Source organism: Hyla sarda, chromosome 2 (assembly GCF_029499605.1).
Source record: "Hyla sarda isolate aHylSar1 chromosome 2, aHylSar1.hap1, whole genome shotgun sequence".
Taxonomy (NCBI): domain Eukaryota; kingdom Metazoa; phylum Chordata; class Amphibia; order Anura; family Hylidae; genus Hyla; species Hyla sarda.
Genome location: NC_079190.1, coordinates 120956181 through 121244538, shown reverse-complemented (window position 1 = coordinate 121244538; position 288358 = coordinate 120956181). Strand labels below are relative to the sequence as shown.

Sequence of the window (288358 nt, the reverse complement as noted above, 5' to 3'; positions counted from 1 at the left end):
GAAAAATGGCCCTCATAATTAAAGGAGTAGAGCATTCATTTATCCATTCCACGCCTATGGAGCAGTGTTTGGCCATATATTGTCAAGCATAGCTCAAAAGAGAATGAATGGACCACTGGCTTTGCAAGCTATGTCCACTCCTATTATTGTGAGGGACATGTCTTCTCGATTCTGATGATCAGTGGGGGTTCCAGTGGTTGGGACCCTACCAAGAGCTCAAAGCTAATGTTAGCTGGACTGGCATCTGTATTGTATATATAAATACTAAGGAGACACTGTGTGCGGAAGCAGGGCCAGTCGGAACCAATGGCTAATGCCGCACTTCACCAATCAGGGTGATGTCCGGCCTTAAATCTTTAGACGTCACGATCAAAGTTGATTGCGGTGATTAAAAGGGCCAAAATTACATTCCTGGTAGCTCAGGGTAGCTAATCAGCTTAGAGGAGCAACGTAGGTCTGTTACCGTGCTCCATCTGATCCTCGTTCCAAATGTGCAAGCAGCCTCAGCAGGCTGTATAAATGGAGTGACGATAACACGAATCAATGCTGGGCTAAAGTACAGCATTGCTCAATGTATGCAATTGAAAGATTGCTGGAAATAGTTTCCTATGGGGACTAAAAAATATCAGATTAAATTGTCTATACAAAGAAATGTACATATCTCATGGCCGACCAGGCAGCAGAGTACAATGCAGTCTGCCTCCCTGGCTAATAACAACTGCAGCAGGTTGTTATCAGCCAGGGAATTTTTATTAGTCGTAAAATAAAACCAAACCTATATAAATTGGATATCACTGTATCCTATGAAAAATGTTGGGTGCGAATATTCGCATTTCGAATTGTTATCGCGAATATTGCAAATTCACGAATTTGCGAATATTGCGAACATATTCGCTATATGTTCGAAATTACGAATATTCATTTTTTTCCACAAATATGTGAATATTCGCATATGCGCATTTTCGCACATGTAAATATTCGCATATTCCTTCTTTTCACTTGTGGGCCAATTAGAATAATGCAAATACACTTGTCAGAGGTTATCAACAACATCTATAGCAACCAATAGTAAAGTTGCCCACCTCCTCACTGTTTTTTTCCTCGAATACGCGAATATTCACATATGCGAATATAACGAAGAAGCAAAATTTGCGAATATAGGACGAATATTCATCTATATATTCGAGAAAGATTGCAAATTTGAATATGGGCAATGCCGCTCATTGTTTACCAGACACAGCTCTGTATTTTAAGTAGTGGCTGTGCCTGGTATTGCAACTCACTGATATTGATGGCCTAAGCATAAGCCATCATAACTAATGTTAAAGGGGTACACCCGTGGTAAACAATTTATTTTAAGAAGCCTAAAAATGCCATAAAAGGATGAAAAAAAACACCACATGCGTCTGCCGTTTCATATTACTCTATGACTCAAACTTGTTGGTGATGATCTTCCGGCTCATCTCATGACGGCTCAGAGTCACTGGCACTGGGAGGGCCTTTCAGTCATCTTTGGTCAAGCAGCAGATATTACTTTCTAAAAGCAGGCCATTGAGGAAACAAGCACCTCTACTGCTCCGCTCTTCCAATCAGTCGATGTCAGGAAGCATTTGAGCAGACTTGCCTGCGTGCTGCACTTTTGCTCCTCTTAAAATGACAGTGGTCACCAGCCTAATCTGTCACTGGTGGCGGGGGCTTGCTATCTGGCCCGACTGAAGTGTGTAAAAAAAATTGGATGATGGCAGCCGCAGACCCCCTCTCTTGTCTGCCCCTGGCGGCAATGAGCGATTGCTGCTTTAAGACCTGCAGCTGCCAGTTGCCGCTTTAAGATCTATGGGCAGCGGTTGTTGCTTTAAAGGCTGCGGCCAGCGGAGATCTGCAGCAGTAGATATATATATATATAACCCCTTAATCTCCTGTATGGGGCCCCGGCTCTGCCCTGTCTCTTCCCATGCAGGAGGCATGTTGGTTGCAGCATAACGCCGTGCCCGATAGGCCCTCTCCATGTATCTCTCTCTGTGAGGTCGACGACACAAGTACTAGCCGACATTGCCTTGCGACATTGCCGGGTCCCAGCGGTCAGACCCCCTGCAATCAAACATTTATCCCCAATTCTGACACTGATGGTCTGGCTCACCATGCAAATGCCCAGTGTCCCCGATGGTCAGTCCGCCCTCGCTGCCTTGGCAACTGTGCCACCCAGCATCAACTGCCTCTCTCTACAACAAACTATGCAGATCGTGCAGGAGATAAAAAAGAAAAAAAAACTCATGTCATCCACATTTTGCTATCACTATTTTTCATGCACAGAAATAAAATAAATGAGTCGAACAAGTCAAAGAAAGGTTAAAAAAGGGGAAACTTTATTTATTATTTATTACAATGTTTGTGTCGGGGTTTTTTGTAACCTCCCATCACTCACAAAGAGCGTACAGTAACTAATACTCAGGACAGGAAAAACCTCCAGAGGGGAGGAAACCTGTAGGGAATCCATGGCTACTGTATTGCCCTTCCTCTGGGCATACTAAAGGAGGTTACCTCTATAATTTGGGCAAATGTGTCTGTGTATGTGCGTGATTCCAGGGGTTATGTCTTCATCCAGTCGGAAATGCGACTCCACATCCTGGAAATACTGCATCTAAGATAGAAAAACAAAAGAAAAGAAAGATGATTTACATGTTTATTATAGAAATGTACATGGAACGACACTAACCAAACCTGTGCATGAATCTGCATTCCCGGGTCCCTACAGTGTCCAGCATCGGCCCCTCACTGATGGAGAATGAGCAGGAGTCGTGTTATTTCTGCTCAGTGCTGCTCTCTGGTGGACAGTGGTTATGACATCACATGTGTGACACGCTGCTCCTCCTGGGAGTTCTATTTGGGCAGTGCTGCTCTCTGATTGGCTGAAATCCAGAAAGCTTTTTAACATATTGTGCATGACTGTTTCTGCTGGATAGTTGTAGTTTTGCTGGCCAAAAATAAAGCAATGTGGATTTTGAAAAATGTCACACATAACTTGTCTTGAATCCTAGCCTAAGCCTAGGACCCCAGAACCCTTATAAAGGAGGATCAGCCGCGCCTGGCGTACACTAGTGCGCCACACAGACGAAAAAAAAACAAAAACAAAGTTGCGTGTGTTTATAAATGATCCCCTAAAAATTTTTACCAAAGATTTTAATTGAGTTTTGGTAAATTCAATGGCAGACTGACGTGTTCTATAACGGCTTTTAAGCCTCCGTGGTCACCAGCAGGGAACGAAAGGTTTTCTTATAACTACAAGAGGCTCATTGTCTGCGCCGAGCGTCTTTATTAGGATGTAATTATAGTGTTCTCCATGTAATCAGAAGATATAAACCCTTTAGAGACACAGGCGTTTTATAGGCGTTTTGTTTCTTTGGCGTTTTTTTTTTCCCCCAGCGTTTTTCTTATTACAAGTCATGTGATCCTTTTATCATGTGACTCAAGGATTTTTTAGGAAAACATTGGGAAGAAAAACGGCAAGATTTCATGAAAAAAACACAGGAGGAAATTTATCAAAACCTGTGTAGAGGAGGAGTGGAGCAGTTGCCCATAGCAACCAATCAGATCGTTTTTTCATTTAAAAAAAAAAGGCCTTTAAAAAAAAAAAGAAGCAATCTGATTGGTTGCTATGGTCAACAGCACCACTTTAACAAACCTCCTCATGTAATCTCCTTACTACTGTGGTGACACACTGTAACAAACCTCCTCCTCATGTAATCTCCTTACTACTGGGGTGACACACTGTAACAAACCTCCTCCTCATGTAATCTCCTTACTACTGGGGTGACACACTGTAACAAACCTCCTCCTCATGTAATCTCCTTACTACTGGGGTGACACACTGTAACAAACCTCCTCCTCATGTAATGTCCTTACTACTGGGATGACACTGTAACAAACCTCCTCCTCATGTAATCTCCTTACTACTGGGGTGACACACTGTAACAAACCTCCTCCTCATGTAATCTCCTTACTACTGGGGTGACACACTGTAACAAACCTCCTCCTCATGTAATCTCCTTACTACTGGGGTGACACACTGTAACAAACCTCCTCCTCATGTAATGTCCTTACTACTGGGATGACACTGTAACAAACCTCCTCCTCTTATCTTCTCCTTACTACTTGGGTGACACGCTGTAACAAATCCCCCTCCTCATGGAATCTCCTTACTACTGGGGTGACACACTGTAACAAACCTCCTCCTCATGTAATCTCCTTACTACTGGGGTGACACATTGTAAAAAAAAAAAAAAAACCCTCCTCGTGTAATCTCCTTACTACTGGGGTGACACATTGTAACAAACCCCCCTCCTCATGTAATCTCCTTACTACTGGGGTGACACACTGTAAAAAAACACCTCCTCATGTATTCTCCTTAGTACTGGGGTGACACTGTAACAAACCTCCTCCTCGTGTAATCTCCTTACTACTGGGGTGACACACTGTAACAAACCCCCTCCTCATGTAATCACCTTAGTACCGGGGTGACACACTGTAACACCCCTCCTCCTCATGTAATCTCCTTACTACTGGGATAACCCACTGTAACAAACCTCCTCCTCATGTAATCACCTTATTACAGGGGTGACACCCTGTAACAAACCCCCTCCTCATGTAATCTCCTTACTACCAGGGGGAAACACTGTAACAAACCACCTCCTCATGTAATCTCCTTACTACTGGGGTGACACACTGTAACAAACCTCATCCTCATGTAATCTCCTTACTACTGGGGTGACACACTGTAACAAACCACCTCCTCATGTAATCTCCTTACTACCCGGGGGACACACTGTAACAATCCTCCTCCTCATGTAATCTCCTTACTACTGGGGTGACATGTTGTAACAAACCCCCTCCTCATGTAATATTCTTACTACTGGGATGACACACTGTAACAAACCTCCTCCTCATGTAATCTTCTTACTACTGGGTTGACACACTGTAACAGATCTCCTCCTCATGTAATCTCCTTACTACAGGGGTGACACACTGTATCAAACCCCCTCCTCTTGTAATCTCCTTACTACTGGGGTGACGCACTGTAACAAACCTCCTCATGAAATGTCCTTACTACTGGGTTAACACACTGTAACAAACCCCCTCCTCATGTAATCTCCTTACTACTGGGGTGACACGCTGTAACAAACCCCCTCCTCATGTAATCTCCTTACTACTGGGGTGACACACTGTAACAAACCTCCTCCTTATGTAATCACCTTACTACTGTGGTGACACACTGTAACAAACCTCCTCCTCAAGTAATCACCTTACTACTGTGATGACACACTATAACAAACCTCCTCCTCAAGTAATCACCTTACTACTGGGGTGACACACTGTAACAAACCTCCTCCTCATGTAATCACCTTACTACTGTGGTGACATGCGGCCTCCACTCCAGCTCAACTCAGCCCTGCCTCCTCCACAGCATCACACAGGTCCTTCAACCACTATTACATCTGTCCTGCACAGTCACATGATGGTCACGTGATAGTGACATGTCACAGGTCCCAATGAGGAACATATAGAAGCATTCTTTTTTTATTATTATAATTTTTTACATTATAAGTTTTGAAAAGACCATCAACATTAGACGGGCTGATCTTGGTAACCCACTGATTGGAGGGCTGCGGTGTTCAATGCTCAATACTAATAATACTAATTTGTGTCTTAAAGGAACTTTTGGACAGGACTTACATCCCAAGGGATGTTAAAAATAGATATATTGGCCTGGCGCTTTTTCCTTGCATGACTACAAAGCAGAAGATTAATATAGAAGTAGATGTGTTAAAGGAATATAACAAAATAAAAACTCTCCAGCTCCTACAATAAGATACCAAACTTTCTTCACATTTCCTTAAAAAATTCAGAACACTTACGTGTTTCGGTCTATTCACTGTCCTTATTCATGGGCAAAAACAATCAAATTTGTTTTAAAGCCAAAAAACTCTGACCACATAAGAAGTGTAATTCTATTGGACAATACCTATTCCTACAGGTCTTGGATGCACCATAGGTGTTACCAATATATTTCCAGGACCACATTGCATTCAATATGCAATATACTGGGATAACATCTATGGTGCATTACAAGACCTCTGGGGATAGGTATCGTCCAATATAAATAAAGATCTAATAGGGTATGTCCTTTTTGGTTTTCAAACAACTTTGTACAAAAAAAACTATTGTCCATAAATACAGACAGTGTATTGTCAGAAACGCGTTGGTGTGCTGACCTTTTTAGGTGGAAGAGAATAAAACTTGTCATCTTATTCAAGGAGCTGGAGAATGTTTATGTTGTGTTGCCTATCATATCTGAACACCTTAGGATCTGGAGGGGACTTCCACGTGCACCAAGATAATTTTGGTTACACAGATTGTGGAGGAAGGCTGTGCTGATCGCCTGGGTTTGTTTTCTGGCAATGTAATATTGATAGTCTGTCATCAGGACAGGCCACCAATATCTGATCGTACCAACTAGAGATGAGCGAACTTACAGTAAATTTGATTCATCACAAACTTCTCGGCTCGGCAGTTGATGACTTTTCCTGCATAAATTAGTTCAGCCTTCAGGTGCTCCGGTGGGCTGGAAAAGGTGGATACATTCCTAGGAAAGAGTCTCCTAGGACTGTATCCACCTTTTCCAGCCCACCGGAGCACCTGAAAGCTGAACTAATTCATGCAGGAAAAGTCATGAACTGCCGAGCCGAGAAGTTCGTGACGAATCGAATTTACTGTAAGTTCACTCATCTCTAGTACCAACTTTAACCACCCTTACCGCATAGCTGGATGATTAAGAGCCTCATCTCCTTCATTGTTTACCAGACACAGCTCCGTATTTTTAGTAGTGGCTGTGCCTGGTATTGCAACTCACTGATATTGATGGCCTAAGCATAAGCCATCATAACTAGTGTTAAAGGGGTATACTGGTAGTAAACTATTTATTTTAAGGAGCCTAAAAATGCCATAAAAGGATGAAAAACACTGGCACTGGGAGGGCCTTTCGGTCACCTTTGGTCAAGCTGCAGATATTACTTTCTAAAAGCAGGCCATTGAGGAAACAAGCACCTATACTGCTCTGGTCTTCCAATCAGCTGATGTCAGGGAGCATTGGAGCAGACGTGCCTGTGTGCTGCACTTTTGCTCCTCTTAAAGTGACAGTGGTCACCAGCCTAATCTGTCACTGACGGAGGGGGCATGCTATCTGGCCCGACTAAAGTGTGTAGAAAAAAAAAGGGCATGATGGCAGCCACAGACCCCCTCTGTTAGTCTGCCCGCGTTAGTCTGTTAGTCTGGCCGCGCCTCATACAGTGGCAACCAGCGATTGCTGCTTTAAGACCTGCGGCTGCCAGTCGCCGCTTTAAGATCTGTGGGCAGCGGTTGTTGCTTTTAAGCAAGGGTCCTCAAACTTTTTAAACAGGGGGCCTGTTCACAAAAAAAAAACTATGAACAAATTCCTATGCACACTGCATATAAGTTATTTTGAAGTGAAGAAACAAAATGGGATCAAATACAATATTTAAAATGAAGAACAAGTTAAGTTAAAAAAAAAAAAAACTTACCAGTATTTCAATGGGCCTTCTTTTGGCTAATAAGATGGTCAACGTCGGTTCCATATTTGTCACACAGAGACATACAGACGGCACTGCCCATCAATGCAGTCTGATCAGTGCCAATCAATGCAGTCTGATCAGTGCCCATCAATGCAGTCTGATCAGTGCCCATCAATGCAGTCTGATCAGTGCCCATCAATGCAGTCTGATCAGTGCCCATCAATGCAGTCTGATCAGTGCCCATCAATGCAGTCTGATCAGTGCCCATCAATGCAGTCTGATCAGTGCCCATCAATGCAGTCTGATCAGTGCCCATCAATGAAGTCTGATCAGTGCCCATCAATGCAGTCTGATCAGTGCCCATCAATGCAGTCTGATCAGTGCCCATCAATGCAGTCTGATCAGTGCCCATCAATGCAGTCTGATCAGTGCCCATCAATGAAGTCTGATCAGTGCCCATCAATGCAGTCTGATCAGTGCCCATCAATGCAGTCTGATCAGTGCCCATCAATGCAGTCTGATCAGTGCCCATCAATGCAGTCTGATCAGTGCCCATCAATGCAGTCTGATTGGTGGATCTCCGCTTATACCCCAGGCTCACACTGGTGCGGGTGCCCTTTAACAGAGGGGCCTACCTAAACTATATGGAAGCAGCAACTATGAACAAAGAGGCCTACCCAAACTGTATAGGGGGCTCCATATAATTTGGGTAGGCCCCTCTGTTAATAGTTGCCCCCATAGTTGTGGTAGGCAAAACACTCAGTGCCCTTCACATATAGCAATAATGCCCCATCCTGTGCCCCCACATTTAATAATAATAATTATGACCTGTATATAATGAAAAATTATGTTCTGTGCCCCCTACATAGTAATAAAGTTCGTCCTGTTCCCCTCACATAATAATACCCTTTGTCATATGCCCCTAACATATAATTCTCCCTGTCCTGCCACTCAGGGAGCATTATATTAAGGGGCACATGAGGGGGCAATATATGTGAGGGGCACAGCACAGGTGGCATTATATGTGAGAGGCACATGACAAGGGGCCCTCTTGTCGTGTGTCCCTAACATATAATGCCCCCCCCCCCATCATGTGCCCCTCACTTATAATGCTCCCTGCCATGTTTCTCTCACATTATAAGTCCCCTTTTATGTGCCCCTAAGTTTCATAATGCCCCGTGTACTATACAGTGCCCCTGTGGTGTTTCCTACAGCTTACCACACACACACTCTCTCACACTCACACACATACCCACTCACTTACACTCACACTCCGTAGGATCTTACCAAAAGAAAGACTTAGCTAGCCCAGCCTACAGCTTACTTGAACTGTGCGAGATGCGGGGACGTGATTTCTTGGCACCAGTGTGATGATGTGACGTCATCGCGCTGCTCTGCAGGGGATCGCGTCCCCACCGCTCACATGCTGCTGCAAGTAAGGAGCAAGCAGCATGTGAGAAAGATGGGTGAATGGTGGAGCGGGAGCTCATAGCTCCCGCTCCGCCATGCTAGAGTACGGAGGGGGCAATTGCCCCGTTGCCCCCCCTGGATCCGCCACTGGATGGCGGCCCCTTCCTGCCGGCCGGATAAATGTCCTCGGCGGGCCGCATGTGGCCCGTGGGCCGTAGTTTGAGGACCCCTGCTTTAAAGGCTGCAGCCAGCGGTTGCTGCTTTAAGAGCTCCTAAAGGTGATCTGCAGTGTTATGTATATATAACCCCGCAATCTCCTGTATGGGGCCCCGGCTCTGCAGTGTCTCTTCCCGTGTAGGAGGCATATTGGCTGCAGCATGACGCCACACCCGAGAGGCCCCCTCCATGTATCTCTCTCAGTGAGGTCGTCGACACAAGTACTACCCGCACAGAGTCGCGACATTGCCAGGTCCCGATATGGGAAATCACGGGGGTCCCAGCGGTCGGACCCCCCGCAATCAAATATTTATCCCCTATCCTAGGGGATAAGTTATGTACCGCTGCGGATCTCCTTTAAAGTAGCGACTGTGGCCCGACACAGAAAAAGGCTGCAGCCTCAGAGTTTTTAGGACTAGTGGACAGGACGGCCAACTGATGGTCTGGCTCACCAGGCAAATGCCCAGTGTGCCCGATGGCCAGTTCTCGTTGCCTTGACAACTGTACGACCAAACATCAACTACCTCTCTCTCTCTACAACGAACTATGCAATCGCACTCATGTTATCCACATTTTGCTATCACTATTTTTCATACACAGAAATAAAATGAGTCGAACAAGTCAAAGAAAGGTTAAAAAAGGGGAAACTTTATTTATTATTTATTACAATGTTTGTGTAGGGGTTTTTTGTAACCTCCCATCACTCACAAAGAGCGTACAGTAACTAATACTCAGGACAGGAAAAACCTCCAGAGGGGAGGAAACCTGTAGGGAATCCATGGCTACTGTATTGCCCTTCCTCTGGGCATACTAAAGGAGGTTACCTCTATAATTTGGGCAAATGTGTCTGTGTATGTGCGTGATTCCAGGGGTTATGTCTTCATCGATTCGGAAATGCGACTCCACAGCCTGGAAATACTGCATCTAAGATAGAAAAAGAAAAGAAAAGAAAGATTATTTACATGTTTATTATAGAAATGTACATGGAACGACACTAACCAAACCTGTGCATGAATCTGCATTCCCGGGTCCCTACAGTGTCCAGCATCAGCCCCTCACTGATGGAGAATGAGCAGGAGTCGTGTTATTTCTGTTCAGTGCTGCTCTCTGGTGGACAGTGGTTATGACATCACATGTGTGACACGCTGCTCCTCCTGGGAGTTCTATTTGGGCAGTGCTGCTCTCTGATTGGCTGAAATCGAGAAAGCTTTTTAACATATTGTGCATGACTGTTTCTGCAATTATTTATTAAAATGGTGCTACTCTCTATGGGGTGCAATATATTTGTTTCTCCTAACCAGACACTCAGTATATGTAATGTCATTTTGGGTCCTCAGCAGCCTGGGCCTGTGTGTGGCTCTAGCAGGCTCAATGATCAGCGCTTGCTGCCGGGACGTCTGACGAGTGACACTGCCCCGCGGAGAGAAAGGATGTAACTTGTCATGCGTCCTGATATTCAGCGCTGCTAATTGATTAATGTGGCTGTGGCTCCTGCTGATAGTTAGAGGAGTTGTCTGGTGAAAAATAACTTATCCCCTATCCAAAGAATAGGGGGCAAGTTATAGATCACTGGGGGTCCAAGCACTGGGACCTCCTGCAATCTCCTGAACTGGGCCCCGGCAGTCTGCCGGAAGGGGGCGTGCCGACCACCACACGGAGTTCCGGCCAACGCGCCCCTCCATGTACCCCATAGAGATAAATGGAGGGGGTGTGCCTGCCGCAGCCTCCTGCGGGGGTCGGACGTCAGCTTCCAGCAAACTGCCTGGGCCCCGTGCCAGAGATCGCGGGGGGGCCCAGCGCTCGGACACCCTGCGATCTATAACTTATCCCCTAGGATAGGGGATAAGTTATTTTTCACTAGACTACTCTTTTAAGGATCAGCAGCACGGGCCACGATTGACATGCGGTATCAGTGATCCCAATGGCTCTCCAGCTGTTGCAAAACTACAACTCCCAGCATGCCCGGACAGCGGAAGGCTGTCAGGGCATGCTGGGAGTTGTAGTTTTGCTGGACAGAAATAAAGCCAAAAATAAAGTAATGTGGATTTCGAAAAACGCCACACATAACTTGTGTTGAATCCTAGCCTAAGCCTAGGAACAGACACAATTTTTGATTCAAGCTTTTATATAATGCACCTAATGTGGGAAACTATACTGCACCTAATGTGGGGAACTATACTGCACCTAATGTGGAGAACTATACTGCATCTAATGTGGGGAGAACTATACTGCACCTAATGTGGGGGAACTATACTGCATCTAATGTGAGGAGAACTATACTGCACCTAATGTGGGGAGAACTATACTGCACCTAATGTGGGGTAAACTATACTGCACCTAATGTGGAGAACTATACTGCATCTAATGTGGGGAGAACTATACTGCACCTAATGTGGGGAGAACTATACTGCACCTAATGTGGGGTAAACTATACTGCCAACCTAATGTGGAGAACTATACTGCACCTAATGTGGGGGACTATACTAATGTGGAGAACTATACTGCACCTAATGTGGGGAACTATACTGCACCTAATGTGGGGAACTATACTGCCTAATGTGGGGGAACTATACTGCACCTAATGTGGGGGAACACTGCTAGCCTAATGTGAGGGGAACTCTGCTGCACCTAATGTGGGGGGAACTGTGCCGCACCTAACGTGGGGGGGGAACTGTGCCGCACCTAACGTGGGGGGGAACTGTGCCGCACCTAACGTGGGGGGGGGAACTGTGCCGCACCTAACGTGGGGGGGGGTACTGTGCCGCACCTAACATGGGGGGGGACTGTGCCGCACCTAATGTGGGGGCCTCGTATAGACGTTCGCTCACGTCGTGCTCCCAGCATTCAAGGGCCGGCGTTACAACGTCCTGACGCCGGCCCTAGAGCGTGACGTGCGTGAACATCAAGGGGGGGGGCTCCATGTCCATTTTGCTTGGGGCCCCCAAATTCCTTCAAACGGCCCTGGTCAGACCTGGGGCTATTGGGGGCAGACCCAGGGCACTGACCCCCTTAGCTATCCTTTCCCTTAGCAATGTCCTTATGTGAACACTGGAGGCAGCAGCAGGCACATGATAGTACAGTAAACTTAGGAGTAGGATATGAAGTTTGTATAATAGGTGGAAATAAAGTGGGGAGGGTGCTGGAAGAGAAAGGAGTGAAAGACATCTCAATGGGGAAATCTGCAGACACAAATTAAGGCTGGTAGAAGTCATCATGGTGGTCTGGGATGGACGTGGGGAAGAAATGTAAAAAAAGAATGACTTCAATCAGGGAAGACATTACTCGTAGAAAGTAACTGTTCTGTAGAACTGGTATCTATGAATGGACTAGTTACTTGTATATAGAGTTTTATTTAGTATCAGTATAGTTTAATATGTAGACACCGTACCAGTACTATATAAAACACTATACGCAAGCAACTATTCCCACCATAGATATCAGTTCTACAAAGGTGTTCTGCAGTATTATTTAGTAGCAGTATGGTAGTAATATTCAGTCACTATGGGCTAGTAAAATGTGGCTAGGGTGTGGTAGCATTATTACTTTTATTCCTCTCCCCCTTGAAAATATCCTGTGCATGTCCCAGGAATGTAGGAGAAGACCGTGCTAAAATTGGCTGCCCATGTCATGACATAATACCTAGGATTAAAATAATTCCTCCCAGAGGTTTACAGAAAATGCGGATTATTACTGATTACTTTTACTAGTGTGAAGAGGTTTGAAAGGGAGATTAAGCCTAGAAAGTCGAACATGTACTTTCCTATGTTTCTTTTGATGTGCAAGATCCCCCCCCATGTTTCATAGCCTACAGCTTATTTAGGGAATTATCTGTTTTTCTTTTTCCTTAACTCGTATATCACTTGTACACAAATATGTTATATTCCATAGTAATTTTATTGCTCAATATAATATTGTTAATGCAGTAGATATATAGCAGCTGGCCATTTTACCAAGTATAGAATTGTCACATAGAACCACAGAATATGTCTCAAAAATAAAACTAGTCTGCCCAATATTCTTACTACTATGAATACTCCCTGTCCTTATATAAAGAATAGCCTTATGCCTATCCCATGCAAGGTTAAGCTCCTTTACTGTACAGGTGAAAGTCAAAAAATTAGAATTAATAATGCAACTTAAAAGGAAAGGAAGCATGAAGTGCTCCAAGATCTCCTGGTAGACGGATGCATTGACCCTGGATTTAATGAAACACAGTGACTAACACCAGCAGATGACATGGCTCCCCAAATCCTAGTAATTAGTAATTAGTAATTCGCGAATATAGCACTATATATTCGTAATTACAAATATTTTTTTTTCACAGTACACATCACAGTGATCATTCCTTTCTGCTTCCAGCTTGTGTGGTCTAAAGAAGGCTCTAATACTACTGTGTGAGACTGGCGTCCGAATTTTCGCATATGGGAAAATTAGCATATGCTAATTTTCGCATATGCGGATTTTTGCTTATGTAAATTTCCGCATATGCTAATTTTCGCACATGTGAATTTTCATTTATGCTAATTGTAGTATGTGCAAGTTTTCGCATGCGCGAATTTTCGCATATGCGAAAATATAACGCGAATATTACGAATATGCGAATTTACCGAATCAATGACGAATATTCGTCCATATATTAGCGAAATTTCGCAAAGTCGAATATGGCCTATGCTGCTCAACACTACTAGTAATTGGGGGCTTTGGGGTTTTCATGAGCTGTAAGCCATAATCATCACAATTATGACAAATCGCGGCTTGAACTATCTTGCTTTGCATGTAATGAGTCTCTCTCATATATTAGTTTCACCTTTTAAGTTGCATTACTGAAATAAATGAACTTTGCACGATATTCACATTTTTCAAGTTTCACCTGTATTTGTAGCTACCACTTCTATTGGAAGGCTATTCCCTGCACCTACTACTCTCTTTGCATCAGAGGGCCTGATAATTAAAATCATGGCGTCCATGTTGTCAATAGATAAATATCTCTAGATGTAGTCTAAGCAGGTTCCTGTGTTCAAATCTAACTTTTTTTTTTTGTTTCAATTTTCCACACATTTATCAAGTTTTTACACTGCTTTTTAGTGTAAGTGTGACGAAATCTGTCGCACTTGCACAAAAACGGTGTGACTAAAGTGATGTTGACTAAACTGACTTAAAGGGGTATTCCAGGAAAAAAACGGGAACCGCCCATTTTAGAAGCAAATCCCCATAGCAAACCTCTTCTAAACTGGGCGTTTCCCAAGACAGGTGTCATCAGAGAGGATTTAGACAGAAAAGAACAATCTTAACTTCAGAAGCTCATAAGTACTGAAAGGATTAAGATTTTTTAATAGAAGTAATTTACAAATCTGTTTAACTTTCTGGAGCCAGTTGATATATATACAAAAAGTTTTTTCCTGGAATACCCCTTTAAGTACACTCTTTTTCTTTTTCACTTTGCAGTGGTAAAAGATTTATGACGTGCGACACTTATTTCCTTTCGTGTTGATATGGGATAAGTTGTGTCTCACTCCGAAGAGTCTGGGTGAGACACATTACACATTGCTGTCAGGCCTCATCTGATATAACTGCATAGTAACAAGACAATGGCTACCCTAGGAATTAGAAATAAACTTATGATGCTTCATTAATATTCTTTACATATTCATATCTGATTCATATTCATTTAAATATCATTTCTGTTTATTATTTACTCATTTATGCTTATTAATTGGAACCAATAAATCTGCATATTTCTATAATACCTGCACACTATTCTATTATATTGCAAAAAGAACCTTCCTAGCGTTACTAACATCAAAAAGAACTAGTCCGCTCACATGTGAATTGCATTGTTCAATTTTTTTGTAATTTCTAAGGTAATATTCAAGCAAACCGCTAACGGGGCAGGACATTCAGCAGCAGTCACTAGAGATGAGTGAATTTTTGAAAAATTTGATTCGGACGAATTCTCCGAAAAAATTTGGTTCGGTCTGAATTTATTCTCGGCGAATCGCTAATTAGTGTTGAGCAGCATAGGCCATATTCGAATTCGTGATATTTTGCGAATATATGGACGAATATTTGTCATATATTCGCTAAATTCACATATTCGTAATATTTGCGTTTTATGTTCGCATATGAGAAAATTTGCGTATGCGAAAATTAGCATATGCGAAAATTAGCATTTACTAAATTTTGCATATGCGAAAATTCGCACGCCAGTCTCACACAGTAGTATTAGAGCCTTCTTTACACCACACAAGCTGGAAGCAGAGAGGGGTGATCACTGTGATGTGTACTGTGAAAAAACAAGCAAAAAAAAAAAAAAACGAGTATTACGAATATATAGTGCTATATTCGCGAATATTCGCGAATATGAGATATTTGCGAATAAAATTCGCATTGCGAATATTTGCGAGCAACACTAATCGCTATTAAAAATGGCTATTTCTGGGCTACAGAGAGCCTCAATAGGGGTGTAGAACACTTTGCCTTGCTGTAACATGCATTGGGTGTGTGCTGGGTTAGTGAAATAATACTGTTATTCAGTATGACATGCAGATTCTTTTGGAAATCTCCTTCATGCCGTGAAAATGTAGTGACAAGAGTTACTTTCCATTCTGGACTTCTTACCTGGCTTTTATGGATCAAAATTATTTATTTAAATTCTATAAAATTGTATTTCTCGGTCGGAAACCATTGGGGTTCACAGACCGTGGGGATATTCTCTTGCCGCTAGGAGGTGCTGACACTAGGCATACAAAAAAAGTTCGGCCCCTCCTGGCAGGATATACCCCGCCTACTGACCCTGAGTTAGGCTGGGTTCACACTACGTTTTGTCCCATACGGGAGCGCATACGGCAGGGGGGAGCTAAAAGCTCGCGCTCCCGTATGTCACCGTATGCGCTCCCGTATGTCATTCATTTCAATGAGCCGACCGGAGTGAAACGTTCGGTCCGGTCGGCTCATTTTTGCGCCGTATGCGCTTTTACAACCGGACCTAAAACTGTGGTCAACCACGGTTTTAGGTCCGGTTTTAGGTCCGGTTGTAAAAGCGCATACGGCGCATATGGCGCAAAAATGCGCTCCCGTATGGGAAAAAACGTAGTGTGAACCCAGCCTTAATCAGTTTTAGCTTAGTGTCCTAGGACACTAAGTTAGGGTCTGTTTTAGGTTCTTTTATTCCTTTTATTTTCTGCTTTTCAGGTGGGGGTTCAGGAGCATGGTGCTACCTGTTCCCTCATATGCGGCTAAGGGGCACGGGACATAAGATACAAATGCACCGTCAACCCCTTCCCGCCAACGGCCAGCACTTGGGGTAGTACCTTGGCTCCAGGTCCCCCTACATTTCCTGCTCGTCCTGGTCTGTAGCAGCATGACGTGATGCAGGCATCCCTAAGTTAGGCTGAAGACATCTTCGGGTGGAAGTCATCTTCAGGTGAGTATGGATACGGGGTAAGTATGTTCCCCACCCCCCCTCTTAGCTTCTCTACTCCCAGGAGCCCCCTTATCTCTGGGGTCTCCTTATGACAGGACGGGACTTTTTTCATTTTTATTTTGACTCTTGGTGCCTGTGTCTTAAAATATTTCTCTCTTCAGTGCCGGGACAGTAGTTCCCTCTCTCTCCCCGGCACTTCTTCTCATTTTAGCGGGGGGAATACTTCGCTACTTCTGAGTTTTATTTTCACTTTGCGAGCCGCGCGCTGCGCTTATTCCGGCCGGCGTCTCCTCAGCACAGGGGAATGGAGGCCGTTGCCGGGTCCACATGGCTGACTCCTTCCCCCAGCTACGTACCGGTACCTCAATAGGGGTTAATATTTTTGGCGGTTTCGGTGCCGGAGCTTCTGCCAACGGGTGGCAAAGCTCCGCCCACTGCCGACGCTCTCCTATAGGATCACAGCGCGCGCACCTAGGGGTCAGCTGTTTGCTTATGTATTCCTTATGGTTTCAGCCTGTTGATACATTTCTTTCACATAAGCAAATTTATTAATTTTTTGCTTTGGTAGTCGCTTTTTCTGCTCCATGTCTGAGCTGGAGTAAATTTAGTAGGTTTTTTCATGCGATGCGAATTTTTTGCAACTTTCGCACTTGATAAATCTCTGACCACTGCAAGTCAGAAATCACTTTTTGCTTTGGTAAGCAAGATTTAAATTTTTTGCTTTGGACACTGCACAATCAAAAAGTCGCAGAAAAAAGAGAGTAGTCGCACTTGCGACTTTTTTGCGACAATTTTCAGCAAAAAAAAATCTACTAAATGCTTTGATAAATGTCCCCCCTTAACACTTCCACTACTTGGAGCTGGAATAACCCCGGCTTTTGGCACCAGACCTGCCCTCCAATGGGTCCTCGAAACAGGATGTAAAAAAAAGTAACATAAATTCAAATTTAATTAAATGAAAATGTAATTATAAAATCTCTTCAATCTCTTAAATTGTGACACCATATTGTCTCCCGACCCTGCTTCCACATCCAAACACTCTGCGGCAGTGATTCTAATAGCGACGCCTGTAATCTGCATGTGACTTGTAAATTTGGAAATAATATTTCATATAATTTAAATGCAAATGATAAAACACAGCTTCTTCACAAGAAAGGAAATGCAGCTTCTCAGTGACATATACTTTCCTGCATCTGCATCACTGGACTAATACGGCTACTCAAATTTACTATATAATTTAAACAAATAATTTCTATGCAACCCACTGACTGTTGACTAGGGGGTGTCAGATGTCACTTGGGATGAAATGGATGACCGAGTTAACCAAGTAATGACGGTAGATGGGTTGCTGGTCGGGCCACGACCGCTAGCTGATACCGGGAGCTCAGGCCTCTCGCTGCGACTCCTGCTTAAACTCGCCCCTAGTCTGCTGTGACCACTGCCTGATGAATTTAGACCTCTGCTACACCTCTGTGCACGTCCTGGCACTTCTCTGCCTGACAAACTTAGTGCGTATATGAGGGGAGTACAATACGCTCCACTACACTTAAAACAGTATTTGTCTACAATACCAGCAGGTGTGTACTTTTGCCTGACCTTTCACAGTATCTAGACCATTGAGACTTTAACAGGAACAAAATAGTACACCACTTAGATGTATGTATGTGGTATGCACTTATGATGGCAGGACAATGCGCTCCAGTACGCTTAAAACAGTATTTGTGTACGACACCAGCCAGAGTGTACTTTTGCCTGGCCTTTCACAGTATCTAGGCCCTTGAGATTTTAACAGGAACAAATTAGTACACCACTTAGATGTACGCATGTGGTATGCACTTATGAGGGGAGGACAATGCACTCCAGTACGCTTAAAAAAGTATTTGTGTACAACACCAGCAGTAAAAACCAGTGCTACAGCACACAGTCTACACCAGTCACAGTGTACTACACCCAAAATTGCACTTTCTCTCTCAGTCTCACTCCCTTCCCTATCAGTGCTTCTAGGCAGGATTTGTGCTTGAGCTGAATCGCTGCTGTTCTGTGCAACACACTGTGCAACACACTGCTCTCTGTCTCTCTCTGTAATAGAACGCTGATGTTACTAGGAGGTGAATCGCTGCAGGAAAAATGCTTTCCTGGCCAACACACAGTGCTGTCTGTCCCTATCTACCTCTCTGCAATGAAAGGCTGAAGTAACTGGCCGCAATATGGCTGCCGATTATATAGGGCTGTGACATCAAAGGGGTGACTGGCTGCTGATAGGCTGCATGCTGCATGGGATTCAGGGTCATCCCGCCTACCCTTGTTCCTGCCTTCCCAGGATTCCTTGCCCCATGTCCTCACATGTGGATCCACCATTTTAGTTGCCCTGGAGCCTGGACCGCACTAAATGGAGTTTAATGAAGCGATTGGCACGATCGAATCGCGGCCATATTCGCATTCGTTGCGAATCAAATTGAATTCCGATTCGTCGGATTCGATTCGCTCATCCCTAGCACTCACAATAAATCAATGACACTGAAAAGTATTGTGCCTTCAGCAGAACTTCCATTGAAGAATGCAAAACCTGCAGGACCCATCATATTGTACCCTGTGTATACAATCCTGCACATGAAGTACTTCTATTTGCATGCTATTACTTATATACAGCCAACATATTCCACAGCACTATAGTTTACATTGGTCTCTCTGCAATAACTATGAACCCTTTAAATTTGAAATGGTTCTGCCATATGACATTTATCTATATACATACACATTTTCATAAAAACATTCCCTATTACAGCACCAAGAGGCAACCACCAGGAATATACCTCCCCAAAAAAAGTGACACAAACAAAAACAAGTCTAATAAAGTAATTTGTGGCTGTGCCTTGGATGATAATATGGGACCTAAGAGACCAAAAATATAAGGCTGTGTTTCATTTGTGTGAATTAGACACCATTATATGTTAGATTATATAAATTATTCATGCACTTTAGTTTGCCAAGGCCTCCACTGAACAATTGTCTAAGTGTTTGACCCTTTTATTACTACTATCAGCGTTACATGAATGTGGTTGCTAAGAAACCAGTCTTATCAATGATTCAGGAATCAGGTTTTGCTCCTGTAGCAGTGTAAGTGGATAGTGCCCACTGTTTGGGTTCTCTCTCTCATGCTGAAGGTCGGATTGAGAAATGGATCCCGCTTTATAGCAAACAATTGGTCCTAACAAAGCATTACTGTAACTTGTAGAAAACAATGAAACTTTGGTAGCTGGAATTACATTAGGAGCGACCTGAGCTTTAACCAGTTCAGCTTAGAACAAAGGCATCAATACCCAACTATAGTTTATTTGGTTTCAATAGTATGTTCTCACATTTTGATTTTATCATGTACAGGTTTGTATATTTCATTCTTTGAGGATCTAACAGAAGAAGTAACAAGTATATGAGCCATAAAAATATGATGATTGGTAGCAGGTTTAGGTTGGCCATTGGGCACATTTAGTGTTTGCCTGATGGGCGCACCATCGCCAGGCCAGGCTGTCCACCTTCCCCCAATGCAAGACAGATTTCTTTTTTTTAAATAAAATAACTTTGTGTGCAAGGCTCTTCAGGCATGATGGGAGTTGTAGCTTTGCAACAGCTGGAGAGTCCCCGTGAACCTAGGTGATCGATGGTGATTGATGCCTGAGACTTTTTTGGTCCAAGCCGAAGCCTGGTTGTTAGGCAGAAAAATATGTATTTATTTATTTATTGCATTCAATGCGATTTTATTTGCCTTGGCATCAGCTTTCTGGAACTCGTAGCTAAAAGTAAGTTTCTATCCAATTAACCTTGTCAATTATTTTTAAAGTTTCTCTTTTTCTCTTTTTATATATAGGTGGGGGTCGTTTACAAATATAAAATAAGTCATATTCACTTCCCCTGGTTCCACTTAGCTCCAGGGCTAACATAATCTACTTCCAACTTCTTGTCACCACTTCTTTTCCTGAGACAAGCCATCTTAACAGGAACTGCCCACTTAGGACACTGAAAACTGATTCTGTAAGCCATTTACACACAATATTGTCCTCAAAAGAAGATCACAGCAACTCTAGAGGTCCACCATAAAATCTAACAATTTAAGAGAATGGTCCACCTTTTTGAAGACATTGTTATATTCTCATTTTATGCAAGAATTATTTATGTGCTATAATATGATACAGTTTTAAAAATTATACACATACAATGCCCATAGTCATACTAATTCTATGTGAATTTCCCTACTTTTTGACACTGATTAGATTTTGACAAGCCCAGACCCTCATGAACTATTGCCTGTGCTATGAATGTGTTTTATGAGTCACACCAGGGTAGTATCCTTTAAAATATATGACACTGGGGTCATCATGTAGGCCTGTAGTTTCTGCCTTAACGTTTGACCAATTTTTAAAGGGGAGCTGTCAATTCTCCTGACAAGTCTGTTTTACATACCATAAGAACTCTGGATTGTGCTCTGTGTATTATTCTTACTAGATATGAATAATTTGACAATTTGGAGTTACCAGCCCCGTTGTCAGAGTGCACTAAGTAAGCCTTGATTGGACAGAATCAGATTGTGCAGGGACATGCACAAAGGGAATGGTAAAAATCCAGGCATTTGTGCCAATGCAGAGTTATAGGAAAAGAAGTACACAAATATTTACTACAGGGCGCACAGAGATCGGGCAAGAAGCGCCTCACTCAGGAATCGGTCCGGCTTCATGGGACCCCAATCTCCAATTTCTTCAGCCCTCTGCTGGGGATAACGGAGTGAGAAGACACCAGGCTGGGGCAATCCAAGATGGCGAGGGAGCCGACGACTGCCTCAGGCTCCGTCCCCTCCCCGCCGGCCACGAGACAGCGAGCTGCCAGTGCTGGTGCGGCTCTCACGGGCACAGCTCTCCCTGCACTCCTGTACCTCCTCTGTCGGGGCTCCCGGAGGACACCCACACTGGACCTGCCTGAAAGCGGACGCCCTGCGGGCCCCGAGGTACACTCCCCGCCTCAGCAGAGTGGTGCTCCTGCCGCGCCGCTGCCCCAAGTAAGTCACGTGGAGCCTGCACGCTTGGTGCAGCAGGCCCCCCAGCTCCCTCCCGTACTCCAGGACTGTAGTACGCGCCCCTCTCAGCCTCCCTCCGGGCGGCCTGGTGCGGCTGAGGTGGGACCACATCGGTGCCAGACCCTGTCCGGGCTGGAGGACTTGGGGCCTTCTGCCTCCCTCGCCGGGGACGAGGCCCGCCCTCTCTCTCCCCTGCCAAGCACCCCCTCTATCTTCAGGGAGCAGATGAGCTCCCCCGATCCCAGGGGGTTATCCTCAGATGATGAGGTGGGCAGAGGCTCTGAGCCTGACCATATGGAGGCCTCCCAGGCCGGCCCTTCCTGGGATGAAGGAGCCCAGAACCACAGGGGTCTTCCTCCACATTCTGCCCCTCTGATACCTCCACCTGCTGGCTACCACCTGGATAATGGGATGCAACCCCTTACTTCCATGCAGCCCCTGCCACAGCACTCTCAAGAGCTGCATCATGTTGTCCCCTGCGACTCCAACCTGGCCGTGGTCAGGGACCCCCTGGCCTCTGCCCTACCGCCACCTGCACAAGCCGTTGCACTGTTGAAAGGTCACTCTGAATTGCAGGCACTGTTAGCACTCCTTCCCACGAAATCGGATATGTCTGCTATGGCTTCGAAGCTAAAATACGCCTGGCGCCAGGAACTTCTGCCAGTTAAGCAAGACGTGGCTGAGCTGCAGGGCAGGGTGCGGGCCTTAGAGGACTTCCAGGGCACTGTTCTTGACTCTATGCAGGATATGAAACATGCTTTGAACGCCCAAACTTCCACTCAACATACCTTTGCTGACCACCTGGATGATGTGGAAAACAGGAGTCGCAGGAACAATGTCCTCATTAGGGGCCTCCCCGAGGCGACCCGCTCTCAGGACTTACTCCATACTGTTGTGGGGATCTTCAATATGCTCCTGGGACGACCTCCTGAAATCTCTATTGAGATCGACAGAGTACATCAGGCTCTACGGGCCCCCAGCACCGACCCTGCTTGACCACGCGATGTAATTTGCAGCATTCACCGCCACACCCTCAAAGAGCAAATTATGCAGAAAGTGAGACAGCGGGGTGAATTTGACTTTGATAGGGCCACCTTACAACTGTACCCGGACCTCTCCAGACGCACTCTCCGGCATCAGGCTCTGTTGAGGCTCCTTCTACGCCTCCTTCAAGAACGTCACATTCCTTACAGATGGGGGTTCCCTTTCGCTCTCCATGCTACTATGGGGGATGTGACGGCCTCCCTCCGCAACCCTGGAGATTTGTCCCACTTCTTATCCGCTCTTGACCTCCCTCTTGTAACCCTCCCGGAATGGACTGCCTACCTGAGAGACTCTTATGCTGCGCCCCCTGTGCCGAGGGCTTTGCAAAGAGGTGCGGTGAGGCTTCCTGCGCCCGGAGAACCCCTGCCCCAGCGACCTAGGAGACAACACCTCAGACTGTCGAACTCTGCTACGGAGGACTGAGTATCCTTGCTACCCATGTTTTTGATATCCCATGTGACCTTGCTGACTGCATTAGCATTCCGGATGGGATGATCCCTACAAAGCTATGGCTCTGTGACCCCCCTCCCCCCCCCCCTGTGCCACCTGTCTCCCAGATTTGTTGACCTTTATCCACTCCTCTACAACCTGTTATGTATGGCGGCCCCCTAGGGGGATCCGCAATCTAGTTTTCTCTAGGCTGGCGGTGACGATGCTCACACCCCTTTGTAGACCGTAATATTTAGTTACTTGTGTTTTGATTGTCTATTGAGTACTGGTTCTCAGCACCCTTCACCCCCACTTAAGGCTGGCGTAGGTTTCTATACGCCTGTTACGCAGACGTCCCGTTCTGCCGCTAGAATACCCTTGCAAGGTCTCTTGCTTCTTTATTTGTTTTTTGACTGTTGTTTTTATTTTCCTTTAATTTATCTGTTTGTATTTTGTTTTTACTGCAGGTCCCGCTGCACCCGACTCCTCCTCCGGCCGCCCGCTCCACGACTTCGGTCTGTGCTATACCCACTGGATGGCTGAGGTTAAGGTAACCTCCCTGAATGTTCAGGGTTTTTGTTAGGATTTGGCAGGCTGGATGTGGAACCTCTGTGTCAGCGAGGGATTGGCATGGACCGTGTCGGTGGACCGGTTCTAGCTTGCTACTGGTATTCACCAGAGCCCGCTGCAAAGCGGGATGGTCTTGCTGCGGCGGTAGCAACCAGGTCATATCCACCGGCAATGGCTCAACCTCGCTGACTGCTGAGAAGGCGTGGGACAGAAGGACTAGACAGAGGCAAGGTCAGACGTAGCAGAAGGTCGGGGCAGGCGGCAAGGTTTGTAGTCAATGGAAATAGCAAGAGGTCAGGAACACTGGTAAGGCAAACACTGTAAACGCTTTCACTAGGCACAAGGGCAACAAGATCCGGCAAGGAAGGAAAGGGGAAGTGAGGTTATATAGACAGGTGCACAGGTGGAAGCTAATCAGACTGATTGGGCCAGGCACCAATCATTGGTGCACTGGCCCTTTAAATCTTAGAGAGCTGGCGCGAGCGCCCTAAGGAGCGGAGCCGCGCGCCAGGACGTGACAGCCGGGGACCGGGACAGGTGAGTGACTTGGGGTGCGATTCGCGAGCAGGCGCGTCCCACTATGCGAATCGCATCCCCGCCGGCAGTGTCAGTGCAGCGCTCCCCGTCAGCGGGTCTGACCGGGGCGCTGCAGAGAGAGGAACGCCGCGAGCGCTCCGGGGAGGAGCAGGAACCCGGAACGCTCGGCATAACAGTTTTAATTTACCGGAAAAGAGATCCCAGGTCCTATACCATCTACACAAACAAAAGTCTACAATCCTAGGCTTACAGGAAACCCATTTTAAGACTGGCCATGTCCCGGAGCGGATCAGTCGCTACTATGCTACCTGGTTCCATAGCACTAATGATGAGTCCCGCTCCAAGGGTGTCTCGGTGGGTTTTCATCGTACACTGCCTTTCCGCCTCTTAGACACACGTGCCGACCCTGCAGCTCGGTACCTGTTTGTCAAGGGTACAATCTTGGACCAGGTGGTGACCGTGGCGACGATCTATGCCCCCAATAGCTCCCAGGTGCCTTTTTTGATGCGCACCTTAGAGGATCTGTCCTTGTTCTCTCAGGGTATGCTCCTCCTGTGTGATGACTTTAATCTGACTCTTCAGCCTTGCTGGACGCGTCCACACAGCACACTACCATCCCCTACCGCCAGCTCAGTAGACTTCGGAAACTACTGCATGCCCTCCAACTGTGTGACATGTGGCGCCTCCAGCATCCGCATGATAGAGACTATACCTATTATTCTAGCCCCCACGCCTCCTATAGTCGCCTAGATTACATATTCTTGCCCTATTTCTACCTCTCCCATCTATCCTCCACCCAGATAGGCAACCTGTTCCTTTCAGACCACGCTCCAGTCTCTTGCACGCTTTGGATCCCCTCACTCAGCAAGCCGCAATTTACCTGGCATCTTAACGAATCTCTCTTATTAGACTCTCTATGTTTGGCCGGCCTTAAGTCGACTATAGTTCATTTCCAATCTGATCATGCTGGGGACCAAATGCCACAACCAGTGCAGTGGGAAGCTTTGAAATGCGTTTTGAAGGGGGTACTTATAGCCCATGGTTCTCATCGTAATAAGGCCAAGACGGAAAAGTTGAGACATCTCTTTGAGACTCTCGCCTCCCTAGAAGCGCAACATAAGAGATCGCAACTTGAGTCGTCTTTGAGAGATCTGCTTAAGACCAGCCATGACATTTGTGCCTTGCTGAATGATAGTTCTAAACGTAACAGGCAACACTGTAACAGGGCGTTCTACGAGTGGGGTAACAAACCTGGAAAGTACCTGGCTCGGGCACTCCATGACAAGAGGGCGGCCCTCTACGCCCCATCCATCTGTATGCCCCAAGGGGGGCGGTCGTACCTCACAGGTGACATACTTAAGGCTTTCGAACACTATTACACGGACCTGTACAATCTCCGCCCTCCTTCCTCCCCTGATCCGGGAGGAGTGCCCTCCCTTTCCCTGTCTGATTACATTGATCTCACTGCCCTCCCCCGACTTCCTGATGACACTATTGAGCTCTTGGAGGCCCCATTTACAGAGGAGGAAATAGCGGTGGCTATTTCCCAATTACCCTCAGGGAAGAGTCCGGGACCGGTAGGTTATACCCCTAAATTCTTTAAAACTTTTAAAGGTGACATCCTCCCCCTCCTCTGCAAAGCTTTCAATAGTATATCCCCAGGGACAGGCTTTCCTCGTTGAGTGCTCGTTGAGTGCTCACATCACCGTCATTCCTAAAGAAGGCAGGGACCCCAACTTATGCGCAAGCTATCACCCCATATCCTTACTCAACACTGACACCAAACTGTTTGCGAAGCTCTTGGCGGACCGCCTGGCGGGTGTCCTGGGTCCTCTGGTCCATCCCGATCAATCCGATTTTATTAGATCTAGGGAGGCGCGCCATAACACTGTGCAGGCGTTCTCCATCGTGCATAGAGCCATGACTACTCGGCAACCCCTGATTTTGCTCTCGTTAGACGCCCAAAAGGCATTCGATCGGGTGGACTGGAGGTTCCTGGAGGCCTCCCTGGTACAGGTGGGTTTGGGGCCCTCTATGTTGGGTCGCATTATGGCTTTGTATGGTGACCCACGGGCGAGGGTGTGTGTGAACGGTTCCCTCTCCTCTCCTATTCCCATCCGTAATGGTACGAGGCAGGGCTGTCTGCTCTCCCCCCTTTTTTTTAGGTTCTTTGTATGGAGCACCTACTGAATGCCCTCCACCAGGACCCTACCATCACTGGCTTTCTTCATGAGGGAGATGAACATCTCTGCTCTGCCTTTGCGGATGACTTACACCTTTATGTCTCTTACCCTCCCACCTCCCTACCCGCTATATCCCAAGCGATAGACTTGTACTCCTCCTTTAGCAACCACAAGGTGAACATGTCTAAGAGTGTTGCCCTTAATATCACTCTACCAGCCGCGGTAGTGGCACAATTAGCCTGCTCACACCCATTTAGTTGGAATTCCACATCTATTAAATATTTAGGGGTGACCGTACCGATGAATCCACTGGACGCTTTTGAGACTAACTTCCCACCCCTGGTAGCGACACTTGAGGGTAACTTACGGAAATGGGCGACTGGTGCCTTTTCCTGGCTGGGTAGGGCTAATATTCTAAAAATGAATGTCCTGCCCCGTCTCCTATACCTCTTCCAAGCGGTCCCTGTTACCATTCCTACCCCCTTTTTTTAAATGTTTGGATCGGCTGTTTCGGACATGTATATGGGCAGGGAAGCCAGCGAGAATAGACAGACAGACCCTGACTAGGCGTAAGCAGGCGGGTGGACTTGCGGTCCCAGATTGCAAGTCATACTACATCGCAGCTACGCTAGCCAGGTTCCTAGACTTCTTCCAGGGTCGGGCTGTTAAGAGATGGATGAGAATTGAGGTGGGGGCGACCAGTTTTCAGGTTACGTCCTTCCCGTGGCTGTCCCCTAGATCCCTTACGCCTGGGCTCCTTAAGGCTCTCCCGTGGGTCACTAGGGAATTCATTCTGACTTACCAGAGATATGTGTCCAGGACTGGACTCGTCGAGCCAGATGGTCCACTGACTCCTGTCCTGGGTAACCCCTTATTCCCCCCGGGCGCTCATGCCTCTTCTTTCCTGGGTTACTCGGATCCCCTCGCGCTACCCCTCAGCATTTTTCTGGATGGTACCCGACTCCGCCCGTACCCTGCCCTGGTCCCAATTTACCTCCGCTCACCGCTGATGCACCTACAATATATCCAGTTAGAGCACTTCACTAGGCATATATCTCAGACCTCCAATCTAGCTAGGCCACTCTTACCCTTTGAGCGCATGTGTTCTTCCGCCTCTCTGACGACCAGGTCTGTCTCGCAGATCTATGGCCTCCTCATGGATGTAGCTGCTCAAGCTCTCCCCTTGTGTGTGGCGGCCTGGGAGTCGGAGTTGCGGACCACTTTCGCTCGGACAGACTGGCAGGCAGCATTCACCTTGTGTCACAAAATGTCTATGTCTTGTAGGGCGCAAGAAACGAATTATAAACTTTTGACCAGGTGGTATCAGGTCCCCTCGGTGTTGCATAGAATGTACCCAGCAGTACCAGACCAGTGCTGGAGATGTGGGGGGTCTGGTGGAACTATGTCCCACGTGTGGTGGTCCTGTACTTCCCTCCGTAGTTTCTGGGCCGTAATCCTCTCTCGTATAGCGACTATCTCAGATGTGTCCTATCCTGACGACCCCAAGGTACTTCTCCTGTCTATACTCCCTGTGTCTAGGAGATCCCCCCTCGAAGATACTGACTCACTTCCTCCTCATGGCAGCAAGGACGGTAATTCCCAGACGCTGGAGGGATTCGTCACCTCCAACAGTTTCGGAGTGGTACAAGGAAGTCCTTTTTCTCTGCCGTATGGAGGAACTGACGGCTGACTCGACGTGTCGCCTGGAGAGATATCTGCGGATATGGCATCCCTGGTTAGCCTTTGTAGAGTCCCCGCTATACAGAACTGACTAAAATATGTCGAGATTTGGGCCTTCTGTTCTCCGGCCTAGTGGGTATCTGGATCTCCGGTGGTGGTGTGCACGGGCTGGACATGGTGGGCGTGGCTCGATCGGAGGGGGACTGACGGTGAGCGGGATCAGAACGGTTAGTGTTTCTTTGTTTTTCTTTTTATTTGTTCCTCCCCTTGTTGCCTCTATCTTCTTTCCCCCTACTTTACCTTCTTTGCCCAGAATGCCCTAGTGGGGTGTTTTGTCTCTTCCCTTCCGCTTCCCGAGTTTCCCTCCTCCTTGCCTCTCACCTCCTCCCACCCCTATGATTTTTTCCCTCCTATGCTCTACCCCTTGGTTCTCTCTCAATTTTCTCCCTTTCTTCTAGTCTTTAACCCACCTATCTCCTTTCCCTTTGTTTTATTTTTTACTGGAATGGAAAATGATAGAGATGTACAACTTATGCTATGCCCTTCGGTTTTGGCTGCTCATGTTTGGCCATTTGAGACCCAGATCCCTGCAGGGTATGTTCTGATAACCTTTGCCACTTTAATGCTATTTGATGTCACTACAAGTCCAGTAATGTTTATTTTCTTTTTGTCTAGCAATGACGAATAAAAAAGTTCTTTGAATATAAAAAAAAATAATAATAATATTTACTACAGTAGATGTCAGGAGAGCTGACAGGGCCTCTTCAAAGAGGACCTGAGGCCAATCTTAAATCTTCCTCTTTTTCTCTTTTTGTACCTCCTTTCCTCTTCAAGACACATATGAGACTTGCTGCTTATTTTTTTGTTCACACAATAGTTCCCACAATGTTTACAATGCTGTTTACTTATTCTAACCACCACCGATATTAATTTGTTGTCTATAGCTTTTCCAGATTCCAGATCTGTGTAAGTTGTAACCCAGTTTTCCCAGTCTTAGGAGCACTAATTCCCAGGTCTTCAGGGGAGCTGTCTTTCGTACATAGGAGCCCCCTGAAGTACAGTGCATTTTATTTGTAATGTAAAAAACCACTTGGAATATATATCAGCTCCTGGGAGAGGTGCAGTACTCTAACTGAATCACCGGACCTAACTCCAACCTGCACTGATAATGGGTATAAGCAAATGATCTCAATTTTGTTAAGAGGGCACACAGACAGGAAGGTAAAGACACAAGACAATAAGATGTTTACGTATAGTTACTTTAAAAGTTATATTATGTAAATTTCTTTTTTTATTACATGTGATAATCGTTGCTTTTTAAAATGTGAGTTTTTTTTTATTGAAGTATCCCTTCAATTGAGTGTACAAGGTAGACAAAGGTAATGGAAAGGAGACTACTGATAGGCCAAGGATAACAGAAACAGCTTGCAGATTACAGCAGTCATAATCCTAAACATGTCCTCCATCGTCATACCATAACCATACTATGGACTTTATGGGTAAATTAAAGAGTACCTCTTATGTCATATGCTACCAAAAAGTGACCTACACCATTCCTTATCTGTTGTTAACCAATTGTAGGGCAGTTTTTTTCATGCTCCCCTGATCCTCTGCAATTATTAGCAATACTTCCCATGCCTGATATGCTAATTTATGAATACATTGACAAGTGGGGTGTGGAGAAAGTTGCTGACAATGGCAGAGTTGCTCTAGCTGTGTCTTTTCATAAGGCATACAGCATCCCAAGGGATCACTCACTCTGGGCAAAGGGAATGGTAGAGTTGAGCATAAGGGTCTATTCACATGGAAGAAATTCCGCAAACAGAAATTCAGAAGTGTGAATGGGAGTGCAGCATCCCATATAAGTCTATGGGCTTTAATTTTAGGTGGAATTTCGCAAGCGGAAATTCTGCCGTGTGAATAGACCCTAAGGCAACCAGACAGCATCAAGAGAAGCTGGGGTGAAGCACAAGCCGCACTCTGCTTCACCACCATCCTCTCTGCACAGGCTGCATAGAGCAGAGGAGCTGAGCAGTTCTGTACCATTCCTCTTTGACATCAGGCAGTGAAATCTGCTGAGTTGTCAATTTGTTAATTTATTAGCACATCAGGCACATAAACTTACAGTGGTGATTATAGGGGATCTTTAGGACCTAGAGAAAGAAACTTCACTACAACCAGTGGATAACAAACAATAGAGGTATGGTATCTATTTGACTTATTTGGGGTGAGATGTCAGGTCCTCATCTAATGTGATCAGATACTATTTGCTATGACAGATTTACAATAATACCTGAGTTCTGGAAGGAAAGAAAATGAGGTTTTACTATGTTACTATTTGGGTAAAGGGACACTTTAAGGCAAGTACAAATGCTAATCATCAAACTTCTATGTCTGATCAAACTTCCTGTAACCCACCCTTAAAGGATTTACAAAAAAAAAAATTATATTTTTAATGCTAAGTTCGCATTTGGGTCCAAGCTCCGTTCAGGAGCTCTGTCACAGAGTTCGTTACAGAGACAAACAACAGAACTGGATGGTCCATTGCACAACAGACACAAACGACCCCGACGGGTCCCTCTGATTTTGCATGGGGTCTGTCGGGTTTCCGTCTAGTGTCTATTGTTTTGCAGGAGTTAAGCAGAGACAAAAAATGAACCTGCAGTAAAACCAGCATTTCCAAGACTGAAGCAGCACCCGACACAGAATGACGGGGTTGCACAGAGATCGCGGGGGGTCCCAGTGGTGGGACCCCCCCCTGATCAAACATCTTATCTCCTATCCTTTGGATAGATAGATAGATAGATAGATGTTTAAAGCCAGAATACCTCTTTAACTTAGCCTAAGCTGTGCATCTTGAAGGCTAAAGCAGCCCACTTCAACAGTTATGAATAATGTTTTTTCCAGTTATGAATGTTTTTTTTTCCGTGTTCTTGTTCTTTAAAGCTTCATCTATCCTAAATGAAATGATAGCCTCCATATCGGTAACTATGACCAGGACAAGTATTTTTTTCAATTGAACACTACCCACAGGAGTCATTATTTATTTATTCTCATTAAACGAGTAATACAGAACATGTCAATAATTGATCACACATTTAACAATTGTGGGTGGACAGTGACCTTCTTCTTAAAGACGTGCTAGATTATGTGAAGATCTATATATCTAACCACTTCTTGTATTGATCTTATTGTACTGATGGGATTCATTCTCTTTATAAAGGAATCTTGTAAAACCTAGTACCACCCAAGGATTTTACAGCCCAGAGCTTTAAACATTAAGAAGTCCCAAGTATGTTAAAGGGGTAATTACAGGAAAACTGGTAAAGTAGTTTATGGAGAATTATTATTTGTAATATTTGTTTTAATTTTAAAGAACCAGTAAATGAAGGAAAATAATATTAAATAGAAAATACACAGTGTCTTGTTTATATTATTGACATGGAAAATGTATTTAGAAAGAAGGCTACAACAATGAAGTGACTAATGTACCCTGTTCCAAAGCTAGGCTTATTTTTACAGCATTATTCTGTCTATACGCATAAAATGTCAGACCAAATGTCTGATTCTGAACTTTTTATCCGATCATCATTTTAAAATAATAATCAAACAATCAATTTGTCCTGTGTTTACAAGACAGACCAGCAAATCACTGAGAGATCAAATTACATGATACCTTTACATGTCTATGAAGAGAGGATAGGTAAAGAGAGAGATTGGAAGGGGAGTGAAGTGACAGAGCAAAGGCAGAAAGATTCAGAGAGACTGCAAGGGGACTACACAGGCAATCTTTAAGAGATCTCATGATGGATTCACACCTTAGACTGTTTACTACTGATCCATAATATCCTACAGCTGCTGCTGTTTCTTACTGTGTGCCATGAAAAGATAGAAGAGTAGGATTTTCTCCTGTGTGTTTGCAATGAATGAGAAACATCACATAAGGTATTTTACACCCAATAGCTTAGGGACAGCTAAATATTAGAGTTGAAACCTGCAGAGCTGAAATCTGGTAAAGAATTTATATAGAAGTTATTTAACGGCCAAAAGTAGTGCCACTATTTCTTATGTGTGTGGCCACCTAGCAACATTTTGCTTAAAGGAGGACAATCTGGTAGCAACATAGCATCAACACTACAATGTATTTCTGCCACTGTGTCACAGGATTACACAATGCATTAGAGAATTGGGTTTCCATTCATTAAATTGCTGCATAGTTTTGTTGCATATACTTTCTATGCCTGCATATCTGCTGATCCAGCACAGTACACCAAACCAGCAGGAAGCTGCTAGGTAATGTAAGGTCAAAGCTAAGAAGAATGCAGTAGAGCTGGTAAAGCCAGATGTCCCCTAAATTTGCAGGTATAGTAATATGCTACTTTTTATAATACTGAATTGCACATATGTTGCAGTGGATTTACTGGGCCATGTCTAGCAGATCCAAGATGCCACTACAACGTCACATCTTATCAGCAACCTTTCAAAAAGGTATAGCAATGTATACAACAGTGTTTTCCTGGCAGACAGCTCATTGAGTTTAACGGACTGAACATAGTCTATTACATAGTTTATTAATTTCCAAAACATATAGGGGGAAATTCATCAAAACTTGTCCAAAGGAAAAATAGACCAGTTGCCCATAGCAACCAATCAGGTTGCTTTTTCAACCTGATGGAAGAAGCGATCTGATTGGTTGCTATGCGAAACTGGTCGACATTTCTTTTGCATAGGACTTAATAAATCTCCCCCATAGTGAACTTTGGTCTAACGCACTACTGAGCCCTGCACAGACACAGTATACATTGTGAAAATGGACCAAACATAGACAGTATTAGACTACATTCATCTCAATGGCCCTGATTTACTAACAGTGAAGTGTATTTTTCTTTTAGTTTTTTTTTTTCCCAACAGCCGAGCTCAGGGAGGACAGAAACCTCCCGTGGAGCAGAAGGGCACGGTATCAACTAAGGTTTCCCTAGATTTTGCACTTTTCCCTACAGTTTACTTTTTTTACACATGCTCTGAGTTGAGGGGTTTTTCAGAGCTCAAATCCACCACATTTACTTGGTAAATATGTTGGGATTTACTAAGGTTTATTGGGACACGCCCCCTTTTCAGTGGCCACTCCCCCATTGCCCGGCGGCCACGCTTGCCCGGCGGCACTATTTTTTCCGTTCTTTCTCCTGACACAAAATAACATCCATTATTAATAACGGGCTTTGACGGGTTAAAACAGATAATGTAAAAATTCCATAGACTATAATGGGATTTTGTAACGGCCGTATGGGGTTTTTGCCCCCTAACGCCGGCCCTGACTAGAAGTAGTAGTTGCGTTTACTCAGGCTTCAGGCCCCAGATGTAACGGACATACGTATCCTAGTAGAGGCCACTGTGGATAAGGCTGCACTATATAATAAAAGAAAAATCCAGGATCTGAAAAAGAATAGAAAAGAAAGGTGTTTGTTAAATTGTAAATAGAATGTCTATAGCAGTGTTTACCAACCAGGGTGCCTCCAGGTTTTGCAAAACTACAACTCCCAGCATGCCCAGACATGCTGGGAAATGTAATTTTGCAATAGCTGGGGGCACCCTGGTGGGGAAACACTGGTCTATAGATATAAAGTGTAACAAGGTATTGAATAGTTAATTTTACACTTTACATTTTGGAAACACCTTGTGATGGCTTTACTGGCATTTTGTTTACCATTTAACCTGATTAGTAAAAAAATATATACAAAATGAGAACCTAGTAATGTTTCAAGATCATAAAACAATAGCAACAATGCTAAATGTTTGGATTACATAAACAGGTTGGGGGAAAGGTCACACACAGTGGACTGGATGAGTTGTCTTTCCCTGATTCATTAAGAAAAGCATCATAAACCTGCCATGATGTGTCCTCCATCCCGGTCCCTGGCACACAAAGCCTCTTTTCAGCTGGTCTTTAATAGGGATGAGCCAATCGAATTTAGCAAATCTGAATTTGTTACGAATTTCAGGAATAAATTGCTTTGCAATGAATCCGAATATCGCCACGATTCGAGGCCAGGCTCCAGGGCATCTGAGATGGTGGCTCCACATGTCAGGACATGGGGCAAGGAACTCTGGGAAGGTGGGAAGACAGGTAGGCGGGATCACCCTGAGGATAGGGGATAAGATGCCTGATTGCGGGGGTCCCTCCGCTGGGCTTGCATTGAGGGGGCGGAGCGTGATGTCACACGGGGGCGGGGCCGTGACATCAAAATGCTCCGTCCCCGTGATCGCCAGTAATCAGACTCGGAGCGAACATGCTCCGGGGACTGATTCTAACAGGGTGCTGCGTGCAAGATCAGGGGGAGCCCCAGCGGTGGGACCCCCGTGATCAGGCATCTTATCTCCTATCCAAAGTACCCCTTTAAGGGCCTAATTACTGTGAAAGGCCAGCCAAAAGTACACATCTGCTGCTGTACTAGACAAATACTGTTTTAAGTGTAGTGGAGCATATTGTACTCCCCTCATGAGTGCATACCACGTACGTACATCTACGTGGTGTACCATTTTGTTCCTGTTATAGTCCTAAGGGCCTAGTTACTGTGAAAGGCCTGCCAAAAGTACACACCTGCTGGTGTTGTAGACAAATACTGTTTTAAGCGTAGTGGAGCATATTGTCCTCCCCTCATAAGTGCATACCACGTATGTACATCTACTTGGTGTACCATTTTTTTCCTGTTATAGTTCTAAGGGCCTAGTTACTGTGAAAGCCTAGCCAAAAGTACACACCTGCTGGTGTTGTAGACAAATACTGTTTTAAGCATAGTGGAGCGTATTGTCCTCCCCTCATAAGTGCTGTAAGGATTTAACCCTGGGGATAGCTCTGGGATCAGAGGTCGCAGCAGACTAGGGGTGAGTGGTAGCAGGAGTCGCAGTGAGAGGCCTGAACTCCCGGTATCAGCTAGTGGTCATGTCTCGACCAGCAACCCATCTACCGTCATCGATTGGTTAACTCGGTCATCCACTTCATTAAAAGTGACATCTAACACCCCCAGTCAACAGTCGGTGGGTTCCTCAGACACAACCCTCACTTGGCATGGCCTAGGAGCAATCTCTGTCCTCCCATTGCCTCTGTCCTATGCTGTTCCCTCCCCTACAGAAGTATTGTATGCTGTGGGTTCAGCTCCACTATTTAATGAGGATGATCTACTAGAGGACAGTCAGCAGCTACAGCCCAGCCAAGAAATGGAGGAGACATCTGCCACTTCCTCCGCTAAGCAGGTGTGAGTGATGAGGAGAGTGGTGTCAGAGGTGGTGTTGCGAGCGTTCGGGCTCCCGAAGCAGACACTGTTGAGGAACCTGAGGAGGACATCAGTGACATGCAGACACAACTCAATGATGGTGAAGCCGATCACATGTTGAAGCCGGGTGCAGAAGGGGCTTCATCATCATCAGGAGAAGAGGGTTGCAGGCAGCAGCTGAGCCAGCAAGGTGTTAGCATCGTTGGCAGTCAGCATGGTGGCAGAAGTGGGAAGTCTGGAGCCAAACGTGCCCGTGGGAGACTACCTGCTTTGTGGCAGCCTACCTTCCCAGGAGATAGTGGAACAGGGGTTCCTGGAGTCGGGGGCAGTAGCAGTCAATCAATGCGGACTGTTGGGGGCAAAATCAGCTACTCCGCGGTGGGGCAGTTTTTCATCAAGCATCTGCAGGATGTTAACCTGGCCATATGCAAAGTGTGTTGGCAGAAGGTAAAGCATGGCCCTACAACATATGCAGCGTCACCATAAAGCAGTCTGGGAGAACCGTGGCTCTGATGCGGTGGTCCAGCCTGATGCATCATCCAGTGGCACGCCACTCCCTGTTTCAGCCAGCCAAGGGTCCACCACCTCAGCCGAAGGGAGCTGTCTGTCATACCCATCTTCTGTTGCTCCAGATTCTCCTGCTCCTCCTACTTCGAGTCAGTCATTCAGCCAGCAATCCATCGGCGAAGCCATGTCCAAGAGACAACAGAATGTGCCCACTCATCCAATGGCGCAGAAGCTGAATGTGCTCCGGTCCAAGTTGTTGGTGCTGCAGTCCCTCCCTTTTCAAGTGGTGGACTCTGCACCTTTCAGGGAACTGATGGCTTGTGCCGAGTCGAAATGGAGAATCCCAAGCCGTCATTTCTTTGCGAAAAAGGCAGTACCAGCCCTGCACAATTTTGTGGAACAGAAGGTGGGCCAGTCCTTGAGCCTGTCGGTGTGTACCAAAGTACATGGCAGCGCCAACGTGTGGAGCTGTAACTACGGTCAGGGACAATACATGTACTTTACGGCCCACTGGGTGAATGTGGTATCCGCACAGCCACAACAGCAACTTTGACACCATGTGCCACCTACACCACCAAGTACTGATGTGATGCAAACACCTCTAACTTCTAATATATTATTTAGAAGTTACGTTTTACGTAATGCATATCCTCAATACTTGTGCACAATAACACTTTTACAAAAGAGATAGGTTTTCTTATGCCAACCTGCTTCAGCTAATATTCTGATCCTGCCACCTGCCTGATGCCACACATCTGATGCCAAGATTTCCTTTTTTTCACCCACCTTCATAACTGGGTACTGGTATTGCCACCCACCACCCCACTCTGTCACTGGGTCACTTTCAGGACTCCTGATGCTGCTGATGCCACCTCCAGGCTGTCTCATTCTGCCACCATATGTTCTCCTCATTTTGATGCCACCTCCAGGCTGTCTCATACTGCCACCATATGTTCTCCTCATGCTGATGCCAGCTCCAGGCTGTCTCATACTGCCACCATATGTTCTTCTTATGCTAATGCCAGCTCCAGGTTGTCTCATTCTGCCACCATATGTTCCCTTCATGCTGATGCCAGCTCCAGGCTGTCTCATTCTGCCACCATATGTTCTCCTCATGCTGATTACAGCTCCAGGCTGTCTCATTCTGCCACCATATGTTCTCCTCATGCTGATGCCACCTCCAGGCTGTCTTATACTGCCACCATATGTTCTCCTCATGCTGATGCTACCTCCAGGCTGTCTCATTCTGCCACCATATATTCTCCTCATGCTGATGCCAGCTCCAGGCTGTCTCATTCTGCCACCATATGTTCTCCTCATGCTGATGCCAGCTCCAGGCTGTCTCATACTGCCCCCATATGTTCTCCTCATGCTGATGCCACCTCTAGGCTGTGTCATTCAGCCACCAGATGTTCTCCTTATGCTGACGCCAGCTCCAGGCTGTGTCATTCCGCCACTATATGGTCTCCTCTTGCTGCTGTCAACTCCAGGTTGTGTCATTCAGCCACTATATGGTCTTCTCATGCTTCTGCCACATTCAGGCTGTGTCATTCAGCCACTATATGGTCTCCTCATGCTGCCGCCAACTCCAGGCTGTGTAATTCAGCCACTATATGGTCTCCTCATACTTACGCCACCTCCAGGCTGTGTCATTCAGCCACTATATGTGTCCTCATACTGCCACCAACTCCAGGCTGTGCCATTCAGCCACTATATGGTCTACTTATGCTTCCGCCACCTCCAGGTTGTGTCATTCAGCCAGTATATGGTCTCCTCTAGCTGCCGCCAACTCCAGGCTGTGTCATTCAGCCACTATATGGTCTCCTCATGCTGCTGCCACCTCCAGGCTGTGTCACTGTTCCGCCATGTGGTCTCCTCATGCTGCTGGCACATTAAATAAAACTTTTTAGGTTCATCTATTTGAAATATGCTGTGTTATTCAGCCATTATATGGTCTCCTCATGCTGCCGCCACCTCCAGGCTTTGTCATTCAGCCACTCAATATATGGTCTCTTCATGCTGATGCCACCTCCAGGCTGTCTCATTCTGCCACTATATGGTCTCCTCTTACTGATGCCAGCTCCAGGTTGTCTCATTCTACCACCATATGTTCTCCTTATGCTGATGCCAGCTCCAGGCTGTGTCATTCAGCCACTATATGGTTTCCTCTTGCTGCCGCCAACTACAGGCTGTGTCAATCTGCCAGACTATGGTCTCCTCATGCAACTGCCACCTCCAGGCTGTGTCACTGTGCCGCCATATAGTCTCCTCTTGCTGCTGGCACATTAAATAAAAATGTTTAGGTTCATCTATTTGAAATCTTCAATTTAAATGTTAAAAAATATCATTAATCTTTCAATTGTGAGGCCCTATGGACTCATTAGGCTATTTCCACCTCCAGGCTGGGCCATTCAGCCACTATATGGTATCCTCATGCTGCCGCCACCTCCACGCTGTGTCATTCAGCCACTATATGGTCTCCTCATACTGATGCTACCTCCTGGCTCTGTCATTGTGCCACTCTGTGACAGTGATTCTAATAGCGACGCCTCTAATCTGCATGTCATACTGAATAAAAGTATTATTTCACTAACACAGCACTCACCCCTATGCATGTTACTGCAAGACAAAGTGTTCTACACCCCTATTGAGGCTCTCTGTAGCTCAGAAATTGCCATGTTTAATAGTGATTCGCAGTGAATAAATTCGGATTAAACCAATTTTTTCCAGAAAAATCAGCCGAATTGAATTTTTCAAAAAATTCACTCATCTCTAGTCTTTAACATTCTGCCAGAATTGGACAATACACAATGTGGCAGAGTGTTTCCTAATAGAAATGATTCACACTTCACGCTCAGCAGCTATAAGACAAAAGCAGCAGATTGTGTTACTAATGGTGCAGGTTACTTCTCACTGCACAAGTCTGAACTCTGAGGCATCTTCTGTTCATCTCTTCATAAATAGAAACAACCAGGACATAAACTGCACATCAACAGAAAATTTTAAAGGGTTAAACCCTTGGAGACCAGATAAAATGTTTATTTTTTCAATGACACAACCGATTGAGGGCTTAAAACATCAGAAAAGGATGTGATTTTATTTTTATTGATTCCTATGAATATTTAGTACAATCGGCATTCTACTTGTATCGCCTTACAGATGGCAGGCCATACAAAAAGATTTCCTTAGAGCGACATGGAGGAAGTGAGGATACCTTTGGCCGTCATCTTGGCTCATCAGACCCCAGCAATCGCGCTGTGGGTGGTCCGATGAGTGCAGTCAGCTGTAACACACTATTCAATCTCTGCTTGCTGTCATTCAGTAGCAGCCATTGTTTACTTGTAGATAAAAATCTGCTGTCATTCCGTAGGAACCATTGTTTACCAGTAGATAAAAATTTGTGTTGGTCATGTCATGTACAGGTACATGACAAGTTAAAGGGGTAGTCCAGTGGTGAAAAACTTATCCCCTATCCTAAGGATAGAGGATACATTTCAGATTGTATTAAGGGGGCGTGTCAGCCACCGCTTCGTGCAGTGGTCAACACGCCCGCTTCCCGCAGGCTGTCAGAGCCCCGTACAGGAGATCGCTGGGGTCCCTGCAGCCGGACCCCCCACGATCTGAAAAGGATCCCCTATGCTTAGGATAGGGGATACCTTTTTCACCACTGGATATCTCCTTTAAAGCTACAGAATATTCAAAAAATGTGTCCAACACATGAAGGGTAGCCAATGAAAATTAAATTTTTTGCATGACAGCAAACAGAGATCTTGTAATAGTGCCAAACTGATATACAACATATCACGAAAAATTATTTATACATTCAACAAAAGACAAATATCAATTTCTGAGCTTACAATCATGGTGCCTTCAGCTGTTGCAGAGCTACAACTCCAAGCATGCCAGGAAAGCCTTTGGCTGGGAGTTGTAGTTTTACAACAACTGGAGGCACCATGGTTGGGAAACACTGACCGAAAATAATACAGTATTAGGTTATGTTTACATGAACGAAATTCTGCAATTTAGCTTAAATTCTGTTCTGTTCTGTTCTGTAGTTTATGCCGGCGGAATTCCCGTGTGTTTAAAACACAGAATTCTGCCGAAATTCATAGAATTCAATGGGATTTCACCTGTCATTTCGCAAAATTTAAAGACAGCTCTTTGGCCGTGTTCACACTACAGAATTTCCGACAGGAATTCAGCTCCTGAATTTCGGTCAGAAATAGGTACACATAGGATAGGTATCACTATTATAGAAGCAGGGTACTATGAACAGTAGTACAAAATAGGTATTGGGGACACATGTCATCCCTACACCTGTGCCCAAGCCTAGTTCTTCTTCCCCCGCTGTTCTAGAACTATGAGTCACGTATCTGCCGGCAGGGGGCACTCTCATGTGCTTTCTCCAGGAATCGGGGCATCTCGGGTGTGAGGTGCTTAACTTAAATTGCTTGTGCATCTCCCCTTAGCTCTCCACAGATTTCCGAAGCTAGAACTAGGGGGAGAGCAGAGCGAAGACCGAGCAGGGGGAGAAAGGAGGTACATGCTTTCCTCATCTCCCCTCCCTCAGCTCTGCCTGCGTTCTCTGAACGCAGCTTTGCACGGAGGATGACAAAGTGCACGGGCTGGGGATGGATAAGCTGCAGGGACTGGGGATTAAAGCTGGGGATGTATACACTGCACGGACTGTAGGCACTCTCATTAAAACTAATTATTGCTATTGCATTCCTTATGGTAAATAAAAAATATTTCTAACACACTTTGTTTTCTATTTTTTATTTGTGCTTAAAAAAGCTCAAGAGCACATTTTCCCCCATCTCATACACAGACGTAGGACTGAAGCCCAAACACAGGAAGTGCAGCCTGGAGTGCTGAGGGGTGTGTGTCCAGCCTCATCCAATCATAGCTCCTCTCGCACTTAACTGCCATATGCTGTTGGTTGGACACACACCCCTCAGCACTCCAGGCTGCACTTCCTGGGTTTGGGCTTCGGTCCAAAGTCTGTGTATGAGATGGGGGAAAATGTGCTCTTGAGCTTTTTTAAGCACAAATAAAACATAGAAAACTTCATTTAAAAAAAAATTTTGTATTTACCATAAGGAGTGCAATAGCAAAAATTTGTTTTAAAGGGGTAGTCCAGTGGTGAAAAACTTATCCCCTATCCTAAGGATAGGGGATAAGTTTGAGATCGCGGGGGGTCCGACCGCTGGGGCCCCCTGCGATCTCTCTGTACGGGGCCCCGGCTCTCCGCCGAGATAGCGGGTGTCGACCCCCGCACGAGGCGGCGGCCGACACGCCCCCTCAATACATCTCTATGGCAGAGCCGGAGATTGCCGAAGGCAGCGCTTCGGCTCTGCCATAGAGTTGTATTGAGGGGGCGTGTCGGCCGCCGCCTCGTGCGGAGGTCGACACGCCCCCTTCCAGCGGGCTGTCGGGGCTCCGTACAGGAGATCGCGGGGGGCCCCAGGGGTCGGACCCCCCGCGATCTGCAACTTATCCCCTATCCTTAGGATAGGGGATAAGTTGCTCACCACTGAATCACCACTGGACTACTCCTTTAACCCCTTAAGGACAATGGACGTACTCCTATGCCCCCGTTTATGAGTCCTTAAGGACCGAGGACGTAGGAGTACGTCCTGTCCATTCCCAGCCCCCCGCCGCTAGCCGGAGGGGAGCCAGTGCCCGATGCCTGCTGAAATCGTTCAGCAGGCATCGCGGCATATCGCCCAGGGGGGTCATTATGCCCCCCCATGACGGCGATGGCCGCAGATTGCTGGACAATTCAGTCCAGCGATCTGCGGCGGTTTCGGGTCAATCGGGTCTCCAGTGACATAGCCAGCAGGGGTGAGGTGGCACTGGTGCCACCTCACGATCACCCTGATTCGTCGGCCTGTTTACCGGCCGACCAATCAGGGCACCTGCTGCGGGTGTCACTCCCGCAACCCGCTCCGCCCCTCTTCCGGAGGACGTGAGCGGGAAGAAGACCCCGGGAGCTGGGAACCCCGATCCCCCGCGTCAACGTTGGGATCGGGGCCCCAGGAGCAGCGGTGGCGGCGAGGGACTGACCTGTGTCCCGGAGCAGCAGTAGGAGGTGAGTGACAGCCTCCTGCTGTTGCTTAGCAACAGCTCACAGCATGCAAAAAGGGAATGCTGGGAGCTGTAGTTATGCAACAGCAGGAGGCAGATCACCACAACTCCCAGCATTCCCTTATGGGCATGCTGGGACTTATAGTTTTGCAACAGCTGGAGGCACATTTTTTCTATGGAAAAGTGTACCTTCAGCTGTTGTATAACTACAACTCCCAGCTTGCACAATCAGCTAAAGTGCATGCTGGGAGTTGTAGTGGTGCATCTGCTGGTTGCATAACTACAACTCCCAGCATGCCCGTTGGCTGTCGGTGACTGCTGAGAGTTGTAGTTTTGCAACAGCTGAAGGCACACTGAGTTAAGTAGCAAACCAGTGTGTCTCCAGCTGTTGCATAACTACAATCCCCAGCCAAAGTAGTATGCCTCCAGCTGTTGCATAACTACAAGACCCAGCATGCCCTTACGCTGTCCGTACATGCTGGGGGTTGTAGCCTTTGCAACAGCTGTAGGCACACTGGTTGCAAAACACTGAGTTTGTTACCAAACTCGGTGTTTCACAACCAGTGTGCCTCCAGCTGTTGCAAAACTACAACTCCCAGCATGCACTGATAGACCGTACATGCTGGGAGTTGTAGTTTTGCAACAGCTGGATGTTTCTCCCCCCCCCCCCGCCCCCCCAATGTGAATGTACAGGGTACACTCACATGGGCGGAGGATTACAGTAAGTATCCGGCTGCAAGTTTGAGCTGCGGCAGAACATTTTCTGCCGCAGCTCAAACTGCCAGTGAGAAACTACTGTGAACCCCGCCCGTGCAACTGTACCTTAAAACACTACACTACACTAACACAAAATAAAATAAAAAGTAAAAAACACTACATATACACATACCCCTACACAGCCCCCCTCCCCTCCCCAATAAAAATGAAAAACGTCTGGTACGCCACTGTTTCCAAAAGGGTGCCTCCAGCTGTTGCAAAACAACTACTCCCAGTATTGCCAGATAGCCACTGACTGTCTAGGCATGCTGGGAGTTTTACAACAGCTGGAGGCACCGTGTTTGGGAATCACTGGCGTAGAATACCCTTATGTCCACCCCTATGCAAGCCCCTAATTTAGGCCTCAAATGCGCATGGCGCTCTCACTTTGGAGCCCTGTCGTATTTCAAGGCAACAGTTTAGGGTCACATATGGGGTATCGCCGTACTCAGGAGAAATTGTGTTACAAACTTTTGGGGGTATTTTCTGCTATTACCCTTTTTAAAAATTTAAAATTTTTGGGAAAACAAGCATTTTATGTAAAAAAAATTAAAAAAATTTTTACATATGCAAAAGTCGTGAAACACCTGTGGGGTATAAAGGTTCACATTACCCCTTGTTACATTCCCCGAGGGGTCTAGTTTCCAAAATGGTATGCCATGTGTTTTTGTTTTTGTTTTTTGCTGTTCTGGCACCATAGGGGCTTCCTAAATGCGGCATGCCCCCAGAGCAAAATTTGCTTTCAAAAAGCCAAATGTGACTCCTTCTCTTCTGAGACCTGTAGTGCGCCAGCAGAGCACTTTTCACCCCCACATGGGGTATTTTCTGAATCGGGAGAAATTGGGCTACAAATTTTGGGGGGTATTTTCTGCTATTACCCTTTTTAAAAATGTAAAAATTTTGGGAAACCAAGCATTTTAGGTAAAAAAAAAAATTATTTTTTACATATGCAAAAGTCGTGAAACACCTGTGGGGTATTAAGGTTCACATTACCCCTTGTTACGTTCCCCGAGGGGTCTAGTTTCCAAAATGGTATGCCATGTGTTTTTTTTTTTTTGCTGTCCTGGCACCATAGGCGCTTCCTAAAGGTGACATGCCCCCCCAAAAACCATTTGTCGCTCCTTCCCTTCTGAGCCTTCTACTGCGCCCGCTGAACAATTAACATAGACATATGAGGTATGTCCTTACTCGAGAGAAATTGGGTTTCAAATACAAGTAAAAATTTTCTTCTTTTTACCCCTTGCAAAAATTCAAAAATTGGGTCTACAAGAACATGCGAGTGTAAAAAATGAAGATTTAGAATTTTCTCCTTCACTTTGCCGCTATTCCTGTGAAACACCTAAAGGGTTAAAAAACACTTACTGAATGTCATTTTGAATACTTTGGGGGTGTAGTTTTTATAATGGGGTCTTTTATGGGGTATTTCTAATATGAAGACCCTTCAAATCCACTTCAAAACTGAACTGTTCCCTGAAAAATAGTGAGTTTGAAAATTTTGAGAAAATTTTCAAAATTGCTGCTGAACTTTGAAGCCCTCTGGTGTCTTCCAAAAGTAAAAACTCATAAATTTTATGATGCAAACATAAAGTAGACATATTGTGTATGTGAACAAAAAAAAATGTATTTTGAATATCCATTTTCCTTACAAGCAGAGAGCTTCTGTTACGATTCGGCAGGCTGGATGTGGATCCTCTGTGTCAGCGAGGGATTGGCGTGGACCGTGTCGGTGGACCGGTTCTAGGGTTGCTACTGGTTTTCACCAGAGCCTGCCGCAAAGCGGGATGGTCTTGCTGCGGCGGTAGCAACCTGGTCGTATCCACCGGCAAAGGCTCAACCTCGCTGACTGCTGAGAAGGCGTGGGACAGAAGGACTAGGCAGAGGCAAGGTTCGTAGTCAATGAGGATAGCAGGAGATCTGGAACACAGGCTTTGGACAACACTAAACGCTTTCACTGGCACAAGGCAACAAAATCCGGCAAGGAAGTGCAGGGGAAGTGAGGTAATATAGACAGGGAGCAGGTGGAAGCTAATTAGGCTGATTGGGCCAGGCACCAATCATTGGTGCACTGGCCCTTTAAATCTTAGAGAGCTGGCGCGCGCGCCCTAGGGAGCGGAGCCGCGCGCGCCAGAACATGACAGCCGGGGACCGGGACGGGTAAGTGACTTGGGATGCGATTCGCGAGCGGGCGCTTCCCGCTATGCGAATCGCATCCCCGCCGGCAATGTCAGTGCAGCGCTCCCGGTCAGCGGGTCTGACCGGGGCGCTGCAGAGAGAGACGCAGCGAGCGCTCCGGGGAGGAGCAGGGACCCAGAGCGCTCGGCGTAACAGTACCCCCCTTAGGTCTCCCCCTCTTTTTGTCTCCTTGTCCCTTCAAAAGAGACGAGAACATAGGGGGCGCCTCTTGAGTCTCCTTCTGAAAAAAGAAGTCCTGGGTAGCTATACCAGCAGCAGGTAGTTCAGAAGAAGTGGGAATGGTGAGGGGGGGCAGAGGGTGAAGCTTGTCACGGGGCAGAGTGTCACCAGGACGGGGGCTATGAGGAGGCACGGCACAGTCCAGATAGGCCTTGGGGAGACCAGACACAGGAGGAGACACTGAGGCCCAACAGACGGGACTGGGAGCAGATGTGAGGCATTTCTTACGGCAAGCCAAACCCCAATTCTTGATCTCCCCGGTGGTCCAGTCAAGGGTGGGAGAATGATGCTGGAGCCATGGCAGACCGAGGAGGACTTCAGAGGTGCAGTTGGGAAGGACAAAAAATTCAATCTTTTCGTGATGGGGTCCAATGCACATTAAGAGGGGTTCTGTGCGGTAACGCACAGTACAGTCCAACTTCACTCCGTTGACCGAAGAAATGTAGAGCGGCTTGACGAGACGGGTCAGCGGGATGCAGAACTTATTCACCAAAGAGTCCAGAATAAAATTTCCAGAAGCACCAGAGTCCAAGCAGGCCACGGCTGAGAGGGAGGAGTTGGCAGAAGGAGAAATCCGCACGGGCACAGTGAGACGTGGAGAAGCAGACTTCGTACCAAGGGACGCCACACCCACGTGAGCTGGGTGCGTGCGTGCGTTTCCTAGACGTGGAGGACGAATAGGGCAATCCACCAAGAAATGTTCGGTACTAGCATAGTACAGACATAGATTTTTTTCCCTACGGCGAGTCCTCTCTTCATGGGTCAGACGAGACCGATCCACTTGCATAGCCTCCTCGGCGGGAGGCACAGGGGTAGATTGCAAAGGATACTGTGGGAGAGGTGCCCAGAGATCAAGGTCTTTTTCCTGGCGGAGCTCCTGGTGTCTCTCAGAAAAACGCATGTCAATGCGGGTGGCCAAATGGATAAGTTCTTGCAGGTTGGCAGGAATCTCTCGTGTGGCCAGCACATCCTTGATGTTACTGGATAGGCCTTTTTTAAAGGTCGCGCAGAGAGCCTCGTTATTCCAAGATAATTCGGAAGCGAGAGTACGAAATTGGATGGCGTACTCGCCTACTGAAGATTTACCCTGGACCAGGTTCAGCTTCAGCAGGGCAGTCTCGGCAGAAGAAGCTTGGGCTGGTTCTTCGAAGACACTACGGACTTCAGCGAAGAAAGACTGTGGCTGTGGCAGGATCATTGCGGTCCCAGAGCGGTGTGGCCCAAGACAAGGCCTTTCCAGAAAGAAGACTCACTACGAACGCCACCTTAGACCGTTCTGTGGGAAATTGGTCCGACAACATCTCCATATGTAGGGAACATTGAGACAAGAAGCCACGGCAGAGTCTAGAGTCCCCATCAAATTTGTCCGGCAGGGACAAGCGGAGGCTAGGAGCGGCCAGTCGCTGCGGAGGAGGTGCAGGAGCTGGCGGAGGAGATGGTTGCTGCTGTAGCAGTGGCAGAAGTTGCTGTAACGTGGCGGTCAACTGCGACAGCTGCTGTCCTTGTTGGGCAATTTGCTGCGATTGCTGAGCGACCACCGTGGATAGGTCAGCGAGACTTGGCAGCGGCACCTCAGTGGGATCCATGGCTGGATCTACTGTTACGATTCGGCAGGCTGGATGTGGATCCTCTGTGTCAGCGAGGGATTGGCGTGGACCGTGTCGGTGGACCGGTTCTAGGGTTGCTACTGGTTTTCACCAGAGCCCGCCGCAAAGCGGGATGGTCTTGCTGCGGCGGTAGCAACCAGGTCGTATCCACCGGAAACGGCTCAACCTCGCTGACTGCTGAGAAGGCGTGGGACAGAAGGACTGGGCAGAGGCAAGGTCAGACGTAGCAGAAGGTCGGGGCAGGCGGCAAGGTTCGTAGTCAATGAGGATAGCAGGAGATCTGGAACACAGGCTTTGGACAACACTAAACGCTTTCACTGGCACAAGGCAACAAGATCCGGCAAGGAAGTGCAGGGGAAGTGAGGTAATATAGACAGGGAGCAGGTGGAAGCTAATTAGGCTGATTGGGCCAGGCACCAATCATTGGTGCACTGGCCCTTTAAATCTTAGAGAGCTGGCGCGCGCGCGCCCTAGAGAGCGGAGCCGCGCGTGCCAGAACATGACAGCCAGGGACCGGGGAGGGTAAGTGACTTTGGATGCGATTCGCGAGCGGGCACGTCCCGCTATGCGAATCGCATCCCCGCCGGCAATGTCAGTGCAGCGCTCCCGGTCAGCGGGTCTGACCGGGGCGCTGCAGAGAGAGAGACGCAGCGAGCGCTCCAGGGAGGAGTAGGGACCCGGAGCGCTCGGCGTAACAGCTTCAAAGTTAGAAAAATGCCAAATTTTCATTTTTTTCATCAAATTTGGGGATTTTTCACCAAGAAAGGATGCAAGTTACCATAAAATTGTACCACTATGTTAAAGAAGAATATGTCACGAAAAAAAAAATCTCTGAATCAGAATGATAACTAAAAGCATTCCAGAGTTATTAATGTTTAAAGTGACAGTGGTCAGATTTGCAAAAAACGCTCTGGTCCTTAAGGTGTAAAATGGCCTGGTCCTTAAGGGGTTAATGAGAGTGCCCAACTGCATGGGCTGAGGTTTAAAGCTGGGGATGAATAAACTTCAGGGGCTGGGGATGTATACATTGCATAGGCTGGGGATAGAGAAACTGCACGGATTGAAGATTAAAACTGGAGATGGATAAACTGCATGGACCGGGGATTAAAACTGGGGATGGATAGACTGCACAGACTGTGGATTAAAGCTGCGGATGGATAAACTGCACAGACTGGGGATCAAAGCTGGGGATGGATAAACTGCACGGACTAGGGATTAAAGCTGGGGATGAATAAACTGCAGGAGCTGGGGATGGATAAACTGCACGGTCTGGGGATTAAAGTTAGGGATGAATAAACTGGAGGGGCTGGGGATGGATAAACTGCACGGACTGGGAATTAAAGCTGGGGATGGATAAACTGCACGGGCTGGGGAAGGATAAACTGCCCGGACTGAGGATTAAAGCTGGGGATGAACTCTAAGTGTGAAAGGGGAGGACATACCAAAGGGGCTGATTTCTGTAAGTGTGCTATGTATAACACATTTCCACGGGCTACAAGGGGGAGGACGAACTGCACAGGCTGGTTTCTGTTTTCTCATGGGGTGTTTCTTAGCCTCATATGGAGGACTTAGAAATGCATGGGGTTTGTACAGGACATGAACATCAGTGTAAGAACCCTGTACATTTCTATGTCCTGTACAATGAAAGCTGACATGAGCAGTACTGTATAAACCCTGTGCATTTCTATGTCAGCATTCATACAGGGATGTAGAAATGGACATGGTTCATACAGGGACGTAGAAATGAGCAGGGTTCATACAGGGACGTAGAAATGCACAGCGTAGAAATTAACAGGATTCATACAGAGACACAGAAATGCATGAGGTTCATAGAGGGATGCAGAATTGCACAGGGTTCATACAGGAACGTAGAAATGCACGGGGTTCATACAGGGACGTAGAAATGCACGGGCTTCATACAGGGACGTAGAAATGCACTGGGTTCATACAGGGACATAGAAATGCATGGGGTTCAAATAGAGACGTAGAAATGCACAGGCTTCATACAGGGACATAGAAATGCACAGGGTTCATACAGGGATGTAGAAATGCACAGGGTTCATACAGGGATTTAGAAATGCATGGGGGTTCATACAGGGATGTAGAAATGCACGGGGGTTCATACAGGGATGTAGAAATGCATGAGGTTCATACAGGGACGTAGAAATGCATAGGGTTCATAGAGGGACGTAGAAATGCACGGGGTTCATACAGGGATGTAGAAATCCACTGGTTCATACAGTGATGTAGAAATGCACAGAGTTCATACAGGGATGTAGAAATGAACGGGGTTCATACAGGGATGTAGAAATGCAAAGGGGTTCATACAGGGATGTTGAAATTCACAAGGTTCATACAGGGATGTAGAAATGTATAGGGTTCATACAGGGACGTAGAAATGCAAGGGGTTCATACAGGGACGTAAAAATGCACGGGGTTCATACAGGGATGTAGAAATGCATGGGGTTCATATGGGGATGTAGAAATGCATGAGGTTCTTAAGGGGACATAGAAATTCACGGGGGTTCATACAGGGACGTAGAAATGCAAGGCGTTCGTACAGTAACGTAGAACTGCGCGGGCTTCATAAAGGGACATAGAAATACATGGGGTTCATACAGGGATCTAGAAATGCACAGGGTTCATACAGGGACGTAGAAATGCAAGGGGTTCATACAGGAATGTAGAAATGCACGGGGTTCATACAAGGATGTAGAAATGCATGGGGTTCATACAGGGATATAGAAATGCACGGGTTCATACAGTGAAGTAGAAATGCACAGGGTTCATACAGTGAAGAAGAAATGTTCAGGGTTCATACAGTGAAGTAGAAAAGCACAGGGTTCATACAGGGATGAAGAAATGCACAGCGTTCAAACAGGGACGTAGAAATTCACAGGATTCATACAGAGACACAGAAATGCATGGGGTTCATAGAGGGATGTAGAATTGCACAGGGTTCATACAGAAACGTAGAAATGCACGGGGTTTATACAGGGACGTAGAAATGCATGGGCTTCATACAGGGACGTAGAAATGCACTGGGTTCATACAGGGACGTAGAAATGCAAGGGGTTCATACAGGGACGTAAAAATGCACGGGGTTCAAACAGAGATGTAGAAATGCACATGGTTTATACAGGGTCGTAGAAATGCACAGGGTTCATACAGGGATGTAGAAATCCACAGGGTTTATACAGGGACATAGAAATGCACAGGGTTCATACAGGGACATAGAAATGCACAGGGTTCATACAGGTACTTAGAAATGCAAAGGGTTCATACAGGGATGTAGAAATGCACAGGGTTCATACAGGGATGTAGAAATACATGGGGGTTCATACAGGGATGTAGAAAAGCACGGGGGTTCATACAGGGACGTAGAAATGCATGAGGTTCATACAGGGACGTAGAAGTTCACAGGGTTCATACAGGGATGTAGAAATGCATAGGGTTCATACAGGGACGTAGAAATGCACGGGGTTCATACAGGGATATAGAAATCCACTGGTTCATACAGTGATGTAGAAATGCACATAGTTCATACAGGGATGTAGAAATGAACAGGGTTCATACAGGGATGTAGAAATGCAAGGGGGTTCATACAGGGATGTAGAAATGCACACGGTTCATACAGGGACGTAGAAATGCATAGGGTTCATACAGGGACGTAGAAATGCAAGGGGTTCATACAGGGACGTAAAAATGCACGGGGTTCATACAAGGATGTAGAAATTCACGGGGGTTCATACAGGGATGTAGAAATGCAAGGGGTTCGTACAGTAATGTAGAACTGCACGGGCTTCATAAAGGGACATAGAAATACATGGGGTTCATACAGGGACCTAGAAATGCACAGGGTTCATACAGGGACGTAGAAATGCAAGGGGTTCATACAGGGATGTAGAAATGCACGGGGTTCATACAAGGATGTAGAAATGCATGGGGTTCATACAGGGATATAGAAATGCACGGGGTTCATACAGTGAAGTAGAAATGCACAGGGTTCATACAGGGATGTAGAAAAGCACGGGGTTCTTACGGGGACGTAGAAATGCATGGGGTTCATACGGGGACGTAGAAATGCATGGGGTTCATACGGGGACATAGAAATGCACGGGGTTCTTACGGGGATGTAGAAATGCACGGGGTTCATACAGGGACGTAGAAATGCACGGGGTTCATATAGGGACGTAGAAATGCACAGGGTTCATACAGGGAAGTAGAAATGCACAGGTTCATAGAGGGATGAAGAAATGCACGGGGGTTCATAAAGGGACGTAGAAATGCATGGGGGTCATACAGGGACATAGAAATTCACAGGGTTCATACAGGGACATAGAAATTCACAGGGTTCATACAGGGATGTAGAAATACATAAAGTTCATACAGGGACGTAGAATTGCATAGGGTTCATAAGGGGACATAGAAATGCACAGGTTTCATACAGGGACGTAGAAATTCACGGGTTCATACAGGGACATCGAAATGAATGGGGTTTATACAGGGATGTAGAAATGCAAGGGGGTTCATACAGGGATGTGGAAATGCACAAGGTTCATACAGGGACGTAGAAATGCATGGGGTTCATACAGGGAAGTAGAAACTTAGCACACATTGCAGTACATTTATGGCACGGTGTCCCAGGATTACTGTGTCTCCAGACTTGGTGATTGGACCAGGATGGCTGCTGATTTCTAATTTTTCGTATTCACAGCCCACTCTTCCAAAAATCTGTCAGAAACCTGTGTGGTGTAAATGTCCACTACACCCCTTTTTACCTTCCTTGAGGGATGTAGTTTCCAAAACGGTGTCGTGGGGTTGTTCCACTGTTGTGGCATCATGGGGCTTTGTAAAGGTGGCATGGCCCCCGACTTCAACTCCAGCCAAATCCTTTCTTAAAAATCACAAAGCTGTTTCTTCCCTCCTGAGCCATGTCATGTGCCCGCACAACAGTTTACATCCCCATATAGGCCCTCATTTACTATTGCAAATCTGACATGTTTTGTCGGGTTGTGCACCAGATTCTGTTGCATTGTGCCAGAAATTCTGTCTGCGCCAGATTTTGCGCCAGAATTGAAAAAACTCCGACTAACTCTCCATTTTGCGAAGAAAACCCGAAAGGGGCGTGGTCATCAGGAAAGGGGCGTGGTCTCCAAAAAGGGGCGTGTTCCCAACATTTTCACACAAAAAACAACATATTTACTAAGGTTTCCACATAAAATGTGGTAGATTTGAGCTGAGAAAAACCCTACAGATCAGAGCATGTGTAAAAAAAAGCAAAGTGTAGGAAAAGTGAAAAATGTAGGGAAACCTTAGTAAATACCGTGGAAAATAAATTGTAGGGAATTAAAACCCACAAAGAAACCTACACTCCACTCTGGAGTTTCTTACAGGCATGGAATTGACATAACTCACAGCTGCTGTCTTGGCTGTGAGATCTTTGAAGGGTACAACGACAACCCATTTAGATTAATGATCCACCATGTTGAGAGCATAAGTATACCAGGACTGGGTAGGAGACAATTTGACGTGGTTTTGGAATGTAGGGGTGGAATAGAGGGGTGCTCCTGTGTCCTTGCGCACATTCTTGGTGACGCTACAGACTGCATATTCACTGCACCATTTCTCAATGTCACTCCGCATTCCAATCCAATAGAATCTTCTCCTGACAGTAGCTTCAGTCTTATGGACTCCAAAGTGTCCCGACTGGTCATGGTATGCGTTGAGGACCATCGCCGCATCTCTTCAGGGAACCAGAATCTGATAAAGTCGATTACCAGAGACCGTATCCAAAGAATTTCGGTGCAACAGTCCTTTTTGCACAAACAGTCGTTTCTTCTGTCGCCAAAGACGCTTCAACCCGTAGACACATTGGTCCCGGCGTAGACAGGTTGGCACCTTTTTCGCCAGAAGGTAGTCCAACAGATCCCCCATGACTCGACTTTCATCTTGAAGAGTCTTTCATGTGTATAGGTTTTCCTCAACCTTTTCGGACCTGGGTTCACCATCCATGAGGGTGGTCACAACATTCTGGTTCACAAACTGCTGATAAAATGTGGGCATCTCCACGTTTTCCCACATGTCTTCTACAGGTGGTTCTTTGCCGGGGGTCATCCGAGACATCGGCATTGACATTGATGAAACTTTAATTGGCTAGTCTTGAAACCAATCACTGTTCAATGGCACCCAACTTGGCAGTGTTCAATGGGCCAACAGGTTATTGTCCGTGTTGACAGTAAATGGCGTGGCACGGCCCACACCAGGGCGAGAAGTTCCAACTTGAATGAGTTGTAATTGGCATCGTTCTTCTCTGCTCCGCGCAGATTGCGACTGGCATAGGCAATTACTCGCTCTTTTCCTTCCTGGACTTGGGACGAGAAAGCTCCCAGACCCTCGAAACTGGCATCAGTATACAGCCGGAATGGCTGACTGTAGTCTGGATACGTTAAGATGGGTGGCTCCATCAGCAGACGTTTAAGAGCTTAGAATGTTGTCTCTTGCTCTTTGGCCCATTCAATAGGTAGTCTTACATTGTAGTTCTCCTTCGCTGTACCCCGTAAGAGAGCTGTGAGGGGTTCTGTAATCTGGGTGAAGTGGGGAATTAAGCGGCGGTAGTAGCAGGCAAATCCCAGGAAGCTCAGGGTCGGCCAGTTCTTGACAGCTTCCACCTTTTCAGGATTGGGCTTGACCTCTTCTGCACTGACAACATGACCCAAGTAATGGACCTGAGGCTTGAGCAGGTGACACTTGGATAGTTTAATCTTTAATCCATACTTGATTAAGACTTGGAAGACGTCTGACAGATTACTGTGTTCCTGGTAGGACTTGGAATACACAATGACATCATCTAGGTACAATAGGACACGTTGAAAATTCAGATGGCCCAGGCACCTTTCCATCAGACGCTGGAACTTAGCAGGAGCATTGCAGTCACGAAGGCGATCTTCTCCCGATCCTCCATGGCCATGGGCACTTGCCAATATCTGCTGGTTAAGTCCAGGGTGGAGAATTAAGCAGCAGACCCTAGGGCTGCGAGTGACTCCTCGATCCTTGGCAAAGGATAAGCGTCTTTATGTTTGACATTGTTCAGTTTCCTGTAATCAACACAGAAGCGGATGGTTCAGTCTTTCTTCTTGACCAGGACAAGTGGCGCCGCCCATGGGCTCTGACATTCTTGAATCACTTCTGCCTCTTTCATGTTGGCCACCATCTTCTTGTCAGTCTGATACATGCCTGGCGCGAGCGGACAATGTCTTTCATAGAAACATAAAATGTGTCGGCAGATAAGAACCATTTGGCCTATCTAGTCCGCCCCAATAATCTGAATCCTATCGCCTTATGGCTATCCCATGCATGAATAAACTCCTTCACTGTATTTACAGCTACTACTTTTGCAGGAAGGCTGTTCCATACATCCACTACTCTCTCAGTAAAGTAACACTTCCTGACTTGACTGGAGACAGACTAAGTTGTGACTTTAGCTTACTTGTAGACTTATAACTTGTGGCTGCAGACTTGACTTGAGGCCTCCTATGACTCCAGACACACTCTTAGATCAAGACTCAGGAACTAAGAGAGAGAAGAGACTCCTCCCAGGGCTTTTATGGGGGAGGCTCTGGTGAGGTCCCATTGGTAACCTTTAAGTCACCTGGTCACTGATACCTCCTGGGTAACAATCACATGACAACTGGTGATCATATGTTAACCTTTAGGGTACGTTCACATGAGCGGATTTACAGCGTATTTTACGCTGCGGATAAGTTGGTGAAGGCCCGCTCTATGCTGTCTTTACATGTGCCTGCTCGTAGCGGCAATATGCCGTGACGAGCAGACACACTGCAGCGATGCGCGCGGTGTACTCGCACATCGCGGCCACTCTCCCTGCTCTGAGCTAGGCAGAGAGCTCTCGCGATATACGAGTATACTGCGACTCGCACATCGCAGTGTGTCTGCAGGCACATGTAAAGACAGTATAGAGCGGGCCTTCACCTGCGGATCCGCAGCGAAATACGCTGCGAAAATCCGCTCGTGTGAAAGTACCTCAAGGCTAGGTTCACACTATGGAATCTCCGGGCAGAAAATTTCTGCCCGGTGATTCCGAGTGCGGCCAGCGTCGACTGAATCGGCGCTAGGACCACGCAAACACTGCAGTCTCCAATAGACTGCAATGTGTTCCGCGAGTATTTCCGCCTGAAGAATGCAACGCCATTCTTCAGGCGGAAATTTCCAAGCGGATTTTCCATTCACAAATTCCGCTTCACAAATTCCGAAGTGTGAATTTGTGAACGGAAAACCATTGACTACACTATACATTTTAGCAAGCAGAATTTCTGCCTGTAATTTCAAAGCGGAAATTCTGCAGTGTGAACCCAGACTTAAAGATACAACATTCTTAAATACCACAGTCATGGCCCTAAATGTTGGCACCCCTGAAATTTTTCAAGAAAATGAAGTATTTCTCACAGAAAAGGATTGCAGTAACACGTTTTGCTATACACATGTTTATTCCCTTTGTTTGTATTGGAATTAAACCAAAAGGGAGGGAAAAAAAGCAAATTGGGCATAATGTCACACCACCTCCAAAAATGGGCTGGACAAAATGATTGCCACCCTTAACTTAATATTTGGTTATACACCCTTTGGAAAAAAAATTACTGAAATCAGTCGCTTCCGATAGGGATCGACCAATTATCGGTATGGCTGATATTATCGGCCGATAATCACGATTTTGGGCATTATCGGTATCGGCAATTACCTTGCCGATAAGCCGATAATACCCCGCCCCCCGCACCACCCCCACCGCACCACGACCGCCCCCCCGCACCTCGTCGCACCTCCCACCGTGATGCTGGGCAGTATACCGGTATGGATTTTTGCCCATACCGCTATACCGGTCGGGCCCCTCCCCCACCCTCCGAGTCAATAAAAAATAATTAAACTTACCCTTAATGGGGGTGGTCCGGGCCATCCATCGTTCCTGTAGTGTCCGGGGGCGTTCCGGGTGAAGGGTGAACCGGTCCGGGCTGTCCTTCTTTTCCGGCGGTCATCTTCTCCACTCCGGGTAGGCTCCGGCCTAGTAGCTGCATAGACGCCGCTACGCCGTGACGTCAGGTGCGTCGCTGCGCAAGGGCGTCACTGCGCAGGGCGTCTATGCAGTGTACCAGGCCGGAGCCTGCCCGGAGTGGAGAAGATGACCGCCGGAGAAGAAGGACAGCCCGGACCGGTTCCCCCTTCACCCAGAACACCCCCGGACACTACAGGAAGGATGGATGGCCCGGACCACCCTGACAGGTAGGGGGAGAGAAGCGGGTGGTGGCGGCGGCGGTCTATGGCACCGCAAAAGCCACTGCAGTGCATTGATTTAAAGCGCCCGCTTTAAATCAATGATCTGCAGCGGTGTAGCGGGGGGTTAAATAGCCGATAACTTATACCGGAATATCGGTATAAGTTATCGGCTATCGGCCCTAACCTCCACCGATTATCGGTATCGGCCCTAAAAAAACGATATCAGTCGATCCCTAGCTTCCGATAACCATCAATAAGCTTCTTACACCTCTCAGACGGAATGTTGGACCACTCTTCCTTTGCAAACTGCTCCAGGTCTCTCTTAGGCTAGGTTCACACCACATTTTTGCTATACAGTTCCCGTATACGTTTTCAATTTGAAAACCGTACAGAACCAAATTGAAAACCGTATGCATTGACTCTCCATTGAAAACCATAAGCCAAAAGATGCATCAGGTTGTGTCCGTTTTGCATCCCATACGGCTTTGTCAGTTTTTTTCCCGTACCCAAAACCGTAGCCTACCACGGTTTTTGGTCCGGGTGAAAAACCGTATTGAAATGTATACGTTTTTCTTTAACATGGGAGTCAATGGGAACCCTACAGTACTGTATGTGCGTACGGTTCCATGCGGTTTGCACCATACGGTTTTTGACTTTGCAAAAGGGTGCCAATCATTTTGTCCAGACCATTTTGGAGTTTGGTGTGACCTTATGTCCAATTAGCTTTTTTTCCCTCACTTTTTTGGTTTAGTTCCAATACACACAAATGAAATAAACATGTGTAGAGGAAAACATGTGTTGCTGCAATCCTTTTCTGTGAGAAATACTTCATTTTCTAGAAAATATTCAGGGGTGCCAACATTTACGGCCATGACTGTAACATAGGGGTTCATATACAATTACAGTAGAACAGATGCAGGGGGTGGGGGGCTCAGGGGACACTGCACGGAAGCTGCCTGACAGGGCAGCAAGGGTAAGCGGTAACAACTCCCGTACTGGGCCACCACACATCCCCAGCCCGTGCACTTTGTCATCCTCCGTGCAAAGTTGAGTTCAGAGAAGGCAGAGTTGAGGGAGGGGAGATGAGAGGGGCATGTACGTCCTTTCTCCCCCTGCTCTGCCTTCGCTCTGCCCTCCCCTCAGCTCTAGCTTCGGAAAGCTTCGGAGAGCTGAGGGGAGGAGTAGAAGCAATTTTGCACGGGGGGCGCAAGTTTTCACCTCACGCCGGCTCTGCTCTGCACGCCTGTTCTCCGCGTTAGCCGGCCGGCCTCGCTTCCCATAGAGACTATGGTGGCCAAGCAGAGGATCCGGATGGCGAACGATAAACATAGCAAGAACATCACACAGAGAGGAAACGTGGCCAAGACCCTGGTGAGCCTGGACATGGGGGCTGCTGGTGTCATGTGACGTGATCTGGGGGGCACGCTGTGTGTGTATGGAGTCGCCCACCTTTGTGTGCATTGTGTCTGCGGGTCACGGGGAGCAGTATAGGATGCGTTACCGGAGCGTGGATTATATATAGATGGCTGGGGCTTTCTGTCTGCAGCCAGTGTGAATGCTCGCATACAGAGCAGGCATCATAAGGCTGGGCAGCTGTTTTCTCAATCTGCAGGTGCAGTCATGCAACTGGCTATGATGGGACTTGTAGTTCCACTACAACAAGAAAGCTACAGGTTCCTCAGTTCTGATGTAGTGTCTATTGATTTGCACAGATGTAATAGGTGAATGCATTCTAAAAAATAATGGGAGCTGTATACAGCACAGTATACAGGAGGATGTGCAGGGTCTCATCTGTATCAGTGCACTGTATGGGTGGATGGTATAAGGCAGTATTAAAATACAAAATGCCCTTGGTTCCCATAGCAACCGATCAGAGTTGGGCCGCTTTCCTATGGGCGTATTTTAGCCTCAGTACCCATTTCCTATGGAGATGGCAGGTCCGTTCATCAGAACCATTGCTGGTCCAGTCATAAAAACTGGAATATGTGTGCTGAACTGGTGCAAATTGTCTATGAGGTTGTTGGCCGCCTAGAAAAGTGCTGGACAGCTCCGAGCTGGGTTGCTTTGCAAAGCAGTGTCAGGTTGTAAGTCAGCATTTCCCAACCAGAGTGCCTCCAGCTGTTGCAAACTACAGCTCCCAGCGTGCCTGGACAGCCTTCGGCATTCCAGGCATGCTGGAAGTTGTAGTTTGCAACAGCTGGAAGCACACTGGTTGGGAAACACTGGACTAACTTTACATCTGGGTCAAAGCTTCATTTAGAGCAGGGATCCTCAACCTGTGGACCTCCAGATGTTGCAAAACTACAACTCCCAGCATGCCCGGACAGCCGTTGGCTGTCCGGACATGCTGGGAGCTGTAGTTTTGCAACATCTGGAGGTCCGCAGGTTGAAGACCACTGATTTAGAGTCTATGTCTCACAGTCTGATCATGGGGGGAAAAAAACCTGATCAACGAATACCACCCGATCCCCGACAATGATAGAAGTAAAGGGGCCGCAAGAACGATCCAGCGACTGGTCTTGTAGCTTTGGCTAGTTTATTGAGCCTTTATGCAACTCAACTATTGTGCCCCATAGGGAACAGGGTCGGCCGTCTAAAAGGATCCCCTAGAAGGGTGCTCTAATAGGGCACTTGGACATGACTGACCTCTGTAGACAGTGCTGCAGCTCCACATCAGCTTGAAATGAATGGGACTGTGCTGCATTTTCCTCCACAGCAGTTCATCAGGAGCCTATGTGCGCTGGGAATACTATGAAGAGGACCCAGCTCTGAAGCAATGCTGTGACTCCTAGTTGTCAGGATCGGTATGGACCCCAAAGGTCAAAACTAAACCTAAACTACATTTTTAGAAAGTGATGGCAAACCCCTGTGACATGCTATCACTTTATTAGATGTGAAAACCCTTTTAGGGTCCTCTAAAAGGTAACTAAAAGAATAGGCAGTTTGGTGTCTTAACTTCCATTATTTGTGAGTCGCACATCCCCTATTAGACTGCGTTCACACGGCCGTCTAGAGCCGTTCTTCTCCCTTCAAAAATAAAAACGGACTTTAACCCCTTAAGGACCCAGCCATTTTACACCTTAGGACCCGGCCATTTGTCACTTTAAACATTAATTACTCTGGAATGCTTTTAGTTATCATTCTGATTCCGAGATTGTTTTTTCGTGACATATTCTACTTTAACATAGTGGTAAAATTTTGTGGTAACTTGCATCCTTTCTTGGTGAAAAATCCCAAAATTTGATGAAAAATTTGAAAATTTTGCATTTTTCTAACTTTGAAGCTCTCTGCTTGTAAGGAAAATGGATATTCCAAATATTTTTTTATTTTATTCACATATACAATATGCCTACTTTATGTTTGCATCATAAAAGTGACGAGTTTTTACTTTTGGAAGACACTAGAGGGCTTCAAAGTTCAGCAGCAATTTTCCAATTTTTCACAAAATTTTCAAACTCACTATTCTTCAGGGACCAGTTCAGGTTTGAAGTGGATTTGAAGGGTCTTCATATTAGAAATACCCCATAAAAGACCCCATCATAAAAACTGCACCCCCCAAAGTATTCAAAAAAACATTCAGTCAGCGTTTTAACCCTTTGGGTGTTTCACAGGAATAGCAGCAAAGTGAAGGAGAAAATTCAAAATCTTCATTTTTTACACTCGCATTTTCTTGTAGACCCAATTTTTGAATTTTTACAAGGGGTAAAAGGAGAAAATGTAGCGCAGTAGAGGGCGAAGGAGCGACAAGGGGATTTTGGAGAGTACGTTTTTCAGAAATGGTTTTTGGGGGGCATATTGCATTTAGGAAGCCCCTATGGTGCCAGAACAGCAAAAAAAACACATGTCATACCATTTTGGAAGCTAGAACCCTTGAGGCACGTAACAAGGAATTAAGTAAGCCTTAATACCCCACAGGTGTTTCACGACTTTTGCATATGTAAAAAAAAAAAAAGGGTGTTTCCCCCCAAATTTCACATTTTTGCAAGGGTTAATAGCAGAAAATACCCCCCAAAATTTGTAACCCCATCTCTTCTGAGTATGGAGGTACCCCATAAGTTGATCTGAAGTGCACTACGGGCGAACTACAATGCTCAGAATAGAAGGAGTCATATTTTGCTTTTTGAGAGCAAATTTTGCGCGGGGGGCATGTCGCATTTAGGAAGCCCCCATGGTGCCAGTACAGCAAAAAAAAAAAAAAACACATGGCATACCATTTTGGAAACTAGACCCCTTGAGGAATGAAACAAGGAATAAAGTGAGCCTTAATACCCCACAGGGGTTTCACGACTTTTGCATACGTAAAAAAAAAAAAAATGTACTAAAATGTGTGTTTCCCCCCCCCAAATTTCACATTTATGCAAGGGCTAATAGCAGAAAATACCCTCAAAATTTGTAACAAATTTTGCTCGGGGGGCATGTCGCATTTAGGAAGCCCCTATGGTGCCAGGACAGCAAAAAAAAAACACATGGCATACCATTTTGGAAACTAGACCCCTTGAGGAACGTAACAAGGGGTACAGTGAACATTTACCCCCACTGGTGTCTGGCAAATCTTTGGAACAGTGGGCTGTACAAAATTTTTAATTTGCACAGCCCATTGTTCCAAAGATCTGTCAGACACCAGTGGGGTGTAAATTCTCACTGATCCCCTCATTACATTCCGTGAGGGGTGTAGTTTCCAAAATGGGGTCACATGTGTTTTTTTTGTTTTTTTTTGCGTTTGTCAAAACCGCTGTAACAATCAGCCACCCTTGTGCAAATCACCTCAAATGTACATGGTGCACTCTCCTTTCTGGGCTTTGTTGTGCACCCCCAGAGCACTTTGCGCCCACATATCAGGTATCTCCGTAGTCGGGAGAAATTGCATTACAATTTTTGGGGGGCTTTTTCCCTTTTACCTGTTGTCAAAATGAAAAGTATAGGGCAACACCAGCATGTTAGTGTAAAAATTTATTTTTTTACACTAACATGCTGGTGTAGACCCCAACTTCCCCTTTTCATAAGGGGTGAAAGAAGAAAAAGCCCCCCAAATTTGTTAGGCAATTTCTCCCGAGTACGGAGATACCCCATATGTGGCCTGGAGGCACATGGGTTGGGAAACACTGTGTTAGGAAACAGGCAATGTTTCCCAACCAGTGTGCCTCCAGTTGTTGCAAAACCACAACTCCCAGCATGTCCAGACAGCCGAAGGGCATATTGGGAGTAGTGGTTACGCAACAGCTGGAGGAGAACAGTTTGGGGACCACTGTGTAGTGGTGTCCAAGCTGTAGCCCTCCAGATGTTGCAAAACTACAACTCCCAGTATGCCAAAACTGTCCAGGCATGCTGGGAGTTGTAGTTCTGAAACATCTGAAGGGCCAGATGTTACAGAACTACAACTCCCAGCATGCCTGGACAGTAAGGGCATGCTGAGGATGTGTAGTTTTGCAACATCTGGAAGGGCACAGTGGTCCCAAATGGACCTCCAGATGTTGCAAAACTGCAACTCCCAGCATGCCCAGATGCCAAGGGCTGCCTGGGCATGCTGGGAGTTGTAGTTTACAGGGTCCCATTACAGCAATGCATGTCACTTTACGGCGACGTGCATTGCTGTAAAGGGCCCGACCGCGGCTGAAGAGGAACTCACCTGTCGCCGCCGCCGTCTTCATCGTCGGGATCCGGGCCTTCAGAGACGAGGTAAGTACCGGGGCCGGTCCCCAGCACTCCCCCGTCCCCCGCCCCGTCCTCCGGTCTTCCTCCCGTCCTCTCCGGACTTCCAGGGGCCGGGCAGGGCGGGAGGAAGAAACCGCCCCCCCCCCCCCTGCGATTGGTCGGTTAACTAACCGAAGAATCGCAGGGGATAGGAGTAGGTGGCAGGCTTGCCACTTCGCTCCTATACTTTAGCATGGTACTTAAAGCCCAGGGTGCCAGGACGTTCTAGTACGTCCTGGGTCCTTAAGGGGTTAAAAAGAATGGACAATAATGGATGCAAATAGATGTTATCCCTTTGTATCCGTTTCAATCCGTTTGTGTTCAGTTAATAAACAAAAAAACTTTTTTTTTGTTCTGAGCATGCACAGAAGTAAGAACGGATCAAAAAACGGATTTGTTTTCCATAGACTTCAATGTTAAATTTACTGTATCCGTTTTTTCTTCCGTTTTTATTTGACAGAAGAAAAAATACTGCATGTGCCGTTTTTTCTGCCATCAGAAAAACGGAAATGAGTGCAGACGGGTACAAACGGATGTAAACGGATTGTAAAAAAATCCCATTGACATGAATGGGATTTTTTTAAAACCATTTTTAATCCGTTTACAGCCTGCAAGAACGGAACCGAAACGGGGCCAAAAAAAAAACGGGGACAGACAGCCATGTGAACGCACCCTTACTTCGGGAGATGTGCGGCCAACAAACAGTGATTTTTAAACCTGCTTAAAGGGGTACTCTGGTGGAAAACAATTTATTTTTTTTAAATCAACTGGTGTCACATAATTAAACAGATTTGTAAATTTCTTCTATTTCAAAATATTTATCCTTCCAGTACTTATTGGCTGCTGTATGCTCCACAGGATGTTGTATTTCTTTCTGGAGTTATTTTTAGTCTGACCTCAGTGCGCTCTGCTGACACCTCTGTTTGTATCAGGAACTGTCCAGAGCAGGAGAGGTTTGCTGTGGGGATTTGCTGTACTCTGGACAGTTCCTGATATGGACAGAGGTGTCAGCAGAGAGCACTGTGGTCGGACCTGAAAGAATTCCAGAAATACATACAACTTCATGTGGAGCATACAGCAGCTGATAAGTACTGGAAGGATTAAGATTTTTTAATAGAACTCATTTACAAATCTGTTTTACTTGTACTCTGGTACTAGTTGATTTAAAAAATGTTTGTTTTGTACCGGAGTACCCCTTTAAAGGATGCAATCAGCTATCCGCCAATGATCAACTGGTCGTTGGGTCTGTCACACAGGGAAAATATGGGCCTGTTCAGCTGATAATCTCCCCATGTAATAGGGCCCTAAATCCTGGAAAATCCCTTTAAGGAGCTCTGTAAGGCTGGGTTCATATTACTGAATTTCCAAGCAGAGAAATTCAGCAGAATCTCATTGTTTTCAGTGGGATTCTGCTGCACCGTACACTCTGCTGAATTTCACATTTAAATTTGAGACCCCGACGAAAGAATGACCAAGGTAATTATTTCGGCAGAATCCTCTTGGATATGCTTAGCCATCTATGGAGACCGATCAGTCACCACCGGCAACAGACAGAATCTCCGGCCTTAGAGGATTCTTTCAGCATTATACAGGTGCCAGCACATGCAGATTGCTTTAGGGTACATTCACATGGGCAGGCTACCAGCAAGTAACCCGCTGAAGGCTTGAGGCAGCAGATTACATTAACCTCAATGTGGTCTGCTGCAGATTTTCTGCTGTGGAAAACCTGCAGCAGGAAACCATGTGAACGTACTCTTAATGTTCTAAGGAACAGGGAAACTTTTTTTTCTCCAAGAGACAGTTTTGTTTATAGGCCTCTGCATCTCTTTGTCTTGTTAGTTAAATTCTTTGATGATTTCTGTATGTCGACATAGGGGGAGATTTATCAAAACCTGTGCAGAGTCAAAGTTGCCCAGTTGCCCATAGCAACCAATCAGCTTGCTTCTTACATTCCTAACCAGGCCTGTGAAAAATGAAAGAATTAAGCTGATTGGTTGCTATGGGCAACTGGGCAACTTTGCCTCTGCACAGGTTTTGATAAATCTCCCCAATAGTTTTTCATCCATACCTAGAAAGTTTTGCTTAATACTAGAGCAGGTACAGTAGTGTTGCTTATGGCAACAATTCCTTCTTAGGTTGCATCATACAATTGTACCTTGATTTCTTGTTGCCATGGGAACACTGTTAATCTTCCCTACAGAGATTGTCATATATAACCTCCAATGTGTCAAAATTGAGGAAATGTTACCATAGTAACCTGTCAGGTTTAGTTATTTAGCCCCACACTGCAATAATGGAACCTGGCCTCTGGTTACTTTGGGCAACGAAGGGAGATGTTACTGTATACGTTATCATTTCTTTAGTGTTGTCACATGAAAATATATAATAAAATATTTACAAAAATGTGAGGGGTGGACTCACTTATCTGAGGAGCTGTATTTCTGTGGCAGATGAACTTTTTGTTCAATAATCCTCTGTCCAACACCCCTATTGTATAGGCAGCTACCATAACACTGCAAGTCCCTGAGGTTATTTTACTGATAAATTGGCATAAAGCTCTAGAAACCACCATGTATCACATACAAATTGTAATTTAGAAAAATAATGTGAAGGCGTTGTCCCTATCTAGTTAGTCCTTGCAGACCTGCTGTTACTTTAGTAATGAGCTTGCCTAAATTATTTAACACACATTAAAGGGGTACTCCACAGGAAAACATTTTCTTTTAAATCAACTAGTGCCAGAAAGTTAAACAGATTTGTAAATGATTAACCCTTCCATTACTCATCAGCTGCTGTATACTACAGAAGAAGTTTTTTTATTTTTAAATTTCCTTTCTGCCTGACCACAAGTGCTCTCTGCTGACACCCCTGTCCATTTAAGGAACTGTCCAGAGTAGGAGCAAATCCCCATAGCAAACCTCTCCTGCTCTGGACAGTTCCTAAAACGGACAGAGGTGTCAGCAGAGAGCACTGTGGTCAGACAGGAAAGAAATTCAAAAAGAAAAGAACAACTTCCGTATTATACAGCAGCTGATAAGTACTGCAAGGATTAAGATTTTTTAATAGAAGTAATTTAAAAATCTGTTTAACTTTTAGTCACCAGTTCATTTAAAAGAAAATGTTTTCCAGTGGAGTACCCCTTTAATACTGCAGCCAATCACATGCCATGTGGTATACAGCATAAGACCACTGGGGTCAGTGATTGGCTGCACTGGTGGGCATACATATGTCGGTGTGACATTGATGTAGCCAAGCAATCAAAGCAAATGAGGAGGACATTGGGGATTATAATGGATAACACTGCCTCCTTTTATATTTTGCCACAATCCTAATTGCCGAAAATAAATTAAATGTCAGACAACCCCTTTAAGAGTTCTGTCCCTTGAATTCCATAGGAGTTGAAGAACAGGATGAAGCCTTTGGACATCATCAGAGCTACCTTGTAGACTTTGAAGGAGATTTATCATTATTTTCAGATTTATGGCTTTTATATGACAATGATTTATAACTTACTTTTGCTTACATGCGACCTATTTATCAAATAGTCGCACGACCTTGATAAATAAATCGCACATAAGCAAAACCGGGAAACCCCCTTACAAAAGCATCTTTTAAAGCAGAAAAGTTTTTCCTTATGTTAATAGAAAAGTTCTTTATCTCTCCTTTATTACTAGTAGCGTTGTTAGAGAGTGACATACTATGCCGCACCATGAATATCCGTACTCTGGAGGCTTTTTTGTTTAATTTTGAGCCGGGATTTTGTGATGTTGGTGGGCGGAGTCTTGTGTCGCTGCACTGAGGCCGGAGTTTACATCAGGAGAAAGACAGCGCAGCACAAACAGGCACATAAACAATAGTGAAGCCACACAAAAAAAACGGCTTGGTATATTACCCACCCAAAAATGTGCATGAAGCTGTATTACTATGGATGTTTCTTTTTTTAAGGAAAAAATTGAGTGGCACATTTGGGTTGTTTACGTAGTCTGTAAAAATTCTTACACAATTATTTTGTGCCTTATTCTATTTTAACACAACATTAATTTTAAAATTTAGTGGGTACGCCAGCATGTACGTGTCCTAAAATTAACAAGGTGTGCAGTGTGTATTTTCAACCTTAAAATGAATAGTTATTAGTTATATAATACATTTTTTTCTATAATTAACATTAATGTAGTAGCTTTGTTTCATAATGTAGAACAAGAACAGTTGTTAAAGTGGATGGTAATATCCTTTTCTGCTGACGTAGGGACTTTCTGTAAGCCAGGTTGGACCTGGAATACATATGCCACTTTTAAATGGAGATGCAACTTTTTTTTTTCTTCATAAATAGCGACTATCACATTTGATAAATACATGACCACTGCAAAGTAAAAAAATAATAAATTACTACGTGAGCAGATTTCAGAAACGTGCTTTGGAATAAGCAAAAATCTAAAAGTTGCAGCATGTATAGAAGAGTAGCACGTGCGCAAGTACGTGCAACTTTTTTACGCAAAAAAATAATCTACTATGGAGCTTGATAAATCTCCTTCTTTGTAATGACCCATGTACACAGCATATGGTCCAGTGGTGCACAGAGGTTATACCGCTTCTTGGTATAAAGCAGTGCTTCATAAAGGAAATCTGACAGCTGCAATTTATATCTTAACTGCTGATGCTGTTTATTTTATTGTATCAGATTTATATAGAATCTAACAGACAAAAATACTTTAGTATACCTCATCAATTAGAGCAGTGGTTCTTGTTGGAGGTACTGAACCCCACCAGTTTCATATGCGCATTCACCGAAACCCTTAATTGGAAAAATAAAATATGATTTTTTCAAATTCAAAACATAGGAGGTATATATTTATACATAGGTGCACAAAATGAACAAAACCATTAAGAACAAAGAACAAAACCATGGAAACATGATTTTCACACAAAAACATAATGAATATTTACTGCAAATCACTGTGACTTCTGATGTTGTCTTTCAGAGACCAGTTCAGAAATGCGCGGCTTTACCATGGCAAGTGCCACTCTCATGTCATTTTCGCAACAATGGCAGTGTTCCCCCACATTAGGCAGGCAGTGTTCCTCCACATTAGGCAGACAGAGTTCCTCCACATTAGGTAGACAGTATTCCCCCACATTAGGCAGGCAGTGTTCCCCCACATTAGGCAGGCAGTGTTCCCGCACATTAGGCAGGCAGTGTTCCCCCACATTAGGCAGGCTGTGTTCCCCCACATTAGGCAGGCAGTGTTCCCTCACATTAGGCAGGCAGTGTTCCCCCCACACATTAGGCAGGCAGTGTTCCCCCCACACATTAGGCAGGCAGTGTTCCCCCCACATTAGGCAGGCAGTGTTCCCCCACATTAGGCAGGCAGTGTTCCCCCACATTAGGCAGGCAGTGTTCCCGCACATTAGGCAGGCAGTGTTCCCCCACATTAGGCAGGCAGTGTTCCCCCACATTAGGCAGGCAGTGTTCCCTCACATTAGGCAGGCAGTGTTCCCCCCACACATTAGGCAGGCAGTGTTCCCCCCACATTAGGCAGGCAGTGTTCCCCCCACATTAGGCAGGCAGTGTTCCCCCCACATTAGGCAGGCAGTGTTCCCCCCACATTAGGCTGGCAGTTTTCCCCCACATTAGGCAGGCAGTGTTCCCCCCACACATTAGGCGCAGGCAGTGTTCCCCCACACATTAGGCAGGCAGTGTTCCCCCACATTAGGCAGGCAGTGTTCCCCCACACATTAGGCAGGCAGTGTTCCCCCCACATTATGCAGGCAGTGTTCCCCCACACATTAGGCGCAGCCAGTGTTCCCCCACACATTAGGCGCAGCCAGTGTTCCCCCCACATTAGGCAGGCAGTGTTCCCCCACACATTAGGCGCAGGCAGTGTTTCCCCACACATTAGGCGCAGGCAGTGTTCCCCCACATTAGGCAGGCATTGTTCCCCCACATTAGGCAGGCAGTGTTCCCCCACATTATGTAGGCCAGTGGTCTTCAACCTGTGGACCTCCAGATGTTGCAAAACTACAACTCCCAGCCGTTGGCTGTCCTGGCATGCTGGGAGTTGTAGTTTTGCAACATCTGGAGGTCCACAGGTTGAAGACCACTGATGTAGGCAGTGTTCCCCCACAGACATCCAGCCTCCAGCCATACACAGTGTATGGCTGCTGTATGCCTGTGTACTGCCCACTTCAGTGCTCCGACCACCGCTCCGGCTATAGAAGTAGGTCTCGGGACCGGTGGTCGGAGCACTGAAGATGACGTGCCGCTGGTCACTTACCAAGCTGGCCAGCGCGTGTCTTCCTCCTTTTCTATCCTCCGGTCCTCGGCACCTTCGTTTCCATGGGCGCACACATGGGACGCCAGTGACGTCCCGGCGTGCGCTATGTCCCGGCGGCCCTGCATTTTTAAACTTAATGCGGGGCTGCAGGGAGTTAATAGTAACGGGGGGAATTGCCCCGTCCTGTAGCAGGACGGCAAACACCGGCTCTGCTCGGGGCCCCAAGCAATTGCTTGGTTTGCCTGTCTGTTGTGACCTCCCCCGCCGAACCCCCTGGGACTGACTCACCGAACCCCTGGGGTTCGATTGAACCCAGGTTAAGAGTCTCCAGCACTAGAATGGGAACCTTCATGTCATATGTACTTATACCTGTGAGCGATATGTCTTGTTACAATATTCCATATGAACTGCAGGGTACATTTTTTTTATCTCTAATTATTTGGAGCTAAAAACAGTAAATTGTAGAAGTAGTAATGACATAGTATACTGTTATTATCATCAGTATGGTATTATCAGAAACATACTAACCTTTAGGATTAATTTACCTTCATAGCAGCCCTATTACTATTTAGGGCTTAAGCAAATGACATCCAAAATTACAGCCTGTCATGAATTGGTCTACAGTCACATCCATTTGGATTAGTTCTGCAACCAGTAACATGAGAAATAGTGTAGTAAAATTCACTGATCCTCAGCCTGGACCTGTCATCGTTTTAATAAAAACATGTCTGCATTTTAACAATGAACAATTTGTTTGCATTTGCTGCCTGCAAATCCTTACAGTAGGGATGTCCCGATACTGATACTGGACATTTGCATGAGTACTTGTACTCGTGCAAATGTCCCCGATACTCCGATGTCCCCGACCCCCGCCGGCAGGTATAATGGTGCTGACAAACTATGCAGCGCGCCCAGCAGCTAAGCGTGCGTCATAGCCGAAACCTGTGGCTAATGGCGAACATTACTGATCGCGGTGATGTCCGGCATTAACCTTTTAGACGCCGCGATCAAAGTTGATTGCGGCATCTAAAAGTCATGAAGATAACTGCTGGGATGCTGATCGGGATCACCGCAGTGAAATTGCGCTGTCAGGATCAACCTTCCTCTAATAAAAATAAATAAATTTAAAAAAAAACCTTGTCACATGACATACAAAAAAGTATCGGTAATTGGTATCGGCGAGTACTTTAAAAAAAAACTGTATCGGTACTAGTACCCCGTCTTTAAAAAAATGGTATTGGGACATCACTACCTGACATATTATTGTTATAATAGTTATTATTATTGTATTTGGTAAAATGTGTTTGTATCATTTTGATGTTGTAGCCAAACAGGAGCTATGATACATTTGTATATTTATATTAACTACAAATATGTTGCCTTTACTAATTCATCTTTTCACAGTATTCCCTTTCAGCAGGTGACAGTATTTACAAAATAGAATACTGCATGTAGTCATCCGTGCACATACAGGGGTGCTCCACTGGGCACCTTCCACTCATTATGGGTGCCTTACTGGGTTCAGAAGCCAAAAGGTGTCATGATGTAGTGTATGTGGGTACACACAACCTCATCGAGCAGGCTAGCATAAGGACTTGCCCAAAGTAGAAAGAAGCAGTTAGAATGTTATTACATTTTCCAATACAACAAATAATGAAATCCATTGTACATTTGAAAAACAAACGTATAGTACAGGTAAATGTAGCAGACATTCTTCTTATTGTCCATTGAAATGATCATTACGGCCTCCAAGGGTTACTTATTTTTTCAGTTTCATGAATGATTTAGTTTTAAAGGGGTATTCCGGCTTTATACATCGTATCCCCTATCCAAAGCATAGGGGATAAGATGTATGATCTCAGGGGTCCCGCCGCTGGGTAACCCCGCGATCTCGGTGCAGCCGGGAAGCTGCCTCCGAGATGGGGACGTGATGTCACGGACACGCCCCCTCCATTCATGTCTATAAGAGGGGGCATGACGGCCGTCACGCCCCCTCTCATAGGCATGAATGGAGGGGGTGTGGCGTGACATCACTAGGGGGGCATGGCCGTGACGTCATGTCCCCGTCATGAAGGCAGCGCCCAGCACAGAATGCCGGGGGCTGCACCGAGATCTCGAAGGTCTCCAGCGGCAGGACCCCAGCGATCATACATCTTATCCCCTTTACTTTGGATAGGGGATAAGATGTATAAAGCTGGAATACCCCTTTAAAGTTATTTTGATAACATTTGATGTATTACTGTATAACCAGGTGGATTGGTGAAAACCTTTTAAGGGCTCACACAAATGGTGCCTCTTTGAGGAAAAATATTGTGGCTAGTTCCATTGCATTCTGTATTGCCGAGGTATTCTCCTGAATATGGCATGCTGGGTTTCTTTCTTACAGATTTGTTGTTACATAAAAAAAAAAAACTCTTGTCTGTGTTATAGTATGGGCTCATACAAACCCCATTCCGATAAATGGATCATCTATAGAAATGTCTGTTTGGTGTAAATATTAGGGATCGACCGATATCAGTTTTTTAGGGCCGATACCGATAATCGGTGGATGTTAGGGCCGATAGCCGATAACTTATACCGATATTCCGGTATAAGTTATCGGCTATTTAACCCCCTGCGACACCTCTACAGATCATTGATTTAAAGCGGGCGCTTTAAATCAATGATCTGCAGTGGCTTTTGCAGGGCCATAGGCCGCCGCCGCCACCCGCTTCTCTCCCCCTACCTGTCAGGGTGGTCCGGGCCATCCATCCTTCCTTCCTGTAGTGTCCGGGGGCGTTCCGGGTGAAGAGTGAACCGGTCCGGGCTGTCCTTCTTCTCCGGCGGTCATCTTCTTGTCACGATTCGGCTTACAGGTTGTGGATCCACTGTGTCAGCGAGGGATTGGCGTGGACCGTGCTGGTGGACCGGTTCTAAGAGGCTACTGGTGTTCACCAGAGCCCGCCGCAAAGCGGGATGGTCTTGCTGCGGCAGTAGCAACCAGGTCGTATCCACTAGCAACGGCTCAACCTCGCTGACTGCTAAGAAGGCGTGGGACAGAAGGACTAGGCAGAGGCAAGGTCAGACGTAGCAGAAGGTCGGGGCAGGCGGCAAGGTTCGTAGTCAATATGGAAGCAGGAGATCTGGTAACACAGGCTTTGGACAACACTAAACGCTTTCACTGGCACAAGGCAACAAGATCCGGCAAGGGAGTGCAGGGGAAGTGAGGTGATATAGCCAGGGAGCAGGTGGAAGCTAATTAAGCTAATTGGGCCAGGCACCAATCATTGGTGCACTGGCCCTTTACGTCTCAGAGAGCTGGCGCGCGCGCCCTAGAGAGCGGAGCCGCGCGCGCCAGCACATGACAGCCGGGGACCGGGACTGGTAAGTGACTTGGGATGCGATTCGCGAGCGGGCGCGTCCCGCTGTGCGAATCGCATCCCCGCCGGCAATGTCAGTGCAGCGCTCCCGGTCAGCGGGTCTGACCGGGGCGCTGCAGGGAGAGAGACGCCGTGAGCGCTCCGGGGAGGAGCAGGGACCCGGAGCGCTCGGCGTAACACTTCTCCACTCCGGGCAGGCTCCGGCCTAGTACGCTGCATAGACGCCGCTGCGCAGTGACGCCCGTGCGCAGCGACGCACCTGGCGTAGCGGCGTCTATGCAGTGTACTAGGCCGGAGCCTGCCCGGAGTGGAGAAGATGACCGCCGGAGAAGAAGAACAGCCCGGACCGGTTCACTCTTCACCCGGAACGCCCCCGGACACTACAGGAAGGAAGGATGGATGGAGGGTGGGGGAGGGGCCCGACCGGTATAGCGGTATGGGCAAAAATCCATACCGGTATACCGCCCAGCATCACGGTCGCGGTGCGGTGGCGGTCGTGGTGCGGTGGGGGCAGTGCGGGGCATTATCGGCTTATCGGCAAGGTAATTGCCGATACCGATAATGCCCAAAATCGTGATTATCGGCCGATAATATCGGCCATACCGATAATCGGTCGATCCCTAGTAAATATATGCTAATGGAACCATATTGGTTATTGCCCAGTTTTTCCAGTAACAGGTGGTTGAATAGAATCATCAAGGACAGAAAAAGACAGTAATGCTTTCTTATTTACTGGGTATTTGAAGGGGGTATAAGCGCTACAGTCGTATGCAAAAGTTTAGCATGTCCCCCCCCCCCTCACAATTTCCATGATTTTCATTTATAAATAATTGGGTGTTTAATCATCAATTCAGTTTTGAGCTATCAAATATCTGAAAGACATAGTAATATTTCTCTAGTAAAATGAGGTTTCTTGGATGAACAGAATATGCACAATCTGCAGCAAAACAAAAGTAGACAGGTGCATAAATGTGGGCACCCCAACAGAACTACAGTACAGTAGAACCTTAATATTTAGTTGAGCCTCCTTTAGCAGAAATACCGTCTTCTAGACATTTCCTATAGCCTGTAATGAGTGTCTGGATTATGAATGAAGGTATTTTGGAGCATTGTCCACAGAGCCCCACAGCAAGATGGAACCTCCACCAAATTTCACTGTGGGTAGCAAGTGTTTGTCTTAGAACGCTGTGTTCTTTAGCAAAAATGCATAATGCCCCTTGTTGTGACCAAGTAACTCCACCTTTGTTTCATCAGGCCACAACACCTTCTTCCAACATGAAGCTGGCTTGTCCAAATGTGTGTTTGTATACCTGCTTATCCAAACACCCAATTATTCTTTTTACGAGTACCGATACTTTAATTCTAGTACTTACCGATATCAAGTACGATTACTTTTATTTTAAAGGGAATCTGACAGCAGGGTGACGCGGTCTCGGGCCCTGCTTACCGTATGATATGTGGGTCCTTCTTGTGTGCAATGGAGGCAGCTGCTGTAATATGAGCCAAGATCTTTCTCTTCTCCATTGGGCAGAATAAAAAATGTGCAATATGGGCGAGACCGATATTCACATGGTGAGCAGCAGTAGAAACCGGGTCACCTGCACTATCTACCTATAAATTCAAGTTAGTGCAGGTGACTCTGCTGTAAGATTGCCTTTAATATTAGGTATTATCTCCTAGCAGCCCCCATGTAGAACGCAGCCCCCCCCCCTTGTATACAGTGCCCCCCCTTGAAGACAGCAGGCCCCCCTTGTAGACAGTTCCCCCCCCCCTTCTAGAGAGCAGCCCCCCCTTGTAGACAGTGCCCCCCTTGTAGACAGCAGGCATCCCCTGTAGGCATTAGTAGCAGCCCCCTTGTAGACAGTGCCCCCCCCTTGTAGACAGCAGGCACCTTGTAGACAGCAGGCACCCCCTGTAGACATTGGTAGCAGCCCCCTGTAGACAGCAAGCCCCCCTTGTAGACAGCAGCCCCCTGCAGATGTTAGTAGCAGCCCTCCTGTAGACCGCAGCCCCCCTTGTAAACAGCAGGGCCCCCCTTTAGACAGAAAAGAACAACCTTAACTTCAGAAGCTCGTAAGTACTGAAATGATTAAGATTTTTTAATAGAAGTAATTTACAAATCTGTTTAACTTTCTGGAGCCAGTTGATATATAAAAAAAAAGTTTTTTCTTGGATAACCCCTTAAAATGAAAATCATAAAAATTGTCAGGGGTGCCTAAACTTTTGCATGGACTATATATGTACAGTGTAGCCACCCTTGGACTTTTTGCCCATTTTGCTACTGTTACCAACTGGAATTCAAATAGAGTTAAATAAACTTTTACTATTTGATAAACACAATATCCATATTACTTTGAAATTGCATTTCATGAAATGTTATTGTGACAAAAACAATAATGAGAATACCTGTGTTGGATGCATAATGTTTGCCCATTCTTTTTGCCAAAAAAGCTGAAGCTCAGTCATATTGGATGGAGACTGCCTGTGAACTGCAATTTTTAAGTCTTGCCATAGATTTTCAACTGGATTCAGGTCTGGGCTTTGACTGGGCCATTTTAGGACCCTATCATGCTTTGATCTAAACCATTCCATTGCAGCCCTGGATGGATGTTTTCTAGTCTCAAGTCTTCCTCAGACTTCAGAATCAGATCAGATTTTCTTCAAGCATTGCCCTGTATTTGGCTCCATCCATGCTTCCATCAATCCCATTTCCCTGTACCTGCTGATAAGTTAGCACCACCATGTTTTACTGTGGAGATGGTGTGCTCAGGGTGATGGGTAGTGTTGATTTTCTGCCACATATAGGGGTTTATTTACTAACGTGATCTCGACTCTTTTTTTCTCGGATTTTGCACGTTCCGTGCAACACGATTTGCGACCAAAAAGAAGAAAACCCTCCATTTTACAAGAAAAACCTGAACAGGGGGCGTGATCACATGAGAAAGCGGGCGTGGTCCTGACAAAAGGCGCGTGGTCCTGACAAAAGGCGCGTGTCCCCGATATTTTGGAAAATCCCAACATATTTCCTAAGGTTTCGTCAGAAAATGTGGTGGATTTAAGCTTGGAAAAACCCGACAGATCAGAACAGTTGTAAAAAAAAAGCAAAATGTAGGGAAAAGTGCAAAATGTAAGGAAACCTTAGTAAATACCTTGGGAAAATACCTGTCAGAAATCAAAACCTACAAAGAAAACTCCACTCTACTCTTAGTAAATAAACCCCATTGAGTTTTGTACTGAGGCCACAAAGTTCTATTTTGGTCTCATCTCACCAGAGCACCTTTTTTTCCATGTTTGTTGTGTCTCCCACATGGCTTGTGGATAACCCCAAATGGGATTTTTGTGGCACACTTTCAACAACGGCTTTCTTCTTGCATGAATGTCAGATTTGTAGTTGTCCTGCGAACAGATTCTCCCACCCCAGCTGTTGATCTTTGCAGCTCCTCCAGAGCAACCATAGGACTTTCGGTTGCTTCTCTGGTGGATTTTCTGTTTGCCTGACTTATTTGGCTAGATAGCCTTGTCTTGGTAGGTTTGCAGTTGTGTTATATTCTTTCCATTTTCTAATGATGGGTTTTATGGTGCTTTCTCAGATGTTCAAAGCTTAGGATATTTTTATAACCTAACACTGCTTTGTACTTTTCCACAACTTTATCCCTGGCTTGTTTGGTGGCCTTCTTGGTCTTTATGTTGCTGTTTGTTCAGTAAGGCTCTTTAACAAACTCTAAGCCTCCGCAAAACAGGTGTTTTGTACTAAGATGAAATTACATACAGGTGGACTCTATTTACTCATTATGTGACTTGCTAATGTGAAGGCAATTGGTTGCCCCATATCTTTTAGGGGTCTCACAGTAAATGGGTGTATACCTATGCACTTAAAGGGGTACTCCACCAGAAAAAAAAATGTTTAAATCAACTGGTGCCAGAAAGTTAAACAGATTTGTAAATAACTTCTATTTAAAAATCTTTATCCTTCTAGTACTTATCCGCTGCTGTATGCTCCAGAGGAAGTTCTTATCCTTTTGAATTTCCTTTCTGTCTGACCACAGTGCTCACTGCTGACACCTCTGTCCATGTCAGGAACTGTCCAGAGTATGAGAAAATCCCCAAAGCAAACCTATCCTGCTCCGAACAGTTAGTAAAATGGACAGAGGTGTCAGAGAGCACTGTGGTCAGACAGAAAGGAAATTCAAAAAGAAAAGAAATTCCTGTGGAGCTAACAGCAGCTGATAAGTACTGGAAGGATTACGATTTTTAAATAGAAGTCATTTACAAATCTGTTTAACTTTCTGGCACCAATTAATTTAAAAATGATTTAAAACATTTTTTTTTTGCAGGGGAGTACCCCTTTAACACTTTTCAGATTTTTATTTGCAAATGATCTTGAAATCCATGTAATATTTCAGCCACTTCCAAATGATGGACTATTTTGTGTTGGTCCATCATATAAAATGAAATTAATTTAAATCTTGACAGTGCAGAAAAGTCCAAGGGGGTGAATACTTATGCAATTTTTTAACACTTTGGGGGGAATTTATGATTTCCTGCACTAGTGTAGAGTGGTAGAATTGCACAATTTTTTTGTGCAAGTGAAAAATTTGTGCAAACCGGAGCATGCACAACAATATTGCCACTTTGCAAAGGAATGATAATTTCCCCTTTTGTATTTTTTGGACAGACATATATAGAAATTATCATATTCAAATTAAATTTTAAATTCTTTTTTTCACATTTTAGAGACCACAAGAAGAGAAATATCCTGTAGGACCTTGGCTACTGGCACTGTTTGTTTTTGTTGTCTGTGGATCAGGTATGACAATGACCATAAAGCAAATACAGATGTAAGAACATGAAATCAGAAATCCACTCCTTGAAGCATTGTACTTTCAAGGAGAATGCCTTGATTTTTTTCATGGTTGCAAATGAAATACTGGATAGTTGTTAACTGTAAGGCATTGAATTAGTGACTGCAGAAATGTGGTCATGGTGGTCACCATCTCTTGCCTTCCCATTGTTAACTATCAGAATAGGAATACACACGTGTCGTAAAGATTATAATATCTGGTATCAAGTTTATCTGTTGTGTAAAGTTCTATTTCTAGCTGATAAATCTGGTGACTGTAATATATTGATTCATTTGCTGTGTATGACAAGAAATCATAAGCATATTATTGGGGTTATTGTCTAACAAGTACTAGAATTAGAAATGTTACATGGTTTCCCCTAGTAGAGAGAGCTTAAAGGGAAAATTGTTTGGTATTGACTTAAGTTCTTACTCTAGCTCATTCCCAGATTCTGGATATACACTCCTCAACATTGGAATTGCAGCACCAAGAAGAAAAAGTCATGGAAATTGCTGGATCGATAGACAGGTTGCAGGATCAATAAACACACGCCCCCAGTCTCCTTATTTCCCCTCCCGCTGCCTGCTCCTCCTCTTCTTTGAGCAGGGCAACAGCGGGACATGTTGGGAACCGGAGGCGGTGAATGAAGCCGACATGTCCCGTATGTAGGCTTCATTCATTCACCGCCGCCGGTTCCCGACATGTCCCCGCTGCTGCCCTGCTCAAAGAAGATGATGAGCAGGCAGCGGGAGGGGAAATAAGGACACGCGGGGGGGGGGGGGGGGGAATAAGGATAAGCACACTGGGGCCAATGAATTATAAACACACTGGGGCAAATTAATTATTATAAATATGCATGGGGGGGCATACATTTGGGGGTCAAATTTGCAGTTTAAAAACCTCGCCGGGAGCCCTAAATGGCTCCTCGGTGCCGGCCATTCAGGGCTCCCAGCGGGAGATTTAAAAGTGAAAGTAAAAATACACTGTACATCACAGAGTAGCGGAGCATGCCGCCCGCACCCCGGTTTAATAACTTCTTCAGAGTCTGTTCCATGATGGGGGTAGTAATACAAACACTAATGTAACCTCCCCAGCCACTGGCAGACTACCGCAGCTGGGGAACTACTACTCCCATCATGGAAACAAGTCTGTTCCATGATGGGAGTAGTAGTAGTCCCGGCTGCGGGAGTCTGTAGGCAGAGATGTTAAAATGGCCATAAAATAACGGTACATGACGGGTCTTAACGGATGAATATGTCCGTTATTTTGATGGATGTTATTCAGCTGTTAGCACCCGTTATTTAATCCGTTATTACACATCCGTTTTTCAATTATACAATACAGAAAACGGATGTTTAATAACAGATGCATACTCATAGTGTGAGAGCAGCCTAAGGTTTCATGTGGCTGAAAAAAATGTGCTTTCGATCTGGCTTTTATACCAATGAAGACCCTCTTACATGCCACAGATTGGAGCTAGGTGCATGAATGTATGACCATTTGCAGATCTTACAAACACCCTCTTGCCTTACCGAACAGCTCGTACTACTTGGTTTTGCCATTTCAGTGTTGAGACGTGTATTGTATTACAATGTATTACAGTATAGACCAAGTTTTCTCTCATATATACTAAAGCAGTGTGTCAGTTCATCCCATAACAATAGTTTTCCTGGCTAGAAATAAGCAAACCAGCTTATGAAGTATGTTCTAAATATCCTTGCTCGGCCAAGATGGCTGCCCCTATAATAAGGTACAATAAATAAAATTTAAATGGGCACTGTCATTAATACAAATTTTTGCTATTGCACTCCTTATGGTAAAAAAAAAATCTTTCTAATGTACTTTGTTTAAAAAAAAAAAGTATGTTTTCTGTTTTATTTGTGTTTAAAAAAACCTGCAACTAGTGTGTCTCCTAGTCTACCAGAGCACATTTCCCCCTATCTCTTGCACAGACTTTAGACTCCTGCTGGCCTGCCAGAAGGTTGCAGCCTTAGCCAATCATAGCTCATCTCACACTGAACTGCACTGGGCTGTGTGTAGCAGAGTGAGGGAGGAAGTTCTCCCCTGTATGGCTTCAGATGATGTTACGCCTGCTGGGTAACGCCCCTGACTGAGACTGAGCAGAAAATACAGAGCAATATCAAGGTAGAAAACTAAAAAATAATAAAAATAAAGGCAGGGGGTGGTTTGGTTTATCATGATGAGGCAGTGAACTGGGAGGTTTATAAAATGTAGCAAGATCATGACAGGTACTTTTTATTTATTTTTTTTAATCATAAAATAGAAACATAACAAAAAAAGTTATGGCTTTTACAAGGATCAAATAAATAGAAAAAATGACTGCATCACGAAGATTACAATACACTTAAAGTGGTATTCCAGGAAATAAACTTTATTTTTTATATCACCTGGCTCCAGAAAGTTAAACAGATTTGTAAATTACTTCTATTAAAAAATCTTAATCCTTCCAATAATTATCAGCTGCTAAAGTTGAGTTGTTCTTTTCTGTCTGGCAGCAGTGCTCTCTGCTGACATCTCTGCTTGTCTCGGGAACTGCACAGAGTAGAAGAGGTTTGCTATGGGGATTTGATTCTACTCTGGACAGTTCCCGAGACAGGTGTCATCAGAGAGCACTTAGACAGAAAAGAACAACTCAACTTCAGCAGCTCATAAGTAATGAAAGGATTAAGATTTTTTTAATAGAAGTAATTTACAAATCTGTTTAACTTTCTGGAGCCAGTTGATATATAGAAAACAGTTTTTCCTGGATAACCCCTTTTAAGTCCTGTTTTTCCCCCCAAAAAGTACTTTTTGATTTTTATCAGTTCATTCTATGTAAGCAATATTTAGTTGTTACTGTTTGCTAGATATGTGGACACTTCATATTGTCCTTGTGTATGCTGATTTACAATGCGAATGCATTTGTAGGTATGTGGATGCCTCATCTGTAGTCTCTGGGCTGTGCCGCCATTCAGGTTATGTGCTCTTGAGTGTGGAGGAGGGGAATGGTGGAGAATTGACGGGACTTAAGGGAATTGTACCTTGGCAAGCTGCCAAATCAGCCTGGATGTTAGGTTTCTGAAAATAAAGTAAACAGGAGAGGCAGGGGCATATGGTAGAAAGAAATACACAATAATAGTATCTTACTTATCTTAGACTATAGAAATAGATTTACACTCAAAATCATGCCAAGAAATGAGCCTTTTGTTGTCTTCCTGCTCAATAAGTCATTGTCTATGTGCTTCTGTTAGGCTGTGTTCACATGTGGGGTTTTATTAGAGATACTGTCATGGAACCAAACAAGTTTTTGACAGAAAAACAACCAAAATCATAAAACACCACATGTGAATATAAGAGAAAAGCCAATATATTCAATAGATATCAAGATATACAGAGGTGGTCAACTAATCACATATGGGGGAGGGGGCTAGATGTGGCCCATGATGCTATCTATAGGCCCATATTACAATTCTGTCCTCTGTCCTATATATGTGCTGGAAAGGTGGAGTGTGTCCCTTTAATTCATTGAGGCACTGAATCCGCCAAGCAAGTGTGCTCAGCTGTGTCTGCATTTCCCATTCAAAATAAGAGGGGGTGACAGCACAGATGCAAAGAAGGAACATTGTCCCCTGTTGTGCCTGTCCCAGCTAATTGATTCCCACCAATAAAACATTAATGACAGACCCTATTTATGAGCTACAAGGGGTATAGTGGAAAAACCCTATTTAATAGAGCTGCGTTACCGTCTGGGGTCTGTGGTTGGCTGGAGGGTGAGCAGCATCTGCAGATTGTCATGCCTGATATATATATGTAAAAAAGAAAGATGCTGCATGTTAAAGCAGGTTAAAACAGGTACTGTCATAGTGCAAAATAAAGAGGTATGTTACTTAGTACCTAATATCCTGATGTACATATCATTTTTATGTGTCTAGGACCGGTATATCCCTAACAAATAGCATTTATATGTTGCTCACTTGCTTTTTGTGCTTCCCTTCTGGAGGGGGCGTGTCCGTCTCTCTCCCTCACTGTGATGACTCATCTGCTCTGAGTCTGTAGCAGCCTGGCAGTCTGCAAATCACTGCACAGTAGTTTTTATGCATACATTTTCTATCTGTTCCTAGTAAAGCTGGATGCTAATCAACATAGCTGTCATTCAGCTTTCACAGACTCCTGAATGTCTGATCAGCTTCTTTGTCATTCAGGAGTTAGAGAAAGCATTGGCTGTTCAAGCATGCTGGGAGTTGTAGTTTTGCAACAGCTGGAGCTGCAGTGTTTCTAAAGCACCGTGTTAGAGCAGTGTTGCCATTAGCTGTTGCAAAACTACAACTCCCAGTTTTACAAAGATTGTACCCCCAGCTGTTGCAAAACTACAACTCCCATCATCATACTGGATACCAACACACTTTACGGCCAGTATCCAGTATGCTGCAAAATACAGAGTAGTCTGTCTGCATAAAGATAGATAACTCCTAGTGGCGGCTATTTTCATTTTAGATTTTTTAGTAACATAGATTTTTTTTTTTAAATAAATGTATATTTCAAAAGGTCATCTTATCAGTAGTACTGTCAGGGATCCCATCCCATCCCTGACAGTACTACAAAATATAAAAAGTGCCTCTTTAAAAATAGAGTAGGAACTTACTTACAAGTTAGCAGTCCTGTGTAATGCAAAGGAAACCAGACTGCTAATTTGTTCTATTGATGCCATGATCTTCCCATCAGTTTTTCATCAGGATAGATATACTGTCCCTGTCCTTTAAAGAAGCTCTCTAGGAATTTTTTTGTTTATTTATTTTTTTGCTTACATAGTGCAGCATTTTAGAGACATGGTATCATTAGAGAATACTGTAGAGGTTTTTGTGTATGCCTTCTGCTTACCCGTTTTAGCTGATGTGGCAGGCAAGGCATTGACTCTATTTGGTTGGCAAATCCATTACTAAATCGGTTCTGTAATACTGCCTACATTTCCCATGAATGTGTTTGATCACTGCAGCTGGTCATCTAATTTAAGCTGAGTTTACCCAGGTAAATGCGTAAGACTGATAAGTGGGTTAAGGTCTGTTCACAATTATGTGCCGTTTTAACATGTTTGAATAAATGAAAAATAAAAAGTTTTTTTAGAGAACTATTGCCATAGGGCAAAGGTGATCTGACCTTTAATGACAACTGAGGTATTTTTTGAAGATAAGTCTTTAGGCGGTGTTCACACGTTGAACTCTTATTTGTAGTAAACATTACGTTTTACCATGATTTGCACAATTGAGGTAAAATATCACCATTTTTTTCACGATGTTGGTAAAGATGAACAGTAAGAACAGAAAAAATGTGAATATATGAACATAGCCGCAGGGAAGGTGTATACCTACTATATATCCTGATCCCACAGACAAAGCAGCAGCAGTATACAGATCTGTGGGGGGGATCTGTGAGCTGCTAGGAGGGGATCTGGTAGATGGGAATAGAGCTTGTCTACAGCATGCAGTCCTGTTCAGTAGATGACAGGGGGTCACATCGGTCCACCCCCTGCAATCAGGTGTTTTTCACCAAACAACACCTTTAAGCACAGTACTATCCCATTGTACATTGTATAAAAAAATTAACTTACAGCGCTCACGTGGTGCCTCCAGTGCCCTGCTCTGTTCTCCAGCTGCGATTCTCCGAAATCATGATGCTTGGCCCGAAGTGTTATACTGCAACTCACAAAATCACTGCCCGCGGCGTTGTCCCACCTTGGCCAGTGACTGAGGCCTTGAGGTCACTACGGGCCCAATCATCATGATTTCTGACAGGAAGAGGATGGCAGCCATGGTCACTGGAGACACTGTGGGAGCGCTGGAGGTTTATTACAGGTTTATTTTTTATATAAGTTCTAAAAAAAATTTAAAAAAAAGACAAAACCCTCCTGCCGGATAACCCCTTTAAGATGGCTATATATATTAGATGTTGGCCAATAACTGTCTCACCCATGGATACTGTTTAATGGCATAGCATACATATTTATATTGAAATCCAATGGGGGACATTTCCTAATCTAGTCTATTCTGGGTATGCTTATAGACCAGCGTATGTGGTAGTCTCCTGTCTATTGTGCTCCTAATTTATCAAAGGTCTCACAGCCCTTGATAAATTCTGTGCTCAGACTTCAGGGTCTACAGCTTAAACTGCATTTAGACCTGCTCCAACATGGTCTGACATTTCAGCGTATTTTGGGCAGATGCGACTTGTCGCACAAAAGTCGCACTTGATAAATTCAGCACCAATGCATTTCCCAATGCATTTCCGTCTAAAATAGATTAGCATGCATCATGTTCTAAAAATCCTCTACAGCAAATGTTGCAGAAAAGTCGCACATATTTAGACTGCGACTTTCTGTGCGACAAATTTAGACAGGAAAAACCAGTCTAAATCCTTTGATAAATCTCCCCCAATATATCTAATCCTTCTCTGTTACCAAATATGTCATTAGGCCCCGATACATGACCTCTCCTGGCAAACTGATCAGATTTTGAATGGCTTTGATCCAGTGTGTATTGCTAGCTTGCTATGGTCCAGGAATCCTTTTGTTATTGCCTTTATTTCCAAACATCATAGAATATCATGAATAAAGTATGAATTTTCTTCTTTTTTTGTTGTTAGGCTTTTACCGTTTTCCTTACGAAGAGATCTTTATATATTCAAAGATAATGAATCTAAAAGTGTTCCTTCAAGGAGCTGAGAATTGCAGATAGTAAAATTTGAACACAAAGTGTTCTGTTCTTTAGAATTATTAAGTTGGCGATGAGATGACTGGAAGTAGAAAGGGGCCGACATTAGATCTTATTTGTGTGTTCTCTTCTTTTTTTCTGGTTATGCCAGCTTGCTTTGGTTGTTAGATTGTTGTTCAGCCGTATGTTTGCATGTACCGTACTTACACATCTTAACTACCTAAAATGCATCAGAAAAAAAGATCTTTGGGTACAGCATTTTTTATTATTTGTATCTCCATGATGATTTAAGGCTAAGTTCACATTACCGTTGTGCTCTACCCCACTAAGGGTCTTTCTGGGTCTTTTTTTTTTTTTAGCTCAACCGGCTCCCCTAGGTCCCGACAGATCCCATTGATGTGAATGGGGTCTGTCAGACATCTGGTAGTTTAGCGGAGCACTATTTGTTTTTCTCCCCTAAAATCAACAGAATTGCGTACGGCAATAGTGGGGCCTGGCGGCAATGTAAACTTAGCCTTATTTGAAGAAATAGAAATTGGAAATTTTGTAGAATACGTGTGCTGGACCCAAAGATCAGCTTTTTTCTGATGCAGTGGAGCCGTAGGGACAGCAACCAGAAATGTCTGTGCACCATTCCATCCAGCTGGAAGCTCTACAGGTGGTGAGCTGATCCCTTGCATACTTTTGCTTGTACATAAGATTAGGTATTTACCTAGAAATGAACCACTTTTAATTGTGTAGTAAACCCTTGTGTAAATTTAAAACACTTTTATTATGTCAAGAGAAATGTTAAAAGTTTTGTTCCGTCTAGGTATAGGCGTTTAAAATGTGCAAGACAGGTAGAGGAGCACTTAATTGAGTGCTACTCCCACTTCCTTCCCATGATCAGTGTTGGTCTGAACACTCAGACCCATACTGATCAAAGCTTTTGACTTCTCATTTTGACAGGTCAAATCTTTTTTTTTTTTTTAAGTAAAAGTGACACTTTGCACTTTTCCTCTATAATGCTATAAAGTTCCCCCAGTATTACTGAAGTGTCATCTGTTTCATCCCAACTCAGCTGCATCCATCTATTTTATTACAGCAGGTGGGTCAAGGGACCACTAATTCCCAAAAATTATATGAATGTTTAAAGGGTAACTCTCATTAAAATACATTTTTGCTATTGCACTCCTTATGGTATATAAAAAATATTTCTAATATACTTTGTTTTAAAAAAAAAATGAAGTTTTCTATGTTTCATTTGTGCTTTAAAAAAGCTCAAGAGCACATTTGTCCCCATCTCATACACAGACTTTGGACCGAAGCCAAACACAGGAAGTGCAGCCTGGAGTGCTGAGGGTGTGTGTGTCCAAGCAACAGCATGAGAGGAACTATGATTGGATGAGGCTGGACACACACACCCTCAGCACTCCAGGCTGCACTTCCTGTGTTTGCGCTTCGGTCCTAAGTCTGCGTATAAGATGGGGGAAAATGTGCTCTTGAGCTTTTTTAAGCACAAATAAAACATAGAAAACTTCATTTTTTTTTTTACAAAAGTATATTAGAAAACTTTTTTTATTTACCATAAGGAGTGCAATAGCAAAAATTAGTTTTAATGAGAGTTACCATTTAACAGTAAATGGCCTCTCATGTGTAGCTACATCATTCTTCAATTACCAGATCCCTTCTGGAACCTCTAAAACCACTACCCCCTCGTTTCTCTGTACTTACGGTACTCTATGCACAGAATGCTGCTCTATCATATACAGTAACCCCCCCCCCGACATGCGATGGCCCCAACATATGATAAAATCGACATACGATGGCCTCTCAGAGGCCATCACATGTCGATGTCAGCATCGACATACGATGCTTTTATATGCTCTATATGTCGGGGCCATCGCATTAACTGCTATCCGACAGCGCAAAATGCTTAAGCTGCTGTCGGATAGCAGTTTAAGCATCCCGGGCAGGTTCGCTTACCTATTCCCCCTGCTCCGGGTCCACTTCGCGATCCTCCGGCGTCTTCTGCATCTTTTCCGGGGTCCGGGCCTCGCTTTCCGGCGTCGTTATTACGTCACTACGCACGCAGTGCCGGCTCAGCAACGTAATAACGTCACCAGAAAGCGAGGCCCGGACCCTGCAGAAGATGCGGAAGAAGCCGGAGGATTGCGAAGAAGACAGCGGAGCAGCGGGACAGCATCAAGAGCCCCTGGGGCAGCATCGGGAGCGGTGAGGACCTGGTCCGGAGCAGCGGGGACAGGTGAGTACAGCTTCCTATACTTTACATTGCACGGATCCCTCAACATACGATGGATTCGACAAACGATGAGTCGTTTGGAACGAATTAACATTGTATGTTGAGGGACCACTGTATAATGCTTTTCAATGTGAGTTACGGGACAGAAGTTTTATGTCACTAATGTACCACTGTCTACTACAGCAAAGGTAATCCTGCACTCACTGCCCAGGTACTGTGTGTTCAGCTCGTCTCAGGAGTGTAACATCTAACTGGCAGGTGTGCTTGGCGTGGGGCGCTCGGAGGCGACTGCCGGCGGTTTCACGCAATAATGCGCTTCTTCCGGCCTCCTTCCGGAGGCTGGAAGAAGCGCATTATTGCGTGAAACCGCCAGCAGTCGCCTCTGAGCGCCCCACGCCAAGCACACCTACCAGTCGGATGTTACACTCCTGAGACGAGCTGAACACACAGTACCTGGGCAGTGAGTGCAGGATTACCTTTGTTGTATTATCCAGTCTTACTTTCTGACATCGATTTCATTGATCCTAGCACAACCACAGGACAAGGTTCCCAGGTCTGAATACCCACTTATTGTATCCTTTTCAGTTCCAAGTATTAATTAGTGATTTATGTCCAGGACAACTAGTGGTGCCACTCTGACTTTTTCTTTTTATACAGCCTATTTGTACCACTGGCTACACTCATAGGAAAGGTAGATAGGTAGAACCATACGAAATTCAGTGATAAGAATCTACCCATTCTCTTTGCAAACTCAGAAACATCATAAAAATGTATGCTGCATTAGAAAACCATAGAAGTGAGAAAATAGGAATCAAATGGGTAGAACGCATGGATGTGCTGGATAACTTGTTTGTGTTATTTCCTCTGATACTGAGAATTTGTGTTCCATTCTCCATGTTGAAAATTTGTGTTTTCTTCTTTCTTTCAGCAATTTTTCAAATCATCCAGAGCATCAGGATGGGAATGTGACAGAAGAAGAGAAGAAGTCGGGAGTCTGGACATTTGCCTTATGTTAGCGATCATAGCGGACAAAGCCACAGCTGTGAGTGGGAGGACGTCTTGAGAACCCATGAATTATTTGTGCCTACAGAGTTTACCTTGAAGAAGAAAAAAAATCAGAGAATCCTTAATGTTGATGAGTTGGCTCTTCTGAAAACGCTCCAAGGAAGGACTTATTTATTTTCTAAACATGTGTCAGCTGATGCATATTAATTGACTGTTGCTATTTTAGTTATTTATTGATTTTATTTGATTATTTATTGATTTATTTTTTATTTGTTTCATAAATATGAATAAGAAGGTTTGTGGCTAGTTTGTTAAAGTAACACATTATTGTATGCCCACGCAATGTGGCCAAAAAACATACAGTTCTTTGGAAATGCTGCCTTTCAGAAACAAAATGGCAGCATGTCCTGTTCCTTCCTTTAAGGGAGGAAGAATTGGTCATGTGGTTTTGCATAGAAGCAGCTCTAGGAAGTATATCTTTGTACTGCAACTTGCACTGTAAAACTGCAGTAAAACCTCATGTATTTAGGACATACTCTATGTGATTTAGGTATTGGAATTTGATTAAAGAACATTTTGTTGACATTTTATGGCTTTATTATTTACATTTATTCAGTAGACAGATAAATTGTAAGATTACAATAGTCAAAGACATATACCCAGCATGAATCCTCGCACCACACCATAAAATACATTCTGAAATCACACCTCAGGGAAAGAATGCTATATTTATATCAGGCAGTAAACATCACAGAGCTGGGATGCTCTCTTGGGCTGTTTACTGGAAAGTTTCCTAATGCAATTGTTGTTGTTGGCTTCATAAAAACAATGGGTACTGGTGGTTTTATTCAATTTTCCTACCAAGTTATTGGATTATAGCTTTATTTAAGATATGTGCAGTGCCTATGTGGTTACATTTGTAAAAAAAAAAAAAAAAAAAAAACTTTGGCTCTCATTCACACCAGCTGAGATCAGGAAACTATTGGAACTGATCAGTCTCCATTTAAAGAAACAGTACAGGATTTTTTTTCTCATATAAGTAGAGGCTTCTGTGTATGCCTTGCCTATACCTGTTTTGGCTGATGTGGCATGCATGGACACTGCTGTGTTTGCAGAGTGGGGGTGCAGTCTCATCACTGCATTTGCATCTAAGTGCAGTAAGTGACATAGATCTGATGTCTCCTCACTCACAGAATAGAGTATTATTCTGTATATAGCAGCTGTTAAACACCTGTATACCTGTTCTCCCTGTCAGCTTTTAACACACCGGAGAGAGCAGTGTTAGGCGTCACTTGGGACACACAAGACGATCTGTCCACAGGAGACACAGCGTGATCAGTTGTATAACTCCACAGCAGATCAGTGTATGGACTCACCTACTGTTACTGAGCTCCTTGTGTCTTAGGGAAGATGTAAGATCTTCAGCAGCATAGAAGAAACAAGGAAGGGTAATTGAACAAGGAGAGAGGAGCTGAGATGGTAACAATCAGAGCTGCCAGGAGGGATCTGATAGGTGATGATGTAATCGTGTAGTTGACAGAAAGTCAGGTGACACATGGCAGACCACTTCCTGAAACACATTAAGCTGTACAGAAGACAAAAAGCAGAGAATGAAAAAGAGCACCTTGTGTACTACCCAAGGAGTGTTCTTCCCCACTTGGGGGGGGGGGGGGGTTCTAGGTGATGAACTCACCTCGAATCAAAGATAATCATGCATATCACCCGTGAATACTGGAGTACCAAGAAAGGAGTTGCTTCTAAGTCCAGGGGTCACTAGGAGAGGCAGTACAATATGGGAGCAGAATCCAAATGGCAAGAAAAAAAATGACCTTTTGTAGTAGGTGCTGCAGAATCATGGAAGGAGGCTCAGACGGGTTGTAGAATGCTGAATTTGTGACTTTATTTATAAAAATAACTAGGGATCGACCGATATCGTTTTTTTAGGGCCGATACCGATAATCTGTGGAGGTTAGGGCCGAGAGCCGATAACTTATACCGATATTCCGGTATAAGTTATCGGCTATTTACCCCCCACACACACACACACACCGCTGTAGATCATTGATTTAAACCGCCCCGGCCCCATTGCCTCCCCCATCCCCGGTTTTATAATTACCGGGTCCCGGGGTCCACTCTACATCTGGCTCCGGTGGCGTCCTCCTGAGCTGTCACTGTGCGCACTGACGGTGATGTCGCGTCACGTCACTCATCATTGCGCACAGCGTAACGCAGGACGCAGCAGGAGCCAGGAGTAGCGTTGACCCGGGAACAGGTAATTATAAAACCGGGGATGGGGGAGGCAATGGGGTGTGGGACGCGGTGCGGTGGGTTGGTGGGTGGGGCGGTCGCGGTGCAGTGGGGGCGGGGCATTATCGGCAAGGTAATTGCCGATACCGATAATGCCCAAAATCGCGATTATCGGTCGATAATATCGGCCAAACCGATAATCGGTCGATCCCTAAAAATAACAAAACATCTCCACACCAATGATGTGTTTAGGGTGACCTACCCCTTCCTCAGCTTAGCTAAGACTTGTATCTTACAATGTAAAGAAAGGGGAGATCACCCTGGGTCATTGGGGTAGAGATATTTTATTATTTTTATCAATAAAGTTATATAATTCTGCATTCTTATTATTCTTATTAAAACCTTCCTTCCATGAGTCTGCAGCGCCTGCTACAAAGGGTCATTTTTTTCTTGCAATTTTGAAACACATTAAGCACTGTCATTTTCTGGTTGTCAGACTGGTGGTCACCCAGATACGGTAATGAAATGTATGGATGCATACAGGAATAGTATAGTGCATTATATGGACAAAAAATTCACTGGAATGCTTCTTTAGGTATATTCCTAATTTCTGCTTCTCTGTCCAAGACAATAGTACCCAGTTTTGTGCTCCATGTGCTACACTAATGGGACTAGGCCCCAGAAAGGAACGGGAACTAAAATTGCTACATTAAGCAATGTGCTATACTGCTGTCCTGTATGGTTCTTGAGAACCTGAGCAGGAGGGGATGCTTTTAAGGGGGTATGCATTATTCTCTTCCCTTGCAATGCATAATATGTCTCCTATAAGAGAAGAGTTATTGGACTTTTTATTGCCCCACACAGCACTTTGTGTACAGAGCAAAAGGCCCAACATTTATCGCAAGCAGCTATTGCTTGCTCTGTGGCCTGCAAAGTGGCCTGAGTGTGAACTGGTCCTGTAAGCTTATGGACTAAAATTCACAAAAGGGGTACACAATCTTAAAACATAACATTTGATGGTTGTACTTAAAAATAACCCACTACACAAAAACACCAAAAAAGACAAAAATCAGGTGGATCGGTGTGCCAAATTAACCTCCACCTGAATTAATCAACTACCAGGGTACCAAAGACCAGGGCCACTTAGGACATAAACTCACCTATACGCATGTAGACCGTATGAGAGTAGAAGGTTAACTGTCAGGGGAGGGGGCACTGTTAGCATGGGTATAGTGACCCTAAAAAGCCCTATCGGAGTTGTGTAGTGATACTACCCCTACTCCCTTAGGGACCGTCGGGGCACTCGCCCTAAAAAGGGTGACCCCTGCCCCGACCTACCCCATGGTCTTACAATAGAATTGCGGTCTTACCCTTGATGCGTTTACCCCACATTGGTGGGTTCCTCAGGAGTATTATCAATTGGGAAACAAATTACCATACATTAAATACACCAGGCATCACACAGAATGCATCAACAATATGCTTGCAAAAATAGGCAGACAGTACAGATACAAAATAAACACCGTCCTGTCTAAATTATGGTACCAGTGAGAATACAGAGGGATAGAATATTCCCAAAATCTAACAGAAATGCTCTGAAGCTGAAGTGCTACGCAGCTAGGGGTGAAAAAATGAACCCCTGTTGCTGTTTACTCACGGTACCAATGTCCGCAGTGGCGGAAAAGAGAAAGGGCCATAGTCTGCAGTGGCAGAGTCCCCGGTCCAACAGTATGTGTCCTGGCTCATGCCTATGGACTAGTGGAAAATGCTTGGGCAAGAAGAAATGGTGCTTGTTAATAGAGGTGGCTTGGAGAAGAAAACCTCTATATTAGTGTTTCCCAACCTTTTTTGGCTTGAAAAATGTTTTTGCAGCGTACCCCTACCTATTTTGACGAGCAAAAAAAAGGGAAAGGGGGGGGGGGGTGCTTAAACAGCCGCAATGCACAACATCAATTTATCTGTTGGCTATGTATATTATTGTGATGCTTTATACCACAACTCACAAGTGATGTCTTCTAAAATCGGTGTCATTCCTGTCTCTTCTCCGGGTCATCATAATGGTTTCTTCCAGCCACGATTCTTCACCGTTAAACCTGCAAAACCTATGAGGCTCCACACTTTTCCTGCATCAGCCTTCAGATTCCCCTTTTACAAGTGAAGAGGAATACAGGGGCGTGTAGGTGTAAAGGGGTAACAGAGGGGTGTAGAATAGTGTACATGGGTGACAGATGGTTATAGAAGAGTGTAGATGGGTGGCAGGTGGCGTAGGGGGTGACAGAGGGGTGTACATAGGTGTAGAACAGTGTACATGGGTAACGGGGGGCGTAGGGGGTGACCGAGGGGTGCACATGGGTAACAGGGGTGTTAGGGGTGTAGAGGAGTGTTGAGGGGTGTACATGGGTGACAGATGGGTGTATAAGAGTGTACATGTGTGACGGGGCATAGGGGGTGAAAGAGGTGTGGACAGGAGTGACAGGGTGGTAACAAAGGGGTGGACAGGAGTGACAAAGAGACAGAAGGGTGAATAGTGAGGGTCTGACATTGGTGATGGGGGTAGACTTGGGGGTGGTTAACATGGGTAACGGGCGGAGAAGGTGGATATAGATGACAGGAAAGTGGACAAGGGTGAAAGGGGGTAACAGAGGGGTGACAAAGGGGGGTGGACAGATGTGAGAGAGGGGAGAGGGTGCACTACCTTAATTAAGCTGAGCTGTTTTCAATGTACTTCTGCAGGGGCCGGGAGGATGGTCCAGCGCACCATCCTCATTGCATATATCCCCTTCCTTGCTTGCAGCCTGTGACTCACTCACGGCACTAAGTTTAACTGGTGACTAGATAATGTTTATTCCTGTAATGTTCTGTAAAAGTGTTGTACTGTATTGCTGTTGTTGCAAGTTATTTGTTAAAGAGTGGTTCTTAAGGAAACAGTGTCACGTAGCTAAAAATATATATTTAGAATGCAACTGTATTGACCACCAGGGACCATGGGGGAGATTTATCAAATCCTGTGCAAAGGAAAAGTTTACAAGTTGCCCATAGCAACCAATCAGATTGCTTCTTTCATTTTTCAGAGGCCTTTTCAAAAATTAAAGAAGCGATCTGATTGGCTTCTATGGGCAACTGTTTAGCTTTTCCTCTCCACAGGTTTTGATAACTCTCCCTCCATACTTTTATTACACAGAGAGTAAAGTGATGTTCATATTGGCATGCTCACTGGAAGCATTGGACCCCTCCCGGGACCTTCTAGGCAGGGCATGCTATAGCTAAAGGGGTACTCCAGTGGAAAACCCCTTCTTTTCTAATCAAATGGTGGCAGAAAGTTAAACAGATTTGTAAATTACTTCTATTTAAAAATCTTAATCCTTCCAGTACTTATTAGCTGCTGTATACTACAGTGGAAGTTCTTTTCTTTTTGAATTTCCTTTTTGTCTGAACACAGCGCTCTCTGCTGACACCTCTATCTATGCCAGGAACTGTCCAGAGTAGGATAGGTTTTCTATGGGGATTTGCTCCTGCTCTGGACAGTTCCTAAAATGGACAGAGGTGTCAGCAGAGAGCACTGTGGTCAAACAGAAAGGAAATTCAAAAAGAAAACAACTTCCTCTGTAGCATGCAGCAGCTGATAGGTACTGGAAGGATTAAGATTTTTATATAGAAGTCATTTACAAATCTGTTTAACTTTCTGGCACCAGTTGATAAAAAAAAATGTTTTCCAGCGGAGTACCCCTTTAACAGAGAAAGAACTAGTATGATCAGTTAATTCTGTAGGTATCATAGACTTATATGGGAGATATGAGAACAACCAAGTGTGCTGTCTTTTGCTGGTATGCTCCTTTAAATGATTCTTGACTTTTGACCCATCCTACGCATTTACGTGAGGAGATTTACCTCTTTTCTTGGGAACAATGTGGAATCCTTTATTTAGTGCAGCAAGTCAGCTTTTACACAGGCAGTAAATAATATAAATAGCTAGGACTATTCTTGGGTTACTTACTAACAGTTCCTGTTGAGTTTTGTCTGGATAAAACATTCATCCTCGCCTCTTACAGCAAAGATAAAAACATATGACACAGGCAAACTACACTATATACAGCAAAAGATTCTTATAGATTTAAGATGCAAAAATGTGATAAGGTGTAACGTGTCCCAGAAGAGCATAGGATGGCACCAGCAACAACCAGCTGACAGGTGAGGCAAAGGTTTTACAGCCCAGACGATATTCAATGAAATATTAGAGTCTCTGGCGGTGCTAGGACATAATAAAGGATAGACCTAAACGCCAATAGTGTAGTGAAGCAATGCACAGTATCCTGCACCCGCTAAGCTGAGGACTCAAAGCTCCTATACAGAGAAAAAAAACGCAGGATCAGGTCTGCAGCCGTGCGTGGATGCTCAGAGGCGACTGCCGACTTTACCATTTAAACTCATTTGGGGAGATTTATCAAAACCTGTGTAGAGGAAGAGTGGTGCAGTTGCCCAAAGCAACCAATCAGATCGCTTCTTTCATTTTTAACCACTTAGGGACCATGGGCATACAGGTACCCTCTCGCTCCCTGGACCTTAATGACCAAGGGTGTACCTGTACACCCGTGGGAATTTCTAGACCCCCCTCCAATGTCGGCGATCGCCGCAAATCACCGGTTAATTCACAACGGCGATTCCAGGTCATAGGAGTCTCCGTTGACCCAGAAAATAAGGGGGATCGGACTTGTCTAAGACACCCTCGATCCCCCTGAAGAGATAAGAAGCAACCAACCAATAGCAGATAGCGGGGGGGGGGGGTTAAAGTTTGGTTCCCCTGTTCTGCCTACCCACAGTAGTCCGAGCAGAACGGGGGAACCAATGGTAACCGGCGCCAGAAGTCCACTTACCATCAGCGGCGGGCAGCAGTGGACTGCCATGCGGCTCCCTGGTGAGGCGATCCTACGTAAGCTGGTGAGTACTACCCTAGCAACATCTGGAGGGCTACAGTTTTGAGACGACAATACAGTGGTCTCTAAACTGTAGCCCTCCAGATGTTGCAAAACTACAACTCCCAGAATGCCCAGACATCTGTTTGGGCATGCTGGGATTTGCAGTTTTGCAACAGCTGGAGGGCTTCAGTTTGGAGATCACTGTACAATGGTCTCTAAACTGTGGCCCTCTAGATCTTGCAAAACTACAACTCCCAGCATGCCCACACAGCAGTTTGCTGTCTGGGCATGCTGGGAATTGTAGTTTTGCAACATCTGGAGGGCCACAGTTTGGAGATCACTGTGCAGTGGTCTTTAAACTGTGACCCTTCAGATCTGGGAGTTGTAGTTGCGTACCTCCAGCTGTTGCATAACTACATCTCCCAGCATGCCCTTCGGCGATCAGTACATGCTGGGAGTTGTAGTTTTGCAACTATTGGAGGCACACCGGTTGGAAAATACTGAGTTAGGTAACAGAACCTAAATGAAGGTTTTCCAAACCAGTGTGCCTCCAGCTGTTGCAAAAGTACAACTCCCAGCATGCACGGTCTGTCAGTACATGCTGGGAGTTATAGTTTTGAAACAGCTGGAGGTTTGCCCCCCATGTGAATATACAGGGTACATTCATACGGGCGGGTTTACAGTGAGTTTCCTGCTTCAAGTTTGAGCTGCTAATTTTCCGCCGCAGCACAAACTCCTAGCGGGAAACTCAGCGTAAACCCCCGCAAGTGCGAATGTACCCATAAAACACTACACTACACTAACACATAATAAAGGGTAAAACACTACATATACACCCCCTTACACTGTCCCAATAAAAATGTAAACGTGTCGTACGGCAGTGTTTCCAAAACAGCCTCCAGCTGTTGCAAAACAACAACTCCCAGCATTTCCGGACAGCCACTGACTGTCCAGGCATGCTGAGAGTTTAGCAACAGCTGGAGACACCCTGTTTGGGAATCACTGGCGTAGAATGTCCACCCTTATGCAATCCCTAATTTAGTCCTCAAATGCGCATGACGCTCTCTCACTTCGGAGCCCCGTCGTATTTCAAGGAAACAGTTTAGGGCCACATATAGAGTATTTCCATACTCGGGAGCAATTGCACTACAAATTTTGGGGAGCTTTTTCTCCTTTTACCCCTTATGAAAAGGAAAAGTTGGGGTCTACACTAGCATGCAAGTGTAAAAAAAATAAATAAAAAAATTGCACTAACATGTTGGTGTTGCCCCATACTTTTTATTTTCACAAGAGGTAAAAGGAATAAAAGACCCCCAAAATTTGTGATGCAATTTCTCCTGAGTACAGAATTGCCCCATATGTGGGTGTAACATGCTCTGTGGGTGCACAACAAGGCTCAGGAGTGAGAGTGCACTATGTACATTTGAGGCCTAAATTTTACAGCAGTTCTGACATAAATGCAAAAAAATAAATACCCACATGTGATCCCATTTTAGAAACTACACCCCTTACGGAACGTAACAAGGGATATAGTGAGCCTTAGCACCCCACAGGTGTTTGACGAATTTTTGTTAAAGTTGGATGGGAAAATGAAAAATATTTTTTTTTCACTAAAATGCTGGTGTTACCCCAAATTTTTCATTTTCACATGGGAAAATAGGAAAAAAAAGCCCCCCAAAATTTGTAACCCCATTTCTTCTCAGTAAGAACATACCCCATATGGGGATGTAAAGTGTTCTGCTGGCGAACTGCAATGCTCAGAAGAGAAGCAGCGCCATTGGGATTTTGGAGAGAAAATTTGTCTGAAATTGAAGGCCATGAGTGTTTACAAAGCCCCCATAGTCCCAGAACAATGGACCCTCCACATGTGACCCCATTTTGGAAACTACACCCCTCATGTAATGTAATAAGGGGTACAGAGAGCATTTACACCCCACAGATGTCTGACAGATTTTTGGAACAGTGGTCCGTGAAAATGAAAAATTTTTATTTTCATTTGCACAGCCCACTGTTCCAAAGATCTGTCAAACGCCAGTGGGGTGTAAATGCTCACTGCACCCCTTATTAAATTCTGTGAGGGGTGCAGTTTCCACAATGGGGTCACATGTTGGGGGTCCACTGTTCTGGCACCACAGGGGGCTTTGTAAACGCAAATGGCCCCTGACTTTCATTCCAAACAAATTCTCTCTCAAAAAGCTCAATGGCGCTCCTCCTCTTCTGAGCATTGTAGTTCGCCCGCAGAGCACTTTACATCCACACATGGGGTATTTCCATACTCAGAAGAAATGGGGTTACAAATTGGGGGGGGGAATTTTCTCCCATTACCCCTTGTAAAAATGTAAAATTTGGGGAAAAACCTGCATTTTAGTGAAAAATGTTTTTTTTCATTTACAAATCTGACTTTAACAAAATGTCGTCAAACACTTGTGGGGTGTTAAGGCTCACTAGACCCCTTGTTACGTTCCTTGAGGGGTTTAGATTCCAAAATAATATGCCATGTGTTTTTTTTTAGTTTTTTGCTGTTCTAGCACCATAGGGGCTTCCTAAATGCGACATGCCCCCCAAAAACCATTTCAGCAAAATTTGCTTTCCTTCTTTTCTGAGCATTGTAATTTGCCCGCAGAGCATTTTACATTCTAAAATGAAGTATTTCCATACTCAGAAGAGATGGGGTAACAAATTTTGGGGGGCATTTTCTCCCATTACCCTTTGTAAAAATGGTAAATTTGGGAAAAAAACCTGCACTTTTGCTGATATTTTTTTTTATTTACACATCCAACTTTAACGAAAAGTCGTCAAACACCTGTGGGGTGTTAAGGCTCACTGGACCCCTTGTTATGTGCCTTGAGGGGTGTAGTTTCGAAAATAGTATGCCATGTGTTTTTATTTATTTATTTTTTTTGCTGTTCTGGGACAATAGGGGCTTCCTAAACATGCGAGTGTAAAAAATGAAGATTTTTGAATTTTCTCCTTCTCTTTGCTGCTATTCCTGTGAAACACCTAAAGGGTTAACACACTTACTGAATGTCATTTTGAATACTTTGAGGGGTGCAGTTTCTATAATGGGGTAATTTATGGGGCATTTCTAATATGAAGGCCCTTCAAATCCACTTCAAAACTGAAGTGGTCCCTGAAAAATTCCAATTTTGAAAATTTCTTCTGAACTTTGAATCCCTCTGATGTCTTCCAAAAGTAAAAACATGTCAACGTTATGATGCAAACATAAAGTAGACATATTGTATATGTGAATCAATATATAATTTATTTGGAATGTCTATTTTCCTTACAAGCAGAGAGCTTCAAAGTTAGAAAAATGCAACATTTTCAATTTTTTCATCAAATTTTGGAATTTTTCACCAAGAAATGATGCAAGTATTGACGGAAATTTACCACAAACATAAAGTAGAATATGTCACGAAAAAACTATCTTGGAATCAGATTGAAAATGTAAACCATCCAAGACTTATTAATTCTTAAAGTGACAGTGGTCAGATGTGCAAAAAACGCTCTGGCCCTTAAGGTAAAAATAGGCTTGGGCCTTAAGGGGATAAAGAGGGCTGTCAAAAATGAAAGAAGCAAGCTGATTGGTTGCCATAGGCAACTGCGTCACTCTTCCTCTACACAGGTTTTGATAAATCTTCCCCATTCTCCCTCACAAAGCTCTTCACAGTGCTATACTTCCTTACATCCCCTTCCTCATCTTTGTACTCTATGTCTTGCTATTAATATAACTCCCTCCTTAATTCCAACCTCCTCTCGATTTCTCGTTTGCTTTATTTTAGATTTATTATATAATCTGTATAATAATGATTTACTTCAATTCAACCTATTTTATGGTTGAATGCTACTGTTTATCAATTTACAGTGGATGGCCACTTTTCATGATTGGAACTTCGGCATAAAATCAAGTGAGCACGTTTTCTGTGAATTCTCAGTGTAAATCTACATTAAAAGGGGAATCAACTGATTTAAATAAACAGATTTGTAAATTACTTCTATTTATAAATCTTTAGCCTACTAGTACTTATCAGCTGCTGTATACTCTAAAGCAGTGTTTCTCAAGCGCGGTCCTCAAGTACCCCCAACAGGTCATGTTTTTCAGGATTTCCTTAGTCTTTCACAAGTGATATAATTCTGGTCAGTGAATCAGGCATCACGACAGTTATATCACCTATGAAGGACTAAGGAAATTCTGAAAACATGACCTGTTGGGGGTACTTGAGGACTGCGCTTGAGAAACACTGCCCTAGAGGAAGTTGTGTAGTTCTTTCCAGTCTAACCACAGTGCTCTCTGCTGTCACCTCGGTCCGTGTCAGGAACTGTCCTGAGTAGGAGAGGTTTACTATAGGGATTTGCTTCTACTCTGGACAGTTCCTGACATGGACAGAGATGGCAGAAGAGAACACTGTGGTCAGACTGGAAAGAACTACACAACTTCCTCTGGAGCATACATCAGCTGATAAGTACTTAAGGACTTGGCCCATTTTCACCTTAAGGACTGAAAACAATATCGTTTTTGCACTTTCGTTTTTTCCTCCTCCCCTTCAAAAATCATAACGCGTAAAATTTTGCACCTACAGACCCATATAATGCCTTGTTTTTTGTGTCACTAATTGTACTGTGTAATGACATCACCTATTTTATAACAATCTGCAGCAAAACAAAAAAAAAATGATTTGTTGAATGAAATAAAAAAAACACCATTTTGCTAATTTTAGCGGCTTCCGTTTCTACGCAGTGCCCTTTTCGGTAAAACTGACAGCTTATCTTTATTCTCTAAGTTCATACGGTTTCAAGGATACCCAATTTATGTAGGTTTTATTTTATGTAACTCCTTTAACTTTTTTTTTCCGCACAAGGGTCTTATTTTTGGCGCCGTGGTCTGTAGTTTTTATTGTCACCATTTATGTTTTGATGGGACTTTTTGATCGCTTTTTATTAATATTTTTATGGTATATGAAGTGACCAAAAATGTAAAATTTTGGACTTTGGTATTTTTTTTACATGTACGCCATCGACTGTTCGGTTTAGCTAACCTTAAATTTTTATAGTTTGGACATTTACGCACATGGCGGTACCACATATGATTATTTTTATTGCATTATTTTATTAAAATAGGAAAAGGGGGGTGATTTCAACTTTTAATAGGTAAGGGGTTAATGAACTTTTATCAACTTTTTTTTTTTTGCCATAGGGGGCTATACCATGCAATCTTCTGATTGCATATACTGATCAATGTTATGCCATAGCATAGCATTGATCAGTGTTCTTGGCGCATGGAGCAGTAGATCGCTGATCGCACGACGATGAGGAAGGTGTCCTGTCATCTGATAAGCTGATCGGGACATCGTGATTATGTTGCGATAGTCCCGATCAGCTCCACTGAACTGCAGGGATTATAATTTTTTTTTTTTTAGAAGCCGTAATCTAATTGATTGCGGTGTCTAAAGGGTTAATGCCGGGCATCGGCCGGATCCGCCATGGCCGGCATTAACCCTGGGTCCTGGCTGCTGATAGCAGTCGGAACCCACCGGGTTCAAACCGTTCTCCACTTGTTAATGGGTCAAGGACGTACAGGTACGCTCTGAGTTCTTAAGGATTTGGTGATGGGGGCATACGCGTACACCCTGCGTCCCCAAGGTGTTAAATAGAAGAAATTTAAAAATCTGTAACTTTTTGGCACCAGTTGATTTAAAAAAATAATAATAATTCACCTTTAAGTACCCCTTTAAGTAAGCTGAGAAACTTCAAACCAAACTTGGTCATCAGTGCTATAGTAGCTGGGGCCTAATGGTGTGCTCAAAGAAAAACACCCTGCAAAGGAGGATCATATGGATGAAAAGGATTTGAGGAGTCCTTCTGACAAAACAGGAGATGCATAGACAACAAGTTGCATCTGAATATAACACTGGGGCTCCAACTATCCTGTCCAAACACACAACTGGTTAGGGGGGGAATTTATCATTTATGCTTTGAGACATTTTGAGAACTATGGCACAATGACACCAAACCACCAAAAAAAAGGACAATATTGTTACAGTACTACTTTACTTTTTGTAAATTCCCCCCGTAGTTCCTTAGCATATATGGGATTTTTGGATAGGGGATAAGCTGTTTTTCCCCGGAGCACCCCTTTAATCCAAAAAGCATTTGTGTGATAAGGTAGAATGAGTGGTCCAGAGAACGGCAACTGTGAGAAACTACCCTGTCTGCATGGGCCAACACCTAATGGAACATATGCCACAAAGAACTGCTGCAGTACTGAAGGCAGGAGGAGGTCCAATCTACTACTTGATGGGTGTTTCTAATTCATCCGCCATTCAATGTATATTGCTACTAAAGTTTAACATTGATAAATCCACTGCAAATAATTTGGTGGAAGAAGGACAATGTTAAAAACAGAGTGTTTTTTTTTATAGCAGAATATGTTTTATTGTTCAAAAAGCAGATACTTATCCTAAGGAGTTAGATGGGTAATGGACAGCAATGACAGTATGAGCCCTGAATGTACACATATTTCATGTGACTACTGAAGTAAGAATGTACGTGACATGTCTCATTTATGAGGGCACAGTGTGTCGGCTCCTCTATTACTCATCGAGGAGGAAGGAGTGAGTACATAATGCAGCCAGTTCTGTAGAAATTCACACAACAAACTATTAAGTGACTTATTGGGTTATTTACTACAGTTTATTTGGCACATTACATATAATCCAGGTAGTAAGATCAACATGTTATTGCTGCAAGGGTGTGTTGTGTGGCATTTTATGGTGGATGCCTTACTTTGTACATTGGGATGGGGAACCTTGAAGGAAAGAGTTACAACTGGCCGGAGAGAGCATAGGGAGATGTACACTGCTCAAAAAAATAAAGGGAACACAATGTAACTCCAAGTCAATCACACTTCTGTGAAATCACACTGTCCACTCAGGAACCAACACTGATTGGCAATCAATTTCACATGCTGTTGTGCAAATGGAACAGACAACAGGTGGAAATTATAGGCAATTAGCAAGACACCCTCAATAAAGGAGTAGTTCTTCAGGTGGTGACCACAGACCACTTCTCAGTTCCAATGCGTCCTGGCTGAGGTTTTGGTCACTTTTGAATGCTGGCGGTGCTTTCACTCTAGTGGTAGAATGAGACGGAGTCTACAACCCACAAAGGTGGCTCAGGTAGTACAGCTCATCCAAGATGGCACATCAATGTAAGCTGTGGCAAGAAGGCTTGCTGTGTCTGTCAGCGTAGGGTCCAGAGCATGGAGGCACTACCAGGAGACAGGCCAGTACATCAGGAGACGTGGAGGAGGCTGTAGGAGGGAAACAACTCAGCAGCAAGACCAATACCTCCGCCTTTGTGCAAGGAGGAGCACTGCCAGAGCCCTGCAAAATGACCTCCAGCAGGCCACTTATGTGCATGTGTCCACTCAAACGGTCAGAAACAGACTCCATGAGGGTGGTATGAGGGCCCGACGTCCACAGGTGGGGGTTGTGCTTACAGCCCAACACCGTGCAGGACGTTTGGCATTTGCCAGAGAACACCAAGATTGGCAAATTCACCACTGGCACCCTGTGCTCTTCACAGATGAAAGCAGGTTCATACTGAGCACGTGACAGAGTCTGGAGACGCCGTGGAGAACATTCTGCTGCCAGCAACATCCTCCAGCATGACCGGTTTGGCGGTGGGTCAGTAATGGTGCGGGGTGGCATTTCTTTGGTGGGCCGCACAGCCCTCCATGTGCTTGCCAGAGGTAGCCTGACTGCCATTAGGTACCGAGATGAGATCCTCAGACCCCTTGTGAGACCTTATGCTGGTGCGGTTGGCCCTGGGTTCCTCCTAAGGGTGCGTTCACACAGAGTAATTCAAGAGGAATTTACTTGAGTAATTCCTCTTGAATTCTCCGCTCAAAATGAATGCACATGTCCCCTTCCCATTCACTTCAATGTATTTTACACACTGTGCAGTTCACACGTCGGAAATTCCGCCAGCGGAATTCCGACGTTGAATTCCGTTCCGCTTGAAGAAAGAACATGTTCATTCTTCAAGCAGAATCCGCTAGCAGAATTCAATACAAGTCAATGGTAAAAAAAATTTACGCCCGAGATCATTTCCGCGCCGAATTCGCGCGGAAATTGTAGAAGAGACAGCCCGTGAAAAAAAGGATGACACCCATTCTCCTCCACATACTCCACACTTTTTTTTTTTTTTTACTCCGCAGCCATTTTGTTATCAAGCCTGAAGCACATTAGTAAATTGCTTTGTCTAAAAACCTGAAAAATGAGCGAAAATTCAGCAAATGTCGCATCTACTCAGGATGGAGTGGTGGAACCGCGCACCAGACTACACCCCCCACAACTACGTCTACTCTTAACCATCATGGTTAATGTAATTCGTTGTCGCAGACTGCGTATGGTAAGCAAGTCTTCCATATAATGTTCACAAATGTTTTTTTTTTTTTTTTTATTTAAACTTATTAATATTTTTTTATGATCTTTTGTATCTAGAGACAAGCCAGGCTTCGGAGGTACTGGGTGCACCCAATAAACAGACTACGTGATTCACATGGCCACATTGGGGCACTTTATGTTGAGCTGAGAAGGTAAGTTTTTTGTTTAACCACAAACCCCTTATTATTTTAAAGGGGTACTCCCCTGGAAAACATTTTTTATTAAATTAGCTGTTGACAGAAAGTTTAAACAGATTTGTAAATTACTTCTATTAAAAAATATTAATCATTCTAGTTCTTTGTAGGAGCTGTATGCTACACAGGAAGCTGTTATCTTTTTGGATTTCTCTGATGTCATGACCACAATGCTCTCTGCTGACCTCTGCTGTCCATTTTAGCAACTGTACAGAGCAGCATAGGTTTGATATGGGGATTAAGGATGTATGGGTACGTCCTAAGTCCCGGTCCTGCGATATAACGCGGGGTCACCCAGTGACCCCGCATCATATCGCGGCGTGCCCGGCGTCATAGTGAAGCCGGGATCCGCCGCTAATAGCGCACTGTACTGATCGCGGTGCCTAGTGCTATTAACACTTAGCCGCGCGCTCAAAGCTGAGCCGCATGGCTAAAAAGTAAGTAAAATGTGCCGGTTAGCTTAGGGAGCTGTTCTGGATCACCGCGGTATAATAGCAGCAACCCGAACAGCTGTAGCACAGGAGGAGGTCTTCTTACCTTCTCCTGCGCTGTTCGATCGCCGAATTAATATTACAAGTCTGAGATCCAGGCTTGAGCATTCAATCACCGAAAATGATTGATCCATTCCTATGGAGATGCATCAATCAGTGTTCAGTTAATGCAATGTTATAGCCCCCTATAGGAGCTATAATATTGCCTAAGAAAAGTGTAAAAAAACTTCAGATCACGGCGCAGAAAATGAGCCCTCATAGTGCCCTGAACACAGAAAAATAAAAAGATGACCATTTTTGTTCATTCATGTATTAATAATTTTTTTCTGAAGTGATACAAAATCAAACCTATACAAGCAGGGTATAATTTTAACCGTATGGACCTACAGAATAAAGATAAGGTGTCATTTTAGCAGAAAAATGTGCTGCGCAATGGAAGCCCCCAAAACTTAAAAGATATTGTTTTTTCATAAATTTTTTCCCCGTTATTATAAAGTTGAATTAGTGACGCCAAAAATAAGCCATCATATACCCATGTAGGTGAACATTTTTAAGAGTTATGATTTAAAGTAAAAATTGAAAATGAAAAAACTGAAAAAGCCAGGGTCCTTAACCCCTTAAGGACGGAGCCCATTTTCACCTCTAGGACGAAGCCCTTTTTTGCAAATCTGACCACTGTCACTTTAAACATTAATAACTCTGGAATGCTTTTACTTATCATTCTGATTCCGAGATTGTTTTTTCGTGACATATTCTACTTTAACGTAGTGGTAAATTTTTGTGGTAACTTGCATCCTTTCTTGGTGAAAAATCCCAAAATTTGATGAAAAAATGTAAAATTTTGCATTTTTCTAACTTTGAAGCTCTCTGCTTGTAAGGAAAATGGATATTCCAAATAAATTTTTTTGGGATTCACATATACAATATGTCTAATTTATGATTGCATCATAAAATTGATGAGTTTTTACTTTTGGAAGACACCAGAGGGCTTCAAAGTTCAGCAGCAATTTTCCAATTTTTCACAAAATTTTCAAACTCGCAATTTTTCAGGACCAGTTCAGGTTTGAAGTGGATTTGAAGGGTCTTCATATTACAAATACCCCATAAATGACCCCATTATAAAAACTGCACCCCTCAAAGTATTCAAAATGACATTCAATAAGTGTATTAACCCTTTAGGTGTTTCGCAGGAATAGCAACAAAGTGAAGGAGAAAATTCAAAATCTTCATTTTTTACACTCGCATGTTCTTGTAGACCCAATTTTTGAATTTTTACAAGGGGTAAAAGGAGAAAATGTATACTTATATTTGTAGCCCAATTTCTCTCGAGTAAGGACATACCTCATATGTCTATTTAAAGTGTTCAGCGGGCGCAGTAGAGGGCTCAGAAGCGAAGGAGCGACAAGGGGATTTTAGAGAGTACGTTTTTCTGAAATGGTTTTTGGGGGGCATGTCACCTTTAGGAAGCCCCTATGGTGCCAGAACAGCAAAAAAAAAACACATGGCATACCATTTTGGAAACTAGACCCCTTGAGGAACATAACAAGGAATAAAGTGAGCCTTAATACCCTACAGGTGTTTCACGACTTTTGCATATGTAAAAAAAAAAAAATAAATGTCACTAAAATGTTGGTTTTCCCCCAAATTTCACATTTTTTAAATGGTTAATAGCAGAAAAGACCCCCCAAAATTTGTAACCCCATCTCTTCTGAGTATGGAGGTACCCCATAAGTGGACCTGAAGTGCACTGCGGACGAACTACAATGCTCAGAAGAGAAGGAGTCATATTTGGCTTTTTGAGAGCAAATTTTGCTCGGGGGGCATGTTGCATTTAGGAAGCCCCTATGGTGCCAGAACAGCAAAAAAAAAAAAAAACACATGGCATACCATTTTGAAAACTAGACCCCTTGAGGAACGTAATAAGGGATAAAGTGAGCCTTAATACCCCACAGGTGTTTCACGACTTTTGCATATGTAAAAAAAAAATTAAAATTTTCACTAAAATGTGAGTTTCCCCCCAAATTTCACATTTTTGCAAGGGTTAATAGCAGAAAAGACCCCTCAAAATTTGTAACCCCATCTCTTCTGAGTATGGAGGTACCCCATAAGTGGATCTGAAGTGCACTGCGGGCGAACTACAATGCTCAGAAGAGAAGGCGTCATATTTGGCTTTTTGAGAGCAAATTTTGCTCGGGGGGCATGTCGCATTTAGGAAGCCCCTATGGTGCCAGAGCAGCAAAATAACCCCCACATGGCGTACCATTTTGGAAACTAGACCCCTCACAGAATGTAATGAGGGGTACAGTGAGCATTTACCCCCCACTGGAGTCTGACAGATCTTTGGAACAGTGGGCTGTGCAAAATTTTTCATTTTCACGGACCACTGTTCCAAAGATCCGTCAGACACCTGTGGGGTGTAAATTCTCACTGTACCCCTTATTACATTCCGTGAGGGGTGTAGTTTCCAAAATGGGGTCACATGTAGGTGTGTTTTTTTTTTTTGCGTTTGTCAGAACCGCTGTAACAATCAGCCACCCCTGTGCAAATCACCTCAAATGTACATGGCGCACTCTCCCTTCTGGGCCTTGTTGTGCGCCCCCAGAGCACTTTGCGCCCACATATGGGGTATCTCCGTACTTGGGAGAAATTGCGTTACAAATTTTGGGGGGCGTTTTTCCCTTTTACCTCTTGTGAAAATGAAAAGTATAGGGCTACACCAGCATATTAGTGTAAACTTTTTTTTTTTTTTACACTAACATGCTGGTGTAGACCCCAACTGTTCCTTTTCATAAGGGGTAAAAGGAGAAAAAGCCCCCCAAAATTTGTTAGGCAATTTCTCCCGAGTACGGCGATACCCCATTTGTGACCCTATTCTGTTGCCTTGAAATACGACAGGGCTCCGAAGTGAGAGAGCGCCATGCGCATTTGAGGCCTGAATTAGGGACTTGCATAGGGGTGGACATAGGGGTATTCTATGCCAGTGATTCCCAAACAGGGTGCCTCCAGCTGTTGCTAAACTCCCAGCATGCTTGGACAGTCAATTTCTGTCCAGAAATGCTGGGAGTTTTTGTTTTGCAACAGCTGGAGGCTCCATCTTAGAAACACTGCCATACAATACGTTTTTCATTTTTATTGGGGAGGGGGGTGGTGGGGGGGCAGTGTACGTGTGTATATGTAGTGTTTTACTCTTTATTTTGTGTTAGTGTAGTGTAGTGTTTTTAGGTTACATTCACACTGGAGGCAGATTACACTGAGTCTCCCGCTAGGAGTTTGAGCTGCGGCGGAAAATTTGCCGCTGCTCAAATTTGTAGCGGGGAACTCACTGTAATCTGCCGCCAGTGTGAATGTAGCCTGTACATTCACACGGGAGGGGGGTCAAAACTACAACTCCGGGCATGCACTGACAGACCATGCATGCTGGGAGTTGTAGTTTTGCAACAGCTGGAGGCACACTGGCTGGAAAACCTTGAGTTAGGTTCTATGACCTAACTCAGTATTTTCCAACCAGTGTGCCTCCAGCTGTTGCAAAACTACAACTCCCAGCATGTACTGATTGCGGAAGGGCATGCTGGGAGATGTAGTTATGCAATGTAGGCACGCAAGTACAACTCCCAGCATGCAGAGACAGTCTTATGCTGTTCCTGAATGCTGGGAGTTGTAGTTTTGCAAGATTTAGAGGGGTTCAAGTTGTAAATCACTGTCCAGTGGTCTCAAAACTGTGGCCCTCCAGATGTTGCAAAACTACAACTCGCAGCATGCCCAGACAGCAAACATCTGGAGGGCTACAGTTTGAGACCACTTAGTGATCTACAACCTGAACCCCTCTAAATATTGCAAAACTACAAGTCCCAGCATGGCCACACAGCAAACAGCTGTCTGGGCATGCTGGGAGTTGTAGTTTTGCAACATCTGGAGGGCCACGGTTTAGAGACCACTGTAAACTGTGGCCCTCCGGATGTTGCTAGGCAACAACTCACCTAGCAGGACCCGGAAGAATTGCTGCCGCCGCCGCACGTGGGGGAGGATCGCGAACAGGGATCCGGGATCCAGGTAGGGACCTCCGGCGCCGACCTTCCCTGGACGGTTCCCCCGTTTTGCCCGGACACCGATCGGTGGGCAAAGCGGGGGAACCGAACTTTAACCCCCCCCTCCCCCAGTCTGCTGTCGCTCGGTCGCTCGGCCGACCAATAGCAGGGATAGGAGGGGTGGCACCCCTGCCACCAAACTCCTATCCCTTTAGGGGGATCGAGGGTGTCTCGGACACCCCCGATTCCTCTTATTTTCCGGGTCACCGGGTCACCAGTGACCCGTATGACCCGGAATCGCGCAGATCGCAGGTCTGAATTGACCTGCGATTTGCGCGCATAGCGGTCATGGGGGGGGGGTCTCAGGACCCCCCTCAGCGATGTGCCGGGATGCCTGCTGTTAGATAACAGCAGTCATCCCGGCCCGATCACCGCTACCGGTGACGCGGCGCTCCTGGAACCCCGCGACGTACATGTACGTCGCCACGCGCCAAGTGACACTTCGCGGCGCCGTACATGTACGTCGCTCGTCGTGAAGGGGTTAAGGGGTTAAAACAAAAAAAATAAATTAAGTGTTCACCAGTGGAGTACCCCTTTAATTACTTTATCTTTGCAATTTATTACATTCTCTGTCTTCATAGGTATCCCGAAAAATTCCACAATTTTGTGAGGATGCCTATGGAGGCCTTTGACAAACTGCTTGATATTCTTGGTTCACACCTGCGTCACAGTTATGCGTCAAGCCATCACGCCAACTTCACATCTCCTGATCACATTGCGGTAAGTAGAGTTTTCAATATTTTTAACGTATTGTTCGCATTATGAATGACGCACCTGACCACAACTATTTTTTAGAGGAGGTAAAAATGACAAATTAAATTCTGAACCAAAGGGATAATTGCCTCCTCCCCCCCCCCCCCCCTCCAGACTGCTGTTCCTTCAGAGATTGCTGCACTTCCTGGTCTCTAGCTGATTGGAGGACGACATAGGAAGAGGGGAGTCTGCTGCAGTGGCGGATCCAGGGTGGGGCAACGTGGCTTCAATCAACAATGTTCTCCTCACCCCCAAGATTGCTGCCCCTCCCGGTCTCCAGCTGATGGAGCGGGAGCTGTTAGCTCCCGCTGCACCGTCTGGCATCCCTGCTGTTCCATTCTTGCTAGTTGAAATAATAAACATGAGTGCAGGCATTTATGATACCGTGGTCCACCGGTTATGGAGTATAGCAGGTTATTAGTGTTGAGCGGCATAGGCCATATTCGAATTCGCGAATATTCGCGAATATATGGACGAATATTCGTCATATATTCGCGAATATTCGCATATTCGTTATATTCTCGTTTTATTTTCGCGTGTGCGAAAATACGTGTATGCGAAAATTAACATATGTGAATTTTCGCATATGCGAAATTAGCATATGCTAATTTTCGCATATGCGAATTTTCGCACGCCAGTCTCACACAGTAGTATTACAGCCTTCTTTACACCACACAAGCTGGAAGCAGAGAGGGGTGATCACTGTGATGTGTACTGTGAAGAAAAAAATAAAAAACACGAATATTCGTAATTACGAATATACAGCGCTATATTCGCGAAATTCGCGAATTCGCGAATATGCGATATTCGCGAATAATATTCGAATTGCGAATATTCGCGAGCAACACTACAGGTTATATCACCGACAGCTTGAATCTTGAATAGTGCGCACTGCGGGACGTCATCTACATGTGCCGGTGCCTGCACTCATAATACAAGAATGGAACAGCGGGGATGCTAGATCAATCTCTTTGGGGGGGTGTCATTGTAGATTGAAGCCTCGTTGGCCCCCCTGGACCCGCCACAGCAGCAGCCTCCCCTCTGCCTATGTTGTCCTCCATGCCGCAATACAGGGTCTTCTCTGCCCTTGCAGTTCGCCACACATTCGCCCCAATAACGCACATTTATTTCACACTTTGGGGGGATAAAAAGTTTGTAGAGCGAAAAATACGGTAATTTTCACGTTCAACAACCTCTCTTTGGAACATGTATCCAGAATTGTTGTTCTGTAAGATGAAGTAATCATATGCAACTACTAGCATGCCCTGATGCAGCCTCAAACACCTCAGCTGACCCTAAACTAGAACTCCCAGCATCTAAAATAATATTGTTGGATGGTAAAGGGAACTTTTAATTTGCTTAAAGTTGTAGTTTCAGCTACAAATTTTTTTTTTCTCTTTCAGATTTCTGGCAACCGGAGAGAGCTTTGCATCGTTGCACCTCCAATTCCGAGTCGGAAAATCTACCGCCTCTGGAATTGTGAGGTCAACATGCAATGTAATTTGGCAACACTTGCAGCCCATTTCGATGCCCAGTCCAACCCAGGAGACGTAGCTACAGGCAGCAGCAGGCTTTCAGTCTGTAGCACAATTCCCCAACTGCATAGGCGCTGTCGATGGGAAGCATGTACGAGTGCAGCAGCCACCGCACTCAGGATCACAGTACTTCAACTATAAGTACTTTACCGTGGTCCTGATGGCGGTGGCTGATGCCAATCATAAGTACATTGCCATCAACGTCGGCGCCTATGGTAGTACTGGGGACTCACGGGTGCTGATAACATCTGAATTTGGGCGGCAAGTTTTGCAAAATCAGGTCACTCTGCCTCCACCAAGACCTCTTCCGGGTACCACGCATCCAGTCCCCTTCGTCATGGTATCGGATGAGACCTTTCCTCTGATGAACAACCTGCTGCGCCCATACCCACAGAGGGGACTGGATGCCCGGAAGAGAGTGTTTAACGAAAGGCTGACCCGGGCACACCGCTTCGTGGAGTGCACCTTCGGGATCATGAGTAGGAAGTGGAGGATCTTCACCTGTGCAATGCAGTTGGATGAGCCACAGTTGATGCAGTCATCAAAGCTGCATGTGTCCTCCACAACTATGTCCGTGACTATGATAGCCCTGACATAGAAGTGGAACCACATGAGGCTTTGAACGACGAGCCCATCAACTGGGGCTCAGGTCGTCCATCCAACCGTGCTGTACTTGTGAGAGAAACCTTCGCTGACTATTTCATGTCCCCCGTAGGTGCCGTGTCCTGGCAAGTTTAACAGCCTTGTTGAACAAAGGTGCAGAGTTGATGCCTATGGACCAAAAGCAGTTTGTCAAGGGCCTCCATAGATGTCCTCACCTTGTGGAATACCTTCTAGCAAACATGATACCTTCCCCAACTGTGTGGTCTTGATGCTGTGGACTATTTTCACAGAAACTTTGGCTTCTGTCCTAATTTTTGGACACTACCTTTAGCCACATGTGGTCGCCTAAAACCACGACCTTATCTTTTCTAGTGGTGGTCTGCTGTGCTACTATTATGTTTTTAAAGAATATTGTTGTGCTACGTTGTATTTATGTAGAAATAGTTTTGATAAACACCCTAAACTATAAAATTTTGTTAAATCAAAAGTTGTTGTATTTGTTTTATATACCTAGGTGTTGTGTTATGTAAAGTATATGTATAAAAATATATTTTTGACTATAGCAAACATTTATCTCCCTTTTTTTTTTCATTCAAAAGATGGCAGAAACGAAAAGGGATGTAATTGTTTGCTATGGTCAACTCAAGAAATTTCATGTTTGACAAGTCATTCATTACCAGTCAATAAATAAAATAAAAAAAGACAATAATTTTGCTTATCACAAAAAAGATTTATTACATAACAAAACCTACCAGACCATCAGAACAACCAACCATCCCACACACCCACCCGATTCTCCCACCAAAATAATAAGCCCACTCCCCCCCCCCCACCCCAAAAAAAAAAATACAAAAAAATAAAATAAAATAAATAACTTTTGAAATATTTACATTGCCATGACTCTACAGTGGCTGGTAAAACGGCTGTGAGTCATACTGATGTTGTTCCCTTGGAGGTGGAAGAGGTGGGTTGGTTGGAGGGTTGTATTGTTGGGGATAGAAACCTGATGTGGGGGTGGGGGTAAAGCTGCGGGATGGAGGGGTAGGGAAATGGTGTGGCTTTGTTTGGGTACTAACTGGAATGCCACGTGGAGATGGAGAGCGCTGACCAGCCGTGATTTTTAGTTTTTTTTATCAATTCCTCTACAGGAGGAAGAGGATCTTCTAAGGCATATACAGATGATGCCGCTAGGCAGAATGCCATAAAATCCGGGCGAGAGGCATTTGGGATTTCTCGACACCGTGAAGCCAGGGTGTACGAAAAATAATCAATAATCACATTCGTCGTTCCTATCGACCCTCCGGATAGCAGACAACGCTTCTCCCTCTACCTCCAATTGTCTGTCTGATATCCGGAGGGTACGACGGGGACGACGACGTAAGGGCTGGGAGGAAGGGGGGGGGGTCAGAGGGAATTTGGGAGGAAGGGGGGCATGTGTCAGAGGGAATTTGGGAGGAAGGGGGGCGTGTGACAGAATGAATTTGTGATGGACCTGGAGACTTTTCAATCAGAGTCATTTCCATTGACTCTGTAGGATCTTCAGGAATTGCAGAAACCAATTTGTTTTGAGTTTCTTCAACATGCACATCCGACTGTTCACCATGGTCTTCTGGCTGGTAAAAAAAAAACACTTACTGCCGAAGTTGTCTGGTTGGCAGAAGGAAGCGAAGCTGGTCCTCATAAGGGATTTTTGGGCGTTTGGAAGGTGAAGCTCCACTTGGCTCTTGGATTTTGTTATGTTTTTTTTTTATAAAGTAGTCTCTTGTTGACTTCCAACGTGTTTTCAATTCTTTTGCTAGAGGAAAGTTAAATAAAATTTTTTAAGTGTAATTTCCTTTTTTTTTTGTTAACTCTTGAGATCATACAATAAACAAACAAAAAAAAAAATTATATATATAACTCACATACATCTTCTTGGACGTGCTCTGACATTTCTTCGAAATTGTCATACATGGCCACGGCTATTGACCTCCAAGCATTGTATATACTCATACGGTTAAAGTGGTTGGGGTCTTTGGGGTCCCACAATAGTGGTCTTGATTGAACCTGTGAAAACAATAAAAATTGAAAAATAAATATTAAAAAATGAAAAAATTATGATATCCACTGGGGTACTTTGCTACACAGCGCCAGAACTCCACTCCCCGGCGTACATAATGTTCGGAACAAAGTGTGTGGCCTTGCGTTTAAAGGCCCACCCCATGTGACGTCAAGCCCACCCCCTCCACAAAAGTATATGGGAAAAGGGCGTGACGGACTTTGAGTTTTGTTGAGGGTGCGTGTGTGACATCACAAGGGGGCGGCCATGAATACTAAAGTATGTGTATTGCATTCTGAACATTAAAAACATTGTGGACACAGGGGAGTGGAGTTCTGGCGCAGTGTAGCGGAGTATTGCTTATAAACTATACCATGCTAAGCAAAATTATTATTTTTAATAAAATTGGTGAGGAATATTTTGCACATGTGCTAAAACATATATTGTATTATTGCCCAAGTTTGCAACGCAACAGATTGAGTTTAAGGGGGTACTCCGCCCCTAGACATCTTATCCCCTAAGTGAATTATAGGGGATTAGATGTCAGATTGCTGGGGACCCCCGCGATCTCCCTGAACGTCAGCTGACATTAGCAGCTGGAAGCAAGGCTTTGCTCCGGCTGCTAATGAATCATGATACCGAGGACGGAGCATCGTGACGTCACGGTTCCGCCCCCTCGTGACGTCACACTCCGCCACTCAATGCAAGTCTATGAGAGGGGGCGTGACGGCCGCCACGCCCCCTCCCTTTGACTTGCATTGAGGGGGCAGAGCGTGACGTTACAATGGGGGCGGAGCCATGACGTCACAATGCTCCGTCCTCGGTATCATGATTCATTAGCAGCCGGAGCAAAGCCTTGCGTCCCGGCTGCTAATGTCAGCAGACGTGCAGGGAGATCACGGGGGTCGCCAACAATCTGACATCTTATCCCCTATCATTCAGATAGGAGATAAGATGTCTAGGGACAGAGTACCCCTTTAACATTATCAATCAATCAGATCAATGCGGTGCAAAGTACTCAGATTAAACAGTGCCAGATCAGATCAGAAACAGGGTGCCTACAGCTGTTGCAAATCTACAAGTACCAGCATGGCACGAAAGCCCATGGCTGTCTGGGCATGCTGGGAGCAACAGGTGTAGGCACCATAGTTGGTAAACACCGAACTAAGCTATATGCTAGGTTAGTATGGGCAAATAGGTTTTGCACATGAGCACATGGCTACTTATGAAACATACCTCTATGATGAGTTCGTCAACATCAACTTGGAGCTTTTTTGAGGACTTTTTCCTGGACATTTTGGTGCTCATATACACTTGCAGCAATCTCAAACAGGTGTAGGCTATGATTTCTGACTAGAAAATGGCCGATTTTGCCCGCCCACAAACCCACCCCTTCTTCCTCCCACATTTCCGCGCGGAATTCCGCCCGAAGTTAAATTTCTTTTTTCCGGACAGTAATTTTTCAGCGTGATTTCCTCTTGAATTACTCCGTGTGAACGCACCCTAATGCTAGACCTCATGTGGCTGGAGTGTGTCAGCAGTTCCTGCTAGAGGAAGGCATTGATGCTATGGACTGGCCCGCCCATTCCCCAGACCTGAATCCGATTGAGCACATCTAGGACATCATGTCTCGCTCCATCCACCAACACCACATTGCACCACAGACTGTCCAGGAGTTGGCGGCTGCTTTAGTCCAGGTCTGGGAGAACATCCCTCAGGAGATCATCCGCCACCTCATCAGGAGCATGCCCAGGCATTGTAGGGAGGTCATCCGGGCATGTGGAGGCCACACACACTACTTAACCTCATTTTGACTTGTTTTAAGGACATTACATCAAAGTTGGATCAGCCTGTATTGTGATTTTCCACTTTGATTTTGAGTATGACTCCATATCCAGACCTCCATGGGTTGATAAATTTGATTTCCATTGATAACTTTTTTGTGATTTTGCTGTCAGCACATTCAACTATGTAAAGATGAAAGTATTTCATATGATTAGTTCATTCATTCAGATCTAGGATGTGTTATCTTAGTGCTCCCTTTATTTGTGTGAGCAGTGTATGTTTTGCTTATGTAAAATGCTAATAAATGACTTTTTGTTAGATTAGGCAAGCTGCTGACAATCATGTTAATACAATTAAAGTAGCATTATGCCAATTCCAAATCTTTACTATAGAGAAGTGCTACTGCCAGTACTCAGTTGAATACAGCAGTGTTTTCCAACCAAAGTGCCCCCAGCTGTTGAAAAACTGCAACTCCCAGCATGCCCGGACAGCCTTTGGCTGTCCGGGCATGCTGGGAGTTGTAGTTTTGAAACAGTTAGGGGCACCCCGGTTGGGAAACACTGGAAAACAGGCAGTAGCAGATGATCGGGAGCAGCAAGGGACAGTGCAGCTATGCTACTGCCCATACACAGGTACTGTTTACTGAAGTTGCCTAGCAACCACTTTAGGTAAAAGGGAGGTTGGGTCAGAATAGGGTAATAAAATATAGTACAAAAACACTTAGGAGATTTATCAAGCTCCGTAGATTTTTTTTTTTGCGTAAAAAAATCGCACGTAATTGCGCACGTGTGACTTTTCTATACATGTTGCGACTTTTAGATTCTTGCTTATTCCAAAGCACGTTTCTGAAATCTGCTCACGTAGTAATTTATTTTTTTTTTTTACTTTGCAGTGGTCATGTATTTTTCAAATGCGATAGTCGCTATTTACAAAGAAAAAAAGTTGCATCTCCATTTAAAAGTGGCATATGTATTCCAGGTCCAACCTGGCTTACAGAAAGTGCATACGTCAGCAGAAAAGGACATTAACACCCACTTTAACAACTCTTCTTGTTTTGCATCATGAAACAAAGTTACTACATTAATGTTAATTATAGAAAAAAAAATTATATAACTAAAAACTATTAATTTTAAGGTTGAAAATACACACTGCACACCTTGTTAATTTTAGGACACGTAGATGCTGGCGTACCTGCTAAATTTTTAAATTAATGTGTTAAAATAGAATTAGGCACTAAATAATTGTGTAAGAATTTTTACAGACTATGCAAATAACCATATGTGGCACTAAAATTTTTCCTTAAAAAAAAAAGAAACATCCATAGTAATACAGCTTCACGCACATTTTGGGGTGGGTAACGTACCAAGCTTCTTTTTTTTTTTTTGTGTGGCTTCAATATTGTTTATGTGTCTGTTTGTGCTGCGCTGTCTTCCTTCCTGAAGTAAACTCCGGCCTCAGCGCAACAACGCAAGACTCCGCCCACCAAGGTCACAAAATCCGGGCTCAAAATTAAACAAAACAGCCTCCAGAGTACGGATATTCATGGCGCGGCATAGTATGTGGATGGGTTGTTGCGAGATAGTTGGAGTGCAGCTATTTAGTGCCAGGCAGGTCAGTCAGGGTTTCACCCGATACAGTACGCCCTCCCCCCTCCTCCACTACCCATCACTCTTTAGCAACGCTACTGGTAATAAAGGGTAGATAAAGAACTTTGGCTATTAACATAAGGGAAAACTTTTCTGCTTTAAAAAAGGCTTTTGTAAGCGGGATTCCTGGGTTTTGCTTACGTGTGATTTATTTATCAAGGTCGTCACATGTAAGCAAAAGTAAGTTAAAAATCATTGTCATATAAAAGCCATACGTTTGAAAAGAATGATAAATCTCCTTCAAGGAGATTTATCAAGCTCCGTAGTAGATTTATTTATTTTTGCGTAAAAAAGTCGCATGTAATTGCGCACGTGTGACTTTTCTATACATGCTGCGACTTTTTGATTTTTGCTTATTCCAAAGCACATTTCTGCAGTGGTCATGTATTTATCAACGTTTTGCTTACGTGTGATTTATGTATCAAGGTTGTGCGACTATATGATAAATAGGTTGCATGTAAGCAAAAGTAAGTTAAAAAATAATTTGGCATATAAAAGCCATACGTCTGAAAAGAATGATAAATCTCCTTAAATACAAAAATAAATCTATGTAATGACAGCTAAACTTGAATGCCTATGTTTCTTTTACCTAGGTTACCTGGGCTTGTAACAGCCTTGTTTGAAAAGAACCTAGTAATGTCATTTATTACTGCATATTGGGGATTACCTATTTTATACAAATCTGCACTAATGCTATGCTAATTTTAGCACATTACAACTCTGTCTAAACATACAATGAATATTATACATGGGGTCAGCAAAATGTATTATTCTTCGTACATAGGGGGAGATTTATCAAAACCTGATCAGAGGAAAAGTTGCTGAGTTGCCCATAGCAACCAATCAGGTCGCTTTCAAAAATTAAAGAAGCAATCTGATTGGTTGCTATGGGCAACTCAGCAACTTTTCCTCTGGGCAGGATTTGATTAATCTTCCTCGTAGTCTTTTTTCCCCCCCTAAGAGAACAATTTTCCATTCTATAGAGAATACAAGGGCTGACAAGTGGGAATGTACCTACTGCAGCATATGGAAGACATCTGATCATAGACACATCAGGAAAGGCAAGAAAGCTGGATAAACCCTGGAGAGATTAGATATCTGATGTCATGTGCTGAAGGAGCCAAATATTCAAGAATACCGCTCACTGTTCCTGGTAATTAGAGATGAGCGAACTTACAGTAAATTCGATTCGTCACGAACTTCTCAGCTCGGCAGTTGATGACATTTCCTGCATAAATTAGTTCAGCTTTCCGGTGCTCCGGAAAAGGTGGATACAGTCCTAGGAGACTCTTTCCTAGGACTGTATCCACCTTTTCCAGCCCACCGGAGCACCGGAAAGCTGAACTAATTTATGCAGGAAAAGTCATCAACTGCCGAGCTGAGAAGTTTGTGACGAATCGAATTTACTGTAAGTTCGCTCATCTCTACTGGTAATCTATAACAATCCAAAATGACCTGGCACTCGTGTCATTGGGGGTATATGCCAAGACTCCGGTGCTGTCAACAACCGGCCAGTGACATTCACACATCCCATAGCCTTACTCACTGAAACACAGCTACATTATAGATCTGGTGTATTCTAGAGTAATGTTGTCTTAGAAAGCAACAAAACTAGTTCATAACTTAACATTTAGGTGCATAATTCACAATCAGCATTGTCATATAGCTCCATAATAATATTTATATAGATGCCATTAACAACATGGATTGATGAGAAGTGGTACAGGCTGCATCGCGTGCCCTTTAGAAGTCTAGGAACACTTTCTACTTGGTAGCATTTGGTCAGATGATTTATTTGGACTCTTCCCCCATGCTTCTTTTTTTGTTTATTCCTTTACGATATTTTTCTATATACCTTGTTTATTGTGCCGGCTACTGTGTAATATGGACCACCGTATGTAAATATTTAGCTTACTCCACTATTTGCAGTTCCTGCAGGGGACAGCAGATGTGTGACTACGACTTTGAGAACATTGGCTGGACACGGTGGATGGCACTATATTCAGGGGTTAACTGTGGCCAAATGTTTTATTCAACCTTTTTGTTTCAGGTCTCATAGTAAGTCAGTGTTTCCCGACCAGGGTGCCTCCAGCTGTTGCAAAACTACAGCTCCCAGCATGCCCGGACAGCCTTTGGCTGTCCAGGCATGCTGGGAGTTGTAGTTTTGCAACAGCTGGAGGCACCCTGGTCGGGAAACACTGTAGTAAGTGAATGGTTATGCATCTATCAGGATGGGTGGGAGCACCAAAAATGTTTATCCTGCTGTGGATATATGGGCATATTCACACAGCTCAAAATATGGCTTACCGTACCATGTCCGTGACTAAGAGGTTTAGTCATGCTGTACTTGATTTAATATATATATAATTTTTTTTATTTATTTTTTTTAGAAAATGACTTCTTTTACATCTGCTTAGTTCTTTGCTCAATATTAGCTGACCAGACAGAAATCATCTTCTCCCCCACCAGTGCAGCGTGGACTGTTTGCAGAGAGATAAAGTAATGTCAAAACGACATTTGGATATTTGGGGAGAAGAACAAGGTTAAAGGGGTTATCCAGGGAAAAAACTTTATTTTATATATCAACTGGCTTCAGAAAGGTAAACTAGTAAAGATTTGTAAATTAGTTCAATTAAAAAAATCTTAATCCTTTCAGTACTTATGAGCTACTGAAGTTGAGTAGTTCTTTTCTGTCTAAGGGTACGTTCAGAGGAGCGGATTTACAGCGCGTATTTTGCTGCGGATCCGCTACTGTATGCTGCCTTTACATGTGCCTGCTCGGAGCGGAAATACGCCGCTACGAGCAGACAAACTGCGTTGTTCGAGTCGCCACGCACATGCGCAGTATACTCGCATATCGCAGCAGCTCTCGCACACCGCTTCAGTGTGTCTGCATGTAGCGGCATATTGCCGGTCCGAGCAGGCACATGTAAAAGGCAGCATACCGAGGACCTTCAGTGGCAGATCCGCAGCATAAAATATGCTGTAAATCCGCTCGTCTGAATGTACCCTAAGTGCTCTCTGATGACACCTGTTTCGGGAACTGTCCACAGTAGAAGCAAATTCCCATAGCAAACCTCTTCTACTCTATACAAGCAGACAAGCATAGGTGTCAGCAGAGAGCACTGTTGCCAGATAGAAAAGAACAACTCAACTTCAGCAGCTGATAATTATTGGAAGGATTAAGATTTTTTAATAGAAGTAATTTACAAATCTGTTTAACTTTCTGGAACCAGTTGATATAAAAAAATAAAATAAAATAAAAAAACACCCCTTTAATAATTGCTTAGCGCTTAGAGGCAAATCAAGTCAAACTTGCGCAAGACAAAACTATGTACTTGTAGACTATAAACACACACGTCATTAATAATTAATCAATAATGTGGGTGGTAACGTGACAGTGTGTTATTCACTTACTTCGATGAATGCATCAAATAATATTGATTTGGACGGGAACAGATATCCACTAGGTCCTGAAGGAGAGTTCCATTTTAATGCTATGACCTGACACACAAGTGAAATGCGTTCATGTAAATGCACTGTTAATGCATATTAAGTATCATTACAGAGTTTATTTAAACATGCTCTACAAGCCTTTTTTTTTTTTACCTACCAGCATGAGGCTTTCCTGTGTAAAATACAAAAACACTATAGTCAGTTGTAGGTTTAAACAATGGCAATTGTACTGACTACACAGGTATGCTAACCACCTCATTGACCCTCCATAAACCCAGCAGACCACACCATCCTCTTTGTAGTTTACATGTAGATTTGGAGTAATTGTTTCACACATAGCAACAAAACAGCAGATATTAGCATCACAGGCTGCTACCAGGGGAGTCTGGGCAACACTCTAAACAAACATGGTTGAGGAGTCTATACTTAAAGAGGTACTCCGGTGGAAAAAAACATTTCAAACCAACTGGTGCCAGAAAGTTAAACAGATTTGTAAATCTTAATCCTACCAGGACTTAGCTGCTGTACACTACAGAGGAAGTTGAGTTGCTCTTTTCAGTCTGAACACAGTGCTCTCTGCTGACACCTATGTCCATGTCAGGAACTGTCGGGAGCAGGAGGGATTTGCTCCTACTCTGGACAGTTCCTGACGCAGACAGGGGTGTCAACAGAGAGCACTATGGTCAGACAGAAAATAACAACTCCACTTCCTCCGAGGCATAAAGCAGCTGATAAGTACTGGAAGGATTAAGATTTTTTTTTATAGAAGTTATGTACAAATGTTTGACTTTCTGGAGCCAGGTACAGTAGAATCTCCCAATAGCGGACACTCACAGGGAATAAAAAAGTATCCACTATTGAGAGATGTCCCTTATTGGGAAAAAGGCTCAAAATTCTTCCTAAATGACGGAATACTGTCCTGTACTCACTCCAGGGTGTAATTGCCTACAAAACACTATAAAAAGCAATATTACAGTATAATCTCCCAGTGTTGTTTAATCTCTCCCCCCCCCCCGTGTATCATTTCATCCCTCCTTTTATACCCTGTAAGATCTTATTCCCCTGTGCATTGTGCCAAATTATCCCCCCCCCCTTTACCCCGTGCCCCATCATTTCCCCTTGACCCCCCCCCCCTCCCTGTGCAGTTTCATTCCCCCTCATTACCCTCTGTAAATTCATCGCTCCTCCCCCCCCCCCTTTATGAAGTGGCACAGGGGGATAAAGGAGGAATAAAATGGCACAGGGTGTGGTAAAGAGGGGGTGATGAATTTACAAAGAGGGCTATAAAGGGGGAATTAAATAGCACAGGGGGGATCAAGAGGAAATTATGTGGCACGGTGGGGGGGATTATTTGGCACAGGGGGAATAAAGTGGCATTGGGGGGGATCGAGGAAGGAGGAGGATGAATGATGTGGCTGGCGGACGGACAGAAGCTGGAGACCACTGTTAAAACATCAGTCTTCTGCTTCTGTGCTGGGGCTTCAGCGGAGGCCTGGGCCCCTTACTGGGGTATTGGCTGTACCCCCTGATGACAGCCCTGTGTACAAGGTAGGGCCAGCACATAAGCTCGATTGTCCCTTATTGGGGGTGTTTTGTCCTCTAATGGAAGTGTTTTGTCTCCTATTGTCCCCTATTGGCAGTGTTTTGTCCCCTAATGGGAGTGTTTTTCCCCCTATTGGTTGTGTCCGCATCCGCTATTGGGAATGTCCCCTATTTGGAGGGTGCAAATACAGTTTAATTCCCCGACTCTGCCGGGGAATGAAAAACTGTCCACTATTGGGAGGTGTCCACTAAGGGAGATTTCACTGTAATATGAAAAAACAATTGTTTCCACTGGAGTACCCCTTTAAAGGGTCATACTGGGATTGTTTGTCAGATAGGTCAAGCCAGGGACATTTTCAAATACAGCTGGTGATCACTCGCTATATCACTCGCCAGTATGTCGTTTAAGCTGGCCATAGTTATAACATGTTGCCCAAAATATGAGCGTTAAAGTCACTGTTTAATGATAAATGACCAATATGGCTGACATGAAAAACAGACAGGAGGCCCCATTTTAAGGGTGAGGCGGCCTCCTCCAGCATTCTGATGGTATCCATAGACAGCATTTACTGTCCTCCGCATGACCTGCCTATTGTAGAGATGGGGCCATGTTCACACAGTTTGGTTTCTGTTAAAGTGAAAATGGATAAATAATGGATAAATCCATCGTTTAATTGTCCCTTGTGTTTTCCCTAATGCTTTTATCTGCACCAAAACGTCAAACTGTGGATTGTGCCTAAAAGGAAAAGAATATCAATGGCCTTGAAGATTAAAACACACGTCCATTGTACTTCATGATTCAGCAAGTCCCATGTTAACATTTTACCCTGGTAAACAAACACCCTATATGCTGCTAAAAGTACCATCGGAAAGCAAAATACTCCAGAAAACTTTTGCGTTACTTTTTGATCATTATTTTATCATTGATATTATATTTTATTTGTCATTGTCATCTAAATAAACTTTTGACATGTTGTCCAGACATGTCCCGAGACCACTGCAATCGCAAGTTACAACCAGGTGAAGTGTGCGTCACTGCCTGCCTCATTTCCCAGCTGTCACTCAAACTCGACCCTTTCGCTGCATAACTGAAGAGGACGTTGAGTCGGGGGGGGGGGGGGGGGGGGATAATGCACTTCACAGGTTATTACATGGATTGGCTCGACACCTTGTGTGATCTAAACTTTTGACTTTCTGGACATGTCAAAGTTTATTAAAATCACAGTGATGCGGTGGCTTTAAGCCAACTATTTGAAGGTGCAAACTTTGACCAGACCGTCTATAGGTGCAGCAGATTGTTGTGGTGTATTTGTACAGTCTACTCTAAAAGTAGAACAGTTAATCGTTCCCCACCTCCCCATACACATAAATGTTTGCGTTACCTCTATAAGAATGTGAGGTGTAAGCTGGAGACAGACAGCTATTGCCAAACATTATCACTCTCTGGCCAATAGGGTCAGATGGAAATAAATGAAACCTGTCCTGTCCCCCCCCCAATCAGGCTGGTAATACAGCTTTTTGATAACATGTTGCAGTTTATTAAACCAAAGCCAGGAGTATATTCAAAGGGAAGAGGAAATATATGACTACTCCTCCTTCCTACTGGAGCCACTTCTGGCTTTGGCTCAAAAAACAAAAAAATTATCAGGCTTTTTTTTTAAATAAAAAACAACAACAACAACAACAAAAAACTATGTGAAAAACTTAAGATTTCAATGTAAAGTAGGTCAAAAACATTCCTCAAATTTTTCACAAAGCCACAGAATGTTACATACTGCTATGCACGTGTTACATATACATATGACAATACCCAGCCTGATCTCATTCTATCCAGACCAGTTATGCATTTATTCCAGGCAATGATACATATACTATTGTTGTAAACTAACAATGATGCAGCTTTCTGGCTTTAATGGTGACACTCCTCACTTCTATACAGATTCTACATTAATGGGGATAAATCATACAAGCCCCTTAAGAAGCGAGCATCATCTGCACTTGTAAGAAATGTCACTTACCTCATATAGTAGTATACTAATGGCAGTTTCGAGCCCCATGTGTCCGGTTTGTCCATTAATCCATAGACATGCATTGTTAGGCAAATGTTACATCACCAAGCAGTCAGTCATGAACATTGCATTACATAACATGAATAAAATGCATTAGACTGACGGCAGACTGTAATTAAAGTAGACCATCCATAAAAATATTGTTGCCATATTCTGAACATTTTCCTTCAAATTTTGGGCCCTACTGTAATAAATTCTAGTTATTAATATTAATAAGGGGTTGTTCAGTAAAAGACAATTTATCCCCTATTCACAGGATAGGGGATAAGTGTCTGATCGCGGGTGGTCCAACCACTGAGACCCCCATGATCTCTAATGAGACCCTGGCTCTCAGAGGTGTACTTGCTGCAGAGGGCACCATTCATTTCTAAGGGAGCGCCAAAGATACCAGGGTAAATCACTCAGGTCTCTTTGGTGTTCCCACAAAAATGAATGGGGTGCAAACGGTTTGCAACACACACTCCCATGAGAGCCAGGGTCCCATTCAGGAGATTGCAGGGGGCCCCCAGTTGTCAGTCCCCCCACAAATCACACTTATGTGGATAGGGAATAGATTATTAATTTCTATGGGAGCGCCAAAGAGATCTGAGGTGCTGTACTCTGGCACTCCAGTAGAAATGAATGGTCATTTTCTGATGCTCCAGTATTTAGGCTAGGTTTACACCATGCATTTTTGTTGCAGTTTTAACATGTGGTTTTTGTTTTAGTTGATTTACTTATGTTGAGAGACACAGGAGTTCATTAACCAAAACAAAAAATGCTTGTAAACAGCGCAACAAAACACACATGTTCAAGTGTCATGTTTTGTGCTAAACCATTAGCGAGTCCAAAACACAGAAAATGATACACATTTTTCCATTATAGTTTTTCTGTGTCAGTCCCACTCCTGATTTTGGCTAAAAATACTGAGCTTAATACTATGTGTAAACCCAGCCTTAGTTATTCCTTACAGAAAGAGGACAAGTCAATATCAGCTCATTAAAACGTCTCAGGATTTCCTATCCACACAACTAACCACCCCCCACTGTCAGTCTTAATAATAGTAAATATCCTTCTGAACTGTCATATATGATTGCATGTCAGTCTAAGGGTAAGTTTCCACTTGGTTTATTTTTCAGGTTTTGGAATACGGCCACTGCAGTTTTTGAGCCAAAGTCAGAAGTGGATCCATAAGGGAGGAGAAGCATAAGTCCTTCCCTTATATGTCCTATTCCTTTGGAATACACTTCTGGCTTTGGCTCAAAAATTGCAGTGGCAGATATCCAAAAACTGACAGAAAAAAACCAAGTGGAAACTTAGCCTTACTGACTACAGCCTATGACATTGTTTCCCAACCAGCGTGGCTCCTGCCTTTGGCTGTCCGGGCATGTTAGGAAGGAATTGTTGTTTTGCAAAAGCTGCAAATAAACTCCTTTATTAAACACATTTATTATCATCTGTTCCTGGCTTTGCATTCAATAAATAAACACCTGAATGTGTGAACGCACTCTTACAAGGATCCATAATATCAGTGCAGGAACCTCTGGATTGTTCATTTCCATCATTGTCAGCAGCACATCCAGTTTACATGGGAAGATGTGCGGCCAACTAAGGCTATGCTCCACTCAGTTTTTTGGTCTGCATTTTAAATTGCTTTTAGGCAATCTATGTTCCCCACACAGTTTTTTTTCTAGTTGTTTTTTGCTACTGGTCCATTTCTTGCAGAGGTCTATGGCTCACTACATGGCCACCAGCATTGAGAACAGCCTAATAAATTCTGGTGCAGCACAATTCCAGGGATCAGCTGATGAAGCATTTGCTTGTTGTTGGCAGATTTCCTTTTAGGGTGCTTTTACATGACACGCAACTGTCTATCCACAGCCAGTAACGCGGTACAAGCGCCCTTACAAAGAGCAACAATTGCCCCCATTTGCTAATAATCGACCCATATAAGAGGCTCTTAAAGGGGTACTCCAGCCCTAAGACATCTTATCCCCTATCCAAAGGATAGAGAATAAGATGTCTGATCGCCGGGGTCCCACCACTGGGAACGCCCGCAATCTCTCCTGCAGCACCCCGTGTCATCTGCTGCACGGATCGAATTTTGCTCCATGCCTGATGACGGGCGTTACAAGGGCCAGAGTATGGTGATGTCATGCCCCGCCACCTCAATACAAGTCTATGGGAGTGGGTGTAAAGGCCGCAACACCCCCTTCCATATACTTACATTGAGGGGCGGGACCATGACGTCACGACACTCCGGCCCCTGTATTGCCCGTCATCAGGCACAGAGCGAAGTTCCCTCCATGCAGCAGATGACACGGGGTGCTGTAGGAGAGATTACAGGGGTTCCCAGCGGCGGGATCCCCGCGATCAGACATCTTATTCTCTATCCTTTGGATAGTGGATAAGATGTCTAGGGGCAGAGTACCCCTTTAAGTCTATGAGGTCCACCATGTGATGGATGCAGTACTGTGGCATGCTTTCACTTATAACAGAAGCTGTAACACAGATGTGAACAGAGTCTTAGACACATTTATAAATACACGACAGCTAAAAATGCTGCAAAAACAAAACCAAGTGCGCAACTGTAAATCTTGGAAAATAACAAAAATGCTAAAAATAGCTGAGAAGTCACCACACCCTTAGCGGGCAGGAATTTTTTTTTTTTTTTTTTACCACACTGGGGATTTGGAAAAAGGCAGACAGCCAAATATAGTAAATGATTCTGAAACCAAAGCAAGTATGGAAAAAATTCCTCAGAAATGGCTGAAGATCACTGAAACCAAATCTATTATATGGCTGCTGTAGGAGACTTTTACATCTCATGCCAACATGCTCAGACTCTCAGGATTTGTAAAACCACGCATCATTTTCCATGTAATCTTCATGTGCCTGCAGGCTGTTTGCATGGGAAATCCTTCTTGGCTTGGTTGAAGGGGGAGGGGGTGCTGTTGCTAAGCAAAGTGGTGTCTCATAATAAATCTTCAAGATCAGTTCTAACTCCCAGAATTCTGGAATATGCCAGCACAGCGCATTTTCCAAGGAAAGCCCTGCTTCCCTGAGCACAGAATAACTAAAAAGATCTGGGCGAAAAATAAAATGATCCCACACAGTGCACAACTCGCTAGAGACGGAGCGGCTTCAATGGCCAGGGCACATTCGGTATTACCTCGACTTCCACGTCTAGTCATTGACAGAGCAAGCTGAAGTACTGCGACTCTTCTTTACCAACAATGTATGCTTTATTGAAAGTTGACAAGTGCAACAGTTAAATACAATGACGTGTTACAACTGTTTAGAGAACATGCACAACGTATGCATACTACCTTACAGCTCAAATATTCCATTATGTTAGCAGAAAGTGGTCAGTATCTGGAGTGATTAAACCAAAAAACAAAAACTAACTTCAGTGAACTGGATTTTATTTCTGAAAAAGATACTCACCAGCCAAGGCAAATTCAAGAAAAGAATACACTAAACGTGGCATGAATCTGCCATGATCTCATCCAGATTGTACTAACCTATGACTCTACAGCTTTTGTTGAACCACAAGTCCCAGCATGATCTGCCAATTGGTAGCTGACAGCGCATGCTGCAAGACTCTTATTTGGATAACAACTAAAGAGCCACATGTGGCCTAACTCTACCCTAAACAGTTGTGCAGGTGTGCTCTTGGCTATCACCTTTAGTGCCAAGAGAACCTACATCTCCAGTTCTTCTCGCCACGTAAAGGGTAGCAGCTTTATAAAATAAAAAATATGAAAAAAAAAATTTCATTTCAGCCAATGAAACCACTAAATTTCAATCTGTACACCCTAAGTAGTACTTACAAGTTTTTCCTATTTTACAGAGTACTTACACTACATACACAAATATACAGTAGGCAAATTAACTTCATCGAAATAATAATAATAATAATAATATTCCAACAGCATCTTCTCAGAACGGATCAGTGTATCCAATCCTATCAATAAAAGATATTGCAAATGAAGGGCTCAGCCGACCAATGGTAGATAACCAGGAGTACACTTCAATATACCTTTATCCACTGGGAATGTGTCCATGTGGCATACAATTCTCCTCCTTGCTGCAGAGGAGCAAACAGCTCAAGTTACTTCCAGTCCAATTCCACAGCTTTCCCACCTCGATGCCCAACCATACTTGCATTGTTTACAACCGTGCAGGTCACGGGCAGAATACAATAAAATAATTAATTAAAAAAAACAAATAAGGAAAATGTGTTTGAAGAAATCACAGCTCGCATACAATGCAGTGTCCCGTGTATTTACGCTATCGCTTGTAGTCCACTGTAGTCCAACGCAACACGCTTCAAAGGAGGTGGAGTGAGACAGTTCTTTAATACTGAAAACTGGATGTATGCAACTTCGTGGACAGCGGTAGAAGAGCGGGAGGCACGGATTTCCACCTGCTCCTTATAAATAAGTGAAGATCAGAGGCACATCCAAGGGTGAGGGAATCTTGTGAATTCGGCAGTCACTGAAATTATTAGGACACTTCATAGCTATAAAAGAAGGCTGAGATTCTGGCCACCTCCTCAGTAAATGTCAAACTCCAAGCTTTTAAAGCACTCAAAACCATGTTACCATCAGATGGTATTATACATGGGGCTCTCCTACATAATAAGACCTGATGGTAACAAAACTCTTCGGCACTTGTCAGGATGGTGGATATGTATGCTCGCTGGATATGTCAGCCCCATTTGCAAGGTATTCGAAGTAAAGCTGCTACGCAGATGGGCCCGAAATTTGTGAGGCTGGCTGTGCCGGTGTGGAAGTGCTTGCTGCAGGCTGTGAGGATGATGAAGAAGAGGAGGAGGGTGGAGAACCATTCTGAAGCTGAGCCTGGAACTGGGCGAGCTGCTCGGGGCTTGCCAGGGTCTTCAACAAGCTGTTCTCCTGCTCCAGCTGTGAGTTCTTCTCTATCAGCTCCTTGATTTGCTCTTTGAGGACTTCAACTTCTTCTCTGACTGCGTACATCAGGTGACTCTTCACCAGGTCCTGTAATAGAGGAGAGGCACATCAAAGCAAAGGGTACAAAACATAGAAGGCTGGCATAACAGAGCACACAAGAGGGGCAAAGTATCGCTCTTTGCTTTTTTGTTTTTTGTGGATTCACAACTGGCTTTGCCTCAGGAATCTGCCGTAAAGACTGCATGAACTGTGATTCCAGCCTAAGGGTACGTTCACACGTGCGGATTTTTAAGCGGGTTTTCCGCTGCGTATTTGAAAGTGGGCAGACTCTTCTCAGCTGTCCGCAGCAGATTTTCCACGGCGGAATGTACACTGCGGAAAATCCGCCGCAAGCCCCATTGAAGTCAGTAGGGACTGTGGCGGATTTTCCGCAGCGAAATCTGACAGCCGAGAAGAGCCAGCCCACTTTCAAATACCCGCTAAAAAAATCTGCGCGTGTGAACGGACCCTAAGAATATGTTCACACTGCAAAATCTCCGATCGGTGAATTCAGCGGGCAGAGATTCTGTCTGGCGGCCACCGCCGAAAATACTTTGGCGGTAGGACCGTGCGGCACTGCGCTGTCCCCATTGATGGCTATGCAGTGCTCGCGGACTTCAGCGCAAAGAATGAACAGGTTCTTTCTTTGTGCGGAACTGTTTCAGTGGGGGAATTGTCGAAAACTGAAATTCTGCAGTGTGGACATACCCTGAGGGTCTATTCACATGTACAGGATCCTGCGCAGGATTTGTAACTGCCGATTAGAAGCTGTGCTCAGCCATTTAGTTTACACTGAAATCTGCAGCAGAAAATCTGCGCAGGATACTGTACGTGTGAACGCACCATTAGGGTATGATCACGACACTGAAATGCTTCAGATTTATATATGTGTTTGGGGCATGGATACGGCACAAAGGTCAACACTAACCAACAGGTCAGGGAGGCAGTAAAGGTTTTGGCTCACAACTACAATTCTCCAGTAAATGAGCGGAACACAATGTGCGCATGGCTGGAGCCCCACTTATTCTCTATGGGGCTACTGAACATTGCTGAGGCGCAACTTGTCTCTTGTCAGGATGAGTGGGGGGGGGGGGGGGGTACAACACCAATAAGCATGTTGTCTCATGTGGATAGGGCAGTGTTTTCCAAACAGGGTGCCTCCAGCTGTTGCAAAACTACATCTCCCAGCACACCTGGAGTTGTAGTTTTGCAACAGCTGGAGGCACCCTGGTTGGGAAACAGAGGGATAGGGGCTAACTATATGGGATGGGAATGTGTCTTTATTCATGTAGGTGGTGTAAGTAGTCATACACATAATAGCTGTTCTGCTAACAATCTTCCACTTGTGCCTATGGAAGGGGGATAAATCCTTTACATGGGAATGAATACCCCTTTAAGAATCTCCATTAATCATTTTTTCCGTTTTTTTTTATAAAAGAAGCAATCTGATTGGTTGCTATGGGCAACTGCGCCACATTTTTTCTGCACACTGTGTGACATGTAAATTAGTGTACTGTATAGCGTGTATAACACCTATAGTCCAGCACTACACTTCCCCAAGTCTCTGGCTCAGTGTTTACCAACCAGGGTGCCTCCTGCTGTTGCAAAACTACAACTCCCAGCATGCTCGGACAGCCTTTGGTTGTCCGAGCATGCTGGGAGTTGTAGTTTTGCAACAGCTGGAGGCACCCTGGTTGGGAAACACTGCTCTGGCTATTCAGCTCCTCTGCCCAGTAACCTGAAGACACACTGGAGAGCTCTGTATACTCACTATCGTCTCCTAGGAAACAGCATGGGGCTCAGAACAAACAGTCTAGTATTGCTGTTTACATATACATACGTAGGGCATGGCGGCCGGTTGTTAGCACGCCTCCCGTCACCACACGGCCGTGTGCGGATAACAATGGGCTCCCGGCCCGCCCGGCGCACTCCGGCTACAGCCGGTCTGAGCAGAGAAGGTTGCCGCATAGTGTTTTCCTCTTCGTCAGTGACGTCACGAGGAGCAGGCCCCGCCCACGACACGGACTGAGCACCGGCCAATCAGCGGGCGATTTATTTATAGCCGGGAGTTAAAGCTTCTCCTCCTGCCTAGTAACAGTGAGCAGGGAGCCGTGCGAGCAGTAGAGCCCGGGGCAGCCTCCGGTAACAAAAGGGGACACCGGTACACTTACCATGGCTTGCTCAATCTTGTTGTCGATCGCTACCACGCTGGCACCGGAGGCGCTGTAACACAAACAGAATAGGGCTCCGTTATTACACAGTACAGGAGATCGTCACAATGGTACAGAGCAGTCATGTTATCCTATACAGGGACCAGTACAATCCTATACAGAGACCACTATAATCCTACACAGAGACCATTATAAATCTATATAGGGACCAGTACATCATCCACACACAAACCATTATAATCCTATACAGGAACCAGTACATCATCCACACACAAACCATTATAATCCTATACAGAGACCACTATAATCCTACACAGAGACCATTATAAATCTATATAGGGACCAGTACATCATCCACACACAAACCATTATAATCCTATACAGGAACCAGTACATCATCCACACACAAACCATTATAATCCTATACAGAGACCATTATAATCCTATACAGAGACCATTATAATCCTATACAGAGACCAGTACATCATCCGCACACAAACCATTATAATCCTATACAGGGACACAGGGGCCAGCACATCATCCATAGATCATACAAGGACCAGAACATCATCCGCACACAAACCATTATAATTCTATACAGGGACCAGTACATCATCCATAGATCATAGAGAGGCCAGCACATCATCCATAGATCATAGAGAGACCAGCACATCATCCATAGATCATACAGAGGCCGGCACATCATCCATAGATCATACAGAGGCCGGCACATCATCCATAGATCATACAGAGGCCGGCACATCATCCATAGATCATACAGAGGCCGGCACATCATCCATAGATCATACAGAGGCCGGCACATCATCCATAGATCATACAGAGGCCGGCACATCATCCATAGATCATAGAGAGACCAGCACATCATCCATAGATCATACAGAGGCCGGCACATCATCCATAGATCATACAGAGGCCGGCACATCATCCATAGATCATACAGAGGCCGGCACATCATCCATAGATCATACAGAGGCCGGCACATCATCCATAGATCATACAGAGGCCGGCACATCATCCATAGATCATACAGAGGCCGGCACATCATCCATAGATCATATAGAGGCCGGCACATCATCCATAGATCATACAGAGGCCGGCACATCATCCATAGATCATACAGAGGCCGGCACATCATCCACCGATCATACAGAGGCCGGCACATCATCCACCGATCATACAGAGGCCGGCACATCATCCATAGATCATACAGAGGCCGGCACATCATCCATAGATCATATAGAGGCCGGCACATCATCCATAGATCATACAGAGGCCGGCACATCATCCATAGATCATACAGAGGCCGGCACATCATCCATAGATCATACAGAGGCCGGCACATCATCCATAGATCAGCCAGCACATCATCCATAGATCAGCCAGCACATCATCCATAGATCATACAGAGGCCGGCACATAATCCACAGATCATACAGAGGCCGGCACATCATCCACCGATCATACAGAGGCCGGCACATCATCCACCGATCATACAGAGGCCGGCACATCATCCATAGATCATACAGAGGCCAGCACATCATCCATAGATCATACAGAGGCCAGCACATCATCCATAGATCATACAGAGGCCAGCACATCATCCAAAGATCATACAGAGTCCAGCACATCATCCACCGATCATACAGAGGCCAGCACATAATCCACCGATCATACAGAGGCCGACACATCATCCATAGATCATACAGAGGCCGGCACATCATCCACCGATCATAGAGAGGCCTGCACATCATCCACAGATCATAGAGAGGACAGCACATCATCCACAGATCATAGAGAGGCCAGCACATCATCCACTGATCATACAGAGGCCGGCACATCATCCACCGATCATACAGAGACCAGCACATCATCCACCGATCATACAGAGACCAGCACATCATCCATAGATCATACAGAGACCAGAACATCATCCATAGATCATAGAGAGGCCAGCACATCATCCATAGATCATACAGAGACCAGCACATCATCCATAAATCATACAGAGACCAGCACATCATCCATAGATCATACAGAGGCCAGCACATCATCCATAGATCATACAGAGACCAGCACATCATCCATAGATCATACAGAGGCCGGCACATCATCCATAGATCATACAGAGACCAGAACATCATCCATAGATCATAGAGAGGCCGGCACATCATCCATAGATCATAGAGAGACCAGCACATCATCCATAGATCATAGAGAGGCCGGCACATCATCCATAGATCATACAGAGGCCGGCACATCATCCATAGATCATACAGAGGCCAGCACATCATCCATAGATCATACAGAGGCCAGCACATCATCCATAGATCATACAGAGGCCGGCACATCATCCACCGATCATACAGAGGCCGGCACATCATCCACCGATCATACAGAGGCCGGCACATCATCCACCGATCATACAGAGGCCGGCACATCATCCATAGATCATACAGAGGCCGGCACATCATCCACAGATCATACAGAGGCCGGCACATCATCCACCGATCATACAGAGGCCGGCACATCATCCACAGATCATACAGAGGCCGGCACATCATCCACCGATCATACAGAGGCCGGCACATCATCCATAGATCATACAGAGGCCGGCACATCATCCATAGATCATACAGAGGCCGGCACATCATCCACAGATCATACAGAGGCCGGCACATCATCCACAGATCATACAGAGGCCGGCACATCATCCATTGATCATACAGAGGCCGGCACATCATCCACCGATCATACAGAGGCCGGCACATCATCCACCGATCATACAGAGGCCGGCACATCATCCATAGATCATACAGAGGCCAGCACATCATCCATAGATCATATAGAGGCCGGCACATCATCCATAGATCATACAGAGGCCGGCACATCATCCATAGATCATACAGAGGCCGGCACATCATCCATAGATCATACAGAGGCCGGCACATCATCCATAGATCATACAGAGGCCGGCACATCATCCATAGATCAGCCAGCACATCATCCATAGATCAGCCAGCACATCATCCATAGATCATACAGAGGCCGGCACATAATCCACAGATCATACAGAGGCCGGCACATCATCCACCGATCATACAGAGGCCGGCACATCATCCACCGATCATACAGAGGCCGGCACATCATCCACCGATCATACAGAGGCCGGCACATCATCCATAGATCATACAGAGGCCAGCACATCATCCATAGATCATACAGAGGCCAGCACATCATCCATAGATCATACAGAGGCCAGCACATCATCCAAAGATCATACAGAGTCCAGCACATCATCCACCGATCATACAGAGGCCAGCACATAATCCACCGATCATACAGAGGCCGACACATCATCCACAGATCATACAGAGGCCGGCACATCATCCACCGATCATAGAGAGGCCTGCACATCATCCACAGATCATAGAGAGGACAGCACATCATCCACAGATCATAGAGAGGCCAGCACATCATCCACTGATCATACAGAGACCAGCACATCATCCACCGATCATACAGAGACCAGCACATCATCCATAGATCATACAGAGACCAGAACATCATCCATAGATCATAGAGAGGCCAGCACATCATCCATAGATCATACAGAGACCAGCACATCATCCATAAATCATACAGAGACCAGCACATCATCCATAGATCATACAGAGGCCAGCACATCATCCATAGATCATACAGAGACCAGCACATCATCCATAGATCATACAGAGGCCGGCACATCATCCATAGATCATACAGAGGCCAGCACATCATCCATAGATCATACAGAGGCCGGCACATCATCCATAGATCATACAGAGGCCGGCACATCATCCACCGATCATACAGAGGCCGGCACATCATCCACCGATCATACAGAGGCCGGCACATCATCCACCGATCATACAGAGGCCGGCACATCATCCATAGATCATACAGAGGCCGGCACATCATCCACAGATCATACAGAGGCCGGCACATCATCCACCGATCATACAGAGGCCGGCACATCATCCACAGATCATACAGAGGCCGGCACATCATCCACCGATCATACAGAGGCCGGCACATCATCCATAGATCATACAGAGGCCGGCACATCATCCATAGATCATACAGAGGCCGGCACATCATCCACAGATCATACAGAGGCCGGCACATCATCCACAGATCATACAGAGGCCGGCACATCATCCATTGATCATACAGAGGCCGGCACATCATCCACCGATCATACAGAGGCCGGCACATCATCCACCGATCATACAGAGGCCGGCACATCATCCATAGATCATACAGAGGCCAGCACATCATACACCGATCATAGAGAGGCCGGCACATCATCCATAGATCATACAGAGGCCGGCACATCATCCACCGATCATACAGAGGCCGGCACATCATACACAGCAGCCATCATCCATTACCTGCTGTCAAGCGTCACCGAGGAGCTGTCTGCGCCCAGCAGGGAGGACAGGAAGGAGATGGAGAATTGGCGCAGCTGGCAGACCCCTAGATCCATAGCGGCCGCCGCTCTAGCCGGGAGCGGACATGGAGCGGCCCGTGTGATGCTCAGGATGCTGCGGGCACAATGTCCCGGCTCAGCGCTCCCCGGGCTCAGCTCACCGCCGGCCGCATTACATAATACATGCGCTCACTGCTCATTGGCTGACGGCCCGCTCGGAAACGCCCACACCATTCCCAGCCACCCCTTCCCAGCCAGGATGGAGGAGGATGATGGGGAGAGGTGAGGATGGCGGAGATCACCATCATCTGCTCACACACTACATACAGCCTCATCACACCGTACATACAGCCTCCACTACACCGTACATACAGCCTCATCACACCGTACATACAGCCTCATCACACCGTACATACAGCCTCATCACACCGTACATACAGCCTCATCACACCGTACATACAGCCTCATCACACCGTACACACAGCCTCATCACACCGTACATACAGCCCCCACTACACCGTACATACAGCCTCATCACACCGTACATACAGCCCCCACTACACCGTACATACAGCCTCATCACACCGTACATACAGCCTCATCACACCGTACATACAGCCTCATCACACCGTACATACAGCCTCATCACACCGTACATACAGCCTCATCACACCGTACACACAGCCTCATCACACCGTACACACAGCCCCCACTACACCGTACATACAGCCTCATCACACCGTACATACAGCCCCCACTACACCGTACATACAGCCTCATCACACCGTACATACAGCCTCATCACACCGTACATACAGCCTCATCACACCGTACATACAGCCTCATCACACCGTACATACAGCCTCATCACACCGTACACACAGCCTCATCACACCGTACATACAGCCCCCACTACACCGTACATACAGCCTCATCACACCGTACATACAGCCCCCACTACACCGTACATACAGCCTCATCACACCGTACATACAGCCTCATCACACCGTACATACAGCCTCATCACACCGTACATACAGCCTCATCACACCGTACATACAGCCTCATCACACCGTACACACAGCCTCATCACACCGTACATACAGCCCCCACTACACCGTACATACAGCCTCATCACACCGTACATACAGCCCCCACTACACCGTACATACAGCCTCATCACACCGTACATACAGCCCCCACTACACCGTACATACAGCCTCATCACACCGTACATACAGCCTCATCACACCGTACATACAGCCTCATCACACCGTACATACAGCCTCATCACACCGTACATACAGCCTCATCACACCGTACATACAGCCCCCACTACACCGTACACACAGCCCCATCACACCGTACACACAGCCCCCCATCACACCGTACATACAGCCTCATCACACCGTACATACAGCCTCATCACACCGTACATACAGCCTCATCACACCGTACATACAGCCTCATCACACCGTACATACAGCCTCATCACACCGTACACACAGCCTCATCACACCGTACATACAGCCCCCACTACACCGTACATACAGCCTCATCACACCGTACATACAGCCCCCACTACACCGTACATACAGCCTCATCACACCGTACATACAGCCTCATCACACCGTACATACAGCCTCATCACACCGTACATACAGCCTCATCACACCGTACATACAGCCTCATCACACCGTACACACAGCCTCATCACACCGTACACACAGCCCCCACTACACCGTACATACAGCCTCATCACACCGTACATACAGCCCCCACTACACCGTACATACAGCCTCATCACACCGTACATACAGCCTCATCACACCGTACATACAGCCTCATCACACCGTACATACAGCCTCATCACACCGTACATACAGCCTCATCACACCGTACACACAGCCTCATCACACCGTACATACAGCCCCCACTACACCGTACATACAGCCTCATCACACCGTACATACAGCCCCCACTACACCGTACATACAGCCTCATCACACCGTACATACAGCCTCATCACACCGTACATACAGCCTCATCACACCGTACATACAGCCTCATCACACCGTACATACAGCCTCATCACACCGTACACACAGCCTCATCACACCGTACACACAGCCCCCACTACACCGTACATACAGCCTCATCACACCGTACATACAGCCCCCACTACACCGTACATACAGCCTCATCACACCGTACATACAGCCTCATCACACCGTACATACAGCCTCATCACACCGTACATACAGCCTCATCACACCGTACATACAGCCTCATCACACCGTACACACAGCCTCATCACACCGTACATACAGCCCCCACTACACCGTACATACAGCCTCATCACACCGTACATACAGCCCCCACTACACCGTACATACAGCCTCATCACACCGTACATACAGCCTCATCACACCGTACATACAGCCTCATCACACCGTACATACAGCCTCATCACACCGTACATACAGCCTCATCACACCGTACACACAGCCTCATCACACCGTACATACAGCCCCCACTACACCGTACATACAGCCTCATCACACCGTACATACAGCCCCCACTACACCGTACATACAGCCTCATCACACCGTACATACAGCCCCCACTACACCGTACATACAGCCTCATCACACCGTACATACAGCCTCATCACACCGTACATACAGCCTCATCACACCGTACATACAGCCTCATCACACCGTACATACAGCCTCATCACACCGTACATACAGCCCCCACTACACCGTACACACAGCCCCATCACACCGTACACACAGCCCCCCATCACACCGTACATACAGCCTCATCACACCGTACATACAGCCCCCACTACACCGTACACACAGCCCCATCACACCGTACACACAGCCCCCCATCACACCGTACATACAGCCTCATCACACCGTACATACAGCCCCCACTACACCGTACACACAGCCTCATCACACCGTACATACAGCCCCCACTACACCGTACACACAGCCTCATCACACCGTACATACAGCCCCCACTACACCGTACACACAGCCTCATCACACCGTACACACAGCCCCCACCACACCGTACACACAGCCCCCACCACACCGTACACACAGCCCCCACCACACCGTACACACAGCCCCCACCACACCGTACACACAGCCCCCACCACACCGTACACACAGCCCCCACCACACCGTACACACAGCCTCATCACACCGTACACACAGCCCCCACTACACCGTACATACAGCCCCCACCACACCGTACACACAGCCCCCACCACACCGTACACACAGCCCCCACCACACCGTACACACAGCCCCCACCACACCGTACACACAGCCCCCACCACACCGTACACACAGCCCCCACCACACCGTACACACAGCCCCCACCACACCGTACACACAGCCCCCACCACACCGTACACACAGCCCCCCATCACACCGTACACACAGCCCCCCATCACACCGTACACACAGCCCCCCATCACACCGTACACACAGCCCCCATCACACCGTACACACAGCCCCCATCACACCGTACACAGCCCCCATCACACCGTACACACAGCCCCCCATCACACCGTACACAGCCCCCATCACACCGTACACAGCCCCCATCACACCGTACACACAGCCCCCATCACACCGTACACAGCCCCCATCACACCGTACACACAGCCCCCATCACACCGTACACACAGCCTCCATCACACCGTACACACAGCCCCCACCACACCGTACACACAGCCCCCACCACACCGTACACACAGCCCCCATCACACCGTACACACAGCCCCCACCACACCGTACACACTGTACATACAGCCCCCATCACACCGTACACTGTACATACAGCCCCCATTATACCGTACACACCGTACATACAGCCTCATCACACCATACACACTGTACACACAGCCCCTATTACACCGTACACTGTACATACAGCCCCCATCACACCGTACACACTGTACATACAGCCCCCATTATACCGTACACACAGCCCCCATTATACCGTACACACCGTACATACAGCCTCATCACACCGTACACACAACCCCCATTATACCATACACACAGCCTCATCACACCGTACACACTGTGCGGGCACCTGCGGCCATCACACGGGAAGCTCTAGCGATCCTTATGACTACAGCAGAATACACGGTGCGCCAGCGCCACCAGGCGGTTACAAGTAGAGCATCACTGTAAGGTTAATACATCCCAACCAAGCGCTGTATCCCCAGCTACTACAACTCCCAGCGTGCCCTGACAGATGGTTATTCTAGTTCTGACAGTTCTGGGGATCACTGCTGTACGTACTGATCCTATAAACGGCCCACACTGTGCGGGCACAGACTGCCTGAGGCGGACAAGATACATTATACAAGCGAGTAGTATCCAATAACATGCACGCTCTCCGATTCATGCATCCCTCCCAGTGATCTCCAAACTGTGGCCCTCCAGATGTTGCAAACTACCAGCCAATTGTGGGGGGTTAATAACTCAAATGGCTGTCTGGGCATGCTGGGAGTTGTAGTTTTGTAATATCTGGAGGTTCACAGTTAGGGGAGCACTGATTGATCTCCTATCCATCTACATACACACACTCCAAATAGTGTCACATGGGACATCTTAGGGTGCTTACCATACATCGGTGTTCTCCAACTTGGTTCTGTTACAAAACTACAACTCCCAGCATGCCCTGATAGCAAAAGGGCTGGAGAGGTATTTGGGGAATTGAAGTTTTGCAACAGCTGAAGAGACCGGTTGGAGACCAGTGCTCTAACATCAGTGTTTCCCAATCAGGGTGCCTCCAGCTGTTGTAAAACTACAACTCCCAGCATGCCCGGACAGCCAACGGCTGTCCGGGCATGCTGGGAGTTGTAGTTTTGGCACTTTGGATGCTGCTGGTGTTCCCGCAAATACACTTAAATACTACACATCTACTGATGTGAATGATCTATATAATGTAAGGAAGAATCACAAGGTGCGGACAGGGGCACCGCGTTCATCACCTATCCACGGGAAGGCTATCCTCCTCTGTTCCTGCACACTACCACTCTATTCACAAGGGGCACCCAAAAACCTCTGAGATTGCTGGGGGCCCCTCTGAATTTACACATACTGCGGATATAGGAGATGACTGCTGTTAGTAGGACAACCCCTTTAAGGTTGAGTTTACACACAGACCAGTTTTAAAGGGGGTACTCTGGAGGGGGGGAAAAAAATGTTTTCAAATCAACTGGTGCCAGAAAGGTAAACTGATTTGTACATTATTTCTATTTAACAATCTAATCCTTCCAGTACGTATCAGCTGCTGTATGCTCCAGAGAAAATTGTGTAGTTCTTTCCAGTGTGATCACAGTGCTCTCTGCTGCCACCTCTGTCCGTGTCATGAGAAAATCCCCATAGAAAACCTCTCCTACTCTGGACAGTTTCTGACATGGACAGAGGTGTCAGCAGAGAGCACTGTGGTCAGACTGAAAAGAACTATATAACTTCCTCTGTAGTATACAGCAGCTGATAAGTACTGGAAGGATTAAGATTGTTTAATAGAAGTCATTTATAAATCTGTATAACTTTCTGGCACCTGTTGATTTGAAAACTTTTTGTGTCCTCTGGAAATTCATGTAAGATCAGGACCATGGTCTGGTATACCAGTGCCAATCTGCTATCTTACTTTCACTTTCTACTTTATGAATGAATGAATGAGTGACAGCTCCTACAATCCTACAGATCATACACAGAACAAATAGTCATTGGTCCTGATCACTTACAGACAGGAACTAGTTAGGACAGAAGTAGCTCTGGTTACTATTTAATGGACTTTACAACAGTCGTATTTGAGGCAGAACAACGCTTTACTTTATACGGTCTTGGGTGGGTGCCAAATCTTGGTAGAGACCTCATATCTACCCTCAAGTATTATCCAAAACTTTTAAATGTTATTGTCATTAATAGAAATGTCCTCTGGAAATATCAAAAAGTTTACACTGCATTGGGTCCCAGTCCCGCTGCAACCATGAGTAATAGCTGGTTGAAGTCAAATCAGACTCTTTCACTGCATTAAAGGGGTACTCCGGTGGAAAACTTTTTTTTTTAAATGAACTGGTGCCAGAAAGTTAAACAGATTTGTAAATTACTTCTATTTAAAAATCTTAATCCTTCCAATACTTATCAGCTGCTGTATGCTGCAGAGGAAGTGGTACTTCTGGAATACTTTTTTGTCTGACCACAGTGCTCTTTGCTGACACCTCTGTCCGTGTCAGGAACTGTCCAGAGTACAAGCAAATCCCCTTAGCAAATATCTCCTACTCTGGACAGTTCCTGACATGGACAGAGGTGTCAGCAGAGAGCACTGTGGTCAGACAGAAAAGACATTAGAAAAGAAAAAAAAATAACTCTAAAGCATACAGCAGCTGATAAGTAGAGGAAGGATTATGATTATTAAATAGAAGTAATTTACAAATCTGTTTAACTTTCTGGCACCAGTTGATTTAAAAAAAAAAAAAAAAAAAAAAAGTTTTCCATCGGAGTACCCCTTTAAAAAAATCTTTACCCTTCCAGTACTTTTTAGCAGCTGTATGCTACAGAGGAAATTATTTTCTTTTTGAATTTCTTTTGTCCACAGTGCTCTCTGCTGACACCTCTGTCCATGTCAGGAACTGTCCAGAGCAGCATAGGTTTGCAATGGGGATTTTCTCCTGCTCTGGACAGTTCCTGATACGGGCATCAGGTGTCGGCAGAGAGCACTGTGGACAAGACAAAAAAGAAATTCAAAAAGAAAAGAATTTCCTCGGTAGCATACAGCTGCTAAAAAGTACTGGAAGGGCAACATTTTTTTTTTTATTAGAAGTCATTTAAAAATCTGTTTAACTTTCTGGCACCAGTTGATTTAAAAAAAAAATAAAAATAATAATAATAATAATAATAATAATAATAATAATAATAATTATATATATATATATATATATATATATATATATATATATATATATATATATTTTTTTTTTTTTCCACCAGAGTACCCCTTTAATCTATTGCAGGGTTTCCCAACCAGGGTGTCTCCAGCTGTTGCAAAACTACAGCTCCCAGAATGCCCGGACAGCCGTTGGCTGTCCGGGCATGCTGGGAGTTGTAGTTTTGCAACCGCTGGGGGCACCCTGGTTGGGAAACATTAGTCCAGTTGGATTGGGCAGCTGGCTGGAGAGTGAAGAGCGCTGAGGTGCACTTCGCCCCTGCTATTACTCATGATCGCAGTGGAATTCGGAAATGGGATCTAAAAGTTTGACAAATCGAAAGTTTATAATATTGACACTTAAGGTTTATGGGGGAAAATAGTTTTTTTTAGGGTGTATTTTAGTTACCACCATTGCTTTGTGTAAGATCACGTCTAGAGATGAGCCAATTTACAGTAAATTTGATTCGTCACAAACTTCTCGGCTCGGCAGTTGATGACTTTTCCTGCATAAATTAGTTCAGCCTTCCGGTGCTCCGGTGGGCTGGAAAAGGTGGATACAGGAGACTCTTTCCTAGGAATGTATCCACCTTTTCCAGCCCACCGGAGCACCGGAAGGCTGAACTAATTTATGCAGGATAAGTCATCAACTGCCGAGCCGAGAAGTTCATGACGAATCAAATTTACTGTAAATTCGCTCATCTCTAATCACGTCCAATGCTGATTCAGACAAGGATCAGTCAGGCCCGCTGAGGACATGCAGTACACAACGCTCAGAAGCCTCTACTGCAGGTACCTTACTTACTCATGGACTGGATATATTGTTATCTATACATCTGACAACACCGGTTACATACCATTTACTACAAGGAGAACTGTCTGCAACGTGACCAAGCTGGAGTACTTAGGGTTGTCATATACATCTACTGAAAGACTGATGTGCATATACATTGCTCAGTAACTGGTATATATATAGGTCCAGATATCAATGACGCCTATATTTCAATGCAGGGGCAGGGTCTGGGGACAGAAAGGGGTCTATTAAAGAGGTGGTCCAGACTCTACCTTTTAAAGGGGGTACTCCAGTGGAAAACTTTTTTTTTCTTTCTTTCTTTTATTAACTGGTGCCAGAAAGTTAAACAGATTTGTAAATTACTTCAATTACAAAAATCTTAATCCTTCCAGTACGTATTAGCTGCTGAATACTACAGAGGAAATTCTTTTCTTTTTGGAACACAGAGCTCTGTGCTGACATCTCTGTCCATTTTAGGAACTGTCCAGAGCAGCATATGTTTTCTATGGGGACTTTCTCCTACTCTGGACAGTTCTTAAAATGGACAGAGATGCCAGCAGAGAGCACTGTGGTCATGATGTCAGCAGAGAGCTGTGTTTAAAACAGAAAATAATTTCCTCTATAGTATTCAGCAGCTAAAAAGTACTGGAAGGATTAAGATTTTTTTTTATAGAAGTAATTTACAAATCTGTTCAACTTTCTGGCACTTTCTGAAAAAAAAAAAAAAAAAAAAGTTCTCCACCGGAGTACCCCTTTGAGGGTGCGTTCACACGCTAGTAACTAGCAGCGGGTTTCCCGCTGCGAGTTACGCTACCATTCATTTGAATGGGTCTGCGGACAGTCCTCAAATCTGACACTATTGCGGACTGTCTGTGGACCCATTTAAATCAGTGGTAGCATAACTCGCAGCAGGATTCCCACAGCCGGCAACCCGCTGCTAGTAATAGCGTGTGAACACACCCTAAAAGCATAAATAATGGGTATACAATATACCTCTCCAGAATATCCCCTTATTTGAGAAGATTACATCCATATCCAATTTTGGGTGGTCTTCTCAAAGGGGCTTTACTGAATGTCACTAGCTGGAGCCCTAGTATTCCATTATAACAGTGCTGCTCAGGGTGGAGCCCTAGTTCTTGGTGCAGCGCTAAATGCCGCCAAATCTCTTCCATCTTGCAGTAGAAGTGTCAGGAGCTGCTAGGGCCACAATGTCTGTTTCTGGGTACATTCTATAAGGCCGGGTTCACACTGCAGAATCTCCAGACAGCGCTGCCCATTGGCAGAAATGTTAAGACTGCACAGACTGCATTACCACCCCATAGATGGCAATGCATTTGCTAGCGGAATAGTGATGACTGGAAATATTGCGTGGTATAGACACTTTTTACTGTGTGGTCAGATTTGGTGTGCCTAAATGGTCGCATAAATTAGCGACAAAAGTCCCAATTGATAAATCTATGACCGCTGCAAAAAAATAAAAATAAATAAATAAACCAGCACAACTTACCCCTTTAATTCATACCCCTTCCCTTCAATTCCTCGGTTGAACTTGATGGACGGTGATATGACTGGTTGTCTTTTTGGTGGACGTATGGTTGTCTATTTTTTCAACCATACTATCTATCTATGTAACTCGCAGCAACTTTTTTTTTTTGGACAATTTTAAACACAATTTTTTTTTACATGTTTTGTACTTGCCACAGCAGCGTGCACCCGTGTATTGGGTTTAGGTGCTGGCTACATTTGTCTTTTTTTTTTTTTTGCTGCGCAATTTGGGGGGAGTGGCTCCCTCTGTAGCCGTGCATCCCCTCCCCTATTTCACAGGAGGTTGTTTTAGGTTGTTAGTGGATCCAGCATGTCGCCCAGCCTGAGGTGAGTGAATGTTTAGGGTCCCATCCGATATGAGGCCACCTCCGCGTGGTGGATGGGGGGGGGACACGTTTTGATCAAAAAGTGCGCTAAGAGCCTCCATTTTGTTGACCAAGTGTGCCATTTTTTATTTTATTTTTTACATGTTTTGTACTTTCCACACCAGCGTACACCCGTGTATTGGGTTAGGTGCTGGCTACATTTGTTTTTTTTGACCATAATAAATGTCCCCAATAGTGTCTGAGCCATAGGAGCCATAGGCCGCCACTCACTAGATCAGTGTTTCCCAACCAGGGTGCCTCCAGCTGTTGCAAAACTACAACTCCCAGCATGCCTGGACAGCCTTCGGCTGTCCGGGCATGCTGGGAGTTGTAGTTTTGCAACAGCTGGAGGCACCCTGGCTGGGGAACACTGCACTAGATAGAGTTGCTGCTATACATCAGGGTTGTTCTTTTCTGCTCTATGAAATAATGCAGCAGTACCATAACATGGTCCATACATTTGAAGTTTCACGCACTTTGGAAGTAGCCTAGGTAGGATAGAGACCCCATTCCATACACATATCCTGTAGAACAAGGACATTTCTCATTCACCACATAGTTCTCCAGACTTCAGCCAGCATTTCTTATCAGCTCTACCAAGTATAAAAGGGACATGGTACAGTAAACTGATATGTAAAGTATTTCCAAAGAAGAACAAATTCCTTAAAAAAACTAACAGGACAACAATCACCACCACAACATCAGAAATGTAAAGAACTAAAATAACCCAGTGTCATATGCAGCACCCCATAATAAGACAAGGGGGGGGATTTCATTCACATCATCCTGGCGGGAAGACCACCAAATTCTACAAACTCCTCCTCCCCCGGGGCACCGACAGATGCTCTGCTCCTTATAGGTCCCTATATAGAACCCGGAGCGGAGCGCTGCTTCTACACCATCTGACCATACGGCAAAATTCCTCTGACTGTATACAGTAGACGTTATGGTTTATAGCATGTTGTATTCTATTACTGCACCCTAGGAAATACCAAGATCAGTGGTTTCCCAACCAGGGTGCCTCCAGTTGTTGCAAAACTACAACTCACAGCATGCCCGGACAGCCAAAGGCTGTCCGGGCATGCTGGGAGTTGTAGTTTTGCAACATCTGGAGGCACCCTGGTTGGGAAACACGGACCTAGATTAGATTTTTGCTCCTGCTGGAAAGATGACCTTACAGACAGAACACCTTACAGCAGTATTTCCCAACCAGTGTGTGTCCAGCTGTAGCATAACTACAACTTCCAGCATGCCTGGACAGCCAATGGCTGTCCGGGCATACTGGGAGTTGCAGTTTTGCAACAGCTGGAGGCACACTGTTTGCAAAACACTGCTCCACAGTGCCTAATTCAGTTACAACTATATTCGGAATTGCTACTTATGTCATATCACAATATACCGTACTACACAAAACGCTTCACTTTACATATTTGCATAGGTCCTCGTCCATGTGGAGTAACAATATTGGAATATACACATTTTTTTCTCATGACCAGTTTGGCCATTATACCTATATAATGTTACACCTTTACTAATGTCCCGTTCTTCTTTAAAGTTAGAGATTGGTTTGGATTATTAAAGCCTAATATAAAACGCATAAAGCTTCATGTACATGAGCGTATTACAGCTCTATGCTATGTAGCTGTAACAAAGAACTAAGATTTCTATGGGACTTTTATTCTATGTATGAATTGGATTTTGTAAGAGCCCATGCACACTACTACTCTGCTCTGTCCACTTGCAGCAGAATCCAGTCCATCTCAATGGGCTTCAGCAGCTCCGTTTACAATACAAGAGTTCCGTAGCCGAAAGAAGGAACGCGTTCTTTTTCTCTGCGGAATCAGTCCGGAAAAGCACATTAGTCAATGGGACTTCTGTGGGAAATAGGCATTCAATTCGTCACGGATCTGCTGAGGGAATTCCTACGTAGTGTGCATGGGCACTAAGAGGATGTTTCCCCCCCCCCCCCCCCCCCCATTTGGAGTTTAGATGTCATGAGATAATCTACATACATGCTGCCATATAAGACTCGGCAAGGCCTTAGTCTTCAATACCTTAGTCATCTGATCTGTGATCAGTTTACAGCATCTATTGGCATATACCCCCCAGTGGTAGCAGTACTACACGTCAATTTGCCGCCACTAGTTATTACAGTGTTTCCCAATCAGGGTGCCTCCAGCTGTTGCAAAACTACAACTCCCAGCATGCCGGGACAGCCGAAGGCTGTCCAGGCATGCTGGGAGTTGTAGTTTTGCAACAGGCAGAGGCACCCTGGTTGGAAAATACTGAGGTAGTGGCAGTCATTGGTCTAGAACGTAAACTTCAGGGGTGCCCACCACTGAAGACACCAGTACAGAAAATACCTCAAATATAATACTAAAAAGGGTCATCATCATTAAAATTTTGTAAACAGATGCTGCATTCATTGGCCCTCATTTACTATTGCAAACCCGACATGTTTTGTCGGGTTGTGCGCCAGAAATTCTGTCTGCGCCAGAATTGAAAAAACCCTGACTAACTCTCCATTTTGCTAAGAAAACCCCCCAAAAGGGGCGTGACCGCCTGGGAAAAGGGGGTGTGGTCTCCGAAAAGGGATGTGTTCCCGACATTTTCACAAAAACCCAACATATTTACTAAGGTTTCCACATAAAATGTGGTGGATTTGAGCTGAGGAAAACCGGACAAAATGTAGGGAAACCTTAGTAAATACCTTGGAAAATTTATTGTAGGGAATTAAAACCCACAAAGAAACCTACACAACACTGTTAGTAAATAAGGGCCACTGTGCATTATATTTTATATACACAATAGGGGAGATTTATCAAACTGTGTGAGAGAAAAAATGGATTGATTTCCCCACAGCAACCAATCACAGCTCAGCCAGCGAGCTGAGGTAAAGTGAAAGCAGAGCTGTGATTGGCTCCTGTGGGAAAAATCCCTCCACTTTTTCTCTCACACAGTTTGATAAATCTAGGCCAATATACGAGAGAGATGCTGATGTCATGTCCCCTCTACAAACATGACTTTTCTTCAGATCTGTTGGCCTAGTAAAAAGGAGACAAAGAGACTACTCTACGAATCACTACCTATATAAATGCTATGACTTACTAAAAAATCTTATGAAAATCTTCATAGTCAAGTGACTTGTTACCAGACATTCAAACAAAACAAAAAGGACTAAAAGAAGCGACTTCTTTCCTGCATAGAATAAAGTTGAAGGAATTGTTCTAATCGAGAAGTCTAGATAAGCTAAGGCCGTGTAAAATATCTTTCAAGTAAAAAAATATTATTGGAAAAAAATTAAATAAAATACGTTTTGCAGCTGTCATCATCACACCATCATCCAGATCCCATACAGGAGGTTGTTACTGCATATAGATAGGTATGTCACGCTAACAATAGCAACACATCGCTGGGGGGCAAGGATTGGCACGACAGAGAAGGTGTCTTCTTGCCCGTCCTGTGGGAACGATTCATAAAGAGAAGCAGTCATCCCAGGTAAGAGGAAGCATAAACCACAGGAAAGGGAAGACTTTAACCTTCACACAAGCTCCCGCTGTTAATCCTTTACTACCAGCTCATTTTATTGTACAAGTCGGAGAGATGAAAGACTTCCTGGGAACAATCGCTCCTAGCAGTCTATAAACACACAAGTCACTATTGTATCACAGAGACAGTCACTTGCTTGTATTCGTGTATCCAGCACACAAAGTGAGGGAAAGCCTACGGAATCTGCTATGTGGCTTACTTGCTTGCTTGCTTTTGGCCAAAAACAGTGTAGACAACAGACGGTTCCCTAAGAAATAAGAATATACCTCTTCAGATGCTGCTCCAGCTCCAAGACGAGCACCTTCATGGTTGCTGTACAAGAGCGGCTGCTACGGTGAATGGTCCATTGCATGGAGAGGTCTGGAGGAATCCTTCCTAGCTGCCGAGTGAGTCCGTCATGCTGTAACATTTCACAACTCGTCCAGTGCTGCCCAAACGCATCTCACTATACTGTGATTTCTATGTATAAAAAGGGGAGGGGAGTACTTTTCTGCACCAGGATACACAGGTCTCTTGTATGTTTAGTGGAGAGGTTGGTGCCTGGTTTGGGCTTTGAGATCAAGGAGGAGAAAACAAGGGCAGACGATGACAACACGAGCTGCGGGTCACGTGACGTTGTTACATAAAGCATCAAGAGAGATTAAGATCTTTACGACTGGGAGATTTCACATCTCGCCAAACACAGGAGCTGGCTTCTTTTCGTAGTGGGCTAATCCAGTTATGAAATGGCCGGGCAACTAATTGCTGCAGATTTTCCTCTTGTCTAATCCACTTACAAGGAGTGTGTTACTACGCGTCGGTCCTGAATGTTAACCCCCGACCGACGTCCGGATAAGCCGTAGCGTCCGGAAGCTGCGGCGAGGAAGGAGGTGTGATGGCTGAATGAGGCAAAAGCACTGGTCCAGCCAGTGCAGGGTTAAAGAAATCCACTCAATCAAGTCAGGAGCAATTATCACTTGGGCAGAGATCGCCTGTTTTGAAGCATTACCGTCAATAGGAGCACAGACCTGAAAAAACAGAATTCATGTGCCATGTCTCGCACGAAAGAATGCGTGTATGCCTGTATATGGAAGTTACACTGCAAAGAAGAAACTCCGCGAAGACTGGGAAAAGCCACCTGAAAATATACTAGTCAACAACTAGGAACAAGCCAAGCGTGTGACTGAGAATCGTATATTCTGGGTTACAGCACCACACTTAACACCTCCCTAATACAGTATTGCAGAACTACCCTAATACAGTATTGCAAAACTACAACTCCCAGCATGCCCGGACAGCCGTTTTGCAACAGCTGGAGGCACCCTGGTTGGGAAGCACTGCCTACTGCATCAAAATGGAGACTGCCCATGACAAGAGACTTTAACATTTATTACAGACATATACTATTCACTTTATTTATATAGCACAGATTCCACAACGTTCTTCACTCAAATTGGTCCCTGTCCCCATTGGGGAGAACATACAAACTCCAAATCTTCTATATGAGCACTAGTATAAGGACGTGTTGACGCAACTGAAACCCGCACTGATTTGGACATGGATGTCACAATTTCTTGTGTCTCCCATTGACTTCAAAAGTAAAAATTCTATACCCCTGCTTGAAAAATAAAATATAAAAAAAGCTGATATTAAAACAAAAGATGCATCGTGGCTTTTTTAGCACAGAAAAAAGTAACACGTCACTTTTGCAAAATCAATGGTAGTTTAAATGGGTACTCCGGAGAAATTTTTTTTTTTTTTTTTTTTAAATCAACATGTTCAAGAAAGTTTAATTACTTCTATATAAAAATCTTAATCCTTCCAGTACTTATCAGCTGCTGTATACTACAGAGTAAGTTGTATAGTTCATTGCAGTCTGACCTCCGTGTTTTCTGCTGACACCTCTGTGTGTCAGGAACTGTCCAGAGCAGGAGCAAATCCCCATAGCAAACCTCTTCTACTATGGACAGTTCCTGACATGAACAGTGGTGTCAGCAGAGAGCACTGTGGCAAGACTGGAAAGAACTATACAACTTCCTCTGTAGTATACAGCAGCTGATAAGTACTGGAAGGATTAAGATTTTTAAATAGAAGTAGTTTACAGATCTGTTCAAATTTATGGCACCAGTTGATTTAAAAACCACTTCCTTTTCCTCTGGAGTACCCCTTTAAAAATCCACACATTTTGAGGCAACATTTTCCGTCTCTAATTTGCTGTGTGAATAAATTCTAATTCTTCCAGTAATTGCTAATAGACTTATCTACTGGGGTCTATAGAAAACGTTCTATGCAGGAACGTTGGGAATACCATCATGTTCCCTAGAATGACATAGGAGATTACATAGGACATTCCATTAGTAATAATAGAAAACACCTCCTTACTATTCTCTTGTCAAGGTTTCCAATGTTTGCGGCTGCCAAGAGGGGGCAATGCCTTATGGAATGACACAGAACTTCAGAAGAAAAGAATTTCCTCTTTCCTTAACTTATAGGTTATGAGTGGTCTGTGACCACCCAAAAGGTGTCGGTAAAGTTGTCTACAATTTTCAAGGCGGAAGGAATGCTTTTTTGCTACTTGATGCATCTGGTGTTGGGGATCCTTCCAGTACACTTAAGGCTGCTTTCACACTATAAAATTCATCCATTTTAAAGATCTGTCTGATATTCAGTCATGAAAACCCTGCAAATCGGCCGTTAAAAAATCCCATTATAGTCTATGGGATTTTTACATTATCCGTTTTAATCCGTTATAGTCCGTTATTAATAACGGACATTATTTTGTGACAGAAGATAGTAACAGGAGAAATAGTGCATGCAGTATTTCCTCCGTTCTCCCGTCACAAAATAACGTCTCCTCTAGTGTGCAGTGAGCAGTAGAATCCTATTAATATCGATGAGATTCTGCTGCAAGCGGAATACTCTCAGTGCGCTAAGGGTTGGTAGAAACTGTTAAAAGGGTACTCCAGCTTTATACATCTTCTCCCCAATCCAAAGGATAGGGGATAAGATGTATGATCGCAGGGGTCCCACCGCTGGGGACCCCGTTGATCTCTATGCAGCCCTCAGCATTCTGTGCCGGGTGTTGCCTCTGAGACGGCCCCTAGTGATGTCACACCACTCCCCCTCCATTCATGTCTATGGGAGGGGGCAGTCACGCCCCCTCACATAGACATGAATGGAGGGGGCGTGGTGTGACATCACTAGGGGCATGGCCGCGAAGTCACGTCTCCGTCTTGGAGGCAGCGCCCGGCACAGAATCCCGGGGGCTGCACCGAGATCGTGGAGTTCCCCAAGATGTATAAAGCCGGAATACCCCTTTAACAGTAGCCATGCATCTTTAGTTGCTGTTGGCTGAAGACAAACTTCTACTCTTTATAGACAGACTACTTGTGGTTATTTATTTGAATGACCTAAAACTTAATGTTCTAAATGCAAATACTTAGACCAAAATAAGATTAAAAAAAAACAGCATGTAAGTGTTCCTTATATCAACATTCTGTTTATTATGGGCTGCAGAAGCAGGGAATGCAGAATTCAGTCAAGGTGTCTGCTCAATCCTAATATGTCTACATACAGCGGATGTTACATGTGAATTCTCCCCATAGATATATTCCCTTGAAATGTGTTGTGAATTTCAGCAAAATCCACAATGGAAACTGGCATGCTGCGGACTATAAATATGCTCCATGCAGAATGTGGGCAGCTTGTGGATTACATTTGTAAAATCTTATCCCCTTGTCCACTGTTGGATTTAGCAGAGCGTGATTTACCTGTGAACTAGCAGGTAAAATCTGCAGCATTTCTGCCACCAGTGAGTTTACCTAAAATAACCCCAACAGTAAATATGACACAGCACTAACTGCATCATAGTAAACAGTCAATAACTAAATGTGCATTATCTGAACAAGACAAGTCAGCCCAACGTAATGTGAGGTAATAGAACGGAGGCCATTGCTCAGTTATGTGTGACTTCACCCATTACAGATATTAAACCCAATTCAATTATTAAACAAACTGGATTAGTCAGAGAGCAGAGCCTTGTGGAGTCCATGAAAAACAGCCTCAAGCTACAACCGAACAAGACTGAAGTGCACAGATCTGCTTTCTTCTGCTTTGCCCCCATTGTTCTGGTCTCCTCAGACTCTTATTTATAGTGACAGGTTGTGCACAGAAGCATCACCCCACTGGTAAATCAAGACCGCCCCAATGCTGGCAAGTGTCAGTAAGGAAGATGTAGGCCAGTCATCATTACCACACAAGTAATGTCACATGAATGCCCAGGTCTGACTTGTTATAATTCTTCCCCATACAAAAGCTTTGGGCGCTCTATGTTTTCTGCACATGACTTCCTTCATATTATAGGAGAGAAAAATACATCGAAAAGTAACTTATCCCCTATTCACAGGTGTCAGATCGCGGGGGTCTGATCACTGGGACCCCTTGTGATCTCCTGAACGGGCCCCTGCTCTCTGAGAAGTGTGTGCTGGGGTCGGCACGTGCTCCATTCATTCTCTATGGGGGCACCGAACAAACCCGTGTGTTCTGTACTCCTGGGGATAGGGGATAAGACATGACATAACACTAGGTAAGTTAGCCATTAAGGTTCTGTAAGGAATGTTATTTGAACATAGTGATCTGTATAGACCTAGTAAAAGTAATAGGAAGGTAATTAGGGGATTACATTGGCACAAGCATTACACATTAGTCAGCGCCATTGATGTGCAGACTGTTGGAACAGTTTTTCAGATCTGCATGTCCTATGACTGGGCCCATAAGTAATACAGTATGTGAAGAGGTGACAAAGTGATCTGAAGGGAACATTCTCCAGCTGAGCTATTAGCACTTCCTAAAAGCAACATCACACTTAAGAGTACATTATGTCTGTCTCCTGACCAACCCAGTAGAACATACCTCTAGAACCACAGGAATTACCAAGCCTTCTCCTCAAGGATATACAGCAAATAACCTGACACCAGGGACTGCAATACAGACAGCGTGCAAGGGAAAACAAAACCAAAAGTAAGAAGGATGTCTGGATTCTTATCACAATAAACCTGAAGTGACTGGATACCAGGAAGGAACCCCACCAACATGCTGAAACACCTCCAACCCATGTGCTGTCCTGACAACGCAGTATGAGAAGGGCACAGGACTACAACTACAAACAACAGATAAGGTTCTCTAAGGCCGGGTTCACACTGTGGAATCTCTAGATTGAATTTCCACCGGAGATCCTGCGAGCGACACAAGTACTGCATTGCCACCCCCACAGACTGCAATGCATTTCCAACCAGATCTGCTAAGAAATGCATTGGCGTCTAGGGACGGCAATGCAGTTCACATAATCCCAGTGCAGCCTGCTGCCTTTCCAGTGAAAATACCGTCTGGATATTCCACAGTGTGAACCCAGCCAAATTCTTTACAAAAAAATAAATAAAAAATAAATAAAAAATTTCTAAACCAAAAAGGGGCTAAATCTTGGGAGAAAATCTGCAAGAGAAACTTACAGAACGTGGATTTTTAAAGCGTTACTGTCATAAAAAAAACTAATTATAATTATAGGCAATTAGCAAGGCACCCCCACTAAAGGAGTGGTTCTGCAGGTGGTGACCACAGACCACTCCTCAGATCCTATGCTTCCTGGCTGATGTTTTGGTCACTTTTGAATGCTGGCGATGCTTTCACTCTAGTGGTAGCATGAGACTGAGTCTACAACCCACAAAAGTGGCTCAGATAGTGCAGCTCATCCAGGATGGCACATCAATGCGAGCTGTGGCAAGAAGGTTTGCCGTGTCTGTCAGCGTAGTGTCCAGAGCATGGAGGCCCTACTAGGAGACAGGTCAGTACATCAGGAGATGTGGAGGAGGCCATAGGAGGGCAACAACCCAGCAGCAGGACCGCAACCTCCACCTTTGTGCAAGGAGGAACACTGCCAGAGACCTTAAAAATGACCTCCAGCAGGCCACATGTGTGCATGTGTACACTCAGACGGTCAGAAACAAAATCCATGAGGGTGGTATGAGGGCCCAACGTTAACAGGTGGGGGTTGTGCTTACAGCCCAACAACGTGCAAGATGTTTGGCATTTGTCAGAGAACACCAAGATTGGTAAATTCCCCACCGACACACTGTGCTCTTCACAAATGAAAGCAGGTTCACACTGAGCACATGTGACAGACGTGACAGAGTCTGGAGACGCTGTTGAGAACGTTCTGCTGCCTGCAGCATCCTCCAGCATGACTGGTTTGGTGTTGGGCCAGTAATGGTGTGGGGTGGCATTTCTTTGGGGGCTGCACAGCCCTCCATGTGCTTGCCAGAGGTAGCCTGACTGCCATTAGGGACCGAGATGAGATCCTCAGACCCATTGTGAGACCATATGCTGATGCGGTTGGCCCTGGGTTCCTCCTAATGTAAGACAATGCTAGACACTCATGTGGCCGGAACATGTCAGCAGCTCCTGCAAGAGGAAGGCATTGATGCTATGGACTGGCCCACCCGTTCCCCAGACCTGAATCCAATTGAGCACATCTGGGACATCATGTCTCGCTCCATCCACCAACGCCACATTGCACCACAGACTGTCCAGGAGTTGGCGGATGCTTTAGTCCAGGTCTGGGAGGACATCCCTCAGGAGACCATCCGCCACCTCATCAGGAGCATGCCCAGGCATTGTAGGGAGGTCATACAGGCACGTGGAGGCCACACACACTACTGAGCCTCATTTTGACTTGTTTTAAGGACATTATATCAAAGTGGGCTCAGCCTGTAGTGTGGTTTTCCCCTTTGATTTTGAGTGTGACTCCATATCCAGACCTCCATGGTTTGATAAATTTTGATTTCCATTGATAATTTTTGCGTGATTTTGTTGTCAGCACATTCAACTATGTAAAGACGAAAGTATTTCATACGATTAGTTCATTCATTCAGATCTAGGATGTGTTAGCTTAGTGTTCCCTTAATTTTTTGAGCAGTTTATATGTATTGATTTAACAGCATAAAATCTGTGGCAGATCCTGTACATGTGAATGTGCACTTCAGCTGGAAACACTGTAGTTTTTGAGGCAGCGTGATCAAAATTTGATGCTCTTTTTTTTAATTAACAAAAGCCAGATGGATCCATGTTTCTATTCAAAATTTTCTTATTTCATTTTTATTACATTGATGGGGGCCAACGTGTTGCCCGAGTTGCTTTTGACAGCATTTAGATATATGCTTTACAGCAAATCCCAAGTACATAGACAACATTAGTCTGGAGTTGACCATATTTAGTTTAGTCTATAGTTTTCTATGCTGTGTGACCTGTGCAGAGGTCATTATGAAGGGAAGGGGCAGCAAGCGGTGATCATCACCTATTGTGAATGGCTTGATCACATCGGTTCTCACTCCTGAGACTTGTTGCGATCGTGAGATATAAGCTGGGGAAGCGGGTGGCGACGCTGCATGCTTCCCCAGCTTATATCTCACAATCGCAGTGAGTCTCAGGAGTGAGACCACACCAGTCAACAACTTTTGACATATCCAAGTTGTTGTTTTTTTTAATGACAGTTACGCTTTAAAAATACACATTCTGTATGTTTATCTTGCAGATTTTCTCCCTTTTGGTTTAGAAAGGTTTTATTTTTTATTTGTATATACTAGTGTTCCCTTTCCCTGTACTCCAGTCTGTGATGAAGGGACACTGCAGTAAAGTGATCTGTACAAAACAGGAAGTGTCAAAGATTTAAAGATCATTTTATAACATAGATGGTAAAATGGAAAATTTGAGAAAAAAAAAAAAAAAAAAAAATCACCCTTTTAACAATTTGTAGTTTCCTGATGACACCTTCCCTTTAAAGCGTTCGTGTCATTTGTAAAAAAAAAAAAAAAAAAAAAATTTTGACGTATTCCAGATATGTCAAAAGTTTAGATCACACAGGGTCCCAGTCATCAGACCCATTGCAATAGTCAGCAATAGCCAGATTAAGTGCGCAGCACTCTTCACTATCAGCCCCCCCCAATCTGACTCTCATTCCATAGACTAATACAGTAAACAGTCAGATTTGATTGACAGCCAGGGAGTGAAGTTCACGCTGCTGCACACTTCAAAAAGTTAGAACTTACAATTGCAGCGGGTTTCAGGAATAAGGCTTAGCATGATCTAAACTTTTTTACATGTCTGGATGACAAGCTTTGCTTATCAGGAAGTTGGCGGTAGCCAAAAACCCACAACCTGTATTATGAGGAGTTCATATTATGCTGCTCTTCCATACTTTACACTGCAGCTCTGCTGTGTATGAACACACGCTTACTGGGAAGTCAGGACAAGTGGAGACAGTAAGGATGGAAAAGTTGTAAAGCCGGTAATTACTCACCGGTAATGTTATTTCCCCGAACCATGACCGCACCACCTGAGAGAGGGACTCCGCCCATAGGGACAGGAAACCTGAGAATAAGAAGAGCCCTCCTCTCCAGCCTCAGTGAATTTTCGAGACCAGAGGAGCCTTCTTAAATTAGTACATACAACTAGAAACATAATAACCAGAAAAAGGTGACCACCAACCCAAGTGTAGGAAAAAATAACACCATAAACATAGGGTGGGAATGCCATGGTGCAGTCATGGCTCGGGGAAACAGCATTACCGGTGAGTAATTACAGACTTTCCCCTCCGCCATGACAGCACCACCTGAGAGAATATCAGAGATACAGCCTAGGATGGGATGACAGACTAAGACTTTATGTCCAAAGGCAAGAGAAGAGGAACTACCCACATTCACCCTGTAGTGATGAAAGAAAGTATGTGGAGAAGACCACGTGGCACCTCTATAGAAGCACCCTGCCTCTCAGCCCAAGATGAGGCCACAGACCTAGTAGAGTGGGCTTTAAGCCCAACCGGAGGATCTAATCCTAAAGCAGAATAGGCTAGAGAAATGGATTGTCTGGTCCATCCAGCTATGGTATTTCTACTAGCTTTGCTACCTTTATTTTTTCCTGTGAACTGAACAAAGAAAGCTGATGATTTCCTGAAATCTTTAGTTCTGTCTAGATATTGGAGGACACACCATCTAACATCTAGGGAATGGAAAGCTCTCGCTTTGTCATTAGATGGTTTTCATAAAAGAGGGCTGAACTATATTTTGAGAAACATGAAAAGTGGAGATTACTTTAGGGAGATGAGCAGGATCTGGGTAAAACACTATTATCCTCCAAGATTTTAGTGTAAGGTTCTATGCTGGAAAGAGCAGACAGATCCCCTGCTCTCCTGGTCAAAGTAACTGCAACCAATAAGACTGTTTTTTTAGAACTAAATTTTTTAAAGGAATACTGTCAATTGGTTTGAAAGGTTCTGACAAAAAAAGCTCTCAGAACCAAGGACAAGTCCCAAGAAGGGGCCCTAGGAAAATTATTCAGAGTCTTAACTGCTTTAAAGAATCTGACTATCCACGGATGATCTGCTATTTTTTTTTATTATACAGGGCACCTAAAGCTGAAACCTGAACTTTTAAGGTTGCAGGCTTTAACCCCTTCTCTAAGCTGGCCTGCAAAAAATCTAATATTCTGGGAATATTGGGAATAGATTTTTCAGAAAAAGATTCTCCTAGGAAAGACAAAAAAAACTTTTCAGATTTTAAAATAGATTTTGTAGGTATTTGGCTTCCTACTGGCCTGGAGGGCAGTGATGACAGAGTCAGAAACACCCTTACTTTTCAATATCATCCTTTATTTATTTATTTATTTATATAGCGCCTACAATTATGGGGTACAAAGACAAGTATCAGACATAATATTACACAATAACTATTCAAACAAGAGGTGTGGGGATATATTGGGGATATGTTGGGGATATGTTGGGGATATGTTGGGGCCAATTAAAGAATGTTATAGGCCTGTCTGAAGAGATGTGTTTTTAGGCCACGCTTGAAACTATGGATGTTGTTGTTGAGTCTGAGGGATAGCATTCCAGAGAACCGGTGCAGCACAAGTGGTCTTGGAGACGGGAGTGAGAAGTTCGGATTATAGAAGATGTTAGTGTGAGATCATTAGCAGATCGCAGAGAACGTGTAGGATGGTAGACAGAGATGAGAGAGGAGATGTAGGGAGGTGCCGCATTGTGGAGAGCTTTGTGTGCGAGACTGAGGATTTTGTACTGTATTCTGGACTGAATTGGTAACCAGTGTAGTGACTGGCACAGGGAGGAGGCGTCGGTGTCGCGGCTGGAGAGGAAGAGGAGTCTGGCTGCGGCATTAAGGATGGACTGGAGAGGAGAGAGTTTGGAGAAAGGAAGGCCTATTAGTAAAGAGTTACAGTAGACCATTTCAAAGGCCATGCCGTCAGGTGGAGGTTCTTTATATAAGGATGAGAAACTAGGCCTTGCGTCAGAAGGTCTTGTGTCTCTGGAAGGACCCACGGATCCAATTGTGCCAGTTCCCTTAGAGAGGAAAACCATGCCCTGCATGGCCAAAAAGGGAGCTAGTAGAATTACTCGGGCCTTGTCCAGCCTTGTCTTCCGTATTACTCTAGGAATTAGCTGTAGTGGGGTAAAGGCCTATGCCAAGTCCCAATTCCATGCTTGAGTTTAGGCGTCTACTGCCCAGGGATTTAATGAATAAAACTTTTTTACCTGACGGTTTTCTCTTGTTGCGAAGAGATGTATTTGTGGAGGAGTACCCCAGAGGTGACATATCGTTCTGAAGATCTGGGGATCCAAAGTCAATTCTCCCTGGTGAAGCTTGTGTCTGCTGAGAAAATCTGCTTTTGTATTTAAGGACCCTTTTAGATGTACTGCGGACAAAGAACGAAGATTGATTTCTGGAAAATAAAAAATCTGGGTACAGATATGCATTAGGGATTCGCTTCTTGTTGTTCCCTCACTGTTTATAACCGCGACCGTGGTAGAGTTGTCCGAGAAGACCTTTACATTGCTTTGATATAATAGATGCTGAGCCTGTAATGGGCTGTGATAGACAGCTGACAGTTCATTTGCATTTGATGATTTTTCTTGAACTTCCCGGGGACCTTGAAGATTTAAGATTTTCTATGTGAGCCCCCCAACCCCAGGGGCTGACATCTGTGCTCAGGATCCTTGGATCTTTTGTTAACCAGTCCAGACCTTTTGTAAGATTAGATTCTATTAGCCACCATTTAGGCGATTCCCGAGCCTCTTGAGAAACACATATTTCTGCCTAAATAGTTTATCATGCCATCAGAACAGGCTGGGTGATTCAACTGTAGCGGCCATAAATGAAAATAAGTTCAGGGTAGCTCCTGTATAGCAGCCGTAACGAGGCCTAGGATAGACATTCCCTTCCTTAGGGAGATGGAGTTAAGGCCTAGAACTACTTTTATTACTGTCCGAATTTTTATAATTTTTTCTCTTTGTTTATTTTGTATCTCTGAATCTAGGATGACACCTAAAAAGGTTTTTTTCTTTGCAGAGATCAGAGGACTTTGACCAATTTATTATCCACCCCAACTTTTGCTGTATTTTTAGGGTATGATCTAGAAATTTTTTTACTTCCTCTTCCGTCTGAGCGACTAAGAGGAAGTTGTCCAGATAAGGAACGAATGTACCCCGTCCTTCTCTTATGTGGGCTGCCATCTCGGATATCATTTTTTGTAAATACTCTGGGAGCAACTGCTATGCCGAAAGGTAGGGCCTGAAGTTGTAGATGCACTAACTTGGAATTTAAGTGGATGGCTATTCTTAGATATTTCTGAAATTCTGGGTTTATGGGTACCATGTAGGTAAGTATCTTTTAGGTCCAAAAAGACCATAAAAAGTCTTTTGTAAGGAGATTTACTGTGGATTTTACTGTTTACTGTGGATCTTATGATAGTACGGAAAGAATTGTCTTTTTTTTTTTTTTATAAAAATAAGGTAGAGTAAAAAAAAAAAAAAAGGACCTGAATGGCTTACGGTGACCTTTAGTCGAGTCGGGGGGAGACTGAGAAACTCTAGAGAAAGACCATTTTTTTTAGAGTGTTTAAGAGCTGTTTGAAATCTGCTCCAACTCTGAAAAGAACTTTCTCAGCCTGCCGCCGACTCCAACAACACCGTCACTGCTGACCTGGTTTTTTTTTAGCTGTAGAGGACCGCTGGTTAAACAAGTATCCTTTAGATTTCTTGGGAAATCACAATCTGGAGGATTCCCCAGAATTGTGGGTCTGACCTCTGGTTTTCCTATTGGAAAAATAGGATCTATTAGGTCTGAAGGGAAGAGGAGTAGGGAAATTTTTCTTCCTGTCACTGGCCTTCTCTAAGATTTCTGATCGGGGGGACCGAACAGAAGATTACCATCACAAGGCAGGGCACATAGCTTATTCTTGGCACTAACCTCCCCTGACCAATCTTTTAACCAGAGGGCCCTATGACCAGAGTTGGATATTGCCGCAGATCTGGCAGACAGCCTTAAAGCATCAGAAGAGGCATCTGCCAAATATGCTGCAGATTTTTTATTAATGGGACAGAAGACAAAAATTGCTCATGAGGAACGTTATTTTGAATGTCCATAGACAACTGGTCAATCCAGATTAGCATAGATCTAGCTACCCAGGAGGCTGCGACATTAGGTTTAAAGGAAGCCGTAGCAGCTTCCCATGCACGCTTTAAAAAAAAAAAAAAAAAAAAAAAAAAAAAAAGAATCAGATTTTTTGTCCATAGGATCTTTTAGAAGCCCAAGATCTTCCATTGGAAGTGCTCCTTTTCTAGATAGTTTAGATATAGAGGCATCAATTTTCGGAACCTTCTCCCAGGAAACTTTATCTGCGTCATCAAAACGGTATTTTTGTTTTTAAATGCCTTTGGTAAAAAAGATTTTCTATCTGGATTGCCGCATTCTTTTTTAATCGGAGAAGTAATGCTTCTATGTACTGGACACACCCTTCGTTTTTTTGGCTCCAAAGCCTCAAACATGATATCCTGTACAGATTTGACCTGTTTAGGGTCCTCAATATTCATGGTAATGCTTTTGATAAGGCTATCAGTGTCCTCTGCTAGAAGAAAAAAAAGGTCTCCTAGATGTAGAATCTTCCACAGATGAGGACTCGTCATCTGAGTCAGCAGAGCCCAGGTTTATTCCCTCCTCTTCTGAGCCTGCACCGGGGCGAAGCATCACCCACAGACGCAGAAAGAGCAGTCACAGAAACAGGTGCAGAGGTAATCATCGTTTTTAAAGAATTCTGAACCTCAACTCTTATCTCCTGCATTGAAGATGACAGAGATGGCACCTCAGTAGAAAAAACTACACAGGAAGAACAAGTCTGTTTGTCATATCCCTGTGGCAGCTTTGTCCTACACGAATTACATTCTGCATGCTTGGATTTTTTTTGTAGATTTTTTTTTGTAGTAACATCACCCTAGAAAAAGCAGAAATAAACCAGACTGAGCATATGAACCCCAAAAGGAAGGATAATGTACACTCACTCAGGTGGTTTTGCAGGTCCCGAGGATGGGGTCTTTGCTGTAAGTTCAGCAGATTCCTGTCGGGGTTCCTCTTTGTTAGAGCTCATGATGAGATGAGTTTTGCACTTGCTGACACTTCTTAGCTGGCTGAGACCACAATGAGACTGCTACCTTGCACAGAGGCCTCCTAAATACCCTTCTGGAGGCACCTCCGTACCGCTGCGCCAGCATCTGATGTCAGATCCGCCCAGCAGCGTCACGGCCCTGCGTCCCTCCGTCAGACAGGACTTAGCGAGGTGCGCGCAAGGAGCAACAGAAACTACCAGCTGTTCCTCCGCTCTCTGTTCCGGCCTGACGCGCGTGCGCCGGCAACCAGTGCTCCCCACCTGAAGGCTGCACCCGGAACAAGTGGCCGCAGGCTCCGCAACCTCACCACATCGGGGAGGTATACAGGGGAAAGGAGAAACCTTGAAACTACGGGGAATTACACTCACACCCCCAGCTTCTTCCACTACCTGAGACAGGGACTCCCGCTCAGCCAGGCTTCCATAGGGACAGGAAACACACTGCGGCTGGAGAGGAGGGCTCTTCTTTTTTTTATTCTCAGGTTTCCTGCCCCTAGGGCCAGAGTCCCTCTCTCAGGTGGTGCGGTCATGGCGAAGGGGAAAGAACAGATGTGGTAACAGACGGAAGCTTAACAGTAGCGAATGGTAATTTATTAGGGATCGACCGATCATCGGTTTGGCCGAAATTATTGGCCAATATTCACAAAGTTATCAGTAATTTCCTTGCCAATAATGCGGGCGCTTTAAATCAATTAACTGCAGCGGCTTTTGTGGGGCCAGAGACCGCCGCCTGCTTCTCTCGCCCTGCCTGTCTTGGGGTCCTGAGTCCAACCACCGCTGCTGCCAGAGACCGACACCGACACCCGCTTCTCTCCCCCTGCCTGTACTGAGTCCAACCAACGCCGCTGCCAGAGACCGCCGCCGGCAGTGCCCCATTGCCTCTCCACATCCCCAGTTTTATAATTACCTGTTCCCGGGGTCCGTGTTACTTCTGGCTCCTGCGGCATCCTGAGTTGTTGCTGCGCAATGAAGAGTGACGTCCTCAACGCGACGTCACCGTCAGTGGCCCAGCACACAGTGACCGCTCAGGACGCCGCTGGAGCCAGAAGTAGTGCGGACCCCGGGAACAGGTTATTATAAAACTGGGGATGGGGGAGGCAATGGGACACCAGCGGTCTCTGGCAGTGTCGGTGGTTGGACTCAGGACAGGCAGGGGGAGAAAAATGGGTGGCGGCGGCAGTCTCTGGCAGTCGCGGTGGTCGGACTCAGGACCCCAGGACAGGCAGGGGGAAAGAAGCGGGTGGCGGCGGCTATCTCTGGCCCCGCCAAAGCCGCTGCAGTTCAATGATTTAAAATGCACCGAATATCGGTATAAGTTATCGGCTATCGGCCTGAAAGTTCACAGGTTATCGTATCGGCTCTAAAAAAAAAAAAAATGTAATATCGGTCAATCACTAATTTATAACTACATTTAGGGTGCGTTCCCACATGGTGTATACGCAGCGTATTTCAATTTGCGGCAGCAGTGGGAAATATGCTGTGTATCCCTTGCTCACTATACACACACAGGGCTTTCCTGCGGCAGCAGCCCTACATGTGTAGTGAGTTTTGGAGGCGGGGACTTGTGCCGGCGTGACTGTGACGTGCGGCTCCGCCTCCAAAACTCACTACACATGTAGGGCTGCTGCCGCAGGAAAGCCCTGTGTGTGTATAGTGAGCGAGGGATACGCAGTGTATTTCCTGCTGCAAATTTTGTACAGTGTGAAATATGCTGCGTATACGCCAGGTGGGAACGAACCCTTATACTTTATATAGATGATGACCCACAAACAAGCAAAATGATCCTAAGAACTCTTGTGGCATGTAATGAATATATATTCATATTGGGGGAGAATTAGCAAAACCTGTCCAAGGAAATGTGGAGCAGTTGGCCATAGCAACCAATCACATTGCTTCTTTCATTTTTCCATTGGACTCTGCAAGATTAAAGAAGTGATCTCATTGGTTGCTACAGGCAATTGGTCAGCTTTTCCTCTGCACCGGTTTTGGGAAATCTCCCCAATTGACCTTACTACAAAACTGATCACTGCTTCCCATAAGAGGGGGTAAGGGACACGCTCCTATTCTGACCTTCCACACAGACCAGCAGTAAGCAGCCCTGGTTTAGCATATGGAAGTGCTGTACCCTTCACTTTGGGGGAGATTTATCAAACCTTGTGCAGAGGAACATTGGAGCAGTTGCCCATAGTAACCAGATTCCATTGCCCATAGCAACCAGATTCCATTGTCCATAGCAACCAGATTCTAGCTTTCCTTTTTCAGAGGCCTTTTTGCAGCTCAATTTGCTGTACAAAGAAGAACAGTATAAGCAGAATAATTTCATTAACATTATAGGGTGGACAAATTAAAGGGATTGTCCCACAATCCTCACTCATTGCCTCCAGTCACAACTGCTCGATTAAAAGTCCTCAGGACTGAATAAGAAAGTCAGGAACCACACTCTGATTTTGAAAGAAGTGCCAGTCAGGCATTTGCGCTGATATGTAAATATATAATTTACTTCTGTTGAAAAAACAAAACAAAAAAAAAACGCAAGCCTTCCAGTACTTACCAGCCCTGTAGTCCAGTCTGATACTATGCTCTCTGCTGCCCCCTCTGTCCATGTCAGGAATGATCCAAAGCAGGAGAGGTTTACCTTTGCTATGGACGATTCCTTACAGCAGTGTTTCCCAACCAGGGTGCCTCCAAGTGTTGCAAAACTACAACTCCCAGCATGCCCAGACAGCCAAAGGCTGTCCGGGCATGCTGGGAGTTGTAGTTTTGCAACACCTGGAGGCACCCTGGTTGGGAAACACTGCCTTACAGGGTCAGAGGGGGCAGCAGACAGCACCGTGTCAGACTGGAAAACCTACACAACTTCCTCCTGGGCATACAGCAGCAGATAAGTACTGGATGGCGAACAGCAGTAGTTGGGACACAGGTATGCATATGAAAGCGAAACGCTTGGCAATAAACAACGTTTCCTTACTTTTTTGCACAATGGAATCCGAGCATTAAGCATAAATCACTAACCAGGTCTCATCCGATCAACCATCTTTCCATATCTATGTTCAAGCACACAACTGATCCCAACTCCCCCCCCCCCCCCCATACATTATAATACTTTTATACACTGTAACAATCCACACCCCTATTTACTCCACACACACCTATAAAATGTCTTGTATAAAGCACAAATGCACATCCTATGTTCACATAGTGCATTTTCCATGAGTAGAATAATACACTGCAGAAACGCCATGCAGAGCATTGTGACACTCAGGGCCGCAGTCAATGAAGCTAGTCGTGTCCTGCATCCCCACTGCACATTCCCAAGGAATACTTTTAGTAGGTCACTTATTAAATGCATGTTTAAAAAAAAAAATAATTATTTAAAATAAAAACACGCCAGGATTCAATGCCCACACACGGTACATTTTTCAGCACCAAAAACGTATGCGTGAATGGCACCTGTAATGTTTTCTACTACCTATGTACAGTGCTGTAAATTCAGTGTGCACTATCCACCAGAAAGCCACAGTATTTAAATGTGAAGCTGCAGCGCCACCTGGTGGACAGATGATGCTGTGAAGTACCAGGAACAAACATGGATACACATCTCTTCGCTTGCTAGTCCGTGCCAGATGGATACAAAGCAGCAGGCTCCATTCACTTCATTTAAAGCGCAACTGCCTTGAACTCCGGGCTATATAACCTACGCACAAGCCTTAGTACTGTGTGCAGATGGTGTGTACAGCATTGTTTTTACCTTATTTCTGCCGGCTTTTATCACCTCAGCCACACACAGTTGGATAGGCGTAGCGCGAGGTACGCTCTGCCCCGCCGCCGCCATGCCCACCTCCCCATAGGTTAGTGCTGGGACCGCTGTGTGATTGACCCAGCGCATGTGCCCCTCAGCTCAGCTAACGTGCCGAAAAACAAGTTTATTCAGATATGCGCCTTTTATAATTTATGTACTGTGCTCCGTGCCTGCTATCCTCTTGCTTCTTCTTTCTTCTCTCAGGACAGTCCTCGTTACTAGAGGCAGAGAAGACGCGAGCTCTCTGCCTCTAGCACTGCACAGGCACAGTGAGGAGGCACGCGGCGGAAGTGAGCGCTTGCCTGGATACCATACGCCATGGCGCTTGTTAGCTGAGCTGTGGGGCGCATGCACTGGGACCCGTGTGTCAATTTACACAGCGGTCCCAGTGCTGACGTACAGGGGTGGGCGTGGCGGTGACTGGGCACAGCGTACCTCGCGCCACGCCTATCCGACTGTGTGTGGCTGTGATCAAAAGAATTTTTGGGGGTCATAAAAGCCAGCAGAAATAAGGTAAAAACAATGCTGTACACACCATCTGCACACAGTACAAAGGCTGTGCGACGGTTATATAGCCCCGAGTTCATGACAGTTGCGCTTTAACATTTTGTTAATACATTTGCTGATTACATTTATTAAATACAGAGGACTCCACTAAAAGCTCAACGTATACCAAGGGGTTTTTATTTTTACCTATTGGTAACATATGCCTATATAGTAGCATACACATGAAGGGAGCCCAAAAGTACATAATGGGGGAGATTTATCAAAACCTGTCTGGAGGAAAAGTTGCTGAGTTGCCCATAACAACCAATCAGCTAGCTACTTTCATTTTTTGAAAAGGCCTCTGAAAAATTAAAGCAGTGATCTGATTGGTTGCTATGGGCAACTCAGCAACTTTTCCTCCAGACAGGTTTTGATAAATCTCCCCCAATATCTAGTGTAAGTCTGGTATTATCACTTAAAGGGATGTACCAGATAAATATTTTTTTATTTAACCTTGCTCAGCACCTCCTGCAGGGTTGTATTTACCATTACCCACCCATTGGGCCTGTGACTTAGGCAGAAGGAGTGAAAAGACAAAACAATTAAAATAAAAGGTTTGATATAGCTGCTGCCACCATGCTGTGGCTTTGAGGGAAAAAAAAATTCCATGCGGGTGAAGCCACATCGGTCACAATTGCTGTGAAATTTACTAGTAGATTTGCAGCTGCTGATGATTTCACCATGTTATGGGGGTAATTTCTCATTGCTTTTATCCTGTTTTTGTGGTGTATATTTGTCGCACAGTTTGTCTCAGATGCTGTTTGGAGACTTTTCATTGCGACTTTTGCTTTAGAAGCTCTTCAGTTCTAGTTAGGCTGGGTTCACACCACATTTTTTGCACTACAGTTCCCGTATCAGGTTTTGATCATAAAAACAGATTCCTCAAAACCTGACTAAACTGTATCAAAACGTGTGTACAAAATTTTCATCTGTATACGGATTAAAAAATGATGTCTGGTTAAATCCGTTTTTAAGAAAAAAAAAACATGTAAGTTTTTAACTTTTCACTGCATTAGGAATAAAGTTTCACTTGTTTGATTGAAATTCCACAAAAAAAAAAAAAAACTGTGCAAAGTCAAAAACCGTATGGTTAAAACTGAATGGAACCGTATGCACATACAGTTCTGTACAGTTCCCATTGACTCCCATGTTATAAAAAAAAAAATAATAAAAAAAAAAAAACGAATACGGTTTAATACCAGTTTTTCACCCGGACCAAAAACAGTGGTAGGCCACTGTTTTCTGTCCGTTTTTCAAACCATACGTTTTTTTTAACTTTTTTTTTTCCGGAGACAACCGTATACATTATGGTGCATTCCGTTTTGAATGGGAAGTCTATGGGCACGGTTTTCTGTACGGCTGTATACTTTTTTTAATGAAACCGTATGCCGAAACCATTTAGCAAAATTGTGGTGTGAACCCACCCTTAGTCAGTCTGGTTAAAGAGGTATTCCAGCCAAAGACACGTTATCCCCTATCCAAAGGATCGGGGGGAAGAAGTCTGATTGCAGGGGCCCGCCGCGATCTCCGTGCAGCATAGACATGAATGGAGGGGGCGTGGCGTGATGTCGTGTTTCTAGTTTCCGAGAATGGAGCAGCAGCCCTGCAGGGACCCCCATGATCAGACATCTTATCCCTTAACCTTTGGATGCCAGGTACTAGAGATGAGCGAACTTACAGTAAATTCGATTCGTCACGAACTTCTCGGCTCGGCAGTTGATGACTTTTCCTGCATAAATTAGTTCAGCCTTCAGGTGCTCCGGTGGGCTGGAAAAGGTGGATACAGTCCTAGGAGAGTCTCTAGCCCACCGGAGCACCTGAAAGCTGAACTCATTTACGCAGGAAAAGTCATCAACTGCTGAGCCGAGAAGTTTGTGACAAATCGAATTTACTGTAAGTTCGCTCATCTCTACCAGGTACCAGTGGGTTTTGTTCCCTCCACTCTAAGCGATTTTAAAAATAAAAATACAAAAAAATCGGGAATGTTTTTAATAGACAAACAGGTTAGCATCCCTTCCTACAGACAGCAAAGAGGAATGCTTGGGCACTTAGCGTGATTGATAGCCCGCTTCACTGCTTTGTTGCCTAAGCCAGTGTTTCCCAACCAGGGTACCTCCAGCTGTTGCAAAACTACTACTCCCAGCATGCCCGGACAGCCGTTGGCTGTCCGGGCATGCTGGGAGTTGTAGTTTTGCAACAGCTGGAGGCACCCTGGTTGGGAAACACTGGCCTAAGCAGACGGAGAAGTGCAGTGACGTATATTGTCAGTCACACTGAGGAGCGTGAACATAGCGCAGCCGACAGGACTAGGTAAGTATAGCTCCCCGCCCAGTGGACTTTTTACTGGGGCAGCGGGGAAGACTCACAAACTTCATATCCTCACCATCCCTGGAGGCAGGAGCATCGCCAGGTGAAGATGAGGATGAATATTTTACCATACATAAGGCATTGCCACACATTATATATGGTAAAATCTGATGCTTGGTTCCCTTTAACTGCCCTCAACAGATACAAAGTCATTAACATGTATAGTAATATATATAGACCAGCGGACACAGACAGAACCACACAGCAACACAGACAGTGACCTGATGAAATACTTTACACATACAAGAAGTGCAGACTTACCTGAAGTAGTCCAAGAAATAATCCATCCAGACAAGGAAAATGAAAAAGAAAAGAGAAAAAAAAAAAGTTAGTATCATAATACATATATCAAAGAAATCTTGAAGCTTAACTATAATACAAAAAGCATATAAAATAACTATAAAAGCTAGATAAAGGCTCATTAACATGGATACAGAGAGCACCGATAAAGGGCACAACCTTGTAATGTTACAATTGACCCCTTGTAGTTAGTAGTAGAGATGAGCGAACTTACAATAAATTTGATTCGTCACGAACTTCTCAGCTCGGCGGTTGCTGACTTTTCCTGCATAAATTAGTTCAGCTTTCCGGTGCTCCGGTGGGCTGGAAAAGGTGGATACAGTCCTAGGAAAGAGTCTCCTAGGACTGTATCCACCTTTTCCAGCCAAAGGGAGCACCGGAAAGCTGAACTAATTTATGCAGGAAAAGTCATCAACTGCTGAGCTGAGAAGTTCGTGACGAATCGAATTTACTGTAAGTTCGCTCATCTCTAGTCAGTAGGATTAATGCTCGTGTACGCGGGGAGAGCGAAAGTCTGTATGAAAGTTTAGTTTCCATTACTGCCCTATGTAACCAGTAGATGAACAACCCCTTGCAGACAAACGCCATCCCTTGTGAGCAGCATTTTTTCTTAAACAGGGTGTCTCCAGCTGTTGCAAAACTACAACTCCAAGCATGCCCCAACAGCCAAAGTTGTCGTTTTGCAACAGCTGGAGGCACACCGTTTGGAAATCACAATGCGCTGCCAACAGTAATGGAAGTCATCCCAACATCTCAGACATTTATAATACAGTAGGATTCAATGAGCATTGATAAACGGGCAAACTGTATATAAAAAAAAAATTATTTTGTACTCCAAAAGTGCATGGTTTTTTTATAGAGCAGTCCACCATAACATTAAAACTACACGGTGCTGTTATCTCATGCCTTCAAAATGGCCCAGAATCATCTAGACCTGGACTCGAAGGTATCGAACAGCAGATTCTTTGTTCCTTTCTGTCCTGTGAAGGCTTCACTTCTTCCCATAGAGCAGAGTTTCCCAACCAGGGTGCCTCCAGCTGTTAAAACTACAACTCCCTTCGGCTCTACGGGCATGCTGGGAGTTGTAGTTTTGCAACAGCTGGAGGCACCCTGGTTGGGAAACACTGCAGTAGAGGATGACTGTACCATCTTTGTCATCAGACGCCCTTATGCCAGCTCTGAGGTTATTAGCAGTGGCCAATAGATGCTCTCCGAGTATCAATAAGCATAAGGCACAAGACCAAATGCTTGAACCAGTTTTGGTAGGTACCAACTACAACCCTCTCCAGCTGCTGTTCTGGAGATTCTGACCCAGCAGTCTGGCCATTGCAATTTAACCCTTGTAAAGGCCCCTTTCACACTTCTGGTTTACTCCGGCAAATTTGGCAGTCAAACTCCTCTTTTTATATTTTTTTGCATTTTGCTGGCCGTAATTTTGCTGGAGCATACTGGCAAATAATGGGTCCCGATGGACCCCATTGAATTCACTAGCAGCCGTTATTTTTGGAGAGAAAAAACAGAGAACGACTGTGCAAGCACTATTTTTTCTCTGGCTTTTCTCGATCCTAAAATAACAGGAGACAACCGGCAGTGTGAATGTAGTCTAAGGCCCTTTCACACTACAGGTATCATTCTACTTTTTTACTGCCGTTATTTTACAATAACGGATGGAAAAAAATATAGATGCAATAACTGGTAATAATGGATGATAACTGTTGATCATTATCCGGGCATGATGGGAGTTGTAGTTCTGCAACAGCTGGAGGCAGTTTGGTTGGGAAACACTGGTGTACTTTTTTAGATTCATATGCTGACACAGAGCAATACTGCCACACGGTGGTTTGATGTGATTACTACATGGGAAAATCAATTAAAAAGAATCATAGGGGGGGTGGAGAGAATTTATTATCCTCTGTATAGTCTGGGCTAGTTACAGATTTAAAAAAAAGTTTAATTTCATAAATCCCCGACCACTGCAAAAAATTTAACTATTCCACACCATAGTCAAGTTTTCTTGAATGAGTAAACGCTATGTGTAAAAATGTGTGAGAATTTACTCCTGTATGTCCAAAGCAAAAGTGGGGGGCGATCCACTATAGAGGGAGCCGGAGGGCTTACCTCTGTTCCCTGCTGTCCCGGCTCTGTTATTGATAGATCCTGGCTGGACTAGGATCTATCAATGGATCGCTGAGCACACAGATCAATGGAGTTCAATAGAATCTAATGATTCCTCCTAAGTCTAATAAAGTGTAAAATAAAACAAAAAAAGTTTAATGAAAGTTTAAAAGACACACATTAACCCCTTCCATGTTAAAAGTTTAAATCACCCCCTTTTCCTATATAAAAACATGTAAACATAATAAAAATAAACATTTATTATCGCTGCGTGCTTAATTGTGCGAACTATTAAAATATAACATTATGTATCCCATACGGTAAATGACGTAAATGTAAAAAAAATGAAATACCAAAGCACAGAATTAAAATTTGTATAATATCCCAGAAAAAAAAAAAAAGATAAAAACCGATTAAAAAGTCAGACCAATACCAAAATGATGCCAATAAAAAAAACTGATTATGGCGCAGAAAATTAGCCCTCATACAGACTGGTATGCAAATGTATTATTATTATTATTTTTATTTTTTTTTAACTACAGAGGTCAAAATGGTAATTAAAAAAAATTCTAAAAAGTTCATAATTTTTTTTAAATGAGGAAAACATGACAGAAACTATACATATATGATATTGCTGTAATCAGGCGGCCTAAAGTATCAGAATAACATGTTAGCTCCACCAAAAGGTAAAATGCGTAGAAAAGAAAACCACCAAATTCGCAAAGTTAGCTTTTACTACTTCAATTTTCACCTCACCGACTATATATAAAATATATATATTATATATATGTTTTTTTTTTTGGTTCGGAGAATATGTTATTGAAAAATTAAAAAGTATTATTATAGTAGGTAGTTATGGCTATTATAGGGCGAAGAGGAAAAAATTAGTGTAAAAGCAAAAATTGGTTCGGACAAGTGAATCGTCATGAGGGACAAGTAGATTTTTCTCAGTTTTAGTCCCGTGGACAAGTAGTTTTTTTATTAAATTTCCACACCCCTGCTGTCCCAAATGGTGCAGGGCCGGGCCAGACCAGAGGCGGCGCCCTACTGAACTTAATATTAACCAGCAGACCTGACAGTAACTAATGTGCAGGTAGAAGGAAACCTAGGGAATAGTGATCATAATATAATACATTAGAACTTGTTCCGCAATAAGGGAATCTCGAGGGGCAACAGAAAAGCTTCAAGAGATTCCCTTAGAAAAGCCCTTAACAATATAAATTGGCCTCAAAAACAAGAATACTGACACTAAATGGGAGACTCACTGTAAGTAAGATGTATACACCTTATGGGAATAAAAGGGTCAGGAATAAAAGAAAACCAATATGGATGAATAAAAATGTTAAGGGGCAATAAATGACAAAAATAAAGCATTTAAAGGAGTACAAACAGCCGGGTGGCGACACGACTCCGCCCCCATGTGACGTCCCCCCCCCCTTCCCCCCCACCGCTATGCAAGTCTATACGACCGTCACGCCCCCTCCCATAGACTTGCATAGCGGGGGCGGGGGGTTTGACGTCACACGGGGCGGAGTAGTGACAATATTCCGGCCCCGTGGTCGCCACCCGGCTGTTTGTGAGCTGGCACCTTGGCGTGCAGCTCAAAAAGGTGGGTGGCGAATACAAGATTGCGGGACCCCAGTGGTGAGACATCTTATCCCCTATCCTTTGGATAGGTGATAAGATGTCTCAGGGCTGGAGTACCCCTTTAAACTACTAAAACAGGACAGCAGTGAAGAAGCATTAAAAAGCTACAGAGAAAAATGTAAATTATGTAAAAAGAAAAAAAACAAAAGCCCCAAAAATAGAGACAGAAAGACTCATTGCCAAAGAGTAAAACTAACCCCAAAATGTTCTTTAACTATATAAATAGCAAAAAGGTCAAAAATTCAAGTGTAGGCCCTTTAAAAAATGATGAGGAAGAAATTATAAACGGGGATCAGGAAAAAGCAAATATATTAAACAAATTCTTCTCCACTGTATTCACCGAGGAAAATGAAATGCCAGGTGAAATACAATGTGATAAGGTAAACTCCCCAGTACAGGTCACCTGTCTAACCCAGGAAGAAGTACAGTGCCACCTACAAAAAATCAAAATAGACAAATCACCAGGTCCAGATGGCATTCACCCCCGTGTTCTAAAGGAATTAAGTAATGTAATAGACAGACCCGTATTTTTATAGAGTGACAGGGACTGTTCCCAGGAACTGGCGCATGGCAAATGTGGTGCCAATATTTAAAAAGGGGTCAAAGGGTGACCCCAAGAATTATAGACCTATTAGTTTAACCTCCGTTGTATGTAAATTGTATAAGGGTTTTCTAAGAGATGCTATTTTGGAGTATCTTGATAAAAACAAATGTATGATTCCATATCCGCATGGATTTATGAGGGATGAGGGATCGGACAAGGCACTGTTACAACTGGATCTGGATAGGTTAGAGGTTTGGGCTGAGAAGTGGCAGATGAGGTTCAACACTGATAAATGTAAGGTAATGCACATGGGGAGTAAAAATCCGGGCTGGGATGGTGTATTAAATGGGAGAACACTTGGGATGACTGACTAGGAAGAGGACTTAGGAGTCTTAGTTAACAGTAAATTTAGCTGTAGTGACCAGTGTCGGGCAGCTGCTGCCAAGGCAAATAAAATCATGGGGTGCATCAATAGGGGCATAGATGCCAACGACAAGGAAATAATTCTACCGCTGTACAAATCACTAGTCAGACCACACATAGAATACTGTGTACAGTACTGGGCACCAGTGTACAAGAAAGATATAGTGGATCTGGAGAGGGTTCAAAGACGGGCAACCAGAGTAATACGGGGAATGGGAGGACTACAGTATCCAGAAAGATTATCAGAATAAGGGTTATTTAGTTTAGAAAAAAGAAGGCTTAGGGGGGACCTAATAACTATGTATAAATTATATCAGGGGACAGTACAGAGATCTCTCCCATGATCTATTTATACCCAGGACTGTATCTATAACAAGGGGGCATCCTCTACATCAAGAGGAAAGAAGGTTTCTACACCAGCACAGACTGGGGTTCTTTACTGTAAGAGCAGTGAGACTGGAATTCTCTCCCGGAGGAGGTGGTCATGGTGAACTCTGTAAAATAATTAAAAAAGGGTCTGGATGCATTTTTGGAGAACAACATTACAGGTTATGGATTTTAGATTTATAGGGATAGAACGTTGATCCAGAGAGTTAGGCTGGGTTCACACTACGTTTTGTCCCATACGGTAGCGCATACGGCAGGGGGAGCTGAAAACTTGCGCTCCCATATGCCTTCGTATGCGGTCCCACATGGAATTCATTTCAATGAGCTGACCGAAGTGAAACGATTACTCCGGTCGGCTCATTTTTGCCCCGTATGCGGTTTTCCACCAGGCCTAAAATCGTAGTCGACCACGATTTTAGGTGCGGTGGGAAAACTGCATACGGGGCAAAAATGAGCCGACCGGAGTAAGCGTTTCACTCCGGCCGGCTCATTGAAATGAATTCCATGCGGGACCGCATACAAAGGCATACGGGAGCGCAAGTTTTCAGCTCCCCCTGCCGTATGCGCTACCGTATGGGACAAAACGTATTTAGAGTCTGGAAGGAATTTTTACCTCTAGTATGAGGGTTTTTTGCCTTCCTCTGGATAAACTCAGTAGGGACTCATTAGGGATATAGGTTGAACTTGATGGACTCTGGTCTTTTTTCAACCTTATGAATTATGTTACTATGTTACTCTTCTTTGTGATTGATGACTAGAAGTTGTGGCCTTTCTTCCTTTATGCATTACAGACAATCTTGTGTATTTTTGGGTTTAGGGTATGTTCACACCTGTGAAATTTTCCTGCAGATTATCCTTTCCATTGACTTCAAATGGGCATTCAAAATCTTCTGCAAAATAAATGTGAACGTACCCTTAGGGCAGTGTTTCCCATCCAGTGTGCCTCCAGCCGTTGGAAAACTACAACCCCCAGCATGCCGGGACAGCCAAAGGCTGTCCGGGCATGCTGTGAGTTGTAGTTTTGTAACGGCTGGAGGCACACTGGTTGGGAAACACTGCCTTAGGGGCTTGTTCACACAGGCAGATTATATTGCTTTCCTCTGCAAATCTGAATTGTGGCGGGCTCCTCACAGCAGATTTTCGGCAGCGGAAATTCCGTTGTCAAAAATCCACAGACCCCAGTGAGAATATCTGCCACAGAGAGCCCACTATGGTTTAGTCCCAGCTGGAAACGCGCTGCTATCTTGCCATACAATCCACCTGTGTGATGGAGTTTCAGTAGGGCTCTACCATATTGGTGTTATCAGCTGATATTTTGGTGGAAAAACGGTCAAAACCCTTGTAGAGGAAGAGTGGAGCAGTTTACTATAGCAACCAGATTGCTTCTTTCATTTTTAAAAACGCCTCTGAAAAATAAGAAGCAATCTGATTGGTTGCCTAGGGCAACTGCACCGCTCTTCCTCCACACAGGTCTTGATGAATCTCCCCTGTGAGTCTCCTGCTCTCTCCTATAAATAACGAACAGGTATACAGATCCCAACTGGACAGAGTGTGTACTTACTGATAAACCCGTCATACTGAGACATCTACACTGCACTTACTGCGGAGAATGAGAGTAGTGTCACCTGACCATACTGCCTAAAGGGGGAGAGCAGCACTCATGTGGTAGATGCAGAATCAGAAGTAAACTGATCCCTGATATACAATGGGGGGGTGTTTATCAATCTGGTTGTGGAAAGCCATTGGTATAGATTGGTTTAAAGGGGTACTCTGCCGAAAAACATCTTATCCCCTATCCAAAGGATAGAGGATGAGATGTCTGATCACGAGGATCCTGCCACTGGGGACCCACGCTATCTCCGAGCTGGCAGAGTCCGGAACATGGAAGCTTGGAGCTTCAGTGTTCGTGACGCCATGCCCCCTCATTTCAGGTCTATGGGAGGGGGTGTGACGGCTAGTACATAGCCGTCACGCCTCCTCCCCTAGACATGAATAGAGGGAGTGTGGTGGCTGTAGTCGCCAGTTTGCTCCGTGCATGGATGACTTGGGTGCCGCAACGGAGATTGCGGGGGTCCCCAGTGGCGAGGACCTCTACAATCAGACCTCTTATCCCCTATCCTTTGGATAGGGGATAAGATGTTTTTTCGGCAGAGTATCCCTTTAATTGCTGTGTTGTTTTCAGCATCTTTGTACCAAAGTAATCATTTTGTTGCACAGCAAATGTAACTTTGGCTGTTATAACTTTCTGGAGTCAGCACAGGCAGCATTTTAAGTGTGGTCCGGTCTTGCATGGATTTGCGACTTTTGAGAACCAGCTGCGCTACATATTTGCGCATTTTCAAAAAGACGCTCCTATTTTTGAAAATGGCTCTTTCATGACTCAACATGGAATATTTTGCTTTCTAGTCTATTAAGATTGTCATTGCGTGAAACTTTTTCAACAAATATAGACAAAAAAAAAAAAAGCTGAAATTTCCCCCAATGTTTCAGCTAAACAATCTCTTTGACACATATCTGATAAATCCTTTATTTAGATGAAACATTGCATCTCCGGGTTCAGTTTACTTCTGATTGTGGATCTACCAGGTGAACGCTGCTCTCTATCTTGTACGTAGGAGGGGGTCGTGGTACAAGCCCACATTTATCAATTTGAACACAGTTTTTAAACCATTCTGACAACATTTATGAAGTCCTTAATATTATTAAATACTGGCATCTAGAATAAACAGAACAGAACAAGTGCTTCCACACCAAAATATCAAGAGACTTCAATACTGTTGAAAAATTACGGATCCCAGGTTATACACAAATTCTTCCAGAAGGTGGCAGTATAAGCTCATTTATCCACTGCACTAATAGGAATGAATAGTGACACCTAATGGCTTTCAGAAAATTACAACCAGAATTTTTTTTTTTTGAAAATATACAAACCACATAACACAACATAACCCATGATAGATTTGCAAGTGCTTCAGTTGCCTGGAAAAGATGGATACAGTCCAAGGAGACCTGAGACAGTTATCCCGGACTTTTCCAGGCAACCGGAGCACTTGGAAGGCCGAACTAATTTATGCAAACTAAAGTAATCAACGGTTGAGCCGTGAGGTTTGCTATCAGCCATTTACTGTAAGTTCACTCTATTCCATAGTCTCACTGCTCTTACAATACATAATCTCTGCCTGTGATTATGGTAAAACCTTCTTTTCTCTAGACACAGAGGATGCCACCTTGTCAGGGTTGCCAGCCTATGTATAAAAAGGTCACCAGAAAGGTCTCTGTACTGTCCATTGTGATCAGATCGCCCTTAAATGGGTATTCCAGGATTTTTTTTTTATTTGACTATGCTACAGGGGCTGTAAAGTTAGTGTAGGTCATAATATAGTGTCTGTACCTGTGTGTGACAGTTTTCTCACAATTCTTATGTGATTTTCACCCCAATATTTATTTTTCACAGCATACAAAATGACTGTTGTCTCAGATTTTTCCCAGGTTGCAATGCGGCCGAGACCTGACTCACTAGTCAGCTGATGACAGGGAGCCTGTCTGCTTCAATGGGTGTAGCGATTGCTTGAAGGGAGAGAGATCATTCTGCAACTAATGCAACAGCTGTAGGCACCCTGATTGAAAACCACAGGTCTTTTGAATGGATGCAGCTAATTTATGTTTCAATGGGTGGGGTGGCTGATGTGTGAGGGAGAAAAATGGAATTGTGGGATTTGTAGTCAAAAAAAGAAAAGTCAAAACAGGAAATACTAGTTCACAAACAGCTAGCCACAGTGTTATGGTAATCTCACAACATAGCCATTTATCCCCAAGACAAGTGCAGATCCTTCCTAAGCATGTCCATTACTGTCTGCCAGGTACGTACTAAAATCACCTTATCGTGGATAACCCCTTAAGTCTAAAACCCGAGATTGATAACCTGTCTTGGTCCTGCAATGCTCCCATACCATTAAAGAAGTAGTCTTGTGGAAAAAAACGTATCCTCTATACGCAGGTCCGAGCACTCTTCCCCCCCCCCCCCCCGATCTCCTATATGGAGCCCCAGCTCTCCTCCACAGTGGTGCACCACGACCCCTGCCTGAAGCGGGGGCAGCCATGCCCCCTCCATATAGCTCTATGCGAGAGCCGTTCAGCTATCTTCGGCTCTCCCATAGAGCTATATAGAGGGGGCGTGGCGGCCCCCGCTTCTGGCGGGGGGTCGTGATGCGCCACTGTGGAGAGCTGGGTCTCCATACAGGAGATCCTGGGGGGGGTCCTTAAGCAGCATCAGCTGCACTATAAGGCTACGTTCACACTGCCGGCTGTCTCCGGCAGTGTGAAGCCCGTTAATTTAGGATCGAGAAAAGCTGGAGAAAAAAAATAGCGGGGCAAAAAAAGTGAAGTGAAAATAAAAAAAATTATGATTGAAAACGAAAACTAGGGGGAAAAAAATATGAAATGCACTCCTCATTCATTTTTAATATTGAGCGCTGAATTTTCTGGTCCTTGCCCGCTCCAGAAAATTGAAAGACAAAAATAAAAAAATGTTAATGTTCATTTTTAAACAGGGATCAATTTATGTGGGCGGGCAGGGACCTAAAAATATAGCAGACTATAATAAAAATGTAGAAAGACATTTAAAATATGATATTTTTTATAATTAATGTTTTCATTTTATTTGTTAGTAATGTATTTTAATATTGTGTTTAATAAAGTGTGTGTATGTGCGTTTCACTTTTTTTTTTTAGGTAGTACTACTACTCCTAGCATGGAACAGACTGTTCCATGATGGGAGCTGTAGTACCTGTACTAATAGAGAGATCACAGCAGGTATCACTCCTGACACCCGATGTGATTGTCCTATCTATTGCAGAGATAGAGCAGCTTTCTCCTGCGCTCGCATCACTGCACTATACTCCAGCTGGCCAGTGATTTGAATAGAATTCACATCAATTATTCATATTTCCCGCAGAGAGCTGTGATTGGCCAGATGGTTCCAGCCACTCACAGCTCTCTTCGGGAAATACGAATACTAGGTATATATACGGCATATACTCAATACAAAATACTACAGTGGGACCAGAGAAGAGCGGCCGGCCGCCCGCATCTGTACATTATACAGGACGATCGCATCTGGTGTCAGAAGTGACACCCGCTGTGATCTGTCTATTAATGCAGGTACTACAGCTCCCCGCATGGAGCAGAGTGGGAGCAGTAGTACCTGCAGTTAAGGACAGATCACAACAGGTGTCACTCCTGACACCCGCTGCGATCGTCCCATCTATTGCAGAGATGAGAGCGCAGGAGAACGCCACTCGCATCTATACATTGTACAGGACAATCGCAGGAAATCACAAGAAATTCTTTATTTCGAATCAAGTCGAAGTTCGGATTCGGTCCGAATCTAATTTTTCATGAAATTCTGAATGAATTCGTTCGACTTTGTCTGATTTAATTTGCTTATCTTTATTGAGGATACATAAAAAAACAAAAACACAATGACAGAGCAATACTGCCACACAGTGGTTTCGTGTGATTACTACATGAGAATATTGTAGAATAATTAAATTTAATTAAATAAAAACACAAAGAACTGTCTGTCCCAAGCAAAAGCAGCTGAATATTAAGAATAGACTTAAGTGGGTAAATTTTTACAATAAGTCTCTTCTACATGGTACGTGCTTCATTTTACAGTTTGAGGCCCCATTATATAGCCCCCTGCAGCCAAATCAGAGTACTGCTGGAGCATTAAACAAAGACAAAAATATATCACTGAACAGGGCTGGCTGTGTGACTCGGTTTGAGGCCATCTATGTCCACATGATTTCACTTTAAATGGGGTATTGCAGGTTTTTAGTGCTTTTTAAGATATAATGCCAAGTTATGTATGTTGTAAATGTAGTTTTATTACATGTCTGGGTTGGATCTTGCCATTTTATCTATTTTCATGCCCCCAGAGGTTCTTCACTGTTCTGCACTAGGAATTACTGTCCTCTTGAGCCTTTCCCAGCTTTCGTTGCAGGCATGGCAGGTCAGGTGATCACAGGGGGGCTTGAATGCTTCTACTCTTCCTTGACAAGTCACCCCCTGATGAAGAGTGTGGCCCATCTCTATGTCCCACGATACCCGCGTTGAACACATTTACACTATCTTCAGACTACTGAGATCACATGACAGTAGGGGACGCAATCAGCACAGGCATGGCAGGACATTAAGATGGGTCACCCACATTATTAGGGAAGACAAGAAGCAGCCAATGCAGCATGTGAACATAGCCCTAGGGTAGGACCTAAAAGGCACACCCACATATGGTGGCCAACAGTCAGACTTGTGCCGCAGTTGGCCACTACATGCGAAAGTGGCTTTGTCTGCACGCACACTACCTTAAAAAGGTACTCCGGTGGAAAACATATTTTTATTTTTTCAAATCAACTGGTGCCAGAAAGTTAAACCGATTAGTAAATTACTTCTATTAAAAAATCTTAATCCTTCCAGTAGTTAGCTGCTGTATGCTCCAGAAGAAGTTGTATAGTTATTTTATGTCCGACCACAGTGCTCTCTGCTGACACCCTCTGTCCATGTCAGGAACTGTCTGGAGCAGGAGAGGTTTGTAATGGGTGTTTGCTCCTGTTCTGTAAAGTTCCTGACACAGCAGAGAGCACTGTGATCAGACTGAAAGGACTACATAACTTTCTCTGTAGTATACAGCAGCTGATAAGTACTGGAAGGACTGAGATTTTTAAATAGAAGTAGTTACCAATCTGTGACTTTCTGGCACCAGATGATTTGAAAAAAAAAATATTGTTTTCCACCGGAGTACCCCTTTAAGGCCATGTTCACAAGACTGAATTTCCCAGCTCAATCCGGTGGAACAATTCTGCTTGAAAATTTCATTGCAGCAGAGTCTCATTGTTTTCAATAGGACTCTGCTGCACCATGCACACTGCTAAATTTCCACAACAGATGCTTCTGCTGTGGAAATTCCCATTCCAAACTCTGCTAAAAGAATGAACATGTTCATTCTTTCGGTGGAATCTGCTCTGTCTACGGAGATGGCACATTTCCAAGCACAAGCTGCATATGCTATTTGTGAAATGTCCGCCCATGTTTTCCGGGCAGATATTCTGCCAAAGTTCTGCCATGTGAACATAGACTTACCCTCCAGTGAGCATTGAGCTTTATAGCTCCTTACAGTGTAAAGAGAACCCGTCACATTAACAGTGACGGTCCAGTCTGCAGGCATCAGGTTATAGGGCAGGAGAAGCTGAAATTCCTCAGCGTGAACGGGTCTCACGGAAGACCCATTCACACTGATGGCAATGTTTACTGCGCAGAATTCCACTCACGGAATTCCGCATGCATTCTGCAGTGTGAACGTACCCTTACACTGATATGTCAATCACTAAGTAGGACTGCCCACATGAATACTTAAAGGGGTAGTCCAGCAAAAACAATGTACCCTCTAGCCACAGGATAAGGGATAAGTCTCTGATCGCGGGGACCCGACCGCCAGGTCCTCCACGAACTCCAGCCTGATCTCAGCAAAGAGCACATGCTACAGATAGCACACGCTCCATTCATTCTCTATGGGAGCACTTTATTTACTCAGGCATCTCCAGAGCTCCCATAGAAATTAATGGAGCACATGTGCTCCTTGCAGGGAGTCGGGGTGTCAGGCAGGAGATCATGGGGAGTCACAGTGGTCAATCCCCCATGAACAGATACTTATCCCCTATCCTGTGGATAGGGGATAAGTTGATTTTACCCAGACTACCCCTTTAACCCAAAACGAGCAGAGATTCCCATGAATAAATAAGTTATCCTGAAATTTTTCCCATAAAACTTTATATGAATCTGCTCAGCCCCTATATATCAACCTGCTCTATAACCTGATGCCTGCAGACTGGACTCGTTCTCTCTAAGTTACTATACAACAGGCTGCACAATAAGGAGTTAGTCATACAAAGACTCTTTAAACTCCTATTGTTGTTACCAGTGGTATGGAATCCCAAAATACTACGATCTCTAGTCTCCAGAAGCAAGGATGCAGGATAAAAACCCTGTGTAAAGAGGCTCTGGACCACATAACACCATATCTGCATAACTTTGGTCTCCTGCCTTTGATCTTCAACAAAGTCTAATCTGTGCGACAGCTAAACAAAGATAAATGGTGCCTTTGTTTCTGGAGACTTCTAGCAAGTTGTCTGACAGGCCTCAGAGTTCCCTTTCACAGCGCTGGACGCTTCCTGAGAGTTTAGTCTTTACAAAAACATTAAAGGGGTTCTCTGGTGCTTAAACATCTTATCCCCTATCCAAAGGATAGGGGATAAGATGCCTGATCGCGGGAGTCCCGCCCGTGATGGCAATCACGCCCCCCCTCCCGTAGGCTTCCATTGAGGGGCGGAGCGTGACGTCACACGCCGCCCGCCCTGTAGTCTTTGGTAATCAGTCCCGGAGCGAACACGCTCCGGGGACTGATTACAAACGGGGTGCCACGTGCATGATCCCGGGGGTCCCCAGCGGCGGGACTCCCACGATCAGGCATCTTATCCCCTATCCTTTGGATAGGGGATAAGATGTTTAAGCACCGGAGAACCCCTTTAAACCTAAAACCAGTGGAATATACACAGTGGGGCAAAAAAGTATTTAGTCAGCCCCCAATTGTGCAAGTTCTCCTACTCAAAAAGATGAGGCCTGTAATTTCCATCATAGGTATACCTCAACTATGAGAGACATAATGAGAAAAAAATCCATAGAATCACATTGTCTGATTTTTTAAATAATTTGCAAATTATGGTGGAAAATAAGTATTTGGTCAATAACAAAAGTTCATCTCAATACTTTGCTATATACCCTTTGTTGGCAATGACAGAGGTCAAATGTTTTCTGTAAGTCTTCACAAGATTTTCACACACTATTGCTGGCATTTTGGCCCATTCCTCCATGCAGATCTCCTCTAGAGCAGTGATGTTTTGGGGCTGTTGCTGGGCAACACGGACTTTCAACTCCCTCCAAAGATTTTCTATGGGGTTGAGATCTGGAGACTTCACAACTCCAGGACCTTGAAATGCTTTTATCTTCAATGCCCTTGCTGATGGGAGGAGGTTTTCACTCAAAATCTCATGATGCATGGCCCCATTCATTCTTTCCTTTACACGGATCAGTTGTTCTGGTCCCTATGCAGAAAAACAGCCCCAAACATGATGTTTCCACCCCCATGCTTCACAGTAGGTATGGTGTTCTTTGGATGCAACTCAGCATTGTTTCTCCTCCAAAACACGACGAGTTTCTACCAAAAAGTTCTACTTTGGTTTCATCTGACCATATGACATTCTCCCAATTCTCTTCTGGATCATCCAAATGCTCTCTAACAAACTTCAGACGGGCCCGGACATCTACTGGCTTAAGCAGGGGGACAAGTCTGGCACTGCATGATTTCCCTGGCAGCGTAGTGTATTACTGATGGTAGCCTTTGTTTCTTTGGTCCCAGCTCTCTGCAGGTCATTCACTAGGTTCCCCTGTGTGGTTCTGGGATTTTTTGCTCACCGTTCTTGTGATCATTTTGACACTACGAGATCTTGCGTGGAGCCCCAGATCGAGAGAGATTATTAGAGATCTTGTATGTCTTCCATTTTCTAATAATTGCTCCCACAGTTGATTTCTTCACACCAAGCTTCTTGCCTATTGCAGATTCAGTCTGCCCAGCCTGGTGCAGGTCTACAATTTTGTTTCTGGTGTCCTTTGACAGCTCTTTGGTCTTGGCCATAGTGGAGTTTGGAGTGTGACTGTTTGAGGTTGTGGACAGGTGTCTTTTATACTGATAAGTTCAAACAGGAGCCATTAATACAGGTAACGAGTGGAGGACAGAGGAGACTCTTAAAGAAGTTACAGGTCTGTGAGAGCCAGAAATCTTGCTTGTTTGTAGGCGACCAAATACTTATTTTCCGACAATCTGAATGGAGGAATGGGCCAAAATACCAGCAACAGTGTGTGAAAACCTTGTGAAGACTTACAGAAAACGTTTGACCTTTATCATTGCCAACAAAGGGTATATAACAAAGTATTGATATGAACTTTTGTTATTGACCAAATACTTATTTTCCACCATAATTTGCAAATAAATTCTTAAAAAATCAGACCATGTGATTTTATGGATTTCTTTTCTCATTAGGTCTCTCATAGTTGAGGTATACCTATGATGGAAATTACAGGCCTCATCTTTTTAAGTGGGAAAACTTGCAAAATTGGTGGCTGACTAAATCCTTTTTTTCCCCACTGGGTGTGAATATACACATACACTGAAAAAAATAAAATATATATAATATACACATATACATACACAAACACACACACACACACACACAAAGCAGGTACTGTTCTCATTTTTCACATATATGTATGTAAAGCTTATAGCGGAAGCAGACATGATTCTAGATATCAAGTACACATTTCTAAAATACCTGCTTGGAGTTACCCAAGACCAGTGATCTGCAAACTGTTGACCTCCAGATTTTGCAAAATGACAACGCCCAGCATGCATGGTGGGAATTGTAGTTTTGCATAATCAGGAGGTCCACAGGTTGGAGATCACTGTAATAAGACTATACAGCACATGACTATACAGAATGACTGATAGACAGTGTCACTCAAAAGTGAAAAACACAACAACTAATATATAGTCATGGGGTACAAGGCATCAGATGGGCAGCCTGGACTGTTCTGCGCACTTTGTTATCCACCAGTACAGGCTAATGAGAATAAAGACATGAGTAACAGCACAATGAGGTCACCGTCAATTCTTGGTGATTCAAAGATGCCTGGTACAAAGCCCTCTACTACGGCACTGTCTGATGGCAAAGCTGGATGTGGCAGACCATTCGCTTTCGTTCTGTGTGCCGGGACATCCGCACATTAGCATATTTGCTTACTGTGAGGGATTAGCTCAGAGCCTGGAATCTCATTTTATGCCCCTTTGTATTGACCGTATGAATACAGTAACCATGCCAGACAGCAAGAACCCAGCTAGGCAGCAGGAGCTTTTATCATAAAATATTCAGGGACCATTAGGATACACAAAACAGAGAGTAATAAAAAAAAAAAAAATGAGCAAAAAAGACCAAATAAAAAGAAAAGAAATATAGTGTTAAAAATGTATCCGTTATCAATTCTAAAGCACCCTGTACTGCCCACAAAACAAAGGCTCCGGTTATATGGTGTACACGCAGCATGTCCTACAGGGACCAGCCATGCTTTTATGCCTAAAATGTTCTCCTAAAGACTCATAAGGGACACTCAGTACTGCGAGGGAGCTTTAAACCAAAAAACAAACCAAAAGAAAAAAGCAACACACTGCAATACACTCTTCTACCAACCCCCAGCATCTTCTAAAGACCAAAGAGTGGAGCTTAGATACAGAGCTCCTGTAGCAGCAAGCACCCTCCCAGAAAGAAACTGGTCTAAAGCTGTTTAAAGTGGTACTCTGGCGGAAAACTTTTCTCTTTATTTCTTTTTTTAAATCAACTGGGGCCAGAAAGTTAAACAAATTTGTAAATTACTTCTATTAAAAAATCTTAATCCTTACAGTACATATTAGCTGCTGAATACTACAGAGGAAATGATTTTCTTTTTGGAACACTGAGCTCTCAGCTGACATCACGAGCACAGTGCTCTCTGCTGACATCTCTGTCCATTTTAAGAACTGTTCAGAGTAGGAGAAAATCCAGATATCAAACATATGCTGCTCTGGACAGTTCCTAAAATGGACAGAGATGTCAGCAGAGAGCACTGTGGTCATGATGTCAGCAGAGAGCTCTGTGTTCCAAAAAGAAAATAATTTCAGTATTCAGCAGCTAATAAGTACTGGAAGGATTAAGATTTTTTTTTTTTAATAGAAGTAATTTACGAATCTGTTTAACTTTCTGGCACCAGTTGATTTAAAAAAATAAATAAATAAAAAACATTTCCACCGGAGTACCCCTTTAATGTTAGTAAGGCTTATTCAATAACACATCTTTAATGGGGCCAAGATCTATTTTAATGGTAAAGGGTTACAAACCTGCCACATAGGCTAATGTTAAAAATGCTTGCTGCCAATAGCCACCACTAGGGGGAGCTTACCGCATACAGTCTGATTATAGAGCTATATTTATGATTCTTAACCCAGATTCACATCACAATTCGTGCCTCTGAGGCACCAATACATTGATAGAAGCTCAAAAATCGACTGCTTAGGTGTCCATACTTGTATCGGTTTTGGTTCGGACTGAAAAATGCAGCACACCACACTTTTTTTCACATCTGAGCCATTGCTTTGAATGGGGCCGTGCTGATCTGAGCACAGATATGTCATAGCAGATTTTGAGCTCCTGCCAACATATTTGTGCCCAGGAGGCTATAAAGAGGTACTCCCCTGGAATTATTATTATTATTTTTTTTAATCAACCAGAAAGTTAAAAAGTTAAAGTTAAAAAGATTTGTAAGTCACGCTCCGCCCCTCAATGCAAGGCTATGGGAGGGGGCATTACAGCTATCACGCCCCCTCCCGTAGGCTTGCATTGAGGGGCGGAGAGTGACGTCACACGGGGGCGGAGACGATGTCACATGCCGTCGGCCCGGTGGTCGCCTGTAATCAGACCCGGAGCGAACACGCTCCGGGGACTGATTACAAACGGGGTGCCGCGTGCAAGATCACAGGGGTCCCCAGCGGCAGGACTCCCACGATCAGGCATCTTATCCCCTATCCTTTGGATAGGGGATAAGATGTGTAAGCACCGGAGAACCCCTTTAAAGAAGCCGCTGTCAATATATTAAAGGGGTACTCCGCTGGCCCATCGTTCGGAACAGTTTGTTCTGAACACTTGGAGCGGGTGGCGGGGGTCGTGACGTCATGACCACGCCCTCTCATGATGTCACACCACACCTCCTGAATGCAAGTCTATGGGAGGGGGTGTCACCGCGCCCCCTCCCATAGACTTGCATTCAGGGCGCGTGGTGTGACGTCACGAGATGGCGTGGTCGTGACATCAGAAGCCCCGCCGCTGGCACCCAGCGTTTGGAACGAACGCTGGGTGCTGCACAGAGTTAGGCTGCATTCACACCACGTTTTTTTTTTTTTACATATGGGGGCCGGATCCATTTACTTTAATGAGCCGACCGGAGTCAAACTGGGACTCCGGTCGGCTCAGTTTTGACCCGTATGCAGTTTCCTGATCGGACCTAAAACCGTAGTATACTACGGTTTTAGGTCAGGTCCAAAACCGCATACGGGTCAAAACTGAGCCGACCAGAGTCACTGTTTGACTCTGGTCGGCTCATTAAAGTAAATGGAGTCACGCGCTGATCCGGCTGGGGTACGGGAGCGCCCGGTTTGACCCTCCCCCTGCTGGATCCGGCACCCGTATGTTAAAAACGTGGTGTGAATGCAGCCTTAAGGGGGACCCCAACGATCAGACATCTTATCCCCAATCCATTGGATAGGGGAGAAGATGTCTAGGGACAGAGTAGAACATTCACTTTAAAAGGTTTAACGTTGGCAGGAAAGACAACTTAATAGGGAAGTGCTGGTTACAGCTGCAGAAGTCACATGTCATAGTGTCCGGCACTCTCATACATCACTGATCACAAGTACACACATCCTGCAGCCATTTATTCTGAAGACCCCACCATGTAGGGCTGACTTCTCAGACACCTTTCGGCTGGGATTTAGACTCCGTTATTAAAACATTGGTGGCGCTGGTGTCACGTTCCAGTCAAATTACTGTATTAATCACCCGGTGACAAAACTAAGCAGATGGTTAAGAGAAACCACTCAACGCTCATTCACTGCAGCAAAGTTGCTGTGAAAGTGGAAAACCATGGAAAGGCTTCATGAATAATTGATGAGCCTGAAAGCATTTCTCAAAGTCCATTCATTTCTTTAATGTTTAGTCTATTGTGCAGATCTACTATTAGTAAGCCTGAACACAGGATGAGCTCACTGAGGAGAAATGCAAGGAGAGAATGCAGCAAGCGAGCCAAATCCAAGCAGTTCTGCCAACACCGATGCGAGCAAGAGAGCGCGTTCTAACATTAGGAACGAATCCCACTGTTACATGATGACAACTGTTTATGTGGAACGTACAGCTGATAAAGTGCCAAGAGGAAACGCTGAAAGGATGGCTAGGTGGGGTCCGGCTCAGTGGAAACTTGGTCATGGACTTAGAGGGCATGTTTTATTGTTAGCAAAAGGAGCGTGCAAAGGAAAGTACTGGGTGTTTTCTGGGGACATGCACCAAATATAGAGACAATGTTATCCTGAAGAATAATTAAAACATTATATAATATATATATATTTTTTTCTATTTTTTTTTCTTCTATTTTATTATATTTTGAGGAAGAAAAAAACAAAAAACAGATGCTAATAAAGCTATGTATTCTTATAGTATCCATAAGAGATGTTTCCATAGAGGATGCATGCTGTTGATTTCCCAGTCATACAGGTCTCTATTTTCTGTTGCTTGTGTATGGATGTTCAGCAACACTGGGTGCCCCTACCTACCAACACCAGACTGGCACAACACAGCAGTCCTATGCACTAGAGACTTCACAATACTAATACAAAGTGGAGGATTTGTCCTTGGTAACCACCAAAGTTGCTTCTTGTATTTTTCAAAAGTTTTTAAATAAAAGCTGCAATCTGACAGCTGCTTATACTTAGCAATAGTTTACTTAAAGTGTACCTTTTGATACAAATATACAAATAATGGTATTATCTACATTGTAACATACATTGGTTGAAAAAGTTGGATAATTTTGGAGAAAAATGCTGTCCCTGCAGCTATTGACTGTGTGTCTCTATGAGGAGTCCAAATACAGGAAGTGGAGGCAGGACAAGCAGGGCTCTGTGCAGGTTCCTGGCTTGTCAATCATCCTGATGTGTGACCCAGGAGCATGTTATAGAGCCTCACTGCACAGAGCCCCCGCTCGCCCTCACTGCACAGAGCCCCCGCTCGCCCTCACTGCACAGAGCCCCCGCTCGCCCTCACTGCACAGAGCCCCCGCTCGTCCTCACTGCACAGAGCCCCCGCTCGTCCTCACTGCACAGAGCCCCCGCTCGTCCTCACTGCACAGAGCCCCCGCTCGTCCTCACTGCACAGAGCCCCCGCTCGTCCTCACTGCACAGAGCCCCCGCTCGTCCTCACTGCACAGAGCCCCCGCTCGTCCTCACTGCACAGAGCCCCCGCTCGTCCTCACTGCACAGAGCCCCCGCTCGTCCTCACTGCACAGAGCCCCCGCTCGTCCTCACTGCACAGAGCCCCCGCTCGTCCTCACTGCACAGAGCCCCCGCTCGTCCTCACTGCACAGAGCCCCCGCTCGTCCTCACTGCACAGAGCCCCCGCTCGTCCTCACTGCACAGAGCCCCCGCTCGTCCTCACTGCACAGAGCCCCCGCTCGTCCTCACTGCACAGAGCCCCCGCTCGTCCTCACTGCACAGAGCCCCCGCTCGTCCTCACTGCACAGAGCCCCCGCTCGTCCTCACTGCACAGAGCCCCCGCTCGTCCTCACTGCACAGAGACTGAGCCCTGCTCGCCCTCACTGCACAGAGCCCCCGCTCGCCCTCACTGCACAGAGCCCCCGCTCGTCCTCACTGCACAGAGCCCCCGCTCGTCCTCACTGCACAGAGCCCCCGCTCGTCCTCACTGCACAGAGCCCCCGCTCGTCCTCACTGCACAGAGCCCCCGCTCGTCCTCACTGCACAGAGCCCCCGCTCGTCCTCACTGCACAGAGCCCCCGCTCGTCCTCACTGCACAGAGCCCCCGCTCGTCCTCACTGCACAGAGCCCCCGCTCGTCCTCACTGCACAGAGCCCCCGCTCGTCCTCACTGCACAGAGCCCCCGCTCGTCCTCACTGCACAGAGCCCCCGCTCGTCCTCACTGCACAGAGCCCCCGCTCGTCCTCACTGCACAGAGCACTGCTCGTCCTCACTGCACAGAGACTGAGCCCTGCTCGTCCTCACTGTACAGAGCCCTGCTTGCCCTCCCACACTTCCTGTATTTGGAGTCCTTACAGAGACACAAATCAATAGCTTCAGGGACAAAAATATACACTTTTTTTAACCAATGTATATTAAAAAAAAATATGCATATAATGATATTATCTACATTATATAAAAAGCTTTGTGATGATGACAGGTACACTTTAAAAAACACTTAAAATAACTTTGCCCAACAGTTCTCTCTGCCGACCTCCACATAGATATGGGCGCTTGTCATGCCAAACAGGGTTTTAAACAAAATGCAAAAAAAGAACATGTTTGAAAGTACTTTATGTGTATGAGACACATGTGCTCAGACTATGTAATATAAAGATCCTTAGTATGTCCAAGTGGGCACAGTGCTGTTACAGTACTACATGACTCTTCTCACCCAAATCAGAAGCACCCTCCTGTCTGACAGCTGTTTACTGGATGTAACGGTGCCCACCAGGATAACTATTACAGAACCATTCATGTACTGTATTTCATAAGTGGTGACAAGTTCTTATACCTTAGAGAACCCAACTCAAATAACTCTAAGCTGATAAAAAGGAAAGCTTGGTCCAGATTTTGTTTTGTTTTTTAGGCAGTATTTGTGGAATTTTTCTGAAATTGTGTGTTTTAGCACATGGCTTTTTGGTTGCATTTTCTGGGATGTTGTTCCTGTTACAAGCCATATGATTCTTGATGATTTAATATACAGCAAGTATATTGTTTTATATATTCCTACTCACCTTCAGCTAACATGTGTATACCTGAATTTGATGGTGCTTCTTGTTCGTATAGTATACATCTACTGGACAGACTACTTTTAAAATAGGTAATCTAAAATAAAGACTTAGACAGGGTCCATACTGAGGAATCTCTGGACAGAATTTTTGGTGCTAGAACCGCATAGACATTACGGTCCCCTTAAATGGCAATGTATTCTGTGTGGATATTGCCAACTGAGTAAGCAAGATCATTCTTTCAGAGGCAGAAGCTCCACTGTTAGAATTCCGTAGTGTGAACTGTGCAGCAGAATCCCATTGACAGCAACGAGATTCTGCTTCACCAGAATTACACTCTGACATTCCTCAGTCTGAACTTAGCCTTACGACTCTCAGAGGATGGAACACTTAATCAGGGCTGTGGAGTCGGAGTCAAGGAGTCTGAGTCGGACTAAATTTTGGGTACCTGGAGTCTGAGTCGGCAAACAATGCATCGACTCCAACTCCTGCTAAATTTAGATTGGAATAAAAAAAAAAAAAGCAAGTTTAAATGTCCCAATTCACAAAAAGTTATAATTAATGACTTCTCTACTTTAAGACTAAAGACCAATGCATGCAGTGCCTCATGTAACCCCAAAACGAACACGTTAAGTGACCGTGAAGAAGCATGCTTTTCATGTGCTTCACTATATGGCACACAATGCACAATTAGGAGCGGCAATACTTATACTTTCCATAGTGTTGTGTTCTGCTGTTACAGGGAACCCATGGGTAACCTAGCCTCTCACTGAATGTTTTTTGCAGGACTAGAGACACTTGTATAAGAGAAGGGAATGGAGGGTCAATAGTTCAAGACTGAAGCTGTAAACCATTGGAAAAACTGCTGTCATTCAGCTAAGGCTATAAAAACTTGTAAACTCCGATTGTTAGCTTAAACTTTAAACATGACTATGGGATTCTACTAGGGAAATCATGGTTTTATGATAAATGCCCCTTCCTAGATCCTCCCACTGCCCTATCTTCAGCAGCAGATCAGCACACAAACTGTTCAATACAGTAGACTGTTGGCTTCCCAGCTGTGGTAATGACATGTATGTTGCCTTTCTTTCCTTCAAGGAATGTATAAAAAATATTCGCATATTAATACAGAGGAGCCGGAGTCGGAAGTACAAAAAACATTTATCTACCGACTCCACAGCCCTGCATTTAATTGAATTGAACGTATAGTCCCACCAAAGATTATAGGGTTAAACAGTCTCATGTTACAAGCCAGGATGTAGAGGTGTGCCGTGTATCAATGAGCTCCTGTTTGGCTGTATCTGCACTGACACTGATTACTTTATTACAGGATATTCATCTTTACTGCTGATATGCAGGGCTTCTATAGGTCCTACAGAGAGGATTCCTGATCAGTCACATATTTGCTATACACTGAATATGCACAACATACTGAAATGCTCCTTTAAATCTAAACACTAGGGTACTATTCTCCGACACATCTTTTCACCTGGAATGAATAAAGTTACATTCTTTGTGCATCCGTATTTCTAGATCTTGTTAGATAAGGCAGGAATTAGTAGGCACATGAAGCAGACTGGTGCCAGTATCCCTGGAGGGTACAGCCAAAGTTCAGTGTGCCACAACCCATACAATGTATTTTATGACCACATGTAACACATGTAAAGACCAATGTCTAAAGCATTACACAAAACAGTGGGCAGTGCCAAGTCATGGGACCTGAATTACACTTGACTGATTAACTAAAGAAAATGTTAATCGACAATGTTGGGCGGCCAACTGTTTATGTATATATATATCCCGGCCCTGTTTAGCTGAAGGCTCCCAATTGGCCGGCAAACAAACCGTGAAGGTGACTCGCGCAAGTGCACGACCTTGGGCTTAACTGTCCAGCAAAATAGCTTTTCCCGAGTTTTACAGTAACTCATAAAGCCAGCCTAGATGGATTCCAAATGGTAGACGGCTGCTCTGTAACAAGCTGTGTGACACGGACCAGCAGACCGGAACAAAGGATCCGTATACACGCTTTACATGCACTTTATTGATCTATACGCACTCAGCTGGCTCGCTCTCAAGTGAAAATAATAGCTCTTTCCTCTCACTTGCAAGACAAGAGAACTTTCCACATTTAACATGTGTTGAGCAAGTGATTTATTCTTATTTTTAGACCAGCACTAAGTGTTTACATTTATGTACAAGCAATAGGTTACATATGGATGACAAGAACCGCAGCACACAACCTCCAGATCAGTCACTTAAAGGGGTACTCCCGTGGAAAACTTTTTTTTTTTTTTAAATCTACTGGTGCCAGAAAGTTAAACAGATTTGTAAATCACTTCTATTAAAAAATCTTAAAGGGGTACTCCGGTGAAAACCTTTTTTCTTTTAAATCAACTGGTGGTAGAAAGTTAAACATATTTTTAAATCACTTCTATTAAAAAATCTTAATCCTTCCAGTACTTTTTAGGGGCTGTATACTAAAGAGAAATCCAAAAAAGAAATGCATTTCCTCTGATGTCATGACCACAGTGCTCTCTGCTGACCTCTGCTGTCCATTTAAGGAACTGTCCAGAGAAGCATATGTTTGCTATTGGGATTTTCTCCTGCTCTGGACAGTTCCTAAAATGGACAGCAGAGGTCAGCAGGGAGCACTGTGGTCATGACATCAGAGGAAATGCATTTCTTTTTTGGATTTCTCTTTAGTATACAGTCCCTAAAAAGTACTGGAAGGATTAAGATTTTTTAATAGAAGTGATTTACAAATCTGTTTAACTTTCTGGCACCAGTTGATTTAAAAAAAAAAGTTTTCCACGGGAGTGCCCCTTTAATCTGACGCATGTTCCATGGACACCCGATCTCTGAACATGGCAAAGCTTAAGCTCTTCAAGTCTAGAGTTTCCCAGCACGAACTATTACACCTGTACATGGTAACTGATCAGTCCCATCCTCGACACTAGAGATGAGCGAACTTACAGTAAATTCGATTCGTCACGAACTTCTCGGCTCGGTGTTTGCTGACTTTATCCTGCATAAATGAGTTCAGCTTTCAGGTGCTCCGGTGGGCTGGAGACTCTCTCCTAGGACTGTATCCACCTTTTCCAGCCCACCGGAGCACCTGAAAGCTGAACTAATTTATGCAGGATAAAGTCAGAAACTGCCGAGCCGAGAAGTTCGTGACGAATTGAAGTTACTGTAAGTTTGCTCATCTCTACTAGACACCTATTACTGGTACCACTTAGGATTCACATCTGACCCCACTATGCTGGCATTAGCACAAGTTATGGGAGTTGTAGTTCTGCAACAGCTGGAGGCACCCTGGTTGGGAAACACTGGGCTAAAGCTTCTAGGGCAGTGGTCTTCAACCTGTGGACCTCCAGATGTTGCAAAACTACAACTCCCAGCATGCCCGGACAGCCAACAGCTGTCCAGGCATGCTGGGAGTTGTAGTTTTGCAACATCTGGAGGTCCGCAGGTTGAAGACCACTGTTCTAGGGCCAGGCCCTTGTGTGTATAGCATGTTTCAATGAGAACAAGAAAAGAAAAAGCATTTGCCAAAGCTCCTACAGCACTGCTACATCTTGAAGTGACATTACACGGGTAAATATACACCATTATATTTAAGGTGCAGGGACTCGGAGAAGAAGGAATATGTTTAGCTTTGCTGTTCTTTCCATATTCAGTATATGGGCTGCAGTGAGGTGAACGCTACAGACAGATGGTAACCAGTCCACGTGTCTGTATATCAGCAAACATGGAGTTAATTCAGCAACTTCATAACTAATACAATGTGGAAAGCATACTGAACAGTAACATACCAAAACCTAAAGAGAGCCTGACAGTTCTCCTGTCTGTGATAGGCTGCTTCCACACTATGAAGTTCACCCATTAATAAACGTATGTTATTATTTATTATTTATAGACGCTTAATAACGGGTGAATTAAGGGATGCTACAAAACATCCGTCATGTACAGACGTTTTTACACCTCTGCCTACAGACTCTCACAGCCAGGACTACTACTACTCCCATCATGGAACAGACTTCTTTCCATGATGGGAGTAGTAATTCCCTGGCTGCGGGAGTCTGCTGACAGCTGTGGAGGTTACATTAGTGTTTGTACTACTACCCCCATCATGGAACAGACTCTGTTCCATGATGGGGGTTGTAGTACAGGGGCTGAGGGATTGATCGCACTGGGTCTCACTTCTGATACCCAATGCGATCAGAAGTTATTAAGCAGGGGAGCGGGCGGCATGGTCCGCAACCCTGCGATCACGATGTATTTTCTACTTTCATTTTTAAATTCCCCGCGGGGATCCCTGAATGGCCGGTACTGAGGAGCCAATCAGGGATCCCCGCAGGGTTTTTAAAATATGTGAGGGGACATATGTATAATAAAAGTGTTTGTGTGTGTGTGTGTGTGTGGGGGGGGGGGGGGGGGGGGGGGCATAGAGCGCTATATATCTAGCCCCCGCCAGCGCATTAATAAAAATATGACCTCCGCCAGCGAATTTATATGTATATATCTATACCCCCCCCGCCAGCGTATACTGTGACCCCCACCAGCGTATTTGTTCTCATTTTCTATTGCAGCACTATATGTGACAACCATACCTATCAGAAGGTATTCAGCAGCGGCCCCGCCAGATGATCCTGATAGATATATTATTCATTCATAGCGCCGGCAGATGTATATGTATATAGATGTGCTGGGGGGGCAGACATATAGCGTTATCTGCCCCCCACAGCGCTTCTATATACATATGCAGCTGCCACTATGAATGAATAGTATATCTGTCGGCAGCATCTTCCGAGCGTCTGCTGGATGCGCATTTGTGCAGCGCTATATGTGACAAGTATATATGTCAGGAGCGCATCCAGCAGCCGCTCGGCCGATGATCCTGACAGATATACTATTCATTCATAGAGCGGCAGCTGCATATGTATATAGAAGCGCTGTGGGGGGCAGATAACGCTATATGTCTGCCCCCCCAGCACATCTATATACAGCTGCCGGTGCTATGAATGAATAATATATCTATCAGGATCATCTGGCCGGGCCGCTGCTGAATACCTTCTGATAGGTATGGTGGTCACATATTGCTGCAATAGAAAATTAGGAGAAATGCGCTGGCGGGGTCACAGTATGCGCTGGCGGGGGGGGGGGGGGTATAGATATATACTTATAAATGTGCTGGCGGAGGTCATATTTTTATTAATGCACTGGCGGGGGCTAGATATATAGCGCTCTATGCCCCCCCCCCCACACACACACACACCACTTTTATTATACATATGTCCCCTCACATTGTCCATTTTAAAAAACCCGTGGGGATCCCTGATTGGCTCCTCAGTACCGGCCATTCAGGGATCCCTGCGGGGAATTTAAAAATGAAAGTAAAAAATACATTGTGATCGCAGGGTTGCGGACCATGCCGCCCGCTCCCCTGCTTAATAACTTCTGATCGCATTGGGTGTCAGAAGTGAGACCCGATGCGATCAATTCCTCAGCCCCTGTACTACAACCCCCATCATGGAACAGAGTCTGTTCTATGATGGGGGTTATAGTACAAACACTAATGTAACCTCCCCAGCCACAGGCAGACTCCCGCAGTAGGGAATTACTACTCCCAGCACGGAAACAAGTCTGTTCCATGATGGGAGTAGTAGTAGTCCCTCAGCACTGCAGGAGTCTGCTGATGTCACCTCTTCTGAGCATGCTCAGTAAAAATAATGTCTGTTATAATAACGGGCATTAAGGGGTGTATTTACTAACGTATGTTGGCCATAGACTTCAATGTTAAAAACAACATTTACCCGTTTCTTGTGACATGCGAAAAATTTGTGCATGTCACGTTATTTCTCCCGTCACAACTAACGAACGTTAGTCATGACGGGCTATAACGTGTGACAAAGGGTAAACGAAAAAACCCATTGACTTGAATGGGGTTGTTTAATGTGTGTTAATAATTATGTTTCAAATGTACGTGTATTAACGGGAGAACCTCATAATGTGAAAGCAGACTTAGGGTGCATTCACACCACGTTTTTGCAATACAGTTCCCGTATACGTTTTCAATGAGAAAACCGTATGGAACCGTATTGAAAACCGTATGCATTCACTCTCCATTGAAAACCGTATACGCCAAGAGATGCATCAGGTTGTGTCCGTTTTGCATCCTGTACGGTTTTGTCAGCTTTTTTTTTTCCTGTATCCAAAACCGTAGTCTACCACGGTTTTTGGTCCGGCTGAAAAACTGTATTAAACCAAATCTTTTTTTTTCTTTTTTTTTATTTAATTTTTTTTTTAACATGGGAGTCAATGGGAACCGTACAGAACGGTATGTGCATACGGTTCCATACGGTTTTCACCATAAGTTTTTTTTACTTTGCACAGTTTTTTTTTTCTTGGAATTTCAATCAAACAAGTGAAATTTTATTCAAAATGGAGTGAAAAGTTAAAAACGTATTCGTTTTTTTCTTACAAAACGGATGCAACCGGACATCATTTTTCAAACCGTATACGGTTTTTAACTGTCTACTAGTTGAAATTTGTACACACGTTTTGATACAGTTTAGTCAGGTTTTGAGGAATCTGTTTTCATCAGAAAACTGATAGGGGAACTGTATTGCAAAAACGTGGTGTGAATGCACCTTTAGTAAAGATTCCCAATGAAAAGCACAATACTGGTTACTTCCCTAAAGACCCTCTTACAACGGCCCATCATTGGGCACATGAGTGTTCCTAGGAATGTTAATTCACAATAATCGTCCCCTGTAAAGGAGTCAGCAATGAGCCGATGAATCAGTATGCGCACCAGCGGAGCGAATCGTATGTGCAGCCAATGAAAATCATCATTATAAACCGTACATTTCCCAGTCTAAACAGGGGGATATGCAACAGATAATTTTATGGGTAACATAGACAACCCAGCGATAGCTTGTGCAGTGTGGTCACTCTACTGATTGAGCTCTGTCAAGTATCAACAAACCAGCCCCAAAATGAGCCCAAATAAAAGGACCCAAAGACTCTGCAAACCAGCACCAACCAAATGAGTCCATATAAGAGGGCCCAAAGGCTTTGCAAACAAGCAATCTTGCTGATCTGCGCTCAATTTAAGGGGTACTCCGGTGGGAACAAATTTATTTTAAATCAACTGATGCCAGAAAGTTAAACAGATTTGTAAATTACTTCTATTTAAAAATCTTAATCCTTCCAATTCTTTCCTTTTTAATTTCTTTTTTTTTGTCTTGTCCACAGTGCTCTCTGCTGACACCTCTGTCCATGTCAGGAACTGTCCAGAGCAGGATAGGTTTGCTATGGTGATTTTCTCCTGCTCTGGACAGTTCCTGACATGGACAGAGGTGTCAGCAGAGAGCACTGTGGACAAGACAGAAAAGAAATTCACAAAGAAAAGACATTTCTCTGTAGTATACAGCAGCTGATAAGTACTGGAAGGATTAGGATATTTTTTATATTAGTACCGTATTTTTCGTCCTATAGGACGCACCGGCGTATAAGACGCACCCAATTTTTAGGGGCAAAATCTAAAAAAATAAAGATTTTGAACCCAATAGTGGTCTTCAACCAGTGGACCTCCAGATGTTGCAAAACTACAACTTCCAGCCTGCCCGGACAGCCGTTGGCTTTCCGGGCAGGCTGGGAGTTGTAGTTTTGCAACATTTGGAGGTCCGCAGATTGAAGACCACTGCAGGAGGAGGTAATACTCGCGTGTCCCCTGGATGTCGCTCCATCGCTGTCGCCGTGTCCCCGTCGCTCCGGAACGTCTCTGCTGCCGGCCGGGTATCCTCGCCCTCCGTCGCCGCCATCACGTCGTTACTCACGCCAACGCACGTACGCGACGACATGATGACGAGGAAGGAGAGCGCCGGCCATACAGGGGATCCCTGAACGGAGAAGACACCGAGGAGGCAGGTAAGGTCCCTCCCGTTGTCCCGTAAGCACTAACCCGGCTATTCAGTCGGGCTGTTCGGGACCGCCGTGGTGAAATCGCGACGGTCCCGAACAGCCCGACTGAACAGCCGGGTTAGTGTCACTTTCCCTTCAGACGCGGCGGTCAGCTTTGATCGCCGCGTCTGAAGGGTTAATACAGAGCATCACCGCGATCGGTGATGTCCTGTATTAGCCGCGGGTCCCGACCGTTGATGGCCGCAGGGACCGCCGCGATAGGGGTGTATTCGCCGTATAAGACGCACCAACTTTTCCCCCCCAGTTTTGGGGAAGAAAAAGTGCGTCTTATACGGCGAAAAATACGGTAATTTACAAATCTGTATAACTTTCTGGCACCAGTTGATTTCAAATAAAGTTTTCCACCGGAGTACCCCTTTAAGGCCTCTGGTTGGGCCAACTCAAAAGGGACCTGTGGATAGGCCATCAAAAGTATATTCCTGGGAACCCCTTTTAAAGGAAGATTGCCCTTTCCCCCCTCCCATGGATATGCCATGCAGTTACTCTCTTCCCATTCTTTACACTACAGCTCTGGGAGGGATCATGGAGGAGTCACCAGGTAAGAATGATTCCTTTTGTTATTTCCTGGTACTTGACAATCACTTTAAGAGTTTTCTATCCCATATTAATCAATCATCCTGAAACACATTGTCTGTTTTTTCCATAGAAACCAATTCCAGCTCAACTTTCATATCTTAACAAGCTCTTGCAAAGTGAAAGTTGAGCTGTGATTGGTTACGGTGGGAAAAACCAGACAATTGGGGTTTCAGGCTGATTAATGACCTCCAAATTATATTGGGGGAGATTTATTAAAGAGAATGGGAGGAATTTGCCATATGCATCTTTTTCACTCCACTTTTTAAGTCTGCAGTTCTTTGCCCCAATTTCCAACAGGCTATAGTTTAATCAGATTGTCACATGATTTTTGAATATATTTGTGCATATTTTTTCAATGTTTTATTTTTTTTTTGTCTTGCGGATATTTCCTCCACCCATGGGAAGAGGGATCAATACCTGTGTAAAGGAAACGTTGCCCAGATGCCCATAGCAACCAATCAGATCGCTTCTTTCATTATGCAGAGGCCTTGTTAAAAATAAAATATGCGATCTGATTGGTCGCTATGGGCAACTCAGCAACTTTTCCTCTGGACAGGTTTTGATAAATCTTCCCTATTGAGTAGTTGTGCAAAAATGTAGAGACTTTTTTGAAAGGTCACATATAAGGGGGCATTTACACCACGTTTTTGCAATACAGTTCCCGAATCAGGTTTTTGATGAAAAAGTGATTCCTCAAAACCGGACTAAACTGTACCAAAACGTGTGTACAAATTTTAACCTGTATACAGTTTAAAGAATGATGTCCGGTTGCATCAATTTTTCAAGAAAAAAAAACCTTTTTACGTTTTGAACTTTTCACTCCATTATGAATAAAGTTTCACTTGTTTGATTGAAATTCCAAGAAAAAAAACTGTGCAAAGTCAAAAACCGGATGGAACTGTATGCACACACAGGTCTGTACGGTTCCCATTGACTCCCATGTTTAAAAAACGGTATACGGTTTAATACAGTTTTTCTTCACCCGGACCAAAAACCGTGGTAGACTACAGTTTTGGGTATGGGTAAAAAACCTGACAAAACCATACAGGATGCAAAACGGACACAACCCGATGCATCTTTTGGCGTATGGTTTTCAATAAGGTTCCATACGGTTTTCACATAGAAAACGTATACGGGAACTGTATTGCAAAAACGTGGTGTGAATGCACCCTAAGGCTAGGTTCACACTGCGTTTTGTACTTACGGTTCCCGGATACGGCTGGGAGGAGGGGGCGGAGCTTAATCGAGGTGCCCGCACTCAGCCGTATACGTGAACCGTATTTAATGCATGTCTATGAGCCGACCAGAGTGAACCGCAGCCGCCGGTCGGCTGCGTTTCGGCCGTATGTGGTTTGCCGACTGCAGGCAAAAAACGTGGTCGACCGGCGGCTGCGGTTCACTCCGGTCGGCTCATAGACATGCATTAAATACGTATACGGCTGAGTGCCGGCGCCGCGATTAAGCTCAGCCCCCCCTCCTCCCAGCCGGATACGGGAACCGTAAGTACAAAACGCAGTGTGAACCCAGCCTAAGACATGTCAACACAAGAGCTGTGTGCTTGACAAAGAAAATGCAAAAGGTACAAAACACACAAAAAAAAGTTACAATTTTATAAACAAAATGAGGCCTGTGCAAACAATTTGCAACTTGTTTTATGCCAGAAAACTGTCATACCAGCCATGATAAATTCCCCCCCTTATGAAACATAAGCTAAAAAATACATTTGAAAAGTCCCTAGAGAGCTCCCCAAAGGAGCAGATGCTGGGGGATCTATCTGGGCAGCTAAAAGTGGTCGTATCCTTTTATCCCTGTGCACCAGCAGTCGGGGAGCAGTGGGTATGAGCTGCAGATTATGGGGACAGTGATGCGGGGTGCGGTCACATTACAGCTCCGCAGCACAGATGCTCACACAAGCTGTTTAGTCACCAATCCCAAGGGGCGCTGCTGAGATGGCAAGATCTGCCCACCTCTTGTTCTCTTATGACCTGGCTGCTTGCAGAAAACACATTTTACCAACATAGTTATTATGTCACTCTACAATGGAAAGTCCCATCCCTCTACTAGACAAGTAATATAATGCTAGAATCTCTTACGTTTATAATACTTCTTAGCCATTGTAGTTTGTAGGAGACAAGAAACATCACATTGTGACCTGGTAGGCTGTTTCTTCATGGACAGTAGGTGTTAGGCTGGGTTCACACTGTGGAATTTCTGCCGGAGATCAAGCCGGCGGCACTAGGACCGCACGGACTACATTGCTGGCCCCATAGATGGCAATGCATTTTTGAGCAGATCTCCCAAAAGATCGACCCAGAAATGCATTGCAGTCTATGGGGGCAGCAATGCAGTTTGCTCGGTCCTAGCGCCGCCAGCTCAGTCTCCGTGTGTGAACCCAGCCTTAGGGTCTACTTACACTGCAGAATTTCCGCTTGTGGAATTCTGCCTCCAAATAAAGCCCATAGACTTCTATGGGATTCCACACTCCCATTCACACTTCTGAATTTCCGCTTGCGGAATTCCGCAAGCGGAAATTCAGAAGTGTGAATGGGAGTGCGGAATCCCATAGAAGTCTACAGGCTTTAATTTGAAACAGAATTCCGCAAGCAGAAATTCTGCCATGTGAATAGACGTTCATACGTGCGTATTTTCTGCTGCAGATTTGCTTCTGCAGATTTTGCTGCCCATTTAAGTCATTCCGCAAGTAGAAATTCAGAAATGTGAATGGGAGTGCAAAATCCCATAGAAGTCTACGGGCTTTAATTTGAGGCAGAATTCCGCAAGCGCAAATTAAAGGGGTATTCCAGGAAAAACTTTTATATATTTATCAACTGGCTCCAGAAAGTTAAACAGATTTGTAAATCACTTCTATTAAAAAAATCTTAATCCTTTCAGTACTTATGAGCTTCTGAAGTTAAGGTTGTTCTTTTCTGTCTAAATCCTCTCTGATGACACCTGTCTCGGGAAACGCCCAGTTTAGAAGCAAATCCCCATAGCAAACCTCTTCTAAACTGGGTGTTTCCCGAGACAGGTGTCAGAGAGGATTTAGACAGAAAAGAACAACCTTAACTTCAGAAGTGTTTACATTTATCCCTTAGGACTTGGACACAGACATTGAAATTGACCTAAGTATTATTCAGTAACTACCAAGAGTCTTCCAATTAAATTTAACATTTTTCCCAAGGGCAAGAGATGGTAACAGAAAAAAATAAAAATTCAATACTCACCCCTCCACATGCTCCCGATCCCTGCACCAGTACAGAGTAGTAAAACTGCGCAAAACATCTGCTCAAGTTTTTCTGTGCAAAGTGGGAGTTTGCACAACATTTATTGCAAAAATATGAGCTATTTTGCCAGGGAATGATACATTGTAAGTATTAAAGACATCTGGTACATCGCCACTATTGATCTCTACAATAAAAGAAATTTAGCAGCTCAGTACCAGGGGCACACATAGCTGCAGATCCCAGCAGATAGATGCCAGGGGAATAAAATCAGCCATCCTTTTTTCTGATTATTGTTTGTAACGTAGTTGCCAGCTGAAGAGTCAGAGGGGGCACCAAACCCCTTCCTACATGATTGATGTACAGGACTAAGCAAAAAATGCCAGACAGTCGGAAAATGACCCAAACTGCGTCACTAGGTGACTCAGTTTAGGTCATTGAACTGAATGGGGTCTGTGCCGCTTAGAGTGCGGATACATTGGCAGGCCCCGATATTACTAGCTGTCACTACCTGCAGTACACATTCTTTACATGTGGCCTTACTTGAAGTGGCACGTCGCAATTTGTGGGCTACAATATACAAGCAATGCTGGCAGATGACTGAATGGAACATGTCTTTCAATCTTAAATATCCCCTGTTAATTCTCCTGTTTTACAAAATACTTGTAGGCTGGCATTTATCACTGTAGGTAGTGCTGGGCGATATACCGGTTCATATCAAATACCTTTTTTTAAATTCTGTACGATATGAATTTTTCCTATACCGCAATACCGGTCGGGCCCCTGTCCCCCCTTCGAATGAATGAATTACCAGCCGAATTATCAGCCACAGCGGTTGTCCCCACATCGGGGAACTAATCATATGTGACCCACGGGCGCTACTCCCCCCAGTCCTCCTGTGAGCCGCCGGTGCTTTAAATGAAAGAGTGGCGTGCTGCGGTGCTGGAAATTATTAATAAAGAACATCTGTAATTCTTAATTTTACATATTCCTGTGCCCGGGCTGCAAAAATAAACAAAAACTTTGACATACCTTCCTACGTTCCCCCGGTATCTGCTTCACGGTCCTCCGCTGCGATCTTCATGCTGCTTCCTGGGGACGGGAACGTCACAGAGCCGTCAGCGTATCACCATCCGCAGCGATGTCCCGCCTCGGCCGGTGATAGGCTGAGTGCACGGTCATGTAAGGAGCCCTTATGACAATGTGTAAAAATGGATATATCATAAGATACCAGGAAGGTCACTTTCACCAGTTCTATTAAGCAAAAAGTGTCAATTTCTCTCCTCCACTTTGGTTAAAAATGGGCTGTGTGTGCTTGCAGGTTAGCATTGTCCTCTGCCTTATATTTAAAGGGGTTCTCCGGTGCTTAAAACATCTTATCCCCTATCCAAAGGATAGGGGATAAGATGCCTGATCACGGGAGTCCCGCCACTGGGGACCCCCGGGATCATGCACGCGGCACCCCGTTTGTAATCAGTGCCCGGAGCGTGTTCGCTGCCGGCGACCGCAGGGCCGGCGGCGTGTGACGTCACACCTACACCCCGTGTGACGTCACGCTCTGCCCCTCAACGCAAGCCGACGGGAGGGGGCGTGATAGCTAACACGCCCCCTCCCGTAGGCTTGCATTGAGGGGCGGAGCGTGACGTCACACGGGGGCGGAGGCGTGACGTCACACGCCGCCCGCCCTGTGGTCGCCTGTAATCAGTCCCGGACCGAACATGCTCCGGGCACTGATTACAAACGGGGTGCCGCGTGCATGATCCTGGGGGTCCCCAGCGGCGGGACTCCCGCGATCAGGCATCTTTTCCCCTATCCTTTGGATAGGGGATAAGATGTTTAAGCACTGGAGTACCCCTTTAAGGAGCTGCCTGAAGTAATCTGCCTGAGAAAAAGGCGCTTCTCAGCAGGCAGAGGAATTTAAAAGGCCAGCACCGGCCTTCTTATTACCACTCATTTAAGGCTTACATATCCAATTCTCTCTTTCCCCACAAAGAAACTCTTCACTTGCTCTAAACTCTAGAAGTAACATTTCTAACTGGATCTTTATCTAATCTGAATCTTCTGTAAACAGATTAGGATGATAAAAATCATTTAATAAAGCTTGGTCAGAAGACTGGCATGTTATTTGTTCAGACTTCAGAAGAAGTTGACTGTGTGGTTATGGAAGCAGAGCATCTTGTGGTGCTACAGTTTACGCCATTAACCTCTAAGAGAGCTACATACAATGCATAAAAACAGCCAATTCAGCTAAGGGTGGGGATAACACAATTTGTATAGTTTCCGTCATGTTTTAAGAATTAAAAAAAAAAAAAAATTCTGAACTTTTTCATGTTTTGACCCTTGTAGCTTTTCTTTTTTTCCCTTTTCTTTTCTTCCCCCCCCCCCTTTTTTTCTGGGATATTATAAAAATTGCAATTCTGTGGTTTGGTATTTATTTCACATTTATGTAATTTACTGTATGGGATACATAATTTTAATATCTTAATCGATCGTACAATTATGCACGCAGCGATACTAAATATGTTTATTTTTATTATGTTTACATGTTTTTATACAGGAAAAGGGAGTGATTTGAACTTTTAACATGGAAGGGGTTAATGTGTGTCCTTTAAACTTTTATTAAAACTTTTTTGTTTTGTTTTATACTTTATTAGACTTTTAGGAGCAATCATTAGATTCCTCATACAGATCAATAGAGTTCTATTGAACTCCATTGATCTGTGTGCTCTGCAATCCGCTGATAGAGCCTAGTCCAGCCAGGATCTATCAATGACAGAGCCACGGACACCAGGGAACAGAGGTAAGCCCTCCGGCTACCTCTATAGTGGATCTCTTCCCCCCCGAGATCACTCTGCGGACATCCACCCTACTAGCCCACCGGGGAGCATTCACATGTCCCAAAATTGACAACGGCGATCTAAAGGGTTAATAGCCAGCCGCGACATCACCGTGCATGCTGGCTATTAACGGTGCCCCCAGTTACTGAGAAGAATAGCCGGGGGCTGCAGAGTATGGAGCGGGCAGGAGTCGGGAGCCATGTTTGGGCAAGCAGAGCCAGACCTGACAAAGCAGGGTTGAGGGCCAGAAAAATTCCCCTGCCCGGCGCCCGAAACTGCATGTCCCAGGCATCAGGCGATAGGAATTCCACATCCCTGCTTGCTGAACGTCCCACATTCACCTCAGATAGTCCCACCTGGCTTGCAGCAGTCTCTCTATGCCTGATGTCAGATGGGGAGAAGCCAGGGGAGCTTCATTTTGGCTTCATATCATAACCTAAATGCAGAACATCTACCCGGTACGTGTGCGCTGTATTAGAGAACCGTTTCCTTAGTGAAAGGACCTACACGAACAGGTTGCTTTCTGTTTATTTGATGTATATACAAGGTAGAAATTAAAACTTAATTTACAGGTCAGATCCTCAATTTACAGTCAGTCAATGCAGCCCCAGAAATGTGAAGCACATGACTGAGTACACATAATAGAGCCATGGGACAAACATGCTCCTCGCTGGATGGGCCGCTTGTCTTTATGTGGTTCTAATGAGGACCATGCAAACAGACTGGTGGGGGCGAAACCGAATAGAATACACTTTGTGACATGAAAATAACATGCTGAACAAATCATTTTACTAAAATATGAACAGGATGGTTACAGTATGACTGTGTATAAAGCTGCATTGAGAAAGCCCACCAGTAATGGGGTGAACAATGCATTGGGACTGCAAACACAACCACTATATACAATTGTAATCCAAAAAGTGCATTGCGCGCAACTGAGAGGAAGACAGTTAAAGGGGGACTCCACCGGAAAACATTTTTTTATTTTTTTTTAAATTAACTGGCTCCAGAAAGTTAAACAGATTTGTAATAACTTCTATAAAAAAAATCTTATTCCTTCCAGTACTTATCAGCCACTGTATGATCCACAGGAAGTTCTTTTCTTTTTGAATTTCCTTTCTGTCTGACCACAGTGCTCTCTGCTGACACCTCTGTCCATGTCAGGAACTGTCTGGAGCAGGAGAGATTTTCTATGGGGATTTGCTCCTGCTCTGGACAGTTCCTAAAATGGACAGAGGAGTCAGCAGAGAGCACTGTGATCCGACAGAAAATATGTGTTACACATCAGTGTCTTTAAGGCTGGGTTCACATCACGTGTTTTTTTTACCAATACGGGACCGCATACGGCTGGGGGGAGCTAAAACCTTGCACTCCCGTATCTCTGCCGTACGTAATTTATTTTAAATGAGCCGACCGGAGTGAAAAGGTGACTCCGGTTGCCTAATTTTTGCCCCGTATGCGGTTTTCCCACCGCACCTAAAACCGTAGTCGACCACGGTTTGAGGTGCGGTGGAAAACCACATACGGGGCAAAAATGAGCCGACCGGAGTCACCTTTTCACTCCGGTCAGCTCATTAAAATAAATTACATACAGGCGGCATACGGCAGGGATACGGGAGCGCAAGGTTTTAGCTCCCCCCAGCCGTATGCGGTCCCGTATTGGTAAAAATGTGATGTGAACCCAGCCTTATCCCCATGACAACACTCCTTGGCCCTACAATCAATATTGTAATAATGAACCTTAGATGTGCAAATTGTAAATACAAAGTAAACACTGGGTTCTATCTGGTTGCCATGAACAGCAACACCCTATGATAACACTGAGCTGTCAGTAGTGATGCTGTAGGGCAGTGTTTCCCAACCAGGGTACCTCCAGCTGTTGCAAAACTACAACTCCCAGCATGCCCGGACAGCCTTCGGCTGTCCGGGCATGCTGGGAGTTGTAGTTTTGCAACAGCTGGAGGTACCCTGGTTGGGAAACACTGCTGTAGGGACACAGGGCAATAAGCTCTTAATAACCTCCCCCTGATAATGTTACACAGCAGTTAAAATATCAATGTTTCAACACATATTTAAGAGGCTTGAGTGAAGGTCCTGTGGTCGTGCTCCTTTAAGCACTACTTTCTCTGCAGGGCACTGCTCAACAGCAGCTGTCATATAGCCGACGTTAATACCAAGTGTAGAATGGAGATGAAAGTTTCTCGATGGTTTAGCCCCTTCACACATAACAGCCCTCTTGGCTGGGGGCTGTACTGGCAGCATATGCAAGTCTCTGGCATGCAGCACAACTGAGCGGAAACCATATGGCATTTCATACTGAACATGTGGGCAGAAAGCTTTGTTTAAGATACCGACGACAGAGCGAGAACATTTTAAAGGAATAAATAACCGCGTCCCCTCTAGTCATACAATGATGAATTAATATGGAGCATACTAAAATAGGGGCCTCGGCCAAGAAAAAAAAAGTAGGGCTGTAGGAAAAAGTCCAAGACTAACAGTATGAGAAGACTATGACGGCCTTACACACCTTACCCAGCAGTGCATTCAAAAAGTCTTCAGACCCTTTTACTAATATCACAATGGGCTATGTAGTGGTCTTGTGCTTATACTTAGCTGAGGCACTATGGCAGCGTTTACAGCCGTGGGTATGATCCACAAGGTTTGGATTTAGGGATGTACTGCCATTCTTCTCTGGAGATCCTCTCAAGCTCTGTCAGGTTAGATGGGGACCATAAGTAGAAGCCATTCTTAAAGGGTTACACTGCCACTAGACATCTTATCCTCCGCGATCTCAGCTGCGGCACCCCAGACATCCCATGCATGGAGCAAACTTTGCCCCGCGCCGGATGACTGGCGATGCGGGGTGGAGGCTCATGACGTCACGGCCCCTCCCATAGCCTTGCACTGAGGGGGCGTGGCTGTGACCTCACGAGCGGGGCGTGGCCATGACGTCACGAGCCTCTGGCGCTGCACCCGACACTCAAAACCAATGTTGGGTGCATCAGGGAGTTCGCGGGGGGTCACCAGTGGCAGGGTAGGGGATAAGATGGGTAGGGGCAGAGTACCCCCTTTAAGTCTCTCCAGAGATGTTCAATTGGGTTCAAGTCAGGGCAAGTCAGGGCTCTGGCGGGACCACTCAAGGAAATTCACAGATTTGCCCTAAGCCACTCCTGTGTTGTCACTCCAGAGCTCTATGGGCAGTTATTTCCCACTCATTGCTTGTTTTTTGCTCTGATATGCATTGTCAGCTGTGAAACCTTATATACCCAGGGCTGTACCTTTCCCATTTGTGTCCCACCAGCTGAATTTACCACAGGTGGCTCCAAGGTACAGAAACATCTCAAAGATGTTATAAGAGAAATGGGTCTGAATACTTTTGTCCACGCTAAATTTTAGTTTTTCCTCTTTAGTAAATCTACAAAGACTTCTAAAATTCAGTTTTCACATTCTCATTAGGGGTTATTCATTGCAGAAGCATGGAGGACATCTTTATTATTTTGGCACAAGGCAGCAACATAAAACGTGAAAGGGGTTAAAAGACTTTCCAAATGCACTGCATGTACTAAAGTCAGGGTTATCCATGCGCTAGCAGGTAATGTACAGATCACAGGATCTGCACTGAAGAATTCCCTTCTAGTTTAAGAGGATTTCACGTACAGAGCTTCCTCATAAGTTACAGCGTCTACAATGTATCTGCTCAGCGCTTTGTTTTATTGCTTCAGGCAAGTTCAAGCCATTAGCTGGAATGCGGGTGAAGCGGTCTGCCTGCATACAAGCAATAGCAACCGGCACATCCATTCCTCACTACGTGGTTTATCTAGAGATCACAGAGGATGAAATAGCCGGTGTGCGTGTGGTTAGTGACTGCAAAAATGGCCTCCAGATCAGAGCACCCCTACCCATGAAAAAGATTAGTAACAATGCAAAGACCACCAGTGATCTATGGATGAATGGGTGTAACAAACCTTTGAGTGAGTCCAGAGCAGGCAGACTAGAATTCTAGCTGTAGCCTATAAACTGAATAGTAAAAGGTTTTTTTTTTTTTGTATATTTCTAGTTTAAGATGTGTCACACAAATGTTATGTGAGGTAGAGCAGCTGGAGCCATCCCTGGTATTCTGCAGAAGGGTAGAGGGGTCCTTATTCAAACAAACTGACTTTCTGAAATCTAAGAAAGAGTTCAGATACCTATTATGCTCACATGGGCAAAACCAGTGCTTGTTTTTTTTTTTTTTTTTTTTTTTTTTTACAATAAACGCTCTGTCACTGTAGAAACATGATTTCTGTAAAAAATAAAATTTTCTTAAGTATATTAGAAAGCTAAGCACTTTTCTCCCCTCGCTGCAGGACATAGGCTTCATGGACCTCTCACAGAATCCGTCTCCTGCAGCAAGTACGGATACAAAGAAAGAAGTTTCCCCAGGCTCATTCTAGAGGTTAGTGGGGGTCTCAGAATCAGAACCCCAACCGATCAAGACTTTTGATATCCCATAAAGACATAAAAGTGTTTTGTTATTTTAACATTTTAAACTATATGTGAATAAAGATGACTCGGAGCTGCAGTAACCCAATATGACGTATGGTGCTTTCTGCTGGGTTCTCTGCATATGCCCCAGTTATGGCAGACAGCTGATCGCCGGGGTTGTCAGGTTTTGGATCCCTACGGATCAGATAAAGACTGGGAATAATAATGGGATCTGGTGTTCAGCTGTTATCAGGAAAAGCAACATCTGTCTTTAAATGACAACCATTGAGATTATTTAGCGATCATGTAATGTATTCACAGGTTGGATCCCCTCTATGACACAATATGGTATATGAACAAGGGTTCTCTTCAATATACCCTAACTAGACAACCTACAAAATGTAGTGGAAGTAAATCTGTCTCCAATTATTTGCATTGTGTTTTGCTGCTGGATTTTCTGTATTTGCAGCCAAGATTTACAACTACCATGCCATGTATGAACACGGCCATAGGCGATCGGGAAGACAAAAAGAAAAACAGGCAGCTTTTCCAAAATGCATTCATCTGATACAAATACCACCCCTATACAAATGTCGACCACAAAATCCAGGATCCCGAACCCTCATCCACTACATGTTCTTGGCAGATTGCCCGTGAATCTCCAATGTCAGTTCAGCAATGTCTACAAAGCTATTTAAAGCCATGGCCATGCTGACAATTAAATTCTTCAAGCAAGAGAACAGCTTCCTGAAAATACGGCCCAAATAAAAGAACGCTGCTCCTCTGATCGGTGGAGAGGTGTACACTCCAGGGGACACTCATTCTACTGCATCAATGCAATAGATATCAGATGGCTGATACCGGGTGTTCGAGGAAAAGTACTTCATTCTATAACATCCATCTGCCCTTCAGGAAACGAGGAAAGGAGTGTGCACAGACTAGACAACGCTTTTACCTCAACTACTCCTGTATTTAAAAAGCAGATTTTTGTAGACAACATGTATATTGAAAAGAATATACAAAATATGGGAGATAAAAAAAAAAAAAAAAAAAAAAAAAAATTTAAATTTTAAAAAACATGACTCTACAAAAAAAAATAAAAAAAATGCATTCTTCAGGAAAAGTTCCTGACATATAGATGTTGAATGGATGCCATACATTCCGTACCACTTATTCACAGCACAATACATGTAGAGGGGGTTCAGAAAACACTATGTAGCAGAATTCTTCTGCATGGAACAGCAAGCTTGACACCGATTTTTCAAACTTGCAACATTCTCACTCTATTGCAGAAATTCTGCAGTTTTTCACCATGTATTTCACTCTGTCAACATAGGAGTAGAATCTACAGTCCACAGAAAAATCTCCTTGATAACCAAAACTTCCATCAAAAACATGTGGCTTCCCCCTTACAAGTATCAACGATATTTCAAAACACCTTTGTCGTGTCCTTTGGTCGGTTGGGGTGCTCAGATCCTAACCGATCGCTAGAACAAGCTGGGAGAAGTCCACGTTAAGTGCATTCTCTCCCGGCTCTGTGCCACGTGCCCGAGATAGTCTTATAATGTAAGTCTATGGGACCGTCTATGGGACCGTCTATGGGACCGTCTCTGGGACCGTGCACAGAAAGCGAAAAGAAAAGCAGTTCCCAGCCGCATGTTTCTTCCCGCTTTTTCTAGTGAACACTCAGACCTCAACCAATCAAAACTTTTGACAACATTGTGAACCTTCACATACCTTTTATAGGGGTATTCCAGTATACAAATGTTGACTTCCTTTAAAAAGTATACGATAGAAAGTAAAAATCCTCATATTGTAGTAATATCTTTTTAGTAGTTTCTCACACAATCCCTAACCAGTTACTGTCCCACAATGTGATGTTTATAGCTGTCACCTTGGGTACAACCTGTAGCTCTACTTTAGTCACCTAGTCGGGCATGCTCAGATCAAGTACTAGGAATTACAGGAGGGTGAGCTGTTAGTCTATGAAACCAAGAAACTAGGTCAGTAGATCACTGTGTAATGAAGGGACAGCTTAATATCTAATGTGGTTGTGTGGAATTAGAGAATAAATGCATATACCTTATGTGCATGGGTGAAAAGAACTTACAGTAAGGTTACCTTGATAGATTATAATTCATGTTGTATTGGCATGGTGTGATTATATTCAAATGGTATTATTATATAGAACACACTAAGCTAGATGAGAGGTGCAAATGGGAAGTCTTATACAGGGCACATTGGGATGTGTTATCACAATATGGAGGAGGAGGGGGGGGGGGGTGCACGACATTGTCCAGAACACATCACTAGATCTGAAGATACTAAAATATTGAATGGTTTTAGTTAAAAGAAGTACTCCAGGGAACTAAGCCCATAGCCTATCCTTTCCCTTTCACCAACCTATTTGTCTAAATATTCATTAGCTATATAGAACAGTTTCCACTCTTTCAGCTGTCACTTACATGAGTGAGAGAAAGACGTCATTATTAGATCCTGCTGGTTTTTGTGTAAACCCCTCAATAAGACTAGCCCCCACCCTCCTGGAAGACAAATACCACTGGATTTCTGTATTAACAGCCACTAAACCCAACCCCCCCCCCCCTTTGTGTTGAGGACCTTGCCTGCAGAGAAGCCCCAATCTCCTCAGCACATAGCCCTGCTCTTTGCCTGCTGTAGATCATCTGCCCCTTCATTCTAGCAATCAGTGGGGTCTCAGCATCAGGACCCCCACCAAAAAAAACTTCAAATAGGTCTGTGGCATATCAGAAGTTTCATGAAATATGTACTACACTTTAATGCAGTGCAAACCAAACTCAGGTCAATACAGAAGAATCTGTTTTTTAGCATCCATTTAACATGCACATTTCTACACTTTTTAGGACTATTAAATGGGCACTGTCAGATACAAAAACTTTTGATATGTTGTAAAGCATGTATAACCAATAGGTTTTGCAATTGCTTTCATTAGAAATTTTTCAGTATTTCATACTGAAAAAAAACAGTCAAGCAACTGCCCCCCCTGCCTGCTTGGACACATACTAGTCCTGCTGTGTCCATGCATCATCACCTATGTCATGGACACACTTCCTTGATTGACAGCTGTGAGCGCAGGGCTCAGAGCTGGAGGAAAAATCCTCCCACTGTCAGCTTGTGTCCCGCTACTGTCAGTGAGGACAAGCTGGGAGTTGTAGTTGTGCTAATGCTACTGGAGATGTGAGCAAAAAGCATAAGGGGAGAGGGGGACCAGACCTGCACAGAGAGGCCACACCCCCTCCCTTTGAGAGGAATTCACACTAGTGAGCCAAACAAAGTAATAAAAAAATAATATAAAAAAGGTGCTGCTAGACACATAAAAATTAGATGTGCATGGTCAGGATTAGGTACTGAGTGATATATATAAAAAAAAAATGTTGTTGGATCTGACGGGTACGCTTTAAAGCATGTACGTTAAACACTAAACTCTGTATTTTTGTGTTCTTTATTTTGTTCAAGAAACAGTACTAGAAAATATATCGGGAACTATATCTATGGAAAACAGAAGGAGTTTACATTTTATTGTCCAATACCTCAGTTTTTCCTCATTGAAATCATTTGGGGGGGAAAAACACACACACACACACGCACACACACACACACACACACACACACACACACACACACGCACGCACACGCACACACACACACACACACACACACACACACACGCTGCAGTATACTAAAAAAGAAAACAAAGCAAGCAAAAGACTGGAAAAGGGATTTTAAAAAATCCCATTTAATAGCATGTAACGTCTACTCCCGGCATTGTCTCCAGTGTCAAGGTAAGCTCCCACCTGGGTCAGGTTTGTAAGGAGCCTCCTTAGAAGATTCTGTCAAAAAGCACAGCACCCTGCTATTTTTTCCAGTCAAATGCCAGAGATCATACTAAAAACCCAACAAACCCCACTAAAGTCAATGAGTCCAGCATTTAAGGCAACAGTCACATTTTCAGGGCACCATAGGCATCCTATCATGCTGACATAAAGTCCGACATGTCACCAAGGGGACCCTAGACTTGAATTGAACACTAACTGACTACATTGAGTCCATTCCTTAAATTTGACACTGCGTGTGGTACTCAAAAACATCCTTTTTTTTATCTCTTTGAAAGTCCGGTGATGCTGCCATTATCTTCCATAACTGTGGGAGATAACATTTTAGGATTCCCCTCCCTTCCAGCCATGCCTTTTAGTATGCGTGCAGAGTATACCATACTCACTTCTTATCTCCTAGTAAACACACAACAGTACTGAGAAACAGTTCTGCACACTATAGAGCGAGTTTCTACGTAAAACAACATTGTTCTACGTAAATCAGCAATATCAATGAATCTCCAGGAAAGAGGTTTTCCTAAAAGTCACATTTCCTATGTAAATGACAACAAAGAACAGAGGGGAAGAAAAAAAAAATAGCCACTTTTAGCTATAGACACTAGAATATAAGATATACTCATGCATCAGTATACGAGACCATTAAAAGGTGATCCATCTCTTAAAAACGGAATAACCTGGTTTGTAAAGCCTTCTACAAACTATAACTCTTTAACCAAGTGCAGGGATCCATTTATGTAAGCTTTCGGAAAGCAGATGGATTGTCGGGTCTTCAGGCAAACAACATTACTTACGTACAATATAATTTTTCAACTTGACCACCTACATCTCCATTATAGAAATCAACATGTGCAAAGCCTTCCGGCACTAAAGGTGTTAACAAAAGGCCTTTGTTCTCATCCTCATTTAGCAAGAGTATCATCAATATTCCTGTATACAAAGCAGCAATGGAAATTCACTGACTTATTTCTAAATGACAATTATAAGGAAGAGTAAATACTGCAGCTTGTGCGCAGCATTTCCTGAAATAAAAGCCCTTGGAAGCTATTCTGGAGAAAAGGTTTTTGATCATCCAGACCAGACAAGCCATCACAGAAAAGACAGTCAAAGAATTGTGGTACTGTTTGATGGTTTGGCGAGATGAGACGGCAATCTGGGCGTCCAAATAGACACCTGATCGGCCAATGAACATGTGAAGACTGACATGTAAATAAATATAAAAATAAACCAATACAAACGCATGTGTGGTGTATATATATATATATATATATATATATATATATATATATATATATACACACACACATATATACACACACACACTGGGGCAAATAAGTATTTAGTCAGCCACCGATTGTGCAAGTTTTCCCACTTAAAAAGATGAGAGTGTCCTGTAATTTTCATCATAGGTATACCTCAACTAGGAAAAATCCATAAAATCACATTGTCTGATTTTAAAATAATTTATTTGCAAATTAAGGTGAAAAATAAGTATTTGGCCAATAACAAAAGTTCATCTCAATACTTTGTTATATACCCTTTGTTGGCAATGACAGAGGTCAAACATCAAACAAGTCTTCACAAGGTTTTCACACTCTGTTGCTGGGATTTTGGCCCATTCCTCCATGCAGATCTCCTCTAAAGCAGTGATGTTTTGGGGCTGTTGCTGGGCAACATGGGCTTTCAACTCCCTCCAAAAGGTTTTCTATGGTGATAAGATATGGAGACTGGCTAGGCCACTCCAGGACCTTGAAATACTTCTTACAAAGCCACTTCTTCGTTGCCCAGGCGGTGTGTTTGGGATCATTGTCATGCTGAAAGACCCAGCCACGTTTATTTGCTGATGGAAAGAGGTTTTCACTCAAAATCTCATGATGCATGGCCACATTCATTCTTTCCTTTACACAGATCAGTCGTCCTGGTCCCCATGCAGAAAAACAGCCCCAAACATGATGTTTCCACCCCCATGCTTCACAGTAGGTATGGTGTTCTTTGGATGCAACTCAGCATTCTTTCTCCTCCAAACACAAGTTGAGTTTATACCAAAATGTTCTACTTTGGTTTTATCTGACCATATGACATTCTGCCAATACTCTTCTGGATCATCCAAATGCTCTCTAGAAAACTTCAGACTGTCCGGGACATGTACTGTCTTAACCCCTTAAGGACTGAGCCCTGTTTTGCAATTCTAACCACTGTCATTTTAACCATTAATAACTCTGGGATGCTTTTACCTTTTATTCTGATTCAGAGATAGTTTTTTTTGTGACACATTCTACTTTAACATAGGGGTAAATTTTTGTCCTTACTTGCATCCTTTCTTGGTGAAAAATTCCATAATTTCATAAAAATTTAGAAAATTTATAATTTGAAACTCTCTGCTTGTAAGTTAAATGGATTTGCCAAATAAATTTATTGATTCACAAACAATGGGGGATATTTATCAGAGGATTTAGACTGTTTTTTCCTGTCTAAATTTGTCACACAAAGTCACAGTCTAAATATGTGCGACTTTTCCTCTAGCGGATTTTTAGAACATGATGCATGCTAGTGTACTTTAGACAGAAATTCATTAGAAAGTGCATTGGTGCTTAACCCCTTAAGGACGCAGGACGTAAATGTACGTCCTGGTGAGGTGGTACTTAACGCACCAGGACGTACATTTACGTCCTAAGCATAACCGCGGGCATCGGAGCGATGCCCGTGTCATGCGCGGCTGATCCCGGCTGCTGATCGCAGCCAGGGACCCGCCGGCAATGGCTCGCGGGCGTCCGCCATTAACCCCTCAGGTGCCGGGATCAATACAGATCCCGGCATCTGCGGCAGTTCGCGATTTAAATGAACGACCGGATCGTCCGCAGCGCTGCTGCGGGGATCCGATCATTCATAACGCCGCACGGAGGTCCCCTCACCTTCCTCCGTGCGGCTCCCGGCGTCTCCTGCTCTGGTCTGTGATCGAGCAGACCAGAGCAGGAGATGACCGATAATACTGATCTGTTCTATGTCCTATACATAGAACAGATCAGTATTAGCAATCATGGTATTGCTATGAATAGTCCCCTATGGGGACTATTCAAGTGTAAAAAAAAATGTAAAAAAAATGTAAAAGTAAAAGTAAAAAAAAGTGAAAAATCTCCTCCCCCAATAAAAAAGTAAAACGTCCGTTTTTTCCTATTTTACCCCCAAAAAGCGTAAAAAACATTTTTTATAGACATATTTGGTATCGCCGTGTGCGTAAATGTCCGAACTATTAAAATAAAATGTTAATGATCCCGTACGGTGAACGGCGTGAACGAAAAAAAATTAAAAAAGTCCAAAATTCCTACTTTTTTAATACATTTTATAAAAAAAAAAAATTATAAAAAATGTATTAAAAGTTTTTTATATGCAAATGTGGTATCAAAAAAAAGTACAGATCATGGCGCAAAAAATGAGCCCCCATACCGCCACTTATACGGAAAAATAAAAAAGTTAGAGGTCATCAAAATAAAGGGATTATAAACGTACTAATTTGGTTAAAAAGTTTGTGATTTTTTTTAAGCGCAACAATAATATAAAAGTATGTAATAATGGGTATCATTTTAATCGTATTGACCCTCAGAATAAAGAACACATGTCATTTTTACCAGAAATTGTACGGCGTGAAAACGAAACCTTCCAAAATTAGCAAATTTGCGTTTTTCGTTTTAATTTCCCCACAAAAATAGTGTTTTTTGGTTGCGCCATACATTTTATGATATAATGAGTGATGTCATTACAAAGGACAACTGGTCGCGCAAAAAACAAGCCCTCATACTAGTCTGTGGATGAAAATATAAAAGCGTTATGATTTTTAGAAGGCGAGGAGGAAAAAATGAAAAACGTAAAAATTTAATTGTCTGAGTCCTTAAGGCCAAAATGGTCTGAGTCCTTAAGGGGTTAAAGGGGTTATCCAGGAAAAAACTTTTTGTATATCAACTGGCTCAAGAAAGTTAAACAGATTTGTAAATGACTTCTATAAAAAAAAATCTTAATCCTTTCAGTACTTATGAGCTTCTAAGGTTGTTCTTTTCTGTCTAAGTTCTCTCTGATGACACGTGTCTCGGGAACTGCCCAGTTTAGAAGCAAATCCCCATAGCAAACCTCTTCTAAACTGGGAGTTTCCCGAGACACGTGTCATCAGAGAGCACTTAGGCAGAAAAGAACAACCTTAACTTCAGAAGCTCATAAGTACTGAAAGGATTAAGATTTTTTAATAAAAGTAATTTACAAATCTGTTTAACTTTCTGGAGCCAGTTGATATATTAAAAAAAAAAAGTTTTTTCCTGGAATACCCCTTTAATTTATCAAAAGCGACTTTTCAGCGACAAGTCACATCTGCTGAAAGTATGCCGAAATGTCAGACCATGCTGGAGCAGATTTAAATACAGTCTAAAGCATAGATCCCGAAGTCTGTGCGCAGAATTTATCAAGAGCCTTGCGCCTTTTGATAAATTAGGCACACAACAGACTAGCCTAACCCTCTGTAGTTTGGTCTATAATGATGCGGGACAGACAGCTTTGATAAATATGCCCCAATACGTCTACTTTATGTTGGCATCATAAAGTTAACATGTTTTTACTTTTGGAAGACATCAGAGGGCTTCAGTTCAGCATCAAGTTTCCAATTTTTCACGAAAATGTTAAAATTGGAACTTTTCAGGGACCAGTTCAGTTTAAAGTTGATTGAAGGCCTTTCATGTTAGAAAAACCCCATAAATTACCGCATTATAAAAACTGCATCCCTCAAATTATTCAAAATGACATTCAAAAAGTTTGTTAACCCTTTAGGTTTATCACAGAAATAGCAGCAAAGTGATGGAGAAAATAAAAAAAAAAAATTTTATACTCGCATGTTCTGGTAGAGCCATTTTTTTAATTTTTTTACAAGGGGTAAAAGGAGAGAAATCCCCACAAAATTTGTAACACAATTTCACTCGAGTAAGGAAATACCTCATATGTGGATGTAAAGTGCTCTGTGGGTGCACTAGAGAGCTAAGAAGGGAACGAGCCACATTTGGCTTTTGGAAAGCAAAATTTTGCTGAAATTGTTTTTGGGGGGCATGTCGCATTTAGGAAGCCCCTATGGTGCCAGAACCGAAAAAAACAAAAAAAAACAACCCACATGGAATACTATTTTGGAAACTCCAGGAACATAACAAGGGGTACAGTGAGTTGTAACACCCCACAGGTGTTTGACGACTTTTCATTAAAGTCAGATGTGTACATGAAAAAAAAACATTTTTTTCACAAAAATGCAGTTTTTCCCCCCAATTTTTATATTTTTACAAGGAGTAATAGGAGAAAATGCCCCCCAAAATTTGAAAACCCATTTCTTCTGAGTATGGCAATACCCCATGTGTGGAGGTCAAGTACTCTGCTGCCGCACTACATTGCTCAGAAGAGAAGGAGCGCCATTGGGCTTTTGAGAGAGAATTTGCTTGGAATGGAAGTCGGGGGCCATGAGCATTTACAAGGCACCCATGGTGCCAGAACAGTGGACCCCCCCTCCACATGTGACCCCATTTTGGAAACTACACTCCTCACAGAATGTAATAAGGGGTGCAGTGAGCATTTACACCCCACTGACGTTTGACAGATCTTTGGAACAGTGGGCTGAGCAAATGAGAAGTTACATTTTTGGGGAATAAATGCTCACTGTTCCCCGTATTACATTCCTCGAAGGGTGTAGTTTCCAAAATGGGGTCACATGTGGGAGGGTCCATTGTTCTGGCACCATGGGGGCTTTGTAAACACACATGGCCTTCAATTCTGGACAAATTTTCTCTCCAAAAGCTCAATGGCGCTCCTTCTCTTCTGAGTATTGTAGTTCGCCCACAGAGCACTTTACATCCATATATGGGGTATGTTCTTACTCAGAAGAAATGGGATTACAAATTTTGGGGGGCTTTTTTCCTATTACCCCTTGTGAAAATGATAAATTTAGGGTAACACCAGCATTTTTATTAAAAAAAATAATAAATTTCTCTTCATTTTACCATCCAACTTTAATGAAAATTCGTCGAACACCTGTGGGGTGTTAAAGGAGTAGTCCAGTGGTGAACAACTTATCCCCTATCCTAAGGATAGGGGATAAGTTTGAGATCGCGGGGGCTCCGACCGACAGCCCGCGGGAAGGGGGCGTGTTGACCTCCGCACGAAGCGGCGGCCGACACGCCCCCTCAATACAACTATGGCAGAGCCGAAGCGCTGCCTTCGGCAATCTCCGGCTCTGCCATAGAGATTTATTGAGGGGGCGTGTCGGCCGCCGGTTCGTGCGGAGGTCGACACCCGCTATCTGGCCGGAGAGCCTGGCCACCGTACAGAGAGATCGCAGGGGGCCCCAGCGGTTGGACCCCCCGCGATCTCAAACTTATCCCCTATCCTTAGGATAGGGGATAAGTTTTTCACCATTGGACTACCCCTTTAAGGGTTACTTTACCCTTTGTTATGTTCCGTGAGGGGTGTAGTTTCCAAAATGGGGTCACACGTGGGTATTTATTTATTTGCGTTTATGTCAGAACCACTAAAAAAAAATCAGCCACCCCTGTGCAAATCACCAATTTAGGCCTCAAATATACATAGTACGCTCTCACTCCTGACCCTTGTTATGCGCCCGCAGAGCATTTTACGCCCACATATGGGGTATTTCCGTACTCAGAAATTGCATTACAGATTTTGGGGGTCTTTTTCCTTTTACCTCTTGTGAAAATAAAAAGTATGGGGCAACACCAGCATGTTAGTGTTAAAAAAAAAATAAAAAAATAAAAAAGATTTACACTACCAGGCTTGAAATACGACAAGGCTCCGAAGTCAGAGCGCGCCATGTGCATTTGAGGACTTAATTAGGGATTGCATAGGGGTGGACATTGGGAATCAATGGCATAGAATACCCCTAACAGGGTGCCCCAAGCGGTTGCTAAACTCCCAGCATGCCTGGACAGTCAGTGGCTGTCTGGAAATGCTGGGAGTTGTTGTTTTGCAACAGTTTGAGGCTCCGTTTTGGAAACACTGCCGTACTATACGTTTTTCATGTTTGTTTGTTTTGGGGGGGGGGGGGCAATGGAAGGGGGAGTATATGTAGCATTTTACCCTTAATTTTGTGTTAGTGTAGTGTAGTGTTTTTCGGGTACATTCAAACAGGCAGGTGTTTACAGCGCTAGGAGTTTGTGCTGCAGAGGAAAATATGCCGCAGCTCAAACTTGAAGCAGGAAACTCACTGTAAACCCACCCGTGTGAATGTACCCTGTACATTCACATGGGGGGGGGGGGGGGCAAACCTCCAGCCGTTTCAAAACTACAACTCCCAGCATGCACTGACAGACCGTGCACGCTGGGAGTTGTAATTTTGCAACAGCTGGAGGCACACTGGTTGGAAAACCTTCAGTTAGGTTCTGGGTTCTGTTCCCTAACTCGGCATTTTCCAACCAGTGTGCCTCCAGCTGTTGTAAAACTACAACTTCTAGGGAGATGTAGTTATACAAAAGCTGGGGGTACGCTAATACAACTTCTAGCAAGGAGAGACAGCCGTTTGCTGTTCATGCATGCTAGGAGTTGTAGTTTTGCAAGATTTAGAAACCACTGCACAGTGATTTCCAAACTGTGGCCCTCCAGATGTTGCAAAACTACAAATCCCAGCATGACCAGACGGTAAACAGCTGTCTGGGCATGCAGGGAGTTGTTTTTCAACACCTGTAGGGCTACAGTTTAGAGACCACAGTAAAGTGGTCTCCAAACTGTAGCCCTCCAGATGTTGCTAGGCAGCTCACCGGCTTCTGTAGTCTGCAGCATGCCACACCAGAGAGCCAGCCGCACGTCATCGCCACCTGCTGCCACCGATGGTAAGTGACCTCTGGCGCTGGTCACAGGACAGTTCCCCAGTTCTGTCCGGACTACTGTGAGTGGGCAGAACGGGGAACCGAACTTTAACACCCCCCCCCCATACCTCACTCCTATACCTTTAGGGGGATCTTAATAGAAGTTATTTATAAATCGAATAAAAATATATATTGGAGGGGCTCTTGTCTAATAATGACCTGGGCTACCCAATCTGACACTTATACCCACAGTGTCTGCAAACATAAAATATATCATAAAAAATATTGGGGCTCAAGGTCAAAGATATAGGTCCACAAATTTATTAAAATAATTAATGCAATACAAATATGTGCTATAATACCTGAAACTCACAGGGCCCTTGTGAGAGACCAGGAACAATATATTAGTATAATTAATAAAAATGTTAAAACATAGTAAAACTACTTAATTGAGACAAATAAAAATAGGTAATAAAATGTATCCAATATTGCAAATGAACGAGACCAAAAAGGGGTTCAAAGAATTCTAGGTACTTGTCTCCCTAGAGAAGTTTCAACGTTCAAATAGGATACATTGTATTAGAGTAGATTAATTCCTGTAAGAGTCATTGAAACAATGTTTCATTGGGCAGTTAGTTACTGTAGTAATTCAAAGTTCACTGACACGGTCAGCTATGCTGAAAGTAAAAAAAAAAAGTCTTTGATGATGCAGATCAGTGGTGCAACATTAATATAGCAAGTAGATAGTCACTGTAATTATGTCAAATAGCTGGGTCTGCTGCGCTAACAGCCCTCTTATATTCTTTATAATATCCAGGTATGACAATTAAAGTTATGCAATGTTCGGTACTGGCAGCAAATGGCAATGAAAGATGCAGCACACACTGGGTGTGTACGTATGCTCACCGGTCTCCAGTGTTATCGGCGGCCCGTACCGGGAGATCGCGACCACAAGACTGGAGGCCACCGAAGATCGCAGTATCTGTAGCCGGAGAGACCGGTGAGCATACGTACACACCCAGTGTGTGTTGCATCTTTCATTGCCATTTGCTGCCAGTACCGAACATTGCATAACTTTAATTGTCATACTTGGATATTATAAAGAATATAAGCGGGCTGTTAGCGTGGTCATTAAGCCTGATCATTAGAGATGAGCGAACTTACAGTAAATTCGATTTGTCACGAACTTCTCTGCTCGGCAGTTGATGACTTTTCCTGCATAAATTAGTTCAGCTTTCAGGTGCTCCGGTGGGCTGGAAAAGGTGGATACAGTCCTAGGAGACTCTTTCCTAGGACTGTATCCACCTTTTCCAGCCCACCGGAGCACCTGAAAGCTGAACTAATTTATGCAGGAAAAGTCATCAACTGCCGAGCCGAGAAGTTCGTGACGAATCGAATTTACTGTAAGTTCGCTCATCTCTACTGGTCATTAAGGTAAAAAATGGGTCCGTCCTTAAGGGGTTAAAGAAGAAATTATAGCTCTTAGAGAGCCAGAAATCTTGCTTGTGTAGGTGACCAAATACTTATTTCCCACCAAAATCAGACAGTGATTTTTAGGGATTTTTTTTCTCATTCTGTCTCTCATAGTTGAGGTATACCTATGATGAAAATTACAGGCCTTTCCCTCAAGTGGGGGAACTTGCACAATTGGTGGCTGACTAAATGCTTTTGGCCCCACTATATATTCATATATTTACATATTTATTTATAATTAAATGTAAAATCAGGTACATGTACATGGTGATTAGGGATGACTTCCCACATCACGTAACATGTACCTGATAACTTTAAAAACTGTCACAGCGCTGCACAGCCAAGCCCCTGAAGCTGGCCAGGGACCAATCGCAGTGGTCCCTGGCCAGCGATCGCTGCTATTGGTCTGTCAGTACAGACTGACAAATAGCAGGGATAGAGCGTGGGTCTCCTCCTTCCCCCTCTCCTCCATTGCTTCACTGAGTGAAGCGATCGGTGGTGAGGGGGACCCCGGAGGAGGCCACACGTGGCCACTCAGCTACATTCCGATCCTGAGTTAACCTTGAAAAAAAAGTTACAGCTCGAATATGGTGACATACAAACATGATTTAAAAAATAAATAAATAGTTTATGCGCCATAAATGAACTAAAATATAAAAAAAAGTATATAAAATTTGTTATCGCCGTAATCGTAATCAACCTGCAGTGTAACATTAACATGTCATTCATACCGCATGATGAACGGCCTAAAAAATAAAAAGCAAACACAGAATAGATTTTTTTTATGTATATCATCTCATAAAAAAATAAAAACGATCAGTGTCACATGTACCCCAGAATGGTAACAATGAAAGCGTCAACTTGTCTCCCAAAAATAGTTTTTGCACCCCAAGACCCTTGTAATTTTATATGATGCCAACAAAATATCCTAAACTAATAGGATGCCCCAAAATCCACACAGCACATCTTCATGTCTGAGGCCTGTGTGAGGGACACGTAGCGCACAAAGGCCACATATGGGATATTTCTAAGTACGTTAGAATTCAGGGAATAAATCTTGAGTTTTATTTCTTTGTCAAAAATCTGCTAAAGAATAAAATTTTAAAATTCTGCTTCCACTTTGCTTTTGTTTCTGTGAAACGCCTAAAGGGTTAATAAACTTCTTTAATGTCTTTCTGACTACTTTACTTTAAGGGGTGCAGTTTTTAAAATGGGGCGACTATGGGGGTAACCTACAAGCCCCTCAATTCCACTTCAGAGCAGAACTGGTCCCTGAAAAATCAGATTTAGATATTTTCTTGAAAATCGCTGCTAAACTTATAAACATTATAACATTCAAAAAAAGTAAAAAAGGACTTTTTGGAGAAGTAATTAGACATATTGTAGATGTGAATTAATCATTAATTTGGTGCAGCATGACTACTATACGAGCAGAAAATGTAAAATCTAGAAAAATGCAATTTTTTTTTTCAAAAACGGAAAAATATATCAATTAAAATTTACCGCTAATGTAAAGTACAACATGTCACGAAAAAATCTCAATCGCATTCATAAGTAAAGTCATTCCAAAGTTATTACAAAATAAGTTGACACGTCAGATTTTGAAAATTTGCCTTGGTCATTAAAGGGGTACTCCGGTGAAAACCTTTTTTCTTTTAAATCAACTGGTGCCAGAAAGTCAAACATATTTGTAAATTACTTCTATTAAAAAAATCTTAATCCTTCCAGTACTTATTAGCTGCTGAATGCTAAAAGAAATTCCTTTCTTTTTGGAACACTGATGACATCACGCGCACAGTGCTCTCTGCTGACATCTCTGTCCATTTTAGCAACCGTGCATAGCAGATGTATGCAAAGGACAGCATGGTGGCTTAGTGGTTAGCACTGCTGCCTTGCAGTGCTGGGGCCTTGGGTTCAAATCCCACTAAGGACAGCAATAAATAGAGAATTATTATTATAATAATGTCAGCAAAGAGCACTGTGCTCGTGATGTCATCAGAGAGCATTCAAAAAAGAAAATAATTTCCTCTGTAGTATTCAGCAGCTAATAAGTACAGGAAGGATTAAGATTTTTTAATAGAAGTAATTTACAAATCTGTTTAACTTTCCGGAGCCAGTTGATTTAAAAGAAAAAAGGTTTTCACCGGAGTACCCCTTTAAGGTCAAAACAGGCTAAAGAGTAAAGGGGTTAAATTAAATCTTGGCCTATAAGTAGCATAACACTATACATTTCTCATAAACCAGTAATAAAAGTGGCCTTGATCACTGAAGATGTGGCTGCACGCCTAAGAATACTGCTAAGATAGATGAAGAGCGACACAGGTTAGGAATGAGTGAAGGTCAGGCGGACAGGATGCGAGTATACGGCTTTATCAGTGCTGTGAGCTCATCCTGCAGTGCTGCCAGCAGATGGAAGTCCCTGTCTCTAGGCCAAGGACTTTGTAGAAGACAGGGCATCAGCTGATGCGGTTTCCTCTCACGATGCAGTAGGAAGGCCCCATCTCAATTTGAAGCCATACCAGCCACACCAGCAAGTCTCTCCTGGTCCCAAATGGTCGATATCCATCTATGGGCAGCAGAAGGTATAACACTGCAGTATCGGCTCACTTGATAAAGCCATTGTCATCTGGTGAATCGTTCCCCTTCCATGGGTGCCCTCTAGATCTATTCCAGGGCTTTGTAGATCATGGAGATCCCATTGCTGGTCCCTTTTCATTTTGGACATGCCCCTCTATGAGGTTGGTTTCAATCCTAGTTCCAAGTCAATTTTAAAGGGACTTTGGGGGGTATTTATCAAAGGATTTATGTGGGGGGTTTTTCACGTAACTTTGGCGCAATACTTTAGCGGTGTCTTTTTGCGCCAAAGTTTGGCACATCTTCTCCACTGTCATTTTTACCACTTTCTCAAAATCACACGGTCCTGTGTGTGATTTCAACTTTAGTTTAGGCGCAACTTTAGGCGCAATTTTGGAGCTAATCCCTTTTTTTGGGGCGCAAATCACCGCCAAGAAATTTTGCACATGGAAAACACACTTAGCAATGTCAGAAAATGTAAAGGCGTCAAAATAAATTAAACATTTTTTGTGAAAGCAGCGACGCCTCCAGGGCTGCTCAATACTATCCTGCGACATAGTTGTCTCTGAGGAACCTTCACCCTCCGTTGAGCCAGCATTGGACATGGCCACACAGGTTCAGGAAAGGTAAGCACTAAAGCAGTGGTCTCCAACCTGCGGACCTCCAGATGTTGCAAAACTACAACTCCCAGCATGCCCGGACAGCCGATGGCTGTCCGGGCATGCTGGGAATTGTAGTTTTGCAACATCTGGAGGTCCGCAGGTTGAAGACCACTGCACTAAAGTACCCAAAAAAATAATAATAAAAACTACCCAAGTTGAAGATAAAATCCATTTCACATGGTGGCTATAAACCCCACAAAAGAAAATAACTCACGTCGCTTGCTGATATACTGCAGGAGCGACTCCGAAATGGCTGCTCTACAGGGTAAAATATGCGTCCTCTGTGGTGGTAAGTTCTGTGTAAAACTGTGAACAGCTGATTCCAACATTTGAGCCAAAAATACTAACAACGTGCACCAAATGATAAATTTGGTTCATGTCCACGAAAACCAAAGTGAAAAAAAAGGGTAAAAAGAAACGGTCAACAGGCAAAATTGATAAATACCGCCCTTTATGATCACTAGGGGTCCTGGTTTAGAGCTGCAACTGTTTTAGCGGTACACAGCCGTGGCCTGGCAAACCATTGTGCACTTCACCCCCGTATCACTGCAGGAGACATTCTATAGTACGTCATTAAAGTCATCCCACGTAGAAAGATAGGAAAAGGAGAGCCTAGCTGAGCTCCTCTCCTGACACGTCCTAGTGATCTGTGGGGAAGAGACACCCAGAACCAAACAAATCAAACCTTTGACTCGTCTCTATAAATGATAGCAATGCTTTAGGACACGATGGCATTGAAACAACTACGGAACTTTAAATCATGATTCGTGCCATGCTTATTCATTTTACCCACAGAACATAAGGCTACGTTTACATTAGAAAAAGGCTCTAAGTCTGTGATAAATACATTAATATATCCTAAGAAAGCTATATCACCACAAGCACATTCACTTTAAAGGGGTACTCCGCCCCTAGACATCTTATCCCCTATCCAAAGGACAGGGTATAAGATGTCAGATCGCCGGGGTCCCGCTGCTGCAGCACCCCGCTATCATTACTGCGCAGAGCAAGATCGCTCTGCACGTAACGACGGGCAATACAGGGGCCGGAGCTTTGTTACGTCACGGCCCCGCCCCTCGTGACATCACGGCCCGCCCCCATCAATACAAGTCTATGGGAGGGGGCGTGGCAGTCGTCATGCCCCCTGCCATAGACTTGCATTAAGGGGACGGGCCGTGATGTCATGAGGGGCGGAGCCGTGACGCAACGATGCTCCGGCCCCTGTATCGCCCATCATTATGCACAGAGTGAACTCGCTCTGTGCAGTAATGATGGCGGGGTGCCGCAGCAGCGATCCCCGGGGACCCAAGCAATCTAACGTCTTATCCCCTATCCTTTGGATAGGGGATAAGATGTCTAGGGGCGGAGTACCCCTTTAATGGACCAAACTAGGTCTACATCCAGTCCGTTTCCTAATGTATACTTTTAATTTAGCAGGACTTTCAAATGCAGGAGACCACACTTTTAATATGAACATACCTTTACCAGATGATACAGGGCTTGGAAAATGGGAAACAAGAATCTGCTTAAGGGTAAGGTTACACGTAACTGATCCGCAGCGTATTTTACCGACCCATTTTGTGCCTCCAGTTGTTGCCAACCCCGTTCCCCCGCCTTGCCCCTGGCCTGCTTGCAGCGGCAATCCCCGCTACGAGCAGCTACATAGGGGGCCTGCGTCTGGCCGCGTCCACTCAGACATCACAGAACAGCCGCGATGTCAGAGTGCACTCGCCAACTGGAGGCACAAAATGGGTCGGGTCATCGGGTCAGATCCGTTACGTGTGACCCTACCCTTACTACTTAAATGGCATGTTTACACTGGGCTGATTCTGCAAGAAACTACAAAGTGCAAAGCAAGGGTAGGGTCACACATGGCGGAAATGCTGTGGATTTTCTGCATAAAATCTCAGTGAGGGAAATATACAGTAGTTACGGTGGCAGTGTAATGGATGAGACTTAAAATCCACGCAAAATCTGTCTGGAAACTGACCTCCATATCTACAGAATAGCAGGTTTGATATTTTTATATATTTTAAAACAAAAGCGGCAGCAGTAAATGTGCAACAAAATCTACATGATTTGGCGCAGAATTTGTGCTGTAGATTTTGGTGCAGAAATGCTGAGGTTTTTCCACTGTATGTGGCTGCATCCTACATGAATGAGGTTATTAAAACCCCATTTGCACATTGCAGAGAACACACTGTAGACTAGAGCTTTTTGCTGATTATTGTACTTGCAGCATGTTCTAGTCTACTGGGGACTTCATCCCATTACAAATCATGAAACTCATATCAATTTCTTTACATAAAATAAAAAACTTAGACCATTGTTTTTATACATTTAGGATATATGCAGAGTGTTTTACGCTGAGAGAAATCTGCTGGGCAGCGGGAAATATGCTGCATATGAATTATGAACAGACACATAGGAATTCCATGCTGCAGCCCTGTACGTGCAGTAGGGTTTGGAGGCGGGCCGAGCGTCAGTTATGTTGGTGCACTCGGTCCACCTCCAAATCTTACTGCACATACAGGCTGCAGATAGGAAGCCCTGTGTGTCTGCTCATAGCGCATACACAGCATATTTACCGCTGCGGATTTCTTGCAGCGTGAAATAAGCTGTGTATGCATGGTGTCACCCTATGTCTGATGATGGAATCTGCATCTATGTGGAGAAGTAACGGCCTGCCACCACAAGCAGATTGAGAATAAATGGAAAGGTAGCTATGCAAGTATGAGGCTCTCTCAATCACAGCCAAGCACAGTTCCTTAAAAGGGGTTGTCCCATCTTATCTTTTCCCTTTTCCAGCTACCACCAGAATGTTCGCGTCCGCTGGAGATGTTCAGAAAAGCAGAACGCAGCTAAAGCCAGCGCAGCCCCTCAAGTTCCGCTGTTTAATGTAACTCCCAAAGTTACATAAACTGCAAAGCTTGTGGGGCTATGCCAGTTGCGCAACTCCCATTTAAGTTAATGGTTGTTGAGCAAATTGCGTAACTTCCCTATTCCGGCTCTTCTGACCACCTCTAGCGGCCTCAAACAGAAGGTCGCCGGGAGAGCAAAACAACAAGATGGAACAACACCTTTAAGAAAACATAATAGGGGAGATCAAAACCTGCCCATAATACCCAATCAGATCCCTTCTTTCATTTTTCAGAGGCCTTTTCAAAAAAAAAAAAAAAAAAAAAAAATTAAAGAAGCGATCTGATTGGTTGCTATGGGCAACTTTTCCTCTGGACAGGTTTTGATAAATCTCCCCCAATGTGTTTCATGATCAATACCAACAAGACAAGTCAGATAAGTTTGTAAGTAGAGATGAGCGAACTTCCAGTAAATTCGATTCGTCACGAACTTCTCGGCTCGGCAGTTGATGACTTATCCTGAGTAAATTAGTTCAGCCTTCAGGTGCTCCGGTGGGCTGGAAAAGGTGGATACAGTCCTAGGAAAGAGTCTCCTAGGACTGTAGCCACCTTTTCCAGCCCACCGGAGCACCTGAAAGCTGAACTAATTTACGCAGGAAAAGTCATCAACTGCCGAGCCGAGAAGTTCGTGACGAATCGAATTTACTGTAAGTTCGCTCATCTCTACTTGTAAGTATCTTTCAGGTCCAAACTAATTTTTCTGCCTTTACGAAGAACCGATTTACATTTTACAAGTTTGGTCCCAACCAGCTCTATTATAATAGTGGGAGAAGGGCCGCCAACGTTCAGGGCCCTTCCCTGTTAGTAAAGAGAGAGCAGACAGACACAGACAGACATACCATGGCTCTGGTGCACCATGCGTGGCTGTGTATTAGAAGAACTCTGATTCATTTCCATGGATAACAATATGTGGCTGCTGCTGGATAATTGTTTGTATGCTGGGAAATGTTGTGCTTCTGCTTTGGCCCACATGTACTTTTCTCAGATGATACTAGGGCTGGGCTATGGCCAAACATGTGTATCGCGGTATTTTTGTAACTTATGGCGGTTCCACGGTATATAATGGTATTCCCCCACACCCCCCAAATTAATTATTAGCCCAGCGCTGTGCTGTCCCCATCGGGGTACTACTCACATCACTCGCAAGCGCTGCTCTCCTCGTCCTCCTGTTTGTTGCGGCCGCCGGCGCTGAAACTCTATACTGGGATAGAGTATAGAGCAGTGGTCTTCAACCTACGGACCTCCGGATGTTGCAAAACTACAACTCCCAGCATGCCTGGACAGCCAACGGCTGTCCGGGCATGCTGGGAGTTGTAGTTTTGAAACATCTGGAGGTTGAAGACCACTGGTATAGAGTGTCGGCGCCCGCAACAAACAGGAGGATGAGGGGGGCAGCACTTGCGGGTGATATGTGATTAGTACCCCGATGGGGACAATACAGCGCTGGGATGATAATTAATTGGGGGGCAGAACAGCGCTCGCGAGTCACTTATGATTAGTTCCCCGATGTGGGGACAGAGCAGCGCTGGGCTGATTCATTCATTCATGTCCAAGGGGGAGGGGCCAAACCAGTATTGCGGTATGGGTTAAAAGTCATATCGTGCAGCACAAAATTCGGTATGAACCGGTATACCGCCCAGCCCTAGATGATACTAAACTTTATATTACAACTATTACTTACAATCGAGAAATATGCTGAAGCATTAACAAAAGTTAGTGGCTAATTGCTCAGTCAGTCAGTGGCTAAAGCAGGACTCCGCTGCAGTAACGGACTGGCTCAGAAAGCAATACAATGCAAGTGCTGTGCAGTGGGGTGGGCTCCATGAAAACAGTGTTAATGAGGGGGAGAAGGGAAGGTGAGTATACAGCATTGTCTCCTACAGGCTGAGCACAATTATAGATAAGGGGAATTCTGGAAAGAAATTTAAGGGTACATTCACACATCCAGGATCCTGCACAGATTTGATGCGCAGGATTTGTATCTGCAGATTAGAAGCTGTGCTCAGTCATTTAGTTTACATTGAAATCTGCAGCAGAAAATCCTGTGCTTCAAATCTACACAGGATACTGTACGTGTGAAGTACCCTAAGGGGTACTCCCGTGCCCCAGCATTCTGAACATTTTAATCAGAACGCTTGGAGCCGGTGGGCGCGATTGTGACGTCACAGCCACGCCCTTCATAACGTCACATGCGTCCCCCTCCATTCATGTCCATGGGAGGGGGTGCGGCTGCCGTCACGTCCCCTCCCATAGACATGAATGGGACGTGTCTGTGACGCCTCAACCACTGCTGTCACGTCCCCTCCCATAGACATGAATGGGACGTGTCTGTGACGCCTCAACCACTGCTATCGGAACCCAGCATTTGTTTAGAACGCCAGGTGCTGCAGGAGATCGTGGGGGGCCCAAGCAGCAGGACCCCTGCGATCAGACAATTTTTTTCTCTCTTTTTTTGTTAAATGCCTACACTAAAGGCAGTGTACCATCAGGACTTCTTAACCTGAATCCTGAGATGCCAGTTTTATTCCAATTCAGCAGTGCAGAGATATGTGCATGATACGTAAGGTGTAAATTGGGAGATAAAGCAGTGCTGGCATCTATAGGTTCAGGGTAAGTAGCCCTATTGTACAATGACTGCTGGCTGCTGCCTGGTCCGCTTTCAAAAAGTCACCTAACAGCAAGAAAGGTTATAAAACTACTGCTACCCCTGCTCCGGTGTCCCAACGATCTTTGTTTACTCTGCAACCGAGATGACCTCCACGTAGCCACAGCAGCCAATCACTGGTGCCGTCATGGTCGCATGGATGTATGTGATCTCATTGCTGCGAATCAGTGAACAAAGACAGGAGGGGAGCTGCACAGCATCAGTGGAAAAGCAGAGAACCTACCAGGTGAGGAAGAGTTTGACCACATTTCCCGCTTTTAGGGAGGGTTCTCAGGTTCCCATTGTCCCCCATGTTCAAATACCACATGGCAAAACCACATGAAATCTAACAAATTAACATGGCTTCGTAGGGCGTTTTTTTGATTTTTTTTTTTTTTAGATGGGAGACATATGTTGCACCTAGGAAAACAGTGCGGCAAACAACCACATCACAAAATTAAGGATGTATTCACACATACAGTATCCTGCGCATATTTGATGTGCATGATTTGATGCTGCAGATTTGAAGCAGAGTTCAGTCAATTAGTTCAAATTGAAATCTGCAGCTTCAAAGCCTGAGCATCAAACATGCGCAGGATACTGTATGTGTGAACATACCTTAAAGGGGTACTCCGTCCCTAGCCGCTGGGACCCCCCGTGATCTCTGCAGTACCCGACATTTGTTTAGAACACTTGGAGTGGGCAGCAGGAGTCGTGAAGTCACTGTCACACCCCTCGTGACGTCACGCTACGCCGCCTCAATTCAAGTCTATGAGAGGAGGCGTTGGAGCTGTCATGCCCCCTCCCATAGACTTGCACTGAGGGGGCGTGATCTGATGTCACGAGGGGTGTGGCAGGGACTTCACGACCCCCGCCGCCTCTGCCCAACGCTGGGGCAGCAGAGTTCCCCTTTAAGGGTAAGGTCATACGTGCCCTATTTTGCTGCTGCACATTTTCCAACCCATTAAAGTCAATGGGTAGCAAAAGCAGCTAGGAAGTAGGAAAAATAGGCCATAAAATATGGCACGTGCCCTATCCTGTTAATTATTTTTATTAATTATTGTTTTAAACCCAAGTAAACCCCTTTGACAATAATATGTGATGAATACGAGCAAATACAGAACCCACTAACAATGTTCAGGTTTTTAAACACAACTAGCAGAGTACAAGGTGTTGCCCGGTCTTTCTACCTAAACCTTGGGCAGGGGAAAAGCAACAATGACACTCACATCCTCATATCCCATCCCCTGCACTTACTATTCTCTGCATCTGTCTGCTGGACAGTTGTCAGAATGTTTAAAATTCCTGGACAATCTCTGCAGCTCAACGGTGAAGCGATCCGGTCCTGAAGTCCAATAGACTTGCAAAGGACTTCAAAAAGAAAAACCCACCCTCATATAAGGTGGTGGGTTAAAGTTAATTTAACTTTATTGTATTTTTTAGATAACATAAGTAACACGCATACCAAGTTTCATCAAAATATCTCCAGTCATTTTGAAATTAGGCTGAAAAATATTTTCCCATAGACTTGCAACCCTAACCCACTCACAAATGCCTGTATGGGGGAAAAAAAACGAGACCAGAGGGGGCGCCTCATGTGATACCGTTTGGGTGGTATAGGGAAGGGGGAAAGGAGAGAGGTGCGGGGCCTGCAGGCCCCTTAGGTAGTAGCTGCTCACCTTGGAGCAAGTTTTAAACTTGCATATCAACCCACATATGGGGTTACAAAATAGCCGGAACCGCTGCTGAGCCTGAGGTTTCAGGTGAGGTAGAACAGTCTCCTGGAGAAAGTAGATAATCGTGGAAGAGCAAAAGAACCTCGAAATGGCGCTGCTGGTTCCGGAGGAAGGTGGAATAAACCAAGTCCAGAGTGGAGTGTAGAACTTGTGGATTTTATTGCATAAGGATAAAAGCAATAAAAAGCGATACAAGACAGGATTGCGCGTTTCGGGGGAGCCACCCCCCTTCTTCAGATCAGTAATCAGTCACTGATCTGAAGAAGGGGGTGGCTCCCCCGCAAAGGGGTAATCCTGTCTTGTATCGCTTTTTATTGCTTTTATTGGTTTTATCCTTATGCAATAAAATTCACACGTTCTTACTTCACTCCACTCTGGACTTGGTTTATTCCACCTTCCTACGGTACCAGCAGCGCCATTTGGAGGTTCTTTTGCTCTTCCACGATTATCCACTCACAAATGGGGTGGGTTATGGTTAAAGGGGTACTCCACTGCTAAGCGTTTGGAACAAACTGTTCTGAACGCTGTAGCCTGCGCTAGGAGCTCGTGATGTCATAGCCTGGGCCCTTCATGATGTCACGCCCCGCCCCCTCAATGCAAGTCTATGGGAGGGGGCGTGACAGCCGCCACGCCCCCTCCTATAGACTTGCATTGAGGGGAGGGGCGTGACATCACGAGGGGGTGGGGCTATGACATCACAAGCTCCTAGCGCCGGCTCCAGTGTTCGGAACACTTTGTTCCAAACGCTTAGCAGCACAGTACCCCTTTAATTTAACTCCTATACTTTTAGTAGACATAGCATTATCATGTCTACTAAGTTTAATCACCGTTCTGTACACAGTGTCCCAAAAAAGTAAAATGGAGCCGCCCTTACCTGGTGTTCAAAAGGAGGGCTACCAGACAGCCAGTTAGTGCATGTATCTTAGTAATACAGGTGTTTTACCACTGAAATGTCCATTCTGATTGGTCAGTTCTTCCAGCAATTGACACTGAGATCTGGACTGTACATGGCATTGTATTTTGAGTCTGGTTTCAAGTTACAATCGCCCAGAAAAGAGAAATTTTATGCTGAAAATATTGTAACCTGAGGCCATTGTAAGTTGAGGGATCACTGTATACACACACACACACACACACACAGATATAGATAGATATAGATAGATATAGAGAGCGAGAGACACACACACAGACAGACAGACACACACACAGACGGAAAGAGAGCTAGACAGAGATTTTACTGAATACAAAGCCAGGAATAGAACTTTAAGGGGGTGCTTTGCCAAAAAACATATAATCCCCTATAAAAAAAAAAAAAAAAAAAAAAAAAAAAAAAAAAAAAAGATAGGGGATAAGATGTCTGATCGAGGGGGTTCCACCAATTGGGATCCCCACAATCTCCGGCACGTCACCCCAGTCCTCTGTGCCTGATGACTGGCGACTACAACCGCCACGCCCACTCTCATAGACATGAACGGAGAGGGCGTGGCGTGCCGCCACGAATTCGGATGCTCCAAGCTTCTGTTTCCAGGACGCGCACGCCGCCGTCATGTAGATCGCGGGGGTCCCGAGCAGCCAGACCCGCATGATCAGACTTCTTATCCCCATCCTTGGACTAACCTCATCTTCAATTATCACTCGGGTGCGTCCGGTGTCCACAATTTTCTGCCACAAATTTCACAGTTCAGCAGAATCCCATTAAAATAATGGGAGGCTGCAGCACTGGAATATCTGTAGTGCAAGAGTGCCCTTAGAGCAGGGATCTCCAAATTGCTGATCTTCAGATGTTGCAAAACTCCCAGGATGCCCAGAGCGGCATTGGCAGTAATTGTACAACATCTGGAAGGCATGAGTCTGCACACCACATCTGGAAGGCATGCACACCACGTTTTTACAACACAGTTCCTGTATCAGGTTTTTGATGAAAAACATATTCCTCAAAACCTGACTAAGGCTGCATTCACATCTCGTTTTGTACATATGGGCGCCGGATCCGGCTGGAGTAGGGGCAAACCTGGCGCTCCTGTACCCCAACCGGATCAGCCCGTGACTCCATTTATTTTAATGAGCCAACCGGAGTCAAACGGTGACTCCGGTCAGCTCAGTTTTGACCCGCATGCGGTTTCCTGAACAGACCTAAAACCATAGTATACTACGGGTCAAAACTGAGCTGACCGGAGTCACCGTTTGACTCCGGTTGGCTCATTAAAATAAATGGAGTCACGGGCTGATCCGGCTGGGGTACAGGAGCGCCGGGTTTGCCTCTCCCCGAGCCGGATCCGGCGCCCATATGTACAAAACGAGATGTGAATGCAGCCTAAACTGTATCAAAACGTGTGTACAAATTTTAACCCATATACGGTTGAAAACTGTATACGGTTTGAAAAATGATGTCCGGTTGCATCCTTTTTTAAAGAAAAAAAAACGTATACTTTTTTACTTTTCACTCCATTTGAATAAAGTTTCACTTGTTTGTTTGAAATTCCAAGGAAAAAAACTGTGTAAAGTCAAAAACCGTATGGAACCGTATGCACACACAGTTCGTTCCAGTTCCCATTGACTCCCATGTTAAAATTTAGTTTAATACAGTTTTTCACCCGGACCAAAAAAACGTGGTAGACTACGGTTTTGGGTAGGGGTTTAAAAATAAAAAAAAAAAAAAAAAAAAAAAAAAAACAGACAAAACCGTATAAGGGTGCAATCACACCACGTTTTTGCAATACAGTTCCCGTATACGTTTTCAATGTGAAAACCGTATGGAACCGCATTGAAAACCGTATGCATTGACTCTCCATTGAAACTGTATGCCAAAAGATGCATCAGGTTGTGTCCGTTTTGCATCCTGTACGGTTTTGTCAGGTTTTTTCCCGTACTCAAAACCGTAGCCTACCACGGTTTTTGGTCTGGGTGAAAAACACTGTATACGTGTTTTTTTTTTGTTTTTTTTTAACATGGAAGTCAATGGGGACCGTACGTGCATACAGTTCCATCCAGTTTGCACCATACGGTTTTTGACTTTGCAGTTTTTTTTCTTGTAATTTCAATCAAACAAGTGAAACTTTATTCATAATGGAGTGAAAAGTTAAAAACGCATTATTTTTTTTTCTAAAAACGGATGCAATCGGACATCATTTTCCAAACCGTATACAGTTTTTAACTGTATATGGGTTAAAGTTTGTACACACATTTTGATACAGTTTAGTCAGGTTTAGAGGAATCCGTTTTTCATCAAAAACCTCATACGGGAACTATATTGCAAAAAACCTGGTGTGGATGAACCCCAAGACACAAAACGGACTAAACCAGATGATGCGTTTGACATACGGTTTTCTATACAATTCCATACGGTTTTTAACTTGAAACCGTAAACGGGAACTGTATAGCAAAAATGTGGTGTGCGTGCACCCTTAGAGGATCATCAAATGTGGCAGGTCATAGCAGCAATGTCAGTGACTGTTCCACACCTGAATGGGGTTTGTAAACATTCATGTACACGCTCTATATTCCAATGGAAATCTACCAAGTGTGAATGTACAGTCGGCTCTCCTACAGCTCAGATGTCTCCAGAAGGGTTTCTTTGACAAGATCTGACATTTAGATTAGATGTTTAGTACCATAAATGCGTATAGGGAGATTTATCAAACCCTGTGCAGAGGCAAAGTGGCCCAGTTGCCCATAGCAACCTATCAGCTTTCTTCTTACTTTCTTAACAAGGCCTCTGCAAAATGAAAGAAGCGAGCTGATTGGTTGCTATGGGCAACTTTGCCTCTGCACAGGTTTTGATAAATCTCCCCTATAGTGTGTGCAAGCCAAATGTAGGCCTAAATGTGGTGTTAAAGGAGTAGTCCAGTAGTGAACAAGTGGTGAACAACTTATCCCCTATCCTAAAGGATAGGGGATAAGTTGCAGATCGCTGGGGCCCCCCACGATCTCCTGTACGGGGCCCCGACAGCCCGCGCGAAAGGGGCGTGTCGACCCCCGCACGAAGCGGCAGCCGACACGCCCCCTCAATACAACTCTATGGCAAAGCCGAAGCGCTGCCTTCGGCAATCTCCGGCTCTGCCATAGCGATGTATTGAGGGGGCGTGTCAGCCGCCGCTTCGTGCGGGGGTCGACACCCGCTATCTGGCCGGAGAGACTGGCCCCCGTACAGAGAGATCGCAGGGGGCCCCAGCGGTCGGACCCCCTGCGATCTCAAACTTATCCCCTATCCTTAGGATAGGGGATAAGTTTTTTTCCCACTGGACTACCTCTTTAAGGGTCTTCTAAAGTGATTCACACTAGAATTCAGGAGCATAAAAGGCACCCACACGCTGCTTTTCTACACTTACACCCATACACATTTTAGATAAGATCGAAACACCGTCTAAGCCACTTCCCTTTCAGTAATATTTAGGTATATGTAGACCAGTGTTTCCCAACCAAGGTGCCTCCAGCTGTTGCAAAACTACAACTCTCAGCATGCCCGGACAGCCTCTGGCTGTCCGGGCATGCTGAGAGTTGTAGTTTTGCAACAGCTGGAGGCATCCTGGTTGGGAAACACTGGTCTACATATATATGTGGGCAGAGTTTTGTGCCATATTTGACTGAATCTTGGTGCATTTAAAGGGGTACTCTGGCGCTAAGACATCTTATCCCCTGTGCAAAGGATAGGGGATAAGATGCCTGATCGCTGGGGACCCCCGTGATCTTGCACGCAGAACCCCGTTAGAATCAGTCCCCGGAGCATGATGACGGGGGCTGAAGCATTGTGACTTCACGGCCCCGCCCCCGTGTGACGACACGCTCTGCGAACGTGCTCTGGGGACTGATTCTAAGGGGGTGCTGCGTGCAAGATCACGGGGGTCCCCAGCGATCAGGAATCTTGTCCCCTATCCTTTGGATAGGGGATAAGATGTCCTAGCGCCGAAGTACCCCTTTAAAGTGGTACTCCGGTGGAAAACATTTTTTATTTTATTTTTTAAATCAACTGGTGCCAGAAAGTTAAACAGATTTGTAAATGACTTCTATTAAAAAATCTTTACCCTTCCAGTACTTTTTAGCTACTGTATGCTACAGAGGAAATTCTTTTATTTTTGAATTTCTTTTTTGTCTTGTCAACAGTGCTCTCTGCTGACACCTGATGCCTGGTATCAGGAACTGTCCAGAGCAGGAGAAAATCCTCATAGCAAACCTACGCTACTCTGGACAGTTCCTGACATGGATAGAGGTGTCAGCAGAGAGCACTTTGGACAAGACAAAAAAGAAATTCAAAAAGAAAAGAATTTCCTCTGTAGTATACAGCTGCTAATAAGTACTGGAAGGATAAAGATTTTTTTTTATAGAAGTAATTTACAAATCTGATTAACTTTTTGGCACCAGTTCATTAAAAAAAGAAAAAAAAATAATAATAATGTTTTCCACCGGAGTACCACTTTAAATGCACCAGGATTCAATCAAATATGGCACAAAACTCTGCCCACCTATATATGTAGACCAGTGTTTCCCAACAAGGATGCCTCCCCTTTAAATTACAACTCCCCCAGTGGTTTAAATTTACATTTTTGGGGTTAAAATGTTGAATAACTTTAAAAACAGTTTCTACTGAACACATTACATACAGTAACCTCAACCACAACACAACACTTACAGGAAGACACTAGAAGCTATAGCGGAGAGAACCAACAGTAAAAGGAATTTCCTGTCAAACAGAAGTATTTAAGGCCCCTTTCACACTACAAAATTACTCCGTTTTAAAGATCCGAACGAAGTTCCGTCTGAAAATCAGCTGTAAAACGGCAGTTACAAAATCCTATATGGCTTTAGAAAATCCCATTATAGTCCATGGGATTTTTCTAATAGCCGTTTTCACCCGTTATTAATAACGACCGTTATTTTGTGACGGAAGATAGTAACGGGAGAAATAGTGCACGCACTATTTCTCCCGTTACTATCTTCCGTCACAAAATAACGGCCGTTATTGATAACGAGCTATAACGGGTTAAAAGGGGTATTCCAGGCAAAAACATATATATATATCTCAACTGGCTCCAGAAAGTTAAACAGATTTGTAAATGACTTCTATTAAAAAATATTAATCCTTTCAATAATTTTCAGCTGCTGAAGTTGAGTTGTTCTTTTCTGTCTGGCAACAGTGCTCTCTGCTGACATCTCTGCTTGTCTCGGGAACTGCACAGAGTAGAAGAGGTTTGCTATGGGGATTTGCTTCAAAACTAGGTGGTTCCCGAGACACGTGTCATCAGACAGCACTTAGACAGAAGAGAACAACTCAACTTCAGCAGCTCATAATTAGTGAAAGGATTAAGATTTTTTAATAGAAGTCATTTACAAATCTGTTTAACTTTCTGGAGCCAGTTGATATTATATATATATATATATATATATATATATATATATATATATATATATATATATATATAAAGTTTTGCCCTAGATAACCCCTTTAACCCCTTTAAAATGGCTATTAGAAAAATCCCATAGACTATAATGGGATTTTCTAATGGCCGTATAGGATTTTGTTACCTGACGTTTTTTAGCTGATTTTCAGACGGAACTTCGTACGGATTTTTAAGACGGAGTAATTTTGTAGTGTGAAACAAGCCTAACACGGAATAGGTTCTATATAACTTTCCAGCAAGCAATGATCCTATTCAGGTCTGCGGGAGTACAGTGAACTCTTCACCTCAGTACCTAGAAGTATGACAGCAATGCCTGTAATGCCTCATGGTGAGCGGCCTGGGAACACAATGACAAACCTCTGGTGCTGGCTAATAAAATAGTGAATAGCTCCATCATATCAATCACAAAAGACGACCTAAGGAAGGAAAACCAGTTTAAAGTCTCAATGATCTCACACGTCTTCCATTCCAGGCCTGGTCACATAAAAGAGCCAATGACATGTTAAACTCAAGTGACAAAGAAGACTCCTGATCTATCCAGGCGGCTCAGTGACTGACCTGGGGACTGAGCGGAGGCTGGGTGGGAGCACAGGAAAATCCATACAACACGAAGGGAAACCATGACATTCACATTCCACCAAGTGATTAATACAGGATGCCTGGTATGTGTCAAGGACAAAAGAATCTACTATGGGAAGACGGGAAATTCATTTCATGTGACAGTATAAAGAAACTACAAATGTGTTGCTCTCACCTTTCATCTTCTCCATCAACCAGAGGTGTTGTCAGAGGCAAGGACTTCAAAGGCAGTAAAGATCCCGAACCGTGCATATCCAGAGAGGCCCCTTCACCCACATGTGGTAGACCCGCCATTTGTTGCTCCATTAAACGCCTGGCATCTTCAATCTGGCCTGCCACGGACTGAATGAGAGATGGCGCCAAGAACTGACTAGCACTGCCAATCATCTGAAGGTGCACATTTTGGGCAAGTGGTAAACTTGCCATCACTGGAGCTTGATTTCCACTTTGGACTAAATTCCCATTTTGCGCTGTTGGTACTTGAGCAACTGTAGGTGGTTGTGGGCCCAGGGTCGTCGCTGCTGGAGCTATTCCAGTAGGTAGATTTGTCCCAAGCTGCTGGGGTGCTGGAACATTGGGTGCAGGTATAGGACTGACTGCAGGTACTTGTTGAGTGGTCATTCCCTGTACAGCAGCAGGTTCAAGAAGTTGTGTAGGAGGTTTTGAGGGGAGCAAAGGATTCTGGGGTGCCATCATTACAGGAGGTGGATGGGTAGAAGCGCCAACCTGTATACCTTGTGTGGGTGGCAGTACCGTCTGAGAAGGAGCTGGAACATTTTGCTGAATTACAGATTGTGTAGTCTGACTGGTAGATACCTGGTGTGCTGGAGTTGGCAGATTTCCCTGTTGGCCAACACCTACCACTTGACCGCCAGTTGACTGAATGGCTGTCTGAGCATGTACCACAGGCTGGGTTGAAGCTACACAGGTTGGCGGTGCTTGTGCCGATGCAGACGGGATCTGTGCCTGTAAAACTTGTGCTTGGACAACAGGTACAGCTGTGGCAGTACTACCCCCCACTCCTGCTGAAGGTGTAGGTACAGGTGCAACTCCAGTTTGAAGTATCTGTGGGTGCTGTATGTATTCCGGTAAACTCCCTGGAACAGAACTTTGATTTGTTGGCATGACGTGCCCAGTAGTCATCTGAGTTGGAGCGGTCTGTGGGTGTGCATATTGTATTGTTTGCGTTGGTTGAACAGTAGGCAGATTTTGTAAGGGCTGTGCCGGCTGAGGATATGGCAACTGTTGTGGGATCATAGTAGAAACTGCTGGCTGTTGATGCCCTAAAGAAGATGGTACACCAAGTATATTGACAGCAGCGGACTGTACACCAACAGGAGCATTCATGGTAGCTGGAGCAGCCTGTCCTACTTGTTTCTGAGGAGAATAAGTGGCATCTTGTGAATGCATCTGTAACTGTGCAAGCTGAGACTGTGAAACACTCTGCGGTATGTTTGAAGGTGGTACATTCTGGACAAGCGGGTTGCTAAAGTCCATCTGTTGAGGTGCCAGTACCTGAAATCCTTGCATTGCAGGTGCCCCTATTTCGCCACTTCCAACACTTTCTGTGTAGTGACTCAGAGTGCTGATATTGCTACTTACTGAGCTCCCACTGGTGCTCTCGCGCTCAGACGTCATCTCAAGTGGGTTTTGTTTAATGCTCTCCACTGCTTTGTTGACTGCGGCTCCCTCTGAAGCAGCTGCTGCATTTTCTTTGTCATAGAACTCCGTACAAGTCCATCTGCCCTTCCTGAACGGTTCTGAACTGGAGTCTAATTTTACAACCCTAAACCTAGAGGTGGCAGCTGCTGATGGTGCCGCCTGGTGCTGCCCTGCAGCCGGTGCCACGGCTGCTCCTACAGGTGCATTAGAAACATTGTTAGGTATGCTAGACGCAGCAATACTTCCATTGCCAGAAGAGCCTATATGTGGATTAACATTTCCAGAGACAGCACTTACATTACTAGTACTTGTCACACTGGCGGAGCTAATATTTACACTAGTGGGCAAAGGAGCAGTCATGCTGCTTACATTTGGAATAGTAACATTGTGAGTTGTCCCGCTACCTGTAATAGGATTGACACCCGCACTAACAGGCCCACTGGCCTTACGTGCCATAGGCGGCATTGTCCCCACCGCAGGAACAGCAACAGAAGGTGCAGGTGCTACAGCTGGATTATCCGTAGTTCCTGGGGTAGCCAGTTTCACAGGTGCTGGATTCTGAGCAGTGGCAGAAACAGAGGCACTGGATAAGCTGTGATGGGCAGGCATAGGAAGTCCATGGTGATGAAGATGATGGGGAAGGTGCACATTCCCATTTATCATGATGTTCTGCTGGACATTCGCAGGTAAATGTTGGTGAAGATGCGGCTGATTGGGAGACACCGCTCCGGGGGTCTCAGCTTCTTGAAAGTTATTCAAGGTTTCCTCGGAGGAGCTCCTCTCTGGACCACCAAGATCCGTGGCCCTGGACAATGACACATCCAGGATCTCGGAGGACGACAGGTCTTCGGTGTGCGACTCATCCAGGTCGTCGTAGCTCTCGGTGTCCTCAGCGATGCTATTATTGGAGCTCATGCTGGCAGAGATCTGAGCCGGGGTGACACTGGTGATCTGGAAGCCACTTTTCTTCTTGATCTGTGCCACAGGCTGTGCCATCAGGTTTAGGGTCTGAGGAGGATGCTGAGGTCCAGGAGAGGAGGATGCAGGTGGCAGAGGCTGGTAATCCTCAGAGGACAGCAGGTGCCCACTGACCCCACTGCCCCTCCTGGGGATGTCTGCCGGGTGCGCCATCTTCCTGGCAGTCAGATCTGCAGATGGATCGGGCTGGTGCATGGTGATTCTCCTCCTCTAGCTCTCAGCCCACCCACCTTCACTCCTCCAAATGTGCGCGATGTGTTTCCCGGGTGAGGGGGCGCACGACTCTCCCGCTGAGCTCTATGGATGGAGCTGTGGACGTGTGTACAATACACGGATGTAGAGCCGCAGTGTCACTTCCCTCCCTCTGTCTCCCCCAGCGATCAGCACGGTCCCTGGAATGACAGATCACTCCTCGGGGAGGGCAGCGCGGCTGGTAGCCCTGGAACCGGGGTGTCGCTAGGCTGCGGTGTGGGCTCCGGCTGCCGGCGGGCGCTGATGACAGGGATGCTGCGGGCTGAGGAGATGGCTGGGACGATGCAGCCGGCGGACGCGGCCATCACTGACAGTCATCAACACTCCTCCTGGCCGGGGCCCGGCGGCGGCCCCATCTTCTATAGCAGACGGGGGGGAGACACACAATTAGCCGCTGTGGCCGCCGTCTCCGTTGACACCCCCCTGCCCCCAGACAAGTGGTAGATCCGGATCAGCGGGCGCAGTGCTGAGGGGGCCGGTGGCTCATGGACTCCTCTCCGTATCTATCCGCCGTGACTCTGCCTTTCTTTTCTCTCGCAGTGTCTCTGGGCTCCGGCTCCCTGTTACACGGCGCCTGTGCCTCCCTCCCCCTTTTTCTTAATCTAACACGGCATTGGAGGACGGCGGCTGCCAGCCGGGGATAGCTGCTCAGTGAGGGGAGGAGAAGCAGGGGAAAAATGGCCGCCTGACATGCGCAGTACGGCTCCTAGGCTGCTCTGTAGCGGAGACTGTCGGCCTGCAGGGGGAGGGATAGAGCTGGGCTCGCCCGAAGCTTGACGGAAATCTCCGAACGCGGGGCGAGGGTTCGGCAGCCGTTCGGACCTATCGGAGGGATGACGTCAGTGCGGGAGTCATGCAGACGTGTCCTGCTTGTTGAATGGCGGGGCCGGTGTGCTTAGAAATAGCCCCATTGAGTAACGGCCGGGACACGTGGAGGAGGTGCCGCCGGGGGTGACAATGACTCACGACTGGGGCTCATCTACACCATCATACTGGGACTCACTCAGGGACCGGCGAAATGTCAGGGGAAAAGACAAGAGCACAATCTTCTTAAAGGGGCACTCCAGAAGAAAACATATTGAAATCATCTGGAAACAGAAAGTTCTATAGAGTTGTGAATAACTTCTTTGTATGCCCCTCCAGCTGCTCTATGTCCTGGAGAAAGATTAGTCTTTCCAGTCAGGCATGGTGCTCTCTGCTGACACCTCAGTCCCTGTCAGGAACTGTCCAGAGCTGTGTTGCCCAACCAGAGTGCCTCCAGCTGTTGCAAAACTACAACTCCCAGCATGCCCGGACAGCCTTTGGCTGTCCGGGCATGCTGGGAGTTGTAGTTTTACAACAGCACGTGGCCCCCTGATTGAGAAACACCGGTTTAGAGAATGATCAAATCCTCCTGCTCTGGACAGTTCCAAACACAGACAGAGGTGTCAGCAGAGAGCACTGTGGTCAGACTAGAAAGAACTTCAGGACATACAGCAGTTGCTAAGTAGAGATGAGCGAACTTACAGTAAATTCGATTCGTCACAAACTTCTCAGCTCGGCAGTTGATGACTTTTCCTGCATAAATTAGTTTAGCCTTCAGGTGCTCCGGTGGGCTGGAAAAGGTGGATACATTCCTAGGAAAGAGTCTCCAGCCCACCGGAAAGCTGAACTAATTTATGCAGGAAAAGTCATCAACTGCCGAGCTGAGAAGTTTGTGACGAATCGAATTTACTGTAAGTTCGCTCATCTCTACTGCTAAGTAATTTACAAATCTGTAGAACTTTATTGCACCAGTTATTTGAAAATGTCTTTTCTCCTGAATACCCCTTTTACCAATTCTAGTTTTAAAGAACTGATGATTCGTATATAGACGGTCCTAGAGAAGACCACAATTCAGGCACTTGGAGCTGTGTTCCCATGGGACGACTTCTCAAAACCTTTGTACAGAAGAGTGGTTCAGTTGCCCATAGCAACCAATTAGATTGACCTTGCTCTTTGGTGTTACACTGTATATAGATTTGCTTCAGCTTTGAAGCCAAAACCAGGTGTGGTTCATTATGAATTAGATAATATAAAGAACAGATGCTACTTCTGCTCTTATTTCTAATCCACTCCTGGTGTGAAATGGATAAAAAAAAAAAATGCAGAAGTAGCATCTATTCTTCATATAATCTAATTCATTATGAACTACACCTGTTTTGGCTTCAAAGCTGCTGCAACAAAACTGCACAGTGTAAGAGCACCCTAAGATTTTCCAACTCCAATCTATTGACTCAGAAATTAATTCATTAAGGGGGAATTTATCATTGTCTGTGTAAATAAAGTCCTTTTTACCAGTTTGCCTGAGCGCACATGATGTGTATTTCCCCCACATTAATCAAGGAGGTGCACTTTCTTCCTGAAGAGAAAAGTAGCTAAAGGGTTACTCCGCTCCCTAGCATCCGGACCATTGAGTTCCAGAACGTTGTGTGCAGGCTTACTTGTTCACGCCCACCCCCTCGTGATGTCACGGCCTGCCCCATCAATGAAAGTCTATGGGAAGGGGGCGCGACAGCCTTCACGCACCCCTCCCATAGACTTGCATTGAGGGGGCGGGATGTAACAAGGGGGCGGGCATGAACATGGAAGCCTGCACACAGCGTTCTGGAACTCAATGTTCCAGACGCTAGGGAGCGGAGTAACCCTTTAAAGTGGTACTCCGCTGCTCAGTGTTTGGAACAAACTCTTCTGAACGCTGGCGCCGGGAGCTCGTAATGTCGTAGCCCCGCCCCCTCATGTCGTCATGTCACGCCTCGCCCCCTCAAGCTGCCGGCTGCATCATTCGAAACAGTTTGTTCCAAACGCTGAGCAGCGGAGTACCCCTTTAACACTACCGTTAATAACGGCCATCAAACTCCTTTTTTTGTAAATTTTTTTTTGGGAGTTTGATGGCTGTAATTTTGACAGGTCATAACAGGTTCCGATGGACCCCATTATTGTCAATGAGGTTCGACGGGCACCACTATTTTCAGAGAGAATAGCGGGTGAAATTTTTTTTTTCTCCCGCTATTCACGATCTTAAGATAACGGGCTTCACACTGCAGGGTAGTGTGAATGTAGCCTAAGGTGAAGACCAGTTTCTAAGTGTAGTCCTGGCTGGTGTCAGGTTGCTCCAAAAAGTTGCTGCTCGATTACTGCAAAAAACTATCCATGCCACAATACATTTGCATTGTTTTCATAAAGGGGTACTCCGACCCTGGCATCTTATCCCCTATCCAAAGGATAGGGGATAAGATGTTAGATCGCCGCGGTCCCGCTGCTGCGGACCCCGGGGATCGCTGCTGCGGCACCCCGCCATCATTACTGCACAGAGCGAGTTCGCTCTGTGCGTAATGACGGGCGATACAGGGGCCGGAGCAGCGTGACATCATGGCTCCGCCCCTCATGACATGACGACCACCGCGCCCCCTCCCATAGACGTGTATTGACGGGGGCGGGCTGTGACGTCACGAGGGGCGGAGCCGTGACGTAACGATGCTCCGGCACCTGTATTGCCCGTCATTACGTGCAGAGCGAACTCGCTCTGCGCAGTAATGATAGCGGGGTGCTGCAGCAGCGATCCCCGGAGTCCCCAGCAGCGGGACCCCGGTGATCTGACATCTTATCCCCTATCCTTTGGATAGGGTATAAGATGTCTAGGGGCGGAGTACCCCTTTAAGAGTCTAAATGCATTGGGCAAAGGCCCTTGTGACTCTATTACCTAAAAATAAAATAATAAGTACAACCAATGATAAATTCCCCAAGTTTAAGTTTCCACTTGATTTCTTTTTGTGGCAAAAACGGTAAAAAAAAAAAAAAAAAAGCCCAAACTGCCTACACAAAACTTTGCGTTTTTGGTGTTTTTTCCTTGGAAATTGTGCGTGCAGATTATTTATAGAAAAAAAAAATGTTATTTCAAAAACTACCTTTGGCGCTTTTTTGTTGTTTTTTAGGGCGTTCACCGTGCGGGATAATTTACATTACAGCTTTATAGTACACTAGTATGTATACGATTTGTGTTTTTTCTTTTTTTTCTTTTAATGCAGAGTGCATGTTATACGGCCAGCAGAGGCCACATTATATGGTCAGCGAGGGTGAGTAGTGATGCTATGCATCATTACTAGCCTCTTTACACTCTGCATCCGGAGTGGTACCCTGAAAGGTACAGAATTGGCTGTTTCTACACACCAGCAAAAACGCCAGAAAAACTGCCAGAATGCAGGAAAGAGCTATGGCAGATTTTATGGTATTTTTGCTGGTGTGAAAAAAAAAAACAAGTGGAAACTTAGCCTTAGTCTTGTAAAAGACTTGGCCAACAGGTCCACTTTTCATCTGCACAAAAATTTGTTTGGAAAAATCTCCCCCTATAGTTATTAACCCCTAAAGGGGTACTCTGCCCCTAGACATCTTATCCCCTATCCAAAGAATAGGGGATAGGATGTCTGATCGTGGGGGTCCCGCCGCTGGGAACCCCCGCGTTCTCTCCTGCAGCACCCCTGTCATCTGGTGCACAGAGCGAGCTTCGCTCATTGCCTGATGACTGGCGATGCAGGGGCCGGAGGATCGTGATGTCACGGCCCCACCGTCTCGTGATGTCCCACCCTGCCCCCTCAATGCAGGTCTATGGGAAGGGGCATGGCAGCCTTTGCTGAATTTTTTTGTGAAAAACTTCAAAATATTGTGAAAAACTGGAAAATTTCTGGCTTTTTTGGAATTATTTTTTTATGCTGTACACTGTGCGGTAAAAGTGAAGTTATATTTATTCTGCGGGTCGGTACGATTATGGTGATACCCATTTTATATAGCATTTTATTTTCTGAGCCACATTCATTTTTCCCCTTTTTTGTGTTATCATTTCCCAACAGCCATAACTTTTTAATATTTTGTCCGACGCCATTGAGTGAGGGTTTATTTTTTGTGGGACAATCTACTTTTTATTGGTATCATTTTTGTGATACATGCTGCCTTTTGATCTTATGAAAATATAAAGTAGACATATTGTATATGTCAATCAAAATATAATTTATTTGGAATGTCTATTTTCCTTACAAGCAGAGAGCTTCAAAGTTAGAAAAATGCAAAATTTTAAAATTTTTCATCGAATTTTGGAATTTTTCACCAAGAAATGATTCAAGTAACGGCGAAAATTTACCACTAACATAAAGTAGAATATGTCACGAAAAAACAATCTCGGAATCAGAATGAAAAGTAAAAGCATTAGAGATGAGCGAACTTACAGTAAATTCGATTCATCACGAACTTCTCGGCTCGGCAGTTGATGACTTATCCTGCGTAAATTAGTTCAGCCTTCAGGTGCTCCGGTGGGCTGGAAAAGGTGGATACAGTCCTAGGAGACTCTTTCCTAGGACTATATCCAGCCCACCGGAGCACCTGAAGGCTGAACTAATTTACGCAGGATAAGTCATCAACTGCCGAGCCGAGAAGTTCGTGATGAATCGAATTTACTGTAAGTTCGCTCATCTCTAAAAAGCATCCCAGAGTTATTAAAGGGGTATTCCAGGAAAAAAACTTTTATATATATATATATATATATATATATATATATATATATATATAGCAACTGGCTCCAGAAAGTTAAACAAATTTGTAAATTACTTCTATTAAAAAATCTTAATCCTTTCAGTACTTATGAGCTTCTGAAGTTAAGGTTGTTCTTTTCTGTCTAAATACTCTCTGATGACACCTGTCTCGGGAAACGCCCAGTTTAGAAGTACTGAAAGGATTAGGATTTTTTTAATAGAAGTAATTTACAAATCTGTTTAACTTTCTGGAGCCAGTTGATATATGTAAAAAAAAGTTTTTACCTGGAATACCCCTTTAATGCTTAAAGTGACAGTGGTCAGATGTGCAAAAAATGTCCGGGTCCTTAAGGGGTTAAGGACGCAGCCATTTTTTGCACATCTGACCACTGTCACTTTAAGCATTAATAACTCTGGGATGCTTTAACTTATGAATATGATTCTGAGATTGTTTTTTCGTGACAGATTCTAATTTGTTGGTGTATAATCCTACAAGACACTCGCCAATAAATGGCATATGCTACCTATATCAATACATATCTCCTACAAAAGCAAATGGTAGACTGAGACAAAAATCATAATCAAATATATATTTTATTGAAATTACAAAAAGACATTTCTAAAAACACATAAAAGGCACAAAACACAGGACAAAAAAAAAAGAGAATTCCTGGAGGTAAAGTGGCAGAAACTACTGGGTGGAGGAAGGATAGTTTTCCTCCCGGGATGTCAGTTTATATAATCCAATAAAGTGCAATGCAAATCGTAAGGACAGAAGGCCAATGCTCTCACAGGGTAGAAAATTGCAACAAAAGATCCCGGCAGTAAAAAGGTGCTGTAGTATATGTAAACACGCAACAAAGTGCATATATCAAGTAACCGGATCCTATTGCACAAACCCTAAATAGCCCAAGAATATCCGTGCCTGTTAACTAAACAGTCGGAAAATATATGTAAGTACTGACAAAATAAGCCATACCCCCTCCTGTAGCCAAAAGAGGTCCGCCCCAGAGCTAGACAAGTTACCTGCAGGTCACACAGACAGTTCCCCTAACGCGCGTTTCGCGTTCCGCTTGATCGCAGGAACGGAGTTCCTCAGTCTACCATTTGCTTTTGTAGGAGATATATACTTTATGTTGGTGGTAAATTTTTTGTGGATACTTGCATTCGTGAAAAAATCTAAAATTTCTTGAAAAATGTGAAAATTAAAAAATTTTCTAATTTTGAAACTCTGCTTGTAAGGAAAATGGACATTGCTAATACATTTTTTTATTGATTCACATATACAATATGTCTACTTTATGTTGACATCATAAAGTTGACATGTTTTACTTTTTGAAGCCATTAGAGGACTTCAAAAGATAGCAGCAATTTTCCAAGTTTTCACGAAAAATTCAAAATCTACATTTTTCAGGGGCCAGTTAAGTTGGAAGTGGATTCGAGGGGCCTTTTTTTGTAAGAAATCCCCCATAAATGACCCCATTATAGAAACTGCACCCCTCAAAGTATTCAAAATGACATTCAGAAAGTTTTTTTTATCCCTTTAGGTGTTTCACAGGAATAGCAGGTGATTGACAAACTTTCGTTAAAGTGGGACGTGAAAATGAAAAATGTTATTTTATCATTAAAATGCAGATGTTCTGCCAACTTTTTCATTTTCACAAGGGGTAATAGGTGAAAATGTCCTCCAAAATTTGTAATCCCATTTCTCTCGAGCAAGGAAATATCTCATATGTGGATGTAAAGTGCTCTGTCGGTGCACTAGAGGGCTCAGAAGGGAAGGAGCGACATTGGGCTTTTAGAAAGCAAATTTTGCTGAAATGGTTTTTGAGGGCATGTCTCATTTAGGAAGCCCCCAAGATGCCAGAACAGCAAAAAAAAAAAAAAAAAAGACACATGGCACACTATTTGGGAAACTACACCCTTCAAGGAACGTAACATGAGGTACAGTGAGCCTTAAGACCCCAGGTCTTTGACAAATTTTCACGTGAAAATGAAATTATTTTTTTCACATAAAATAATTGTGAGACAAAATTGAAGAAAAAACGCCATTTTGTAAATTTGGGGGCTTCCGTTTCTATGCAGTGCATTTTTTGGTAAAAATGACACCTTATCATTATTCTGTAGGTCCATACGGTTAAAATGATACCCTACTTATATAGGTTTGATTTTGGCGTACTTCTGGAAAAAAAAAATCATAATTACATGCAGGAAAATTTGTACGTTTAAAATTGTCATATTCTGACCCCTATGCGAGGATTAGAAGAAAAAGACCTTTAAACCGGCGCTGCTGATTCACCACATCAGAGACAGGGATAGGGGTTCAGGAACCACTTGGGATCCACTTTTATTAAGATTACGCGTTTCAAGGGGAGCACCCTCTTCTTCAGATCAGGGATGTCCTCTTCTGAGCCCTATCTGAAGAGCTGAAGTTTTTATCGGTACCATTTTTGTTTTGATTGGACTTTTTGATCACTTTTTATTCATTTTTAAATGGTATAAAAAGTTACCAAAAATACGCTATATTGGACATTGGAATTTTTTTATGTGTACGCCATTGACCATGCAGTTTAATTAACAATATATTTTTATAGTTTGGACATGTACGCACGTGGCGATACCACATATGTTTATTTTATTATTTACATAGTTGTTTTTTTTTAATGGGTAAAGGGGGGTGATTCTGACTTTTATTAGGGAAAGGGTTAAATCCATAGGCGTGCGCACAGGGTGTGCCGGGTGTGCCCAGGCACACCCTAATCACCGCGGCCGTGGAGCAAAAGGGGCAGCTGCCCCGGGCCCTGTAATTCCTGGGGGCCCAAAAGCAGCTCGCCCCTTTTGCCCCATGGGCCCGTATTGCGCCGCACGCTACCTTTTTATGTTCGCCGCCGTCGTCGTCACTCATCCCCAGGCAGCCAGTACCGCAATGGCTGTCTGGGAGATGGTCACGTGACGTGACGTACGACGTCACGGGCGGCATCATAGAGAGGAGCAGAGAGAGTCTCCTGCTCCTCTCAGTCCCCACACGGCTGCTTCCAGGATCCAGGCCGCATTAGGGGACCCACCGCCGGATATGTGAGTATGTATAATATGTGTGTGTGGGGGGTATTTATTATATAGTGTGTGTGTGTGTGTGTGTGTGTGTGTGGGATTTATTATATAGTGTGTGTGTGTGTGTGTGTGTGTGTGTGTGTGTGTGTGTGTGTGGGATTTATTATATAGTGTGTGTGGGTGGGGGGGATTTATTATATAATGTGAGGGGAGATTTATTATGTAATGTGAGGGGGGATTTATTATATAATGCGAGGGGGGATTTATTATATAATGTGAGGAGGGATTTATTATATAGTGTGGGGTGGGGGGGATTTATTATATAATGTGAGGAGGGATTTATTATATAATGTGAGGAGGGATTTATTATATAGTGTGGGATGGGGGGATTTATTATATAATGTGAGGGGGGATTTATTATATAATGCGAGGGGGGATTTATTATATAATGCGAGGGGGGATTTATTATATAATGTGAGGAGGGATTTATTATATAGTGTGAGGAGGGATTTATTATATAGTGTGGGGTGGGGGGGATTTATTATATAATGTGAGGAGGGATTTATTATATAATGTGAGGAGGGATTTATTATATAGTGTGGGGTGGGGGGGATTTATTATATAATGTGAGGAGGGATTTATTATATAATGTGAGGAGGGATTTATTATATAGTGTGGGATGGGGGGATTTATTATATAATGTGAGGGGGGATTTATTATATAGTGTGGGGTGGGGGGATTTATTATATAATGTGAGGAGGGATTTATTATATAGTGTGGGGTGGGGGGGATTTATTATATAATGTGAGGAGGGATTTATTATATAATGTGAGGAGGGATTTATTATATAGTGTGGGGTGGGGGGGATTTATTATATAATGTGAGGGGGGATTTATTATATAGTGTGGGGTGGGGGGATTTATTATACAATGTGAGGGGGGATTTAATATATAGTGTGGGGGGGATTTATTATATAATGTGAGGGGGGATTTAATATATAATGTGGGGTGGGGGGGATTTATTATATAATGTGGGGGATTTATTATATAATGTGGGGGGGGATTTATTATATAATGTGAGGGGGGATTTATTATATAGTGTGGGGTGGGGGGGGATTTATTATATAATGTGATGGGGGATTTATTATATAGTGTGGGGTGGGGGGGATTTATTATATAATGTGAGGGGGGATTTAATATATAGTGTGGGGGGGGATTTATTATATAATGTGAGGGGGGATTTAATATATAGTGTGGGGGGGGGATTTATTATATAATTTGAGGGGGGATTTAATATATAATGTGGGGTGGGGGGGATTTATTATATAATGTGAGGGGGGATTCATTATATAATGTGAGGAGGGATTTATTATATAGTGTGGGGTGGGGGGGATTTATTATATAATGTGAGGGGGGATTTATTATATAGTGTGGGGTGGGGGGATTTATTATATAATGTGAGGGGGGATTTAATATATAGTGTGGGGGGGATTTATTATATAATGTGAGGGGGGATTTAATATATAATGTGGGGTGGGGGGGGATTTATATATATAATGTGAGGGGGGATTTATTATATAGTGTGGGCGTGGGGGGGATTTATTATATAATGTGGGGGGGATTTATTATATAATGTGAGGGGGGATTTATTATATAATGTGAGGGGGGATTTATTATATAGTGTGGGGGTGATTTATTATATAATGTGAGGGGGGATTTAATATATAGTGTGGGGGGGGATTTATTATATAGTGTGGGGTGGGGGGGATTTATTATATAATGTGAGGGGGGATTTATTATATAGTGTGGGGTGGGGGGGATTTATTATATAATGTGAGGGGGGATTTAATATATAGTGTGGGGGGGGATTTATTATATAATTTGAGGGGGGATTTAATATATAATGTGGGGTGGGGGGGATTTATTACATAATGTGAGGGGGGATTTATTATATAATGTGAGGGGGGATTTATTATATAGTGTGGGGGGATTTATTATATAATGTGAGGGGGGATTTATTATATAGTGTGGGGGGGGGATTTATTATATAGTGTGGGGGGGATTTATTATATAATGTGAGGGGGGATTTATTATATAGTGTGGGGGGGGATTTATTATATAATGTGAGGGGGGATTTATTATATAGTGTGGGGGTGGGGGGGATTTATTATATAATGTGAGGGGGGATTTATTATATAGTGTGAGGGGGGATTTATTATATAGTGTGGGGGGGATTTATTATATAATGTGAAGGGGGATTTATTATATAATGTGGGGGGGATTTATTATATAATGTGAGGGGGGATTTATTATATAGTGTGGGGGGATTTATTATATAATGTGAGGGGGGATTTATTATATAATGTGAGGGGGGATTTATTATATAGTGTGTGGGGGATTTATTATATAATGTGAGGGGGGATTTATTATATAGTGTGGGGGGGATTTATTATATAATGTGAGGGGGGATTTATTATATAATGTGAGAAGGGAGGAAATTATACATGTGAGGGGAGGATAATAATGATTATTATAATCCTCCCCTCACATATATGTAACATCTCCCCCTCACATGTATAATCTGATAATCCCCTCCTCACACTGATTATCCCCTCACATATAATATCATAATCAGATTATATGTGAGGGGATTATCAATGTGAGGAGGGGATTATCAGATTATACATGTGAGGGGGAGATGTTACATATATGTGAGGGGAGGATTATAATAATCATTATTATCCTTCCCTCACATGCATAATCTGATAATCCCCTCCCCCGTACGTATCCTGTACTGATCCTGAGTTATATCCTGTATTATACTCCAGAGCTGTACTAACTATTCTGCTGGTGAGGTCACTGTGTACATATATTACATTACTTATCCTGTACTGATCCTGAGTTATATCCTGTATTATACTCCAGAGCTGTACTCACTATTCTGCTGGTGAGGTCACTGTGTACATATATTACATTACTTATCCTGTACTGATCCTGAGTTATATTCTGTATTATACTCCAGAGCTGTGCTCACTATTCTGCTGGTGAGGTCACTGTGTACATACATTACTTATCCTGTAGTGATCCTGAGATATATCCTGTATTATACTCCAGAGCTGTACTCACTATTCTGCTGGTGGGGTCACTGTGTACATACATTACATTACTTATCCTGTACTGATCCTGAGTTATATCCTGTATTATACCCCAGAGCTGTACTCACTATTCTGCTGGTGGGGTCACTGTATACATACATTACATTACTTATCCTGTACTGATCCTGAGTTATATCCTGTATTATACTCCAGAGCTGCACTCACTATTCTGCTGGTGAGGTCACTGTGTACATACATTACATTACTTATCCTGTACTGATCCTGAGTTATATCCTGTATTATACTCCAGAGCTGTACTCACTATTCTGCTGGTGAGGTCACTGTGTACATACATTACTTATCCTGTACTGATCCTGAGTTATATCCTGTATTATACTCCAGAGCTGTGCTCACTATTCTGCTGGTGAGGTCACTGTGTACATACATTACATTACTGATCCTGTACTGATCCCGAGTGTGTGTGGGATGGGGGTGGGGGACCGGGGGGACCAAAAAAAAATAGCTTGCCCAGGGTCCAATCAAAATTAAAGAAGGCCCTGTCCATTATACATGCACTGTACAGCAATCATACATCCATTATACATCCACTGTACAGCAATCATACATCCATTATACATACACTGTACAGCAATCATACATCCATTATACATACACTGTACAGCAATCATACCTCCATTATACATACACTGTACAGCAATCATACCGCCATTATACATACACTGTACAGCAATCATACATCCATTATACATACACTGTACAGCAATCATACCGCCATTATACATACACTGTACAGCAATCATACCGCCATTATACATACACTGTACAGCAATCATACCTCCATTATACATACACTGTACAGCAATCATACCGCCATTATACATACACTGTACAGCAATCATACATCCATTATACATACACTGTACAGCAATCATACATCCATTATACATACACTGTACAGCAATCATACCTGCATTATACATACACTGTACAGCAATCATACCGCCATTATACATACACTGTACAGCAATCATACCGCCATTATACATACACTGTACAGCAATCATACATCCATTATACATACACTGTACAGCAATCATACATCCATTATACATACACTGTACAGCAATCATACCTCCATTATACATACACTATACAGCAATCATACCTCCATTATACATACACTGTACAGCAATCATACCGCCATTATACATACACTGTACAGCAATCATACATTCATTATACATACACTGTACAGCAATCATACCGCCATTATACATACACTGTACAGCAATCATACATCCATTATACATACACTGTACAGCAATCATACGGCCATTATACATACACTGTACAGCAATCATACCGCCATTATACATACACTGTACAGCAATCATACCTCCATTATACATACACTGTACAGCAATCATACCGCCATTATACATACACTGTACAGCAAGCATACATCCATTATACATACACTGTACAGCAATCATACCTCCATTATACATACACTGTACAGCAAGCATACCGCCATTATACATACACTGTACAGCAATCATACCTCCATTATACATACACTGTACAGCAATCATACCTCCATTATACATACACTGTCTGTGACTGTACAGCAATCATACATCCAATCCATTATTAATGGATTGGATGTATGATTGCTGTACAGTCACGGTGTATGTATAATGGAGGTATGATTGCTGTACAGTGTATGTATAATGGAGCCTCCAATCAAAAAAAAAGTTTTAATAAAGTTTTTCATTTTGTTTGTATTGATATTTCTGAGTGTAGGTATGTTTATGTATGTGTGCATGCAAGCAAGAGTGTGTATGTGTGTATATATATCACACACGCGTGCGCTTCGTGAGTTTGTGCTTTAGGGTGCACACCCTAATGCAATAGGCTGCGCACGCCTATGGTTAAATCACGTTTATTAACTCACTTTTTTTTTTTTTTGCAATTTTATAGCCCCCATAGGGGACTATAATAACATTGCACACACTGATCTCTCACACTGTTCGCTGCCATGCACCACTTCCTCTTCAGGTTTTGATAAATCTCCTCCTGTGTGTCAAGAGGTGTACACGATGGAGCTCTACTGAACACACTGTTTTAAAATATTTCACCCCCCCCCCCCCCCCCCCCCCCCCCATACCCCATCAGCATGATACAACGGAAATGTGGATTCATCTCACCTGGAAATGTTTTTTCACTGCTCAGTAATCTTTTTTTTTTTATTTATTGATTTTTTTTTGCACTCAGTTGCCCACTGGTGTCCTCCTCTGTTTCTCTTAACCCCTTAACGACGCAGGACGTATATTTACGTCCTGCGCCGGCTCCCGCGATATGAAGCAGGATGGCGCCGCGATCCTGCATCATATCGCTTCAGTCCCGGCGCTCATCAACGGCCGGGACCTGCGGCTAATACCACACATCGCCGATCGTGGCGATGTGCGGTATTAACCCTTTAGAAGCGGCGGTCAAAGCTGGGCTGTCGGGCTGTTCAGGACCGCCGCGGTGAAATCGCGGCGTCTCGAACAGCTGACCGGACACCGGGAGGGCCCTTACCTGCCTCCTCGGTGTCCGATCGACGAATGACTGCTCCGTGCCTGAGATCCAGGCAGGAGCAGTCAAGCGCCGATAATGCTGATCACAGGCGTGTTAATACACGCCAGTGATCAGCATAGGAGATCAGTGTGTGCAGTGTTATAGGTCCCTATGGGACCTATAACACTGCAAAAAAAATGTAAAAAAAAAGTGTTAATAAAGGTCATTTAACCCCTTCCCTAATAAAATTTTGAATCACCCCCCTTTTCCCATAAAAAAAATAAAACAGTGTATAAAAAAAAAAAAAAAAACATATGTGGTATCGCCGGGTGCGCAAATGTCCGAACTATAAAAAAATATCGTTAATTAAACTGCATGGTCAATGGCGTACGCGCAAAAAAATTCCAAAGTCCAAAAAAGCGTATTTTGGTCACTTTTTATACCAAAAAAAATGAATAAAAAGTGATCAAAAAGTCCGATCAAAACAAAAATCATACCGATAAAAACTTCAGATCACAGCGCAAAAAATGAGCCCTCATACTGCCCTGTGCGTGGAAAAATAAAAAAGTTATAGGGGTCAGAAGATGACATTTTGAAACGTATAAATTTTCCTGCATGTAGTTATGATTTTTTCCAGAAGTGCGACAAAATCAAACCTATATAAGTAGGGTATCATTTTAACCGTATGGACCTACAGAATAATGATAAGGTGTAATTTTTACCGAAATATGCACTGCGTAGAAACGGAAGCCCCCAAAAGTTACAAAATGGCGTTTTTTTTCCGATTTTGTCGCACGATTTTTTTTTCCGTTTCGCCGTGCATTTTTGGGTAAAATGACTAATGTCACTGCAAAGTAGAATTGGCAACGCAAAAAATAAGCCATAATATGGATTTTTAGGTGGAAAATTGAAAGGGTTATGATTTTTAAAAGGTAAGGAGGAAAAAACGAAAGTGCAAAAACGGAAAAACCCTGAGTCCTTAAGGGGTTAAAGGGATTATCTGGCAGGAGGGGTTTTTCAAAACTATGTCCATTGTGTGGTATAAAAAAAAAAAAACTATACTTACCTCCACACTCCTGTGATCATCTTTCTAAGGCTTCTTTCACACTACCATCATGTTCCTGCATTTTAACAGCTGTTTTTCTGCTGAAGGAGGTGATGAAAAAATGGACAAAATAACTGAACATAACGAATGACCAATGTCCATTATTTTAACGGGCACTCATTCCATCCCTTATCACCCGTTATTTCATCCGTTATAGTCCGTCATTTTATGTCCATTATTTTATTTCCATGTTCTGAGCATGCGCAGTACAAAACGGATCATAACGGACGTTAAAATAACGGGCACTAACGGATGTCAATTGTGAACATCTGTCACCCATAGACTTCAATGTTCAAAATTTTAACCTCTTCAGGACATAGGGCGTATGGATACGCCCTGCATTCCGAGTCCTTAAGGACCGAGGGCATATCCATACGCCCGTGGGAATTCCGGTCCCCACCGCTAGCCGGTTGGGGACCGGAGCCGGATGCCTGCTGAAATCGTTCAGCAGGCATCCCGGCATATCGCCCAGGGGGGTCATTATGCCCCCCCATGTCGGCGATGGCCGCAGATCGCTGGACAATTCAGTCCAGCGATCTGCGGCGATTCCGGGTCAATCGGGCACTGGTGCCACCTCACGATCGCCCTGATTCGTCGGCCGGATTACCGGCCGACCAATCAGGGCGCCTGCTGCGGGTGTCACTCCCGCAACCCGCTCCGCCCCTCTTCCGGTGCTGGGGACCCCAATCCCCGGCGTCAATGTTGGGATCGGGGCCCCAGGAGCGGCGGCGGCGAGGGACTGACCTGTGTGCTGGCAGCAGCAGGAGGTGAGTGACAGCCTCCTGCTGTTGCTTAGCAACAGCTCCCAGCATACAAAAAGGGCATGCTGGGAGCTGTAGTTATGCAACAGCAGGAGGCAGACCACCACAACTCCCAGCATTCCCTTATGGGCATGCTGGGATTTATGGTTTTGCAACAGCTGGAGGCACATTTTTTCTATGGAAAAGTGTACCTTCAGCTGTTGTGTAACTACAACTCCCAGCTTGCACAAACAGCTAAAGTGCATGCTGGGAGTTGTAGTGGTGCATCTGCTGGTTGCATAACTACAACTCCCAGCATGCCCATTGGCTGTTAGTGACTGCTGAGAGTTGTAGTTTTGTAACAGCTGAAGGCACACTGGTTGTGAAACTCATTTATTTTTTTTAACTAACTCAATGTTTCCCAACCGGTGTGCCTCCAGCTGTTGCAAACTCCAACTCTCAGCAGTTAATGTACACCATGCACCGTACATGCTGGGAGTTGTAGTTTTGCAACAGCTGGAGGCACACTGGTTGTGAAACACTGAGTTAGGTCACAAACTCAGTGATACATAACCAGTGTGCCTACAGCTGTTGCAAAGCTAAAACTCTCAGCATGTACAGTCTGTCAGCGCATGCTGGGAGTTGTAGTTTTGCAACAGCTGGATGTCTCCCCCCCCCCCCCCCAATGTGAATGTACAGGGTACACTCACATGGGCGGAGGTTTACAGCAAGTATCTGGCTGCAAGTTTGAGCTGCGGCAAATTTTCTGCCGCAGCTCAAACTGCCAGCGAGAAACTACTGTGAACCCCTGCCCGTGCGACTGTACCCTAAAAACACTACACTAACACAAAATAAAATAAAAAGTAAAAAACACTACATATACACATACGCCTACACAGCCCCCCTCCCCAATAAAAATGAAAGCGTCTGGTACACCACTGTTTCCAAAACAGAGCCTCCAGCTGTTGCAAAACAACAACTCCCAGTATTGTTGGACAGCCGTTGACTGTCCAGGCATGCTGGGAGTTTTGCAACAGCTGGAGGCACCCTGTTTGGGAATAACTGGCGTAGAATTCCCCTATGTCCACCCCTATGCAAGTCCCTAATTTAGGCCTCAAATGCACATGGCGCTCTCACTTTGGAGCCCTGTCATATTTCAAGGCAACAGTTTAGGGTCACATATGGGGTATCGCCGTACTCGGGAGAAATTGTGTTACAAATATTGGGGGTATTTTCTGCTTTTACCCTTTTTAAAAATGTAACATTTTTGGGAAAACAAGCATTTTAGGTAAAAAAAAAATTTTTTTTTTACATATGCAAAAGTCGTGAAACACCTGTGGGGTATTAAGGTTCACTTAACCCCTTGTTACGTTCCCCGAGGGGTCTAGTTTCCAAAATGGTATGCCATGTGTTTTTTTTTTGCTGTCCTGGCACCATAGGGGCTTCCTAAATGCGGCATGCCCGCAGAGCAAAATTTGCTTTCAAAAAGCCAAATGTGACTCCTTCTCTTCTGAAACCTGTAGTGCGCTAGCAGAGCACTTTTCACCCCCATATGGGGTGTTTTCTGTATCAGGAGAAATTGGGCTTCAAATTTTGGGGGGTATTTTCTGCTATTACCCTTTTTAAAAATGTAAAATTTTTGGGAAAACAAGCATTTTAGGTAAAAATTATTATTATTTTTTTTGCATTTGCAAAAGTCGTGAAACACCTGTGGGGTATAAAGGCTCACTTTATCCCATGTTACATTCCCCGAGGGGTCTAGTTTCCAAAATGGTATGCCATGTGTTTTATTTTTTTTTTGCTGTTCTGGCACCATAAGGGCTTCCTAAATGCAACATGCCCCCCAAAAACCATTTCAGAAAAACGTACTCTCCAAAATCCCCTTGTCGCTCCTTCCCTTCTGAGCCCTCTACTGTGCCCGCCGAAATCTTTACATAGACATATGAGGTATGTGCTTACTCGAGAGAAATTAGGCTTCAAATAGAAGTAAAAATTTTCTCCTTTTACCCCTTGTAAAAATTCGAAAATTGGGTCTACAAGAACATGCGAGTGTAAAAAATGAAGATTGTGAATTTTGCTGCCATCCTGTGAAACACCTAAATGGTTAAAATGCTGACTGAATGTCATTTTGAATACTTTTGGGGGTGTAGTTTTTATAATGGGGTCACTTATGGGGTATTTCTAATATGAAGACCCTTCAAATCCACTTCAAACCTGAACTGGTCAGTGAAAATTATTGAGTTTGAAAATTTTGTGAAAAATTGGAAAATTGCTGTTGAACTTTGAAGCCCTCTGGTGTCTTCCAAAAGTAAAAACTCATCAATTATATGATGCAAACATAAAGCAGACATATTGTATATGTGAACCAAAAAAATATGTATTCGTAATATCCATTTTCCTTACAAGCAGAAAGCTTCAAAGTTAGAAAAATGCAAAATTTTCAAATTTTTCATCAAATTTACTGATTTTTCACCAAGAAAGGATGCAAGTATCTACAAAAATTTACCACTGGTTAAAGTAGAATATGTCACAAAAAACAGTCTCGGAATCAGAATGATAACTAAAAGCATTCCAGAGTTATTAATGTTTAAAGTGACAGTGGTCAGATGTGCAAAAAACGCTCCGGTCCTTAAAGGGTACCTCTCATCAAAAAAACTTTTGATATATTATAGATTAATGTATGCAGAATAACTTTACAATTGCATGTTATTAAAAAATATGCTTCTTTCTATTTAATTTTCCACTTTGAAGAAATTACCACTAGGGGTCTCCCTACCAGTCCTGGCAGCAAGCATTTCAGACTCATGCTGGAGTCCTAAACACTACGAGCTGCCAGTCTGCTTTGTTCACAAAGGAGAACACTCAGAGCTGCCAGCCTGCTTTGTTCCCAGCCTGTTTGGCTGTGAACAAAGCAGGCTGGCAGCTCTGAGTGTTTAGGACTCCAGCATGAGTCAGAAATGCTTGCTGACAGGACTGATCGGGAAAAATACAATAGAAAGAAGCATATTTTTCATTAACATGCTATTGGAAAGTTATTCAACATTCATTAATCTAAATTATATCAAAAGTTTATTTGATGAGAGGTACCCTTTAAGGCCAAAATGGGCTTGGTCCTGAAGGGGTTACCAGCTGTTATTCCACCGTTATTTTTGATGGGACAAAAGTTACTGCATGCACCGTCTTTTGTGCCGTCAAAAATAACAACCGTAAGTCATAACGGGACATAACTGGTGCTGCAGGACATTAATGGGATTTTTTTGACGGCCGTTTTAGGGACTTTCAGGCAGAAGTTCGTGACAGGAGTTTTTGTAGGGTGACAACGGTAGTGTGAAAGGGTCCTTAGTTGCAGTGTGACTGATGGTCCCAGAAGCATTGAGGCTCTATGTGTCATACTGCAACTTAGCGAATTTCTTGCCAAAAGGAAACATCACTGTGGTCAGAATACTTCTTTGACCCCCCTTAACAATGTTGAATGTAAATGTGTATCCTGGTGCCCTGGTACTTAGAGGGGTACTCCACTGGAAAACACACACATATATATTGTTACGCCGAGCGCTCCGGGTCCCCGCTCCTCCCCGGAGCGCTCGCAACATCCTCGCTACGGCAGCGCCCCGGTCAGATCCACTGACCGGGTGCGCTGCGATACCGCCTCCAGCCGGGATGCGATTCGCGATGCGGGTGGCGCCCGCTCCGTACCTGACTCGCTCTCCCTCGGTCCTGTCCCGGCGCGCGCGGCCCCCGCTCCCTAGGGCGCGCGCGCGCCGGGTCTCTGCGATTTAAAGGGCCACTGCGCCACTGATTGGCGCAGTGGTTCCAATTAGTGTCTTCACCTGTGCACTCCCTATGTATACCTCACTTCCCCTGCACTCCCTCGCCGGATCTTGTTGCCCTTGTGCCTAGTGAAAGCGTTCCCTTGTGTGTTCCTAGCCTGTGTTCCAGACCTCCTGCCGTTGCCCCTGACTACGATCCTTGCTGCCTGCCCCGACCTTCTGCTACGTCCGACCTTGCTTTTGTCTACTCCCTTGTACCGCGCCTATCTTCAGCAGTCAGAGAGGTTGAGCCGTTGCTAGTGGATACGACCTGGTTACTACCGCCGCAGCAAGACCATCCCGCTTTGCGGCGGGCTCTGGTGAACACCAGTAGTAACTTAGAACCGGTCCACTAGCACGGTCCACGCCAATCCCTCTCTGGCACAGAGGATCCACCTCCTGCCAGCCGGCATCGTGACAGTAGATCCGGCCATGGATCCCGCTGAAGTACCTCTGCCAGTTGTCGCCGACCTCACCACGGTGGTCGCCCAGCAGTCACAACAGATAGCGCAACAAGGCCACCAGCTGTCTCAACTGACCGTGATGCTACAGCAGCTACTACCACAGCTTCAGCAATCATCTCCTCCGCCAGCTCCTGCACCTCCTCCGCAGCGAGTGGCCGCTTCAGGCCTACGACTATCCTTGCCGGATAAATTTGATGGGGACTCTAAGTTTTGCCGTGGCTTTCTTTCACAATGTTCCCTGCACTTGGAGATGATGTCGGACCAGTTTCCTACTGAAAGGTCTAAGGTGGCTTTCGTAGTCAGCCTTCTGTCTGGAAAAGCTCTGTCATGGGCCACACCGCTCTGGGACCGCAATGACCCCGTCACTGCCTCTGTACACTCCTTCTTCTCGGAAATTCGTAGTGTCTTTGAGGAACCTGCCCGAGCCTCTTCTGCTGAGACTGCCCTGCTGAACCTGGTCCAGGGTAATTCTTCCGTTGGCGAGTACGCCATACAATTCCGTACTCTTGCTTCTGAACTATCCTGGAATAATGAGGCCCTCTGCGCGACCTTTAAAAAAGGCCTATCCAGCAACATTAAAGATGTTCTGGCCGCACGAGAAATTCCTGCTAATCTACATGAACTCATTCATCTTGCCACTCGCATTGACATGCGTTTTTCCGAAAGGCGTCAGGAGCTCCGCCAGGATATGGACTTTGTTCGCACGAGGCGTTTTTTCTCCCCGGCTCCTCTCTCCTCTGGTCCTCTGCAATCCGTTCCTGTGCCTCCCGCCGTGGAGGCTATGCAAGTTGACCGGTCTCGCCTGACACCTCAAGAGAGGACACGACGCCGCATGGAGAATCTCTGCCTGTACTGTGCCGGTACCGAACACTTCCTGAAGGATTGTCCTATCCGTCCTCCCTGTCTGGAAAGACACACGCTGACTCGGCACATAGGTGAGACAGTCCTTGATGTCAACTCTGCTTCTCCACGTCTTACTGTGCCTGTGCGGATATCTGCATCTACCTTCTCCTTCTCTACTATGGCCTTCTTGGATTCCGGATCTGCAGGAAACTTTATTTTGGCCTCTCTCATCAACAGGTTCAACATCCCAGTGACCAGTCTCGCCAGACCCCTCTACATCAATTGTGTTAACAATGAAAGATTGGACTGTACCATACGTTACCGCACGGAGCCCCTCCTAATGTGCATCGGACCTCATCATGAAAAAATTGAGTTTTTGGTCCTCCCCAATTGCACTTCCGAAATTCTCCTTGGACTACCGTGGCTTCAACGCCATTCCCCAACCCTGGATTGGTCCACAGGGGAGATCAAGAGCTGGGGTACCTCTTGTTTCAAGGACTGCCTTAAACCGGTTCCCAGTACTCCCTGCCGTGACCCTGTGGTTCCCCCTGTAACCGGTCTCCCTAAGTCCTATATGGACTATGCTGACGTATTTTGCAAGAAACAAGCTGAGACTCTACCTCCTCACAGGCCTTATGACTGTCCTATAGACCTCCTCCCGGGCACTACTCCACCCCGGGGCAGAATTTATCCTCTGTCCGCCCCAGAGACTCTTGCTATGTCCGAGTACATCCAGGAAAATTTAAAAAAGGGGTTTATCCGCAAATCCTCCTCTCCTGCCGGAGCTGGATTTTTCTTTGTGTCCAAAAAAGATGGCTCCCTACGTCCTTGCATTGACTACCGCGGACTTAATAAAATCACGGTAAAGAACCGCTACCCTCTACCTCTTATCTCTGAACTCTTTGATCGCCTCCAAGGTGCCCACATCTTTACCAAACTGGACTTAAGAGGTGCTTATAATCTCATCCGCATCAGGGAGGGGGACGAATGGAAAACGGCATTTAACACTAGAGATGGACACTTTGAGTATCTGGTCATGCCCTTTGGCCTGTGCAACGCCCCTGCCGTCTTCCAAGACTTTGTTAATGAAATTTTTCGTGATCTCTTATATTCCTGTGTTGTTGTGTATCTGGACGATATTCTGATTTTTTCTGCCAACCTAGAAGAACACCGCCAGCATGTCCGCATGGTTCTTCAGAGACTTCGAGACAATCAACTTTATGCCAAAATGGAGAAATGTCTGTTTGAATGTCAATCTCTTCCTTTCCTAGGATACTTGGTCTCTGGCCAGGGACTACAAATGGACCCAGACAAACTCTCTGCCGTCTTAGATTGGCCACGCCCCTCCGGACTCCGTGCTATCCAACGTTTTTTGGGGTTCGCCAATTATTACAGACAATTTATTCCACATTTTTCCACCATTGTGGCTCCTATCGTGGCTTTAACCAAGAAGAATGCCAATCCTAAGTCATGGCCTCCTCAAGCGGAAGACGCCTTTAAACGGCTCAAGTCTGCCTTTTCTTCTGCTCCCGTGCTCTCCAGACCTGACCCATCTAAACCCTTCCTATTGGAGGTTGATGCCTCCTCAGTAGGAGCTGGAGCGGTTCTTCTACAAAAAAATTCTTCTGGGCATGCTGTTACTTGTGGGTTTTTTTCTAGGACCTTCTCTCCGGCGGAGAGGAACTACTCCATCGGGGATCGAGAGCTACTGGCCATTAAATTAGCACTTGAGGAATGGAGGCATCTGCTGGAGGGATCAAAATTTCCAGTTATTATTTACACCGATCACAAGAATCTCTCCTATCTCCAGTCTGCCCAACGGCTGAACCCTCGCCAGGCCAGGTGGTCTCTGTTCTTTGCCCGGTTTAATTTTGAAATTCACTTTCGCCCTGCCGATAAGAACATTAGGGCCGATGCTCTCTCTCGTTCCTCGGATGCCTCGGAAGTAGAGCTCTCTCCGCAACACATCATTCCTCCTGACTGCCTGATCTCCACTTCTCCAGCCTCCATCAGGCAAACTCCTCCAGGGAAGACCTTCGTCTCTCCACGCCAACGCCTCGGAATCCTCAAATGGGGTCACTCCTCCCATCTCGCAGGCCATGCGGGCATCAAGAAATCCTTGCAACTTATCTCTTGTTTCTATTGGTGGCCGACTCTGGAAACGGATGTGGTTGATTTTGTGCGGGCCTGCACTGTCTGTGCCCGGGATAAGACTCCTCGCCAGAAGCCTGCTGGTCTTCTTCATCCTCTGCCTGTCCCCGAACAGCCTTGGTCTCTGATTGGTATGGACTTTATTACAGACTTACCCCCCATCCCGTGGCAACACTGTTGTTTGGGTGGTCGTTGATCGATTTTCCAAGATGGCACATTTTATTCCTCTTCCTGGTCTTCCTTCAGCGCCTCAGTTGGCAAAACAATTTTTTGTACACATTTTTCGTCTTCACGGGTTGCCCACGCAGATCGTCTCGGATAGAGGCGTCCAATTCGTGTCAAAATTCTGGAGGGCTCTCTGTAAACAACTCAAGATTAAATTAAACTTTTCTTCTGCTTATCATCCTCAATCCAATGGGCAAGTAGAAAGAATTAACCAGGTCCTGGGTGATTATTTACGGCATTTTGTTTCCTCCCGCCAGGATGACTGGGCAGATCTTCTTCCATGGGCCGAATTCTCGTACAACTTCAGAGTCTCTGAATCTTCTTCCAAATCCCCATTTTTCGTGGTGTACGGCCGTCACCCTCTTCCCCCCCTCCCTACTCCCTTGCCCTCTGGTTTGCCCGCTGTGGATGAAATAACTCGTGATCTTTCCACCATATGGAAAGAGACCCAAAATTCTCTCTTACAGGCTTCATCACGCATGAAGAAGTTTGCTGATAAGAAAAGAAGAGCTCCCCCCATTTTTTCTCCCGGAGACAAGGTATGGCTCTCCGCTAAATATGTCCGCTTCCGTGTTCCCAGCTACAAATTGGGACCACGCTATCTTGGTCCTTTCAAAATCTTGTGCCAAATTAATCCTGTCTCTTACAAACTTCTTCTTCCTCCTTCTCTTCGTATCCCTAATGCCTTTCATGTCTCTCTTCTTAAACCACTCATCATCAACCGTTTCTCTCCCAAACTTATTTCTCCTACTCCTGTCTCCGGTTCTTCAGACATCTTCACCGTAAAGGAGATACTGGCCTCCAAAAAGGTCAGAGGAAAAACTTTTTTTTTAGTGGACTGGGAGGGCTGTGGTCCTGAAGAGAGATCCTGGGAACCTGAGGACAATATCCTAGATAAAAGTCTGGTCCTCAGGTTCTCAGGCTCTAAGAAGAGGGGGAGACCCAAGGGGGGGGTACTGTTACGCCGAGCGCTCCGGGTCCCCGCTCCTCCCCGGAGCGCTCGCAACATCCTCGCTACGGCAGCGCCCCGGTCAGATCCACTGACCGGGTGCGCTGCGATACCGCCTCCAGCCGGGATGCGATTCGCGATGCGGGTGGCGCCCGCTCGCGATGCGCATCCCGGCTTCCGTACCTGACTCGCTCTCCCTCGGTCCTGTCCCGGCGCGCGCGGCCCCGCTCCCTAGGGCGCGCGCGCGCCGGGTCTCTGCGATTTAAAGAGCCACTGCGCCACTGATTGGCGCAGTGGTTCCAATTAGTGTCTTCATCTGTGCACTCCCTATGTATACCTCACTTCCCCTGCACTCCCTCGCCGGATCTTGTTGCCCTTGTGCCTAGTGAAAGCGTTCCCTTGTGTGTTCCTAGCCTGTGTTCCAGACCTCCTGCCGTTGCCCCTGACTACGATCCTTGCTGCCTGCCCCGACCTTCTGCTACGTCCGACCTTGCTTTTGTCTACTCCCTTGTACCGCGCCTATCTTCAGCAGTCAGAGAGGTTGAGCCGTTGCTAGTGGATACGACCTGGTTACTACCGCCGCAGCAAGACCATCCCGCTTTGCGGCGGGCTCTGGTGAACACCAGTAGTAACTTAGAACCGGTCCACTAGCACGGTCCACGCCAATCCCTCTCTGGCACAGAGGATCCACCTCCTGCCAGCCGGCATCGTGACATATATATATATATATAATTATTTTTTTCAAAGGAGTATTCCAGCGCAAAATAATTTATCCCCTATCCAAAGAATAGGGGATAAGTTATAGATCGCGAGGAGTCCGAGCACTGGGGCCCCCGGGATCTCCTGGATGGGGCCGCGGCAGTCTGCAGGAAGTGAAGTTTCGTCCCCAGCAGATAGCCGCTGTCAGGGTCCGGACTGGCAGGAAGTAGCAGTAGCTGGTGGTGGTGGATCCGCTGTGCCAGAGAGGTAATGACGTGGGCCGTACCAGGGGAACGGAGTCTAAGGGGTTACTGGTTTTCACCAGAGCCCGCCTCAAAGCGGGATGGTCTTGCTGTGGCCGGTAACCCCCAGGTCGTTCCACCCAGTAGGGACTCAACCTCTCTGGCTGCTGAGATAAGGCAAAGTACAAGAGGATCAGGCACAGGCGAAGTCAGACGTAGCAAATGGTCAGGGCAGGCAGCAACGGTTCACAGGCGGTAGTCAGTAGCAACAGGTTCGGCAACAGGCAGGGCAACACAGGAACAAGGAACACTTTCACTCAGGCACAAGGCAACAAAGATCCTGTAGGAGGCTGTGGGAGGAGATGGTACTTATAGGCAGTGCGCAGGTGCAGGCCTAATTAAGTCAAAGCAGAAATCTTTAACCCTAAATAAACCAGTTTGGACCAGGCACCAATCACTGGTGCACTGGCCCTTTAAATTTAAATCACTCGTGCCCTATAGAGCGGGGACGCACCCGCATGACCGGAGCGCTGCCTGGGGACATACGCTGTGAGCGCACCGAGGCAAGTAGGGTGCCTGGAGCGCTCAGCGTAACAGCCGCGGCTTTCTATGGGGTACATGGAGGGAGCGTGTCGGCCGCCGTGTCATGCGGGGACGGAACGCCCCCTTTCCAGCATACTGCTGTGGCCCCGTCCAGGAGATCCCGGGGGGCCCCAGGATAGGGGATAAGTTATATTGCACTATATTGCACTACAGATCTTAATCACGTGGTGCCAGAAAGTTAAACAGATTTGTAAATTACTTCTATTTAAAAAATCTTAATCCTTCCAGTACTTCTCAGCTGCTTTATGCTCCACAGGAAGTTCTTTTCTTTTTGAATTTCCATTCTGTCGGCCCACAGTTCTCTCTGCTAACACCTCTGTCCATTTTAGGAACTGTCCAGAGTACAAGCAAATCCCCATAGCAAACCTATCCTGCTTTGGATAGTTCCTAAAATGGACAGAGGTGACAGCAGAGAGCACTGTGGTCAGACAGAAATTAAATTAAAAAAGAAAATAACTTCCTGTGGAGCATACAGCAGCTGAGAAGTACTGGAAGGATTAAGATTTTTTTTTCCACCGGAATTCCCCTTTAAGGACCAATTTTATTTTTTCATTTTCATTTTTTCCTCCTCGCTTTCTAAAAATCCTAACTCTTTTATATTTTTATTCTCAGATGAGTATGAGGGGTTGTTTTTTGCCTTCGACGATTAAAAATTTTTAACTTTTTTTTTTTTAACCCTTTTTAAGTCTCCCATAGGGGACTATTTATAGCAATCATGTGATTGCTAATATTGTTAAGTGCTATGCATAGGTCATAGCACTGATCAGTGTTATCGGTGATCTTCTGCTCAATCTCAGACCAGAGCAGAAGACCTGTGGAGATGGACGGAGGCAGGTGAGGGGACCTCCGTCCGCCATTACGGATCCCCTCGGCAGCAATGCGGGCGATCCGATCATCCATTTTTCTAATCGCTTTGCCGCAGATGCGGTGATCTGTATTGATCACGGCATCTGAGGGGTTAATGGCGGACATAAACGCGATTGCTCATGTCCACCATTACCGGCGGGTCCCTGGCTGGTGATAGCAGCTGGGACGTGCCGTGCATGACGCGAGCACCACCCTGGTGCCCGCAGTCATGTACAAGAAGTAAATGTGTGTCCTGGTGCCTTAAGTACCACAGCACCAGGACATACATTTATGTCCTGCGTCGTTAAGGGGTTAAAGGGGTTATCCAGGAAAAAAAACCTTTTTTTATATATCAACTGGCTCCAGAAAGTTAAACAGATTTGTAAATTACTTCTATTAAAAAATCTTAATCCTTTCAGTAGTTTTGAGCTGCTGAACTTGATTTGTTCTTTTCTGTCTAAGTGCTCTCTGATGGCACCTGTATCGGGAGCTGAAGCAAATCCCCATAACAAACCTCTTCCACTCTGTGCAGTTCCCGAGACAAGCAAAGATGTCAGCAGAGAGCAATGTTTCCAGACAGATAAGAACAACTCAACTTCAGTAGCTCATAATTATTGGAAGGATTAAGATTTTTTAATAGAAGTAATTTACAAATCTGTTTAACCCCTTAAGGACCATGGACGTTTATACACGTCCAGGCAGGATGCACGTTCCCGCACCAGGACGTGTATACTCGTCCATGGTTCTCGTGAGTGCTGCCCAGTGCACCCACGAGATCGCGGTAGGGACTTCGGCCCGGCAGTTTAACCCTTACAGCCGCGGTCGGAAGTGACCGCTGGCTGTAAATGTTATGACAGAGGGAGGGAGCTCCCTCTGTCCCCCTGCAGCACAATCACAGGGTGCTATGTGTAATCCCCGGTGGGCGGGGACCTGCTGTTCTGCCGGGACTGAAGCAAACTTCGGTCCCGGCAGTTTAACCCTTACAGCCGCGGTCGGAAGCGACCGCAAGCTGTAATGAGTTTTGACAGAGGGAGGGTCCCTCTCCTGCAGCACCCCGCAACAATCACGGGGTGCTGCTGGTTACCTGGGCAGCCGGGGGTCTCTACAAGGACCCCCAGGTCTGCCCCAGTTATTGCCAGAGGCAAGTCCTGATATGCTACCTGTTAGTGTAAAACAAGCAACTAAGTATTCCAAAGCATTAAAAAAAGTGAAAAAAATATAAAATAAATAAGTGTATAAAAACAATAAGTATAAAAAAGTGTAAAAAAATTAATAAAAATACATTTATTTATTAAATATAATGAAAAATAAAAATGTATAATGTGTAGGATCACACGGCGCTCATCCGCAGCATATTACATGCTGCGGATGCCCGCCAACAGTGACAATAATGAGCTCCCTGCTGCGGCTTGGTAGCTTTGTGTGTCCACTCATAGCGGCGGATTTTTCCACTGACTTTGAAATAATTCTAGCCACACAATAAGGGCTCAACGTACTTACTTTTGGCCCTAGGTGAATACTTTAGTGGGTGTAGTTTCGAAAATGGGGTCACATCTGGGGGTGCAGTATTGTCCTGACAGCTAGAATGCTTTGCAAGATAAAGTGTGGCCTATGATTTGTATAATGTGCTTCTCTCTTTGGGTTTCACCATGTGGCCATGCAACCAAATATGGTCTAAGCAGGGGTATTACCGAACACGGAACAAACAGTGTAATAAAATATGGGGCGCATTTTCTACTTTTCAGATGCAATGTACAAAAAATATGTCCCACAAATAATGCATTTGTGAAAAAAAAATAAGAAAATTAAAATTTTTCCACTGAATTTGTATCCATTCCAGCCACACAAAAGGGACTTAAGCGCTCACTTTTGGCCTAGATGAATACTTTAGGGGGTCTAGTTTCCAAAATGGGGTAACTTTTGGGGGTTCTGTATGGTTCTGACTAGAGATGAGCGAATCGAAGCTTACGAACCCAAATTCGTTACGAATTTCATGAAATATTCAACGAATTGCAATGAATGTGAATATCGCAGCGATTCTATCGCGCAAATCGGTTCATTAAATTCCATTTTACAGCGTTCCTGGCTAAAGGAGACATAAAATGGCGGATCCACATGTGAATACATGCGACAGGGGATTATGGGAAGGCGGGATGACCCTGAATCACATGTGAGATGCAGCCTATCAGCATGCATTGACCCCTGTGATGTCACAGCCCTATATAATCGGCAGCCATCTTGCTGCTGCTCATTTCATCTATGCACTCAGAGAGAGAGGACGGATTGCGTGTGTGTGAATAGCTCATACCACAGCGTTACACTGCAACTGCTAGTCACATCAGCATTGCGGACAGACAGGAGTGCAGAGTGCTTTGGTGTTCTCACTGAGAAGGATATTACGATATATAAACCTCCTATTCACGTTATTGAGCATTGCAACAGAGATGGGCAGATACCTTTTCGTTGCCTCATACATATCAACAAGCTGCCTGAACTTTATGAACCATCTCATCACCTTATTTTCCAGCGCAATTCTGTGCTTTTTTTGCTCCACAAATCATCTGCTGCTTAGAATTGTGTGTAGACTGTATAAAAACCAGTGCACACCATTATTAACACTCTGTGACAGAGTGCAATTTAGGGTTTAATCCCAGTTTTCTTTTTTTATTGTGGTGCTGCACTGTTGGGTCCTGCTGCTGTTCACACATACATTTTTTCAGCGGACTGTAGTGCATTTGTCTGCCCTCATACGTGCATACCACGTGCCTACATCAAAGCAGTCTACTATTTTGTATCTGTAACAAGTCTAGATACAGGGAAAGTCCTGGCAAAAGTAATCACCTGCTGGTGTTTTACTAAAATACAGATTTTTTTCTGCGTATTGTTGCGCATTTTTCTGCCCTCATCAGTGCATACCGCATACGTACATCCAATTAGTGTACCATTTTGTACTTGTTAATCTGTAAAGGGACAACATACTGTGAAAGTCCAAACAATAGTACTCACCTGCTGGTGTTTTACAAAAATACAGATTTTTCTCCGTATTGTTGCGCATTATTCTGCCCTCATCAGTGCATACCGCATAAGTACATCTAATTAGTGTACCATTTTGTACCTGTTAATCTGTCAAGGGCCTACATACTGTGAAAGGACAGCCAAAAGTAATCACCTGCTGCTGTTCTAGACAAATACTGTTTAAAGAGTAGTGAAGCGTATTGTAATACTCTCATATAAGCACTAAGTATGTCAGGCAGAGAAGTGCCAGGACGTGCACAGAGGAGTGGCAGAGGCCTAAATACTTCAGGCAGAGGTGGCAGCAGACTTGGGTCGAGTGGCAGCAGGAGTTGCAGTGAGAGGGCTGAGCTCCTGTTATCAGCCACCGGTTGTGTCTCGACCAGCAACCCATCTGCCGTCGTCAATTGGTTAACACACTCATCCACATCATCACAAGTGACATGTGACACCCCCAGGCAACAGTCGGTGGGTTCCTCAGACACAACCCTCAGTTGGCATGGCCCGGGAGCAGTCCCTGTCCTCCCATTGCCTTTGTCCTATGCTGTTCCCTCTCCTACAGAAGTATCTTATGCTGTGGGTTCAGCTCCACTATTCACTGAGGACAGTCAGCAGCTACTGCCTAGCCAAGAAGGGGAGGAGACATGCGCCGCTTGATCCGCTAGGCGGCCAAGTAGTGATGCGGAGAGTGACATGGGAGGCGGTGTTGAAAGGGTTTAGGGTCCTGAATAGTGATGAGCGGCATTGCCCATATTCGAATTTGCAATATTTTTCTAATATACAGATGAATATTCGTCCTAAATTTGCGAATTTCGCTTATTCGTTATATTCGCATATGCGAATATTCACATATGGAAATATTCGCATATGTGAATATTTGCATATTTGCATATTCGAGGAAAAAAAACAGTGAGGGGGTGGGCAACTTTACTATTGGTTGCTAGGCATGTTGTTGATAACCTCTGACAAGTGTATTTGCATCATTCTAATTGGCCCACAAGGGAAAAGAAGGAATATGCGAATATGCGGAAAAAAGTGAATATTCGTAATATCGAATATATAGCGAATATATTTGCGAATTTGCAATATTTGCGATAAAAATTCGAAATGCAAATATTCATCCAGCTATGCGGTAAGGGTGGTTAAAGTTGGTACGATCAGATATTGGTGGCCTGTCCTGATGACAGACTATCAGTTACATTGCCAGAAAACAAACCCAGGCGATCAGCACAGCCTTCCTCCACAATCTGTGTAACCAAAATTATCTTGGTGCAAGTCCCCTCCAGATCCTAAGGTGTTCAGATATGATAGGCAACACAACATAAACATTCTCCAGCTCCTTGAATAAGATGACAAGTTTTATTCTCTTCCACCTAAAAAGGTCAGCACACCAACGCGTTTCTGACAATACACTCTCTGTATTTATGGACAATAATTTTTTTGTACAAAGTTGTTTGAAAACCAAAAAGGACATACCCTATTAGACCCTTATTTATATTGGACGATACTTATCCCCAGAGGTCTTGTAACACACCATAGATGTTATTCCAGTATATTGCATATTGAATGCAATGTGGTCCTGGAAATATATTGGTAACACCTATGGTGCATTCAAGACCTGTAGGAATAGGTATTGTCCAATAGAATTACACTTCTTATGCGGTCCAAGTTTTTTGGCTTTAAAACAAATTTGATTGTTTTTGCCCATGAATAAGGACAGTGTATAGACCGAAACACGTCGGTGTACTGAATATTTTAAAGGACCTGTCCAGTGCTCACTTTTCTTATTGTATCCGGTCCGGGCTGCAAAAAAAAAAAAAGGAGAACAAACATTCTCTTACCGGCCTACGCGCCCCAGGAGCTCCGGTACAGGTGTTCGATCCCCGGGCTGTATTCTTCTTACTTCCTGTTAGCCCGACACGTCACACGGAGCTTCAGCCTATCATCGGCCGAGGTGGGACATCGCTGCGGCCGGTGATAGCCCGGCATGTCACATGGAGCTTCAGCCTAACAGGAAGTAAGAAGCATATAGCCCGGGGACCGAACACCTGTACCGGAGCACCGTGGGAGCGTAGACAGGTTATTTTCTTTTTTTTTTTTGCAGCCCGGACCGGATACAATAAGAAACTGAGCACCGGACATGTCCTTTAAGGAAATGTGAAGAACGTTTGGCATCTTATTGTAGAAGGAGCTGGAGAGTTTTTATTTTGTTTTATTCCTTTAACACAATCTAATGTAAGTCCTGTCCAAAAGTTCCTTTAAAGGGTTACTCCGGCGCATAAAACATCTTATCCCCTATCCAAAGTATAGGGGATAAAATGCCTGATCGCGGGGGTCCTGCCGCTGGAGACCCCCGTAATCTTGCACGCAGCACCCCGTTATAATCAGTCCCCGGAGCATATTCGCTCCGGGTCTGATTACTGGCGATCACGGGGGCCGGAGCATTGTGACAGCTGTGTGACAGCTGTCACACCCCCTCCCATAGGCTTGCATTGAGGGGGCGGAGCGTGACATCACACGGGGTAGGAGCCGTGACATCACAATGCTCCAGCCCCTGTAATCACCAGTAAGCAGACCCGGAGCAAACATGTTCTGGGGACTGATTATAACAGGGTGCTGCATGCAAGATCACGGGGGTCCCCAGCGGCGGGACCCTCGCGATCAGGCATCTTATTCCTTATCCTTTGGATAGGGGATAAGATGTCTTAGCACCGGCGTACCCCTTTAAGACACAAATTAGTATTATTAGTATTGAGCATTGAACACCGCAGCCTTCCAATCAGTGGGTTACCAAGATCAGCCCTCTCCGCCCCCATCTAATGTTGATGGTCTTTTAAAAACTGATAAATAATGAAAAAAAAAATAATAAAAATAAATAAGGTTTCTATGTGTTACTCACTAGGTCATGCAGATGCTTGACATGTCTTTTTTAAGTGTCTCGCTTTGTATTCGGCTCACAATTCCCTCTGTTCTGCTGCTTATTCATTCTGACATCCACTGCTCAGGAAGGGGCGTGTGTGTCCAAGTCAAGCACTGTGCCCGTTCTCACTCTCCATGCATCGATTTCCTCCCAGAGTCAGCTGTGCTGTACTGGGTCTCTTTCTCCAATCATTGCAGGCTGCTCTGTAACCCTCTCCTCTCTGATTTCATGCTGCAGTCTGATAGAGGGACCTGTCTACTTACTTAGTGACCTAACTACCTAATGGGGGATCTATCTAACTTTACCCAACCCAACCCACATATCTACCCACTCTACTGTGTGAGACACAAGGGGGTTATTATTAATGTTTGTAGTGCTACAGGTCAATGGTTCTCAACCTTTTTCGCGACTGTAACCCCCAAAGGATGTAAGAAGGGCTGCCGTCAGGACGGTACAACCCATACTCGGTTATGTCCCTCTGTACTGGAAAGGCTCCCTACTGTCCCGCTTGTAAGCAGGCCCAGCGCACCCCATAGACATATAAGGCAGCTGCCTACAGTGCACTCTTCCGGTATCTAGTTACCTGCTGTCAGGAGTGCAGCGCTGTCACATTACCCTCCGCAGCCAAGATGTTAATGGTATAGGAACTGTGATGATGTCACTATCATGTGACCATCATGTGACTGTGCAGGATAGATGTAATAGTGGTTGAAGGACCTGTGTGATGCTGTGGAGGAGGCGGGGCTGAGCTGGAGTGGAGGTTGCATGTCACCACAGTAGTAAGTTAATAAAATGAGGAGGAGGTTTGTTACAGTGTGTCACCCCAGTAGTAAATTAATAACATGAGGATGGGGTTTGTTACAGTGTGTCACCCCAGTAGTAAGGACATTACATGAGGAGGTTTGTTACAGTGTGTCACCCCAGTAGTAAGGAGATTACATGAGGAGGAGGTTTGTTACAGTGTGTCACCCCAGTAGTAAGTTAATAACATGAGGAAAAGGTTTGTTACAGTGTGTCACCCCAGTAGTAAGGAGATTACATGAGGAGGTTTGTTACAGTGTGTCACCCCAGTAGTAAGGAGATTACATGAGGAGGAGGTTTGTTACAGTGTGTCACCCCAGTAGTAAGTTAATAACATGAGGAAAAGGTTTGTTACAGTGTGTCACCCCAGTAGTAAGGAGATTACATGAGGAGGTATGTTACAGTGTGTCACCCCAGTAGTAATGAGATTACATGAGGAGGAGGTTTGTTACAGTGTGTCACCCCAGTAGTAAGTTAATCACATGAGGAAGAGGTTTGTTACAGTGTGTCACCCCAGTAGTAAGGAGATTACATGAGGAAGAGGTTTGTTACTGTGTGTCATCTCAGAAGTACGGAGATTATATGAGGAGGGGGTTTGTTACAGCATGTCACCCCAGTAGTAAGGAGATTACATGAGGAGGGGGTTTGTTACAGTGTCACCCCAGTAGTAAGGAGATTATATGAGGAGGGGGTTTGTTACAGCGTGTCACCCCAGTAGTAGGGAGATTACATTAAGAGGAGGTTTTTTACAGTGTATCACCCCAGTAGTAAGGAGATTATATGAGGAGGAGGAGGTTCTTTACAGTGTGTCACCCCAGTAGTAAGGTGATTACATGAGGAGGTTTGTTACAGTGTGTCACCCCAGTAGTAAGGAGATTACATGAGGAGGGGGTTTGTTACAGTGTGTCACCACAGTAGTAAGGAGATTATATGAGGAGGGGTTTGTTACAGTGTGTCACCACAATAGTAAGGTGATTACATGAGGAGGGGGTTTGTTACAGTGTGTCACCCCAGTAGTAAGGAGATTACATGAGGAGGAGGTTTGTTACAGTGTCATCCCAGTAGTAAGGCGATTACATGAGGAGGAGGTTTGTTAAAGTGGTGCTGTTGACCACAGCAACCAATCAGATTGCTTCTTTTTGGTGTTTTTTCATGAAATCTTGGCATTTTTCTTCCTAATTTTTCACAAAAAATTCCTTGAATCACATGATAAAAGGATCACATGACTTGTAATGAGAAAAACGCAGGGAAAAAAAACAAACCCCAAAGAAACAAAATGCCTTTATAACGCCTGTGTCTCTAGGGGATCATTTATGAACACACGCGACTTTGTTTTTTTTTCCGTCTGTGTGGCGCACTAGTGTACGCCAGGCACGGTTGATCCTCCTTTATCAGGGGGTCTGAGCTTTTTAATAAACATAGGGGAAAAAGAAAATGCCAAAGAAGCAAAAGGCCGATCTCCGGCACGGGGCCCAGGCAGTTTGCTGGAAGCTGACGTCTGACCCCCGCAGGAGGCTGCGGCAGGCACACCCCCTCCATTTATCTCTATGGGGCACATGGAGGTGCGCGTCAGCCGTAACTCCGTGTGGTGGTCGGCACGCCCCCTTCCGGCAGACTGCTGGGGCTCAGTTCAGGAGATTGCAGGAGATCCCAGTGCTCGGACCCCCAGTGATCTATAACTTGCCCCCTATTCTTTGGATAGGGGATAAGTTATTTTTCACCAGACAACTCCTTTAACTATCAGCAGGAGCCACAGCCACATTAAATCAATGAGCTGCGCTGGCTGTCAGGACGCATGACAAGTGACATCCTTCCTCTCCGTGGGGCAATGTCAGGGGTGTCACTCGTCAGACGTCCCGGCAGCCAGCACTGATCATTGAGCCTGCTAGAGCCACACTGATCTGTGTAAGAAACCCATGGGCCAAGGCTGCTGAGGACCCAAAATGACATTACATATACTGAGTGTCTGGTTAGGAGAAACAAATATATTGCACCCCATAGAGAGTAGCACCATTTTAATAAAAAATTGCAGAAACAGTCATGCACAATATGTTAAAAAGCTTTCTGGATTTCAGCCAATCAGAGAGCAGCATTGCCCAAATAGAACTCCCAGGAGGAGCAGCGTGTCACACATGTGATGTCATAACCACTGTCCACCAGAGAGCAGCACTGAGCAGAAATAACACGGCTCCTGCTCATTCTCCATCAGTGAGGGGCTGATGCTGGACACTGTAGGGACCCGGGAATGCAGATTCATGCACAGGTTTGGTTAGTGTCGTTCCATGTACATTTCTATAATAAACATGTAAATCATCTTTCTTTTCTTTTCTTTTTCTATCTTAGATGCAGTATTTCCAGGATGTGGAGTTGCATTTCCGACTGGATGAAGACATTACCCCTGGAATCACGCACATACACAGACACATTTGCCCAAATTATAGAGGTAACCTCCTTTAGTATGCCCAGAGGAAGGGTAATACAGTAGCCATGGATTCCCTACAGGTTTCCTCCCCTCTGGAGGTTTTTCCTGTCCTGAGTATTAGTTACTGTACGCTCTTTGTGAGTGATGGGAGGTTACAAAAAACCCCGACACAAACATTGTAATAAATAATAAATAAAGTTTCCCCTTTTTTAACCTTTCTTTGACTTGTTCGACTCATTTATTTTATTTCTGTGTATGAAAAATAGTGTTAGAAAAATGTGGATGACATGAGGTTTTTTTTCCTAATGTCCTGCGCGATCTGCATAGTTCGTAGTAGAGAGAGGCAGTTGATGCTGGGTGGTACAGTTGCCAAGGCAGCGAGGGCGGACTGGCCATCGGGGACACTGGCCATTTTCCTGGTGGGCCAGACCATCAGTGTCAGGATTGGGGATAAATGTTTGATCGCAGGGGGTCTGACCGCTGGGACCCGGCAATGTCGGCTAGTACTTGTGTCGTCGACCTCACTGAGAGAGATACATGGAGGGGGCCTGTCGGGGAAGGCGTCAAGCTGCAGCCAACATGCCTCCTGCATGGGAAGAGACACTGCATAGCCGGGGCCCCATACAGGAGATTACGGGGTTATATATATATACATATATATATTGCTGCAGATCTCTTTTAGGAGCTCTTAAAGCAGCAACCGCTGGCCGCAGCCTTTAACCTCTTAAGGACGCAGGGTGTACCTGTGCGCCCGGTCCCGGTGTTTAAAACGGGGTCATGACGTGACCCTGTATCACACCAGGTCGGTCCCGGCTGCTATTAGCACGCGGCACCGATCGTTGTGCCGCGCGCTATTAACCCTGCAGAGGCGTTGATCGCCGTGTTGAAAATGAAAGTAAATGCTTCACGGCAGCTCAGTCGGGCTGATCAGGACTATCGCGATAAAATCGCAATGTCCTGATCAGCTAGGATGCGAGCGGAGGCCCCCTTACTTTGCTCCGTCGCGTCCAATTGGCGTTTGATTGCTCCAAGCCTGAGCTACAGACTTGAGCAATCTATCCCCTATTACGCTGATCCTTGCAAAGCTATGGCTTTGCAGGGATCAGCATAAGAGATCAGTGTGTGCAGTGTTATAGTCCCCTATGTGAGCTATAGCACAGCAAAAAAAAAGTGAAAACAAAAAAGTTAATAAAAGTCATTTAACCCCTTCCCAAATAAAAGTTTGAATCACCCCCCTTTCCCCAAAAAAACCTGTAAATAAAAATAACAATAAACATCTGTGATATTGCCACGTGTGTAAATGTCCGAAGTATCAAAATATATTGTTAATTAAATTGCATGGTCAATGGCGTACGCAAAAATAATTCCAAAGTCCAAAATAGCGTATTTTTGGTCACTTTTTATATCATAAAAAAAATTAATAAAAAGCGATCAAAAACATCAATGCAAAAATGGTACTGATAAAAACGTCAGAACACGGCGCAAAAAATTAGTCCTCATACCGGCCCGTACGCAGAAAATTTAAAACGGTATAGGGGTTAGAAGATGACAATTTTAAATGTATTCATTTTCCTCCATGTAGTTATGATTTTTTTCAGAAGTACGACAAAATCAAACCTATATAAGTAGCGTATCATTTTAACCATATGGACCTACAGAATAAAGAGAAGTTGACATTTTTACCACAAAAATGCACTGCATAGAAACGGAAGCCCCCAAAACTTACAAAATGACATTTTTTTCTTCAATTTTGTCGCACAATGAATTTTTTTCCCGTTTCGCCGTGGATTTTTTGGTAAAATAACTAATGTCAAAGCAAAGTAGAATTGGTGGAGCAAAAAATAAGCCATCATATGGAATTTTATGTGCAAAATTGAAAGCGTTATGATTTTTAGAAGGTGATGAGGAAAAAATGAAAATGCAAAAACGGAAAAATGCTAAGTCCTTAAGGGGTTAAAGCAAAACCGCTGCCCACAATCTTAAAGCGGCAACTGGCAGCCGCAGGTCTTAAAGCAGCAATCGCTGGTCATCCCATTTTTTTTTACACACTTCGGGCCAGATAGCGTGCCCCCGCCGCCAGTGACAGATTAGGCTGGTGACCATTGTCACTTTAAGAGGAGCAAAAGTGCAGCATGCAGGCACGTCTGCTCAAATGCTCCCTGACATCGGCTGATTGGAAGAGCGGAGCAGTATAGGTGCTTGTTTCCTCAATGGCCTGCTTTTAGAAAGTAATATCTGCTGCTTGACCAAAGATGACTGAAAGGCCCTCCCAGTGCCAGTGACTCTGAGCCGTCATGAGATGAGCCGGAAGATCATCACCAACAAGTTTGAGTCATAGAGTAATATGAAACGGCAGACGCATGTGGTGTTTTTTTCATCCTTTTATGGCATTTTTAGGCTCCTTAAAATAAATTGTTTACCACGGGTGTACCCCTTTAACATTAGTTATGATGGCTTATGCTTAGGCCATCAATATCAGTGAGTTGCAATACCAGGCACAGCCACTACTTAAAATACGGAGCTGTGTCTGGTAAAAAATGGGCGGCATTGCCCATATTCGAATTTGCGATATTTCTCGAATATATAGACGAATATTCGTCCTATATTCGCGAATTTTGCTTATTCGTCATAATCGCATATGTGAATATTCGCATATATTCGCGTATTCGGTGAAAAAACTGTGAGGGGGTGGGCAACTTTACTATTGGTTGCTATGGATGTTGTTGATAACCTCTGACAAGTTTATTTGCATTATTCTAATTGGCCCACAAGTGAAAAGGAGGAATATGCAAATATTTACATGAGCGAATATGCGCATATGCGGAAAAAAGTGAATATTCATAATTTCGAATATATAGTGAATATATTCGCAATATTCGCGAATTCCCAAATTTGCGATATTCGCAATAAAAATTTCAAAATGCGAATATTCGCACTCAACACTAGTCCTGAAGCAGACACTGTTGGGGAACCTGAGGAGGACATCAGTGACGTGCAGACACCTGTTGATGATGATGAAGCCGATTGCAATTGGGAGCCGGGTGCAGAAGGGGCTTCATCATCATCAGGAGAAGAGAGTTGCAGGTTGCCCTTGGGGCAGCAGCTGAGCTAGCAAGGCGGTAGCACGGTTGGCTGTCAGCGTGGTGGCAGGAGGGGAAATTCTGGAGCCAAACGTGCCCAGGGGAAACCACCTGCTTCGCGGCAGCCTACCTTTCCAAAAGGTAGTGGAACAGGGGTTCCTCGAGACGGCGCCAGTAGCAGTCAATTGGTGCGTACTGTAGGTGGGAAAAATTAGCTACTCGGTGGTGTGGCAGTTTTTCATCAGGCATCCAGAGGAGGTTAACCTAGCCACATGCAAGATATGTCGGCAAAAGGTGAAGCGTGGCAAGGGTCCCAATGTCGGTACCACGGCCCTGCGTAATAACATGCTTCGCCACCATTAAGCGGCCTGGGAGAACCGTGGCTCCTATGTAGTGGTCCAGCCTGCTGCATCACCCAGTGGCCATCCGCTCCCTCCTTCATCCAGCCAAGGCTCCACCACCTCAGCCGAAGGGAGCTGTGTGTCAAACCCTCCTTCTGTCGCTCCAGATGCTCCTGCTTCTCCCGCTTTTAGTCAGCCATTCCGCCAACAATCCATCGGCGAAGCCATGTCCAAGAGACAACGGTATGCGCCCACTCATCCAACGGCACAGAAGTTGAATGTGCTCCTGTCCAAGTTGCTGGTGTTGCAGTCCCTCCCATTCCAACTGGTGGACTCTGCACCTTTCAGAGAATTGATGGCGTGTGCCGAGCCGAGGTGGAGAGTCCCAAGCCGTCATTTATTTGCGAAGAAGGCAGTACCGGCACTGCATACATTTGTTCAAGAGAAGGTGGGCCAGTCCTTGAGCCTGTCCGTGTGTTCAAAAGTGCACGGCAGCGCCGACGTGTGGAGCTGTAACTACGGGCAGGGACAATACTTGTCTTTTACGGCCCACTGGGTAAATGTGGTTCCTGCACAACCACAACAGCAACTTGGACAGGTCACACCGCTTCCTCCTCCACGCTCTCTCAGGCAGTTGGTCCTGTGACAGTGTGCTACTCCGCCTCCTCATCCTCCACCGTGTCCTCGGCCTCCACTGCATGTACAAATCTCGGTGGCCCTTCATCGTACCATGTGTGTAGGGCACGGCGGTGTCACGCTGTTCTTCACATGGTTTGCCTTGGCGAACGGAGTCACACAGGGGTGGAACTGCTAAAATTCATTCGTCAAGAAATCTGGAAATGGGAACCATCTTGACCGACATCGGGAAGAACATCGTGTCCGCTCTGTGACAAGGAAGTGTGAAACATGCGCATTGCATGTTGAATCTGGTTGTCAAGCACTTCCTGAAGTCTTCACCCCATTTGCAAAACATCCTGACAATGGTAAGGAAACTGTGCATGCACTTCAGCCACTCGTACACCGCCAAGCACACCCTCCTTGAGCTGCAGCATCAGAACGGTATCCCACAACGTAGTCTTATTTGTGACATTGCCACACTTTGGAATTCCACCCTCCATATGTTGGACAGACTATACGAACAAAGAAAAGCCATCACCGATTTCTTGATAATCCAAGCAGATAGGAGTACTCCCCTGTGTAACTTCAATGTGAACCAGTGGCAGCTCATACGTGACACCTGCCGTTTGCTGAGGCCCTTTAGTAAGCCACATTATTTGTAAGTCGCCAGGATTAAGCCATGAATGACGTAATTCTACTCCTACATTTCCTACAACAAATGATTGAAACGATGGCTGGTCACGGCAATGGAGACATTGCGCCTACATCTCAAGGCTACATGAGCCCTGTGGGGGCTGAACTGGAGGAGGAGGATGAGGGGCAGAGTGGAGCACAGTTTAGGTTGGATGAGATGGCCGGTGTTTCTAGTCATCGGACAGGAGAGGAGGAGCAGGAGCAACCAGATGAGCTATAGGGTTATGAGGAAGGCGGGACAGAGGACCCAGACACACCGTGGCAGTATGCATTGGAGATGGAAGTAGGTGTTCCCTCCGAGTCACTGGCGCAAATGGCATGATGCATGCTCAGTTGCTTGCGTAGTAACCCCCACTAATTGTCAAAATTCGTCAGCGGGATGACTTCTGGCTCTTCTACTTATTGGACCCTCGCTACCATCCCAGAATGGGGCCTTTTTTTACACCCACTGAGAGGGAGGACAAACTGACCTACTACAGAGAGATTCTACGTAGTCAGTTGGCCGATGCCTATCGGCGACATGGTCCATCCACTCGCAGGTCTGACTCGGGGGGCCCTCTGCGCTTACCTTCCACTGCCATGGCTGCTTGGAAGGGGAGGGTTGGTAGGAGCAGCACCAGCTCCATCATCAGCAGCCTGAGTCTACAGTCGCTGATGAGTAGCTTTCTTCACCGGCATAGTGAAGCAACTCATCAGCAGCAGGTAGACATGGAGCAGGACCTGAACCAGCAGGTGGTGGCATACCTTGACATGGCCATGCCCACAACCATTGAAGATCCACTGGACTTCTGGGCAGCCAAACTTGATTTATGGCTGCAACTAGCAGAGTTTGCCCTGGAAAAGCTGTCCTGCTCGGCCAGTAGTGTGCCATCAGAGCGGGTGTTTAGTGCGGCCGGGGTCATAGTCACCCCAAGGCGAACTTGTCTGTCCACGAAAAATGGAGAGTGGAGAGACTCACCTTTGTGAAGATGAATCAGCAGGGATGGATCAGGCAGGATTTCCAGCCACCAATGCCAGATGCCTCAGAGTAGATTGACCATGCTGCTACACCAACACTTCACAATTATGGTTATGAAACCCTCTTGGGTTATCAATTAGGGTTATGAAACCCTCTTGATTACTGCGAATGCCTGCTCCTGACTCATCCTGTGTCTTTCAGGAACTGCTTGCCTCACTGATGCTTCTGGCCTTGCTCCTTTAATTTTTGGAAGTTTAGCAGTAGCTAAATACATGCTTAAAGAAAATTTCAACATTGATCTTTAAATGTAAGGGGTTATGAAACCCTCTTGGGTACTGCGAATGCCTGCTCCTGACTCATCCTGTGTCTCTTTCAGGAACTACGTGCCTCACTGATGCTTCGGGCATTGGCCCTTAAATTTTTGGATGTTTAGCAGTAGCTAAATACATGCTTAACCCCTTAAGGACACAGGACGTATCCATACGCCCCCGTTTCCAAGTCCTTAAGGACACAGGGCGTATGGATACGCCCTGCGCATTTCCGGCCCCAGCCGCTAGCTGGAGGGGAGCCGGTGCCGGATGCCTGCTGAAATTGTTCAGCAGGCATCCCGGCATATCGCCCAGGGGGGTCATTATGTTCCCCCCATTATGTCCCCCCAAGATCGCTGGACTGAATCTGAGGCAGATTCCGGGTCAATCGGGTCTCCAGCCATAGCCAGCAGGGGTGAGGTGGCACTGGTGCCACCTCACGATCGCCCTGATTCGTCGGCCGGCCGACCAATCAGGGCGCCTGCTGCGGGTGTCACTCCCGCAACCCGCTCCGCCCCTCTTCCGGAGGACGTGAGCGGTTGCGGGAAGAAGACCCCTGGAGCTGGGGTCCCAGGAGCGACGGCGGCTGCGAGGGACTGACCTGCGCGGCGGCGGCGTGGATCTGCAGTTGGAGGGGAGTGACAGCCTCCTGCTGTTGCTTAGCAACAGCTCCCAGCATGCAAAAAGGGCATGCTGGGAGCTGTAGTTATGCAACAGAAGGAGGCAGACCACCACAACTCCCAGCATTCCCTTATGGGCATGCTGGGACTTATAGTTTTGCAACAGCTGGAGGCACATTTTTTCTATGGAAAAGTGTACCTTCAGCTGTTTTATAACTACAACTCCCAGCTTGCACAATCAGATAAAGTGCATGCTGGGAGTTGTAGTGGTGCATCTGCTGGTTGCATAACTACAACTCCCAGCATGCCCGTTGGCTGTCGGTGACTGATGAGAGTTGTAGTTTTGCAACAGCTGGAGGCACACTGGTTGTGAAACACTGAGTTAAGTAGCAAACCAGTGTGTCTCCAGCTGTTGTATAAATACAATCCCCAGCCGAAGTAGTATGCCTCCAGCTGTTGCATAACCACAAGTCCCAGCATGCCCTTCCGCTGTCCGTACATGCTGGGGGTTGTAGCTTTTGCAACAGCTGAAGGCACACTGGTTGCAAAACACTGAGTTTGTTACCAAACTCTGTGTTTCACAAGCAGTGTGCCTCCAGCTGTTGCAAAACTACAACTCCCAGCATGCACTGATAGACCGTACATGCTGGAAGTTGTAGTTTTGCAACAGCTGGAGGTATTTCCCCCCCCCCCCCCCCAATGTGAATGTACAGGGTACACTCACATGGGCGGAGGTTTACAGTAAGTATCCGGCTGCAAGTTTGAGCTGCGTCAAATTTTCTGCCGCAGCTCAAACTGCCAGCGAGAAACTACTGTGAACCCCCGCCTGTGCGACTGTACCCTAAAAACACTACACTACACTAACACAAAATAAAATAAAAAGTAAAAAACACTACATATACACACACACCCCTACACAGCCCCCCTCCCCTCCCCAATAAAAATGACAAACGTCTGGTACGCCACTGTTTCCAAAACGGAGCCTCCAGCTGTTGCAAAACAACTACTCCCAGTATTACCAGATAGCCACTGACTGTCCAGGCATGCTGGGAGTTTTACAACAGCTGGAGGCACCCTGTTCGGGAATCACTGGCGTAGAATACCCCTATGTCCACCCCTATGCAAATCCCTAATTTAGGCCTCAAATGCGCATGGCACTCTCACTTTGGAGCCCTGTCGTATTTCAAGGCAACAGTTAAGGGTCACATATGGGGTATCGCCGTACTCGGGAGAAATTGTGTTACAAATTTTGGGGGGTATTTTCTGCTATTACCCTTTTTAAAAATGTAAAATTTTTGGGAAACCAAGCATTTTAGGTAAAAAAAATATTTTTTTTTTTACATATGCAAAAATCGTGAATCACCTGTGGGGTATTAAGGTTTACATTACCCCTTGTTACGTTCCCCGAGGGGTCTAGTTTCCAAAATGGTATGCCATGTGTTTTTTTTTTTTTTTGCTGTTCTGACACCATAGGGGCTTCCTAAATGCGGCATGCCCCCAGTGCAAAATTTGCTTTCAAAAAGCCAAACGTGACTACTCCTCTTCTGAGACCTGTAGTGCGCCAGCAGAGCACTTTTCACCCTTTTCACAATACAAGTAAAAATTTTCTCCTTTTACCCCTTGCAAAAATTCAACAATTGGGTCTACAAGAACATGCAAGTGTAAAAAATGAAGATTTGGAATTTTCTCCTTCACTTTGCTGCTATTCCTGTGAAACACCTAAAGGGTTAAAACACTGACTGAATGTCATTTTGAATACTTTGGGGGGTGTAGTTTTTATAATGGGGTAATTTATGGGGTATTTCTAATATGAAGACCCTTCAAATCCACTTCAAAACTGAACTGGTCCCTGAAAAATATCGAATTTGAAAATTTTGTGAAAAATTGGAAAATTGCTGCTGAACTTTGAAGCCCTCTGGTTTCTTCCAAAAGTAAAAACACGTCAATTTTATGATGCAAGCATAAAGTAGACATATTGTATATGTGAACCAAATAGAAATTTAATTTGAATATCCATTTTCCTTACAAGCAGAGAGCTTCAAAATTAGAAAAATGCTAAATTTTCAGTTTTTTTCATAAAATTTGGGGATTTTTCACCAAGAAAGGATGCAAGTTACCACAAAATTTTACCACTATGTTAAAGTAGAATATGTCACGAAAAAACTATCTCGGAATCAGAATGATAAGTAAAAGCATTCCAGAGTTCTTAATGTTTAAAGTGACAGTGGTCAGATGTTCAAAAAATGCTCTGGTCCTTAAGGTGAAAAAGGGCTCGGTCCTTAAGGGGTTAATGCAAATTTCAACATTGATCTTGCAATGTAAAGGGATTATGAAACCCTTAGGTGTACTGCTGGTGCCTGCGCCTGTGTCTTTCAGGAATTACTTGGCTTACTGATGCTTCTGGGCTTGAGCCTTACATTTTTGAATGGCAGCACTACCTAACATGCATCTTCAATAGAGATTTCAAAGTTCACCTTTTAATTTTAGGGGTTGTGAACCCCTCTTGTGTACTCATGCTGCTTCCTGCTCCACTCTGTCAGCCCGTTGGTCCTGTGACAGTGTGCGACTCCGCCTCCACATCCTCCACGGTGTCCTAAGGCTCCACTGCCCGGACAAGTCTCAGTGGCCCTTCAGCATGCCATGTGTGCAGGGCACGGCGGTGTCACGCTGTTCTTCACATGGTTTGCCTTGGCGAAAAGTCTTGGAAACAATGGCCGGTCAGGGCAATGGAGACGTTGCGCCTACATCTCACGGCCACATGAGCCCTGTGGGGGCTTGTTTGATTTGGTCCTTTGTACCCACACGCTGGGGTACGGGACACTCAAACTTTGATTTAAATTTCAAATAAAATTTCAATGGTGTCCTCATGCATCAGCCAACTCCAGGCTGTTTCATTCAGGTAATATATGGTTTACTGATGCCGCTGCTGGGCCTGGGTCTGGGAAATTCAAATTTTAATATAAGTAGCACCTGCTATCCAAAATCTTCTTCCTCAAAAATTTCAGAAATTGTTGTGTTTTTTTTTTTTGGGGGATTGTGAAGCCCTGGTGTGTACTAATGCATCAGCCAACTCCAGGCTGTGTCATTCAGGCAATATATGGTTTACTGATGCTGCTGCTTGGCCTGGGTCTGGGAAATTCTAATTTTATTATAGATAGCACCCGCTATCCAAAATCTTTCTTCCTCAAAAATTTCAAAAATTGTTGTGTTTTTTTAAAGGAATTGTGAAGCCCTGGTGTGTACTCATGCATCAGCCAACTCCAGGCTGTGTCATTCAGGCAATATATGGTTTACTGATGCCGCTGCTGGGCCTGGGTCTGGGAAATTAAAATTTTATCATAGGTAGCAACCGCTATCCAAAATCTTCGGTTTAAATTTCTAAATACATCTTTTAATCTTAGCGATTGTGAAGGCCTAGTGCCTACTCATGCTGCTGGCAACTGATGTGTACTCGTGCATCAGCCAACTCTAGGCTGTGTCATTCAGCCACTATATGGTGTCCTCATGCTTCAGCCTCATCCAAGCTGTGTCATTCAGCCACTATATGGTGTCCTCATGCTGGCAACACCTCCACACTGTGCCATTCAGCCACTATATGGTGTCCTCATGCTGCCAACACCTCCACGCTGTGCCATTCATCCACTATATGGTCTCCTCATGCTGCCAACACCTCCACGCTGTGTCATTCAGCCACTATATGGTGTCCTCATGCTTCAGCCTCATCCAAGCTGTGTCATTCAGTCACTATATGGGTTCCTCATGCTGCCAACACCTCCACGCTGTGCCATTCAGCCACTATATGGTCTCCTCATGCTGCCAACACCTCCAT

At 44.7% G+C, this 288358-nt stretch overlaps 2 protein-coding genes across 6 annotated transcripts; one reads left to right on the top strand and one right to left on the bottom strand.

Annotated features, from left to right (window-relative positions):
• The first annotated feature begins 57119 nt into the window (after positions 1 to 57119).
• On the top strand, positions 57120 to 86765 carry SERP2 (stress associated endoplasmic reticulum protein family member 2). The gene is made up of 3 exons (XM_056560452.1): positions 57120 to 57439; positions 76125 to 76197; positions 86106 to 86765. Exons 1-3 carry the CDS (start codon positions 57356 to 57358, stop codon positions 86144 to 86146), a joined length of 198 nt encoding a protein of 65 aa, XP_056416427.1. The 5' UTR covers positions 57120 to 57355; the 3' UTR covers positions 86147 to 86765.
• Positions 86766 to 125186: 38421 nt separating this feature from the next.
• Positions 125187 to 242828, bottom strand: TSC22D1 (TSC22 domain family member 1). 5 transcript variants are annotated; one of them, XM_056555430.1, is made up of 3 exons: positions 239099 to 242828; positions 129110 to 129161; positions 125187 to 126986 (listed from the first exon to the last, which is right to left on the bottom strand). In XM_056555430.1, exons 1-3 carry the CDS (start codon positions 241756 to 241758, stop codon positions 126714 to 126716), a joined length of 2985 nt encoding a protein of 994 aa, XP_056411405.1. In that variant the 5' UTR covers positions 241759 to 242828; the 3' UTR covers positions 125187 to 126713. The 5 variants fall into 5 exon arrangements, with proteins under 5 accessions (XP_056411405.1, XP_056411406.1, XP_056411409.1 ...); XM_056555431.1 differs by lacking the exon at positions 239099 to 242828 and adding an exon at positions 147086 to 147730; XM_056555434.1 differs by lacking the exon at positions 239099 to 242828 and adding an exon at positions 146584 to 146605.
• Between the last annotated feature and the right edge of the window lie 45530 nt (positions 242829 to 288358).

Excerpts from the sequence above, each read along its gene's own strand:
- SERP2 (XM_056560452.1), top strand. The coding sequence starts at position 57,356 with ATGGTGGCCAAGCAGAGGATCCGGATGGCGAACGATAAACATAGCAAG. Across the intron at positions 57,440-76,124 it reads GAAACGTGGCCAAGACCCTG|AGACCACAAGAAGAGAAATA; the intron begins GTGAGCCTGGAC and ends TTCACATTTTAG. Across the intron at positions 76,198-86,105 it reads TTTTGTTGTCTGTGGATCAG|CAATTTTTCAAATCATCCAG; the intron begins GTATGACAATGA and ends TCTTTCTTTCAG.
- TSC22D1 (XM_056555430.1), bottom strand. The coding sequence starts at position 241,758 with ATGCACCAGCCCGATCCATCTGCAGATCTGACTGCCAGGAAGATGGCG. Across the intron at positions 129,162-239,098 it reads GTTGATGGAGAAGATGAAAG|CGCCTCCGGTGCCAGCGTGG; the intron begins GTGAGAGCAACA and ends TTTGTGTTACAG. Across the intron at positions 126,987-129,109 it reads ACAAGATTGAGCAAGCCATG|GACCTGGTGAAGAGTCACCT; the intron begins GTAAGTGTACCG and ends CCTCTATTACAG.